At 41.2% G+C, this 282713-nt stretch overlaps 2 long non-coding RNA genes across 3 annotated transcripts; one reads left to right on the forward strand and one right to left on the reverse strand.

Annotated features, from left to right (window-relative positions):
* Positions 1-44407: 44407 nt before the first annotated feature.
* LOC144332232 (uncharacterized) lies at positions 44408-242684 on the reverse strand. Of its 2 annotated transcripts, XR_013400132.1 has the most exons (9): positions 242589-242684; positions 173112-173170; positions 164505-164588; positions 102427-102622; positions 91972-92037; positions 89472-89609; positions 57023-57136; positions 49317-49424; positions 44408-44691 (listed from the first exon to the last, which is right to left on the reverse strand). It is a non-coding gene; the product is annotated as an uncharacterized LOC144332232 (long non-coding RNA). The 2 variants fall into 2 exon arrangements; XR_013400133.1 differs by lacking the exon at positions 49317-49424.
* On the forward strand, positions 45699-70331 carry LOC144332231 (uncharacterized). The gene is made up of 2 exons (XR_013400131.1): positions 45699-45782; positions 68639-70331. It is a non-coding gene; the product is annotated as an uncharacterized LOC144332231 (long non-coding RNA).
* Positions 242685-282713: the final 40029 nt, after the last annotated feature.

The raw sequence follows: 282713 nt of genomic DNA on the forward strand, positions 1-282713 counted from the left end.
AAGGGTTATTTTTTTTTTCCATTTACAATAACAAATTCCTTATTGCCCCTGAGACCTCACCGGTATCTCCCTTGACATCCACACTTTTATAGTATGCATCTCAGAACTCTTCAAGCCCATACATCTTACTGAGTTCCAAAGCCACTTTCACATTTTTTAGGCATTTATTACAGCAGCACCACAGTTCTTAATACCAAAATACATATTAGACTGCTTGGGCGGCTATAACAAAATATTATAGATTGTATAGATTGGGTAGCCTAAATAACAGAAGATTCCAGCTGATTTAATTTCCGTTCAGAGCTCTCTTCCTGGCTCGTATATGGCCATCTTCTTGCTGTGTCCTCACACGGTGGGGAGGACAAGTTCTCTGGTATCTCTCTCTTCCTATAAGGACACTAAATCCTCTTAGCATCAGGGCTCCACCCTTATGACTTCATTTAACTTTAGTTACCTCCTTGTAGGCCTATCTCACACTAGCGACTAGAGCTTCAACATATGAATTTCGGGAACATAATTCAGTCCACAGCATCTGTTAATACAAGTCTTACCATTTTACTCTGTTTTATCAAGATTGTCTTGGTGATTCTTGGTCTTTTCAATTATTATATAAATTTTAGAATCAACTTTTTGATTTTCACAAAAATATTCTAGTAGTATTACTATAATTAACCTGTAGATCAGATTGAAGAGAAGGGATATATCAAAAATATTTAGTCTTACAATTTATAAATGTGGTAGATCCTTCCATTTATGTTTGGTACTTTTTATGGGGATAAATCTAACAAGCCTCATACTTGTTAGATTTATCACTTTATGTTGATATATTGATGTTATTGGTAATGTTAAGATTTTTATTTTCTATTTATTTTATCAATTTGAGTTTTGTATATTGATTGTATATCAATCTTCTAAATTTATTTATTAAATAATAATTCATATCTTTGTTCTTTGGATTATTTATATATACAATTATGTTAGTTGGTTTCTGTTTTTTCTATCAATTACATTTTAAATTTAAGTATGTTAAATTTTTTCACTATGTATGCAGACATGTCTGGTTCTTTTCATTTTGTGAATTTCTGTTCATATATTTTGATGTTACATTGTCTGATACATATTCACAATTGTTGTATCCTATAGGTGTATTAACCTTTTATTATAAAATATTTATCTCGAATAATTTTCTATTATAAATTCAACATTCTCTTATATTAATATAGCTTTGATAGGTTGTTTCCACTCCTCTAAATACTTTAAGGAATATCTCTTAAATGCAGTTGTGGCACTTAATTTTAAAATCCTAGTCTTTAATTGGAATATTTAATCCATTTACATTTAATGTAACTATTAAATATAAGCCCAAATTTGAGGTTATAACTAAAATCTTACTATTTTTTTTCCTCTATTTTCTTTTTCTCTGATCTCTTGACTTTGGATTTAAAAAAAATTCATGTCTCCTCCTACTAGCTTGCCAATTGTATTTTTTTTTTTTTTGCTATTCTTTTAATGGTCACAAAAGACATGAAAATTTTATCATTGACTTATCAGAATCTAATAAAAATTATTTTTTATGCCACTTCCCAGACAATGGAAAGGTAGAAGTATTTTATATCTATTTAACTCACTTGCATTTTTGTATTATTGTCACATATTCTACATAGAGCTTAAGTCCTAAGAAGTATTATTCTTTTATATTTTATTGATTTATATATTTAAATCTTAATTTTTTAATTTACGCACATATTTACTTTTTCTGTTGCTTTTCGTTTCTTCTTTAATTCTGTGCTATTCTGAGAATATTTTATCCTACATGAAGATCTTTGGTATTTCATTTAACATGGGTAAGATGGTAATAAATTCAGTTTTTAATTTAAAATGTCTATTTCACTTTCATTTTTGCTCTGAGTAGAATTTTAAGTTGTCAGTTATTTTAACACTTTGAAATTTGTCTCCTGAACTCTGTCATTTCTATTGAGACACAAGTTTTCTTACTGATGCTCTTTTGAATGTAATGTGTCTCTTTGCTCTGGCTACCTTAAAAGTTTTCTATTTGTATTTGGTTTTCAACTGACTTACTATAACATGCCTACATGTGTTTTCTTTATATTTATCAATCTAGAGATCTGTTAAACATCTATAATCTGTGACTTAAGTTTGTCATTCATCAGTTGAGAGAAATTCTCAGCTAGTATCTCTTCAAATATTGTTTCTGCTTTATTCTTTTTTCACCTCTATTCTGTGATTTCCCTTGTATGTGTTAGTCTTTTTCACTCCAGTGTTGTATATTTTGCATTTTTTTTCTGTATACCCTGTTAATTTTTCTCTTCAGGCTCATGTCTGGATTTTTTTCAAATACATCATCATTACTGTCTTTCTTTGCTCCCATCTAATCTACAGTTAAACCAAGTAATCGAATTCTAAACTTTAGTTAACTGCATTTGTGTATTCCAAAATTTTAATTTGTTATTTGTGTGGTTCCCAAGTCTATGACAAAAATTTCCAATTTATCTAAATCTTTAAGCATGTTAATAGTCTTAAAGTCCATTTTTAATAACTTTAGTATCTTATCTCCTGTGCATATCTTTTCATTATTGGTTTTTCTCTTTGTCTTCTAGTACACTTTGTAATATATTATCAAATGTTATTTTCCACAGTTTTTAATGGGGGCTCTGAAAAATGTTATTTTTTCTAAAGAGAGAATGTTATTTTATTTATAATTGGCAATAAGGATCATCTCTGTTCTTATTTTATAAAGGATTTTGTAAAGGCTAGTCTATTTCCAGTTTTCTTTCTAGTAGAAGGAAGTTCTTCAGTTTTTTTTTTTTAAGTCTCACTCTGTCATCTAGGCTGGAGTGCTGTGGCACAATCTCGGCTCACTGCAACCTCTGCCTCCTGGGTTCAAGCGATTCTCCTGCCTCAGCCTCCTGAGTAGCTGGGATTATAGGCACACACCACCACACCTGGCTAATTTTTTTGTATTTTTAGTAGAGACGGGGTTTCACCATGTTGACCAGGATGGTTTTCATCTCCTGACATCATGATCCACCTGCCTCAGCGTCCCAAAGTGCTGGGATTAGAGGCATGAGCCACTACACCAGGCCAGGATTCTTAATTAAAATTTGTCTGGTTTCCAGTTCTATGATGAAAATTATCCATTCATCTAAGTTTTTGAGCATGTTAATATTTTTAAAGTCCATTTTTAATAACTGTAGTCTCCTTTTTAAATTAAAAATCCTGAAGGGCTGCCTACTACTAGTGTGGTTTCTCCTTGATGAGCCCTGAAGTCTAATTATTTTCCCCCTCCATGCCTGTGAGATGGGTGGAAGCTTTGCCTGTCTATGCAGTCTTTTAACCACCACTTTTTGCTCAGCCTCTCAAGTCCCTCTTTTGGATCAGCAAATGTGTTACAGAGAAAAGTAGCACCCAAAGTCCGGTTGACTTCTCTCTGGAACCTTGACCCCTCAAAGTCTTAGCTGTCTTGATAACTCTCCAGTTCCTGCAGATTGATTTAGTCTTGTCCAGTTTTTCTTGTTCTTGAAGGCAGTGTTCATCTGAACAAGCTAATTCACCTTTGCCAAAATTAGACATTCCAACTGTATCACAGGAAGTCCCCTTTCCCCTTAATAGTGTGTTTCTTAATGGCACATTGGCACCAACCCACCACTCTTTCACCATTTTAATGTCTAATGCTTTTTGTGTCATTCAAAGTACTTCCCTGTTTCAGAGCAGCCTAAGCTACAAGTGGGGTGGTGGGGAGAAATGCTCTATTTTACCTTGCTTCTTCCCCGAGTGTCCTCTGGTGTTAAACTGGCAGGAGAAAACAAGCAGACAGAAGTGTAATTACATGAAGGCACATACCATAGTGAGTTGGCAGGTCTTTTTCTGTCAATAGCCTCTGCTCCTTGACATTGATGGGCTTAAGGATTCTTTGTGTACCAGGCATCAAAATGCTGAAAAACACTTGTTGGCTAATCATGAGCCTTGTGGGTCTCCAAACCCTAAATACATACACCATTTGAAGAATGAAAGACCTAGTTCAAGTTTGTGCTTTTCACCTTCCCAATCCCCAATACCGTTAATATACTACATAAACTTTTTGTTTGTTTGTTTTTGTTTTTTGAGACAGAGTCTTGCTCTGTCACAGAGGTTGGAGTGCAGTGGTGTGACCTCGGCTCACTGCAACCTCCACCTCCCAGGTTTAAGCAATTCTCCTGCCTCAGCCTTCCCAGTAGCTGGGACTATAGGCTAGATTCCCTTCATCTAGACCTCAGTTTTATTGAGTATGAATTTAGCAAAACAACTCAAGCCCTCTGGGGTTTCTTTTCAATCCACAGGAAACTTATATACCTTATCCATGCCAAATAGAATATGCAACTGCCTTGTTTGAGGAGAGAAGAAGGCTTATTTTATTCAGCTCTGCCATCTCTCTTTCTCTTAATTCCAACATTAAACATTCTACAGATCCAGCAGCATTATAAAATTTCTAGGAGAGTTGTACAAGACCCCAGTGCAGAGGACAGAGGTGTCAGTATGGGTATATCGAAACAAGAGTAATTATCTTTAGACACTCTCCTTTGTTCCTCTGGTTTGAGTAGAGAAGTAAAGGAATGAGCAATGGGAAAAAGCCTCTCTTCATAAGCAGTTTTCTCCCCAGAGTAGCTTGTCTCATTTGCAGCCCTCATCTAATATTGAATGTCTGAGGACTCTAGTGGGTGAGAGCTACTGACAGTGCCTAACTGGTGCCTTGTAGTTAGCCCTCTGAGATGGGGGCTGATACCAACTGACAGCAGTTTTGTAAACTCGCAATATGTGATACTTATCTTCTTTATTCAATTTTGAACCTTAGCCAAAATTCTAGAAGAACAGTTAAAACCCTGCTTGATACCCTTAGGATAATAACAATTGTTACTAATAACACATAGGAAAATACAATACATATTATATTAAGCATCCTTCAAATACTTTTGCAAGTTCATCCCCTCTACCTTATTTTAATCTTTATAACCACCCTATGAGGAAGATACTATAGTCATCCTCCCTTATCCACAGTTTCACTTTCCCTGGTTTGTTACCTCTGGTCAACCATACTCCAAAAATATTAAACGAAAAATCCCAGAAATAAACAATTCTTAAGTTTCAAATTGCATGCTGTTTTGGTAGTATAATAAAATCATAAGCCATCCTGCTTGAGCCATGAATTATCCCAGTTTACAGCATATCCGTGTTGTATACACTACTTGAATTAGCCACTTAGTAGCCATCTCAGTTACCAGATTGACTAATGGGGTATCATAGTGTTTGTACTTAGGTAACCCTTATTTTACTAAATAATGGATACAAAATGCAAATGTGTTTAATATATAATTTAAACTTTATCATGGATATATATACACAAGAAAAAACATAGTAAATATAGGGCTCTAGACTATCCACTTTCAGTCATCCACTGGGAGTCATGGAACCTATTCCCTGATGATAAGGCTATCCCCAAGTTACCGGTAAGGAAACAACAGGATAAAGAAATTATCCCCAAGATCACACAATTTGTAAAAAGTAGGCTGTGTTCAAATGCAGTCACCCAAGATCTTCAACTCAATGCAGGAAGTTCCATAGTCTGAAAGGAGTAACAACCTCTCACGCCCAACGAGGTCACCAGCAAGTTGACCAGAACAGGTGGGGAACGCAGGTGCAACAAACAAATACATGCAGCTCCTCCAAGGACAGTTCCCCTTCCCTCTACTCCCTATGTTCACAGAGGTCAGAAATACGTAAGGAAAGTTGTAAAACTACTTTTCAAACACCTTGAACTCAACTGATAATCATGAATTGTCTGAGGTTCTGTCACTCAATTGCAGGAGCACATTCTTCCCTTCTTCTTGAAAACATTTCTTTAAAAAATCCTGCTATCCATGGATGTTTCAACTCCACCTACTGCAGGTTTCATTTGCATTTCAAAAAGGCAAGAAACCAAATATCCTGTCATCTCCTGAGCAGAGAGATAAGAAAATCCTGTTTCCCTCAGGGAAGCAGACTGTGACCTCAACAGCCCCCTCCCCATGAGGGGCAGAGAATGTTGCCTAGAGACAGCCAGAGGCTGGAGCTGGGGACAGAGCCTGTGGGAAGTCTTAATGTAGTCTTGTCCTTGAAATTCATTCATGACTCTGCTGAGACTCTTGGGAAAGAGTCTCTTTACAAATGTGGGGTTTTGTTTTGTTTTTCAAATTTTGGAAAAGTCACCTCTGGTTTTAAAACAATTACTTTCTGCTCCAAACAGATTAGTCACTTCCCAAGAACCATGCTTCTCTCTTTCTTCTCCTGTCAGTCACCTGGACTCAAATCCCAAAGGATGCTTCTCAGGAGAGGCACACAACAGAGAAGTCATATTTTTTCCCTAAGGACAAAAGATGTTACAGTTCTATTTTTGTGAAAGTATCTACAAAATCTTAAATTGCAATGTGCATATTCTTCGACTGTGTTATTCTACTCCTTTAAGAAATATACGAAACAATCTTCATTGCAAATACTGTTTATAATAGCAAAAAGCTATGATCAACCAAATAAATTATTAAATCCTCTATGATATACCTAATATATGTAATAAAATACTGTGTAGTCATTAAGGACAATGATATGCACTAATATAGAAAATGCTCCATGTTATAATTTTGGAGGGAAAACAAGATACATAACAGTATGTAGGTCTTTCAGTTATGGTACAATGTTGAATTGAGATAATGCAACCATTCCACCTACATTTCTACTACACTCCAGTAAAAGCCATTAAAATTTCAGGTAAACTATAACCACCCCCCTCCTTCCCTCATGCCCTCACAGAAATTAATAGCTAAGTTAAAAAGAAAGAGATAAATAATCAGGTACCAAACATGAAGAAATTAAAGACAGTGAGTTAGACTTCATGCTGTATGAAGGCAGCCTGAAAAGGAATCAGATTCAGACATATGTCATGACAGCTGGGTGCTGGAATCTTCATGTGCATGCAGGGATTTAAGCTGGGACTGAGAACCACACATCTTGAAGAGCTAACCCTCAGACAAACAGGAACTTAAAAATGGTGCCAACGAAAATAAGAAAATGAATCTTACTTCTGCTTTGATGCTGGAGTGGAAAAAGAAAATTTCCTATGAGAACATAAAATCCCAAATCTGAGCTACATGTAAATATGAAACCTGAATATATGCCTTTCCAATGGCATAAGGATCTTCAGTTCAAGACACTCATCTGCAAGTGGTCCTATGCTTGTAAATATTTTTGGAGGTCACAGAAGAAACTAATGTAGACCCACACTCAGGAGAAACTTCTATAACACAGGTGTCACTGGACTATCCAAAAAAAAAAAAAATCCCCAAAGATGATGAGCTCACAAAAAAATAACTGCAAACCCCTTCAGGTAATAATCCACCATGGAGGTGATTCAGAAGACACAACCAAGAGCTTTAGCATCTACAAGAACTTGAGTTAAGAGAATAATCTGTATGAGACCCTAAAACAGTTATGTTTAAAATGACTAGAGAGATAAAAGTATAGAAACCATATGAAAAGACAGAGCTCTATGAGAAAAAAATAAAATGTTTAAAAGTATAAAACAAGACTTTCAGAAATGAGGACTCTAGTAATTAAAATTACTCTAGTAATTAAGAATTTTAAGTAGCCTTCAGTTTAAATACAGTTCATCTCTATTCCTAAACTTTACCATAGTAATAGTAATGTCAGAGGCATTTGAACCAGAGCAACTCCATCTTGAATAAGGGCTGGGTAAAATGAGGCTGAGACCTACTGGGCTGCATTCCCAGAAAGGTTAGGCATTCTAAGTCACAGGGTGAGATAGAAGGTCAGCACAAGACACAGGTCATAAAGACCTTGCTGATAAAACAGGCTGTGGTAAAGAAGCCAGCCAAAACTAAGATGGTGACCAAAGTGACCTCTGGTCATCCTCACTGTTCATTATGTGCTCCTTATAATGCATTAGCATGCTAAAAGACACTCCCACAGCACCACGACAGTTTACAAATGCCATGGTAACATCAGGAAGTTACTCTATATGGTCGGTCTAAAAAGGGGAGGAACCCTTAATTCCAGGAATTGCCCACCTCTGTTCCAGAAAACTCATGAATAACCCACCCAGTGTTTAGCAAATAATCAAGCAATAACTAAGTATCCTTAGTCCAGCAGTTCATGCTGCTGCTCTACTTATGGAGTACCCATTCTTTATTCCTTTATTTTCTTTACAAACCTGCTGTCACTTTACTCTGTGGATTCACCTAGAATTCTTTCTTGTGCAAGATCCAAGAACCCTTTCTTGGGGTCTGGATTGGGATCACTTCCCAGTATCAGTAAAATATAAAAATGTATATACCCAGAAGGTAAAAAAAAAAAAAAAAAAAAAAATCAAGAGAAAACATAACTTCAGAGGAAAAATGAGAGCACAATTTTTCAAAATAGAATCAACTTAACTAAAGAAAGCTGAGACCCAAGATCCTGTAGAAAAGAAAGCCAAATAGAAACAAAAAAACAAACCAAAAACACCACTATGCATTTGCATAATCCCAGGAGAGCTTTAAAAATTGAGGTCTCTGATACCTGGGAAGGTGGGTGGGAACAAAACCAGAATTCCTTGAAACTCTACTTAAAGAGCATTTGACCCCCAAATTCCTCATTAACTTTACACAGCCAAGTGACTCCCTCTCCTCCATTTAAGCAGGAGAATGTACTACCAATAAAATTGAACTAGAGAGATTCTACCGTGTTTCACAGGGCACAGCAAAAGACAGAGTAACACAAGTGTTGAAAGAGGGAAGGTTAAAATATAGATGGATGGATGGATGGATGGATGGATGGATGGATGGATGGATGGATGGATGGATAGAGATAGATAATAATCATGATAAGGTACCCCACCTGGCTCCCAAATGGTATTAGGAAATCAGAGAATTCCGGTCTGGAGAAAGAATTGTCAAACCTAAGAGAAGAGACCTACAAATACTGACATTTGAAAGCAGCTCACTGAATTGTATGGTTCCCTATACAAACACTGTTTGGCAAAGTTCATCAGTCAACAAGTATCACCCAGGAGAGATGGCTCAATTCTAATCAATATTAATTACTTCACACTATTCAAGTGGTAACAGACAGCCAAGAATAATCAGAATCAAATGGACACTGAAGACCTGCACAAAACAAAATCTGCAATTCAGAACTAATTGGATGAGTTTAACAGCAGACATAGCATGAGTACACTCAAAGGCAAATGAATAGGAAATACCTAAATCAAACCACAAAGAGATTAAAAAATAATGCAAAACACAAAGCGGAGCATAAAAGAGCTGTGAGATGTGGTGAAAATGCCTAACACCAATGGAGCTGAAGGACCAAAAGGAAAAGAGAGCGTCAGGTAGAAGAAATATTGTATGGAATACTTTCTTAAAGCTTTCCGAATCTGATAAAAGACATCGATACACATAGTAAAGAAAAACAAAAAAACTCAAAAATAATGTCATAGCCCAACTAAACACTAACGTTGAAGAGAAAATCTTTAAAAATCCAACCGCCGCACCCGCCCCCCGCCCCGACACAGAAAATAAATTGCCTTTAGAGAAACAAAAATGGGAAACACAACTCACTTAACAGATACTATGTGTCTTAATCAATTTTCTATTGCTTATATCTGACACTAGGTACTTTTTAGAGAACAGGAATTTATTTCTTATAGTTATGGAGCCTGATAAGTCCAAGGTCAAGGGACTACATCTGGTGAGAGCCTTCTTGCAGAAGGAGACTCTCCAGAGTCCCAGGGCAATGCAGAGTATCACATGGTTGGGGACTGAGCACGCTAACATGCTATATCAGGTCTGCCGCCCGCTTCTTATAAAACCGTCAGCTCACCTCTCATACAACTCATTTATCCACGAAAAGATCAATCTATCCATGAGGGTAAAGTCCACATGTTCAACTCCTTCCTAACTCATTTTATGAAGCCAGTATCATCCTGATACCAACACTGGAAAGAGACACAACAACAGCAACAAAAACCGTCAGGCCAATATTCACTGATGAACATTGATGTGAAAATCCTCAATAAAATACTGGTAAACTGAATCCAGCAGCACATCAAAAAGCTTATCCACCACAATTGAGTTGGCTTCATCCCTGGGGTGCAAGGCTGGTTCAACACACACAAATCAATAAACATAATACATCACATAAACAGAACCAAAGACAAAACACACATGATTATCTCAATCGATGCAGAAAAGGCCTTTGGTAAAATTCAACATCCCTTCCTGTTAAAAACTCACAATAGACTAGGTATTGATGGAGCATATCTCAAAATATTAAGAGCTATTTATGACAAATCCACAGCCAATATCATACTGAATGGGCAAAAGGTGGAAGCATTCCCTTTCAAAACCGGTACAAGGATGCCCTCTCTCACCACTCCTATTCAACATAGCATTGGAAGTTCTGGCCAGGGCAATCAGGCAAGAGAAGGAAATAAAAGGTGTTCAAATAGGAAAAGAGGAAGTCAAGCTGTCTGTTTGCAGACGACATGATTTTATATTTAGAACACCCCATCATCTCAGTCCCAAAACTTCTTGAACTGATAAGCAACTTCAGTAAAGTCTCAGGATACAAAATCAATGTGCAAAAATCACAAGCATTCCTTTACACTAACAATAGGCGAGCAGAGTGAGTGTAAATTGACAAGGTAATTCTAAAATTTATATAAAAGTAGAAAGAACCTAAAGTAGTTAAAAACATCTTGAACAAAATTGAAGCACTTTGACTATCATATTCCTGTAATACCCATAAAGTTACAGTAAACATGAAGGTGTGATATTGGTTCAACAATAGACAAATAGAACAATGGAAAGCAACAGTGATTCAGAAATAGACTTGTATACAATGTTATTTGATTTATTGCCTGAGCAACTCAGTGGGGGAAGAATGGTATTTTTTAAAAGTGTTTTTTAATTTTTTTACATTTTGTTTTTAACAATAATTGTATATATAAAGTACAATGTGATGTTAGGATGTATGTATACATTGTATAATGATTAAATCAGGCTGATTAACCTATACATCACCTCACATTTAACATTTCTTTATGGTGTAAATATTTAGAATTTACTCTTTTAGTGATTTTGAAATACATATTATTGAGTGGTGTTTTCAGTACATGATTCTGAAGCATGTGATGTACTCATATGAAAAAATAATGCTATCTTGGCTTCTGTCTCACATCAAAGATTAACTTGAGATGGAACACATACCTAAAACAAAAAAAATAGAAAGTTTCTGGAAGAGAACATAGGATAATATCTTTATAAACTTGGGGAATAAAAAAAAAATTCTTAAGTAGGACACAAAAAACACTATAAATAAGATAATTTGCATTTCATTAAAATTAAGAACTACTATTTATCAAAAGGAATAATAAGAAAGTGAATAGGGAAGTCTCACACTAGATGAAATTCTCCATGCACGTGTTTGACAGGAATTCACATCCAGAAAACATTTTTTTAAACTCCAACAACCCAATTTTTAAAAAGTAGAGCACTTCACAAAAGAGGATATCCAATATATCTGCAAATGGCCAATCAGCACATGTAAAGATGCTCAGTGTTGGGAAATGCAAATTAAAATCAGAAAAGACTACCACATAATCACCAGAATAGCTAAAACTAATAAGACAATGCCAAATTTTGGCAAGGATGTGGAGCTACTGGGTCATAAGAGTCCAAGCAACTCCACTTCTAAGTGTGTATGTGTGTTAGGCTGTTTTTGCATCTCTAAATAAATACCCGAGACTGGGTAATTTATAAAGAACAGAGGTTTAACTGGCTCACGTTCTGCAGGCTGTACAGAAAGCATAGTGCTGGCATCTGCTTAGCTTTTAGGGAGGCCTCAGGGAGCTCTTGTTCATGGCAAAAGGGAAAGTGGGAACAGGCACTTCACATGGCAAAAGCAGGAGCAAGAGAGAGAGAGGTGCCACATACTTTTAAACAGCCGGATTTCATAAGAACTCATTATTGTGAGGATAGCACCAAGAGGAGGACGGTGCTAAACCATTCATGACAAATACACCCCCATGATCCAGTCACCTCCTACCAAGCCTCACCTCCAATGCTTGGGATTACAATTCAACATCAGATTTGGGCAGGGACAAATATATATATACCAGTATATACAAGAAATGAATGCACACGTCCAGCAAAAGGCGGGATTCTCATGGTAATTTATTCACAACAGCCAAGTCCTAGAAATGACTCCAGTGTCCAACAGAAAAAGAAGAAATGTGTATATGTCATACGGAAGACAGCACAGAAATAAAGAATGAACCACAAAAACATACAACACAAATGAATCTCACGGATATTAGGTTGAATGACAGAAGGCCTTAGTTTTCATCTTCTGTTTGGACCCTGATTGATACAAGTACATACTATATGAGGGAAGTTCAAAAATAGACAAATTAACCTATGGTGATAGAAGTCAGAACAGAAATTACCTCTGGGGTTGTGATATTGACTAGAAAAGGATAGGAGGGAGTCTTTTGAGGTGCTGGTGGTATTCTACACATTGGTCAGCTACACAGTTGTACACATATACAAACATTCATTAACCTCTTCACTGTATCCAAGTTAGACTTCAGTAAAAAAGAGAGAAGTTTGAACTGCCCTTTCAAATCTATTTTCCTATTATATTATCTTTTCCTTGTCAAATCGTATTTTAATGTTATAGTGTATTCGTCTGTTTTCACAATGCTGATAAAGACATACCGGAGACTGGGCAACTTACAAAAGAAAGAGGTTTAATTGGACTTAACAGTTCCACATAGCCGCGGAGGCCTCAGAATCATGGCAGAAGGCAAGGAGGAACAAGTCATATCTTATGTGGATGGCGGCAGACAAAATAGAGTTGTACAAGGCAACTTTCATTTTTAAAACCATCATATCTTGTGAGACCCACTCACTATCACAGGAACAGCAAATACCCACCGCCCATAATTCAATCATCTACCACCAGGTCCCTCCCACAGCACGTGGGAATTATGGGAGCCACAGATGAGATTTGGGTGGGAATACAGAGCCAAACCGTATCATATAGATATTATTTCCTGATCTATCAGAAGTATTACATTTTTCACATTTATTATTTATTAATTTGGTCCATTCATTATGTTTATGATTTTTTGTCACAGACGGTTAAATTTTATACATACAAATGTGCCTATATTTTCTTTTATAGCTTCTAAGAAGTAACTACAAATACATGAAAGATTTAGGTATATAAAAATTAGTGAACAAAAATCTTACCAATGTCCAGGAAACTACACACACAGTCTGGGACCTTGCGACCTTGCTAACCATAGCTAACCAAAAGCTATAACAGAAAAGATAATATAATAGGAAAATGGCTTTGAAAGGGCAGTTTAAACTTCCCTCTATAGAAATAAAAGCATGAGTACATAAGGATGTGAGTACTAGGGTGTTTATTTCAGTATCATTTTAAGTGGCAATGAACTGGAAATAACGTTAATATCCATCAACAAGGAAATGGCTGAGTAAACTGTGAGGCATTTGCACCATGGATTATGCAGCCTATTATAGAAAATAAATTAGAGCTATCCGAGGATTTGGAAGGATTTCCAAAAAGGCATCACTGAGTGAGAAAAGCACGATGGTTGAAAGGTTGTATATTTTGACTCCATTTGTATAAGTCAAACAACAGCAACAAACTTTTTATATGTACATGTACATAAATGTCTATATATGATCATATGGATACTAAGAGAAATTTGGAAAAATTCAACTTAGATTACTAATAAAAGAATACAGTAAGAGCTAGTAGAGAAAAAGACAGTACGTGTTTAGGGAAAAAAAGACAAGTCTAAGAAAAAGGAGGTTTAGGGCTGGGCATGGTGGCTCACACCTATAATCCCAGCACTTTGGGAAGTCAATGAAGGCGGATCACTTTAAGTCAAGGAGTTTGAGACCAGCCTGGCCAACATGGTGAAACCCTGTCTCTTCTAAAAGTACAAAAATTAGCCAGGCATGGTGGCAGGCACCTGTGATCCCAGCTACTCGGGAGGCTGAGGCAGAACTGTTTGAACCCTGGAGGTGGGGGTTGCAGTGAGCTGAGATCGTGCCACTACATGTGTAAAATCATGCATGTATAAGTTTTTTAAAGTGTTTTAACATAAAAGGAGAAATACTTAAAAATTAGTAAACTGAAATTAAGCAAAGAATTTATAGTAAAAACCTTAGAGGCCAGGCACTGTGGCTCATGCCTGTAATCCCAGCACTTTGGGAGGCCGAAGTGGGCAGATCACGAGGTCAGGAGATCGAGACCATCCTGGCTAACAATGTGAAACTCTGTCTCTACCAAAAATATGAAAAATTAGCTGGGCATGGTGGCAGCTGCCTGTAGTCCCAGCTACTCGGGAGGCTGAGGCAGGAGAATGGCGTGAACCCAGGAGGTGGAGCTTGCAGTGAGCCGAGATGGTACTGCTGCACTCCAGCCTGGGCAACAGAGTGAGACTCCGTCTCAAAAAAAAAAAAAAAACAAAAAACAAAAAACAGAACCTTAGAAAGGATGAAACAATAGATAAACATGAGAGATTAAATAGGAAAAAGGGCTGGGTGCAGTGGCTCATGCCTATAATCCTACCACTTTGGGAGGCCAAGGAGGGTGGATCATGAGGTCAGGTGTTCGAGGCCAGCCTGATGAACATGATGAAACCCCATCGCTACTAAAACCACAAAAATTAGCCAGGCATGGTGGCAGGTGCCTGTAATCCCAGCTACTCAGGAGGTTGAGGCAGGAGAATTGCTTGAACCCGGGAGGCAAAGCTTGCAGTGAGCCGAGATTGTTCCACTGCACTCCAGCCTGGGTGACAGAGTAACACTCTGTCTCAAAAAAAAAAAAAAAAGAAATGATAAAGATGAGTAATAAAATCAAAAGCTAATTATCTTAAAAGACTATGCTCTGTCTTTAATAAATTCAACAAACCTCTGGGAAGACTGATCAAGAAGAAAGGAAGAGTGACTGCACACACCAGGACAAAGAAACAAAGGCACATCTGCCAAATGATGTAACAGATTGCCCTAGGAATCTAAGCTTGGAAGAAGAACTAAACATCACTTGCTGCAACAATTTACACAGTCACTGAATTCTTGCTCTTCTTAAGAGTATCTATAATCAGATGTGTACCTACATAACTATTGCAACACCACAGTGGTCTTGCAGTCAGAAGATCTGGATTAAAGTAGACATCTGCCACAGCAGGACAAGGAAAAACAAAATCAACTCTCCTAACATTTATTGAAGGTTCAATCTCTGCCAAGTCTTATACTAAAAGCTTTAGATGCATACTCATTTAATCCTCACAACAACCCTATAAAGAACTATCATCATTACCATTTTACCCATTTTTGCAGATGAGGAAATTTCAACACGAAGAAGTTAAATTGTTTGTTGAGGGTCATGTGGCTAATAAGTGAAAGAGCTGGAATCATCCCAGGTCCTCCGGGCCTTGGTTTCCCATTTATAGATGGCTCTATCTCAGAGAGAAGGTGGCTCTATCTCAGAGAGAAGGACCTCAAAACAAAGACATAAGGAAGCTGAACATAAGTTGAAGACTATAAAGGGTAGATAAATATTACTTATAGCATAGTAGCTAAGAATGTTATTTTCAGAGTCAAGCAGACCTGGGTTCAAGTCAGTCTTTGCAACTAAAGTGTCCTTGAGAAAGGGATTCTCTCAACCTAAGTTTATGGTTTCCAGATTTAGCAAAATACAAATACAAATAAGTTAAAATTGAATTTCGGATAAACAATGAATAATTTTTAACATATGTTCCATATATCTGGAACGTAATTATACTAAAAAAAATTGTTGCTCGGCAATTTAAATTTAACTGGGCAGCTTCTATTTTTATCTAGCAACGCCTGCCTTAGTTTTCTCATCTGAAAAGGTAAAAATAAATTAACTGGTAACAAACACATCAGTGTCACCAAGTCTTCTACTTGTCTTTAAATATCCATCCTTGTCTTCTCCCTTAGTAACAGAACACTAATTTCTAGCTGGGCTTGAAGCTACCCAACTAAATGATTACATTTCCTAGCCTCCCTTGCAGAAAGAAACAGCCATGTGACAAGTTCTGCCCAAAGATGTGATGGAGAACACAGAGTACAGAGAGATTTCTAGGAACTTGCCTTGAAAATAAGAGAATACATCCAGTTTTTGACTTCTTTCCTTTACATGGACGTAATGGCTGAAATTCTAACAAATTCTGTTCTAGACCATAAGGATTTGCCGCATGCCCCTAGGGTTGGCAGACACAAGAGCTGAAAAGAGTAGGCAGTAATGACCACTGGCCATGGGTAACTATTCTAACAAGGTAACTTGCCCGCATGTTAGAATTTTCTGAGCACTGTTGAAAACTCCCCACACCTCAAAAAATTAAATGAAAACTTCTGTGGACATCTGTACTTTTTACCTTTTTAAATTGTTTAATTGATATGTTATAACTGGTACATATTTATGTGGTACAATTTGATGTTTTGAGACATCTATTTTGGATAATGATCTAGTCAAGGTAGTTGGTGTATCCATCGCCCAATGCATTTATTGCTTTGTGGTGAGAACATTCAAAAGCCTCTCTCCTAGCTATTTTGTAATACAGAATATTTTATGGTTAAACATTTAAAGCTTCCTAGGGTCACACTGTATGGCAAAGGAGAAAACAACTGCTTTAAGTTCTCTTCACTGATTTCCAAATAATACCCTATGAATGACAAGAACTGCTATGGCCATTCAATGGACATTACAATAGGGTATGTTTCGATGGAGGTCCAGGAATCAGATTGTTTTTTTTTTTTAAAACCAAGCACTCCAGGTGGTGCTTATCTTCAGTCAGGTTTAGGAACCGCTGTGTCTAAGTCAATGAGCATCAGAATCAGAATCACTTGGAGAGCTCATTTTTAAAAAATCAGTTTCATTAGAGAGTATAGATGTCATAGAATTCACCAATTTCAAGTGTGTACTTAAAATTCAATGACTTTTAGTAAGTATACTGAGTGGCACCATAAATCATTTTTATTTTTTGTAGCAATGGGCTCTCATTATGCTGCTGCTCAGGTTGGTCTCAAACTCCTGGGCTCAAATGCTCCTCCCACCTCAGCCTCTCAAAGGGCTGGGATTACAGGCGCAAGCCTTTGTACTCGCCCTATAAATCAGTTTCAGAATATTTTCATCCCCCCAGTAAGATGCTTCATGCCTATTTACAGTGAATTCTAATTCTCATTCCCACCCCCAGCCCCGGGCAACCATTAATCTATGTTCTGTCTTTATAGATTTGCCTTTTCTGGACATTGCATACAAACGCAATTGTAACATGTGGTCTCGTGCCTGGCTTCTCTCACTTAGTGTAATGTTTCTGAAGTTCATTCATGACATAACATATGCCAGGAGTCTGTTCTTAATTTGCTAAGTGCTATTTGATACTACTACTCAGCAAAAGTTTGCTGAAACCCAGACCCAGTCCTGGACTCCACCCACTTAGAGATTCTTTTTCAGTAGAATTTGCATTTCTAACAAGCTCTCAGCTGGTGCTGATCCATAGACCACACCTTGAGCTGCACTGGTCCAGAAAATGCCAAACCACAACTGACACATTTAACACATCAGTCTACTAATTACAATTTCCCAACGAGTGACGGAACATCATCATGAAGTTCATATGAGTTCATCCTAAAGAGACTTATTGCCAGACGCTGCCTTTTATTTTTACTTTGTCATCTACTGACAAAGGTGTCACACTACACACAGATCCCTGCCAAAAGTTCAAAAGTCATTTAGAAAATTAAAGGAAAATAAGGTCATCAATATTCAGGATCATTACATTTGCCCAACAACTGCAAAGAAAGTGTTTTACTTCATTAATAATTAGTGAAGATAATTTGAAAGGACAAAAATTAAAATTATGCTAATACAGCAAATTGTCAATCATATACTTAAATATCAAATACTCATTGTTGACGAGAATGCAGTAAAATGCTCCCATTTACAGCTGGTAGATTAATTGGTAAAACTATCTTGGAGGATAACATCACAATATTGTCCATATCAAGGTCTAAAATGCTCAATGCCCCTTTCTCAAAGTCACAGAACTTGTGGTGGTAGCAGCGATAGTTGAACCCAGACAGTGTTACTCCAACATCTGAGTTATTAACCACTACACAGCATTTCCTCTTAAAGGAGTTCACAGTCTACTTAGAGAAGAGGACAGTTAAACTTTTTCTTCTTCTTTTTTAAAGCAGGAAGGGTATGATAAAAATATAGTATGAATGGCTGGGCGCAGTGGCTCATCCCTGTAATCCCAGCATGTTGGGAGTCCAAGGCGGGAGGATCACCTGAGGTCAGGAGTTCAAGACTAGCCTGGCCAATATAGTGAAACCCCATTTCTACTAAAAATACAAAAATTAGCCAGTAGTGGTGGTGCACACCTGTAATCCTAGCTACTCGGGAGGCTCATGTAGGTGAATTGCTTGAACCTGGGAGGTGAAGGTTACAGTAAGCCAAGATTGTGCCACTGTACTCCAGTCTAAGTGACAGAGCGAGACTCCGTCTCAAAAATAAAATAAAAAATATAGTATAAATGGAACATGTAACTAATCAGTCTTAAAATTTTCACATTAGAAAATTTTATACTTGAAAATGTACACTTGATTCCAATGGCTTTATGTTACCTTTCTGATAAGGTGGTTAATAGATCACAGATATTTAGGGTTGTATTAGGGAATTTTCACTCCCATTTCTAATGGGTAGATCTTCCGGACTGGCTGGACTCAGTGACTCTCAGCTAGGTTTGCTTGTGTGTTTGTGTTCTGTTATAAGGTTGTTGAGCACTGGTAGGTTGGCTGGACGGTAGCTAGTGTCAGCTGCCCTCATTCACACGTCTGGAGTTTGCTGGCTAGGAGCAATAGGAGTCCCACATGTCTGTCACCATCCAGCAGGCCAGCTCAGGCTTCTTCACATGGCGGGCTAGCCCAGGCTTATTCAAACGGTGGCAGGTTTCAAGAGAAGCAAGAAAAGGCAAAACCTAGTGTGCAAGTCTTTTGAAGAATCTGTGGCCACCTTTGTAATCTACCACAGTCCACCCTCTGCAAAATTTACTTTCTACTTGCATGCAAAATATGCTTGTCTGGTCTCCAGACCCTCCACAATAGCATCCAATTATAGCATCAGGATTAAGCTCTAGGATTCTATTTTTAAAAATTTCTCCTAATGAAATAATTAAAAATGCATATACATATACAACACTGAAGCAGTGCTGTTTTTCATGTAGAAAAGCCAACTGAAACTTAAATGCTCAACACAGTAGAAAAAGGGCTACACATACTTTAATATTTTCAATATGTTACAGAGGCCAAGAGCCCTGACATTTGGTAAAAGTGATGAGTTCAAATCCCAGTTCTGCCAACTGCAGGCTGCACACCTCTTAATCTTTAAGAGATTAAGGAAATCACTTAATCGCTCTCTGCCTCAGTTTCCTTATTTGTAAAATGGAAATAACACAACCTATCTCACAATATGGTGATTCCTAAAAATATTAACGTAGAGTTACCACATGGTTCAACACACTTCTGAAAGCAAGAACTCGAACAGATATTTGTACACCCATCTTCATAGCAGCATTATTCACGATAGCCAAAAGGTCGAAGTAACCCAAGTGTCCAAGGATAAACAAAATACGGTTTATTTATACAATGCAGTATTATTCTGCCTTGAAAAGGGAGGAAATTCCACACATTACAACATGGATGAGCCCTGAGGACATTAGGCTAAGTAAAATAAGCCACTCACAAACATTGTATAATTTCATTTCACGAGGCACCAAGAGAGCCAAATTCATAGAGACAGAGTAGATTGGTGGTTTCCAGGGGCTGGGGGTAAAGGGAATGGGGACTTTTTTTTTAATGGCCATAGAGTTGCAGTTCAAGATGAAGAACTTCTGGAGATGTATGGTGACTGTTGCACAACACTGTAACTGTACTTAATGCCGTTGTATTGTACACTCACAAAAGAGTTAAATGGTAAATTTTGTTATGCATATTTTACAATAAAAAATGGAAAACATAACTGCCTCAGTTTCTGTAAGAAATAAATGAGTTAATATATGCAAGCCATTAAAATAGTAGCTGGGACACAGTAAGCATATGAGTGATACATGACAAATAAGATGCAACATACTTTCAAAGAATATTAACATGTAAAAATACAAGAGAAAGTTAAATAGAAATGCAGAATACATTTTCAAATCATGCAGTGTCCATAAAAATCTAATTTTGCTTCGAAAATATATATTTTTATTTATTTTTAGATGGAGTTTCACTCTTGTCGCCTAGGCTGGAGTACAATGGTACGATCTCAGCTCACTGCAACCTCCGCCTCCTGGGTTCTAGCGATTCTCCTGCCTCAGCCTCCCACGTAGCTGGGATTATAGGCATGAGTCACCACAGCTGAAAAATTTGGTATTTTTAGTAGAGATGGGGTTTCACCACGTTGGCCAGCCTGGCCTCGAACTCCTGACCTCAAGTGATCCACCGACTTTAGCCTCCCAAAGTGCTGGGATTACAGGTGTGAGCCACCGTGCCTGGCCTGCTTCAAGTATTTTTAAGATCTATGTATATCTACACATAGGAAAGAGAGGATGCAATCAAGTGCAACAAAATGTTATCCTGGTTAGTTTTGGGTGATGAGATTATAAGTGATGTTTGTCTTGATATATCTCTGATGTTTTCTCCTTTGAGCAAGAATGCATGTTATTTTTATAAGCACCACCCCAATCATACTTTTAGGAGTTTAAGGGAGCTTTCCTGGCCCAGTATCCTGTTGATACATCCTCAATAACTCGAAATGTCTTTCTTTTTCCACATGCCCTCTCCATGTACTGTTTGTATTCCCTCAGAAACTTCACTCATGTGCCCGAAACAGATCAGGGGTCCCTCTAATAAAGGCAGTCTTCAGAACATTCATTTCACGTCCTGCACTCAGAGGAATTCTGAGAGGCACCAGAGACAAGGAGACTAGAACTTCAAGGAGACTTTCTTGCCTGACTTTCTTGCCATGGATGCTGTGAACTTTTCACAGCTCGTGCTTTTATCTCTGCCTAGAGTTTTTCTCCCTGTTCCACTTTTGTCAAAATACTTTCCATTTTTCAAGGCCCAAGTGGATTTCCTATCTTTGTGCAGCCTTTCCCAATTCTCCAGGCCGAGAGGAGCTCCCCATCCTGAGTTGCCAAGGCAGTTGGCAACTACCCAATCAGTTCTCTTGATGTATCTTCCTACACAACTCAAACTATGAGCTTCGTGAGAGAAGGGATGGCACTCACTCAGGTCTGCAGCAGGGATTAATACATATTAGATACAAAAAGTATTTTGCTTGGTTTTACTTTGTCTATAACATATACCTAATGGTATCCACAAACTCGTAAGTCAGAGACTATTCTTGTCAAGTTTGCATGGCTAAGAGAATGCAAAGATCCAGTAAATCATCTGAGGTGGCAGGAGTCAGACAACAATAAAATGTCTTCTTCCAAAAGTGTCACAATTATCCCAAAGAATCGTGATAATAAGAATGAGCCTGCCTGAATCCATCTTAGCAATGTTAAAGCTTGAACATTGATTGTCCTGGTCAAGCTTTAATTCATACTGCAAGAAACGGAAATTTTTCAACGGTATTCACCTGAATAATTGAACGGTTTGTTGCTTGGAAGAGGAACAACTGAGTAGTGAACTTCATTGTTTGGAAGAGGACTGAGTGTTCTGTAGCTTGAGAGGGGAACAATGGAGCATGAAACAATTTGGAAGAGAAATAATTCGGCATTCCATTGTTTAGGAGAGGAACAATTTCATATCCCATTCCTTAAGACAGGAACATTTAAGGACAGACTTCCACCAATTTAGGACACTACTACCTAAAAGTTAGTTTTCAAGCCATTTATTTATTTGGAACAGAAAATACATTTACCTAAAGGAATCATGTTTGTAATTATTTGTGGGATCCAGAGTAGCACCTTCATCACCTCCAAAATCTATTAAGTTTCCATTGTATTTGAAGTACAGTGCCAGTTTCAATTTCATTTACGTTATACCACCAATTCTAACATTGTACCAATAAACAAGTGTATTCCCAAATCTAGCTCTGGCTAGCAAGAGGTTGCTTTACTGCCTTCCCTGCAAACACAGTCCTCTTCCTCCACTGTCCCTACTGGAAGTGCTTCGCTGGTGGACAGATTAGATACTTCAGTCAAGTCACTGTAACTCTCAAATATTCTGCATAAAGTAAAATTGACTGGTGTGTATTGGCATAACAGAAAGTAACCCTCCAGGCCAATCATTCCTCAGGTTGTCCTGAATGGAGCATTGACTCAAATGTTTTGTATCCAAAAGTCAGTGAGAAATTTAAGGTTAAATCTCAACGTTCTATCACTTTATCTTGTCTCCCAAGAGTACCATCTGCTCAGCCAATGGAACAAGATTTCAAAGCTCTCACTCTCTTCAAGGTTTTTGCCACCATTTAGGAACTGAGATAAATTTCTGAAAGTGACAATGTCTTTTGGATAGACTTCAAATAAACCCTTCTACTCTATTTTTATGTCTGTGGTAGATTGTTTGCAAAACTGGCCACCATAGTTTCCCTCCCCTTAATCACACCCTTGCGTAGTCCCCTACCCCACTGACTCTGAACTTGCCCATACAGCTTAACTGATGGGACAGCAGAAAAGACAATGCAAACAGACTTAAAAATTGCTTATGTATTGGTGCTTGCTCTATTTTTTTGGTTTTTTTTCAACTTTTATTTTAGAATCAGAGGATACATGTGCAAGTTTGTTACAAAGGTATATTGCATGATGCTGAGGTTTGGAGTATGAATGAATTCATCACTCAGGTAGTATAAACATAGTACCCAGTATTTTTTTTTTAACCTTTACTTCTCTTCTTCCCCCTTCTCTTGTATTCTTGTATCTATTTCCATTTTTATGACCATGTGTACTCAATGTTTAGCTCCCACATATGAGAACATCCAGTATTTTGTTTTCGGTTTCTGCATTTGTTTGCTTGGGATAATGGTTTCCAGCTGCATCCATGTTGCTGCTAAGGACATAATTTTTTTCTTTTTTAATGGCTACCTAGTATTCCACAGTATATTTATAGTACATTGTCTTTAAACAATCCACCATTGATGGGCACCTGAGTGATTCCATGGTTTTGCTATTTTGAATAACACTGCAATGAACATATGGGTGCGTATGTCCTTTTTGGTAGAACAAGTTGTTTTCCTTTGGGTATACACCCAGCAGTAGGATTGCTGAGTCAAATGGTAGTTAACTCTCAGCTCTTTGAGAATCTCCAAACTGCTCTCCCAGAGTGGGTGAACGAATTTACATTTCCACCAACAGTGTTTAAGTGTTCTCTTTTCTCCACATCCTAGCCAACATCTGTTATTTATTTTTTTTAAACAAAAGCCAGTCTAACTGGTGTGAGATTGTATCTTTGTGGTTTTGATGTGCATTTCTCTGATGATTAGTGATATAGCTTGGATGTGTGTCTCTTCCAAATCTCATGTTGAAACGTGATCTCCAATGCTGGAGGTGGGGCCTAGCTAGGAGGTGTTTGGGTCATGAGCCCAGATCCCTCATGAATGGCTTGGTGCTATCCTCTTGGTTATGAGTGAGTTCTCACTCTGAGTTCATGTGAAATCTGCTTATTTAAAAAGAGACTGGCACCTCTTCCCTCCTTCTCTTACTCTCTTGTCATGTGATACACCCACCCCTTCTGCCTTCTGTCATGATTGTAAGCTTCCCGAGGCCCTCATCAGAAGCCACGCAGATACTGGTGCTAAGCCTGTACAGCCTGCAGAACTGTGAACCAAAATAAACATCTTTTCTTTATAAATTACCCTGTCTCCTTTACATTCATGCAAAATTGGGTAACACAATTAATGATGGTGAGCATTTTTTCATGTTTGTTGGTCACTTGTGTGTCTTCTTTTGAAAAGTGTCTGATCATGTCCTTTGCCCATTTTTTACTTTTTTTAATTTTTTTTGAGACGGAGTCTCACTCTGTCTCCTAGGCTGGAGTGCAGTGGCCGGATCTCAGCTCACTGCAAGCTCCGCCTCCTGGGTTTATGCCATTCTCCTGCCTCAGCCTCCTGAGTAGCTGGGACTACAGACGCCCGCCACCTCGCCTGGCTAGTTTTTTGTATTTTTTAGTAGAGACGGGATTTCACCGTGTTAGTCAGGATGGTCTCGATCTCCTGACCTCGTGATCCATCCGTCTCGGCCTCCCAAAGTGCTGGGATTACAGGTGTGAGCCACTGCGCCCAGCCCCTTTGCCCATTTTTTAATGGGGTTATTTTTTGCTTGTTAATTTGTTTAAGTTACTTATAGACTCTGGATGTTAGAATCTATCAGATGCATAGCTTGCAAATATCTTCTCCCATTCTGTAGGGTGTGTTTACTGTGTTGATAGATTTTGTTTCTGGTTTTCACTGTACAGAAGCTCTTTTTAGTTCTCACTTGTCAGTTTTAGTTTTTGTTGCAATTGCTTTTGAGGAGTTAGTTATAAATTATTTCCCAAGGCCAATGTCCAGAACGGTTTTTATGGTTTTCTTCTAGGATTCTTATAGTTCCAGGTCTTACATTTAAATCTTTAATCCATCTGGAGTTAATTTTTGTATGTGGTACAAAACAGAAGTCCAGTTTCATTTTTCTGCATATAGTTTGCCAGCTATCCTAACACTGTTTATTGAATAGGGAGTCCTTCCTCATTGCTTATTTTTGCTGACTTTGTCAAAGATAAGATGGTTGTATGCATGTGGCTTTATTTCTGGATTCTCTATTCTGTTCCACTGGTCTATGTGTCTGTTTTTGTACCAGTACCATGCTGTTTTGGTTACTGTACCCTTGTAATATAGTTTGGACTCAGACAATGTGATGCCTACAGTTTTGTTCTTTTTGCTTAGGATTGCTTTGGCTATCCAGGCTCTTGTTTGGTTCCATATGAATTTTCAATAGTTTTTTTTTCTAATTCTGTGAAAAATGGCATTGGTAGTCTGACCAGCATAGCACTGAATCTGTACATTTCTTTGTGCATTATGGCCATTTTAATGATGTTGATTCTTCCAATCCATGAGCACAAGACTTTTTCCATTTATTTATGTCATCTCTGATTTCTTTCGGAAGTGGTTTTGCAATTCTCCTAATAGAGATAGTTCACCTCTTGATTAGCAGTATTCCTAAGGATTTTACTCTTTTTGTGACTATTGTAAATATTCTGTTCTTGATTTGGCTCTCAACTTAAAAATTACTGGTGTATATAAAAGCTACTAATTTTTATATATTACTTTTGTATTCTGTAACATTGCTGAAGTTGTTTATCAGCTCTAGGTGCCTTTTGGTGGCATCTTTGGGGTTTTCTAAGTACAGAATCATATCATCAGTAAAGAGAGATAGCTCAACTTCTTATTTTCCTATTTGGATGCCTTTTATTTCCTTCTCTTGCTTGATTGCCCTGGCTAGGACTTCCCATGTCTATTCTCAAAACTCTGCTATCATGTGAGGAAGCCTGGTCTAGCTTGCTGGATGAGAGAGACAGTTGCCCCAACTGACAGTCTGCCAACTGCCAGGTGTATGAGTGAGGTCACGACTATTTAGTCACTGGTTGGTCTGCCAGATGACAGCCGATTCATGTGCAAGCCCAGCAGAGGTCAGCCAAGCTGACTCAAACCAGAGGAACAAGCTGATCACAGAATCAGGAGCAGAACGAATGTCAGTATATTTTGGAGTATATCATTACGCAGCAAAATCTAACTGGTACAGAAACTGCTACCTAAAATTGGGGTGCTACCATAACCGAAATCTAAAATGTGTGCGTTGTCTTTGGGACCAACTGATGGAGCCTTGAAAAGAGGCAAGGAAAATGTTAGTGAAGACTAGACAAATGGTGAGCAAGCTGTTAGCAGAAATGGGAAAGTAGCGAGAAAACAGCAATGGAAATATGAAAATGTATTGACATGTGATATATAGGATGGAACAATTAGCAATGCTGCCATCTTCAGAAACTGGGGTGATAGCAAAGGTCCTTAAACTTTTAGACACTGGCAAAATCATTTCCATGTATAATAAGGAAAGTTGATTGGCTTATTTAGGTGTCTATGATTAGATACAGGAAAAGAAAGAGTAGGTGAATAAAGAATCATTCAGTTGTAAGCGGAATTTAGAAGAAATAGAGGAGTCAGGATTTGGTGGATGGTAACATAAGTCTGTTGTTCAATCCCAGGTTTTGAGCCAGTAAAAGATTCTCAAAGCAAGCAATGACCACCAGGAAAAGAAATCAAGGTTGTGACTTTAAGACACTTTGTGAAGGCCTCTGAAAGATTTAATGAGCTGTCTATCAGACATTGTCGGCTAGAGAAAAGGGTGTATAAGAACTTTAGGGTAATTTTCCCAGAGTAGAGACAGGCTTACATGGAGTAGAGTAGACTTATAATGGGATACATAAGCCCACAAAGTGTTAAGGGACATGTACCAATAAAATACCCATCAGTTTTAACTGGATGAGAGTGATATGTGCCTTTATAATAGGCACAAATGGTCAAAAAAAGCGAGTCAACTATCAACATGTGTCATTTCCAACACAAAAAGAAAGGACGGGCTGGATGCAGTGGCTCACGCCTGTAATCTCAGCACTTTGGGAGGCCGAGGTGACGTCAGCAGTTTGAGACTAGCCTGGCCAACATAGCAAAACACTGTCTCTACTTAAAAAATACAAAAATTAGCCAACTGTGGTAGTGCGTGCCTGTGGTCCCAACTAATTGGGAGGCTGAGGCATGAGAATCGCTTGAACCTAGGAGGCAGAGGTTGCAGTGACCTGAGATCACACCACTACACTCCAGCCTGGGAAACAGAGTGAGATTCTGTCTCCAAAAAAAAAAAAAAAGTCTCAAGAGGTTGAATCAAAAATCAAGATAATAGATCACTGAAACCAACAGACTTGGAGTCTCTCTCAAAGAATTAAACTGGGTCTTGATCAAGAAAAATTTCTTGTCTTCAGAGTACAAGACAGAGCAATATTTGTCTGGCGAGATTTCAGAATTGCTATGGACCACGACTGCTACGAGTCTCCCATTATTTTCATTTTTATGGTTGTCCTTTCCTGTCTTACTATAGAGTATGTTGGGTGTATGGGGTTCAGATATTTCTTTTAGTTTAAGGTCTCCAAATTACTGATACCCACATTCAAAGAACCATACCTAAGAAGCCTCATCTATATCTGGATGTGATGTAGATCAGGAGGTCCTAGATAATCTTGAAATTAATACATAATAGATGTACATACTTTAGAAATACATGTGATATTTTCATATATTCATATAATGGGTAAATATTAAATAAAGGTAATTGGGATCTCCATCATCTTGAATATTTATCTTTCCTTATGCTAGGAACATTCAAATTATTCTAGCTATTTTGAAATATACAATAGATTATTGTTAACTATAGTCATCCTACTGCTCCTACTGAACACTAGGTCTTAATTAATCTATCTAACTGCATATTTGTACCCATTGATCAACCTCTCTTCATTCCCTCATCCACTTCTACCTTTTCCAGGCTCTGGTAATCCCCAGCCTACTATCTTCAACACATCCGCTTTTTCACCTCGCACGTAAGAATGAGAACACGCAGTATTTATTTCTCGGTCTTTGGCTTATTTCACTTAACATAATGACCTCCAGCATGTTGTTGCAAATGACAGGATTTCATTCTGTTTTGTGGCTAAACAATATTCCACTTTGTATATATACCATATTTTTCTTTCTCCATTCATCCATCGAGGGGCACTTAGGTTGAGTTCATATTTTGGTTATTGTGAATAGTGATTCAATAAACACGGGAGGCTGGGCGGCAGTGGCTCAAGCCTGTAGTCCCAGCACTTTGGGAGGCCAAGATGGGCAGATTAGGAGGTCAGGAGATCAAGACCATCCTGGCTAACACGGTGAAACCCCGTCTCTACTAAAAAATACAAAAAACTAGCCGGGCGAGGTGGCGGGTGCCTGTAGTCCCAGCTACTCGGGAGGCTGAGGCAGGAGAATGGCGGGAACCCGGGAGGCGGAGCTCGCAGTGAGCTGAGATCTAACCACTGCACTCCAGCCTGGGTGACAGAGCGAGACTCCATCTCAGAAAAAACCAACAACAACAACAACAAAAAAAAAAACACGGGAGTACAGCTATCCCTTTAATACATTGATTTCCTTTCTTTTGGATATAAACCCAGTAGTGGAATTGTTGGATCATATGGTGGTTCTATTTTTAGGTTTTTGAGGAACCTAGATAGAGTTTTCTGCAGTGGCTATACTAATTTACATTCTCACCAACAGTGCACAAGAGTTCTCTTTTTCCACATTTTTGCCAGCATCCATTATTCCCTTTTTCATAAAAGCCATTTTCACTGGGGTAAGATGATATCTCATTGTAGCTTTGGTTTACATTTCCCTGATGAGTGATGTTGAACATTTTTTTCATATACCTATTTGCCATTTGTATGTCTTCTTTTGAGAAATGTCTATTCAGACATCTCACCCATGTTTTAACCAGATGCTTTGCTTTTCGTTATTTAGTTGTTTGAGCTTCTTATATATTCTGGTTATTAATCCCTTGTCGGATGGGTAATTTAAAAATATTTTCTCTCATTCTCTGGGTTGTCCCTTCACTTTGTTGATTGCTTCCTTTGCTGTACAGAAGCTTTTTAGCTTGGTGTAGTCTGATTTAACTTTCTGCTGTCATGTGCCAGGGGTACATGTGCAGGTTTGTTACATAAATTGTGTGTTGCTACAGCTTGATGTACAAATAATCTCTTTACCCAGGTAGTGAGCATAGCCTTCCAATCCATATCCCCCTCTGCCCCTGCCCCTCAAGCAGTCCCCAGTGTCTACTGTTACCATCTTAGTGTCCATTATTTTTCCATGTTTAGCCTCCACTTATAAGTGAGAACATGCAGTATTTGATTTTCTGTTCTTATGTTAGTTCACTTAGGAACAGCTAGGGGGAGGGATTGCAATGGGAGTTATACCTGATGTAAATGACAAGTTGATGGGTGCTGATGAGTTGATGGGTGCAGCACACCAACATGGCACAAGTATACATATGTAACAAACCTGCACATTATGCACATGTACCCTAGAACTTAAAGTATAATAATAAAAAAAAAAAGGTTAAAAAACAGATGCTGGCAAAGATTGTAAAGCAAAGAACACTAATACACTGCTGGTGGGGATGTAAATTAATTCAGCCACTGTGCATAGAAGTTTGGCGATTTCTCAAAAGAGTTAAAATAGAACTACCATTTGACCAGCAATCCCACTACTGGATATCTATCCAAAAGAAAATAAATCATTCTACCAAAAAGACACACTCACTTGTGTGTTCATTGCAGCACTCTTCACAACAGCAAAGACAGAATCAACTTAGGTGCCCATCAGTGGTGAACTGGATAAAGTAACTCTGGTACATATACATCATGGAATACTATGCAGCCTTGAAAAATAATGAAATCATGTTCTTTGCAGCAACATGGATACAGAGCTAGAGGCCATTATCCTAAGGGTTCTTTCTACTCTTTGCTTAAACTAATTCCTAAATGTCTTATATTCTTTGTAGCTATTATAAACGGGATTTCTTGACCTCTTTTTCAGATTGCTCACTGTTAGTGTATATAAATGCTGTTGATTTTTGTGTGTTGGGTTTTTTTTTACTGCGCAACTTTACTGAATTTATCAGTTCTAAGTTATTTGTAGAGTCTTAACAGTTTTCTTAATGTAAGATCATGTCATCTGCAAACAGGGATAGTTTGACTTTTTTTTTCTAATTTGGATGACCTTTCTTTCTCTCATGTGATTTATTGCTCTGACCAGGATTTTCAGCATTATGCTCAATAAGAGTAGTAAAAGTGGGCGTCCTTATCTTGTTTTAGATCTTAGAGGAAAGTTTTCCCTGGTCAGTACAATGTTAGCTGTGGATTTGTCAGATATCGCCTTTATTATTTTGAGGTATGCTCCTTTTATACTCAGTTTGATGAGGTTTTTATCATAAAGGCTGTTGAATTTTATCAAATGTTTTGTCACCATCTATTCAAATGATCACATGGTTATTTTTCTTGGTTCTGTTAATATATTTTGTTTATGTTGAATCATCCTTGCATCCCTGGGGTGAATTCCACTTGATCATGGTGAATGATGTTTTTAATGTGCCATTGGTTTGCTAGACTTAATGATTTTTTCTTCATTTATGTTTTACAGTGATATTGGCCTGTAGTTTTGTTGTTGTTGTTGTTGTTGTTGTGTTCTTGTCTGGTTTTGGTATCATAGCGACGCTGGCCTCATAGAATGAATTTGGAAGTATTCCCTCCTCTGCAGTTGTTTTGAAGAGATTGAGTAGAATTGGAATCCACCAGGTCATGCACTTTTCTTTGATGGGAGACATTTTGCTACAGCTTTGACTATTGGCTTCTTGAGGTTTTCTATTTCTTCATAGTTTAGCCTTTTTAGGTTTTATGTGTCCAGGAATTTATCCAATATGTTGGCATATAGTTGTTTGTAATAGTCTCTAATAATTCTTTGTATTTCTGTGGTCTCAGTTATATCTCATTTTCATTTATGATTTTTATATTTGATTCTTTTCTAGCCAAAGGTTTGCCAATCTTTAAAAAAGATTTTGTTTCATTGATCTTCTGTATTTTTTAGTCTCAATTTTATTCCTTCTCTGATCTTTATTCTTTCTTTCCTATTACTAATTTTGTTTTTGCTTTGTTTTTCTAGTTCTTTGAGGTGCAGTATTAGATTGTTTATTTGAAGTCTTTCCCATTTTTTGATGTAGGCATTTATTGCTACAAACCTCCCTCCTAGCACTGCTTGTGCTTCATCCCATAGATTTTGGTATACTGTATTTTCGTGTTTTCAAAATATGTTTTAATTTTATTATTATTTTCTTCACTGACCCACTGGTTATTTGGAAACAGCTTAACTTTCATGTGTTTGTGTAGTTTCCAAGGTTCTTTTTGATATTGATTTCTGGTTTTATTACATTGTGCTCAGAAATTATATTTTATAGAACATAATTATATATATTATATAATATCTTATATAATTTCTATCTTTTTGAGTTTGTTGAGACTTGTTTTGTGGTCTAAAAAATGGTCTATTCTGGAGAACGTTCCATGTGGTGATGAAAATGTATATTCTGCAGCAGTTGGGTGAAATATTCTGCAAATGTCAGGTGTATTGGTCTAGTGTGTAGTTCAACTCCAATGTTTCCTTGTCTATTTTCTGTCTGGACGATCTATCCATTACTGAGACTGGGATGTTGAAGTCTCCTACTATCATTGTATTGCCATCTATCTTTCCCTTTAGATCTATTAGTGTTTGCTTTATATTTTTAACTGCTCTAGTGTTGGGTACATCCTAGACTTTAATCTTGATGCTATAATTGGATAATATTTTGGAGGGTTTACAGATGGGACAAGCATGTGGGTGAAACAAACAATTTTACAAAGGGAAAACTGTGGCAGATCACAAAGGAGGCCACAGATTCTTCTTCAAAAGACTTGTACACTGGGGTTTGCCCTTTCTCGCTTCTCTTGAAACCTGCCACCATTTGAATAAGCCTGGGCTAGCCCGCCATGTGAAGAAGTCTGAGCTGGCCTGCTGGATGATGGCAGACACGTGGCACAATCACCTTTATTGCTCCTAGCCAGTAAACTACCAGATATATGAAGCCAGCTGGCACTAGCCACCCTCCAGCCAATCTACCAATCCCCAACAACCCTACAACTGAATGCAAACACATGAGTAAGCCCAACTGAGATTCACCGAGTCCAGCTAGTTCATATCCACCCAACAGAAATGGGAGCAAAACTCCCCCAATACAACTCTAAATATCTATGATCTACTATTAACCATCTTGTCAGAAAGGTAACAATCCACTGGAATCAATTATACATTTTCTAATATAAAAACTTTAACACTGGTTAGGAACATGCTCCATTAATACTATATTTTTATGACTCCCCCTCATCTATGAGAAAAACATGCTTGCTCCTTTGTTTACCCTGCAGAAAAAGTCTGTCCTCTTCTCTAACTAGGCTGTAAACTCCATTAAGAGGAAATGTGTTTAGTGGTTGATAGCTCAGACTTTGGAATAAGACTATTTGGGTTCAAGTATCAACGCCACAAGTTCTATAACTTGGAGTAATTTACTGACCTCACTGTGCTTAGTTTCCTCAGCACTGTGCTTTGTTTCCTCAGCACTGAAACAGGTTTAACGGTCATCACCTCTAGGCCTGTGGAGGATTACATGAATCAATATATGTCATCTGCTTACATTGGTGTCTGGCATATTTTAAGAGACAGTGATATATGTTTCCATTATTTGATGTCCAAGATGAGTCTTAGCCATTGCTCGGCACTCCTCACTGTGCTATGAATGGTAACATATCTATAAATAAGTAATCAATAAAAGAGTTTGGGAATTCTAGGGCATTAATTAGACCATGAAGCATTGAAGCAGATGTAATATATTCATAAAGTTACCAGTATAAGGTATTTATGTAATACTTTTGAGGATCCAGAAGTATGCTCAGTCATTATCTTAACCAGTCCTGCCATCTGCCCTACAAAGTTTTAAGCCTAAAATGGGTAGATATTTTTTCCAACATCGGTGCTTTGCTTTGATACCAGAATCTAATTCTCTGTGTGGGGGGGTGGGGGGGAAGAGGAAAACAAATGCCCAAGCCTGACAAGAACACCCCCCTAATGTTTACATCCCATTTTCCTGATAGAATCTGCCATGTGGTCTGTGGTTCTGCTTTTCACAAGACTTTTATCAAATCCTCAATCATTGGACAATCACACAGTGCAAAATCTTTAAGGCAGAGCCACAATGGTATTATGATGGAAAACTTGGGAATAAGTTCTCTACAAGCCAGTGCAAGTAAAATTTTCCTAATGAAAGAGGAAGAAATAATGAATTAGCAACTCCATGAAGAAAAGGAAGCTGCCTCAATGGAAAAAGTCATCTTCATCTCCTCAGATGTGAAGTTTGTCAACCTCAAGTTAGGTATGGATCCCAGTAGGGATGGGTAATATTAGAAAGTCAGGCATACCCATATAAATAACCGTATTGATTTCATTGTTTCCTCTTGCAACCAGGTATTTATAAAACGTGATTCTTGACTCTGCATCAGAATCTCCATGGAGTCAGCTAAAAATTCTTACGCTGAGCCTCAATGCAGCCCCACCAAGTCAGTGTCCCTAACGTGGAGAGGGCCTGGGAAGTACCGCTCAACAATCTCTCCAGATGTACCTTGTGCACACTGATATGCAAGGTCAGGTGCTGGCTTACACTAGAATGGCAAGGAGCACCATTAAGATACTTAAGTGAGGAGACAGAGTGCCCCAAGTGTCCATTCTAACAATGACTTGCTGTGTTTCAGATGAGGGAGCTGGAAGAGGGAGAAGAGCGAGACAGAGAAACTTAAGAGTCAGGGAAGGGAGATAGACTGTCTATCTAGAACAGTGTTTTATATCAAGACCTAACACACCACATACTCAAACACATGCACTTACCTGAAATAAAAGTTTTGAAATGACCTGACACAATTTGAGTATCTTCTATCCTTTCTATTATGTATTTTAAGAATCCTAGTAACATTCCAGTAAATTGTTTTTTCTACCCACTAATGGATTTCAGAAAGCACTGGTGCAGAGAAATCAAGGGTGGCGGTGGAAATAAAGACAGACAAGAATGATAAAAGCTTGAGCTTTTTCTACCACAAGAGCCAGTGATAGTTACGAATCAGAAAGAGGATTTAATGATATCTTTGCTCCCCCTGCCTCAGCAGTGACTGCTCTGTCCCTTTCATGAAATGGAAGTCAAGAATCCCCTAAGATAACTAAAAATCTTGGAGAAAACGAATTAAGAACAGGAATAGTAGGTAGACACAAAACACACTAACCTAGGAGAAAATAGTAAAATAAAGATAATTGTAGCTATTTGCAGGGATTCTTTGGTTTATACCAATGTTGTTCCTCATATGGGGAAAAAACTACACTTAGGTCAACATGAATCTGCCAAGAGGAGAAAGGAAGTTGTGTACCCATAGCAAAAATACCTAGCCTTCCCCAACATTCATTCAACAAATGTTTACTTAGTACCTAGTAGAGTTAGAGATACCGCAGTGGACAAAAGATACAAAATTCCCTGCCTTGCTGGAGCTCGTATTCCAGTGGGATGAGACAGTTACCTTTTAATTAGTAAAACATACATGTTAGATGCTGGTCAGTGTTAAGGAAACAAGGAGGAAAGTGAGGTGAGGGTGTTAGGGGAGGGCCCACAATTTTAGATAGGGGTGGCCAGAGGTCTCACTTAAAAATGACTGTAGTGGGTAAACTCCATCCCCCAAAAAGACACTGTTCTAGAGCTAAGCCTAGGTAGCTGTGAATGTGACCTTATTTGGAAATAGTCTTTACAGTTGTAATCAAATTAAGATGCAGTCATTGGCCCCAAATTCAATGGCTGGTGTTTTTTTGTTTGTTTTGTTTTGTTTTGTTTTGTTTTGATGGATTCTCACTCTGTCACCCAGGCTGGCGTGCAGTGGTGCTACCTCAGCCCACTGCAACCTCTGCCTCTCAGGTTCAAGTGATTCTCCTGCCTCAGCCTCCCAAATAGTTCAGATTACAGGAGCCTACCACCATGCCCGGCTAATTTTTGTATTTACCACCATGCCCGGCTAATTTTTGTATTTTTAGTAGAGACAGGGTTTCACCATGCTGGCCAGGCTGGTCTCAAACTCCTGACCTCAGGTGATCCACCCACCTCAGCCTCCCAAAGTGCTGGGATTATAGGCATGAGCCACAAAGTGTAAGTTTATTAAGTCATACTTCGGGCACATGGAGTCAGCAGATATGTTGGCGTGAGCCATCGCACCCAGCTTAGTGCTCTTATGAGAGAAATTTGAATATAAACAGAGAGGAAAATGCCACCTGAAAACACACAGACACCCACAGAAAAGAAAAATGCCCGTGTGGCAACAGAGGCTGAGACTGGAGTGATGCAGCTGCAGGCAGAGGAATGTCAAGGATTGCCAACAAACCAGATGCTGGAAGAGGCAAAAAAGGATCTCCCCTAAAGGCTTCCAAGAGAGACTGGTCCTCACAACTTGACTTAAGGTTTCGAAGCTCTGGAACTGTGAAAGAACACATTTCAGCCGGGCAAGGTGGCGGGCACCTGCAGTCCCAGCTACTTGGGAGGCTGAGGCAGGAGAATGGTGTAAACCCAGGAGGCGGAGCTTGCAGTGAGCTGAGATCTGGCCACTGCACTCCAGCCTGGGCAACAGAGCAAGACTCCGTCTCAAAAAAAAACAAACAAACAAACAAACAAAAACACATTTCTATTGTTTTAGGCCACTCAGTTTGTTGTACTCTGTTACGGAAGCTCTGGGAAACAAATACAGTAACATTTGAGATTATTTCCATAGGAAGTAAAGGTGGCCCATGTGCCTACCTGGAGGGAAGCACATCTCAGGACAGGGGACAGCCAGTGCCAAGGCTCTGAAATGGGAGGGTGCCTGGCATGTCCAATGATGAGAATGAGGTCAGTGGGGCTAAACCAGTGAGCAAGGAATAGCAGAAGATGAGTTCAGAGAATGAATGGGGACGAATCAAGTTAGGCCTTGGGGTTTTATAAAAAGTTTGATCTTTATTTTGAGTGAAAAGGGAAACCATTGCAGAGGTTTGGATAAAAGAGTGATTTGATCAAAAATAAAAATATTGTTTGGGCTTAAATATCATTATGAATACAGATTTAAATATATTTTGTAGTTGTTCTCTTTTTGCCAATAAATGCCTCATGAAGGTGACTTCCATGTCTTCTTGACACATTCCCATAGTTATAATGGCTTCCTGGGTTTCAGGAAGATGATTTCAGGTATTTCTTATTGTCTTTCCCAGATCTAGAATTAGATATTTCTCTAGAGATTCCTAGTTGCTTTTATTGGGAAAGGTATTTAGAGACCACATTACAATCACTAGGGGAGTTCACTGTTGTAGGGTTGGTCACTGCATCTAGGCTATATCAGTGGTTTGGGCTGGAACACAGGTTTGGTTTTGTTGTCATTGTTGATTTAAATGAAGAAATCTATTATGAATTGCTTAATGAGTTCCAAATCAAATTCAAGACTATGGAATTTTCACTTAATCTCTTCAATCTGACACTTTTATATCCTTTACACTAATAATTCTGGTTCTCAGTAAGTACTTATCACATAATGTACACAAAAAAGTATCAGAATAATCAACAAGATATCAACACTACATCAACACTGACTACTGCAGATGCTTAAATTTATTTTATAGATATTTTTATCCACAGAGTACATCCCACTAGAGATGCAGTCAAATTACTGTGTTTTGAAATCACTTGAAATAATTCTCTATTTGGTTAGACCATAATCCCAACACACACAGTTAAGCATATTTCTTTCACTTTGACTTCAATTCTTACAAATAGCTATTTTGTAAATTTGATTTTGCTTTGTGATTATGTAAAACATCTTCCTGTTTCCAGAGCTGAATCTACAAAGCGAGGTATATTCACAGATATTTCACTTCTTCCCCATCCCCCTTGTCTCTTCACTGACCTTACTGATATGTAATACGTTTTCTATTTGTGCTTTTGGTTTATCTTCCCATCATAAATATAAGTATACATATATAATTTATTTCTTCACCCCACTTTAAGTCATGCATCTTTTTCTCCAGTTTAATTTACTTGTTTTAATCCAGAATATAATCCAAAGATCACTCCATAGCTGTTTATAAGCATATTCCTTGTTACAGCTGTGAATATATCAAAGTTTATTTAACTAGTGCCCTATTGATCTACATATACGTTTTTGCACTCTTTCATGCATCTCTTTGCCCAAGAGTATTTTTAGAGTCTCCTTTAAATTTTATGTAAATGTTAGATCTATAGGCGACAGGAATCTCTAAAGACCAGTTTGGAGGCAACAGATGGAGAGAAATACACTTGGTTTATGTCTTATTTCAACTTAACAAGTGTTACTGATCCCAGGCTACATCGAAAGCACTATGCTGGGTATCATGGGGGACACCAAGATAAAGAACACCATCCTGCCCTAAAGGGTCCCAGGTGGGTCAAAAAAACAATAGACAATTGTGTAATAAAGGGCAGAATGAGATCAGAGCTATAAAAGAATTACAAATAAGAAAATACATGTAATGACTTACAGCTGGGAAGAATCAGCTATAACTTAATAACAAAAGACCAATCCTTTTAAAAATTACAAAAATAAATGATTTAACATATGTAGAGAAGAATGAGCATTCCAGGAAGAATCAAGGGCACAAAGGAGAGGTCTGCTCAAGGGATTTCCAAGCTCAGAAGTCAAGGGAGGCATTGAGAGGTGACATAAGGATAGAAACAATGTTAAGAACAGAGGCTTGGGAATTAAACACTGGAGTCCAAGCCCTGAACCTATCACTTACGCTGTGACCTTCAGCAAGTTCACACAACACGTGTTTATATGTGCTACCCTAGATCAGATATTGGAGCTATCCCCCGTGCAGCTGAGTCCTAAAATAGAACTCTGCAGTGTCTGACATTGTTGATAACCTCCTTTTTGAAACTCTCCACCTTGGACTTCTCAATCTCTCCAGTTCCAAAGATACCCTTCCTATTTTCTTCTCCTCTCACTGGCTGCCTTTCTCCTAAGGCCATAGGGAGACACAACCTCTGCAGAGGAAACCCAGCCTTTCTTCTCAGCACAGAATTCTTCTACCCCAGGTTCCCACCTCCTCTGCTAGCGAACGTGTTGACTTCTATAGTAACCACCTCTGCTACGCACACATCTCTTCCCCCAGACACCTCAAGATAACTTTCCCAAGCTTGGGATGCTGTTTTGCACCTGCAGCATCTCAGCCATCCTATAGATTATGTAAGTCAGAGAAGTCCCCCCACCATGCTTGTCTTTTCTCACTCCAACACAACTTACGCTTTGTTGCCATGTCAAATGTCTTCATGTATTATGATGTAAAGCTATGCGTCCTCTTTCCTCAGTAACAATCACAATAGCTGACATTTTAACACATTCAGTACATATTTATTTAATGAGGATCTATTTTGTGCCAGGCAATGTTCTGGGCACTGAGAATAAAGAGTAAACAAAACAGCCCAGGTGAGGCTGTTATAAATCATGCAAAATATGCCAGGAATTCTGCTAAATATTTTACGTGGATCAGATAGTTGAAACCGTTTCAACAACCTTCTTCACAGATAATTATTTTTGTTAAGCTTATGTAGTAACATAGGTAAATAAAATGAATATTAAGTCAATTAACTAACTTGATAACTGAGTTTGTATCCTTCTTGTCCTCTGACTAGTTGTCTAATTTTAGGCAAGTTTGTTATAACTGCTTTCTGACTCACTTTCCATATCTGGAAAACAGGGATTATAGTAACCACCTTATAGTGTTTCGTGAGAAATAAATGAGCTTTTACCTGGAAAGAAAAGTAGAACAGTACCTGGCACATTCAATAAATGTAAGTATGACTGCATATTTCCACTCTTAGCATATGAGATAACATTCATCTGTTTAAGCATTTGGCCCATTGGATAGTGAGATTCTAAGGATCTGGATTTTAGTTTTCTCATCTTAAAATTCTCATGTGGAAAACAGGGTTAATTGTACTTACTTTGCAGCTGAGTTACAGGATTAGAGAGAGTTTATATAAAGCACTTAGTATAGTTCCTTAGAGTAGGTACTCAATACATTTTCTACTTTTATTACTATCATCACTATTAGTATTCTCTAGTGATTAGCACATTTCTAGCAATGAAAAGATTGTCCAAAGAACATTTTTGTGGATCAAATAGAAATAAATGGAATAGAATTGCTTCAGAAGCACCCCCGTTGTCCTCGGGACCTGAAGGATTACTATTGCCTCCCTCTGTTTCCTGAGTGGCAGGTCATCACTTGCTTTGGTTAACACTGAGCGGCGAGGGCTCACCCCTGCTAACTACTTAAAAGCTAATATTAGGTTTGCAAAAACTGCTTTTTAATGATCTTTAACGGCCCTCCAGAAAATCTCATTAGCAGGCACCGAATCACTTGGGGCTGTGCAGAGGAAGGTTGGCACACATGGTCGGAGGTCATCAGCTTCTATTTGGCTCTGATTGAAGGCAGCGCACGTACCATCTATGAGCCACACAGAGGCCCCTCCACTAGCTGTCTGAGAGCCCATCTCTTCCCCCACTTTGTCCATCTTGTCTGGAGCCTCAGGCCTTCAGACAAGAGAACTGCAGTCCCCTGCCAGCTAATCTAACAGATGCCAGTCTCTTCCTGCAGAGCCAGATCCTCCCTGGTTTTAACAGCTAGGCATCACTCCTCTGCTCAAACACCCACCATGGCTCCCTATTGCCTCTTCACAAACTCTGAGCTTTTAACCAGGAGCCCCTTTCCACCTCTCTCACTTGCTCCTCGCGACTCCCCTACACTAACTATCCAAATCAAGGGAGTCAGGTTGCTCTGTCCCAGACCAAAAGTTTGTACTGTTTCTTCCTGCTTCCAATCTTTTTGCACATATAGTTTCCACTATTTGGATCACCACTACTCACTGCACAGCTGTCCCTGTGGCAATGTAGGGGAGAAGAGACAGTTCAGGACATGGATGCTATAGAAATGGATTCTTGTCCTAGCTTTACCCCTAAACAACTCAGAGCAGATAAATCACTCTTGCCCCCTATTTCTCCTCGTTGTTCAAAACACTACAGTGATAGTTCTAAACCTTGGTGATATTGACGTTTACAGCCAGATCATTATTTCTTATTGGGGTGACAGTGTGTATTAGTCTGTTCTTGCATGGCTATAAATAAATACCTGAGACTGGGTAATTCCTAAGAAAACAGGTTTAATTGGCTCACAGTTCTGCAGGCTGTACAGGAAGCATGGCACCAGCATCTGCTTCTGGGGAGGCCTCAGGAAGCTTTTTCTCAGAGCTGAAGGCAAAGCAGGGGCAGGTACTTCACATGGTGAAAGCAGGAGCAAGACAGAGAGCGGGGGAGGAGGTGCCACACACTTTTAAATGACCAGATCTCATGAGAACTCACTATCACAAAGACAGCAGCAAGCTTATGACCTTATGATCCAAACGCTTCCCACCAGGCCCCACCTCCAGCATGGGGATTACAATTTAACATGAGATTTGGGCAGGGATAAATATCCAAACCTTATCAAGGTGCTACCCTGTTCATTGTAGGATGTTGAGGAGATGCACTTTAATTTACCATCACATACCCAAAGTAGTGCTTCTATTGTCTCCATTTTAGAGATAAGGAAAATGAGTCACAGAAAAGTTAGATCACTTGCCCAAAGTCACAATGTCAGAATCCACTTCCAAGAAGCTATGTCCAGATTCCCTCTTCTGAATCTGTAATGCCTCCTAGAATAAGCAGGTACTTTGAAATAAGAAAGACTGATATTTATATTCCAGCTTTAGCACCTATGAGCTCCAGAGTTTTGGACAAGCTGCAGCTCTGATTTCTTTAGTCAGTAAAATGGAGATAATACCTATGTCGTGAGACTGAAGTTTAAAAATAACATATAAAGCTCCTAGGATGGAGTCAATCCATAGAAGACGCTTAATGCAAAGGACTGGTGGTGATGGTGATTGAAATTAAAAAAAAAAAAAAAAAAAAAAAAGTGGTGGTAGCCGGAGGGAAGAAACTATAAAATCCTAAAAAAAAAAAAAAAAAAAAAATAGGCCAGCCCATGACTTTTTTCTTTATATTTATTTCCACGGTTTGGACAGGGCCTTGCAAAGAAGAGATACTTTCCAGGATCCTATATTATGGCTTGGCAAACTACATCTCACAGACCAAGCTGGCCCACCATTTATTTTTGTTAATAAAGCTTTAATGCAACACAGCCATGCCCGTTCATTTATACATTATCTACAGCTGATTTTGCACCTCAGTGGCGGAGCCAAGTAGTTGTGACGCAGACTTATGGCCAACAAAGCCAAAACGATTGGCTACTGAGTCCTTGACAAAAAAGGTGTGTCTCCTTTAAAGTATAATTTGGATGGAAACACACCAAATGTGAAAATCTCCAATATCCCTTCCTGGATGAAAACCATTCTGTGATTTTTCTAAGTTCCCATCTCCAAGCTTACGTCTTCCATATTACCTTCTATAATTGACCTCACCCAGCTCAAGTTTTGCTGATTATTCTCTCTCATTGCCTCCCTCACACCCCAGATGAAGGCACTGCACTATTAACTTGCACCATCTCTCGTGCTGTCAGTTTGAAGGTGTCCCACAATTGCTTTCAGCAGTTGCTTCTGCAGACAAACCCCCAGTGCTTGCTCTAGGCTGGGGCCAAGGGCTGCCCCCTGAAGCTTGCTGACAGCTCAGCTGCTAGCCTCCAGATCACAGAAATGACACCAACCTCACAATCACAGAGAACAAGATAGAAGACACAGGTGGGCCCACACTGGGCTCAACCTTTTGCTTCTTGATTTTTCCCCTGTCCTTCCTCATGGTTCCAGACCTGACTGGTCAGTACTACCATGCCTCTCAAAAGCTGTCCCTCTTATCCAGATCTGATAGGACAAAGTTATTTTTCAAGAAGAATTCAGAAACTGTAGAGGGGAATAAAACAATTTTTAAAAAATAAAGAAAACAGTTGAGTCAAACTTTTGCTTCCTAGGGACTTTTATTTTATTTATATATTTATTTTGGAGACAGGGTCTCACTCTGTCACCTGGGCTGGACTGCAGTGGCATGATCTTGGCTCACTGCAACCTCGGCCTCCCAGGCTCAAGCAATCCTACCTCACCCTCCTGAGTGACTGGGACTATAGGTGCACACCACCACTCCGGCTAATTTTTTGTATTTTTGGTAGAGATGGGTTTCGCCATGTTTCCCAGGCTGGTTTCGAACTCCTGAGCTCAAGCAGCAACCCACCTCCGCCTCCCAAAGTGTTGGGATTACAGGCATGAGCTGCCGTGCCCAGCTTAACTTCTAAATTAGCATTCCACTCCAAAATTCCGGTACTACAAGTATTCACAAAGTAACTGTATTAGTCTGTTTTCACGCTGCTGTTACAGACATACCCGAGACTGGGTAATTTATAAAAGAAAGAGGTTTCATTGGACTTACAGTTCCACGTGGCTGGGGAAGCCTCACAATCACGACAGCAGGCAAGGAGCACCAGGCAAAGAGAGCAGGGCAAAGGAGAAACTCCACCTTATAAAGCCATCAGATCTCGTGAGACTTATTCACTATCATGAGAACAGCATGAGAGAGACCCGCCCCCTGATTCAATTATCTCTCACCAGATCCCTCCCACAACACTGGGAATTATGGGAGTATCCTTCAAGATGAGATTTGGGTGGGGACACAGCCAAACCATATCAGTAACTAATAGTTACAGATATGAGTTAAACAAACCTAGGGCAGGACTACTTGCCCAGCTGTGTGACATTGAGGCATCCTAAGTGCTTCTCTCTTCATTAGAAAAGAAAATTCTTCCCAGAAACATCCTGAAACTTCTTCCCTAGCCCTACTGGCCTGTGCAGATTTATATATTCTTGCCATATCTGCAAGGGGAGTCTGAGAAAGCAGGCAGTTCTGTTCAGTTTCTGTTGTGAAGGGTGGTCTCTCCCAGAAAAGAGTGAGAGGAATGGAAACTGAGCAGGAGCCATCAATGCTTGCAGTAGTGAGTTACCACCATTTGAAAATATGTGGCCGGGCGCAGGGACTTATGCCTGTAATCTCAGCACTTTGGGAGGCCAAGTTGGGTGGATCACCTGAGGTCAGGAGTTCGAGACCAGCCTGGCCAACATGGTGAAACCCCGTCTCTACTAAAAATACAAAAATTAGCTGGGCATGGTGGCGGGTACCTGTAATCTCAGCTACTCAGGAGGCCGAGGCAGGAGAATCGCTTGAACCCAGGAGGCGGAGATTGCAGTGAGCTCAGATCGCGCCATTGCACTCTAGCCTGGGCAACAAGAGCGAAATTCTGTCTAAAAAAAAAAAAAAAGAAAGTAATAAAACATCTTCTTTCTATATACAACAATGTATATTACTGTTTGCAAATGTCAGCTACCCAGAGGGCCCGCCCTTTGAGCCCCCTTTCATTTTTCGCTCTGAAAGGACAAGGGTCTCTTCTTTCTAACGGGTACTCTCTTACCCTTCAAAAGGCTTGAACTTTCTAACAGATTCCTCAGGTCACCTCCCCATTGAGTGATGAGAGCAGTACATGCTGGGAATGGGTTAGGACGGTAAGGAAGGAGGAGCGTACCTGAATACTCACAGTTCCCATGTATCAGGCATTCTGTAATTAACTTTCCTTGTAAGACTTTATTTCATTCTCATCTAGGTAGACTTAATCATCACCAGTCACTCCTCCACTAGAATGAGGCAGGTGTGATGCCCAATGTTACACATTTAAGAAACCACTCTTTCTCGGGGTTTTGCCTATGGCGTCCCTGCACTGATATAACCTAGAGAGTTAGTGCCTCCTTAAATTTTGCTCGCTAGGCTTCTCACTGGCCTGAACCTCATCTGGCTGTGATCATCACCCTCGTATAGTGAGAGGATCAGAGAGGTCGTAGCTTATCCAGAATTATATTTCTGAAAACAGACAGAGCTGTGATCAAAACCCAGTTTGCCTGACTCCAGAGAACTTGCGCTTCAACACTAGGTGATGCTGTGTTGAGTATGAGTGAGACAGGTCCCATGGAAACAGGGAGAGGGTATCACATGGAATGTGTTCAGAGAGCTGGGACCAACTGCTGGGCAACACATCTCAGGAAACAGGACTTCAGCCCATTGAGTACTCGTCCATCATGGGCCACATGTTGACCACAGCTGGTAGAAGGCAGGTGCCTTACCTCCCTGGTTCCCTGTCAGCCCCACCCATGCTCCATCGCCTTTTGTTCCATTCTTTTTGGGCAGCATGTGCTGTTCCCCCTGGTAGAATACACCTGCCAGTCTCCCTTCACACTCCTGAATCCTGCTTTCAGTTAATTAATTGAAAGTCTAAAATAGATCTTTACCCAACACCTCCCCGGTGTCACTCAGGAAGAGCTCCTCTACCAATTGGATACCTTGTTGTTTGACACGTCTTAGTTTAGATTTTTCTGCATGGCAGGTATTGAGGAAACTGATGTAGGGGCCAAGGGAAAACTTCCCCTTCACTCTCTGAAAGTTCACTGAAAATCACTGACAAAAGCAGACTGATAGGAGAAAAAGCATGCATATTTATTTGATCATAGTTTTACATAACATGGGAGCCTGCAGAATGAAGACCTAAAGATACAGGGGAAACTTTCCATTTTGTGCTTAGCTTCAACAAAGTATGGACAGTCATGCAGAAATATGACTGGACAAAAGGCATATGACTGAATGCTAACAGACGGAGTGGAGAAATCCAGCGAGGGTTGTCTAGATTCTTCTTAGATTCTCTGTGCAATTGTTCCTTCTGGGTATGGGGTAGGACCCTCTGGAATTAGGGTCTTATGACCTACAACCAAACAAGGTAAGCCATATAATTTCTTTATGGCCAATTTTTACACAGAAAGGTAGAGGGAAGTTATAATACTATTTTTAGGTTTTATGGCTGGCTTTGAGGAAAAAGTTCTGGTTTCTATGTCCTGCCTTGGGGAAGAGAGATTCTAGTTTCTATGGGTAGTCTCAGGGAAGAAGGAGGGGTCAGAGGCAGGAGGGTGGGAGAAAGTCACAGAAAAATGTTTGCTTCTGAGGCTTTCATTGTGTGGTACTGTTTTTTGAGCCCTACCACTGAGTAGCAGAGTTCTTTATCACATTCAGGCGAATTTCACAGGATAGTTTATCTAGTTGTGCCTGTGTTCTAGTAAATCTTAAGCATACTGAGTATAGATAGAAATTCATCTGTCTCCTAGAAAAGAGGAAAAGGTTCACATTGTGTTTAATAAGAGTACTTGCCAATCAAATATTAAATAGAGATGAGGCACTGTGCTAGTCTCCACCAAGGACACAGGGATATAAGTCCTGAGCTGTTCAGGCTCTGCCCTTCCTCTAATCTAATTTGTGGTCAATTTATTTCTACTGATATGTCCATTCTATCACAAACTTGGAGACCAATTTGTTTTTTTTTTTTTCTTTGAGACTAAGTCTCTCTCTTGTCGCCCAGGCTGGAGTACAATGGCACAATCTCAGCTCACTGCAACATTCTGATCTCAGCTCACTGCAACCTCTGCCTCCAAGGTTCAAGCAATTCTCCTGCCTCAGCCTCCTGGGTAGCTGGGATTACAGGTGCCTGCCACCACACCCGGCTAATTTTTGTATTTTTAGTAGAGACGGGTTTCTCCTTGTTGGCCAGGCTGGTCTGGAACTCCTGACCTCAGGCAATCTGCCTACCTCAGCCTCCCAAAGTGCTGGGATTATAGGCGTGAGCCACCGCGCCAGGCTGAGACCAGTTTTTACTACCCTCCAAATCTATCCAGGCCCTGACTTCAGCTTTTATTCCCCTGGACTTGCAGGTGTATTCCACCGGGGGGGACACCAAATGCCACCCAAGATGAATGGAACAAAAGGGGATGGAGCCATGGATGGGGCTGACAGGAAACCAGGGAGGTAAGGCAGCTGCCTTCTACCAGCTGAGGTTGACATGTGGCCCTTGATAGACGAGCACTCAATGCAGTGAAGTCTTGTTTCTTGAAGTGTGTTGTCCACCAGTTGGTCCCAGCTCTTTGAACAAATTCCATGTGATACTCTCACTCTGTTTTTACAGTACCTGCCTCAATCAGACTCAAAGCAGTTGCACCCAATATTTAAGGGCAAGTTCTCTGGAGTCAGGCAAATTGGGTTTCAATCATAGCTCTGTCGGTTTTCAGAAATATAATTTTGGATAAGCTACGACCTCTCTGGTCCTCTCACTATACCAGGGTGATGATCACGGTCAGATGAGGCTGAGGCCAGTGAGGAGCCTAGCAAGCAAAATTTAATGGGGTACTAACTCTCTAGGTTACATCAGTGCAGGGATGCCATGGGCACAACCCTGAGAAACAGTGCTTCCTTAAATTTAGCCCTAGGCATCACACTTGGCTCATTATATGAAATAGAATTTTGCTTTTATCATTCAACAATCAAGCCTCTACCTTATGTCTCAATTTTAGGAAGGAGATCTCTGTCTTACCCCACCAAATCTCACACATCTCCTGACTTAACCCCTCTCCTATCCCTGGGTAGACCTCATGGTGTAATGGAAAGAACCTCGACCTGGAGGGAGCGAGGTCCGCCTGGGAAAGCCTGAGCTGAAACAGAAAGTCTCTTGGCGTAAATACACGCTGTTGATACTAGTTAATGCTCAGAACACACAGATCATATGCCAGGGACTATTCTAAGTGCTTTATGTGGATTGACTCATTGAATCCTCACAGAAACTCTAAGAGGCAGGCATGGTGATTATGCCTGTCTGATCAATGAAGAGATGTAAGGCACACAGAGGTTAAATTGCTTGTCCAAGATGTTACAACTAGAAAGTTGTGGAGCCAGGACAGCCTGGAAATCCAGCTTGAGAGACTGCCCTCATAATGACGATGCTTCACTGTGACTCAGATAGAAATGTTAAAGGTAATGACAACAAAAATAAAAATGGAGATGTATTTTATTGCAATGAAAGATAATTCCAAGGTGCCACAAAGAGTGAATTTAAAGACAAAGAGGTGGCCGGACACGGTGGCTTATGCCTGTAATCCCAGCACTTTGGGAGGCTGAAGTGGGCAGATCATGAGGTCAAGAGATCAAGACCAACCTGGCTAGCATGGTGAAACCCCATCTCTACCAAAACTACAAAAATTAGCTGGGCATGGCGGCACGTGCCTATAGTCCCAGCTGCTTGGGAGGCCGAGGCAGGAGAATCACTTGAATCCAGGAGGCGGAGGTTGCAGTGAGATGAGATCATGCCAGTGCACTCCAGCCTAGCAACAGAGACTCTGTCTCAAAAAAAAAAAAAAAAAAAAAAAAAAAAAAAAAAAAAAAAAGATGAGGTGATCAGGCATTGAGATAAATATCCAAATTGGTATTAGAACAAAAAATGGACCTTAGGGGCTGGGACCAGTGTTTTGATACCCACCCAGGAGCAGGAACTGAGACCTCAGGCCTGCTTAAGGCAGGACCCTGGAACCGCTCTCACTCCATAAAGTGCATAGCCTGACTTGCTGTTTTGTCCACGAGACAGGGGTTAGAAAAACAGCCCATGACTTTTATTTCCAGATGAAATAGATGACCAAAGAAATCTTTCTGGCACAGAATTCGTTAAAATTCTGAATAAAATATAAAAACTAAGGAAATCTCCAGAGGTTTGAAAGGATGGAAAATATAGTTCAGAAGGAAAATTAGTATTTTTTCTAAGACTATCTACCAATTTCTGGTGACCTACAACTTAGGATTTAACAAACTATGCACCCAAAAGAATAGTAGACAAAACTTAGGACTTTCTTAGAGGGGACGTTGAATTAGGAACCCATAAGTTAAAACAAGATTGTCATAAGTGATTTAGGAAAAATAAAATAAAACCATAAATCTGCTTTTCAGAAAGCAAGGTTGGAATGTTTGCTTTTTTCTGGATAAAGTAGATTAAGGCCTCCCAAAGAATTTCTACCCACAAGCCCATCTGCACATAAGTTTGGGTCCAGAATTCACATGTGACTATAATCCAAAAAAATATTGCAAACCAAAAATGTAGTTGAAAGTAGTCCAGTGTTTTAGTAGTGCAGAGTATAAGTAAAATCCTCTTTTGAGGAATGTACTTTAACTCAGGTCTGTGAGGAATAACATTGCATGAAATATGTACTCACAGTAACAAATTACATAATGTATAGAAGCAAGCCACCATGATTAAGATTATAAAACAAGAATAACAACAAAACCCAGATTGCAGAACTGACTCATAAAGATGATCAGTGTTGGAATTAACATAGGCAAGAAAAAAAATTAGGATAGATAACATATTTAAAGAAATAAGCATTGAAAGTATGAAAAAAGGTATCCTCTTTCTCCCTAAAAGAAACTATCAAAATTGGTCAGAAAAAAAATGGAAAAAAAATCAAATGGAACTTTTGGAAATAATAAATGAATAAATAAGAATTACAAACTATGAACAAATTAGAGGGCATGTTATATAGAGATGATGACAATCTTGGTGAACTGAAAGATAGGTTTAATTAATTACCAAGATAGCAGTCAAGAAAGACAGAAAACAACAAACGTGAAAAAGAAGTCAGGAGTCATAAAGTGTAGAGCAAGATGGTCTAACAATAATTAATTGGTGTCCAAAAGGAGAAAATGGAAAGACTAGAGAAAAGGAGGTCATATTTTAAAAGGTCATTATCTGAAAAATTTTCAAAATCACTGAAAGGTATTACTGAAGGTATCACTGAAAGGTGCAGAATATAATAAATCCCAGAAAACAAAAATTCGTATTACTGTCAAAAGGCCTATAGACTGACAGCTGACTTCTCATCCCCAAAAATGGAGAAAAGAAGACAATGGACTAGTAAGTACTAAAAAAAACACTGTCAATCTAGAATACATGTATTCAAAGAAGCCATCTTTCAAGAACAAGGGTTAAATAAATATATTTTTAAAGGAAAACAAAAAATAATAGTATTTAGTGCCAAGAAACCTTCAAAGTTTGTACTTCAAAAAGAAGAAAAACAAGCTTCAAAAGAGGCATCAGATTAAAGGAAAGATAGCAAGAGAAGAAAAGTAAATATGGATGAATATAAACAATCTTAGAATGTGGAAAGGAATAAAATTATGCCTTATTTGTGATGTTAAACAAGAACTAAAATAAACATCATTTGTATCATTTGAAGGCAAGCAGCATAAAACAGTCTATAGTTCTTTAATTGTGCAAGAAGATAAACTTTAGATTTGTTTAAAGTTAAATATACATGTGAAAACTTCCAGGATAACTACTAGAAGAAGAGAAAGTAATACCTTTAATATTGGTCTCAAGAAAAGTAGAATATGATAAATCTCAACTCACAGATGGCACAAAAGAAGATAAATTATAGAGATGCAGAACTTTCAAACAAAAATAAAACATATTACCTTTACTGTCTTCTACTACTTGGAGAAAGAACAAGGAAACTTGTTGACCACCTGAGCTAGAGGAAGAGAAAGTCATCACTGAATAATTAGTGCTCCAATACTGTGCCATGAAGCATGGAATCCAAATTAACACTGTCCATGTTGTTCAGGAACTCCAAACTAGAAAACATTTGAAGAAGTTGGTCCAGACAGGTAAATCCAATAAGTCCTCCATACAGGCAAATGCTAAACTACTCAATAGGACATCTCCATAAATCAGGACATATACAATAGAATTTACAAAGCAAAATAAGTGCCACTACAGATGGGCTTGTAGTAAAAAATTACAAACTTCAAAATGAATAAATGTCAGTGAATGCTGTCAGACATAGCAAATGTTAGAGTCACACCCTCCGAACCATGAATAATAATAATACAAATTAACAGCACTATTTTGTAGACATGGTAACTCAGTGTCAGGGAAATTTATCTGTCTTTCTAGCCGTCAGTATGTTACATTTTACCTAGTATTCTGACATGTTTGGAGCCGAGGATAGATTGGGATGGGCTTTCAAGTTAAGTATGTTTAAAATATTCAAGGAGATGAAGGAAGAAAGAGGGTCAGTAATTTAATAGCAGAGAGAAAAAAAAAATACTAGCAGATTTGAAGAAGAACCAAATACAAATTGTGGCAATGAAGCATATAGTAATAGAACAAATAGATAGGCCAAATGGTAAATTTCTAACTAAATTTCAGTTATACCACCTATTAACTATTCTCAGGTTAAGTTTATTTCTCTGAGCCTTAGTTTCCACATTTATAAAATGGTCTCGTAATATGTAGCTCATAAGGTTATTGTAGAATTTAAATGAATATACAAAGACTGGTATATAGTTTGTCTTAACTTTGTTCCTTTTTCATACTTCTGCCTAGTGTTTTGTCTTGTTTAATAATTAATACTTGGATTTTCCACTACTAGACTGTAAGTTCTTTACAAACAAAGTCTAGTACAAAGTTTGCATATAGAAAGTTCTGGATAAATACAATTTTATATGATAAAAATATTATAAAACATACAGCATATAAGGAAAGTAAAATATATTTTAAAATAAAAATAAAGAGAAAATCAAGGTGGAAAATGAAATAAATCTAGGAGAAATGTCAGTATCCAAATACACTAACAAATTCTGAACAATTGCCCCAAATTTGGATTTATGATTCCTGGAATTCAGCCATACCTACTGAGGTAGATCCAGAGTCAACAAGCTTTTTCTGTCAAAGACCAGAGAGTAAATATTTTAGGCTTTGCGGGTAATATAGTCTCTGTTGCAACTACTCAGTTCTGCCATTAGAGTGCCAAAGCAGACACAGACAATATGTAAATAAATAAGCATGGCTGTGTTCCAATAAAACTTTATTCATAAAAACAGGCTACAGACTGGATTCAGCCCACAGAACTTAGTTTGTCAAATTCTAAGATAGGCTACCTTTTCTCTAAGCTCTTTTGCATTTAGACCCCACTTTTATTAGTTCTTACCACACTATATGGATATTATAAATATACAACTGCCTCCACAATTAGACCACGAATTTCTCCAGATTAGGAACATGAATGAATAACTTTTACAACCTTAATAGTAGTAAGCAAAGGCTTGGCATAGAATAGGAAATTTATAAATATTTGTTGTGGAAATGGATGCTTGGGGGAAAGTCTAATTGAATCTGTACTGGTCTTAGTGACTTACTTGACAAATAGAATTTGGCAGAAATGACATTGGGGAAGTTCTGAAACTAGGACATATGAAATCTTATAGCTTCTGCTTGGGTTTCTTGAAATACTCTTTGGAAACCCTGAGCAGCTATGTAAGAAGTCAGACTGCTCTGTGGAGAGGCCCTAAGACTACATGGAAAAGGAGAGTGCCTGACTACATCAAGCCTTCCAACCATCTCCATCAAGGCACCAGGCATGTGAACAAGCCATCTTGTACCCTGCAGCCCAGACCAGCTACCAGGCAAATACCATGAGTGACGCAAGTTGATGCAGGATGGAGCAGAAGAATCATCCAGCTGAGCCCTGTCTGAATCCCTGACCAATGAAATCATGAGATACCATAAAATGGTAGTTATTCTAGGCTACCACATCTTGGGGTACTTAGTTATACAGAATCAGATTACTGGAACATTTGGAAACATAAGCACACCATTGAGGTAAGCTCCATTCATGTTTCTGAGTACCACTGTCTAAGGGCATTCTTTCTTCAGGAAGTCCTCAGGGTCCTCCTGCCCTGCCTTATCTCTTTCTCAGAGGACTTCTGGCTGCTCTTCACCTTTGATATTTGGCCTTCAGGACCTACAGTAATCCCTACTGCTTCCCAAAGGCTTTGTGGACTCTCCCCAGGCCATGGTCAGCACTTTATTCTCTGCATACCAATAGCATGTATTTCCTGAAAAAACTTTGAATCCTTTGAAAATTCTGACATGACTCTTGCCTAAAATTGTGTTTAAATCTTGCCTGGGCTTTTACATTTCTATGTTCCTGTATTTGCAGGAGAGTGGGCTGTATGACCTCTGAGCTCTCTTCCAGCTCATCGATTCCAGGATTACATCTAAGATTTGTGAGCACTTACTCTAGTCAGATCTGAACTTCTTCTCTTTAGGTATTTTTCAGGGATAAGGCCTGGGACAATCGTTTTTTTAGGAGTCTCGCTCTGTCATCCAGGCTGGAGTGTAGTGGCATGATCTCAGCTCACTGCAACCTCTGCCTCCCGGGTTCAAGTCATTCTCATGCCCCAGCCTCCCAAGTAGCTGAGACTATAGGCATGCACCATCACGCATAGCTAATTTTTGTATTTTTAGCAGAGACAGTGTTTCGTCATGTTGGCCAGGCTGGTCTCAAATTTCTGGCCTCAACTGATCCACCCATCTTGGCTTCCCAAAGTGCTGAGATTACACTGCGCCTGACCTGTTCTGCCTTTATATGGGGTGAGCATGAAAGTGGCCTTGCAGAAAGAAATATACATCTTGGACTCTGAAACCAAGCAGACAAAGCCTAGGTATTTTGAGGTGCTCTGAGGATCACTAGGGAAGATCACTTGGGGATCTCCAGCACCTGGAGACCTTGGGAAGTGGAGGTCGTGCATAGCCTTTCCTATCAGACAGGGACCCTCGGGCCCAGCTCACAGGTTGCTAGGCAACCTGGAGAGAGCTCAGCAGGGTCACTGGGTCATTCTTGTCTGCACAGGGACAAGAAGGATGCGCCCCCTCTCCCTCTCAAGTCCACCAAACCTTGGTCTCTTCTATTTTGCCTTAGAGTCTAAAACAATCCTAAACCCCTGCCTTTGTGTTGTCAGGCCCCATCCCCCATGAGCTTTGCCCAATGGAGAACAAACATGCTCTGTGCCTCATCCGTGCTGTCAAGAATTTCTTTTTCTCACACTCTGCATCCTTGAGCAGTCCTTCATGAAACCACAGCAGATGTTTCTCAGTCCTTTCATTTTCCTTTTTCAGAGGAATTGTAATCGGCTGCGCTTTAATTAGGATCTCCCCGAGGATACTTCGGCTTTCTTCCACACCCGGGAGTTTGCAGATTCCCTCTTAGTGCACCAGGCTGATTAGATTTCTTAATTCCCTAAAATATGCTGTCTTGAAGCCTAATACCCTTGTAGGGATGAGGTCTGTTTCTCTCCCTCTCCTCTTGTTACAGTGCTAAATCCAGGCAGTGGTCACCCTCACGGCACTTGCTTCTTCCCTGGCTTCGGACCCCTTTTTTGGATGGGTAAGTGGTCTCTTAAAAGCAACCTCTCTTTGCATGAACAGCCTCATGGAAGCTGAAAAGTGCCCTCTGCACAGATTTTAAAAGTCCTCTCCTGGCCAATAGGTTGGCACCAGTCTCCTGAGTTGGATCTAAATTGGGGTAGGTGCCTAGCGTAAGCCTTGTCCAGGTTTAGTTGTAGCTTCTCATTTATTCACAGTCAATTATTGCATGAATTTTTATTGTGTTCCTAACATGTGCCATGGTGATATAATGGCTAACATGGTTCCTAATTTCATGGAAATTATAGAGATCAATAAGTGAAAAGATAGTTGAATCCCATGTGATGCTGTAAGAGGTGCTTTGCACAAAGCCTGACTCCTTGGCAGGCGTTTAAGTCTTTGAGGTATAGAGAAAGATTTCTGGGAAAAGCAACATCTAAATTGAGACTTGAATAGTAAGTGGGAGTTTTCGGAAGACTGAGAATGGGATGAGAAGGTATGGTAGAAGAGAGGAGAGCATTCTAGGCAAAGGGAAGACCCTAAGGTGAGAGACAGTGAGGCTTGTCCTGGGACCTACAAACAACTCTTTGTTGCTGGAGTGTAATGCAATGGGCAGGGAACTAGGGGAAGAGGCTGCGGAATGAGGAGTGTTGAGAAATGAAGATGGAAAGGTAAGCTGGGGCCAGAGCATGCAGGAAATTGTGAGTCTTGTGAAGTCATTTGTGCTGCATCAGGTAGAGGTGAGTACCCTCCCTTATTTCTTTAATAGTATGGAGATTAGCACCTGGCACATCCCAGGAACTGGGAGAGCCGCTGAGTACTCACACCATAGTTAAGGCTGGTCCCGGCAGCAGATGCCACTGAAACCTAAAACACACACCATCTCTGCTCTTTGAAGCCTGCAAACCTTCTGACAAAGCAGCAGCCTTGAAGAGACAAAATGAGTCCAGCAGGGAATTAGACAGAAAATATTTATAGCCTTGGTGAACCAAGAGCTGGGTGTTCTGGGCTGTTGAAGAAAATGGAGTGATGGGATAGAAGCTGCTTTCAACTTCTTGCTGTCAGTATCACCACCACTACTTCCAAGCATGGTCCAATATCCACCCCAAGTGGATGCTATTGTTTGTTTTTTGTTTTTGTTTTTGTTTTTTGTGTTTTGTGTTTTTTGAGACGGAGTCCCGCCCTGTCGCCCAGGCTGGAGTGCAAGGGCACAATCTCGGCTCACTGAAACTTCCGCCTCCTGGGTTCACACGATTCTCCTGCCTCAGCCTTCCGAGTAGCTGGGATTACAGGCACCCGCCACCACACCCAGCTAATTTTTGTATTGTTAGTAGAGACAGGGTTTCACCATGTTGGCCAGGCTGGTCTTGAACTCCTGACCTCGTGATCCGCCCACCTCGGCCTCCCAAAGCGCTGGGATTACAGGCGTGAGCCACTGCACCCGGCAGATGCTATTATTAATATGTGCCACAGATATATGGGTTGCCTTTTTTATTTTATGAAGTTTTAAAAATCTACAGTTTGTCTCAAAATCTTGTTTTTGGGCTATAAAACAGAAGAATGTAAGAAGGAGGCAGAAACGGCAGTCGTGTTTGTTATTTTTTGTGTGTTCATATTCAGGGTAAAGCAGAGAATCAAGCTCTCCATTCCTCTCTAGGAGGACCCAAGGCTAGGAAAAAAGAAAGTTTTTGGATATCAGAAATCAGAACAGGCCTGGAGTTAGGGAAAAAATTAGGAAAGACACAGACTGAAGCAAAGGAAGACATCAGAAGTTGAGGTTGGCCAAAGGACAAAACTACAAAATGCCAATTACAGATTGAATCAAATCATCAGCTACTGAATATTACAACATTCACCATGGAGAGTAACAATAATATGCATTTATCAGACATTCACTATGTGCCAGGCACAACATTTTATGGAAGATGAACGGGTAGATAGACAACATATATGAGCACATAGCTATGTAAGTAGGTAGATAGGTAGCAGGATTCTCTGTCTTCCTATTCCTTCTGGTAAGAAGATAAAAGCTAATGACTTGAAAAGCATAACTGTGCATTCAATATTCATAGAAAGGGTCTATGTGTGGTAGGAAAGAGACACAGGACAGGCATGCTTGTCAATCAAAAGATTACGGTAGTGTGGTAAACTAGCCTTATAAGCCTAGATGAGGATTATTGGTGCAGTATTAACCCTCACAGGAATAGATACCTGGCTGTGTTTTACTGCTCCAGGTGGTTGAAGAAAACTGGGATAAAAAGTCAAGGCAGTGGCCAGGTGCAGTGGCTCAAGCCTGTTATCCCAGCACTTGGGGAGGCCAAGGCGGGCAGATCACCAGGTCAGTCAGGAGTTCAAGACCAGCCTGGCCAACACGGTGAAACCCCATCTCTACTAAAAATACAAAAAAATTAGCCAGACATTGTGGTGGGCACCTGTAGTCTCAGCTATTCAGGAGGCTGAGGCAGGAGAATCACTTGAACCTGGGAGGCAGAGGTTGCAGTGAGCCAAGATTGCACCATTGCACTCCAGCCTGGGCAACAGAGCGAGACTCCATCTCAAAAAAAAAAAAAAAAAAAAAATCAAGAAGGAACCCAAGGCAGATGGGTCTCAAATCTTCTCCCCATGCCACTTCGCCTTTGCAGTTTTCCATCTCCCCCACCCAGCAACAGAAGCAGATGCAGGAATCCTGAGATACAAAAGGAGGCTAAAAACTCGATAATTGCTAGGGAATAATGATAGTCTAAGAAAGAAGGAGAAGAGGAGGGAAGGGGGCTTGGTGAGAAAGATGGGAGTCTGCTCCACATTCTTCCCTAGCTGGGAGACTGTCTGCAAGGGCACCTGGAGGCTGGCAGCTGGTACTATGAGCTGCTATAAAAGCCCTGTTATCCAGAATGATTAGAAACAGCTAGTTGAAAAGATGGTTAGAGAAATCTTTTAAAAATGAAATATACATACCCTAAAGCTTTGGTTTCAACCTAAAACATATGACTGCGTATTTGTTTGCCTTTTGCCATGGGGCCCACACCGCCGTTCTTGGAGCTGGAGCCTGCAAATTGTATATCCCTATCTTCTTTTATGAACCTCCTTTACATTTCAATTCTAGTTTAAAATCTTTTAAAATGGGATGAGGGTGTCAAGAAACACATGAAACAATCTGAGTGAACAATCACTTCCCATTTTACCATTGTTTTCCAACCGCTTAGTATTACCTCACATACATCTGATGGCACAGCATTTCTAAATAACAACTTTTTCAAGCTTCTCTAACTAATTTCACTTAGTTTTTTTGGAGACACTGCTCTATTTCCTCGTACATGCACATTTTATCAACTTATATAATATCTAATTAGGTTAAAATAACAAGAGTAGCAGGATATCAAATAGGACTTTCACTGTTAACCCAGAATTAGCTACTAAAACTCAAAGCAAATGGTAGAGTGGCCTCTAGTTGCCCACATTCTAAAGGAAAATGAGTATTAGGAGGCCACACACACCCCTTCAGGGTATCAAGGGGAGGCTAAAACCCTCAAATCTTCTTTCTACATAAGCAGATGAATGACTGGAGGAAGAGACGGAATTCCAGGATATCAGCAGGACAAGGTCGTGTGTGGGTCTGTTTATTGGGAGCAGAAGGGTCACTCCTCGTTTCACGACATAAAAGGAAGACTCTTAGGTATGCCCAGGAGAGACTGGGGCACGTGCAATGATGATAGTCTAGCATTTTGTTTGGTTGGAAGATGGTCGGACATCGGACTTTCTGATCTGCCCCTGCTCCATGCCTATTTGAGCAGAGGGAGGACAACATTTGGAGACATGCCAGGGCAAAGAGGAGGAACCAGCAGGAAAAGGTGCAATCCCACAGTTGAGGATGAGGAGCCTCTGTGGGTTTGTGGACACTGAAGAATGCGGCCAGGAGCTTGGGACCAGAGCTGGTTACTGGTGAGGGGACGTCCTCAGCAAAAGTCTACAAGCTGGAATACAGGCCATGAGCTGAGGGATGCCTATCTTGGACCCATGCACGTGCCCCTGTAGAGAGTCCACATGGAAGTGCCCACCACACAACAGGCATCTCTGGGAATCAGTGATGGACACTTGGCCTGTAGCCTGATTCATTTCTCCCCTTTTCCAGCTTGTACCCCTAGAGTTAGAAAGAACAGATGTTGTAATCATTGTGAAGAGGAAAGGAAATAATTTTAGAAACTGTCTGTAAAACACATATAAATATATAGATACCTAACAGTAAAAAGAATGATAGCAAATCTTTCTATGACACCTAATAGGCACTATTCTAAACACTTTACCTATGCTAATTCATTTCTAAATATTGATGTTTATATTGATATTTAGGAATATATAAGAACATACCTAGACATATGTATGCCTTTCAGCCTATAGAAATGAAACTTATTTATCCAAAGTGAGCACATGAAGCAGTGTTAGTTGCTGACTCAGCAGCCTCCTCCACCATTCCTTTTTTCTAACAGAACTCAATTTTATTCTGAGTAGCCACATGCCCATCCCCAAGTGATGAATCATGACTGTACTTCTCTTTGCCATATGACCCTGCTTTTTTGAAATAGGTGAAAACTTTTCAGAAAGGTTTTGCTTTCCTGATTAAAGGGACAGATTGCTGGAGCTCTTCCTTCTTCCTTCTTTCTCCTTGGACACAGATGTGGCATCTGGAGCTACAGCAACCATTTTGCATTTATTAGGTAATAAATATGAATAGGCAAAGCAAGCCTGCTAAGGCTAGTGGAACAGAAAGATGAAAAGACGCATCGTCTTTGACTGTATTACACAGCAGCTGAACCAACAACACACTTCTAAATGGGGAGGGCTGAAAGTGGGCATTGTTTAATCCTGGGTTATGTTTCATGTTATTCACAAATGAAAACATTCATAATTAACAGTATTCATCCCCAAATAGACATATACCTAAATTACAATATAAAATAGATTTAATAGATTGTAAAGCCCCTCTATTTGGTTTAGTTTTATATTTAAGTGTATTGTATCAGTGATCCAATGTAAGTGGATAGAACCGTGTCAATTGTATATTAAAAAACAAGGCCTTTTCAGAATAGTTGAAATGAATTCTTAAGAGTAATATATCAGTAGTGCTCTAACTGTAAACACTAACTTCTATATAATTAGTCAGTCTGAAATGAAAAGGGATTGAGTGATTTGAAAATGTGGTTCCGATTGAAAATATATGTGTGTGTGTGTGTGTGTGTGTGTGTATATTCTGATTTCATATGTATATATGAAATTGTAGGGCTTTACCACAGCAAATGAAATTATATCTCATTTCTCTAAGCACCTCTGTTCTAACTATAAGAAGATGAGATTTTAAATGACACAGTTTTAATTATTGCAGCTCTGTGAAACATTTTGAAATTAGGAAGTATAATGCCTCTAGCTTAGTTTTTCTCTTTCAAAATTGTTTCGACTATGTGGGGTCTTTTGTTCCCTATGAACTTTAGAATTGTTTTTTCTATTTATGTAAAATATACCATTGGCATTTTTATAAGTATTGCATTGAATCTGTAGATTGCTTTGGGTAGTATGGACATTTTAATAATATTAAGTCTTCCAATCCATTAACCCAGAATATCTTAATACCTTTCCATTCATTTATGTCTTCTTTAATTTCTTTTTTTTTTTTTTTTTTTGAGAGCTCCGCCTCCTGGGTTCACGCCCTTCTCCTGCCTCAGCCTCCCATGTAGCTGGGACTACAGGCGTCCGCCACTGCGCCCGGCTAATTTTTGTATTTTTAGTGGAGACGGGGTTTCACCGTGTTAGCCAGGATGGTCTTGATCTCCTGACCTTGTGATCCACCCGCCTCGGCCTCCCAAAGTGCTGGGATTACAGGCATGAGCCACCGCGCCCGGCCGTCTTCTTTAATTTCTTTCATCAATGTTCTATTGTTTTCATTGTATAAACCTTTCACTTCCTTAGTTAAGTTTATTCCTAAGTATTTTATTCTTTTTGATGCTATCATAAATGGAATTATTTTCTTAATTTGCTTTTTAGGTAGTTTATTGTTAGTGTATAGAAATAACAGCTGATTTTTTTTATGTTGATTCAGTGTCCTGCAATTTTACTGAATTTTTTTATTAGTTCTGTTTTGTTTATGTGTATGTGTGAAGTCTTTAGGGCTTTCTAATTAAATCATGTCATCTGTAAACAGAAAATTTTACCTTTCCAATTTAGATGCTTTTATTTCTATTTCTTGCCTAATTACTCTGACTAGGACTCCCAGTTCTATGTTGAATGGAAATGACTAGAGCGAACATCCTAGCCTTCTTCCCTATCCTACAGGGAAAGTTTTCAGCTTTTCACCATTGAGTATGATGTTAGCCGTGGGCTTTTCACATACAGCCTTCATTGGTGAGTTAAAATCCTTCTTAGTCCTAGTTTGTTGAGAGACTTTTTATCATGAAACAGTGTTGAATTCAGCCAAATGATTTCTCTGTGTCCATTAAGATGATTATATGATTTCTTTCCTTCATTCTGTTAATGTGCTGTATTGTTGTGTACAATTAATTAATTTTTGTGTGTTAGACAATTCATACATTTCAAGGATAAACCCAACTTGGTTATGGTGTGTGATCGTAAAACTACTCGGGAAGCTGAGGTGGGAGGATCACTTGAGCCTAGGAGGTGGAGGGAGGATCACTTGAGCCTAGGAGGTGGAGGCTGCAGTGAGTCGTAATTGCACCATTGCACTCCAGCCTGAGCAACAGAGCAAGACCTTGTCTAAAAGAGAGGAAAAAAAAAAAAAAAAAACACACACACACACACAACAGAAAAAGAGAGAGAGAGAGAGAGAGGACCAACGGAACAGACTAGAAAGCCCAGGAATAAACCCACGTGTATATGGTTAACTGATCTTTGACAAATACGCTAAGAATACACAATGGGGAAAGAAAAGATAGTCTCTTCAACAAATGCTGTCAAAAAAACCCCTGCTTTTTTCTTACTCCACACACAGGAGTCAACTTAAAATGAATTAAAGACTTAAAGATAAGACCCAAAAGTTCAAAACTCCTGGAAGAAAATATAGGGGAAAAGCTTTATGACATTGGTCTTGGCAGTGTTTTCTTAAATATGATACCAAAAGCACTGGCAACAAAAGCACAAGTTAACAAGTGGTACTTCATCAAACTAAAAAGCTTCTACACAGGAAAGCAAATGATAGAGTGAAGGGCAACCTAAGGAATGGAAGAAAATATTCGCAATGCAAACCATATATCTGCTAAGAAGTTAATTTCCAAAATATGTAAGGAACTGCTATAAATCAATAACAAAAACAAACAAATAACCCAATTAAAAATGAGCAAAGAGGCTGGGCGCAGTGGCTCATGCCTGCAATCTTAGCACTTTGGGAGGCCAAGGTGGGTGGGTCACCTGAGGTCAGGAGTTTGAGACCAGCCTGGCCAACATGGCGAAACCCCATCTCTACTAAAAGTACAAAAAATTAGCCAGACATGGTGGCGGGTGCCTGTAATCCCAGCTACTCAGAAGGCTGAGGCAGGAGAATCACTTGAACCCAGGAGGTGGAGGCTGTAGTGAGCCGAGATTGAGCCACTGCACTCCAGCCTGGGTGACAGTGTGAGACTTTATCTCAAAAACAAACAAACAAACAAAAAAGAGCAAAGAACTTCCATAGACATTTGTCCAATGACATACAGATGGCCAACGGGTATATGAAAAGATGTTCATCATCACTAACCATCAAGGAAATACAAATCAAAACCATATAAGATATCAACTTACACTTGTTACAATGGCCATTTTCAAAAAACAAACAAACAAACAAAAGGTAAAAGGTAGCAAGCATTGGCAAAGACATGGAGAAATTAGACTTTTGTATATTGTTAGTAGAAATGCAAAATGTTTCAGCTGCTATGGAAAAGAGTATGAAAGTTTCTCAAAAAATTAAAAATAGAATACCATATTCCAGCAATTCCATTTCGAGGTATTTATCGAAAAGAATTAAATCAGGTTCTCAAAGAGATATTTACACTCTCATATTCATTGCAGCATTATTTGCAATAGCCAAGATATGGAAACAACCTAAATGCTCATTGATGGATAAAGGATGGATAAAGAAAATGTAGTGTGTGTGTGTGTGTGTGTGTGTGTGTGTGTGTGTGTGTGTGTTTACATATACATATAATGGAATTTTGTTCAGCCTTGAAAAAGAAGAAACCCTGCAATATTCATCAATGTGGATGAACCTGGAAGACATTATGCTGAGTGAAATAAGCCAGTTACAGAAAAACAAATATTACGATTCCACTTATATGAAATATCCAAAATAGTCACATTTATACTACCATAAAGTAGAATTTTGGTTGCCAGAGTCTAGAAGAAAAAGGAAATAGGCAATTGCTATTCAACAGATGCAGTGTCAGTTTTGCAAGATGACTATGTTCTAGAGATCTGCTGTACAACATCATGCTTGCAGGTAACGATATGATCTTATCCACTTAAAAATTTGTTAAAAGGCTAGATTTCATGTTAAATGTCCTTACCACAATAATAAAAAGAGTGAAACAGAAGAGGTGTGCATAGTAGCTGGGTTTCCTTAAAGCAAGAGAGAGAGAGAGAGAGAGAAAGGGAAAGATTTAGAATTGAAAAAGAATACATGATTTAAAAAAATAAAAAGATTCCTTCAATACTAGTTAGGAATAAATAGGAAGAAGAGAAGTCAAACTGCATATTGGTCTTCATTAACTTTTGCTACGTCAGCCTTCACATCAAGCTGTACAGGGTGGCTGATGTTAATTCACATTGTGCTTTATCAAGCACCCTGTGTGTTTGTCTCCATTTTGGTGAAGATTTGCATCCGGCCCCAGGCTAGAAGGTACTCTCAGTAAATGTTAACCACTTGGCCCTAATGCACCTGAATGGACCATTCTTGATACAAATTAATCTGCTCTGAGGAAGGATTCACAGAACCTTCAAATTTTGAAAAGCAGAAGCCAGAAAAGTATCTTGATCAAATCTCTTTTGATTGCAAATAATAGAACCCAACTCAAGCCAGCCTTTAAAAAGGGGTCGAGGAGTGGCTGTTTGTGGTTCATTCAAAGGAAAAGCTTTGTATTTAGTTTTAAGTAAGGCTAGATCCAGTGGGTCAGACAATGTTGACAGGATCAGTTTCTATTCCTCAACTCTGGTCTTTATTGCATTTGCTTAATTATCAGCCATTTCCCCGCCACACTGGTAGAAACAGCAGGGCCAGAGTGCAGAAGTTCCTGCAAGCTCCATGCTTACATGATCCAAGCTTCTAGGCAAATGGAAAGAGAACTTCTCTGTTCCAGAAGGTCATACAGAAGTTCCATCACTGTATCTCACTGATTTTCAGATTGGGTTACAGGCCCATCCTGAACCAACTGTAGTAAAAGAGAGATCATATTATCAATGACTGAGCTGGGATTAGGTATCTCTCCCTGGGGCTAGGGGTTATATCCCTGGGGCTATGACACAATGACTGAGTGGGCTGGGAGTGCTTTCCTGAAATATTGGACACTGTAATAAAGAGAAGGGGAATGGGTCCATTGTAGGAAAACTCAGATGTTTTATACAGATATGGGAAGTTACTGAACCACCATTAACTGAGTGTGTACTATGAGGCTGAAGAAGCTATGAGCATTGAGTCTTTTAATCTACACCATACTTGCAGAGGTAGATGTAATTATCCCTATTTTACAATAGAAGAAACTGAGATGTGGAATATTTAGAAAACGTTTTCCAGCGTCACGAAACTAGTAAGTCAAATTGCAGAGACGCTAACACACACGTTTCATCCTAAAGTGCCTACTCTCCGGTGTTTTGCCTTCCATGGCCCCATATATAAACCGACGAATGAGTCAAGCAAGTTCCTATTCCATCTGAGGTGGGATAAGCCTAGTGCTTATCTTCTGTTCTGCCTGGGGGTCAGTAGGTTATTTCAAAGACAAGCTGAGAATTAAACAGTACCTTGAAGTGGGAACAGAGTTAGTAAATTGAGAAGAAAAGATACAAACAATATTGTGAATATTGAATATTCTAAATCTGTTAAAAATGTACCAAAGGAAAAAAGACTGGAATCACAAATCCAAAAAGGATGAGAATAAGGGTTTCAGGGAGTTAAGATTTGAGGAATTATTTTCTACTTTAGATTTTCCTGATCTTTCCAAATATTCTACCATGAGAATGATTTATTTTTAATCAGAGAAAAATCTATTGAAAACAATCTTGCAAGTATAGGGTGAGAAAAGGTAAAATAACCTCTATGATATTTGAATCGGGTTGATAAGCTGGAAAAAGCTGTAAAAATCTTGTCAGGTTTCTGTGAATAAATTTTTTTAAAAAAGGAAGCATTGGAGTTAATAGCAAATTCTCTGCATGAACAGAAGTTAATATTTTCATGCCCTCCAGCACTCAGGGGCCAGCAGCCCACAGTGCATGTACATATATTAACAACCTGGACACGGGTACAAATAGCAAGGTTGAAAAACTCGCTGACTCAGGTTGGTGGAGATGAAGCAAGGACAAACTCGGAGAATTCCTCCTGGAAGATTTGGAACTTCTAGGATTGTAGGCAGAAGAAAAGGTGAGCAATGGATCTAAGAAAAAGAAAGGAAATAGGTTCTTCCTCTGGGGTACAGGGCCCTGAACAATTCTCAGTGGGGGAGGGATCCTAGTTCTCACCTACATTAGTCTGTGTTCTCTAGAGAAGCAGGATGGATAGATAGATAGATAGATAGATAGATAGATAGATAGATAGATAGTAGATAGATGATAGATAAAAAATAGATAGATAGATAGATAGATAGTAGATACACAGACAGATGATAGATAGATAAAAAATAGATAGATAGATAGATAGATAGATAGATAGATAGATAGATAGATAGATGTTCTGTCTCTCAAAAACATCAAACTCCAATTGAGAGATATTCTATAAACAACTGCCCTGTAAGAGAGGGAGAGGAAGAGAGAGAGAGAGAGAGAGAGAGAGAGAGAGAGAGAGAGAGATTTAGGTATAGTTCTAAGGTCTAAGAGCTGGAGAGCTTGCAGATTTAGATGTAGATTCCAGTCCAAGTCCGAAGGTCTGAAAACCAGGAGAAGCACCAGAGTAGACCAATGTTCTAGCCAAGCAGTCAGGCAGAGAGAAAGACAAAGACTCCTTCCTTCCATCCTCCTTTATGTTCTATTCATCCTTTGTCATCCTTTATTTTCTATTCAGGCCCTCGGTGGCTTAGATAATACCCACCCACATTGGGGAGAGCCATTCCCTTTATTCAGTCTAACTATTTGAATGCTAATTTCTTCTGGAAACATCCTCACAGACACACTCATAAATAGCATGTAACCAGATATCTGAGCATCCCGTGATGCAATCAAGTTGAAACACACAATTAGTTTTCCTACTCCCTGAAACCTCTTTTCCCCATGAAATCGAAGAATATAATCTTCATCACAATCAGAGCCCCTTGGATTTCTATCACATGTCACAGTTTACAAGCCACTTTCTCATTTACTATCTCATTTGATTCCTCCCATCTCTTCATTGGGCTAGCATAGCAAGAGGAGCAAATCTCTTAAAAGTTTGGTTGCGACTGTCTCACATCAGAAGATAAAGAAAACAGAAAGCTTCAAGCTGTGTTTTATGTTCATGTTCTGAACTGAAAGTGTGTTTTAAGGAAGTCAAAATGATCTTGGAATTTCTAGCAATGGCTAAATACCAAACTGTGTGCCTTTCTGCTATTGGTGCTTGTTGTACTAAGAAAAAAAAATGAACTTGAGTCATTAGGGAAAAAGCCTCCCTCCAATAATTAATAAACCAGTGATCGTACGCTGCCCAACAGACAAACTGGGAAGGACACAGCATCATTTTTGTGGTATTCCTGCCGAAAAAAATCATAACCTCATGAATCTAGTCATCAGGCAAACTCAAATTGAAATATACGCTATTATAAGCAACTGGCCTATATTCTTCAATAATAATTCATGAATGATAAAGAGTGAATAACTATTTCAGATTAAAAGACACTAAAAAGATAGCAATTTAATGTGCCACATGATTCTAGGTGGAATTCTAGACCAGAAATTGCTTTGGCTATAAATAATACTTACATTGGCTGTAAATGTAAGTATTATTTACATTTGTATAATAATATACTTACATTATTAGGATAACTGGTGAAATTTGAATAAGGTCTGTAGGTTAGATAAGTATCATTAAATCAATGCTAACGTTCTGATTTTGGTCATTGTACTCTGATGATATAAGATAATGTCTTTGTTTTAAGGAAATACTTAAGTATTTGGGGTAAAGGGACCTCACACCTGTAACCTGATCTCAAATAATTCAGAAATAAATACATAGATACATACATACTTACAGAGTAATGGATATAGAACAGCAAAGCTAATGGTTAAAGAGACAAAGCTAATGAGTATAGATACATAGATATAGATATTGAATGATAAAGAATATTCATAATTGAGGAACTGTGAATACAATAGTAGAATTCTTTATACTATTTTCTTGCAATTTTATGTAAGTTTTAAAGTATTTCTTTTTAAGTTTAAAAAGAAGGGAAAACAAAACAAACAAGCCCTGATTTCTGTGAGGGCAAATTTGGGATGGATGGGTGGTAAAAAGCAAGTCGCCTTCTCATTCTGATTAAAGATGCAGGAAGAAGACAGGTGGTTGAATGTGGTCACAGGTGGCACTGATGAGGTGTACATTCTGCTTGTTTGCTTGACTTGACTCTGTTCTTTTCCCCTCACAAAAACCACTGTCTGAGAGCACTCACTATGGTCACATGAGCCCATGAGATTATCACACCCCAGAACCAAGGATTGGAGATGAAGAGGAACGAGCTACATATGACTCTTTAATAAATGGACATCAGTCTTAAGAGTATGATTGTTAAAAGCACTTATTTCAACTTGTTCATGCGGATGGGTTGCTAAGGATGGTAACAAACTGCTTTTGTAACTGAAACGATGGAACTTGCCAGGGAGCTGGCAGTGATGTCTAACACTTGAGCTATAGCAAAATGGCCTGACAGAGCCTAAATGATCCTGTTTTCAGCCTAAACAAAATGGATAGACCACAGAAACCCTGCCTCCTACAAGAGGCCAGTGTGGTGCCCAGACCAGGACAACATCTGAGGAAACTGGCACACAGAGACTTGTTGAATGACTGGTGCAACTTATTCAGCCGGGCACTGGTGGCTCATGCCTGTAATCCTAGCACTTTGGGAGGCCAAGGTGGGTGGATCACCTGAGGTCAGGAGTTGGGGACCAGCCTGACCAACATGGTGAAACCCCATCTTTACTAAAAACCACAAAAAGTAGCTGGGTGTGGTGGCAGGTGCCTGTAATTCCAGCTACTTGGGAGGCTGAGGCAGGAGAACTGCTTGAATCTGAGAGGCAGAGATTGCAGTGAGCCGAGATGGCGTCATTGCACTCCAGCCTGGGCAACAAGAGCAAAACTCCATCAGAAAGAAAAGAAAAGAAAGGAAAGGAAAGGAAAGGAAAAGGAAAGGAAAAGAAAGGAAGAGAGGAAGAGAGAAAGAAAGAAAGAAAGAAAGAAAGAAAGAAAGAAAGAAAGAAAGAAAGAAAGAAAGAAAGAAAGAAAGAAGGAAGGAAGGAAGGAAGGAAGGAAGGAAGGAAGGAAGGAAGGAAGGAAGGAAGGAAGGAAGGAAGGAAGGAAGGAAGGAAGGAGAAAGAAAGAGAGAGAGAGAGAGAAAGAGAAAAAGAAGGAAGGAAGGAAAGGAAGGAAAGAAAGGAGGGAGGAAGGGAGGAAAGGAAGAAAGGAGGAAATGAAGGAAGGAAGAAAGAAAGAAGGGAAGGAAGGAAGGAAAGAAGGAAGAAAGGGAGTAGAATGACCTGCAATGTGAAGGAAGGAAGGAAGGAAGGAAGGAAGGAAGGAAGGAAGGAAGGAAGGAAGGAAGGAAGGAAGGAAGAAAGGGAATAGAATGAGCTGCAATGCAATACACTACAATGCAATGTGATGTGATGGAATTATACAACAGGACAGACACTGTCAAGTAGATAATAGAACATAGGTGACAATGCTTAACATTCATGGCATGAAACAACCTTGCACCTGGATAGTGTTCTCCATACTCAAAACTGTACGTGATTTAGTTCCAGGCTCTTCTTCCATAATTTCTTCTCAGCTGAGAAGAGAAATTTATAATACAAATATTTGACTTTCCAGTCAGAAAGATCTAGATATTTTCTATCCTGGTTTTACCCTTTGCCAGCTGGACAACTTTGGGAAATTCATTCATGTCTTTAAATTCCAAACCCCTCGATGGGGAAAATATGCTTGGGTCACAGAGCTTTAAAGAGAAAATCTGAGACATATAGTAAACATCAAAGTGCCCAGAAGAGATGTTGGCACACAGAGGTACAAAATACTTTTTATTCTGACTGTCCATCTTTACTTTCTCAGCATTTGTCGACTGCACACACTGTGTCCCAGAGGGACCAGAGAGTTGGGCCCTCTGGAAGGGCCCTCATTTCACCTTTAATCACTGCATAACCAACCACATGTGGCTTGAGTCTGGGATCATGAACGGATGGGGCTCCTTCTGGAACCTTATCCTCTTACACACCAAGTAAACATTTTGGAAATATTTTTATCCAAATGGATGACAAACACAGTAGTGAATATAATGGAAAATATACCGATATGAACCCCTTCCTTTCTTAACTAGGCCACAAAAATGAGGTACCCTTATTCATAATGGGAAGTGATGCTTCATTGCATTTGACAATTTTTGATTTTATATTTATTCTTTTTTATAGTGTCCGTCTCCCCTTTAGACTGTAGTTGCCATGAGGCAGGAATGATATCTCATTCATCAATTCCATAGTGCCTACCACAGTGTTTCCAGTGCATGGTAAATGCTAAATAAATGTGTGAATGAATGAATGAATGAATATAATTTTCTGGTTTGGAGAGGCTTCTCAGAAGTCACTTGGAGCCCTCTGTGTCTATTGTCTGGATTACATCCATAGAAATTACACCTGTCCCTTCAATTCTAAAATATTATCCATGAAAAATTTCTAATCTTGCCCAGCCTCAGTTCCCTAGAACTAATCATGGAAGGATTTGCCTCCAACCTCCTAGGGCGCAGCCAAGTTGGAAGACATTATCTGTGTCCTGATTCTCAAAAGAGGAAGAAGAGGCTCCACTGGATTGGACCAGGAATTATGTGCTGGGGTGAGGCTGTCACCTCCAGACAGCCTTTTACCTGTGCACTAAAGTGACCAACTATGAGAGGACCTTGGAAGCCAGAGGAGACCTGAACAGGAAGAGTGACATATGAAAATCCACCTGGAGAAGAGAGTAACATGACCAAGACAGCTCCGGGAAGGTGAACTTGTGGGTTCTGGAGTCAGATAGACTGGGTCTGAATCCCAGATCCACCTAGTGAGTGCTCTGGGACCTCAGAAACACTCCACAAATCACGTGTGTCTTTATAAGTTTCCTTCTCCTTCAAACGGAATGGGACAATATAGTACACAGGATTAATGTAAATGAAGTAATATGGTAAATAAATTAGAACAGAACCAGATTCATAATAAGCATTTAATCTTTGCTCTTTTTATGGCTATCCAGGGCAAACAACAAGCCTGTGTCAACGAAAGACCAAATAAGAAACCCTCAAGGAGGAGACGTAGGAGTTGCCTTCGTTGGATAGAGTGCTGCAGGACAGGATGCTCTGAGAGGCCAGCACCACACCCTCTTGACCATGCTGTAACCATAAATGTTCCAGAGGCATCTGAGAAAACCACTGCAGAATACACAGAGCACAGCTGACTTGGGCAAATGCATTTTGTCCGCTCTGCCTACAACAGGGTTTGCTCCAACCTGCCATATCACAGGCTCCTGAAAAGACCAACTTGAACTCACAGCACCATTTAAATTATCAGGATGTGATTAAGCCTTGGAGAAGATTAATTACCCACCTTCTTAGGAGTCGGTCTCTCCTCCCCACTCACTCAGGTTCCTTACCCCCCACTAAGCCTCTGAAAGAATCTAACATCATAAACAAGGATCTCATTAGCAACTTGAAAATTCAGGCAGCAGATCTTTTGTGAAGATTTGGTCACAGATGCTGCTTTAACCTCTAAGGATTATTCTTCAGCATCCAGAGCGACTCCAGTTGCTCTCCTGGGGAATGTTCTCTCATTTGAATAACTCATCTGTTCACCCATTGGCATAACTGCTGCCAGTTCCAAGGACCTGCTGAGGAGTGGTCCCAGATTAGGCCTCTGGCAGGGCTACAAAGAACGCGTTTTAGTGTTGGACTTCCCGTTCCATTTGCATCTTCAGGGGAAGCTAATGTCCTACTCAAGTTTCTCTCAGTTAGGGTGACAGGGAGATGCAGTTCTTCCAATGCTGTCCTCAAGTGGAGAGGGAGACCACAGAGCTCCGGCTCACCTGCCAGCCCATGGAGCCATTTTTTTCTTTGGTGGTGGATGCTCTCGGTGTGGCCTCTAGTGTTCCTTTCATGTTCCTTTCCTCTCTCCATTCCCACCGTTCTCCCCTCGGGTGGGTCCAGATCGCCTCTTGCCTGGACTGCGGTCTGTCTCCTCTCTGCTAACCAGGGTGTCTTCACTTCTCTGCAGCTTTCACATGGCAGCCAGATTAATGTTCCTCGGTGCAGCTTTGATCACACCACTGTGCCCAAACAAACCCTTTCATGGCCCCCGACTACCCAGTGATCAAAGTCCAGGGTCCTCACTCTGGCATTCAAGAGCCTCTCTATTGTGGATCCCAAACATCACATGCCCCAACTCCATCACGCCTCTGCTTTACCCCCACCTACCTCAACCTCAGTTCTAGTCCTTCAAGCTGCAGGCGGCAGCTCATTGAGAAGGTCCTGAAATCAATAAAGTATGTGACGAAAGCATTTTAAAATGAAGTTTATAGCAAAAGAACAAATATGTATATGGCTTTCTATATAGTAGGCTGCATTCCAAATACTTTGCATAGACTCACACACTTCTCACACTGTCCCTAGGGAAATAAGCTCTCTTGCCATCCCTGTTTTACAGGTAAGAACATGGACCCAGGGAGGTTAAATAAGTTGCCCAAGGTGATTAATTCTGGCTTGAACCCAGACAGCCTTGTATCAGAAGCCATACTCTGCTATACTGCCCACGATGTACTATATGGAATAAAACTATATTCTAGATTCTGTAAAACTGTATGGAATAGAATAGAAAATTTAAGGCATTCTGTATATACAATGGTAAATGTTTCACGAAGATCTATTGGAGATAAATATAAATGTATACACACACAACTATAGTAGAAAATGTATATTCTACTGAGTACACATGTCAAATGTTTGTCTTACTGTGGCTTGTGTTCAAAAACATGTGAAACCTGCTGTTCTGGCTAAAACCAAGGACCTACCAATGATCTCTCATGCTTCTTTGCCTCTACATCTTCACCCACACTGATCCCAGCACTGGAAATATCTTTCCCCATCATTTCTCACCTGTATCTCTGGTCCAAACATGTCTTGTCCATGCAGTCTTTCTTAATTCTTCTCTTTATTCTGTCTTCTAAATTAAAAGTTTCTTGAGGGCTTAGATACATAAATTTCACAATCAATTCTTGCTTCCTGACAAAGAAGGAAACATCTACCAGGAGGCTTTTACTCCCAGCCTACTTTCAACCCCCCATTGGTGTGATGGTTTTCTGATATTCGTCTTCTTTCTATGATAGTTTGGGACAATGGTTCTCAACATGTGGTCCCCAGACCAGCAACGTCAGCATCGCCTGGGACTTGTTAGAGATGCGTATTCTCAGGCCCCATCCCAGACCTACTGAATCAGATATCTGAGGGTCAACAACAGCAGTATGTGCTACAATAAGCCTTCCAAGTGATTCTGATCACTTGGTTCAAGAACCACCAGCTTAAGAAAAAGCCATTCTTATTTAATATGAGAGAAGAGTTTGTTTCATGACTCTGGGCCAGTTGGCTGTGTTGTATTGCTTATGAGGACAAGGTCAGGGGATCAACTTTATGTATCCAAGTCAATGACATTTCACACCACACATTGAATCCCCTAACCCTAGCTTTTGTGCAACTGCAAGCTATTTAGTCCCAAAAGAACTATGGATGTCTCAGTGCCAAAGCTAACTCACTTAAATTACTACTGCTGTCGCATTAATGGAGCTAGGCTCACAGCCACGAGCCATCAAGCACCCTGCAGGGGGCAGTAAAAGCAGAACCAGGAATGGACACAGACATTGTTAGAAGTCAAGAGAACATGGACTTTCTAAATACCAAAGCATTTTGGAAGGTATGGCTGAAACAGATTGCAAATGATGACGAAAGGCAGTAAAAATCCAAGTGGGTTTAGGATGGGAAATTTCAAATTTCATAGGAAATTCAAGGTCACAGAAGTAACAAACCAGAATGACCTGGGAGCTAGCACTTGATAGATTCAGAAGCATTTCCATGGACAGACATTTTATACTTGAAGAAACTCTAATCTATATTCCAAGAAGAAACAAGATCACACAATGAGGAAATAGCAGAACTAGAATACAAACCAAGTTTTGCTGCCCAGGAGTCTCTTCTAAAAGTCTGCCTGCCCTGCTGTGGGAACTCCCCTCTCTGCGGTTTCTCTTTTACACTCCTGCCACACTGGCCCCAGTGCTGCCACGTCCACTTCCGGGGCTCTGCACTTACTCTTCCTGTCTTTTAAGTATTTTTTCACTAGATGTTCCTGCAGCTGCACCCTTCTCATCCTTTAGGCCTCAAGCCAAATGTTACTTAGAGAGGTCTTCCCTGACCACCCAGCCCACACTTCTGTGCCTATACTAGTTTCCTGGGGCTGCTGAAACAAATGACTGCAAAGTTGGTGACTTAAAACAACATACGTTGGCCGGGCGCGGTGGTTCACACCTGTAATCCCAGCACTTTGGGAGGCCCAGGCGGGCAGATCATGAGGTCAGGAGATCGAGACCATCCTGGCCAACATGGTGAAACCTAATCTGAACTAAAATACAAAAAAAATTAGCCAGGTATGGTGGTGTGTGCCTGTAGTCCCAGTCCCTCAGGAGGCTGAGGCAGGAGAATCGCTTGAACCCAGGAGGTGGAGATTGAAGTGAGCTGAGATCACACCACTGCATTCCAGCCTGGGCAACAGAGCAAGACTCCATCGCAAAAAGAAAACAACAAAACAAAACAAAACAAAACAAACAAAAAACATAAGTTCATTCACTCACAGTTCTGGAGGCCAAAAATCCAAACTCAAGGTGTCGGTAGGGTCATGTCTCTCTGAAGGCACTAGGAGAAAATCGGCCCCATGCCCCTCTCCTAGGGTTCTGCCAGCCATTCATGGCATTTCTTGACTTGTGGCTGCATGACTTCCAGTGGCATTGTCCTCGCTGTGTCTGTCTCAAATTTCCCTCATAAGAACACCATTAATGGGATTAGGGCACACCCTAACACCATATGGCCTCATCTTAACTTCATTACATCTGCAAAGACCTTATTTCCAAGTAAATCCACATTCATATGCACTGGGCATTAGAACTTTGACACATCCTTTTTGGGGGAGGCAGGGAACAACTCAACCCACACACAGCCACAGACATTTCCTACAATACCCTATTCTAACATCTCCATACTGCTTCTCAGTACGTGACATTATCCTATTTATTTATAAGTGTACGTGCTTATTGCCTACCCAACCCTCCCCCAACTAGAAAGAAAGCTTCTTATAGCCGTGCACCTCTCTGTCTTGTTCACAGTTGGATCTCCAGCATGTAGAAGGGAGCCCGGCACAAAGCATTGTTTTACAAAGATTTACTAACTGCCTGAACTGCCTCTGCCACTGCGGTTTTTCATTACATGGACCTACCTCACCAACCACAGGGATGAGTACGTGACCTAAGCTGACTTATCAGAACCATTTTTAAGAACAGACCCTGTGAGAGAGGGAACCATGATGTTTCCTCTGAAATCATTGCTGTGAGGATGATGTCATAGTGTTGCCAGATAAAATACAGAATGTCCAGTACACTTTTAGCATAAATAAAGATCCCATGCGATAGTTAGGATAGTGCAAATACTACTTGGGGCCTCCTTCTTCTGAAAAAGGTATTCGTTGTTTATCTGAAATTCAGCTTAACAGAGCCTTCTTTACTTTTATTTACTAAATCTGGAAACTCTATGATGTCAGTCTCAAAATACCAGAACCTTGTTGTCCACACAAGAAAGGAACAAAACCTCCCTGAGAATGAAGTCTTTGTAGAAGAAAGCAGAGTCAAAGACTAATTCCTGGTCATATTTCCTAAGCCCCTGCATCCAGCCATGCCTAAATGCTTCCTTTACCTCTGAGGCTTCTCAGTAATCTGTGTCAATAAATCCCTCATCCTTCTTATGTTTTCCTTTCCTAGGCTTTTTGAAACTAAGTTTTTGCTATTTGCAAATGAAGTTCTGGTGAATGTAAATCACCTTCCAATCAGTGCCAATTCTTGCCTTCATGATCTCCTAAAATCCATAATCCCTTGGTTTCCCTCCTAGTTTTTCCACTGCTTTCCCCAGTTATGCCCATTCCACTCTTAGTTAAGAGTAGTCTGATGTAGTCCTTTGTGTTCAGGCCAGAAAGGTCCATCTCAGCTGTCTGCCTCCAATCTGTATCATCAAGTCCATGAAGATGCAGAGGAAAGCCCCAGCAAAACACAAATCTTCTCTCTCGCTGATGCTGACCACCCTGTAAAGCATAAATGCAACGTCTTATTATGCTAAGAGGTTCCCTGTTGATCAGGTGTGAAGAATAAAAGCAACCAAAAAAGGGGAGAAAAAGGCAGGAAACCCTGTCCTACTATAGCCAAAATGTTTCTCCTGAGCCTCCAAAGAAACCACGCCCATTGCGAGGTCTGGGTCCTGCGGGTTTCTTGAGCAGCAGAATCCCAGCCTTTCATTCCCTTCTCCAGCTTTACTGCAGAGTCTTAAGGGCAGACCCAGTTGGTCATACAAAAGTGACAGCAAAAGAGAAGGTCCACAGAGCTGAGACAGCACCCCAGATGGCATCGCTTGCAGACGACTTGCGCAGTGTTCCTGCTGTAACACATATCCCTTTGGTCCTACATAATAAATCTCCTCTTGTTGATGGGACAGACAGCTAGGATTGCTACTTTTACTTTTGGCAGATCCTGATTTTATAAAGATCAGCCCTTCCATTCCAAGCAGAAGAGAAGGAACAGGCCAAGTGCTAAGGTGCCAATCCCTTAGCATCTAGGCAGGAGAAAAGAGAGAAAACGCGTATCGTTGCCAAGAGATCTGTCAAATGGTCACAGGCAGGAACATGGACCTCCATCTAAATTAAACACTCAGTCTTCTGAGCCCAGTAGTTGCCAAGCATACACTTTGTAAATCAAGACAGCATTTATTCATCCAGAAAATACTTTTCAAGGTCAGGCAATATGCAAACACTGTGCTAGGCACTTGGGAAAAAAATAATGAGAAAATGTAAACGTGGTTTGCTATGGTTTGAGGGCTTATGGCCCCTCAAAAATTTATGTTGAAAAAAAAATTTTTTTTTGAGGTGGAGTTTCGCTCTTGTTGCCCAGGCTTGAGTGCAATGGCGCAATCTCGACTCACTGCAACCTCTGCCTCCCAGGTTCAAGCGATTCTCCTACCTCAGCCTCTCAAGTAGCTGGGATTACAGGCATGCACCACCACACCCAGCTAGTTTTTGTGTTTTTAGTAGAGACGGGGTTTCACCATGCTGGCCAGAATGATCTCAATCTCTTGACCTGGTGATCCGCCCACCTCTGCTTCCCAAAGTGCTGGGATTACAAGCGTGAGCCACTGCACCCCAGCCTATGTTGAAACTTAATTCACAATATGATAGCATTAATAGGTGAGGCCTTTAATAAGCAAATAGGTCATGAGCACGTCACACTCATGGATTGATTAGTCACCTTATGAAAAGGCTGGAGACAACTAGTTAGACCCTTTTGCCCTCCTGCTCTTCTGCCATGGAAGGACATGGTGTTCATCCTCTTCAGAGGACACAGCCACAGGAGTTATCTTGGGAGCAGAGACCAGGTTCTCTCCAGGCACCAAACCTTATGGCACCTTGACGTTAGACTTCCCAGCCACCAGAACTGAAAGAAATGAGTTTCTATCATTCATAAACTATCCAGTCTCAGTACTTTGTTACTGCAACAGGAATGGAATAGACACTGTCCCTCATCCTTGCAACTTCTCTAGTTGGAAAAATAGGCATCAGTCACATAAATGCTTAAGTAAATGAAGACATTATTGCGGTAACAGAGAGAAACATAAAATATGAGAAAAATTAGAAAGATTCAACAGACTTCATTCAATGTTCAACAAATATTTGTTGCACCTCTGCTGGGTGCCAGACATTGGTGTGGGTGCTGGGGTGACAACCTCACTTTATTCAACAAAAGTTTGGATTGCTTTATTAACTGGAATTATTTATCCACCTGATAGAAAAGATCATTTCACTCTTAGCTTGTGCAATGAATGTTCCTCCATTGAGTTGCTGGCTTTCTGGTTACCTTCAGCCCAGAATGTAGGCCTGCCATACCTATTAGTCTAAGCTCACAGAAATCAAGGGTCTGCAATCAGTCACTAGGCTCTTGGGAAAGCAGGGCACAGGCAAATGAGAACTTAAATCAGAATGGAGCAGGCTGTTATTTTGTTTTTGGACTCCATCTGTGATACTGGTAGAATTTAGAGAATTACAGAGTAGAATTGATGTAGTATCCAACTTGTTAGCATTCAGGAGCTCTACACTTTGCTGATGATTCATGAGGTGGGAAGTTGGGGGTTTTAACTGCTTTATATTAGCATTTGCATCTTAAAAAATATTCCTAGATTCTATGGCTTCTCTCCAAGTTTGACGGTCCTGTGAGACTTTGACTTCAGACTCACCAACTACAGTCAGCTGAGGAAAACCCAGTGGTTATTTCTTTGCCATGAAAGTGCCCTTGCTCTGCCTACAGAGCATTCTGGCTGTTTGCCCAGACACAAAATTCTCAAAAACGTGTAAACTTAGAAAGTATTCTCCAGCTGCTCTGGACTTCAGCATCTCAGGTTTTCGTTAAGAGTCTTTCAACTGCATGTGAAACAATCCACTTTAAATTAGGTTAAAGGAAAAATGTAAAGGGGGAAGGGAAGGGGTTTATTAGGAGTATACAAGTACATCTCACAGAATCCATGGGTGCAGAGCCCGGAAGAGTCCCCTGAGGGTCTGGAACCGGAAATTGGAAAAGCCCACAATAAATAAGATAACCACAACTAGATCTCCTCTGTGTCCCCAACAACTCTCATCTCAGCTGAACTCTGCAGCATCTGGTTCATTCTTTTCTCTCTGAAAAAACACGTCTCTTTGCTCTGTGTGCAAGATGGAAGATAGCTACTCTACAGTTCCTGCATTTCCATCCTTTCACCTTCAAGCCACATCAGACACCAACTAGCTGCCATTTTCCTCTAAAATTCTAAAGTTCTGCCACTTAGTCGTTTAACCACAATGTATGAGGTGCCTACGATGTGCCAGACTCTGTCCTAAGACAGTAGATATAACCACTCATTGAATTAGCCCCTCAAAAACCTCAACACATCAATGTTATTAGGGTCTTACGATTGGGTCCAAGACATAATCTCTTTCCACACCTGTGTACTAAATAAGTTGAGAGACAAGAACAAGAATATCAGGCCAAAATACAATGTTTATTATTAATAAAGACTAGGTTGGAAGACATGAGTTCTATTCATAGACAGGTGAGCCCTCTAATTCCGAAATCCAGAATTTAAGCAATGTACCCTCTCAGACAACTATCCCAGCAGGGGAGAATTTTCAAGCCCTATGCAGACATAAGACTCACTGCCTCAAGCAGCTGCTTAGAACTCATTTACCCTAAGGGCAGTTTATGTTCAAGGAGAAACAGAAAGAGCTGAGTTGAGCATGGTAACTTCACTTTTCCTATTTACCAAATACAGAAATCACTTCACCTTTCCTAGGGCAAAGTGGCAGAGAGAGGCCAGAAGTGGTAAAACTAACTAAGCTGCTTCCACATGGAAGAAAACATTAAGAATGGCAAAAGCATTTTCCATCCCCAAACAACCATATTTAATATTCCTTTGCTTTTATCACTTAATCTTCTTAAATCTGTCATTCAAAAGTCTGATTTCCTTTACTTTGTTTAATTGAGTGGACATGTTTTTCTGCTGATATTTTCGAAGGTTTGATTTTTGGGTTGTTATTATTCTAGTGGTTGTCTTTATAATTATTATGACTTCAATACTTATTCCTCTATTCTCTAGTCCGTGCCTGGCAACTCCCTACCACATGCCCTTCCTGTTCCTTACCACCCTATTTTAGTGGATTATTATATGTTTAAATATCACATCTGTGACATGGTATCTTTTGCCCTCTGGCTGTGAAGGATTAGAATGACAGCATATATTACAATATATTTTACCATTTTTCTTCCCTCTTCTCCTTTCAGCTTTTCTTAATGAAATCATTTCTACACTGGGAGAGCTTATAAGGTTTTGTTCTGCAATCATAATCTTCAAATTTACTTTAGTCTCGGTCCTACTGTTACATGGAATTTCACACTCACCATAAGTCCTATTTCCATACTTCCAACTTTCATTCTGAAGTTCATCCTCTAGTGGATTCTCAGGAAATACATTCTCTAAGTTACTGCATGCTCAAGAATATCAGTCTTCTGCCCTTATACACAAGCAACAGTTCTGCTGTGTTTTTTAAAAAGTATCATTTTTTCTTATAGATTTTATAAGCACTGCTTCACTGCTCTCCAAATTTGAATTGCCATGGAGAAGACTGAGAACTTTAAGTGACTTGATACTTTCCTTGGTTGCCTAAAGTATTGATTCTTACCTTTGAAGTCTAGTAAACCTAACCAATATATGTCTCAAGGTTTATTATTGTAGGCCAATGTCTCCAGGGTATGTCTGTCCCTTCATATATAAATATGCATAATATATATATGCATATATATTATATATAAATATATATTATAATATAATATATGTGTTTACATATAAAATTATTTTTCTGATTTATTTTAAAGATATATTTTATCACCATGTTAAAACAAACTCCAAAAGCAAAATAGAAATGTCCGTTACAAGTATGTTGTATCTTCTTTATTCATCTTCCATTGCCATCATTTTTTTTTTCTAATCCATTTTAACCCTCTGTCCTTGAGCATTTTACTTAAATCACTTTTCTTAATCCTCTCCTCTAGGTCACTTATTACGTTTTCAGCCATGCATAGTCTTTATTTATGTGTCTCTTCCAATAGGAAACCTTCATTTTTGTGAGGGTTTTATTTTTATTCCTTTTCTGAGTCCTGCCAGTACATACTTAAACTTTCGTTTTGTTTTATTTTACTTTATTTTCTAAGAACTATTGTATAACCATTTTACACTTGATTTTATGAAGGCAATTGTTTCATTGGGGTGTTTTTTAAAACCTAGTAATAAAATATCTTTTAAAGTTTACTACTTTTACGATAGAATCATAAAGCCATCAAACTTTGCTTGATCTTGAAAAGATCAACCATTCAACCACTGCCCCCTCAACACACACTCACTTACATACAAAGAAAGCATTTCCAACCTCACCACCACAAACTTCCTTGGAAATCCACATCATCCCTATAGTCCTATTTATGTCAGACACCACCAGAATTCTAAGATTCTGTGCATATAATTACTTATCATTTGGGCTCTCAATTCCATGTGGCAAAATATGTTCCTTAATCTAACCACTCACCTATCTTCTTTTCTGGAAAATGTCCTCTGGAACTCATAGTCCATTATCAACAAAATCTCTTATATTCTCAACATCTCTGAATTATCCCTTCATCTTCCTCCCCTAAGTGAAAACTGGCTGCACCTAAGGACAGTTTATCTCCTACAAAGCTTTCCAAAGATGGCTGATCTTCCCCATATTCCTCTATATCATTGAACCTGAAGGTATGATGTTTGCCCCTTTTGTTTATTGTTGCTTTTTTAAATACAATTTACACCCCTTCCCCCTAAAAAAAAAAAAAAAAAACCTTGGATTTGAAGATTATACTATCAGATTATACCACTCACTACCTTTCCTTTTTGTAGTCATCTATACAAACCTGGGCCAATCCCCTTCATCCCTCAAGGATTTTAGCCTCAAGGGCATTGCAACTCCCTCCAGTAGTATTCTGAGTGATTTCAATATTCTTTTTTTTTTCTTTTCTTTTTAAGACAGAGTCTCGCTTTCTTGCCCAGGCTGGAGTACAGTGGCACGATCTTGGCTTACTGCAACCTCTGCCTCCCAGGTTCAAGTGATTCTCCTGTCTCAGCCTCCGGAGTAGCTGGGATTACAGGCGTGTGCCAACACAACCAGCTAATTTTTGTACTTTTAGTAGAGATGGGGTTTCACCATGTTTTCTAGGCTGGTCTCGAATTCCTTACCTCAGGCAATCCACCCACCTCGGCCTCCCAAAGTGCTTGGATTACAGCACAAGCCACCACGCCCAGCCATGATTTCAATATTCTTATGTGTGATCTTCCCAGTACCATGGTCTCCAAGGTTCTCTGTCTCTTCTATTTCAGTAATTTAATTCCCCCCTTAACTTAGTTCGTCATTCTTATAATCACAGGTAGATCTTATCATCAATATTAATTGCACCCACCCCACCTTCTTGAACCCAGTTTCAGGCATCTTTAGTCTTACTTTCTTTAAGCTTTCCTGCTCATTCATTCTATTATCTCAACATCACTAATTGCTTAATTTAATGAGGACTTTCAATGTACTGATTCAACCACCATTTGACTCCCACTTCACACATACACACACACACACACACACACACACCCACTGACTGGGTTCACCTTAAGCCTATCACCCCTAAATTCACATCAGCCCTTTAGAAGCACTCAGTAATCATAACTTTCCTTAGCTCTTTCATTCTCCCGCCCTCCTAGACAATAATTTTGCCATTTCTTATTTCTACCCTAACCTCCCACAACTCTTTCATTACCTTACTCTCAGTTTATAATGATGTTTTCTATTTCTTTGAAAAAATAAAAGCAACGAGAACTCCAACATACTCCTTCCACCACATACATGAAACTATCAGGTTCATTCTCATATACTGTGTTTCCTTCTGTTGTCAAAGATGAACTGCACATGTTCCCATCAAAAGCCAAATCCTTCTCCTGTGCAATGGATCCCATCTTGTCTCACCTCCACAAGAAAATAGCTCTTGGCTGGGCACCGTGGCTCACTCCTGTAATCCCAGCACTTTGGGAGGCCAAGGCGTGCAGATCACTTGAGGTCAAGAGTTCAAGACCAGCTTGACCAACGTGGTAAAACCCCATCTCTACTAAAAATACAAAACTTAGCTGGGCATGGTGGTGCGTGCCCGTAGTCCCAGCTACCTGGGAGCTGAAACAGGAGAATCACTTAAACCTGGGAGGCAGAGGTTGCAGTGAACCTTAATAGCACCATTGCACTCCAGCTTGGGCAACAAGAGTGAAACTCCATCTTAAAAAAATAAAAATTAAAAAAAAAGAAAAGTTTTCATATTTGACTACTCTTATTCCTACATTATCAAAATCTCTCCTGTAGATAATTACCATCAGCACACTAACCTGCTTATGCGCCTCAGCCACATCTTCCTGCAGCCACTACCCTGTTACTCTGTTCCCTTTTGTAGCAAAACTCACGGTCATCAATCTTGGTTAGGCTCAGCTAACTAGTTCTGCTGCTGCACTTAACTGGGCTAACTCATGTGTCTAAGGTCTGCTGCTGGTCAGTTCAGCAGCTCTGCTTTTTGAGACTGCGAAACTCACAGGGCACTTCTTCACCTCTCATTCTCTTTTGACATCATCCAGCTGGTTTCCATCTCCACCAGTTTTCCATGTCCAAGTAAATGTCATTTCATCCTTCAACTTGCTCAAAAAAAAAAAAAAAAAAAAAAAAAGTTGGGGTGGAGCTTTGTTTTGTCTGCCTTGCCTCACCTGCAGACTGTCTTCTGAATTTATGATTCGTCTATGTGAATTTTTTTATTCAGCCCTGTCTTCTTTTTCAGGCCAAACTGGGCAACCAAAGCTCCTGACGTCGACCACACAACCATTTCCATTGCTCCATGTAAGGGCTTGCTGGGTTTGCCCTCTGGGTGTGCCCGGTATTTAGAGAAATGTGTTTGGCAATATTCTCCTGATATCTGCAACTATGAGCAGCTTTTCTCTTTGCTCCCTCATCTTATTTAATCTTCACTGCATGTGGCAGCTATTCTCTACGTATTGTGGTTTAGGGTTATGGATGTCCCTTGGTTTCATCGGAAGTGGAGAGCTCCTTTCTTTCCAGGTGGTCTTTGTTGCTGTGAGGGTGACCTCCAAGAGGAGAAAGAAGAAATACTCTCTATATTCACTATTTTAAAACTAGAAATTACAAGAAATAGGATGAGTCATTTACTTTTAAGATGACAAATCTGACCACAGTATGTAGCAAGAGGCAGGATATATTAGTTAATCAGGGTTCTCCAGATAAACAGAACCAATAGAACAAATGAAAGAGGGGAGAGGGGGATGTTAAAGTATTGGCTCACACGATTACAGAGGCTGAAAAGCTTCACAATCTGCCCTCTGCAAGCAGGACACCCACCACTGATGCAGTTCAAAGGCCTGAGAGCTGGAGAACCAGTGGCATAGATTTCAATCCAGTGCTGGAGGCTTGAGAACTAGTAGTGCTGAGAGCAGGAGAAGATTGATGTTGCAACTCAAGCAGTGAGGCAGGTGAGAATTCAGTCTTCCTCCACCTTTTAAAAAATCCATTTATCATTTGAGAGCAGCCTGGCCAACATGGTGAAACCCCATCTCTACTAAAAATGAAAATTAGCTGGGCATGATGTCAGATGGCTGTAATCCCAGCTACTCGGGAGGCTGAGGCAGGAGAATCGCTTGAATCTGGGAGGCGGAGGTTGCAGTGAGCCAAGATCATGCCATTGCACTCCAGCCTGGGCAACAGAGTGAGACTCTGTCACACGCACACATACATACAAAAATGTATTCAGGCCCCCAGTGGATTGTTTCATGCCCACGCACATTGTGGAGGGTAATCTTTACTCAGCTCACCAATTCATGTGTTAATCTATCCATAAACTCCCTCACAGAAATAATTTTTTATCAAGCATCTAAGCATTTCTTGGCCCAGTCAAACTGACAAATAAAATTAGCCATCACTAATTTTGGGAAAGCCATCTGGTAATAGCAGAAAATCTAAAGGAAGCTAATTGGAAGTAGAGCCTGAAGAAGTCAGAGGAGAATTGAGCCAAATGGGAGCCTTTGATTCCTTTAGAGATGTGGCTACTCCAATGTGCCAGTAAGGGCTCAAATGTAGGTGACAAAAAAACCAAAGCAGTTTAAATTAAAAAAAAAAAAAAAAAAAGGTTGGGGGGGGTGTCTATGTGAGACAGGAAATCAGGAGCTTATGAAATCATTAGAAGGGCTGAAGAAATAAGTTCTAGGTAAGAAATGATTTGGAATGTCTCTAGAAGAGCATCCCAGAGCTGACCTGCCAAGAGAATCTCTGCAGCAGAGGGGCTGTTAGGGAAACAGAAAGCCAGTGTTCTAACTACTGCTTCCAGGATCTCATCATGTGAGCCATAATCTAGGTATCTCAGGCCCAGTGCCAAACTTATGGGGTCCAGGAACAATTCTCCTTAACGGAAGTTTGGGGTTCAGGATGCTGCCATGAGAACGTTGAGCTCCAGAGCCAGAGTAAGTCCAGATCCTGGCAAAATACACACTTGATTTATTTCCTCTGCCTCCTTCCACTTACATTAGTTGTGAACCCAAGTCTCACATGTATCTGGCTGGGATAACCTTACATCAAAAATTATACCTTCAACTGAGGAAGCAGTATTTAGATGCCCAAACTTTAGATGCCCAGTCTTTAGATGCCAAAGCTTGACAGTTTTGTCAAGTACAGAAAAGCACGTAAGAAAAAATTTGGAGCAGATGATGAACAAAACTACCCAAAATGCTCAGCTTTGGTCAAATTTTCTTCTCCTCCCTACTGAGCTCACTTTATCAATCCTTTAGCTGCTATAAACACCAATTTCCTCAATCCTCTTTCCCTAACCCACAGTCCTCTCCCACAAATATCTTTGTTACTCTGTATTACATATTGTCATGTTTGCTTATTCTGATAGCCATAGGTATTTACCTATATACTTATGGTATATACTTACTATATATAAGTATATACTTACGGTATATATATACCATAGGTATATAACCCCTATTTTGTGAATGAGGATACTGAGGTCCAAAAAAGTGAAATACATTGTCCAAGGTCACCCAGCCAGTCAATGATGAAATTGAGACTTAACCTCGTGATCTGACTCTAAATCTCATTTTCTTTCTTCTACCTGTTAAGTCATTGAACGTCTGTGACTATGTCTCCTTCTAAATTGAGAAGGAAACCCAAAACCAGTCTCTCCTGGGCAAGCAAAACAAATGGGTTTCTTAATCACTCTTTCTTTCTGGGGCCTCTTTAGGCTGAACTCCTCACTGCTCATACCCAGATGGTTAATGTTGCTGCCAACCAGGCTGAGGGCTACACGTAACATTACTCTCTTCTTAAGGGTCTGCCATCTTACATTGTATTTTGCCTGTGTGGACCATCAATCAAGTTTTCTCTGACTAGTAAAAGTTATTGATGATCACTTGCTCCTGAATGTCTAAAAAAGAACCTTCTGGTCTTTCCAAGTCACAGGCCTTATTCAGTCAGTAAGCACTGATTAGAGCCTTTCCTGGTCCCAACCTTTCCTGATAACCGTAACTTTCTTCTATGAACCTTGTCAAGTTAAACTTCTCATTATTCCTGAACATACCCCTGGTTCATGCCTTTGCTGATACTAAGTCTCTCCGCCTGGATTTTTCTTTTCCTTTTCAATGGCTAGGAATCTAGTTCTTAATCCATCTTGCAAGATTTTTAATCCCTTGCTTTTCCACAATATTTCCTTTGAACTCTATAACAGAAGTGAATTCTTCTACTTTTGAATGATTTTGACATTTCTATCTCTCTTACAATACCCCTGACTTCCTACTTGTTATTAAATAAACATGATGTAAGTTGAATCGCCAGCCATAAATGTTTTATCTCCCTGTGGTAATTAATATTGTATAACCACAGTTTTGGCATAGCCAGAAGTACTCTGCTTTGGGCTTGAATAGGTGACTTGCTTTGGCCACTAGGATTGTTAGAGAATGTATGATAAGAAGAGGCTTGAAGTGCACTGGCATAGTTGGGCCTGGCCTTTTGCATTTCTGCTCTTTGCCAGGAGAATGTCCTGAGGACAGATGTTGGTCCAAGGAGGATGAGAGGCACATGAGTATATCTGCATTCCAAACTGTAGCATAGAACCAAGCCTAGCCTCATCTAGATTAGCCAAACCCCACCCAATTCAACATATATGTGAGCAAAATATGCAGCAGTAACGGACTAAAATACCCATCAGAGCAATTTTATCTCTTTTACTAGATTGTGCATTCCAAGAAGGCAAGCTTTCTGTCTTATTCTTTCTACAGCTTTGTAACAACATCTAAACATCATAGGAAGCTTACTATCTGTCATGTGAAAAAACTGAGGCCAGCAAGGTTTAATAAGTTATCTCAGGAAGATGCAAATCAAAACCACAATGGGATCACCTCACACCTGTTAGGATGACCATTATTTTAAAAAAAAAAGAAAAAAAGATAACAACCTTTGGCAAGGGTGTGGAAAAAAGAGAACTCTTGTATACTGTTGGTGGAAATGTAGATTGGTGCAGCCATGACAAAAAAACAATATAGAGATTCCTAAAGACATATCATATGACCCATCAATCCTCCTTCTGGGCGTAAAGCCCACAGAAATGAAATCGCCATCTTGTCAAGATGTCTGCACTCTAATGTTCATTGCAGCATTATTCACAATAGCAAGATATAGAAACCACCTAAGTGTTAACAGATGAATGAATAAAGAAAATGTGGTGTATACACACACACACACATACATACAATGGAATATTATTCAGCCTTTAAAAAGAAGGAAATTCTGCCACTTGCAACAATATGAATGAAACAATTATGCCTAGTAAAACAAGCTAGATAGAAAGAAAAATGTCACGATTTCAACTACTTGTGGAATCTTAACAAAAAAAAAAAAAAGGAAATATACAGAGTAGAGGTCAAGCATGGTGGCTCATGCCTGTAATTCCAACACTTTGGGAATCAGATGTAGGAGGATCACTTAAAGCTAGTAGTTCAAGACCAGCCTGGGTAACACAGTGAGACTTCATCTATACAGAAGAAGAAGAAGAGGAAGAAAGAGAAGGAGGAGGAGGAGGAGCAGGAGGAGAAGGAGAGGGAGAAGGAGAGGGAGAAGGAGAGGGAGAGGGAGAGGGAGAGGGAGAGGAGGGGAGGGGAAGGGGAGGGGAAGGGGAGGGGAAGGGGAGGGGAAGGGGAGGGGAAGGGGAGGGGAAGGGGAGGGGAAGGGGAGGGGAAGGGGAGGGGAAGGGGAGGGGAGGCGGAGGAAGGAGCAGGAGGAGGAGGAAGGGGGAGTGGGAGGGGGAGGAGGAAAAGGAAGGAGGGAAGGAAGGAAGGAAGGAGGGAAGGAAGGAAGGAAGGAGGGAAAGAAGGAAGGAAGGAAGGGAATGGAAGGGAAGGAGGGAAGTAGGAAAGGAAGGAAGGGTAGAAAAGTGGTTGCAGAGGCAGGGGAGATTGGGGATACCTACGTAAAAGAGTGAAAAGTAGCAGTCACATAGGATGAATAAGTCTAGAGATCTAATGAGGACTATAGTTAATTAATATTGTATTCTACACTGGATATTTGTGAAGAGAGTAGATTTTAGGTACTCTTAGAAAAAAGAAAGTAACTATGTGAGATTATTTACATCTTAATTTACTCCACTGCAGTAATCACTTCACTATGTATGTATAGGTGTGTAAGTATGCATGTGTGTGTGTCATTTTTTACAGCTTAAATATATACAATAAAAAATTACAGTGGCTATCAAAACTACAATTGTTGAAAATTTTTATCGTGTCATTAATAAAATAGTAAATTAAAAATAAAGCATGCTGTTTGTAAATAATAAATTCTCATTATTTTTAAAATTTGGTTTTATAATTTGTCTGTTAAATTTAATAACTGAATCACAATTAGAATTAATGTAAAAATTTAATATTTTTCCCAGATGAAAGCTCTAGGTATAAAAAAAATTGCACTGTAATTTCGGCATATCAAGTTAAACTTAATTTTTAAATTTCAAGGCATGCAAACAAAAACATGAGGAATCTGGGGAGAAAATTATTTTAGAACAAAAAATAAATAAATGAAGAAATAAACCATAAAAAATAAGTTATCTAAAGTTACATAATGAAGTAGTAACAGAGATGGGGTTCAAATTCAGGCAGCCTGACTCTAGAGGCTTGATGCAATATGTCTATATAAATAAAGGATGTTCAAGAAAATATTTGGGGATGGGAAGGAGAAAGGGACAGAGAAAGGTAGAGAAATGCAATAATTTTTGTTGTATTTTAAAAGAATATTTTTATATTTGCTACTGAGTTTTTTAAAGCATAACTGTCATTATAATTTAAACCCTTAAAGATGATGCTTATCATTAGACTGTCCAGGATTTTTTTTTTTTTTTCTGTACAACCACCTGACCATCCTTTTCTTTTTTCTTTTGACGGAGTCTCACTCTGTGGCCAGGCTGGGGTGCAATGGCACAATCTTGGCTCACTGCAACCTCTGCCTCCTGGGTTCAAGTGATTCTCCTGCCTCAGCCTCCCAAGTAGCTGGGATTACAGGCACCTGCCACCACACCCAGCTAATGCACCTGACTATCTTTTAGGGAGCACTTTGACCCACATGTCTTGGAGAGGTATACTCCTGGTAAGACCCTCCCACTGCAGAGCTTCTCTATATAGAGAGAGTCTCCTTCCTCCTACAATAGTATAGCCAAGGGCAGGGCTTGTGACACAAGCTGACCAACTGGCTGCTCTCTCCAGGACTCAGGTGAGTGATGGAAAGAGGAGATGCAATCAATCATCACAGAAATAGTGTGCATGCCGGACTCATTCCTTGGAAACCGTGGTTGGGGCTCCTGCTGTGAGGTCCCCAGAGCTCCCCCAGCTCCTCCCAATTTCCCTGCCCAGTCCCCCAGCCTCCCTTAGATCTGTGGATTATCCACATTCTTCCAGTAAACACCCTTTCACTTAAGAAATCCAGCTTTGCTTTCTGTTGCTTGCAACCCACAACCCTGATTGGTTTTATTTCTTTTTCCCAAAACAATCTCTGTAGTTTACAAAACTGGATGCTCCATTGGCCTGAATTCAAGAAAAGGCCATGAGAAAGGCTAAATGACCTAGGTTTTAAAAGAAGCAAGTTCATGAGGCAAGCTTGCTTGTGAGCTGCTCTTTTGCCATTGAGGTCAGCATGACATCAGCTCTGGGCCCAATAGCCCAGGGTCTGAAAACATCCCATGAATACATGAGACAACAATCAACATGATCTATTTAACATCTTCTGTTGCTGATCACAGAATGTTAAAACTAGACAGCATCTTAAAGAACATCTAGTCCACCTCCCTTGTTGAACAAATGAAAATAAATGAGGACCTGTCCAGCACTGAAAACTAAGCGGCAGAACTGAGACTATCTTGTGGGCCTCTTGATTCCCAGCCAGGTCCCTTTTTGTCCCACTACCTGCTGTGCATCTGCCCAAATGTTTTGCTCTTGAATGTTTTGTTCAAATACTGAACAAGTAGTGTTGTGACTAAGAGCACAGTTTGCGGGGACAGACCACTGGGCTCATGTCTCAGCGAAGCCACTTACCTACTCTCTGGGAGAATCACTTGCCTGTCTGCACCTCAGTTTACTAATCTGTCAAATGGGAATATGAAAATATGTGCCCCATAAGATTGTTATGAGTAACAAGTACCATAAATAGCTGAGTACTGCACATATAGCAAGTACTCAATGAATATTTGAGATATTTATGATTACTCCTAAAATAATTGATCTGGAATATTAAGTATTCTTTATTTTAGCAAAGAGAAAATAAGGTGCAAAGATACAGGGACCTGACCAAGGTCAAAATGTTCTCACAAACCCTGACTAAAGATTGTGTCCTCCGCCCGCCACAAAGTCATAGGTTGAAATCTAATCCCGATTGTGATAGTATTTGGAGGTGGGGTCTTTTGGAAGTGAAAACAACTTTGGTATGTGATGAGGTCATGAGGATGGAGCCCTCACAAATGGGGTTAATGCTGTTACAGAAGAGACCCCATAGAGCTCCCTTGTCCCTTCTACCATGTGAGGACACAGTGAAAAGATAGCCATCCGTGAACCAAGAAGTAGACCATCACTAGACACTGAATCTGCTGGTGACTTGCTTTCTCAGCCTCCAGACTTCTCAGACTCTGGAACTGTGAGAAAGAAGTGTTTGTTGTTCAAGCTGTTTAGTCTGTGGTTTTTCTTATAGCAGCCCAAATGGACTAAGATACCACACATGTCCCATCCAAGCCTAGAACGCTTTCAGGAGCAATTGACAGAAAATCTCCGTCTAACAAAAGAATTATTGACTTCTGTAACTGAAAAGGATGCTTGCTGACTTGAGTCATGTTGGGTCCAATTCCTTACACAATTAACTCTTTGTCTCTGTCTCTGTCTTTCTCTCTCCTTCTACCCCTTTCCCATCTCTTGGCCTTATTTCCCACGGAGCTGGCTTCACCCTTAAATCCTTCACTCATGGAGATTTTTGCATCCCCAGGCTTAAATTATCTTTATAGATAATGAACCCTGTGGGGAAAAAAAAGAGCTATGGTTTTTTCATTTATTCCTGATAAGTTCTGGAATTCATGCCAATTGGGCTAACTAAAGTGAGGTGTTCAAGCATGAACCAAACACGCTGACCAGGAGCACTTCAGTGATTGTCCAAGCCTGACTCATGCACTTATTGCTGGATCTGCATAGGATGGGGTCACTCCCACTTACATCACATAGACAGGGTGTAGGAAATGGAGCCAATGCCAGAAGAAGAGAGGATGGGAGATGTGTACTGGCAAATGCAGCCAGCATTGGAAGCCCTACCTTTTGAATCTTCTCCATTTTGGAAAGACCCCAAAGGTACCCTGTTTACCATCAATTCTCTTCCCCTTTTGCTTTCTCCATTCTATTCCTCAGTCTGCTTACATTGCCTCCTTAGGACTTAAAAACTCAACTCCCCTGTAGATTCCTACGGGATCTCTAGTCCCAAATACGAGCTCCAGTCACTGAGTACAACTCCCTGCACCAAATACAAATGTGGTAACCAATAAGCACAGCTATTCTTGAAGCAGGTCTGGAGGCTTAGCAAAGAGGGTAACTTACTTTTCTTTAGCACCTCAGGTCCCTCCTGGGTCAGAGACTGCTGGCTCCAGCACTGGCCTCACACCCCAGCAGCTGGGATCCTCTAAAGATGAAACAGTGGGGGCTCAGATGTTCTAAGAGCCAGCACAGCTTTGAACACTGCAGGGGAAGTCAGAGTCATGCTCTCCTACTGAGAATAGCATTTTTAGAGCAAGCACTGCTACTTGCTTATTCAGAAGGCTTGGGGCCATGGGAAGGGGCACATGCTTTGGAGGTGCACAGTCTAATAACAGGTCCACTGGTCTGTAGTCAGGTGACCTTAGGGAGGGCGCCTAGCCTCTAAGAAGTCCCAGTATTCTAGTCTGTAAAATAGGAGCATGATACCTACCTTCCGGGGATAATGGTGATGTAAGCATTAAATGATAAAAATGTATGTGTTGACCTCTAGAGGTTACTCCACATGCTTTGGTCGCTACCCCTGTTCCTCCCCACCCCACTTTCCCCAACACACATACCATTTCTGCTCTTTAGGGGTGAGTCAGGATCTAGGAAAAATATCTCCACCCCCCTCAAAAGGAGAGGTGCCAAGCTGGTGAATTAGATTCCAAGGCACAATTGGACTATGCATTCTAAGGTATAGATGCACCAGGTCTCTGCTCCTCTTTATCTCTTTATGGTAAGGGCTGGGGCTGCCTCTGAATTCAAGGCTCTCAATCCAATTCTCTCCCTCCTAATATCTACTGGTCCAGGTTAAGAAAGACTAAGGGTGGCAGCTCCAGGCGTTGTAGCTGATGATTTTCTTCTGTTTCTCAACTTTATATTCTCTAGCGCTGGAGAGAAGCCTTGTCTCATTGCAGTGGCATGTTCTGATGCCCTGGTCTGAGTTTAAGAGACACAGTATTTTGCTGCTCCAGTTTTGGTTGCTTAGCTGTCTTTACAGAAAGAAATATAAACTTTTGCTTCAAGGGTTGGCCCTTGGGCCAAATAGGGCCCAACATGGGTTTTTGGAAATAAAGTTTCATTGGAACACGGCCATACACATTCATTTACAAATTGTCTGCTATGGATGCTTCTGTGCTCCAGTGGCAGAGTCAAGTATAATATCTGCAGGAGACCATATAGCCTGCAAGACCACAAATATGTATTATCTTTTCCTTTACTGAAAAATTTTGCAGGCCCTGACTTACATAGCCCAGCCCACCCCACTAGACTTCAACTTCAGGGTTTAGGACCAAGCCCCACCAACTAATAAACATCACTTTTCTATCTTTCTTTAGTCATATCTCCTTAAAAGATTATGTAATTGGTCTTAGAAAGTAATTTGGACATGTCTAGGTCTCCAGGCCATAGGGTCTAAATTTATCATCACTTTCAACAATATTAAAGTGCTTACTACTTCATGCATTTTCACGTAAATTGACTGTTGTTATTATTTTAATCATTCACAGATTCATGGTAACGGGAGTAAAGGGCCTTCTAGCATGAATGTAGCCCGTTGTACTGTCTGCAGAGTCTCATGTAGCTGAGTTCAGTAACAGTTCCTCTGCTTGCTAGCTATATGACGTTGGGCAAAAACTTAGCCTTTCTTGGCCTCAGTGTTCTCTTCCATAAAGTAGAGATGAATAGAAATGGACTTCCAAGTCATTATAAAGATATGTGATATGAGATTACAGATGCCATGCAATTAGCACAGTGCTTGGCATATTATAGATACTAATTATAAGTCATTTACCCTTGACTCTAATTACCCTTCTGGTAATATGATGACACCTTTCTTTTTTATTTTTAGACGGAATCTCGCTGTGTAGCCCAGGCTGGAGTACAGTGGTGTGATCTCAGCTCACTGTAACCTCTGCCACCTGGGTCCCGGTTCAAACAATTCTCCTCCCTCAGCCTCCCGAGTAGCTGGGATTACAGGCATATACCACCATGCCCAGCTAATTTTTGTATTTTTAGTAGAGATGGAGTTTCACCATGTTGGCCAGGCTGGTCTTGAACTCCTGACCTCAAGATCTGCCTACCTCAGCCTCCCAATTATATGATTGAATCTTCAGCCCAGTTCCATGAAATGGCCACTGCTAAATATGTGTCCTGCCCAGACAGTGCCCAGGGCCCAGAGCCTTCCTTTTGTTCCACTCTCACAATGTGTTTGCCAATGTCCTGTCTACTCAGGGCTGTGCTCTCTCATACCAGCCAATAGGATTTTCAGAGAGGTATTTTTTATATCTCCATGATGACATTCATTCCATCCAACTTTGTGGTTAGGGGGAAAGAGTGCTAGACTTGCAGCCATGCAGTCTTGACTCTGCTAAGACTTTGAGCTGTGTGACTTTGAGCATCTCACTGCCTCTCTGCCTATTTTCTTTAGTGAGATGGGGATATGCAATATATCATTGCATCAATCTATCATTCATTTGAAGGCCCACAATTTCTAGCATACAAAAGATATCTAATTCATCAAATGATTAAGTAGATTGATGGGGATTCTCTTATAAAATATATTTTAATTTATTTTACTTACAGGGCGAGGAATTTTTCTAATTCATTTCTGCATGCTTATGTCTAGTAGCTGTCCAGTAAATATTTTCTAGAAAATAAATGAATAATAGAAAAGTCATATCTTTCTTCTCTCTATTCGTTCTCTTCATTCTCTCTTCCTTGTACATGCATTGGTCATCTAAACTCTATGCTCCTGGTCTACGCAACTTATTTCATACACTAAGAAAGTACGTAATATTCACTGCATAATAAAGAGGCAGTACCATGTAGTTGTTATGATTATGGGCCCTGAACTAAGACTACGTGGGTTTAAATTCCAGAACCATTGCTAATTAACCATGTGACCTTGGACTGGTTAATAAACATCTTTGAGATTCAGTCTCTTCACCTATAAAGTAAGAATAATAGGAACTATCTCATAGAGCTTTGGTGAGAAGTATATAAAGCACTTAGAACAGTGTCTGTGTATAACATAATGTTATAAGTTAAATTGTATCTCCCCCCACAATTGTATGAACCTAACCCCTTGTATCTATGAATATGACTTTATTTGGAAATAAGGTCTTAGCAGATATATTCAAATTAAAAGGAAGTCACTAGGGTAGGCCCTAATCTAATATGACTGATGCCCTTATAAGTAAGGGAACTTTGGGCATATATACATATATACGGAAGACGATGTGAAGACACAGGAGAACACCACGTGAGCAGATTGGGAGGGAGAGATTGGAGTGATGCACCTGCAACGAACCAAGGAGTATCATGGATTGTTGTCAAACACCAGAAGCCAAGGAACAAGGAAAGAGCCTTTCTCAGAGTCTCCAGAAAGAGGGCATGGTCCTGCTGACCCTTTAATTCAGATTTCCAGCTTCCAGAATCATGAGACAATAAATTTCTGTTGTGTTAAGCCACACAATTGTGGTACTTTGCTATAGCAACCTTAGGAAACTAACACAATTACCTATCGTTATTATCGTGTGATTTAAATGCTCACTGAATACAAGAATAAATCCATGCACTTCTTATGGAAGGATACCCTCTTTCGGTTTCCAGTATTTTGGGGGAACCAATAATATAAAGAGAATTCAGAGAGTGAACCGGTTTGCAGAATCTCGGAAGATTTTATTGGAACCTTTCTTCTCATGACATCATGGAAACAAGGCCATGGATATCTCCAGCCTGATTCACTAGGTGAATTTTAACTGAGGCTTACGCAAGTCACAAAAAATTCTGCTCTTTCTCTGACACTTTAGAGTCCTCCTACAGTTTCACCCCCAACACCCATCACTGTAATAAGCTGTATCCCATGACAAGCAACAAGCACATCATACAGAGAGATAAGAAGAGCCAGCCAGGCAGTGCAGCCTCTGTCCCATTTCTGAAGTGCTTGTCATCAGAGGTCACATTCTACCTGGTTTACTCTCTGCATTTGGTTCTCTTTCCCAGGAGCTCTGAAAGAGTTCCACTTGGAATCATACTTCAGTCAAAATCTTTTCATCAAGTATGTGACCTAGAAACCTCCTTCTCATCTTAGGGTATTTTTCCATCATACTTCCTCCTTGTGGTCATACCAGCAGGAAGGTGTGTGTCTTCTTGGACTGATGCACACCCATCGTGCACACACTCGGCTGCTTGCCTTTGCATCTCCTCCTCCCTAACTGAACAGTAGTTGTGTTCAGGGACCCGCCCCTCCTCTACAAGACATGGGCAATGGGAAACCCAGCCCTCTGAGTTCAGAAATTGATCCTAATTGGTCTAAGTGTGGTCTCAGTTCCCTGGCCAGGGGTTGGTTCAGAAGTGGGCACTACCCAATTCAGGCATATAAAACAGGAGAGGAATTCTGCAGGTGGGCTAGTGAACAAAAAAAAAAATTCACTTCCAATCAAAGATGGGGAATGGCAGGGCGAGCATAAGAAGAGCATATGAATGAGCAAAGAGGGGGAGTAGTCTCATTTCTCTAGACACCACTGGATCTGGATATGACACCTCCAGCCTAAAGATGAAGACAAGCCTGGAGATGGCAGGGAGATTGAGAAGAAGCCTGGATCCTTGATGAAAATGCTGACCAGTAAATCAACCAATTTTAGAGTCTGATGTGTTTGGTGATATTTTCTACTATATGAGCTAATAAATCTTCTGTATTATTTAAGTCAGTTTGAATCAGGGTCTGTTACTAGCAAAATAAAAGCACATCAATACATAAAATATAATTTTAAAATAAAGCTACAATATAAAAAAATAAAGCTTGTTATCGCACCTTTTCCCTTACCAAGAACATCTTCCTATGTGTCAGTAGATAATTTTATACATTTAATTTTATAGGCACATAAAAATATCTTGAAAGTGTATCATAATTTACTTAACTTTTCACATATTTTGAGTAACTTGATTTTTCCATTTTTCACTATTATAACTAACACTGAGGTCAACAACTATAAACAATTCTATATGGTTCCCGAAGATAGATTAGAGAAATACAATTACTTATTTGAAAAAAATCATTTTTGAAGGTTCTTGATATTGCCAAATTGTTTTCTAGAAAAACTAAATCAATTTATACCCCTATTAGCAGGTTATGAGAGAACCTATCTCACCACAACAGAAGTCATGGGCAATTTAAGATAAAACAATAGTATCCTCATCTTCATTGAAATGTCTCGATTACTAGTGATGCTATGTTTCTTTTTGTTTCACTGGCTACATATATTTTTCTTCAACGAATTGCCCATTCATGGTTCTACTAATTTTTAAATTCAGGTTTTCTTTATATTTCCTGGCAGAGTTGTAGGATTCTAGGACTGAGACTTGACTAATATATGCAATAAACTTTAAATTTATAATTTATTTTAATCATCAAAATAATTTAGTTTGGTAGGTTTGATTAAACTCATCTTACAGAAGAGAAGATGAGGCTCAGAGGTTAAGTAACCTTGTAGTAGCCATCTAAGTGTGTTTCAGGTTCCAGTACAGGAGCAAACACAAATACCAATTTGACATTTCACATTTGGAGTGACTTAGATATCCTCTAACCTCTGCTCTTTTTCCTGCACGTGAACCTTTATATCTGAAGTATCATCTGGTTCTCTATGCAAAAGAGATACTGACAATTCATTTTAGAAAAATATAAGGATGTAATTTTTCCTCTAGATAGGTTTCCTATTTATTTGATGACGTATATAACCTCAACTCCCTAAGGGTGCCCTATTTACCACCATCAGAATGCCCCCTGATGTGGCAACTGTAGCAGTAAATCCAGATGTTCCTAGTGTATGAAATCCAGCCAATAACTGACTGTACCACCTGCTCCTTGCTTGTTAGCAATTGCGGGGATAATTGCATCCCAAGCTTGAATTGTCAGACAATACAAACAGTAGTGGGACACTTTGAGCTCCCATTTTGGTAGAAATTATACAGATAATCCAAAGGAAGAAATCAGTGGGGTTTCTAAAGGTTGGGAACTGTAGAACAGAAGTTTTGAAACTTCATGTAAGAACCACCAGGGAAATTTTTTTTAAACCTCAGTCTCAGACTGAACCCAGTACCAACCAAATTAGACTCTCCAGGGGTGGGATCCAGGCATCAGTATTTTCAAAAACTCCCCAGGTGATTCCAACGTGCAACCAAGTTTGAGCACTAGCGCTATAGAAACACATCTCTAATTTCCTACCTTGAAAAGAAACCCCTTATACTTGAGCTCCTGGAAGGCTCCAGGAGAGAGGCAGAAGAAAGGAAGTGCTCTGGGAGAGCCTTGTAAGTTGTTAAGACCATGCTGGGGCTATATTCTCACGGCATGCCTCAGTTTGAGGACGTCTTTTCACTGAAGATATCTATGCACTGCCGAGTTCATTGCAGAATTATTCACAATAGCCAAGATATGAAAACAAACTGTCTACACAGAAATGAAGAAAGAAATTGTGGTGCATATATATATGTATGTGTGTGTGCGTGTGTGTGTGTCGGTACATATAACAAAATATTATTTGGCCCTTATAGAAGAAGGAAATTCTGCCGTTTGCAACAACATGGTATAGGGTAAATGCCCCTGATAGCAATAACTTAAGCATACCCTTAGCATACCCTGTATGGCAGATGCAGCTGAATGTGTGTTTTGAGCTAGGGAATCCAGAGGGGCCAACCGGGAGATTCATTCCTTGTCCTGAGCAACATGTAAGTCCCCATCCCACCCTGTAGAACATGGGGTGTACAGGGGATTGAGGCCCTAAGTTTTGAGTTAAGTGAAAGTGGCCAAGTAGAGGTTGTTAAGAGAAGGCTGTTGAGTGAAAACACTCTGTAAACTGCATGTTGTTGGCAAGTGGTTGCACGTTTCCCGCACAGCCCGCCACCACTGGGTCCTGCGGCTATCTTCTCCTGCCCACCACCAACGGCCTATGGAAAGTCAGCTGTGTTGTCCAGCCCACACGACCGGACTGTAGGAAAGTTGATATGTGGTCCTGTCTGCTGCCACTGGACTGTACGTAAGGCAGATACGTTGTCCAGCCTGCCACCACTGGACCATAGATAAGGGGATTATGTTATCCAACCTGCTGCCCCTGAACCATAGGAAGGCAGATACGTTGCCCAGCCCACTGCCACTGGACTGTAGGAAGGCTAATGTGTTGTCCAGTCTGTTGCCACTGGACTGTATGTAAGGCAGATATGTCGTCCAGCCTGCCATCACTGGACGATAGGTAAGGTGATTTTTATTGTCAAGCCCACTGCCACTGGACTGTAGGAAGGCAAATACGTTGTCCAGCCTGCCACCGCTGGACTCTCTCCTGCAGGAGGAGTAAGCTCCTGATGAAAACCCATGTCTAGTTTGCTATAATAGCTCTGGGTCTCTTCTTTGACCGCTTGAACCTGGCTCCTTCCCTGTGGAGCCTCACAGGAGTTTTGCACAACGCATGGATGAAACTGCAGATTATGCAAAGTGAAATAAGCCAGACACAGAAAGACAAATACTGCATGATCTCACTTTTATGTGGAATCTTTAAAAAAAAAAAAAAAAAAAGTCCAACTCATAAAGTATTGAGTAGAATGGTGGTTACCAGGGTAGGGGATAATGAAAAGGGGAGAAGGAGAGATATTGGTCAAAGTGTAGAAATCTTCAGTTATGAGAGAAATAAGTTCTACAGATTTAATGTACAGCATGGAATCTATAGATAATACTTTTTTTTATACTTGAAATTGGCTAAAAGAGTAGATCTTAAGTGTTGTTACTGGCACAGAAACAAATAGTAACTACAAGAGTTGATGGATATGCTAATTTGCTTGATTGGGGTAATCATTTCACAATGTACACATATATCAAAACATCACTATGTGCTCCATAAATATGTGCAATTTTTATTTATCAATCTTACCTCAATAAAGCTGGAGGGAACTAAAAGAAAAATAAAGGCATATGCAGTTTTTTTTAACATGAAATATTTATAAATCGAGGTTTTTTTTAATACTTTACGTTCTAGGGTATATGTGCATAACGTGCAGGTTTGTTACATATGTATACATGTGCCATGTTGGTGTTCTGCACCCATTGACTCGTCATTTACATTAGGTGTATCTCTTAATGCTATCCCTCCCCTCTCCCCCAACCCCACAACAGGCCCCGGTGTGTGATGTTCCCCACCCTGTGTCCAAGTGATCTCATTGTTCAATTCCCACCCATGAGTGAGAACATGTGGTGTTTGGTTTTCTGTTCTTGCAATACAGACACATGAAAAAATGCTCATCATCACTAGCCATCAGAGAAATGCAAATCAAAACCACAATGAGATACCATCTCACACCAGTTAGAATGAAAATCATTAAAAAGTCAGGAAACAACAGGTGCTGGAGAGGATGTGGAGAAATAGGAACACTTTTATACTGTTGGTGGGACTGTAAACTAGTTCAACCATATGCAGTTTTTTAAACAAAGTAAGATACATCCTCTTTCTTAGGTGACAAATGTTGAGATTTTCCCATCAAGCCTTTGGGCAAACTCGTGCATTGAAAAAGTCAGCACATCATCTCAAGAGAAGGTTATGGGTCAAATGTCGAAGTAGGTTCTTGGCTTCTGACCAAGTCATAGTTAGGAGATGAGGCTTATTTTCTTTTTTTAGAAATCTGTCTTGGGAGCATGAAATGGAAACAAAGCCTGAAGGTGAAGAGGGCCCAGGGTCCCTCCTCCATGAGCTTGAGGATGCTATGAGCACTCCCCAAACTCAGTGCTTGTGTCTAGGCCTTCTGAGGGATACAGTCTCCCCGGGGTTGAGTAAAACCATGGGAGAGTGTGCCTCCCTCCACCAAACCAACCAAAGAGAAAAGAGCAAACACAGAAGTAACTACCACCTGCCTCCAAACATGGTGAACTCCCATTCATTCTTGCCCCTCTTGGCTCCCATCTTCCTCCACAGTGGGCTTTCTCCTGCTACTAGGTACATGGAAGCCATTTATGCACAAATGTGCCCGACATTACTGTTGTCCCAGAAAAATCTTTCTCCCATGTGATCACAAATCAAACTATTACTTTATCTTCCAGTAAACTCTTTATCTATGGCCATGTGATTCCTACTCTCTTTTTCTTGTCACTGAATGCAGCTAGGCTCCAAAAGCTCTCTGGGGCAGAGCAGGTACCACAGTTCCCAATTTACACGTGGAAGAGTCCAGAGGCATGCATGCAGTCCCAAAGCTACTCAGTGGATGAGCTGAGACATATTGAGATACAGCTGTGGCCAGAAAACTAGACAGTAGCTCAAAGACATGCAGAAAGCAGATAGATGTTCAGAGATTCAAAGAAAGAGAAAGGCATGGAGATTCTGAGGGATGCAGAGACCGACACTGGAGAGAAAGATTAAGCATAAAGACTAGAAGGGCCTTTATTCAGAGTAAAGAACCTGGAGGCAGGTCTGAGCATCAAAACCCACTGATAGCAAGCTGTTGGGTCATCTCCACCTCTCAGTTTCCCCCTGTGCAACTGCTGGGACTAGATCAAGGATGACAGATAAGTTTCATTTTGTGCGCCAACTCCAATCAGTCAGTAGTCACTTAAGCACTGTGTTGACAGGATCTGAGGCTACACCTGGGCTTATAGAGAAAGACTATAGTGATGGATTAGCAATGTCTGCCATTGATGTAGGCGAGGAGAATTACAACACACACGCCAGGTGCTCTCTGTCTCTGGAGTAGATTGCCTCTAAATTCAAATTTCAGCGCTAACATTCAATGATTCCATGCCACCATGACAAACATGCAAGATCTTTTCACTAGACCAAGTTTTTCTCTAAAATTGTGGCTATTACCTGTCATCGCTGGGTATGAGGAAAAAATATATGATACAAGGAATCTTTAAAGAGGGAACATTTGTGGTTTTTCTTCTTTTCTCCCGGAGCTTCTAGAAATATGAACATTTTAGAGAGCTGGAGGCTGTTTTTTGCATCCCTTGGAGAGATGGAAGAAGGAAGACAGCTGGAAAGATTTAGGACAGTTGTAAATTATTTAGGACCCTTTGCTTTACTTGTATTTTCCAAAAGAACACAGGCACCAAGCTTTCAGCTGCATGCACCCTGCTCACTCAATAAGAAATATGGAAGCTTAGGCTGTGAAAATGAAATAACCACAGCGTGCGCTCGGAAACATCTGAAAGCTGGAGTTTCATGATTTGTGTTTTACAGTACAGGTAATGTGTCCTCCAGGAGCTGAAATCTGTGAAGGAAGAGGGGTGGTTGGCGAGGAGTTCAGACTCATGGTGTTCAGAGGATGGTGGTCTTTGGAAACAGAATTCTCTAGCCTGGAGTTTGGTACAAGGTTGCCTCTAGGGCTCTCACTCTCCTACAGTTTATAGCAGAGGCAACTCCATAATGAGATGCTCTGGGCTGAAATATTTTGATTCTAAATATTTCAGAAATCTGCTCATTTCCTTCTGCCTCTTTCTGTTCTGGATGAGGTCCTCATCATTTTTCACCTAGATTCCTCATAAGGTCTCTTATCTCCTTTCTTTCTCTCTTCTCTGACTTTCTGTCCTATCAGCATCACTGCAGTCAGAGTGATCTTTTCAAAATGTAAACCTGAGTGTTGCTCCTGCTTAAAACTTCTCAAGGACTCCTTCTACCTCCAGATAAAATCCAAGGTGCTGAAAACATCCTGAGAGATCTGACCCCTACCCATGACTTTAGACCCCCACTTAATATGCTGCTAACACCAGCCCAGTTGAGCTTCCTACACACTGTGCTCTTTCCTGTCTTCATTCCTTTCCTCCTGTTGCTTCTCCTGAAATGGCTGATCCATGGCTCTCTGCCTAGCTAACTCTTTAGCTCTCCATTTTGCTGCCTTTTGCACACTTCTGCAGTTCCATATATACCTTATTTTGCCATAATCATGGATTTATCTCTCTACTCTTCCAGATAGGAGCTCCTTGGGGATGGCCACGTTCTAGTCATCTCTAATTTCTGCCGTATGATTATGTGCCAGGAATCCTCCAAATCTTTGTTGAATAAAATGACTGGATAAATGAACGAATACAAAGAAAGTGCCTACGTCATACTAGGTTCTTATTCTTTAGCAAATTTACCCAGAGGAAGTTCTAGTGTATCTTTAAAGGATTAAAACAAAGTCAACTTGAAATTGAAAATGGGTTATACTGATAGCCTACCTATTCCTTCTCTAATCTTCCCATTTTGGGTTATTAGAAGATTTAAGATGTTAGCACTCATTAATAATTCTGATTTTAGTGGGAGAGAGACGAAAAAATCTGGAAGCAGTATAGTTTGATTCACCAATAGATGATAATTTTTAAATGCCTGCCTATCACATTTATTTATTATTATTTAAATTGCCTGCATATCTAAATTTATTTTAAGTTATGGGATCTCAGTCTCTGTCCAGATTTTTTCATTTTGTTACTCCTTGAATGTTGCTTAATTACTCTGTGTGTGGGGGGCAGATAAGAGAGAGATTCCCTTGTGTCCCTTTTTGCAAAGGAAATATTGATAATGCATTTTGTAAAAGAAATTATATGATTATACAAAGACAATAAATGGATTTATCCAGTTTCAAATGCTACTGGAAAAAAAAAAAATTGTTTCTGCATGATTCTTGACAGTTTCCTGTTCCAGAAGAAATTCCCACTTAGTCTAATGAGGCTTTCTCTTCTTTACCGGGTCTCTATCACTCAGTTTCCAGCTGGGTGATACATTAGACAGGGTTTTCTAATTACCTGTTTTGCACCCTCCTTATCTGCAAGTGGCCGAGGAATGCTTGCCCAAGCTGGGTTGCTGATCTCCACTGACCAGTGACTTAAACCTCCAATCTGTTTGTTCTTTCTCTTACCATTAGGGAATAAAGCACCCACACCATCCATTGCAAAGAATATCACCAAATATAGGCTGCTTAAAGAATCAACATTTTGGAAGTGAAGAGGTAGGGTTTTGTTTTTGAACTTTCTCTTCTCAAAGCCTTTTTGGCACAAGATTTCTCAATCAGGTCATCCCAGGCCACCAGCAGCTCTTCATGCTCCACCATATAGAACCACTAGCTGACAGCTACTAACTGCTACTCTCTTGAACACATCAGCAGCTCATAGAAATTTTCAACAACTAGAATAAGTGCATAATTTATCATCCAAATTAGGGCACTTTTGGAAGTTGAAGTTGGCACTATTACAATTACAGCAGGAAACCAAGTATAAAGGAGGACTGTCCCAATCGATAACCCTATCAATAACTGACCTAAGCAATTTTATATTCCTCTTGTTAACCCCTGTTCATGTTGCTCAAGTCCAGTTGGTAGGCTTTGTGGTCACATCCCATGAAACATGACCCAGTTCTTGCTATGACTCTCACTATTTGCTTCTACAGCACCCCAGATCCTCTAATCACGGAGGTCTCCTTCATCACACATTCAGTGTTTTGTGCTCTCCCCTAGACTAAATGTTAGATGATGGCAGAAAGTGGGTCTTTCTTATGTCCCTAGAACTTAGCACAGTTCTAGAATACAGTAGGCCTTTAATAAATACTTGTTTTGCTCTTGAACAGAAAGTACCTACCCTGTAACATGGCTTACCCTTGGCTCAATGAAGACCTCTAGATCGTGGTGATAAAGAGGATGACAATGTACCCATTCATTCATTAATTTATTTTTCCAATCATTTAAATAAAGATTTATTGAGCACCTATTATACACCAGTCACTATATCTTCATGTGTGTGTAAACTGAAGGGTATTTGGTGTCTGTAACCTTGTTTTACATTCTCTTCTAAAGTGAATCAGCTGATATCCTGTGTATCTTCTGCCTTTCCATGTCTACCCTTTGCTGTTTTTGCTGCCCAAAACACTATGCCTATTTTCTAGTTATAAAGGTTATGTATATATTTTAACTGGGTCAGCGGATTTTGATCCTGATACACCACAATGGGATAATATGATAGACTAAACCTAGACAGTCACAATTAATACCTAAACAGACTTAATTTAATTTCCCTTCTCCAATAAACCCAATTTACCTCAGTGGAGGTATGACACGTTTGATTAGACACAGCGATGCTGAGAGCAGCCAGCCTTACAGAGAAAGGGTTGTGTGTGCAGAGCGATAAGAGATCAAAGCTGAGTAGATTCCTCGGCTGCGTGCTTCATTGTAATTCTGCAGAACCTCCAGTTCCGTTGTCCCTTGGTTGCTCTTTAATTGGAGAGATAATTACGCTGGGAGGGGGTGGGGAAGAGGAGCCAGGGTCAATCCTTTCTTAGCACTGGAATTACAGAGAGAGAAGAGACTAGTTCAAGGAAATAATCTTCCTAATTCTTGAATGCTAAACTCCAAGTCAGAGTGGTCAGAATTCAGTTCCCATGGAGTCCTGCTGTGGAGAAAAGGACGGTGCTTCAAAGAGCCATTTTTCTCAAGAGCGTTTAGACACCGAGCATTGCTAATGCAATTTCAATTTGTAATTGTACTATGCAAATTATTTTTTTAATTGAACAAGTGTTGATTAGGTACCTATTTAATACATGGGGCACAGAGGGTTTGACCACAGTTTGGACCTGCTCTGGATGTTGAGAGAAGAAAAATTAAAAAGACACACCAGTTGTTTGACTCGTTCTCAAAAATTTAGGAGGATGGGAGGGTCGCAGCTGGATTTCATCTCTCCAGTCATCATTGGTGAATTTCTTCCAAAAACCTTTCGATATTTGAGAACTCATTCTCTGTGAGGGTATTTTAATCCACCTACCTCTCATTCCTTTAGTATTTATCCCATGACATGATCAAGACAGCTGACTCTGCATTTTAATTTCTTGTTCTGCCCTGAGCTATGCAAACTTAGGCAAACTACTGAACCTCTCTGAGCCTCAGTTACCTGCTCCGGAGGAATGAGGATAATGACCCGCCAAAAGCAGATCAAACGACACAAGTAACAAAAAGTACTACTTCCTATGTACTTAATAGAACACAGAGTCTTTCTCTTCCAGGCGTTGCTACAATGGTAACTGCCAGGCCCTCACGTACTGCCCATGGAAATATTTCAGACAATTTCCAAATTAAGCAAGGAAGCGTCACCATCAGGGGTCTGAAAATGATAGCAGGAAAAAGAAAGAAAGAAAGAAAGAAAGAAAGAAAACACCTCTTAATTGTGACTTTGTTAAACAGAACTGAATTTTAATTACGCAACATGACGGGAGACACCATGCATTTCCGAGCAATTATGGAGTACCACAGGGGGTGCTGTAAAATCCCAGCCTGAAGACTGCGTGGCTTTAGAAGTTTACCAATTCCCACTGAAACACAGAGCCTGGGATGTCTTGTTGCCAACAGGGAGTGTTATTTGTCAACGAAAATAAGAGAGAACCCTGGCGGCAAGACCAAGAGGGTCATCAGAGGGAAAAGTTGGATTCTTTTCTCTGAACAGAATGATCCAGAGCTTTTTCCATCTGGTGCTGAGAAAAAGCTCCTGATCCTGATGGATGGGTTTTAATATCTTGTCTGCAGTCAGCTTCACCCATGTCAGCACCAAGACCAGCAGCAAAAACAGAGCAGGACGCATGCAAGCAGGGACGGAACAGCTGGAAAGCTAAGGCTGTCAGTGGCATAGTCAGTTTGCTAGCCTATTCCAAAAGCGACTCCTCCCGCACTCTGTTTCTTGCTACACCTACTTCTAACTGCCTGTTTGCTTGAAAATTCCAAAGCCTGTCCTGGCACAGTGGCTCATGCCTATAATCCCAGCACTTTGGGAGGCTGAGGTGGGCAGATCACCGGAGGTCAGGTGTTCAAGACCAGCCTGGCCAACATGGTGAAACCCTGTCTCTACTAAAAATACAGAAAATTAGCTGGGTGTGGTGGCAGGTGCCTGTAATCCCAGCTACTTGTGAGGTTGAGGCAGGAGAATCACTTGAACCTGGCAGGCAGAGGTTGCAGTGAGCTGAGATCGCGCCGTTGCACTCCAGCCTGGGCAACAAAAGCAAAAGTCCATTTCAAAAATAAATAAATAAATAAAAGAAAGGAAAATTCCAAAGACCAATCTTTTTTTTTTTTTTTTTTTTTTTTTTTGAGACGGAGTCTCGCTCTGTCGCAATCTTAAAATGATCCAGGCACGAAGCAGAGATGGCAGTTAATCCATAACCCAACCCCTGCCAAGGTGATATCAACCAAGCCTCTGAATGGTCCATTACTCAAGGGAGACATCAGGCTGAGCATGATGGCTCACGCCTGTAATCCCAGCATTTTGGGAGGCTGAGGTGGATGAATCACTTTAGGTCAGGAGTTTGATACCAGCCTGGCCAACATGGAGAAACCCTGTCTCTACTAAAAATGCAAAAATAAGCCAGGCATGATGGCACGCGCCTGTAATCCCAGCTACTCAGGAGGCTGAGGCAGGAGAATCACTTGAACCTGGGAAGCAGAGGTTGCAGTGAGCTGAGATTACACCACTGCACTCCAGCCAGGGTGACAGAGCAAGACTCCATTTAAAAAAAAAAAAAAAAAAAAAGCCCTCAGAAAATGACAAGCAGACAAGCAAACCTACGCCCCATGCCACTCCTGCTGAGAGTTTTCATGCCACCTTTCTCCTTAACACCTCTATAGCCAGCCTGAGAATTTGAGACTTGAGTCTGGCCATCTCCCAGCCTGCTAACACTTGAATAGTCCAAACTGCTTTCCTTTCACCAAACCCCGTTTCCTGTGTGTCTGGCTGTTCGAGTAGAGAGCACCCAATCTGAGTTCAGTTACAAGGCTGTCTGGGAGCCTAGGAGAGTGAATCAGTAGAGTATATGGATGGAGCAGATGAATGGGCAAACCCAGAACGAGTCCAGAATCTGGCAATGGAGGCAAAGTTAGGGACCAGGCATAAGTTTGCGAGTGGGAATGCAGGTGGTATTTCACTGTCCATTCATCTCCTCAGAGTGATGCCTGCCTATGTGCCACACACTGTGCCAAGTTCTTTATATAAATACAATGAAGTGAGGTTCATTATACCCATTTAACAGAAATAGAAACTGAGGCTCAGAGAGAGGAAGTATATCAATTTGTGAATTTCTCCAAAGTTATACAGCTAGTAACTGAGGAGTAAGGATTTCCACCCAAGCGTTTGATTCAAAACCCTCAACCATGATAATTGTTATTATGAAATATAATCCATGCCTTCAGCGAAATTCAAAATTCAGAGGAGACTGTTTCAAAAGGAAGGCAAGCTGAGGTCAGAGTGTACACAAAGAGTGAGGATGAAGTTGCCACTTTGACCAGGATCCAAAAAGTATGGCTAAATTTTTAAAGGTTGGTTAAATAGCCTATGTAAGGCTAAAGATGGCATTCTGGACCATTCAGATGGTGCAGAATGCTTGAGTGTTGTCTGAATAGGAGGAGTTAGGATCAGGCAAGGAGATCAACCAGCCAGGAGAAGTTTCACATTGTGTCTACTCTTTGCCTCACCCTGGGAGTGCTGTATTCTCCCTGATGAGAAGGAGCCTATCCTCGGGGTTTTTTGTTTTGTTTTGTTTTGTTTTGAGATGGAGTCTCGCTCCATCACCCAGGCTGGAGTGCAGTGGCACGATCTCGGCTCACTGCAAACTCCGCCTTCTGGGTTCACACCGTTCTCCTGCCTTAACCTCCCTAGTAGCTGCGACTACAGGCGCCCACCACCACGCCTGGCTCATTTTTTGTATTTTCAGTAGAGATGGGGTTTCACTGTGTTAGCCAGGATGGTCTCGATCTCTTGACCTTGTGATCCACCCACCTTGGCCTCCCAAAGTGCTGGGATTACAGGCATGAGCCACCATGCCCGGTCCCAATGTTCTTTAAAGGTTTAATCTGCATGCCCTTTGGAGAAGACAGGTGTTCTCCAGTTGCATGAGGCATTCCCTCTCCCTATCATCCTGTATCTCATCACTTTAAGTATTCATTTTCCATCTTGGTTCCTGGAAACATCTAAGTTAGTAAGTCCAGTTTAAGGTACCCCCACCTCCATGAAGATGCCCATGATCACCCACCCAGAACCTGGCTGGCCTCTGCGCACCCCCAGAACCGTGCTGGCCTCTGCGTGCCCCCAGCACTTAGTACCTCATTCTGTCATAGGGTTCATCCCACGGCCCTCAAGCTTGTATGTTTGTCTCCCATATTAGACTGTGAAGGTGCAGGACAAGCTCCTAACCTAGTATATGTCTCCAGAACTCAGCATAATTTGTGGAACACAGAAGTGGCTCACTAAACGTCTGGTCCATGGATGAGTATCTGGGCCTTGGAGAATTTCCCTGCTCAAGTGCAAAATTGTGAGACCCAGAGACGGGAGATGGCAACTCATTGGCTATTCTCATAGAAATCTATGTAGCCAGTGCTATTTTCAGCCCAAGACTAAGAATTTGGACCTCACACAATTGCCCTCTTGCTGTAAATATGCCACTGATTACAGCAGAGAGCCCATCATTTAGCACAGGCGCTCATGGCTGGAGCCATTGACAATGGCAGACAAGCTGGTGGGAGCCAACCTGGAACTTTCTCTATTCCCAGCTTCTTCTCGCAGACTGTGTATGAGTCCACTAGAGGGGCCAGAATAAAACACCACAGACTGGGTGGCTAAAGCAACAAAAATTTAGTTTCTAACAAATCTGGAAGTCAGACATTTGAGCCCCAGGTATTAGCAAGTTTGATTTCTTTGGAGGCCCCTCTGAAAGGTTTTTGTATTTTCCCTTCCCAAGGCTACCTTCTTTGAGACATCAGTTATGTTGTACTAGGGCTCAATTTAAAGGCCTCACTTTAACATAATTATCTCTTCAAAGAACTTATCTTCAAGCATAGTCACATTCCGAGGTACTGGAAATTAGGACCTGAACATATGAATTTTAAGGGTACAAAACTGAGCCCCTAACAGAATGGGTATTGTTGCTGGCATTCAGCTTGCTTAAGCCCAGGAGGAAGATCCAGTTATATCACTTGTGTGCACACACATGCCATTCCACGGCCATCAGAAGATCATCTAAATTAGATTAATATAGAAGCTGTATATAGATTAAGTCATCTATATTAGATTAATATAGAAACTATATATAGATTAAATCACCTAAATTAGATTAGTATAGAAAGTGTGGGCCAGGCATGATGGCCCACACCTGTAATCCCAGCACTTTGGGAGGCCGAGTCGGGCAGATCACTTGAGGTCAGGAGTTCTAGACCAGCCTGGAAAATATGGTGAAATCCCATCTCCACGAAAAATACAAAAATTAGTTGGGCGTGGCAGCACATGCCTGTAATCCCAGCTATGCGGGAGGCTGAGGCAAGAGAATTGCTTGAGCCCAGGAGGCAGAGGTTATAGTGACCCGAGACTGCGCCACTGCACTTCAGCCTGAGTGACAGAGTGAGACTCTGTGTCAAAAAAAAAAAAAAGGAAGGAGAGAGAGAGAAAGAAAGAGAGAAAGAGAGAGAAAGAGAAAGAAAGAAAGAAAGAAAGAAAGAAAGAAAGAAAGAAAGAAAGAAAGAAAGAAAGAAAGAAAGAAAGAAAGAAAGAAAGAAAGAAAGAAAGAAAGGAGGGAGGGAGGGAGGGAGGGAGGGAGGGAGGGAGGGAGGGAGGAAGGAAGGAAGGAAGGAAGGAAGGAAGGAAGGAAAGAAAGAAAGAAAGAAAGAAAGAAAGAAAGAAAGAAAGAAAGAAAGAAAGAAAGAAAGAAAGAAAGAAAGAGAAAAGAAAAGAAAAAAGGAAAGAAAGAGGAAGTTACACACGGTAGTAAGTGATACAGGTAGGAAGATGTAGTGAAAAGTAATCTTGGGCCAGGAGCAGTGGCTCACACCTATAATCCCAGCACTTTGGGAGGCCGAGGTGGATCGTCTGAGGTCAGGAGTTCAAGACCAGCCTGACCAACATGGAGAAACTCCATCTCTACTAAAAATACAAAAATTAGCTGGGCATGGTGGTGCATTCCTATAATCCTAGCTACTCAGGAGGCTGAAGCAGGAGGATCGCTTGAACCCGGGAGGTGGAGGTTGCGGTGAACCGAGATCGTGCCATTGCACTCTAGCCTGGGCAACAGAGTAAGACTCCATCTCAAAAAAAAAAGAAAAAAGAAAAACTAAAAAAAAAAAAAATGTAACCTTGGATGACTAACCAGAACACTTGAGATTTAGCCTGTATGGGATATGTAGTAGGATGGTGAGGGAGAGCCACCAAAGACATAAAGTCCAATTCAAAATAGCAGAAAAAGGGATCTTGTTGACCCGTGTCACAGAAAAGAAAAACAGGGGTTAATTGAGCTTCAGATATGCCCGGATCCAAGTTCTTGGGTGGCATCATTAGAAATGTTTCTTTTCATCTGTTGGCTCTGCTTTTCTTGGTGTTGACTTCATTCTCAGATGGGTTCTCTTCCATCAATTGCCCCTAGAAACCCCAGGCTTAAATATCCCTGAGTTCAATCCAGCCAAGAAGAGAACACCTTCCTCCTCATAGCCCCAGAAGTCGTGAGATTACCTCTGATGCATATTTTGGGTTACACAGTTACACTTGGAGCTGGAGGTTAAGTCCACTCACCTTGAACTTCATGGATAACCTCTAGGCTTTGTCATTGGTTTTCTTTGTTCTGTCTACAATTCTTCCTTAGATGATTTCATCTAGTCCCACAGCTTTAAATAGCATTGACATCTGGAAGACTCTCAATATATACCCGTAGCTCTGACCTGTCTCCTGAACTCCAGACTTGTGTATGGAACTGTCTCCTATACAAATTGGTGCTTACATGTCTATTATTCATCTCAAGTTTTAATTTTTTAAATGAAAGATTTGGTTTGCAGCCGGTCTCTTCTCTGAGCCTTCGCCACTTCATTACATGGCACCACCATCCACCCAGTTGTTCAACGCAAAATCTGAGAGATCACCTTGATGTTTTCCTACCTCTACATGCCAAGTGCAATCCACCAGCAAGTTCTTTTAGCTCCTCCTTCAAAATGCCTCTTACATCTCACTTTGCAGTATCCTCCCAACTGAACTCCTGGCAAAAAAAAAAAAAAAAAAACAACTCCTCTTTGACTTCCTATACTTTTTTCTCCACATAGTAGCTTGAGTAATCTTTAAAAAATATAAATCTCCCTCCTACCCAAAACCCTCCAATGGCATACATGCCATTCAGAATAAGATCCAAATTCCAGCTGGGCACAGTGGCTTATGCCTATAATCCCAGCAATTTGGGAGGCTGAGGTGGATGGATCACTTGAGGTCAGGAGTTCAATACCAGCCCAGCCAACACAGTGAAACCCAGTCTCTACTAAAAATACTAAAAATTAGCCAGGTGTGGTAGTGCACGCCTGTAATCCTAGCTACTTGGGAGGCTGAGGCATGAGAATTGCTTGAACCTGGGAGGCAGATGTTTCAGTGAGTCGAGATTGAGATCAAACCGCCGCACTCCAGCCTGGGCAGCACAGGTAGACTCTGTCCCAAGAGGTAAATAAATAAATAAATAAGATCTAAATTCCTTTCTGAGACCCACAAGGTCCTACATGATCCAGATCCCACTTTTATCTCTCTGCTCTCATCTTATTCCACTCACTGTTCCTCATTCTTGTTCAGCCACACTGATCATCTTGCAATTTCTTGAAAATGCCAAGCTTGCTGCCACTACAGGGATTCACATTTGCTTTGCTCATCCCTGGAACTATCCCTTACTTTATTCAGTTTTCCAAATCAGTGAATTTCCTCAGTGTAAATTCCCCGACACATATTCCTTTTCTCCAGTCTTCTCCAGTCAAATTCCACATTTTACCCACTTTAATGTTCTTGATAACATTGGTCATTTCCATAAATTATATATTTGTTTATTTCCTGTCTTCCCCACCATCACGTAGGCTCCATGGGGGCAGGGATCTTGTCTGTCTGGCTCATACTGTATCCCTAATACTGATGATAGTACCAAGCATATCATAGGGCCTCAGCAAACGTTTGTTGAAGGAAAGACTGAGGATGGGTAGTTATCTTTTGAAAAAAAAAATTATGGTAATTGTATTGGAAGAAGGAGAAATGAATGTTAGGCAGATACTGGCCACACTATATCCCTACATAAAAATATCTAATAATCAGGTCAATCCATTTCCTGAGAATTCCCCATAACTAAGAGGTACCATATATAATAACACACATAAAAGTTCAGATTTTTCCTCACTGATCCAAAACACTAGGTTTATTCAATAACTTAAGTTCAGGAAAAACGATTGAGGTTGATTGAGGCTAAGGCTTGGGGTTATACAGACTCTTGGCTAAGAATTTCAAAAGTGAACTAGGAGTTTGTGAAGAAGAAAATGGGAGACACCAGGGGTGAAGCTGCCTGCACCACCCTCCATCGTGCGTTTCGTGTTAGCATCAGAACATCTTGATTGAACATTTTGATTTTTTCTTTTCTACACAAGCAGAATGATAGGATGGGTATTTAAGACAGTAAAGAGTCTATCATTCTGAATGGGGCTGATTTGATTTCATATATAAAAGTTGAACTACTTAGAATACATGAACTAGATCATTCTCTTCCTATAAATACAACAGAGCAGCCTAACCTATTTTCAGATTATGTGACACCCTTTTTTTCCTCCTGAAGCTTGCATTGAGTCCGACTTTAAGAACAGGTGATCAACAGTGTGGCCTCATTTGTAATGATGAAAGGCATTTTTTTTTTTTTGCCTGTTTTCCTTACTCCCTTTCAATCAATTGCCTTGAAATTTTAGAGATAGTTTCATTGATTTCCCAGATCTCTCCATCCACCCTTCTATCAATACTGAGTTCAAAGTTACTGGAAGTACTATTTGTCTTATTGATGTAATTCCTCCTACTTTTACTGGAGTAGTTTCAATCAATTTTCTTAATAATACTACTGGAATCTTTCCACACCCTTCCCCTCCCTCGATTCCCAACTACACTTCAACTTTAACTCCCCTTAAAATCATTCACTCTTTCTCAGAACATTCTGAAAACCTGCACTCTCAAGAATGAACTGTCTCTTGATTATCTCTGAGCTGAGAGTATCCAACGTTCAATGAGTATTTTTTTTTTTTAACTGCATGGTGTATTTAAGAAGGTACGAGCTTAAGGAGTCTTTATTTCCAGTGTTTACACGTTCTTTTCATTGCATTGGTCCTAAAGTCCAATCTCACTTTATTTATCTTTCCAGTATGAGCAACTATTATTTTTATATATTTTAAATCCCTTTCTCTATTATAAGCTTTTTGACAGTGGATATGGTGTTTTAGCCACCTTTGAATCTCCCACAGCACTTATCAAAGAGCCTGGTACGTAGAAGGCACGTGATGATTGTTTGGAGAATGCATTAGAACGTGAATTAAGGCTTCCATGGAGGCACATGTGTTATTCTCCTACAGATTTTCTAGGATTATTCAAGTGAACTAACTCCAATGGACTAGGCTTCTAAAGAGACTGGGTTTTCTTCATCTCTGTATCCCCAGGGATGAACCAACATAGCTCATGACCAGAATACCAAGGGTTTGTTAAATGAGAGCACAATAACAATACTTGTTTCGGTGAACAATTTTTAACTTTTTTTTTTTTTTAATTGAGATAGAGTCTGGCTCTGTCGCCCAGGCTGGAGTGCAGTGGCGCGATCTTGGCTCACTGCAAGCTCCACCTCCTGGGTTCATGCCATTCTCCTGCCTCAGCCTCCCGAATTTTTAACTTTTATTTTTAGTTCAGGGATACAAGTGCAGGTTCATTATGTAGGTAAACTTACATCATGGGGGTTTGTTGTACAGATTATTTCATCACCCAACTGTTAAACCTAGTACCCATTAGTTATTTTTCCCAATCCTTTCCCTCTTCCCAGCCTTTGCCCCAGTGTGTGTTGTTCCTTTCTATGTGGGACGTTAGACTCTGCTGGGAAGGTAAGCTTGATGAACAGCACTATAGCAGATTGCATGGCATTCCTCTTCCCAGCAAAATAAGTCCAAGTCCAAATCCACAGAACCTTTCAATGTTACTTTATTTCAAAAAAAGGGTCTTTGCAGATGTAATTACATTAAAGATTTTGCAATGAAATCATCCTGGATTATCCAGCAGGTCCTAAATCCAATGACAGTATCCTTAAAAGAGATAGCAGAAAAGATGGAGAGAAGAGGAGAAGGTGCTCTGAAGGTGGAGGCAGAGATTAGAGTGATGTGGCCACTAGCAAAGGAATGCTGGAAGCCATGGGAAACAGAAGAGAGAAGGATGGGTTCCCTGCCTGGAAACTCCAAAAGAAGCCCAGCACTTCTAGCCTCTGGAACTGTAAGTGAACACATTTCTGTTGCTGTAAGTTTCCAGTATGTGGCAATTTGTTTCACCAGCCTCAGGAAACTGATACAGGCATGTATAATGAGTTTTTTCATTGCACTGAATGTTCTCACCTTTTCATAGTGTCATTTTTACAGATGAGGAAAGGGAACTGTATTAGTCCCATAGCTATTCAGCAACAGACCTAAGTTTCAAAACAAGTTCAGCAGGTCTTCCTTTGCTCCGACCCCAGCTGAGGCTCAGGGCTACGGACTCAAATTAAGAACAAACCTAGGTGCCCATCAACCAATGAGTGGATAAAGAAAATGTGGTATATATACACCATGGAATACTACTCAGCCATAAAAAGGAACAAAATAATGTCTTTTACAGCTACTTGGATGGAGTCAGAGGCCATTATTCTAAGTGAAGTAACTCAGGAATGGAAAACCAAATACTGTATGTTCTCATTTATAAGTGGGAGCTGAGCTACAAGGATGAAAGGCATAAGAATGATATCGTGGATTTTGGGACTCAAGGGGGAAGAATTAGAGTGGGGTGAGGGATAAAAGACTACATGTTGGGTACAGTGTGCACTGCTCGGGTGATGGGTGCATGAAAATCTCAGAAACTAACACTAAATAATTTATTCATGTAACCAAAAAACACCTGCACCCCAAAAACTATTGAAACAAAAACAAAGCATTTTTTTAAAGACACAAGATCTATCTTTGATGAGCTTTCAAAGAATGCACTGTCTTAGGCCAAAATGTCAATGATTTCATCCTCACCTCACTTTCCAACCTAGATATCCTGCATATTAGCAACCATCTAGCTTGTCTGTTAAGGATCCTAGATCCACAGAAGGAAAGAAAGAAGGAGAAAGCCACACTGCAAGACAGGGGTAATAAGGAAGTGGTTCCGAGACCCTGGACACTGGCTTACCTGCTTTGCAGATGGATGAGGCATCAACACACACCATCTCCAACAACTGGTCAAAGCCCTCCACAAGAAGATAAGATAAAGACAAACAGCCCAGTTATGCAGAAAGGAAACATTTTATTATTTATTTATTTATTTATTTATTTATTTATTTATTTATTGAGACAGGGTCTCATTCTGTTGCCCAGACTGGAGAACAGTGGCATGATCTTGGCTCACTGCAACCTCTACCTCCCAGCTTCAAGCTATTCTCCTGACTCAGCCTCCTGAGTAGCTGGGATGACAGGCATATACCACCATGCTCGGCTAATTTTTGTATTTTTAGCAGAGAAGGGGTTTCACCGTGTTGGCCAGGCTGATCCTGAATTCCTGGCCTCAAGTGATCCACTCGTCTCAGCCTCCCAAAGTGCTGGGACTACAGGTGAGCCACCATGCCTGGCCAGAAAGGAGCCATCTTCTTGTTGAACAGCCCTGGATTGTAAAGAAGGCAGACTCCATTGAGATCTGCCTCCCTCTGACTTTCCCCAGTGAACCCATTTTGCCCTCTGGAGTGATAGATAATTTTTTTTTAAGTTTCTGACTTCCCTAGGGAGTGCTTCAGACCTTTTAAAACCACGATTATATCCTACCTATGTATACTCTTTTTCAAGTTAAATCTATCATGTGTGCACTGCTTTATAGATTATAAAACACTTTCAACATATATTAATATGCTTAACCCTTCCCACGGTCAAATGAGACGAGAATATTTTCTCACTTTGTAGGAGAGGAAAGAGTTGCATGAAGGTTAGGTGGTTTTCTAGGACAGAGTTTAAATTCAAAGCTAAGAATTTGGAATGCATTTCTACCCCATCTGAAGGAAGCACATGAAAAATTAGGGGCAGAGACGCTTTGTATCAGGAACTGGTAGTTCCCAAGAATCCATTCTCCTCTTCTTCTATAACACTAAACCCTCCAAATTTTAGCTAGGCACATGGCCACCCAAAATAAAAACATTTTCTGGCCTCCTTGGCAACCTAGTATAGTGTGTGACTAAGTTCTAGCAAAGAGACATAAGACAGTAGTGTCTGATTTCTAGAATAAATCCATGCATTAAAAAAACGTGCCCTTCTCTCTGTCCTTCCTTTTCCTGGTTGGAATGCTGACGGGTTGGCAGGACCTGAGCAGCCATCATGGAGGCCGTTATTCTAAGTGAAGTAACTGAGGAATGGAAAAACCAAATATTGTATGTTCTCACTTGTAAGTGGGAGCTAAGCTATGAGGATGCAAAGGCATAAGAATGATATCACGGATTTGGGGGACTGGATGGGGAAGGATGGGAGTGGGATGAGCAATAAAAGACTACCTATTGGGTATATAGGGTACAGTGTACACTGCTTGGGTAATAGGTCAACACTGTTTTGAAATGGTGGATTAACTAGCTAGACAGGAACGGGTCCCCAGTGATCATACAACTGCCTTGTCCTCCTTGGATTAAATACGTTTACATGAGGAAGAAATAAACTTTTATCTATTATCTTTAATTTAATATTATGTCTCAAGGTATCTGTCATTTTCAGCCAAATTTGATTTTAACTGATATTGTTTCTAAACGTACAAGGAGACCAAACAGTTCAAAATCTTTAGTTTGAAAGGTGCAGGTGGTTTGCCAGAGTCTTGTAAATTGCCAAAAACTGCTTTCACTGCTTGAAAACTGTAAAAATGAGGGGATGTTAAAATCAGAGCTCTACTATGCTACAGAATAGTTATGAAAAGTTGAGACTGTGTTATTACAGAATTGCTTACACGAATGCTGCAACATTCTATTTAAGCTTTTCAAAGGTCGAATCATTGCTTATTATAGAGGTTGGTGAGATAATTGGGCTTTGTGTAGTCAGTTTATTTGGTAACAGCTTTATTGAGATATAAATCACATACCATTCAATTCATCCATTTAAAGTGCACAATTCAATGGTTTTCAGTATTGCCACTGAGTTGTGCAACTATCACCATAATCAATTTTATAACATTGTTTTAACCCTAAAAAGAAACCTCATGTCACTCCCCACTTTTTCCATCCCCCTCAGCCCAAAGCAATCACTAATTTACTTTCTATCTCCATGGATTTGCATATTCTGGACATTTAATATAAATGGAATCATACCATGTGAACTTTTGTGGCTGACTGCTTTCACTTAACATAATAATTTCAAGGTTTATGTACGCTATAGCTTGTATCACTCCTTCCTTTTATGGCCTAATAATATTTCATTGTATGAAGACATCACATTTTATTTGTACAACCATCAGTTGATGGACATGTGGGTTGGTTCCAATTTAAGGGCATAATAAGTAACTTTCTCTTATGAAGATTCATATATTATTTCATCTTTGAAGATGTGTATTAATATTACAAAGTTCTTATTTATAGTAAACCACAGTTTAGCACTAAGTTACAACTATTGGTTTAATGTCATTTCTTGATAATTATTTTAGGGGACAAAATATGTTCTTCTTAGTAAACTGGAGTTGCAGTCAGAGTGCCCTGGGAAAAAAAGCAACATGTATGTAGGGTCAAAGAATAAAAACAGCAATGAAGATACTAATAAAAATAATAATAGCAGCAACCCATTACTGAGATTCTTCTATGTGTTTATCACTTTCTATTCATTCAGTTGATGGAACTTAATTTATTTAACGATTCTCCCATTGCCAGTAGATTTTGTTTGTTTCCATTTTTATTACGTGAAGATAAATATTTCAACAATCATATTCATACAAGGTTTTTCTTTCTTTCTTCCAGAAATACTGTCTCGGGATAAATTCCCTTTTTTAAAAAAAAAAAAAAAAAAAAAAGCTGGGTGGGGGGGACGAAGAAAAGAGTAAACACTCTTACGAGCCTTGATGTAAACTGCCATATCGATTTCTTTTTTTTGAGATGGAGTCTCACTCTGTTGCCCAGGCTGGAGTGCAGTGGTGCAATCTCGGCTCACTGCAACCTCCGCCTCCTGGGTTCAAGCAATTCTCCTGACTCAGCCTCCAGAGTAGCTGGGACTACAAGTGAGCACCACCATGCCCAGCTAATTTTTGTATTTTTAATAGAGACAGGGTTTCACCATATTGGTCAGGATGGTTTTGAACTCCTGACCTCAGGCAATCTGCCTGCCTCAGCCTCCCAAAGTGCTGGGATTACAGGCATAAGACACCAAGCCAGGCCTGCCATATTGATTTCTAAAAGCATTTAGAAATGTTAATTTCAACACACTTCACCAGCAGTGGGTGCTAACTTTTAAAAGGTTTACAAATACTGTCAGTGAAAAACACAAACCCTTCAATAATGTCCTAATTTGCTTATCTTTGTTTACTAGTGAGATTAAACCTTTTTTATTGTTTTGTTGAAAACTAAAGCTGGATTACCTAATAGAGTCTTTTTAGAAAAATGAATTTAAATGAATACAAACTTAAACTCAATAGCCTCATAAACAACTGACCAAAGGGTGATAACATGTTTGATTTCAAGATGATTACCTGGAACAAGAGCAAGCCTCAGTGGAATTTCCCAGAAATGGCTGCAAAGCTCAATTCCATTGAATGTTTCATCTTCATTAATGATTTGGGAGGAAAGAGTAAACAGTGCTGAAATTAACTTCACAGATGGCTCTCAACTGAGAGGATTGTAAAAAGCAATGAATAATGAGAATTACACAGGGACCAGAAAGGTGAGAACCAGCAATATATAAAAACCAATCTACCCTGGAAAACAAGGTTGCTGGGGCAGGGAAACAGAGGCTTACATTCAGAGAGGCACCACACTTCCACACCCAACAGACACTCATTTAGCATCTGCTAGGACCTTTCATTCCCCACTCACAACATACCATCTCATGGACCTGACCACTCACAAATGCTGTTACCTTTGCCTTCATAGCTTGCTGCCTTTTTCGTATTCAAATGACTCCTTCTGAAGCCCAGTTCAGACGGAATTTACCTCCTGTAGGTACCTTCCTTGATCTCCAAGTCAAACCCTCCCTGCACCCCCTTCTCCACTGACTTTCTCTGCGCTTCAGCAGCAGCCTGTGCCTAAGCCATTTTAGCACTTCTAAAACCACATTTTGCAGTCCTGGAAAGACAGCTACTGACATATGGTAGTTTTTGAATCCCTTCCCATAAAAAAAAAAAAAAAACAAACAAAAAATGGAGCAACTAAGATAGCAAAGCCAAAATTCCACAGACAATATCTACAGCAAAACCAGGTGACAAGATGTCCACACAAACACCAAAATAAGACCCAGAGATGACAAACCACTGCTATTCCTATTGCATGGCGTCGGTACCCGTGTGTAAGGTAGAAGGAAGCAACAGAGTCGCTGACAGACTGAGACCAGGACTACTCCCAATTCATTACATATTCATTAATTAATGCAGTATATCAACTTGACAATAGCAATTGCTATGTGTTTCAGTCCGTTTTTATGCTGCTGATAAAGACATACTTGAGACTGGGAAGAAAAGGAGGTTTAATTTGACTTACAGTTCCATGTGGCTGGGGAGGTCTCATAATCACGGCAGAGGACGAAAGGCACGCCTTACATTGTGGCAGCAAGAGAGAATGAAGAAGGAGCAAAAGCAGAAATCCCTGATAAACTCATCAGATCTCATGAGACTTATCTACTATCATGAGAATATCATGAGAAAGACTGGACCCCATCATTCAATCACCTCCCCTTGGGTCCCTCCCACAACATGTGGGAATTCTGGGAGATACAATTCAAGTTGAGATTTGGGGAGGTCACAGCCAAACCGTATCACTATAGAAGAGTTGTTCCTCTATAATATGCAAGTGAATACAAGAGGGCTCACACAAGATCCAAAGGGGATGAAGTAGTGTGCTTTATGAATGCCCAAAACTAACTGGTCAACATGTGATAAATACCCTTTCAACATCAAGTCTCACATTGAGGAGACATACTAGGAATAGAGTTGAAGCTGAGCAGGACAGAAACAACAGAGGCAAAAGGCAATGAAGTGCAGACCAAAGTAGAAGGAAAAGGAGCCAGGAGATCTGAGAATTAGTTAAGTCCCTGACTTTCTAACATTTTACAAAAACAGCATAAAAGAGAACTCTAAAGCTCTAATGCTATAAAATCTATCCTGACCTACCTCTTCCTCCAAAAATTGCAGAAAAATAACTTTCATATACAAATGAGCATCAGAAAATGTTATGCTTAATTCTCATGCATAATTATAAAAACAGTGAACTAAGAGCAAAATAATGTCCTTACATATCATGAAAGCAAGACAAAAATTTTTGGAAGGAACAGATGAAACTGTTTATAACCTAATATTTCAAAAGAAATGAAAATTAATTAGAAGCAATAATGGAAGATATTTAAAAAATAACATCACATATCAGAATAAAACACACTAAAATGTAGAATGATAAAACTCAGGAAAAAATTAGAAACAACAAAAAAAGCTCAGAAATTGCTGGGCACGGTGGCTCATGCCTGTAATCCCAGCACTTTGTGAGGCCGAGGCAGGCGGATCACAAGGTCAGGAGTTCAAGACCAGCCTGGCCAACATGGTGAAACCCCATCTCTACTAAAAATACAAAAATTAGCTGGGCATGGTGGCGGGCCCCTGTAATCCCATCTACTCGGGAGGTTGAGGCAGGAGAGTCATTTAAACCTGGGAGGCAGATGTTGCGGTGAGTCAAGAGTGCACCACTGTACTCCAGCCTGGGCAACAGGGTGAGACTACATCTCAGAAAAAAAAAAAAAGCTCAGAAATGAAGACTAAAATAGAAGAAACTGAACAGAACAGTAAACAATAGGTAGTACTTTTTTTTTTTTTTTTTTTTTTTTTTTTTTGAGACAGAGTCTTGCTTTGTCACCCAGGCTGGAGTGCAGTGGCATGATCCCAGCTCACTACAACCTTCACCTCCTGGATTCAAGCAATTCTCATGCCTCAGCTTCCTGAAAAGCTGGGACTACAGGTGAGCACCACCATGCCCAACTAGGCTAACTTCTGTATTTTGGGTAGAAACAGGATTACCATGTTGGCCAGGCTGGTCTCCAACTCCTGGCCTCAAGTGAGCTGCCCAACTCAGCCTCCCAAAGTGCTGGGATTACAGGCATGAGTCACTGCACCTGACCCAGATAGTACCATAAAAGAGACAGAAGATGAACAGAAGAAATTTTTTATTAAAAGAAATAAATAAGAATTCACAAGAGAAAGTGACAAATACAGAAGATAATCAAAGATAACCCAACATTTGCATAGAGTGCTAGAAGAAAAACGCCAATGAAAATAAACAAAATAAATCCTAAAACTATAACTCAAAAAATTACTTTAAAATGCTGTTTTAAGCTGATTCTAGCAGCACATGAAAAACTTTTCCACCATGATCAAATAGGCTTTATCTCTGAAATGCAAGGTTGGTTCAACATATACAAATCAATTAACATAATGCGTCAAACCAACAGAACTAAAGTCTAAAACCACATGATTATCTCAATAGATGTAGAAAAGGCTTTCAATAAAATTCAGCACCTCTTCATGTTAAAAACTCTCAATAAACTATACCAGTTTATTGAGATATATTGAAGGAATATACCTCAAAATAATAAGAACCATCTATGACAAAGCCACAGTCAACATTGTATTGAATGGGTGAAAGCTGGACACATTCCCCTTGAAAGCCAGCACAAGGCAAGAATGCCCTCTGTCAACAATCCATGTAGTATTGGATGTCCTGGCCTGGGCAATCAGGCAAGAGAAAAAAAATAAAGGGCATCCAAACAGGATGAAAGGAAGTCAAACTATCCCTGTTTGCAGACAACATGATCTTGTACCTAGAAAACCCCATAGTCTCAGCCCAAAAGCTGCTTAAGCTGATAAACAACTTCAATAAAATCTCAGGATACAAAATCAATGCGCAAAAATCACTAGCATTCCATTCCAACAACAGTCAAGCTGAGAGCCAAATCAGGAAAGCAATTCACAACTGCCCATTCACAACTTCCACCAAAAGAATAAAATACCTAGAAATACAACTAACCATGGAGGTGAAATATCTCTACAAGGAGAAGTACAAAACACTGCTCAAACAAATCAGAGATGACACAAACAAATGGAAAAACATTCCATGCTCATAGATAAGAAGAATCAATATAAAAAAAAAAAATGGCCATACTGCCCAAAGCAATTTACAGATTCAGTGCTAATTAAACTATCACTGAAATTATTCACAGAACTAGAGAAAATTATTTTAAAATTCAAATGGAAACAAAAAAGAGCCCAAATAGCCAAGGTAATCCTAAGCAAAAAGAACAAAGTTGGAGGCATCACGCTACCCAACTTTAAACCATTCTGCAGGGCCACAGTAACCAAAACAGCATGGTAGTGGTACAAAAACAGACCCATAGACCAATGGAACAGAATAGAAAACTGAGAAATAAGGCCACACACCAACAACTATCTGATCTTCAACAAACCTGACAAAAACAAGCAATAGGGAAAGGATTCCCTATTCAATAAATGGTACTGGACTAACTGGCTAGCCATACGCAGAAGATTGAAACTGGACCCCTTCCTTATATCACATACAAAAATCAACTCAAGATAGATTAAAGACTTAAATGTAAAACCTAAAACTACAAAAACCCTGGAAGACAACCTAGGCAATACCATTCAGGACATAGGAATGGGCAAAGATTTCATGATGAAGACACCAACGCAATTGCAACAAAAACAAAAATTGATAAATGGGATCTAATTAAACTAAAGGGCTACACAGCAAAGGAAGCTATCAATAGAGTGAACAGACAACCTACAGAATGGGAGAAAATATTTGTAAACTATGCATCCAACAAAGATCTAATATCCAGCATCTATAAGAAACTTTAATTTACAAAGAAAAAGCAAATGACCCCATTAAAAGATGGGCAAAGGACATGAACAGACACTTTTCAAAAGAGGACATGCACGCAGCCAACAATCGTATAAAGAAAAGCTCAGCATGACTGATTAGAGAAATGCAAATCAAAACCACAATGAAATATTACCTCACACCAATCAGAATGGCTATTATTAAGTCAAAAAATAACAGAAAAAGTATTAGAGCATCCAAGTGCAAAGAGTAAGTCTCATATAAGAGAAAGAATATCAGATGACCATCAAATTTTTTGATAGCAGTACATTATGTCAGAAGACCATAGATAACATATTTAATGTACCAAAAGAAAGAAAATGTGAGCCAAGAATTTTACATACAGCCAAAGGTATAAAATCTGTCAAATGGGCCAGGCACAGGGGCTCACATTAGGAATCTCAGCACTTTGGGACACCAAGGCGAGAGGACTGCTTGAGGCCAGGAGTTTGAAACCAGCCTGAGCAACAAAATGAGACTCCGTCTTTACAAAATACAATTTAAAAATATTAACTGGGCACAGTGGCATATTTCTGTAGCTCTAGCTACTCAGGAGGCTGAGGTAGGAGGGTCACTTAAGCCGATGAGTTTAAGGGCAGTGAACTTTGATCTTGCCACTGCACTCCAGTCTAGGTGACAGAGCTAGACCCTGCCAAAAACAAAAAGTCAGCTAAACGAATGGGTTGTCATCAAAAAAGGACTAACAGATTATTGTTCTCATGAGCCCTTCTTGGGTATCCACCACGTGAGTGTGAGCTTCAGTTAGCCAAAATCACTGTAGCTAAAGCAACACAAGGACTACATGTGAACATTAAACACACATACACATAGAGTAGAATATATCAGGACTCCATGGAGAAACAACTGACTCTATGTCTGGAGCAGGAAATGGACAGAGAGTCTAACATTTTGCCATACCAGATTCCTAGGAAACTATCAAAGACTACCAAGATTAATGCTGAAAAAAATCAGAAGCCAATTTGAAGAGATTCCCACAGGCCAAAAATGGAACTCGTTGAACAGGAACGAAAAATAATTTCAATTGATTAAAATACATCAAATGTATTTTCTGTTCTTGCGATAGCTTGCTGAGAACATGGCACATGTATACATATGTAACAAACCTGCACGTTGTGCACATGTACCCTAGAACTTAAAGTATAATAATAAAAATAAAAAAATAAAAAAAGTATTTTCACTCATGAATACATAATGATGCTTAAAATTTTTAAATTAAGTGGTCATTTTTGGAAGATATTAGAGAACTCAATTTACTATTTAAATACCTGCCTTCTTGGTAACCAAATGGTAGAGGCCATAAGTTGATTTTTCTGGAATCAGTAATTTTATATTGAATCAGAAAGAAGCAATAGAATCAGAATGTTGCCATTTCGTAACCTCTGATTAATCAACATTAACAAGGAACACCAATGTCACCAGAAAGAGAGACAGCCAGACTTTACATGCCTCCTTTGGAAGAGTCTTGCCAAAAAATATTGAAGCTGAATTTGACCACACCTTGAGATTCAACTGCCAATGTCCAGGAAATAAAGAGGACAGGGAAACATTTTTAAATATAACATGTGGATATAATCACTCATGGGAAACTATAAAGGACAAAAGAGATAGTTGCAAGGGGAAAAGAGAGAGGGAGAGGAAGGAGAAAAGTATACATTAGATTTTAAGAGCCTTAAAATACATGTCAACCAATCACAAGGTGTGGGCCTTATTCAAATTGTTAAAAAGTGACATTTATGGAAAACGGAAATTTGAATACTACCTTAATATTTGATGACATTGAAGAATTAGGGTTAACTTTTTAAGGTATGGTAATGATAATATTTTTTAAGGAGTCCTTATTTTGTAAACATATATACTATACTAATTCAGGGGGCAATTATATAATGTCTCAGATTTGCTTCAAAATAACATGGACAAAATACATCCACACACAAATAAATATAAGTAAAATTGAGAATATATGAATAAAATTGATAGATTGTATCAATGTCAATATTCTAGTTGTTACATTGTACTGTATATAGTTTTGCCAGAAGCTAGTCTTGGGGAAAACTGCATGAAGGATACACAGATCTCTGTGTTATTTCCTACAACTTCATGTGAATTTACAATGATCTCAATAAAAAAATTCCAATTAGAAAACAATAATATGGGGGATACTGGTGGGGATAGAGACAAAGATGATGGCAATGAATTGATAATTGCTGAAGTTGGATGTCGGTCCAAGGGAGGTCATGATACTAGGTTATTCATACTTGAATATGTTCATAATTTTCTATAATCAAGCTTTTAGTGCACTTATTTATATATCTCTCCATCTGTGAACCTTTTGGGGACAAGTTTTGTGTCTTATGTATCCCTGTAGCCCCAATTACTTACACAAGAATTGGTTGAAAATATGTCGGTTAGATAAACTCATGGATAGATGGTTAGAAAAACGGAGCTGTGAATGAGTGCCTAGATCCTAATGGAAAAGTACATACAAATAAATGCCAAAGGATTTCATCCCAGATGTGATGCAAAACCCCAATGGATATCAATTGTTGCCAAGCTAAGGACTTTATATAATAGGAGTATGGCAGACTATCCAACTGCTTACCGACATCTGATTAAGATTATAATTCCAGGCCGGGCGCTGTGGCTCACACCTGTAATCCCAGCACTTTGGGAGGCCAAGGTGGGCGGATCACGAGGTCAGGAGATCAAGACCATCTGGCTAACACGGTGAAACCCTATCTCTAAAAAATACAAAAAAACGAAAAAAATTAGCCGAGCATGGTGGCAGGCACCTGTAGTCCCAGCTACTCGGGAGGCTGAGACAGGAGAATGGCGTGACCCTGGGAGGTGGAGCTTGCAGTGAGCCGAGATGGCGCCACTGCACTCCAGCCTGGGCAACACAGTGAGACTTTGCCAAAAAAAAAAAAAAAAAAAAATTATAATTCCAAATTCCATTGAAATCAGGTTTGTCATAAGACTTGTTTTGGTCAACTAAATATGACAAAAAGTCATTTGTGTTACTTCCAGGAAAATGTTTTAGAAACAATTCACCATGTTCTTTTTTTTTTTCATAGCCTGTGACATAGAAGGAATGTTCCCTCTCTTTCTTTTTTGTTTTGTTTTGTTTGTTTTTGAGACAGAATCTTGCTTTGTTGCTCAAGCTGGAGTGTAGTAGCTTGATCATGGCTCACTGCAGCCTTCATCTCCCAGGTTCAAGCGATCCTCTTGCCTCAGCACCCCTGACCCCCACCCCTGAGTAGATGGAACTACAGGCATGTACCACCACATCCAGCTATTTTTTTTTTTTTTTCATATTTAGTAGAGATGAGGTCTCACTATACATCTAGGCTGGTCTCAGACTCCTGAGCTCAAGCGATCCTCCCTCTCAGCCTCCCAAAGTGCTAGGATTACAGGTGTGAGTCACTATGCCCGGCCCCTTCTCTTTGTCTCAGACAGGAAGGCCATGTTATTCCCTGAGGTAGCTGCTCCATTCCAGAGTATGGCCTGGAGTAATGTGGAACAGAGAAATACGGCCAATTAGTGAGAAGTGTGCAGTGTGTGCGTGAGAAATAAGCCTTTGTTGCTGAAGGCCCTGGGGATTTTGGAGTTCATTGTTTTGTTACATTTATAAGATAGCATAACTTGGCTGATGAGGGCATCACTTAGGTTTTGCTTTGTTTTATTATAGCAGGAGTGAGACCAGCAAAAACTGGGCCAGAAAAGAGCTGATGGGAGCATGAAGGAAGCCAGAGGCAGTGGAGTGGGATGGAGCTGAGAGACGCTGTAGAGGTAGACTCTACGGGACGGAAAAAGTGACTAGATCAGGGAGAAAACTGTTCAGGGAGGCTGAAGGGGATGCCTGTGTAAATGGTGCTGGTCTTCCTGAGAAAGGGAACCCTGGAAGAGGAGAGGCCTGTGTTAAGAGGAAGATGCCAACTTTGGTTCTAACTTAAAAGGGATCATGTAAGACTAAAAATACACCTTGTTGATACCATCCAGCTAGACAGTAAGCAAGCCAGAATCTCAAAACAGACTGTGAGGATCAGAATAGTGAAGATATGAGCAAAGGCCCAAGGTTATGTACATGGCCCTGCTTTTCAAGCTGGGCTGGGCCTCCAACATTTCTAACAGATGGGCGAATTTCTGTCTCTCAACCTCGGCCAGGAAACCTCTCCAGGAACCTAACAGTGTCCAGCAAGGCCAGTGGTCAGCAGGTTTTTCAGGCAACCTTCACCCCTGGGGTGGATCAACTGCAGAGGCTTAATCAATAATCACTCCTACCAAGGCTTTCAAGAATTGCTTCAGAGGTAGGGGTTCCTGGTTTCCTGAAGTCTTTCTGAAGCCTTGAACAGGCCTCTTTCTAGAAGTCTCTTTTCTTGTCAAAAGTAAAACAAGCCATGAAAGATCTAAGGAATACATCTTTATTTTGTAACTTCCTACATTAGCCATCTCTTACCAGGAGTAGTGATAATAAAATGACAATAATAAAAATTATAATTTATTTAATACTTTGTTATATGCCAGCTATTGTGTAAAAGGCTTCATAGACATTGCCTTATTCATTCAGGTAGCCTTCACATCAACAGTAGGAAGTTGTAAAAAATAATATAATAGAAAACATAGGCATTACTTACTGAGAAAGACAAAATCTGGTGAATACAGGGTTTTCTGTTTGCTGAGCAGGGTGATGGTTGTGGAAGGTAAGCTTGGAGGAATCAGAGCTAAATTATTCTAGATTATCAGGAGACAGGGAATGAGAGTGAGTAATGGAAAGGGGAGAGGAAGAAAGTCTGGGAGTTGGAAGGCACCACCTAGATGTTGGAGCCCTGAGTAGGGTAAAAGAGAAAGAAGAGACCGGGCACGGTGGCTCATGCCTGTAATCCCAGCACTTTGGGAGGTTGAGGCAGGCAGATCAGGAGGTCAGGAGATCGAGACCATCCTGGCCAACATGGTGAAACCCTGTCTCTACTAAAATACAAAAAATTAGCTGGGCGTGGTGGCGGGTGCCTGTAGACCCAACTACTCGGGAGGCTGAGGCAGGGATATCGCTTGAACCTGGGAGGCAGGGGTTGCAGTGAGCCGAGACGGCGCCACTGCACTCCAGTCCGGGCGACAGAGTGAGACTGTCTAAAAAAAAAAAAGAGAAAGAAGAAGACACACACACACACACACACAGTTGATGGGGTATCTGGAAATAGCAAACAGTTCGGTGTTTGCTGCAGAGTGTACCATGTAAAGCCCTTCTGAATTCCCTCTACAAAATCTTAAGCAAAATTTTTCATTGTTCACTAATGCTTTGAAAAGAGGATTCTTTTCAGAGGCGGATTATAAAGAGGTACTGAGTCCCACTTCAAGGTTAGGGCAAGGCAAAAACAGGACGTTCATGAGGTCTTTACAATAATAATGACAGCAATGTTTTTATTGGACAGGAAAAAATATGCAAAGTTTTAAATGGATCAACAAATTGTGGCACATCCATACAATAGAATACTACTCAGCTCTAAAAAAAAGTTAACAAGCTGTTGATTCAACAGCAACATAGATACATCTTAAATGTATTTTGGCAACTGAAAGAAGTCCAGAACCAAAATACTTCATAGCATTCATATCATATGATTCTATTTATATGATATGATAGGAAAGGCGAAGCTTTAGGAACAGAAAACAGATCAATGGTTGCCAAGGGTTGGGAGAAGGGGAGGGGGTGACTACATGGAGTCCACAGAAGGGATTTTTCAGGGTTGTGGAATGATTCTCTGTGGCCCTGAAGTGGTGGTTACATGACTGTATGTATTAGTCAAAATTCTTACGGAGTCAATTGTACTGTACACAGTTTTTTTTTTTTTTAAAGCAGCTAGGATGTCCAGGGAAACCAGGATGGAATCTAGGCTATGAAAAATAAATCTAGGCCAGGCGCAGTGACTCATGCCTGTAATCTCAGCACTTTGGGAGGCTGAGGCGGGCGAATCACCTGAGGTCCAGAGTTCAAAACCAGCCTGGCCAACATGGCAAGGGCAAGACCCCGTCTCTACTAAAAATACAAAAATTAGCCAGGCATGATAGCAGGTGCCTGTAATTCCAGCTACTACTAGGGAGGCTGAGGCATGAGAATCACTTGAACCCAGGAGGCAGAGGTTGCAATGAGCTGAGATCACGCCACTGCACTCCAGCCTGGGGGATAGAGTGAGACTCTGTCAAAAAAAAAAAAAAAAAAAAAAAAGAAAGAAAGAAGAATAAATCTAACTGTATTACAAATATACAGATGTATCATATAACCTCACTGATGGGAGTAGAAAAAAAAAGGGAGTTGACCTAATTAACCTTGAAAAATGGTGTGTTGATTGTATACTGGGATTAACAAATAAGTAAATAAATTGTAAATAATGGAAACTACTTTTTTACTGTCAGAGAAAAGAAGTTAAAAATAAGCAAAGAGGGGAGGCTAGAATAAACCCTTGAGTCTGGACTTACTGACTCATCTCCTAGGATTAAATTATGGAGATGGGAAACAACTTGTGATGGTTTGACTTAAGATATTTTGACTCTAGGATGGTACAAAAGCAATACGAATTCAGTAGAAACTGTACTTCAAGTACCCATACAGTTTTTCTGTTTTTCACTTTCACTATTCAATAAATTACATGATTTCGTGAGATATTTAATTCTTTGTTACAAAGCTGGCTTTGTGTTAGATGCTTTTCTCCAACTGTGGGCTAACATAAGTGTTTTGTGCATGTTTGAAGTAGGTTAGGCTAAGCTATGATCTTTGGTAGGTTTGGTGTATTAAACACATTTTCAATTTATAGTATTTTTAATTTACAATGGGTTTATTAGGACGTAACCCTCGCAAGTCAAGGAGTATCCGTACTACCCTTAAAGTAGATAAAACTGGCAGATACCACCTTAACCAAGGGATTAAGGTTAACACCAGCAGTGCTAAGCCATGTGGAGTTCATGTACCCCTACATGAAGCAATAAGAAACACACTTTACATCAGTAGTTTTCTTCCTTATAAGATTGTATCCTATAATCCCAATTTAACAATGAGCAAAACATCAGAAAAACTAAAACTGAGGAACATTTTATAAAATATCTGATCAGTTCTCCTTAAAACCGTCAAAGTCATGAAAGAAGAAAATAATGAGAAACTGTTACAGATTGGAGAAGATTAAGGAAACATGATAACTGAATGCAATATGATATCCCGGATTGGATTCTGGAATATACAAAAAGTACATCACTGGAAAAACAAGCGCAATCTGAAGTCTGTTGTTTAAGAGCAAAGTACCAATGTTAATGTCTTAGGTTTAACCAATGTGCCCTGATTATGCAAGACGCTAACATCCGGGGAAGCTGGGTGAAGGACACATGGGAAGTTTCTGTAGTATCCTTATAACTTTTCTGTTAGTCAGAAATGATCCAAAATATTGGCATGGCCTGGGAGTAGATCATGTAACCTCTGCCCACATGCTGTTGGCAAGAACCCAGTCATGTGCCTCTAACCTACCTGCAGGATAGTGGGGAACTGTACTCTGCCTGCATGCACAAGAAGATGAATATTAAACAAGATTTTGTGAATACTTAGCATTGTCTCTACCACCATAGAAGTACAAGCCAGAGAGAGTGGGCAAGAAAAAGTTCACCACCAGAAATTCAAGCAGCATTTTTTCCCCAAATGAAATGCATTTGACCCTAGCCTTTAGCCACCCACAGAACATCAAGAAACATTTTGGGAATAGAATCAGGACTTAGCCACAGCTGTGGTGTTGGGGAGAGAGTCTGTACAGCAGTGGTGGGAACTAATGCTTTGAGAACCTAAACAGCTTTGTGCTTTAAATATATTGTCCCGTTTTATTCTCACAACTACCTGCCAGTTTGAGAAATGTGGAACCTGACGATTAGAGAGATTTGGGGGTTTTTGCCATATGGACTTACTAAAAATTAAGTTACAGATGTTTGATTAAAAAAAAAAAAAACTCTATTGGGTCTCTGCTATGACCTAAATTGTATGTTGAAGCCCTAACTCCCAATACCTCAGCATGTGACTATATTTGGAGATAGGGTCTTTAAAGAGAGATAATTAAGTAAAGCGAGGTCATGAGGGTGGGCCCTCATCTAATACTACTGCTGTCTTTGTAAGATGAAGACGTTTGAACACAGACATGCATGGAGAAAAGACAAGGTGAAGACTCAGACAGAAGACAGCCATCTGCAAGCTAGGAAGAGACAGGTCTTGAAAGAAATCAACCCTACTGACACCTTGATCTCACACTTTCAGCCTCCAGAACTATGAGAAAATAAATTTTTGTTGTTTAAGCCCCTAGTCTATGGTACTTTATTATAGAAGTGCTTGCAAACTAATATAGTCTCTCTGAAGTTATTCCCTGGGCCATTGAGCTCCATGGGAAAGAGTGGAGAGTGAGTTTCTATTCTTAGCTGGCCTTCTCCAAATGGAGAATGCAACTTCAGTGAAGAAGGGGCTACTCTCACCCACTTCACCCCTAAAAGAGCAGAAGCTTCATCCTGCCCATCCCCACTGCTGACCCCAATCGCCTTACCAGAGAGGCAGTGTGATCTATTAGGACAAGCCCAGGCTGTTCCACTTAGAAGCTGGGCCACCATGATGAAAAAATTCAGCACTACCTACCCAAGAAGGTGCTTGTTAGGCTAAGGTGGCCTAATGTTTGTGAAAGCACTAAATACCATTCCGGGACACACTCAGTCAAAACATGCTCATAGCATTCCCATCGCCACAACTGGGGGACTCAGGGTTATTCTCTTGTGAGTTTGTAGTCAAAAGTCAAAGTGTGCAAATCAGTTACACTTGGGTGGAGATTTTTAGGCCATCATTAGGTGACCTTGGCTAAATCAGCTCTCTGAACTCTGCTCATCTGTTAAAAGGGAACAATGGCAGTGGTTCCCTTCCAAGGACTCTTCCCAGGTCCCAAAGATCTCAGCACAGAGGTTGGCCTAGCATAAGTGTTCATCAACAAGGTTGTTAGAATTTTTGGTTTGGTTTTCAAATGTCTCTTCTTCCATTTTCCCATAATGCATTGGCACAAGCACCAGCTCACCTGGACTCATCCATAGAGATGACGTCTTAATCACCAGACGGGTAGGTCTGAGGAGGCAGGCCTTGCAACCTCATCACATTATGACAATTCACATAGAATATGATGTGACCCTGGACTGTGGCTTTAAAATGGTGTTTTCATGTCTTCTGGGGAATGGCTACCTCCTTACAATCTCTTTTTTTTTTTTTTTTTTTTTTTTTAGATGGAGTTTCACTCTCGTTGCCCAGGCTGGAGTGCAATGGCACGATCTCGGCTCACTGCAACCTCCGCTTCCTGGGTTCAAGCGATTCTCCTGCCTCAGCCTCCCAGGTAGCTGGGATTACAGGCGCCTGCCCAGTTAATTTTTTGTATTTTTAATAGAGATGGGTTTTCACTATGTTGGCCAGGCTAGTCTCGAACACCTGACCTCAGGTGATCCTTCTGCCTTGGTCTCCCAAAGTGCTGAGATTACAGGCATAAGCCACCACACCTGGCCCACAAATGTTTATTTTAGAGATGACTCTACTTAAAAGGGCAAAAAATGTTTGGGGAAGGAAGATTGTATCACTGTTCTCAGACATCGCTCTGGAAAAGGAACGGAAAGTGCTCTCAGCAGCTCAGCATCAATACAATGCTATATTTAATACTGTGGTTTGCTTTTGTGAATTCCTTTTCAGCTGGTCATTAAGAGCATAATTGCTGATTGGAATCGGTACACAGGGAGGGATTTACTTGCCGCCTGCTTTTGAATCTTAATTGTAAGGCAGATGAAATGAGATTGTGTACTGACCCGGGAATGGGCCGGAAGATATCTTCTCAACGGAGTCAAAAACAAACCAACCCAGCCCATACGCAGTCAGGCTCAGAACCTGAACAACGTGGAAGGCTACAGGGCAGAAAAACTGGACCGACTCCCCGGGGCTGAACTCTGGCTCCAGCAGCAAAGGCAGTTGGAAGTCTGCACTGGTCACAAGGATAAAGACTGAACAGTCTCCTCAAATAGATTCGACAAGCTTGTACTGAGCCCCTCGTAAGCATCCCAGCCTGGATGTGCCACCACCCATCAACCACGCAAGCCTGGAAAAGTTCCTTACTCTCCCTGAGGCTCAGTTTCCTTAGCTGTAGAATGGGAATAATAATAGCTGCCTACCTAAGAGAATTTCTGTGAGATTTGATGAACTGAACTGGCACGTGGTAATTGTTCTGTGTGAAAAATAATACTCACAGGTAATATTTAAGTGTTTACTGTGTGCCAAGAGTTTTATATGGGATAAATCATTTAATACTCACAATCTTATAAATAAGTACTATTATTCTTATTTTTAAAAAGAAAGCTGGGAAAGTGGTTCGTGCCTGTAATCCCAGCACTTTGGGAGACTGATCCAGGAGGATCACTTGAGGCTGGGAATTCAAGACCAGCCTGGGCAACATAGTGAGACCCTGTCTCAAAAAAAAAAAAAAAAAAAAAAGTTAGTGGAGTATGATGGCATACACCTGTAGTCCCAGCTACTTGAGAGTATGAGGCAGGAGGATAGCTTGAGTTTAAGAGTTCAAGGCTGCAGTGAGCTAGGATCCCATCATCAGACTTCAGTGTGGGTGACAGAGCAAGACCCTAGCTCTAAAAAAAAAAAAAAGAAAAAAAAAAGGAAGGAAGGAAAGAAGGAAAAGAAAAGAGAAAATGAAATGAGGTAAAATTGAGGCTTAAAGAAGTTAAGTAACATTTTTTGGTCTCAGAACCAGTAAGTGTAGGCTAGAACCAGGTTTTCAACTCAGGTAATTTGATTCCAAAGTTTCAACTCTTAATTATTATGAAATTGTGGTTCATAGCAGAAGCAGGATCATCCAGCTTCATTAATAACAAAACCACAATCCTGGCCTTCAAACAGCTTGCAGACTAATGGGGGCATAAGACATGTAAACACACAAGTGACTAAACAATATGCTAAGTACTAGAATGGAGTCATTAACAAAATGCTGTGAATATACAGAGTGGAGAAGAGCTTACCTGCCTGGTGGAGTTAGGCATCACAGTAGAGGTAACATTTAAGCTGAGGAACTCACCAGGCAGAGAAGAAAGGATGAGAATGTTACAGCAAGAACAAAGTCACAAAAATCACAGAGGTCAGGTTTTTGTCCCGGCCATGATGAGAAGTCCAGGGTGCCCTCAACTCCGGAGAGCATTAGAGGGTTCATGAAGGATCTTACGTGTGGTGTGATGGTTAATATAGGGTGTAAACTTGATTGGATTGAAGGAAGCAAAGTATTGTTCCTGGGTGTTTCTGCGAGGGTGCTGCCAAAGGAGATTAACATATGAGTCAGTGGACTGGGAGAGGAAGACCCACCCTCAATCTGGGTGGGCACCATCTAATCAGCAGCCAGTGGGGCTAGAAGAAAGCAGGAAGAAGAAAGTGGAAAGAGCAGATTTGCTGAGTCTTCCAGCCTTCATCTTTCTCCTGTGCTGGATGCTTCCTGCCCTCGAACATCGGACTCCAAGGTCTTCGGCTTTTGGACTTTTGGACATACGCCAGTGGTTTGCCAGGGGTTCTTGAGCCTTTGGCCACAGACTGAAGGCTGCAGTGTCCGTTTTCCTACTTCTGAGGTTTTGGGACTCAGGCTGATCCACCACTGGTTTCCTTGCTCCTCAGCTTGCAGATGGTCTATTGTGGGACTTTACCTCGTGATCCTGTGAGTCAATTCTCCTTAATAAACTCCCTTTCATATATACATATATCCTATTAGTTCTATCTCTCTAGAGAATCCTAATACATTTGGCAAGTGATGGGTGTATCTTGCAGAAACTAATGGGTTATGGCAGATGAAGCAGGACGATACACTTATCGAATGTGTGTTTTTCAGGAAAACTCCTCTAGCAGCAGTTTGGTATAGTGGAGACAGCCATTGAAAAAGTGAAAAAGACTAAAAATTAGATTCTAAGCTGGTGAGTGACAGACACTTTGGGACTATGGTGTCAGCAAACTGAAGCTTATACGCCAGGCAGGATGGGCTCTGTGGCCCAAGAATGAAGCACACGTCCCCAGCATGGTGAATTCTGTCTGCCTAGAGGTCAGATACAATGACGGAGGAGGCCTTAAGATGAGAAATGAAAGAAGGAAAGAATGCCCAGATCCAACCTTTTACCTGATGAAAGCAAACAAACATGCATTCAGACATTCTGCAGATTCTTTTCTTTTTTTTTTTGTTTTTTGTTTTTTGTTTTTTGTTTTTTGAGATGAAGCTCTTGTTGCCCAGGCTGGAGCTCAATGGAACCATCTCAGCTCACCGCAACGGCACCATCTCAGCTCACCGCAACCTCCACCTCCCAGGTTCAAGCGATTCTCCTGCCTCAGCCTCCCGAGTAGCTGGGATTACAGGCATGCACCACCAAGCCCAGCTAAGTTTTTTATGTTTTAGTAGAGATGGGTTTTCTCCATGTTGGTCAGGCTGGTCTCAAACTCCCGACCTCAGGTGATCCACCCGCCTTGGCCTCACAAAGTGCTGGGATTACAGGCATAAGCCACCACGCCCCGCCCATTCTGTAGATTCTTGTTAAGTGAAACTATAGGCACTAGGTGGAGGTATAGAACAAATTGTCATAGCTTCTGCCCTCAAGGAGCACACCATTAGTGTGTATGAAGAACATTGAGAGCCTGAGGTTCTGAGGGGTCACTTGGGAAAGCAGGGGTGCCCAGTGGGATAACACACTCCAAGAGCATCACACAACGACTTGGTGAAACAGGATTCAATAAATGACAGCCGGACATCAGACAGTATTCCTTTCCCTTCAAAATAAAAAGGATGCAGACTCTACAGACCGAACGCTGCTGAGTGAGTCACAATGGAGAATAGTTTTGTTTTTTTTTTTTGAGATGGAGTCTCGCTCTGTCGCCCAGGCTGGAGTGCAGTGGCACGATCTCGGCTCACTGCTCCGCCTCCTGGGTTCACGCCATTCTCCTGCCTCAGCCTCCCGAGTAGCTGAGATTACAGGTGCCCGCCACCACGCTCGGCTAATTTTTTGTATTTTTAGTAGAGATAGGGTTTCACCCTGTTAGCCAGAATGGTTTCGATCTCCTGACTTCGTGATCCGCCTGCCTCAGCTTCCCAAAGTGCTGTATTAAAGGTGTGAGCCACCATGCCCGGCTGAGAATAGCACTTCTTATAACAATATTATAAGAAGATAAAACAGCTTTGCACCATATGAGGAACACGGGATCTGGAGTTTTGCCAACCTAGGTTACACCTCAGACTCTTTCACTGACTCTCAGAGTGACCGTGGTTTGGTTACTTCATCTTTCACCTGCCTCCACGATCTCTTGGCTTGGGAGATGTGGACAGTAACGCCTCCCACCTGGGTTTGTGGTGAGGGATACATGAGGAGACGTTGTAAAATCTCCATTAGAGGGACTGGAATGCGGCAGGTGAATGTTGGCATCTTTGAGGCCACCCAATAAATCTACTTCTCCTGCCTGCCCAGATTTCTAAACAAGGAGAGAAATAAAACACAAGAATAGAAATAGAGGTCAAATATTAACTTTATTGCCGACTATCTGGTTATCTATCGCTATATGACAAGCCACTATAAACTTGAGTGGCTTTTAAAATATATATCTTTTTTGCCCATAAAGCTGCCATTTGGACAGGCCTGCATGGTGGCTGGGGACAGCTCAGTGCTGCTCTACTCTGCATCATTTAGAGCAACTCAAAGTTTGAGAGCTAGAATCACCTGCTCACATACCTGGCAGTTGATGCTGTTGTCAGCTGGGACACATGGCCAGGACACTGATACCTGTTGTCTCCATATGCTGGCTGGGGTCAAGAGCAAGCACCCCCAGAGGACTAAAGGCATATTGTCTTTTACGACTTAGCCTTGGAAGTTACATGGCATCATTTCTGCTATTTTCATAGTCTTGCCTAGATTTAATGGAAAGGAGCATAGACTTCCCACCTCTTGCTGGAGGAGTCTCAACATCACATTGTAGGGGCACATGTGGGATGAGATATAGATTGGTGTAGCCATATTGGGAAAATGCAATCTGTCCCACTGATGGAAGCTAACCCGTCCGGCTAAGTTACAGAGGAGAGTTTAATGAAGTGACTATTTCCAAGGGTGTGGGAAAGGTTTGGGAAAAAGCAACCAGACCCAGGTACATTAGAAGCTGGTACTATGCCTGGGAGGGAAGAGACCGGGGAGGGGGAGGTTACCTGATAGAGCCACAGACTCCAGTTAAGAGACTCAGCCGACCCATGGTGACAGGCAAAGAGAGCGAGCGAGCTGAGGGAATAAATATCCCGATCTTACTCTCCTCCCGCCTTTTAATTTCCTTCCAGACTTCCTCAGTCTGAAACCAGAGGGCAAAGTAGTCTGTTGATACAGGATGTAGTTTGGGATGCAGCAAGAATAGAAAAGGGTAGGAAATGAACTTGAAGGTGCCAACAAAAGTCATCTGGCACAAAACCCATTTTGGGAGATCTGGGTTTAGGCGGGATTGTTACATGGATCCATTATCTTCTAACCTCCTAATCCAGAACTAGGACCAGCACATCAGCAGGATGCTTGTGTCTGAGGAGCAGAGGCATTTACCCAGACATTCGTCTTCTATTGATCATGTGGAGGAGGAAGGAGCGAGATCAAATTAGTCCCCTTGGCTACATCCATCTAAGCAGAAATGTGGTCCCCCAACCGGTCATTCATTCCATCGCTCTGGAGGTAGGAGGTGTAAAAGGTCTGGAGGTGCCGTTGAAAGTCCCTATCAAGAAAACAGCGGTAGAAAAAGGACTCCCCTAAGCAGGGTTCAGTCACCTCTTGCTTTTGTCTACCTGCCCCCTGCCTTTCATGGAAAAGGAAACAGTGATGCCCAGGCTCTGTGAGAGGAGTACAGAGACAGATTTTTGTCTGTATTACGCCAGCAGCATAATCTATCCATTTCAGATGCATCAAACAGACCAATTTAAAACAAAAGGCTTTTCACTGGATTTCTGCATTTCCCATGTACACAAATAGCACAAAAGGGGCCAAGCAATGCCTGGGCATCTCAGTCTTGCTCATTCCACAACCTGACATTCTTTGGGGCAACTTTTCAGATAAATAGCCAGAGATGAACAGGAGGCAAATGCTTTGTGCAAACACCAATAATTCTCATTTTAACCTCTTACCTGTTGACATGTTCAGGCTGTAATCTCTCTCTCTCTCTCTCTCTCTGTGTGTCTCTCTCTACCTGTCCTTCTTTGGGGAAAGGTGGAGAGGCTAAGAGAGCAATTTCAATAACAGAGAGCAGATGAGGAAGAAGGGTGGCATTGGAGATACCAGCATGATGGTGGCCTCCTCTGGAACCCACCCCAGACCTCCCAGGCATGGTTGACTTCCTCCTGCTGTGCTCTCCCCACACAATGACCTCCACAACTTATACACAGCATTTCTCTGCACATGTGTTCACTCTTACACCCTTCTTAAGGGTAGAGGCAGCTCCTCACTGGCAGAGGTGATGTCCTCCTCACTTCTACGTAACTCAGTACACAGCTCATTCAACATGAGGCATTTAACAATATGGAGTGGGGTCAAGTGGCATGAACATACCAGCTATGGAAAAAGCTATTTTTTGTACATATCTTCCATAGGAGATATTGTAACACTCTTCCCCTTCTCCACTTGTAATGTTCAGTTAAATGATACACATAAAATTGCCGTACAAACCGTAGTAGTTCCTATAATGTACCACACTGGTCTAGGTGCTGAGAGGAATAGCAGTCAACCCCCAGCAAGATGGCACAACATTAAGAGAAACACTGCCTCACTTCAATGCTAGCTCCACCTATTACTAGCTATGTGATTTTGATCAAGTCACTCACCGTCTCTGTGCCTTGGTTTTATCTTTGTAAAATTGGGAGTACTGTATACTGCAATCTATCTCATAGAGTAGCTTGAGAATTAAATTAGAATCAAATCTATATTTTGGAACAGTGCCTGGCATTACCAAGCACTATATTCACATTAGCTACTACAGATAAGCATTCTTATTTTCATTATTAATGTTAATAACCTGTACCTGGCCCCCGTCACAATCTCCTACAGTCTTGGAAGTGAAATCTTAGATGTCCTGAATTCCAACCTGCTGCCACTGTACCCTTGATGAGTAAGTGGCCAGACATAGAAGGAATTAACCTTTCTCAAATACCTATATATGCCAAGATGCATGCTAGGTGCTTTCTCTACATCCTTACACTTTTGGCTCAATGAGGTGGATATTACTATTCTTCTATTTTATGGATGTAGGAAGCAAAGTGTAAAGGGAAACTTGCCCCCAGCCACAAAGCTAAGAAATGGTGGAGTTTGGATTCCAACTGAGATCTCCATAGCCTCAAATCTTAATGAGCATTTTGTTAGCTGCCATCTTGCTTGGTGCTCCACTGGATGCACGCAAGCTAGCCTTCTCTCTCCACCCAGACTTGCATATCTGCCACTCATTCCTGCTCATCCCTGTCTACCGACTCTCATTTAATAAGTCTAAGAATACTTCAACTGTTTCATTTCTCCATACTTTTCTGAACACCACTACATGCCAGTCACTACCATGTGTGCAGTGAGTACAAAAATGAGTAATACCTAATCCCTGCCCACCAAGTCTAAGGAACTCTGTGTTTCTCATGCCAGGTAACTATTAGAATGTTTCATTGATTGAGATTGGGAACCACAGCAAATGCCTTAGATTGAGTTCCCCTTGGAAAGCAAACCCCGAGTCAAGGACTTGTGTGCAGGCAGTTTGTTTTGGAAAGTGATCCTGGGAGCAGAATGGGAAGCTGTAGATAATGAAACACAGAACAAGGGCATGATGCGTGATATCAAGTTGGTTACCACCACGGACAACTGGGGCATAATACCCCTGGGACCTTCAGAGGAGGACTGGAGAATGCATCTCAGAATTGTCCAGCACCATTTCTTCACCAGCTCGTATCCCCTGTGGTTCAAGAGTCCGCCATGCCATGGGGTACTAATTGCCTTGCACTTCCAGGTAGCACATATTTGAGTGCCAGGCACCTTCCCCACAAGCATCCTAGAATCCCATGCCACAAATCCAGAGATAACCCAGGGCGGAAAACATGGCACGGTGCATTCACTGGGCAGTCAGTGCAGGAACGAGGACCAGCAACATCAGTGTCAACTGAGAACTTGTGAGAAATGCAAATTCTCATGCCTCACCCAAGACCTACTGAGTCAGACACTCTGGGGCTCAGCAGTCTGTTTTTTTGTTTTGTTTTGAGTCTCACTGTGTGGCCCAGGCTGGAGTGCAGTGGCGTGATCTCGTCTCACTGCAACCTCCGCCTCCCAGGTCCAGGTGATTCTCCTGCCTCAGCCTCCCAAGTAGGTGGGACTACAGGTGCCCACCGCCACACCCGGCTAACATTTTTGTATTTTTAGTAGGGACGGGGTTTTACCGTGTTAGCCAGGATGGTCTCCATCTCCTGACCTCGTGATCTGTCTGCCTCAGCCTCCCAAAATGATGGGATTACAGGCGTGAGCCACAGCGTCGGGCCAGCAGTCTATTTTAACAAGCCCTCCAGGTGATTCTCATACATACTCAAATTTGAGAACCCTAGCCTATGTATTGTGGAACAGGATACATAGGTGGCTAATATAGTTAACTATTCTTTATCCAGAATTCCAGCAACAGAAAGCTCAAATAACTGTAGGTTAAAAGGTAATCTGAGGGTTACCTTCAACTCTTCCCTTTTTCTCAATTCCCATGTTCAACACAGCCCATCCCATTCCTAAATCTGTTGTCTGTTTCTACTTTCACACAACAGAGACTTCATGGCCCACACACCTAAAATATTTACTATGTAGTCATTTAAGAAGAACTTTGCCAACCCCTAAAATAAAGTCCAGAAATTGATGTGCACAAATTTGGTCATCTGTTTCTTTGACAAAATGTGAGTAAATTTATGTGGATTTCTTCAATTCCAGTTTCAAGGGCAATTCAAATAATAGTCTTTTCAACAAATGGAACTGGAACAATTAAGTATCCATATGAAAGAAAATAAACATTGACCTATATCCTTTACCTTATAAAAAGTTAACTCAGAATAGATTATATACATAAATATATGTGTATATGAAAAACATAATCATATAAGGCCCCAAAGAAAACATTGTAACAAACCATCTTGGCCTTTGGTTAGACAAAACATTTTTAGACACAATAGCAAAAGCATGATCCATAAAATGATAAATTGAAAAATTATACTACATTAAAACTAAAAATTTTTGATCCATTGAAGGCAGTGTTAAGAAATGAAATAATAAGCTGGAGACCAGGAGAAAATATTTGCAAACCACATATCATACCAAAAAATGTATTTAGAATAAATTTAAAAACTCACCAAGAAGAAAACACCCAACTGATGAAAATGAGCAAAAGATCTGAACAAACACTTTGTTAAAGAAGTTACTTAGATGGCAAATAAGCCCAAGAAAAAATGCTCAACATCATTAGTCATTAGCAAAATGCAAATTAAAATCATGAGACACACCTACACATTTTGTAGTTTACTTTTGTAAGACCATGAGATTATCCCTATTTATTAACCTGTTGCCCAGGTTTTGAAGATTTTTCAGATTCATTTGTTTATACTAGTTTAAGAGAGAAAGTCAGTGCCCATGAGAATGGCTAACATAAAATACTTTTTAAAAATTTGACACTGCTAAGTGCTGATGGGCATGTGAGACAATTGGATATTTTGTGCATTGCTTGTAGGAATGAAAAATAATATAACCACTCAGGAAAACATTTTGGCAATTTCTTATAAAGTTGTAAACATATACCACCTCACCAAGAAATCACACTCTTAATATTTACCCTAGAGAAATGAAAATATGTTCAGCCAAAAACCTGTATGTGCATATTTATCGCAGCTTCCTTCAAAATTGCCCAAAACTGGAGACAATGAAAATGTCCTTCACAGAAGAATGAAGGAACAAACTGTGGTCCATCCACACAACAGAACACCCAACCAGAACTTAAAAATAAACAGTTACAGTCACAACCTTAGATGAATCTCATAGGTGTTATACTAAGTGAAATAAGCCAATCTGAAAAGGTTACACATTATAAGATTCCATTTCTACAACTTTCTGGAAAAAGACAAATTATAGTGGTAACCAAAAACCAGGGGTCAGGGAAGGGTGGGACTATGAAGGAACACCGTGAGAGATAATTTTGAGATGATGAGGTAGTTCTGTGTCACAATGGTGATGGTGGCTATACAAAACTGTATATGTGTTAAAACTCATCAACTGTACAGCAAAATAAAGTGAGTTTTACTGTATACATATTAATATTTAAAACCAGGAAAAAAAGAGTAGGGAGCCTAGGAGAAATATTTAATGTAGATGATGGGTTGATGCGTACAGCAAACCACCATAGCATGTGTATACTTATGTAACAAACCTTCACATTCTGCACATGTATCCCAGAACTTAAAATAAATTTTAAAAAAAATGAAGGCCCAACGATACAGAGGAAATTGTCCATTTTTATGCTTAGCTTCAGTAATGAATGAATAGCCCTGTAGAAATATGACTGGACAAAAAGGCTATGATCTAATGCAGTAGACTGAGTTGGGGAACCCAGAAAGGCCTGTCTGTCTAGATTCTCCTTGGCTTTGCTGAGCATGCATTGCATCTTTCTGGCTATAGCGCAGGGCCTTCCCTGGAATGGGGGTCTCTTGCCCTACAGTCGAACAAGGTAGGTCAGATAATTTATGAATAGATTTTGCACAGAAAGGAGGAGGAAAAATTAGAGTAATAATTTTATATTCTATGGCTGGCTTTGGAGAAAAGGGATTCTGCTTTCTATGACTAGCCTCAGGGGAAAACGAGACTGAGAGATGGAGAATAGGAGAAGGTCAGAGAAGAATTTTGCTTCTTATGCCTTCATTGTGGGGGCGCCTTCATTTCGGAGCCCCAACATCCCCGTCTTACAGATGAGGAGACTGAGGCATAGAAAGGTCATAAAATTTACCCAAGGTCACCAGAGGTAGTAGATGGCAGGGTTGGGCATTGAACCCAAAGGGTTTGACGCCAGAGTCTGTTCTTAATCATGTACTAGATAGCAATGCCAAGTATATATTGTAAAATTGCAATTCTGAAGTTTATTCTTTAAAAAACCTGAACTTTTTTCTCATTTCATAATAGTAATATCCAAAGGCAGCACACATCACTATTTCTAACCTTCAGATTTTTTTTTAAAAAATGTCTTCATCAGTGGGGGGAGGGGGGAGGGATAGCATTAGGAGATATACTTAATGTAAATGACGAGTTAACAGGTGTGACACACCAACATGGCACATGTATACATATGTAACAAACCTGCACATTGTGCACATGTATCCTAGAACTTAAAGTATAATAATAAAAAAAAAGTCTTTATCATGTTTTTTTCTTAGTGATCTGGTTGTTCTGTGAGATGAGCAAGTAGATCCCCACTTCCATTGGCTGTGTGCAATATCTTAATAAGTGAAGTTAAATTGAAAAAAAAAAAAAAAGAGAGAGAGTAGAATGTAGGCTCCGGGATCTCTTTGCCTATATTTTGTCTGCTTGCATCACTAACTGGCCGTGTGATCTTGAGCAAGTCACTCAAACCCCTCTTTGCCTCCCTTTCCCAATTTGTAAAATAGGGATAATATTTTCAACTTCCTAGAGTTGTTGTGAGGATTCATTGAGAAAATCCACAAAAAGCATGCAGACAGAGCTTGGCATTTAAAATAAATGTAATAATAATGAATGTTTACTGTCATTATTTAGTCCAGCTGCTACATTGAATGGATTTTATTTAGTTGTCCAAAAACTTATCCCTTCAGTGAGTTTCTAAGATAATTTTCACTTAATTCTGAACATCCTATTTCTGATAGCAACTTTTTCATCTGAACCAGATTCAGAAGGATTTTATATATTTTGTAGTTTACCCTTGTAAGACCATGAGATTATGCCTACATATTAACCTGTCACCCAGATTTCAAAGATTTTTCAGATTCATCTGTTTAAAATAGTTTGAGACAAAGTCAATGCCCAAAATTGGAGTCCAGAAATGGAGTGTTTTCATCTGTTCCAACACTGTACAGTTTGAATTCTTTCCATCTAGTCTTGAATGCCATCGCTTTGATGGAGTGAATTGTAATTCTTGACACACAGCAACCAATCCTGCCATGCTATGCCTTAACCATGGAATTTACTCAGTTATTCTTTTCTTTCTTGTCCTGTGGTTCTTGAAATCATTCCTCTTTTATATTGCTTCTATCCCTCTGTCCACGGTCTTCCACCAAACCTAGCACTCTCAAGTAACAAGATGATGGCCTTTGATATGCCATCAAAGTCTTCAAAAGACTCAGCATCTTCATTCCCCTTCACAAATCATCATTAGCTTTCTTAGGCACATTTTTTTCACAGGAGATCGTTGTTGTGATATGTCCTCGATTTCTTTCTAATGAAAATAGAGCGTAACCCAAAGCTTTTCAAAATCTGAACAAAAGAATTGCATCCCAGTCACACACAACACAGTCATAGCCAGCTGTCAGTTCAACGGCTTAACAAATGCAGATTGAACATCACTTGTGTCATGCGTGATAGGTACAGACATGACTAAGACACAGCCCCAGTGGAGCCACAGGGATTCTCATCTGCTGGTAAGAGTGTAAATTGGAACAAAACTTGAGAAAACAGTTTGCCACTATTATTGATGCTGAAGATATATGATATGACCCAGTAACTCCACTGGGTCAGATTTATCCCAGGGAAACCCAGCTCATGCACTTCGAGAGAAATGTATAAAAATGTCACAGAAGCATTGTTCATAACAGCCCCAAACTAGAAACAACCCAAACGCCCATCGACATGTGAATCCATAAATCTATTGTTATATATTTTTTTGATGGAATACAAAGGTGATCATTAATTAATGGCAGCTACAGACAACATTGATGAATCTCATGAACAATGATGAAAGGAGGCCAGACACAAAAGATTACATAAACTATGATTTCATTTATATAAAGTTCAAAAAGATATAACTAAATCATACTAAGGTATGGTATAGGCGGTAAATAACAGTTAAGTCAGGAAATAGCTACCGTAAAATCAGGAGATAATGGTTACTTCTAGCAGAAAAGGAGTGAGTTGTCATGGAGGCTTTGGGACTATCATTTATATTTTCTTTCTGAATCTGGGTGGTTGCTTCGCAGTTATCAATTTATACTCACACAACAATATATTTACACTGTATGTACTTTTCTTATCTGTATTATATATAATAAAACATTTTTAAAGAGGTAAAGTTGAAAGAAAAAAAAAGATGAAAACAACACACTCCCCCTTTCTCCTTCAACTGAACGCAGAATTCATGGAGCAGCTAAAGATTCTGAAAAGTAAGTCTCAGCAGGTGGATTGGAGAAGACGGGAATTTACAGCACCAAACCAAGGTGAGTCTACCATTGCTTTTCCTCCAGTATCCCTCCACCTGAATGCAATGCAGGTTGAAACTGGGAAGCGAGCATGTGTGTGAACAGACTGAGCTCCAAATAGAGACCTTCTAGTTCTGGCTCCAGGCACAGGAAAGAGAACTGCTCACACTCAGAGGGAATGTGGAGATCTCCACTTCTTCCTTCTCTCTGTTTGCTCATACCCAGTCTACAAACCATCCTGTGATGTTGGTAACAGAGGCCTCTACAGGAGGTCACAGGAGCCAGCATTCTGAGGGAGGGGACCTGTGACTCAAGAGATGAGGCAAACCCTGATTGCTTAAAAAAAAAAAAAAAAAAAAATAGAATACTTTTAGATTTACAGAAAAGTTATAGTTTCTAAATACTCCACACCCAGTGTCCCTACTATTAAGAAAGAATCTTACATTAGTCTCCTTTCTTTTGTCCTCCTGCAGCTCAACCCTGGATACAGGCACAGCTAAGTGTATGACAGAACAAGGTAATGAAAGCCCCAGCTTTCCAGCTAAAGGAAGAAAAAGAGAGTCTGAGGCAAATGTAAAGTGCCAGAGACATAAGACAGAGGAGCTCAAGAAAGTGACTGCATAAAGTGGTTCACGAATTTCTGTGCTCCTATCCAAGTTGTACCTGCATGGATTTGATCCTAATTGGCATAATTAATGATCTCAGAACTGAACTAACATACCACACCCCAGGTTCTTAGACTGACCACTGGGTGGTACAGACATCTGGTGTATTTAAATAACACTACCAAGGTTTGAAAACTGAATTGATATTGGAACCACAGTCCACAGAAGGGGTTTGAAACTTGCTACTTGAAGCTAACCAGATTGATTTCCTGCTGGAAAAAAAAAAAATTATGTAGGAGTTAAATAAGGCCCAAAGTTGCATAACATCCTATTCAAAATGTTCAGATCCAGTCCAAAATTATTCAGCATGCCAAGAACCAGAAAATGCTTAATTCTCATGGGGTAAACAATCAATTGACATCTGGTAAGATGTCAATGCCCAGATGTCACAGATGTTGGAATTACCTGACAAAGACTTTAATGTAGTCATTACACAAATGTTCTGACTAGCAATCATAAAAAAATTCGAAATTAATTTAAAAAGCCTCATTAAGAAATAGAAAATATATAAAAGAATCACATAGAAATTGAAAAATATAATAATCTAATTTTTTAAGAAAAACTCACTGGATGGACTCCATTGCAGATTGAAGACGACAGAGGGAATATTCAGTGAACTTGAAGGCACATCAATAGAAATTATCCAATCTGAAAAACAGAGAGAGAAAAAGATTGGAAAAAAAAAAAAAAAGCAGACCCTCAGAGACCTGTGGCACCATAGCAAAACAGAACGTATAATATTCATGTCATCAGAGTCCAAAGAGAAGAGAAAGTGTGATGGTGAAAAAATACTTGAAAAACTAAAGGCTAAAAATCTCCCCAAGTATGGCAAAAGTTAAAACCTATAGATTGAAGATGCTCACTAAATCCTAAATAGGATTCATGCAAAGAAATCCACATACAGATATATCACACTCAAACTGCTGAAACTGGGCCGGGCACAGTGGCTCATGCCTATAATCCCAGCACTTTGGGAGGCCGAGGTAGGCGACTCACGAGGTCAGGAGTTTGAGAACAGCCTGACCAACATGGTGAAACCCCGTCTCTACTACAAAAATTAGCTGGGTGTGGTAGTATGCACCTGTAATCCTAGCTACTCAGGAGGCTGAGGCAGGAGAATCACTTGAACCCAGGAGGCGGAAGTTGCAGTGAACTGAGATCACACCACTGCACTCCAGCCTGGGCGACAGAGCAACCTGGGCGACCATCTCAAACAACAAAAACAAAAACAAAACAAAACAAAACAAAAAACTGCTGAAACTGGAGGCAAAGATAAAGATATTGAAAGAAGCCAGAGAAAAACAACATATTACCTAAAGGGAAACAATAATTCAAATGACAAGATTTCTCATCAGAAATCATGGAGACCAGAACTATAATAGCACTACTAATGTTGGTACTATAATATTTAGTATTATAATATTAGTACTATCATATTACTACTTACGTAATACTACTAATAGTAGTATGTGGTACTACTAATACAGTAATAATATATATTTTTGTAGTATTAGTTCTCTAATATTTTTGAAATGCTGAAAGAGAAGAATTGGCAATCTAGAATTCTACAGCTAGTGATCTATATCAAAAATGAAGTGAAAATAAAGGCATTCCCAGATGAAGACAAACCAAATTCCTCTATAACACTTTTTGAAAGCAACCTGCTTTAAAGGAATTGTTAATTGGGGTTTTTTTTAACTTTTATTTTAGGTTCAGGGGTACAAGTGAAGGTTTGTTATTTAGGTAAACTTGTGTTATGGAGGTTTGTAGTACAGATTATTTGTTAAAGGAAATTTGTCAGACAGAAGTGACATGAACCCAGAGAATCTTGGAATATTAAGAATGAAGATGGTCACTTGGTGAGGTGATGGATATGTTAATTAGCTTGATTTAAGTTTTCTACAATGTATAAATATATCAAAACCTCTCACCATAGCCTATAAATACATACAATTATTCTTTGTCAATTAAAAATAAGTAAAAAGGATGGAGGAAGGCTAAATAAATAGCAAATATCAGGGTAATATAATATACAATTCTCTCCTTTTGCATTTTTAAAAATGTATTTCACACTTGAAAGTAAAACTAAATCATTTTTCTGATGAAAATTTTAATAAACTTAGATGTAATATATGAGATAAAATAAAGGTAGGAGGGTAAAGGGACTTATATGATGGTAAGGTTCCTACAGTCTACTTGGAGTGATGAAATCTTGATTATAAGTACACCAAGATAGGTTAAGTATGTATATCGTTATCCCTTTTTTGAACATTAACATTGCTATAAAAAGTGATACAGTCAAAATCTACACATATAAATTAAAATAGAATATTTTAAAATGTTCAAATAACCCAAAAGAGGGCAGGAAGGGGGAAATAGGGGAATAAAAATGAAGGAAACAAAAAATAAAAAAATAAAATGACACATCTAAACCAAAACATATCAATTATTACATTCAATGTAAATGGTCTAAATACAATAAATAAAAGACAAGGATCTTCAGTATATATAAAAACACATGACCCAAGTATATGCTGTATATAAGAAACTCACTGTTTATATAATGATATAGATAGGTTAAAAGTAAAAAAAAAAAAAAAAAAACTGGCCGGGCACAGTGGCTTAGTAATCCCAGCACTTTGGGAGGCTGAGATCGGTGGATCACAAGGTCAGGAGATCAAGACCATCCTGGCTAACATGGTGAAACCCTGTCTCTACTAAAAAATACAAAAAAACTAGCCGGGCATGGTGGCGGGCGCTTGTAGTCCCAGCTACTCGGGAGGCTGAGGCAGGAGAATGATGTGAACCCAGGAGGCGGAGCTTGCAGTGAGCCGAGATCCAGCCACTGCACTCCAGCCTGGGCGACAGATCAAGACTTCATCTCAAAAAAAAAAATAAAAATGAAAATAAAAATGATATATCATGCAAACATTAATAAAAAGAAAACTGATGTGGCTATACTAAACGGACTTCAGAGCAAAGAAAATTATCAGGAAATAAACAGGGGCAAAGCCTGTTTCAACACAAAAAATAATAATCTGAAATGTATATGCAAGCCAAAAAGTTTCAAAATACATGAAGTACAACTGACAGAATTGGAGATAGAAATAGACAAATATACAACTGTTTTTTGACATTTTAAAACTTCTCTTTGATATTTTAAAACTTCTAGTGATAGCGCTAATAGACAAAAGCTCAGCAAGAATGTCAAACAACTGAACAATAACATTAATAACTGGATGTAATTGATATTTATAGAGCATTCCACCCAACAGTAGAATACACATTCTATCCAGACGCACATGGAATATTTTCACCAAGATAGACTACTTTCTAAGCCATAAGACAAACCTTAACAAATTAAAAAGAATTGAAATCATACAGGTTATATTCTTTGACTATAATGGAATTAAACAATAACAGGAAGTCTGGAAAATTTCAACACACCTGCATATTATCAGTACACTTCTAAATAATCAATAGATCAAAGAGAAAGTGTCAAGAAAAATTGTAAAATACTTTGAACTGAATAAAAATATACTATACCAAATCCATGAGCTGCAGTTAAAGCATTGCTTAGAGGGAAAATTATAATATCAAATGTTTATATTAGAAAAGAAGAAAAGACTCAGATTAATAATGTTCACCTTAAAACCCTAAAAAGAGAAAAGCAAAATGAACCCAAGGCAAGCAAAAAAGAAAAAACAAAGAGCAGAAGTCAATAAAATTGAAAAAATAAAACCGATGAAACCAAAAACTGTTTTTGAAAGATTAAAAAACAGATAAGCCTCTAGTGAGACTGATTTTAAGAAAACAAGCCACCAATTATCAATATCAGAAATAAAAAACAGAATATCATTGCAGACCCTACAGACATTGAAAGGATTAAAAGGGGGTTATTATGAACAACTCTACTAAACAACTCACATAAATTTGACTAATCGTCAAAAATGGACCAATTCCCTGGAAAACCACAAACTACTACAACTCACTCAAGAGGAAATAACCTGAACAGAATTATAACTATTAAAGACATTGAATTCAGAGTTTTAAGAAGCCTTCCAAAAAAGAAATCTCTTTGCCCAGATGGTTTCACTTGCAAATTCTCCCAAGCATTTAAGGAGGAAATAACACCAATTCTACACAATTTCTTACAGAAAATATAAGCAAAGGGAACACTTTTCTAACTCATTTTATGAGACCAGGATTACCCTGCTACCAGGAAGAGTTCAGGGCTGGCAATACAGAATTGACAGTCAGCAGTGCAGTTAATAGCAAGGTAATGTAAAATGCATGCAATTTGCTGGGATTGCCCAAGGAGCCCACGTCTAGTTAAAGTAATTGGAGGCTATGAGAGAACACTGCGAAACTACCAGAGGCTGTGGCTGGCAGCAGGAAGGAGGTAAATGAAAGAGACCCAGAAGTGGTCACAGCTGAGGCCAAAATAAGCAACAGCTTCAAGAAGAAACAAGAGATCAGTACCATCAAATGAAGCAGCATGATTCAAGACAAGAAGAAACATATCTGCAATTATTACCCAGTTAGGCCTGTAGGCTCCCAAGCCTGTGTCATTGGGCTCAGATCCTCGCTTCACAGTCTAACTCAGTTAACCTTGTTGTGCCTCAATTCCTTCCTCTATAAAATGGGACTGATAAGATTCCCTAGTTCAAAGGTTGCTATGAAAGAGAGATGAGCTCATGGGAGCAAAGGCACTTGGCATAGTTGTCAGGAACAGCAAAAGTGCTCGATGAATGTTAGCTGCAAATGTTACCGTGTCCTTCCCAACAACTTTTCTGACAAACATCAGACCTAACAAGCGAAGGCAAAATGAAGTCAGCCACCAACCCCTCACCTCATGTGTTTTCAATGAGACCAGCAGGGGCCGGTCTCATTGAAAACACATCCCTCTTGCCCTTGCAGTGAACTCTTCCAAATATAATAAAAAGGCAGTATGGTATTTAACATTTGTACAGTAATGGTAACCTACTTCTCCAGAGATAATGGTCCTAGCCCTTGATTCTGCCACCAATGAGCTGTATGAACCTGGGCGACTCCATTGATGTTCTGAGCCTAGAGTCCTTCACGGATACTTAATGTTTATCCTTCCCATCTCACATAGTAGCTGTGAGGGATGCATCAGTAATGAATGCAGCCTCTTCCCCTCACTGGATATTCCTGAGAATCACAACGATGTGGTTGTGTCTGCAGTTGCCAGCCTGAGCCTGACCTGGGAGATTCTGAAGACCAGCAGGCCAGTTATGGATGACTGATGCAGTGACTGTGTTACTCCATGGAATTTCAAATCCCCCTGTGACATGCCTTCCAAGAGGTCAAGAGGCCATTTAGTTTCTCTGCTTCCATGCTATTCAGCAAGACTAAAACCCAAAAACCTGCTCCACATTGAAACAACTTGCATCATCCGAAAGTCCTCCTTCAAGAAGTGGCAGAAGAAGAATCACCAACACCAGAGTCAGAAGACCCAGGTGCCAGGCCAAGTCTTAAAAACTAATGAACTGTGGGATCTTGGACAAGATATTATCTCCCCATGGAACTCAGTTTTCTCGACTGTAAAATAAGTGTGTTGTCCTGCCGTATTACAAGTTCAGTTCTGGCTATTGGATCCTTCATCCTAAAATAAAGGAAGAGAGAAATCTTCCTGAACTTTAATAAGAGATTGTTGTTGGATGAACCATCTAAAAATGAAACCGCTACAATGTTAACCGTCAGTTTTTCCAGAGCCTCTGGGAGCCACCTAGGGAGCTAAATAAAAGCAAGGAAGTTTCCACTTAAAATACTTTGTTGATTTTTAACAAGGAATTTTCCTCTCCCTTTCTCTCTCTCTCTTCCTCTCTCTCCTTCTCTCTGGTTAGCTTTTAATGTTCATGGAAGCATAGGTTTTAAATGTACCATGGCACAAATGCAAGATGACAGTGATGCAAAATGGGACAAGAGGAACTTATTTTCGTAACTGCCTCTGGTTCAGGGGCACAGAAGGAATCGGCACAGCATCATTGCCCAATTATTTCTCCTCCTGAAACTCATTAAGGCTTTCTCAATTCATAATCAATACATTAAAGTCTCTGTTTTATAAAACAGTTCATCAATATTTTATGGCTTTAATAATTTATGTTTTATTACAGAAGCAGATGGAACCCTACAGCACACTTAATCTCTAGAGACAACAGGGAAGAAAGAAAACTTGAGTTGCAGATTCCAGACTTCAATAACCAGCTTTGCCGAGACCCTGCCTCCAATTTGAAGCTTTGTGGGAAGGGCTGGTAGCTGGGGGATAGCCCACCTGACCATAAACTTCCTGAAGGAAGGGACAAGTTCCGATTATTTTTTGACCCTCTACCTAGTGTCAAGTACAGGCTAAGTACTCAACAGGCATTTAATCTCTCCAAGAGCCGTACCAAAACAATATTATTGTCCCCACAGCACAGATGAAGAAACTGAGACTCAGAGTTAGCAAGTATCTTAGCCAAGTCTGTGCAGCCAGGAAATGGTAGAAGTGGGATTCAGGTTAGGTCATCTCCAGCATCCATGCAGTTAACATCTCTGCTATAACTACGATCAACATCCCCTCTTTTGGAACTAGGTATTTATTGAGCACCAACTTTTGTAAGTACTGGGGATGCATAGATGAACTACATGGGCAGGGAGCTCTGACCTCATGGAGCTAACATATGAGTGGGGTTAGACCATAAACCAGTAATGGTTTTTAAAAATTAAGAGAACTCAGAACTTCTACCAGATCTCATCCAAATTCCCTCCTTGCAACAAGGCTCCTGCAGCCCATTTCACTACTCAAGCCATTGCATTACTTGGCCATCTCTGAGCTCATGTGGCCAAGAGCAAAGACCTGGACTGGAAAGAGGAGAGAAGACTTCCTACCAGACTAGGTTTCAAATAAGTATCCCATCAGGTACATGTTTTGATGAATACTTTCTCCTGGGATTATGTTTTCCCAATGCACCCATGAGGGTTCTCCTGAGTGTTTCTGTTTTCCCAGTGGCTGTTAGTCTCAGGGGAGCTGTGGTTTGCTGTAGACCCAGGACAGCAGCTTCTTTCATAAACACACAAAGAAATTTCAGTCTAGTGGGAGCATTTTGCTTCAATTTCCAATGTGAAGGTGCATGTACAAAGACTCATTTCCCTATAGTTTCATAGTCTGCTTATGAATCTGTCTCTCATGTTAATTTCTTAAAACTGAGGCTTATGTTTCAGCCAGTGTTAGAACTCATTCCCTAACACAGTGCTTGACACACAGGAGGTGCTCCGTAAATGTTGCATCAATGAATGGTTGTTTGAGTTCAAAGCCAGGACTGCCCTTTACTTCGTGTGCAAACTTGAGCAAGTTACCCAACCTCTGCGCATCAGTTTCTTCATATGTAAATTGGAGCATAGACAGTACCTACCTCATAGAGCTCTCATGAGGAATAAATAAATTAATAGGTGGGAAACTCTGAGAAGAATGCATGACACATGGTATATACAAAATAAAGCATAGTTTCCTGATTTTTACAGGTACATAAACAAAGGCTGTTTTCATGATGAACATAATTTTTCTATGCATATTTTCCCAGTGGGGTATTTGTTCCATTCAGGATATGTTTCTGTGCATCCTTTTTTTTTTTTTTTTTTTTTTGGAGACAGAGTCTCGCTCTGTCACCCAGGCTGGAGTATAGTGGCGCAATCTCGGCTCACTGCAACCTCCACCTCCCGGGTTTAAGCGATTCTCCTGTCTCAGCCTCCCAAGTAGCTGGGACTACAGGCACATGCCACCACGCCCAGCTAATTCTTCTGTATTTTTAGTAGAAACGAGGATTCACCATGTTAGCCAGGATGGTCTTGATCTGACCTCATGATCTGCCCACCTCGTGCATCTTTTTTGAGTCATCATTTCTCCTAGTAAAATTTTTCCTGGTAGGCATTTTTCCTAGAAAGAATATTTCTCCAGCATGTCATCACCCTCCCTTGCTTTTATGGCAATGATTTTTCCAATGGGTACTTTTCCTGTTAAATACTTTCACAGTGAGCATTTTCATAATGAAAATTCTCCCCAGAGAATTTATTTTATTGGGAGGGGGCATTTTTAATTTAAAAACATTTCCGATGTGTATGTTTTCCAGTGTGTTTTTGCTGGAAAGTATGTGTTTCCATAGGATACTTTTTCCAGAATGAAATTTTTCTCCAGTAGCTGTTTTTTTTTTTTTTTTCCTGAATAGACATTTGTCTTACAAGTTATATGTGTTTTCCCTAAGAAATACCATCCATGTTATTAGACTGAATTGTGTATCCTCCTCAAAATTTATGTTTTCACATTGGACTTCTAACTCCAATGTGACTGTATTTGGAAATAAGGTCTTTAGGAGGTAGTTAGGGTTAAATTAGGTCGTAAGAGCGAGTCTCTGATTCAACAGGACTGGTGTCCTTATAAGAAGAGAGAGAGAGACACCAGGAGTGCCTGCACAGAGAGGAAAGGCCATGTGAGGACACAGTGAGAAGGTGCCCATCTGCAAGGCATGGGGAGAGGCCTCAGAAGAAACCCACGCTGCCACGCCTTGAACTTGGACTTCTAGCCTCCAGGACTTTGACAAAATTAATTTCTGTTGTTTAAGCCTCCCAGTCTAGTACTGTGTTATGGCAGCCTGAGCCATCTAATATAGTTCCTGAGTATCATATTTTGGGGTCTGGAGCGAATCACTAATAACCTCTCTCCTTTAGGCCACTTTCTGCTGGTCACTCAAAGGCGTGCCCTGCTCACCCCACATGGAACACTAAGGGCTAACTCCGCAGAAGCAGAAAGTCTATATTGACCTATGGCTCCTTTTTGTGCTGATGAAAGACTATGCTGTCCTTAATCCAATGTATTTTCCAGCTTGCAGCTCTCCATTACTCTAGCCCTGCAAAACCAGCTCAATAATGAGTGTCCTGTTTCCATTAATGCAACCCTGAGGTTGTGCCAAAAAGGATGGCAGAACTGTGGAGCTCTCCGGAGTACAGAGAGGTGGCTTGGGTCCCTTTGCCTGGGTAATCATATTAGGGGAAGGGGTCACACCCGAGGGTTCTCCCCTCCAGATCCCTTTCAACCTGAGTATGGATCCTGAGACACGGGTGTGTGTTTTGAGTTGTTTAGATCCTGTCCACTAGAGGGCTTCCAATGGTGACGGTCATAGCAGTGGAGAAGAGGCACCTTACACATTCAAACGGCAGACTCTGGATAAACATATTGATTCAAGGTGCACTTAGTGAGAAATGCCAGTCAAAACAGTCCAGAAAAGCCGAAGCCCAAGACTGGTTGGTAGAGACCATATTTGAAAGAGCTACGTGATCTTTAGCCTCCAGCATCACGTTCTCCAGCTCCTACCTCCACCCAAACCCACCCCCAACACATTGTCTGATGGATTCCATTCCTTCTACACAACTAAACACTAAAGTTCCTTTTAGTCTCTTCTTATCTCCGTTAAATTTGTTCTCAACAACAAAAATAATCAAAAATTAATTCATACTGAAATTCAAACAACTGATACCAACAAATAATGTTACTGTCTTTCTCCCTCCACCATTTCCTTTTTTTTCCACACATTCTTTTCAAAGAATCAAAGGCTTACATTAAAGAAATAAATATCTGCAGTGTGGGATTTCCAGGATTAGCTAACTGGGGGGAGGGATGATTAGCAGGTGGTGAGACATCAGCTGTATGCCTCTCTGTCCCCATCCTGCACCTAGGAAATTAGAGAAGTAAACTTGTATTGCGTGGCATTGAAGTGGTACCCAGTACAGATTCTTCAGTACTTAACAAGGCATGAAATACTCTTCCCAGTACCCAAGTCAGTACAAGGCATTTAATAGAGTAAGAACTCTGTGAAAATCAGATTCGCCACATGTAGTAGAAGGAATAACACCGCCCTCCCACACCTGACCAGAAGTCCACATTCTGATCCCCAGAACCTGTAAATATGCTACATCACATAGATGACCCCAGGTGATCCAGGTAGGCCCAACACAATCACAAGGGTCCTTGTAAGAGGAAGGCAGGAGGGTCAGAGTCAGACAGTATTGCAAGGCCATGCTGCTGGTTTTCAGTCTGGATTGGCAGCCAAGAAATTCAGGTTGCTTCCAGAAGCTGGAAAGGGCAAGGGACTGAATTCTCCTCCAGGGTGTCCAGAAGGAACACAGTCCTGCTAATACCTTGATTTTAGCTCAGCAAAACCCATTTCAGACTTCTGACTCTTGGAATTGAAAGAGTATCCATCTGCATTACTTAAGCCACGAAATTCATGGCAACTTGGTACAGCGGCAATAGGAAATTAACATGCCATGGTCCAAGCCACTGTCATGTGGATGTGGAAATTTTCAATCAGCCCAGAGCTGACCCTCAGATATCCCAGTACAGCGAAGTGTTGATCTTTCAAGACCCAGCTCAGATGCCACCTGCATCCTCAGCCTTCTCTGCTTCAACGGGAGGAAGTTATCTCCCCCTCCTCCTGGCCAAAGAAAATACCAACATGCATGGAGCAGAACAACACACTGTAGCAGCCTCTTCAGAAATGCTCATTCCATCCCACCACCGCCTGAAGGATATTGCTGTCTGTATTGCACAGGTGTGGAAATAAGCTCAGAGAGGTTACGCAGGTCCAGAAGGCACAGTTAGGGAATGATGCCGTTGGAAGCCCATCCACTGTCTCCTGTTCCTCACCTCCGGCTCTCTCCAGAGCACCCTGGCCACCCTGTGGCATCTGTTACTTCCACCTCAGCTCTAAGGACAGTCATGCCTCCCTTAACAATGGGGATATACTCTGAGAAAAGCGTCATTAGGAGATTTCGTCATTGTGCTAGCCTCATAGAGCACACTTCCACAAACCCTAAATGGTCTGGCCTACTACACATCTAGGCTGTATGGTGTAGCCTATGGATCCTAGGCTACAAACCTGTAGAGCATGTGACGGCTCTGAATGCTGTAGGCAGTTGTAAGACGATGTAAGTATCTGTGTATCTAGACATATCTAAACATAGAAAGGGGACAGTAAAAACACACTATTATGATCTTATGGGATCAAGACACACAGCCTGTCATTGATGAAATATTATTATGCTATGCATAACTGTATTTGTGTCTACTTCTTGCCTTGAAATGGTAAGTCCTTGAGGGTTCATGCTTGCTTCAGCTTGACTCTCGCCAACCCTGGCATCTAGCAGATGCTCACCAGATATCTGTGAAAAGAAAGGGAGTGATAAGCAGAAGGAGTGGGGAAGAAGGAAAGGATAGATGGAGACAGACAGGAAGGAAGCAGAGAGGGAGGGAGGAGGGGAGAGAGAAAGGGAAAAGGGAAGAAAGGACAGAATCAAAAGAAGCTTTGGGCATATCCCCTCTTGTCCGTCGTGGCATTTCTCTGGCCTGGCACCATCACTTAGTGCTTAGTACCCACCGATTCTGGTGGGTATGGCCAGTGCTCACCAATATCCACCTGCTCTTCTTCAGGGACGCAGAGCTAGACTATATTTTCCTGTTGTGGTCACGACACTGAGTTCGGCCAGTGAGCATAAATGATACGTGCCACTTCTCTCTTCTTCTTCTTCCTTTTTTTTTTTTTGACACAGAGTTTTGCTCTTGCCTCCCAGGCTAGGGTGCAATGGTGTGATCTCGGCTCACTGCAACCTCTGCCTCCCAGGTTCAAGCGATTCTCCTGCCTCAGCCTCCTGAGTAGCTGGGATTACAGGCACCTGCCACCACGCCTGGCTAATTTTTTTTTTTTTTGTATTTTTAGTAGAAACGGGGTTCCACCATGTTGGCCAGGCTGGTCCTGAACTCCTGACCTCAGGTGATCCACCTACCTCGGCCTCCCAAAGTGCTGGGATTACAGGCATGAGCCACCATGCCTGGCCGATACATGCCGCTTCTAAGTCTGACTCATACAAACCTCTCATGATCCTTACACTCTTTCTCCAGCTAAACTGAGATGTCTTTGATGACTTGCAGATGGGAGGAACCAGGAGGTATAGTAGAAGAAGCCTGGGTTCCTGAGGGACTCTGTGGAACAGAGCCCCTGCCTAGCCACACTGGTCTGTGATGAGAGAAAGAAATAACACTTTATTGCAGGAAGCCACCAAAATCTGGGAGGCGTTCACCACAGCAATTTACTGGCCCTCTCTGAGCCTCAATTTTAGGATTAGTAAATGAAGGTGATCACGTGATGCCTAGGATGCCTCGTCAGTAAAAATTCTGCAGGTCTCTGACTTTCTCCAGAATTTAATCCCAGGTCTTAGGCAATAAAGAAAAACCAAGTGCATTCATCCACCAAGCGGGCTCTTGGTGTTATGTATGTTACTCTCTGAACAGATCCATTTCTTTTAATAATAGAACAGCAGATCCATCCATAACTGGCTCATTTTCGAAACAGGGTTTCGATTGACTGGGCCTCAGAGCATTTGAGTTCCATAACATAAAATCAGTCAGCAATTGACTGAATTTAACTAATTTCCACTTGTGAGATGGCTCCTGATTTAAGAGCCCTTTCTTACCATTTTCCCCATCACCCAGTCTCTCGCCAGCTGTATACCTACATGAATATTCTACATCTTCCAACGGAGCGGGTTCTCCAGGGGATCATCCACCTGGAAGGAACGAACACACACATCTTGATTTCCTCTGTATGGGAAGTTTGGGACATACCCAGAGGGAACGGCAATTCTTTCCCCAAGCTAAACTTATTCATCCACACTAATGAAATCTTTCTGAGTTCCCAGGATATTGACTACAAGGGAGACCCACCAGAGCAGGAAAGAGAATAAAGGTGGGTTTTGTTTGTTTGATGATGATTGATCTTCCTAATGATCTCCCCGTTTCCCTGCTTGCTCTCTACAGTTTACTCACAACACATCAGCCAGGATGCTGCTGTTAAAACACAAGTCAGAACATGTTGCACCTCTGCTCATAGAAGTCCAAAGAATTCCTCTTACTCCAAGTAAAACTAAAGTCCTGGCCGGGCGCGGTGGCTCACGCCTGTAATCCCAGCACTTTGGAAGGCCGAGGCGGGTGGATCATGAGGCCAGGAGTTCAAGACCGCGACCAATATGGTGAAACCCCGTCTCTAGTAAAAATACAAAAATTAGCCAGGCGTGGTGGCGCGTGCCTGTAGTCCCAGCTACTCTGGAGGCTGAGGGAGGAGAATTGCTTGAACCTGGGAGGTGAAGGTTGCAGTGAGCCAAGATCGCACCATTGCACTCCAGCCTGGGCGACAGAATGAGACTCTGTCTCAAAAACAAAAACAAACAAACAAACAAAACACAACAACAAAACACGAATGAAAAAAAAAAACCCTAAAGTCCTTGCAAAGGCACCAAAAGCCATACATTTTCTCAACCGACCACATTTCCTTCTCATTTCTCACTGCTCCCTCCATCCCTGCCATGGGTACCTCCTAGCTTTGGCGAATCTGACTCCCGCCTCAGGGCCTTTGCCTTTGTTCTTTCTTCTTCCTGGAATGCTTTTCTCCAGATTATCTTCACATCCTCCCACACTTCCTTTAACCCTTTGTTCTAGTAGCAAGGTCTTCCCTAGAAACCTTATTTATCGTTGCACACTCTCCATCAATGACATTGCCGGTTCCCCTTTCCTGATTTTATTTTTCTCTGTTGTCTTGGTCACCTTATTATTCATGCTCCAGTAGACCTATAACCAGTTCTATGGCATTGTCTGCCCACTCCCTCCTGAATGTAAGCCTCCTGAGTAAGTGCTACTGTTCTTTGCTGCCATTCTCCTGGCACCTAGCAGATGAGCTGACACACGTTGATTGCTCGATAAATATTTGTTGAATTGAATTGAAATTTTGTCCTGCCCTTGTATTTAGCAAATGATATTCTAGGCCCCTTATAATGAACATACTGTATTATGTGCCTTGGACAGGTGTTAATTTTTGTTATTTTTATTCGGTTGGTGCAAAAGTAATTGTGGTTTTGCCATTGATTTTAATGGCAAAAACTATTACTTTTGCACCAACCTAATACGGTAATTCTTCTGTAGTTCTGTTTGTGTCACTGTCACTCAAGGGTAGAAAATGGAATGGCCCTTTGAAAAGCCAGCTTGGGGAGGAAGAAGAGTGTGGTGGGAGTTCCTGAATCACTAGGACCCCTTTCGCTCAGCAATGGAGATACTTGGATCATAGCAGAGGTTTCTAACCTAAGATGCACGGACCCCCAAGCTTCAGAGGACCTGGAAGCACCCAGCCAGGACTTTAGTTTTACTTGGAGTAAGAAAATTCTTTGGACCACCTGAAATCATAGGAAAAAAGATGTGTGTGTGTGTGTGTGTGTGTGTGTGTGTGTGTGTTAAACATAGATGTATGCTCACTTATTCTTCCCACAATACCCACTAGTGCCAACTCCTTCCTGGGCTCTTGAGCTACAAAAGAAATCCTGTGCAGCTTACATTCTAATGAGAAAAGAAACACTGAAAGAATATATATTTCTATAAATAATAAAGCTAAGAGGCTAAAGAATGTCCAGGCTGGCAGGCAGCTTTTTCAGGTAACACGAAATGGAAACTGTCTTTGAGAAGATGGAATAGGAACAGAGATTCGAATTAAATAAGGGAATAAACAATGCAACTAGGAGGCAGAGGGAAGAGCAAATGCAACGACTCCGAGATGAGAAAATCTGGGCAGGTGCAGGAAATGGGAAGAAGTCCAGTGGGGCTGGAGTACAGACAGCCACGGAGAGAACGGCAGGAGAGGAGGGCAGAGAGATTAAGGGGAAGGCAGGTAGCTCCTTGCAGAGAAATGCGTGGACTTTGCATTTGGATTTAATTGCCAGGACAGAATTCCTGTGGAGAGGTTGTGCATAAAGGTGTAACTTGATCTCACTTGTGTTTTAAAGGGCTCTCTCAAACTGCTGTGTGCAGAACAGACTGCAGGGGGCAACATGGAGCAGGCAGATAACTGGGAGCAAGGTAGTGGTCCATGGGAGACAGGCTAGCCTGGACCAAGCAGTTAGCAATGGATAAGGTGAGATAATAGGGCTGCTTGCTAATTGAGTGTGGACGTATGGGTATGTAGCTGGAGAAAGTCTTTATCGGACACCCGTTTCTCCTGACAGTCTGGCATGCATTCCTGCTTCTTCTGGTGAAAGTATCTCTGCTTCACGTTTGGAACTACACTGCTGCAATGGACGCAGTATGCGTGGAACTGTCCTTCAAAATTCTCAAACTTCCCCTGGCTAAGGAGTCAGCCCTGGACCTCAGCTTGGTCAGTGAGGCTCTCTTCCCTGGAAAACTCTTTCTTCAGTAGAGCGACATAGGTCTTAAAATGGAAAGGTTCACCCTGACCGTTGTCCCCTGAAGGGGCTGCCCATGAGTTCTGCTAGCCAGACCCTGAGGCTGCTTTGATCCTTTCCTTTCCACAAAGAATCAGTCCATAGCCCCAGGTCAACCCTGTGGCTGTTGATGTATCAGAAGCCCCGTTGTAAAGTCCATGTGATGTAGGAAAATGCTGTCAGACTGGGATTCAGCAAAACCGGGTCCTAGACTTGGTTCTGACACTGACTAGCCACAAGATTTTGACAAACATCTTCTCTTCTAATCCTCTACTTTTTGTTTTAAGACGAGTCTCACTCTGTCACCCAGGCTGGAGTACAATGGTGCAATCTCGGCTCACTGCAACCTCGGCTACCCAGGTTCAAGCGATTCTTCCACCTCAGCCTCCCGAGTAGCTGGAATTACAGGAGCTTGCCTGGCTAATTTTTTTTTTTTTTTTTTTTTTTTTTAGAGACAGGGTTTCACCATGTTAGCCAGGCTAGTCTTGAACTCCTGACCTCAGGCGATCTGCCCACATCAGCCTCCCAAAGTACTGAGATTACAGGTGTGAGCCACCATGCCTGGCCAATCCTCTACTTTTAATTTCCTCATCTCTTGCAAAAAAACAGAGGAGTCAGAGATGTGACCCATTATATGCTCCTATGCCATATCCATGCACATGGCATAGAACATTATAACCTGTAAAATGTCCATCTCTCCCACCAGCCTGGAGGAGGGGGCAACTTTATTCATTCACAGAGAAATAGTTGCTGAGTCTCTTTCATGTGAGAGGCACAATGCAGTGTTCCAGGATGATTACCTGTATCTGCTCCAGTTCAGTACTAATGTTCAATAAATGTTTTCAAACAAATGATTTGATTTCAGAGTTCCTTTAGAAACTAATTAACACATTGAATGCATACTATAAGGTGATTCCAAATTATTTTTATGAGAATTATCTCTTTAGAGATTCCTCTCCAGTTCCTACAGTCTATGAATCTATGAGTCGCTTATATGAAAGGTTAGCAATAATGGATTGTATCTTCTGAAAATCACAGCTGCTTACTGGATGGTTCTCTTGAAGAGACATCAGCAGCAGGTTATTCTGGCCCGCTCTTTGAGACTTCCTTAAAAGACAAGGGATTAGTAGATAATTCACCTGTCTATAAAAACAGGTGCTAACTTCTACTTTATGGCTAGGCTGGGGGGTGGGGGGTGGAAATAAAAGCAACCGTTTCCGTAGCAAGAAAAATGCACAATTTAAAGAACATAGTGTCTTGCTTAAATCTATTTATAAAGAATGTGTAGGAAATACAATTAAGGAAACTAACAGCAGACGAAGTACTTGGGCTCTGGCTTAATTGTCTGTCTTCCATCATTTAGTACTTAAGAAAAATGGGTTGTTAAAAGATGAAGGGGTCAGCCACACAGAAGGTGGCACAAAGAGGAGGGTGTGACCTTCCTGCATCCCTCAGAGAGCCAAGCCCCTTCACAGTCCCTGCATTCCCAACCCCAAAGCAGCAGCTCCCATTGCCCCAGCCTAGCCCTGTTCAGACGGTTTTCAAGGCCAGCATGAGGTGTGGGTTAGTAGGTCACCACCTTAGAGACCTGATTTAATTGAACCCTGTGGCTCACTAGACTGCAAAAACCTTTACTGTTGACCTGAAATTTTCACCAGGAGATTCCTAAAGCTGCATTTATCAGCCCTGCTTCATTTCCAAAATACATCATATTACCCGGGTGCTTTGCCAGGACTCTACACTGAAGTCCAAAGTCAGCTCCTTCTCCTGAACAGCTGACTTCTGTCCCTTTACCCTTTCTGGCATTCAGGACTGATACCTCTCACATTCTTCAATCTTGCCCACTTTTTCTTCTCAATTGTCTCTGCAGCCTTTCAACTGTCATGATCCAGGACTACACAAAATGCAGTAAAGATGGTCTCATTGCAGGTCTTCCAAAGGACATTTTTTGGCTCCCTTTCTGGGCTTCATCACTCTCCCACCAGACACTCTGGTCCTGGGCTCCAGACTCTGGGATTGCCCAGGGATCTAAAGTCCATCTGCTAAGCAAAACCTTCACCCTGTGTTTCCTTAACTTCAGAGTCTACCCCTCAAGGTAAGATGCTGAAGTAGCCACACGCTGGTGTTGTACCTTGGACAGCTCCAAATGATGCTCTTAGCGTTTACCCATTCTGCAGGAGCTGTGGTTCTGCAGCTCCCTGACCAGGGACAGCTTCGTCCTGCACAGGAACATGCATGCAGGGTGTGCTCAGTCCTCAGTGGTGACTGATGACCTCCTTCCATCATTCTCACACTCTCCACAGCAACCACAAACACTTGTTTAACCTGGAAAGAGGAAAAGGCCACCCTGGAATAGTCACTAATGAGGTGAACCAGATAGGGCCACGTGCAATCAGATGGACTCCTAAACAGAACAAAATGTCACTCTCCTTGTCTCATGGGTTGACATGCCCAACACCAAAAAATAAAGAAAAAATTATAAATACAGCAGTCTCCCCTTATCCATCCATGGTTTTGGTTTTTCAGGTTTTTAGTTACCCTCAGTCAACTTCAATCTGAAAATATTAAATGGGAAATTCCAGAAATATACAATTTTTGTTTTCTGTTTTTCATTTTTGTTTTTTTCCGAGACGGAGTCTTGCTCTGTCACTCAGGCTGGAGTACAGGGGTGCGATCTCAGCTCACTGCAACCTCCGGCTCCTGGGTTCAAGAAATTCTCCTGCCTCAGCCTCCCAAGTAGCTGAGATTACAAGCACCTGCCACCACACCTGGCTACTTTTTTGTATTTTTTTGTAGAGATCGGTTTCACCATGGTGGCTTGGCCAGGCTGGTCTCTAACTCCTGACCTCGTGATCCTCTCACCTCATCCTCCCAAAGTGCTGGGATTACAGGTGTGAATGACCATGCCTGGCCAAAATATACAATTTGTACGTTTTAAATTGTGCATTGCTCTGAGTAGCATGAAGAAATTGTCACTTGGTCCTGGCCAGATATGGATCCTCCTTTTGTCCAGAGTATCCATGCTGCAGGTGCTACCACCCCCAGAGTCATCTAATAGTCATCTCAGTGATCAATTCAACTCTTGAGGTTTTATAGTGCTTGTGTTCAAGTAATCCTTATTTTACTTGATTTTTGCTTCACTACTAATAATTATTGGTTATTGTTGTTAATGTCTTACTGTGCCTAGTTTATATTAAAAACTTTGTCAAAAGTATGTATGTACAGGAAAAACATAGGACAGTATGTACAGGGCTCAGTATTATCAGCAGTTTCAGGCATCCACTGAGGGTCTTAGAATGCATTCACCACAGATAAGAGGGAACTACTCTAAAAACACAAGAAAGAAACAGTGCCTTGTCCTTTTCTCCAGCATCCTTGTTCCAGAAAGAATCTAATCTTTTTTCTGCAATGGCTAAGGCTCTGCGATCACAGGTGCTCCTTCTCCTGCCCCAGGCACAGCTGTCTTCCTTTCCTTCCTCAAACAAGCCAGGTACATTCTTTTGGGACACACTGCTCCCTCTACCTGAATCTCCCTGACCTAAATCATTACTCGTTTGGTTCTTTTTTTTTTTTTTTTTTTTTTTTAAGAGGGAATTTCTCTCTGTCACCCAGGCTGCAGTGCATTGGCATGATCTTGGCTCATTGCAACCTGTGCCTCCTGGGTTCAGACAATTTTCCTGCTTCACCTCCCGAATAGCTGGGATTACAATCACCCACCATCACACTCGGCTAATTTTTGTATTTTTCATGGAGACAGGTTTCACCATGTTGGCCAGGCTGGTCTTGAACTCCCGACCTCAGGTGATCCACCTGCCTCGGCTTCCCAAAGTGCTGGGACTATAGGCGTGAGCCACTGTGCCTGGCTGCTTGTTTGGTTCTTACCATTCAGTCCCCAGCTCAGAGAAGCCTTCCTGGACCCTGTTGAAAGTAGCCTCTCCCACCAGCCAAGTCTTCGATTTGTTCTATTTCCTCCATGACATCTATCACTGCCTGCAATTATATTGTTCACTTAGGGCTCTACTTACTTTTTTCTACTTACTTGTTTCCACCACCAACATATAAATTTGTTGAAATAGACACCTTATCTGTATTGTTGCCCTCTGTATCTGAAGGCTCTAAACAACACCTGGCATAGAGTAGAAATTCAATAAATATGCATTGCATGAATGAATGCTTGCGGGGATAAATGAATGGTGTTGGTAATACAGCCTCATGGTTAGAACTACAGGCTTCAAAACCTGATATCTTTGAGTATGAATTCTGGATTGAACATTTAGTAGTCACCTGACCAGTCAGTGGACTGCTCAAAGTCTCATTTTCTTCTTCTGTAAAACAGGGTCAAATATAGCATTTATCTCATAAGGTCTTTATGAGAATTCAATGAGAACAACATTGGCCAAGCACTAAGCACAGTGGCTGGCACATAACCTCAGCAAATGGTCATTACGATTATCCTCCTATTTTTCCCTATTCTGTAATACTCTTCCTACCATTGCCAATTAATGGAAACTACAATTCTTTTTTCTGTCTTACCTATAGAAAGTCTTCCTGAGGAGACTCTGGTCTAATTGATTGTTTCTCTATTGCCATATTGAAGTTCCATCTGCTTGCAAATTACTGTAGAGTAAGAATAGAATGACAATTTAATGAGCAGCTACTATGCTCAGGCATTTGATATATACTGGATTATCTCTTTCACCCACATGGAACTCTGCCAGGGGGAGGAGCAGACAGTGGCAATTATGCCGTGATATCTGTTTGAAATGCCTGTTCTTCGGTGCCATAAAGAAATAGCACTTGAACATAAATTTAATTTTCTCAGCAAGGCTATTTTTATACTTTCTGCAGAAAGGGTACACTCGCCAGCAGTTTTGCCACAAGAGTACACTGAACAAAGGAGACAGGGTCATTTATAACCTGAAGCATCAGCCTTACTGCTGTGTCCGGTTTCCATTGGCTAGAACGGGACCTCACATTCTGTATTTGTCTTGATTGGCTAGCAACTTCAAACTTTTTAAAAGAGGCAAAGGCAGAGGAGAACAAAGGAAGGAGGAAGTAACTTGTAGAATGCTGAGAAAGGTAAAAACACCTTCAAATAAGGAAGAGGAACAGGCTATGACTTAATGCTTGCTTGGACTAGTATAAGCATGCCAGGGCAAATATTTAGGCTACATTGTGGAAACTAAGAACATAAAGCACATGAATTTATTGATTATGGCTAGCAGATATTTAAGAATGTTAGCACAGGTCTTTGAATACATTTTGCTTTTAAGAGACATTACTATTTATTCCTAATTAGACGGGGAGGAAAGTCTTTGAAGAGGAACCTCTACTTTATTTTTCACAGGTCCATTCTACCTTCTTTTTCAGTGACAGAGTCATAATTGTGTGGGGAAGGAGGAGCAAAGAGAACATTTCTTGGCCTCCCTGACAGTCAGTTGTGGCCATGAGACTAAGCTGTGGCCAATTAGATAAAAGCAGAAGGAAACTGGTTCAGCAGGAAAACAGGCCTATATTTGTCTTTTCCCCCGCCCCAACCCCACAGTTCCTGCAACCTAGAATGTGGGGGTAGGGGTAGGGATGGTCCTTAAAGGTAGCTTGAATCCTGAGGTGAACATGAGGATGGATGAACATGAGGATGATGGGGCAGAAAAATAAACTTGCACACTAGCCCTAGAATCCCTACTTGCACACTACATTTCTGGGAGTAATAAAAACCACATTTCTATTTCATTCAAGTCAGTGGTATCTGAGCTTTTCTGTGATAAGTAGCAAAACCTAATCCTAACCTTTACTATAGGCATCGTAAGCCCACGGTATTAACGAAGAACTTGGAACTCAGGAAGAGTGAATAATTTGCCCAAGATTACACAGCTAAAAAGCCACCAACCTGGTATTTGAATGTTGATGAACTTCATTCTAATATACAAGTCTTTTCCATTAATCCTGCAAGTTAGGTCTCAATTCAGGGCAGCAAGGATCTCAGAGGGGCTTACCTCAAACCCTCAGGCAATAGGGAATCCTTTCTCTGGCATCCCTGAAGACCACCCAGCTTCAGGCTTAATGGCCTCTGGGGACATCAAACTCATGACTCACTGTTCAATCCTTTATTTATTTATTTATTTATTTATTTATTTATTTATTTATTTATTTTTGAGATGTAGTGTCTCTCTGTTGCCCAGGCTGGAGTGCAGTGGCACAATCTTGGCTCACTGCAACCTCCGCCTCCCAGGTTCAAGCAATTCTCCTGCCTCAGCCTCCTGAGTAGCTGGGACTACAGGCACACGCCACCACACCCAGCTAATTTTTGTATTTTTAGTAGAGACGGGGTTTCACCATATTGGTCAGGCTGGTCTCCTGACCTCAGGCCATCCACCCGCCTCAGCCTCCCAAAGTGCTGGGATTACAGGCGTGAGCCACCGCTCCTGGCCCTCAATCCTTCATTTTTCAGAAAGCTCTTCTTTGATGTAACAGCTGAAATTTACTTTTTTTTGTAATGTCCACGCCACAGTTGTGAACTTTCAAACCAGTAAGACCCTTGTGGTATCCACTTGGCTCTTCAAACCTTTCAGGATACAGCCTTCAGGTCTCTCTTAGTCTTCTGTATTCCAACTATAATGAACACTCATTCATTCATAACACAGAGGAGGGATGCTCATGTGCCAAGTACTGTGCTATGCACTGGGGCAGATGTGCCGGCTGACCTCATGGAGTTTGTAGTCTAACGGGGCTTCCTAAAAGGATGTGGTCTCTTTTGGTCCCATTGAACTGTGTCAATTTCTTTTGGAAGAATGGTTCTTATTAGTAGCGCTTCCAATTATGGGGAAATAGACTCATAAACTTGGATTCTTTGTGTCCACCTATCTTAGCCCCTTTATATTTTCTTTTTCTTTTATTCTCATCATACTCTCCCTGGAGAACTCAATCGTGCCTGGAATTTCAGTGGTAACCTGAATGCCAAGCAATCCCAGGCATTTATCTCTAAACTAAGCTCCAGACTCAAATGTAAAGGTCTAATTGTCAACTCCACCTTGATATACCACAAACCCCTCAAATGCAGTAAGTCCAAAGCTGAATCCATCATCTCTCTCCCTGCCTCACTTCTGCCTCCAGTGCAGCCTCTCCTCCTGCGCTCTCTGCTCTGGTTAATGTTACTGTAATCTATGCCATTTCCCAACCTCCCATGATCCCTTCCTCTACCTTACACTCCACTTTCTTCCCTGCCAATATCTTATAAATTTCTCACATCCCTCCCCACCTCTCCACCTCCACGGCCACTGTTGAGTCCTGTGTCATCATTTATCCAAACAATTCCAATAACCCCCCTGGCTAACCTTCCTGTTCCTGATGAAAACCCTGTACGTTTCAATCTAACCTACACACTGTCAGCATTGACCTCTTTAAATCAAACACTGGCTATAGCACCTATTACTTAAAAGCCTTCCATGCAACATGTCTGCTTATCAACTGCGAATGCTGTGGCCATAAAATGACCTCACCAATCAGGCTCCAGTTGGCATTTCCAGCTTCATCTCTTCCCACTTCCCTGATCCAATTTTTGTTTGTTTGTTTTTGTTTTTGAGACGGAGTCTCGTGATCTTGGCTCACCACAACCTCTGCCTCCTGGGTTCAAGTGATCCTCCTGCCTCAGCCTCCCGAGTAGCTGGGATTACAGGCACCTCCCACGCCTGGCTAATTTTTGTGTTTTTAGTAGAGATGGGGGTTTTGCCATGTTGGCCAGGCTGGTCTTGAACTCTTGACCTCAGGTGACCTACCTACCTTGGCCTCCCAAAGGGCTGGGATTATAGGCATAAGTCACTGCTCCCAGCCCCCGATCCAAATTCTGTACACTGAACCCCAGCTACAGGAAACAGCTCCCTGCTTCCCAACATGCCACACGCCTTTCTGACTCTGTGTCCTCCCTTTTCCTCTTCCTGCTGTTCCCTCTTTGGTGAAATGAAGTCTTCCCCAGTCACCAGGCTGAGCTTTGTCACTGCCTGTGTACTCCCCTAGCTGACTGTATAACCTCTTCTAAACTCTTGCCACATGATTATAGAATGCTTGTTATGTGACAGTCTTTGTGACTATGAGGTCATGGAGTGGGTGCAGTGATTACTTCTTACGTACCTCTACATGCTCATGATTTACACACATCCTGCACACGGTTATGGAGAAATCACAGGTGATTAACCATTAATGAGCCCTAACTTGGTGCCGGGCCCTACCTTGGTCACGTCACACACCGTTCACCTGAAGACCATAACAAGTTCTTGAGGTCAGAAAGTGCAGCATAATAATAGACTTACTACATAACATTTATTGAACACTTACTGTATACCTGGTGTCAGAATTAAAAAGTGCACTGAGTAAAGTTCAGCAACAAGGCAGTAACTCAGGAATGGAAAACCAAACATCGTATGTTCTCGCTGATACGTGGGAGCTAAGCTAGGAGGACACAACGGCATAAAAATGATACAGTGGACTTTGGGGACTTGGGGGGAAGAGTGGGAGGGGAGTGACGGATAAAAGACAATCAATATGGTGCAGTGTATATTGCTCGGATGATGGGTGTACCAGGTTCTCACAAATCTCCACTGAAGAACTTACCCATGTAACAAATACCACCTGTACCCCAATAACTTGTGGAAAAAATAATTTAAAATAATAATAATAGCAAAATAAATAAAATGTGGATGGGGAAACACCTGGCTTTTCAGAAGCATCTGCACTGTTATTGACGTGCAACATGGCTTCTATGGTCGATATTAACTGTGTGATATTTTCCAAGTAATTCATTTGCCGTGCCTGTTCTAGAAACCTGGAACAAAACAGAAAAGAAGAAATTCAACTAGGTATATCAATATTTTGGGAAAAACAAACAAACAAAAAAAAACCAGCAAGGCACGCTTTAGTCAAGCCTATTGCAATTGGGAAGAGAGGCCAGAACTCAATCTGAAGTCAACTGCACTGAAACAAAGGGTAGGAGATGTTTTTGTTTTGTTTTAGGTTCTGGGGTACATGTGTAGGATGTACCAGTTTGTTACATATGTAAATATGTGCCATGGTGGTTTGCTGCACCCATCACCTAGGTATTAAGCCCTGCATGCATTAGCTATTTTTGCTAATGCTCTCTCTCCCCCTACCCCACCCCCAGCAGGCCCCAGTGAACAACTTGGCAAAATCTCATCTCTATTAAAAATACAAAAATTAGGCTGGGCGCAGTGGCTCACACCTGTAATCTCAGCACTTTGGGAGACCGAGGTGGGCGGATCACGAGGTTGGAAGATCAAGACCATCCTGGCTAACATGGTGAAACCCCGTCTCTACTAAAAATACAAAAAAGTTAGCTAGGCATGGTGGCAGGCGCCTGTAGTCCCTGCTACTCAGGAGGCTGAGGCGGAGGTTGCGGTGAGTTGAGATGGCGCCATTGCGCTCCAGCCTGGGAGACAGAGTGAGACTCTGTCTCAAGAAAAAAAAAAAGAAAGAAAGAAAGAAAGAAATACAAAAATTGGCCAGGCATGGTGGCATGTACTTATAATCTCAGCTACTTGGGAGGCTGAGGTATAAGAATTGTTTGAATCTGGGAGGCAGAGATTGCAGTGAGCCAAGACTGTGCCACCACACTCCAGCCTGGGCAACAGAGTGAGACTCTGCCTGAGAAAAAAAAAAAAAGAAAAGAAACACACACACATGTTCATACATACACATATTGACACAGATGGAGAAAGAGGCACAGGAGGAGTAGGATGAGGTCTGATCAGGCAAGGGTTAGAAACAGCTATCCAAGGAGAAATCAAGCATCACTTCTTCTATCGCCCTAGGAGACTAGAAGAACAGTAAAGACCCTAGGAAGTTGGAGTGCAGTGATCAGGGTATGTGGCTTACAATGTAGAATGGAAGAAACAGAAACGGGTGGGTAGCTCCAAATGAAGGAGGTGAACACTCACCAGGTGTCTAGGCTCACATACTAACCACACTTAGCGAAAGTGCCATCCACAAGGAAAACTGCTTCCAGGCTTAAAAACCACGGTTCAGTATCCTGCCTGAACCACCACCCTATATTTGGTCTAGGGTAATGGGGATTCCTAGACAAACCTTAATGTTCTTGAGGAAGGGAGAAACACGAAATTTTGCCAAAGAAAGAAGTGTAAGGAGAAAATGTTTAGTCACTCAACCACTCAACAAATATTTCCTGAGCAGCTACTATATGCCAGAATAAAGCTGTGAACAGAGCACAAGCATTTGATCTTGTGCTTTTCTTCTCTTCATCTCGATGTACGTGAATTTCCTCCCTGTCCACCAGAAGCATGCATATTGCCCAGAGATCTAAGATTGTTAGAAAAAGTGAAAAAAAAAAAACAAGAAGTTGCAAACTGTAGGAGACTGATGAATAAAAGGATTCTCCCATCCTGCCCAATGAATAGTCACTCTTAGAGAGTCTGTCCCAAGAATCTGCTTTCCTGAACTCAGAAATATACTTTGACTTAAACTGATGACTTTTTTTGGGTGATCGAACAAGGACTCAATTGAACACATTGGCTGAAAATTCGAGGTCCCACTGAACAGATGTTGGAGCTATTTTCCTTCCTCTAGCCTAGTTAGGAGGTTGGTTAACTAGGAAGCCCAAATGAAAGTTGCTTTCGTGGTATCTGGAATATAAATTGACATTCATGATCTGTTCTCCTAACGGCATTAACTTTATAATAGCTCCTAAGTGATTCTAACATATAAGTAGGGTTGAGAACCACTGCTATACAGCCCATGGAGAACTTATAGAAACACACACACATACTTACACATACACATATTGACACAGATGGAACAAGAGGCATAAGGGGAGGTGCATGAGGTCTGACCAGGCAAGGGTTAGAATCAGCCATCCAAGGAGGAATCAAGCATCACGAATTCTATTTCCCTAGGAAACAAGGAAAACAGTAAAAGCCCTACAAAGAGTAGTGATTGGAGATATTACCAGCAGTGGACAGTAGTTCATCCATTATGCATTTCTTCTCAAAGTAATTGCTCCTACTTTCATTAAGTCGTTATTTGAACACTTCCTACCTCCTACGTACACTGCATAGTACAAAAAATGAAAGACAAGCCTCCACCCTCAAGTGGCTCACAATCTAGTGAGGAAAAGAGGCAAATAAATGGTCTGCAGTGGCACAGCTCAGTTGAGCTGTGATAGAGGAATTTGCAGAGAGGGAATGCAACCGATGTCGAAGGAATTAGGTAAGGCCTTCCAGAACAATTGGCACCTGAACTGAATCTCTTGTCACCTTAATCTTGAAATTTCTCTTCTGTAGAAAAGTGAAAAATAAGTGTCTGTAGTTGAGGCCACCCTGTCTATGGCATTTTGTTGAAGCAACCCGGGCAGATGACTACAGTCTAGCAGCAGAGAGAGGGAATGAGCATTTCAAGTAGTAGGAGCAGCACACACGGATGAGAGGGTGCAGGCACAGTAGCAGAGTCCCAGAGAGATGAGAGAGTTTGGTATGTTCCAGAGCTATAAGCACTTTTGATGCCTATAGCAATGACAACGACAATTAGAGAGAACTTCAAGACAACCGATAGCCAAGAACTAAACTGCCCAGTACCAACTCTAATCAATACGTGCATTCAAGAAAGGACAAGGTCAGTGAACACCAAGGGCCAGGGCAAGGGGTATTTCTTGGAGTGGGTATGGCAGCAGAGAGGCCCACTGTCCAAGGCTCAGAATGGAATCCAGCACGTTTCCATTTGCCTTCCACCGTAAAGTAAGCATGACCTTCCTCTCGCTTCCCCTTGGGAAGTTTGCTTTCCAGAGGAAGCTGTTTAAGGACATGTATTTGCTTGAGGCAGATTGAAAAGGTGATGGCTGTGGTGAATGTGCATGGAGCTCATTCAAATGGGATGGATCCAAGTAGATTTTGGCAAAAGGATGTTCAAATGCCTTTGCCAGGCCGGTTATATAGAGGCAGCTTGACTGATCATCTGACACTCTTTCACGTGTTGGGATATACATCTATAGCAACCTTTTAGGGCACTTACCCAGCAAAAAAGTAAAATTATACATTGAAGTGGAGGCGTGATATGCAAGAGAGAGACAACAGCATCTCTATTAAACCACTTAGCACCACCATCCTCAACCACTTGGGGCCGGAAAGATGGTCTGTTGAAGGGTGGTGTTTAAAAAAACTCATTCCAGGCACGTACAGAAATAGTTTTTTTCTAACAATTAAGAAACATTTTCAGATATTTTGCAGTGGTGGGGTATTTCAGAAACATTTATGTCTTTAAATACCAGATTCCTCAGACTGGTTAATGCAGAAGTATTAAAAAGAAACCTATTTTTTAAAAAAATTTGTTTCAGAATGCACTCAGCAGGAGGGGTTCAGCATGGGGAATTTTTCGTTCTTATTCAACTTCTTAATACATCCAGGAGCATCTTGGGACCCTCAAGGACCTTGGTGATTAATTCTCTACTTACTTCTATATTCTCTTCTCTAGAAACTCTTCAGGTGACCTGTTACATTCAAATACTGTCAAAATGTCAATAATCAACCAAATATTTCATGGTGGTGTGTGCATTTGTTCTGTGCTGTTCCCTCTACCTAGGATGAATTTTTGTTACTGTTTACCTGGTGAACCCCTTTCCAAACCCTTTGAAATAAACAGAAACATGGCTTCCTCCAGACCCCCAAGATAAAAGGTATTCATTTCTTCTCTTCTGCAGCAACATCTTTGAGTTCAGCCCCCACTCTTGGCCATTCAGGCAGAATGCACGAGCTTCTGCTCCTTTCCTTCCTACCTCATAAAGATGGAGTCAGAAACAGCTTCACAACATGACCCTTCATTCCCACCTTCTCCAGACACATACCCTCCTTAGCTCTGCCCCATGCTTATTCCAAAGCTCCATGACCCTTCATTCCCACCTTCTCCAGACACACACCCTCCTTAGCTCTGCCCCATGCTTATTCCAAAGCTCCATGACCCTTCATTCCCATCTTCTCCAGACACACACCCTCCTTAGCTCTGCCCTATGCTTATTCTAAAACTCCATGACCCTTCATTCCCACCTTCTCCAGACACACACCCTCCTTAGCTCTGCCCCATGTTCATTCCAAAGCCCCCGCAATCTCAGGTGGGTGTGTTCCTCACCTGGCAAGCGTCACTTCTGTGTATGTACTCTTGATGGACACATTAGCACACAGGTACCCCTATAAAGATATCTGATAGTTATTGAACGCTTCATACAAAGAGCTTTTCCAAGTTGTCCCTATGTCTTAAAAATTCCATAAAGTGGAATTTTTCTGATTTCCAATATTTATAGGTCTGGGACCACAAGGGTAGGGCAAACCAAAGGGTCAGCCTCCTATGGGCCAACTGGCCAAGAGTAAGGACTGAGCTCTAGGCATTCTGATGAGCACTTACTAGAGCTTGCCACAAAGTACTGTGAAAGCACAGAGGACAGTATTGCTGATCTTGCCTGGAGGACAAACAGGGCTTCACAGAGGAAGTGCCCTGTGCCATCATTAGATTTATGACAATGTATCCCACCTGGCAAAATGAGGCTTAGTTGTGATGTTTGGTAGTACATAGATAAACATTTAAGTTTTAAAATGTGTCCATTTAAAGATAACAGATAGTACAGGTGGAATGCGGATCTGACAAAAGTAGAACAATTCAGGTTTATTACATACCATTCTATTTGCTTCATTGACAAATGCCATTTTGCCTTCACTATGAGAAGGTCATTAATCTAAGTGTTTTCAAATACTAATTGATTTGATCCTCATAACAACTCTATGAGGTAGGTATTATACTGTTTTGGGGTCCATAAGACACCAGAGAAAACTAAGGCACAGAAATGTTAAATAATTTACCCAAGGTCCTAGAGCTAGCAAGTAGGAGGACTTGAACCCAGGCAGTTTGGGGCTAGTACCTACACACGTGGACACTATAATATGCTGCCTCTTGTGCAGATATGTGTGGAAAAACTATAAGCTCAAGAGAACAAGGGCACATATCTTTTTCTCTTCATTGTGTATCCAGCCTTTACATTACAGCATGGCTCATAGTTGGAGCTAAATATTAAACGCTTTTGAATAAATGGATGATAGACAATAGAAGCAGCTTTCTTTGGTTATATTGATCACACTGTTGTATATGTGTGTTTACATATCTGTCTTCCCTTCAGACCTTCATTCCTGTCACATAGTATTTGCTCACTAAATTCATTCATTCAAAAGACATTTATTTGTTGCCTTTGAGCTTCAAAAGTACATATCATGTAATAGAAGATCATAAATGGTACTATAATGCTGCTCTAATAAATCAGGGGAGAATTTTTTAAATCAAAGATGGTTTAGAACTGTAGTTGTGTACAGTTACACATCATAACAACAGGGGTAACTCCCTTTAAGAAAACCAGATTTTGGCTGGGCGTGGTGGCTCATGCCTGTAATCCTAGCACTTTGGGAGGCCGAGGCGGGCAGATCACCTGAGGTCAGGAGCTCAAGACTAGCCTGACCAACATGGTGAAACTCTGTCTCTACTAAAAATACAAAAATTAGCCGGGCATAGTGGCGCATGCCTGTAATCCCAGCTACCTGGGAGGCTGAGGCAGGAGAATCGCTGGAACCCAGGAGGCAAAGGCTGCAGTGAGCTGAGATCATGCCACTGGACTCCAGCCTGGGTGACAGAGCGAGACTCTGTCTTGGGAAAAAAAAGAAAAGAAAATCAGATTTTTCACAAAAAAGAGATTGACACAGCAGTTATATTCCATGTTGACAGAGTTTGGATGTTCTGTCCCTTCCAAACCTCATGTTGAAATGTGACTTCCAATGTTGGAGGTGCGGCCTGGTGGGAGATGTTTGGGTCATGGGAGCAGATCCCTCATGATAGTTTTGGTGTTTTCCTCATGGTCATGGGTGAGTTCTTGTTCTGTGAGCTCATATGCGATCTGGTTGTTTAAAAGAGCCTGGAACATCCTCCTCTCTCTTGCTCCCTCTTTCACAGCATGAGAAAAGCTCACACTGAGGCCTGGAAGCTTTGTGAGGCCCTCACCAGAAGCATGCTTCCTGTACCATGCTTCCTGTACAGCCTGAGAACTGTGAGCCAAAATAAACCTCTTTTCTTTATATTATCCAATCAGATATTCCCTTGTAGCAACACAAAACAAACTAATACACGTGTGTTACAAAGGAATACAATACAGTTCCCCCTTTAAATTGATTTACAATACATCAGGGTTCCAACTTTAAATTGAGTGCACAAAAATGCGCTTCTAAGTCATTCTGTGTTCAAAACTTTAACTTACACCAGCTTTATCAAGGTCAGCTCGGTGACGTAAAGTGAGTGTACCCATAAATTAATCCACTTACATGATGACACGTATTTCCCAGTGATGCCCGTAAGAAAGGACACAGAACATTCTCAACAGATTATTCATAATTCTTCTGACAGAATTATGTGATGGCTATGTTTTCAATTATAATTAGTGACATTATCTAATATAGCATGTTACGGAAGAGTTGAAAAAAAATGAACTCTAAAGTTAGCTCCACATGGATCTGAATTCCAGTCTGCTGCTTCTGGTTGTGTGCCCTTGAACACATGACTCTGTCTTTCTTTCCTCATCTAAAAAAAAAAAAAAAGAAGGAAACTAATAATGCCCATTTGCACAGGGCATTGTGAGATCATGAATGTCAAGTGCCAGACACACAATAGCTCTGAAATAAAAGTTCATTTCCTTTGCTTCTTTCCCAAAGGATTATAAATCGTTCTACTATAAAGACACATGCACACATATGTTTATTGCGGTATAGTTCACAATAGGAAAGACTTGAAACCAACCCAAATGCTCATCAATGATAGACTGGATAAAAAAATGTGGCACATATACACCATGGAATACTATACATCCATAAAAAAGGATGAGTTTCTGTCCTTTGCATGGACATGGATGAAGCTGGAAACCGTCATTCTCAGCAAACTAGCACAAAAACAGAAAACCAAACACCGCATGTTCTCACTCATAAGTGGGAGTTGAACAATGAGAACACATGGACAGAGGGAGGGGAACATCACACACTGGAGCCTGTCAGGGGGTGGGGGGCTAGGGGAGGGATAGCATCAGGACAAATACCCAATGTAGATGACAGGTTGATGGGTGCAGCAAACCACCATGACATGTGTATACCTATGTAACAAACCTGCACATTGGGCACATGTATCCCAGAACTTAAAGTATAATGAAAAAACTTCCAAAAACATTGTCATGTTTGTCAATGGATAATAGACAATAGAAGAACATTTCTTTTGTTATATAGATCACACTATTGTATATGTGTGTTTACTTATCTGTCTTCCCTTCAGACCTTCATTCTTGTCACATAGTATTTGCTCACTAAATTCATTCATTCAAAAGAGATTTACTTGTTGCCTTTGTGCTTGAAAAGTACATATCATGTAATAGAAGATCATAATGGTACTATAGCAAATTACTAATAAGGAACACTAAATGTAGAAAGGCATGCCTTGCCAATGTCTTGACCCCTTGAGTCAACCAGACAAGGAGTCTGGTTGCCCAGGAGGAAGCTAAGAGGGAATAGCAATTGAAATAGAAAACTAAAGGGAACTACTCCCAAATACTAGGGCTTACTTGGGTCATTTCAGTGAGTTCCTTAAAAACTCAGCAGGGGATTTCCATTGCACTATTTCCCAGAGTGGTTGATGCAATCTCCAGTAAACTATAAATGAAATAGGCATGCATGCACATACTGAGTAGTGTGGTGTCATTTACAAGAATGTGCATCTTGGAGCCACACTGCTTGATTTAAAGCAAGACTTCAACATGTATTAGTTGTGTGTCCTTAGGAAATGTATTAAACTTCTTTATGACTCAACTTTGCCATTTGTGAAAGGAAGATAAGAATAATATATACCTTGTAAGGATGTTTGGAGAATTGAATAAAATAATGTACGTACAGCACTTAAAATAGACCTTAACATATTGTAAGTGTCCAATAAATCCAATACGATATTAATATATACATTCATAAGTATTAATAGGCTTCTATGAGTGGTGAAAAGATGATTGATTCTCATTGCTTTACATTATTCTGCATTTTCCGAATCTATTACAACATTAGTGTATTAATTTATAGTCTCATGCATACAAAACCTTGATAGTGCCTCACATTTTGAAGTGGGATGTTTAAAACATCAGTTCAAAGAGTGGGACGGTGGGAGATTCCTATAGAGCCAATGGGTGGAATTCACAAAGAACCAGCAATTGAAGATTTGGCGATATAGTCTAGAGCAATCTGGGGGTAAGTAGCCACCAAAGCTTTTGCATGAATGGCCTTAAACCACAGGCCAAAGGAGTGAAAATCCTTTAAAGTAGGGGTTCAGACTCAATTACCTGCAGGGATTTTTTAGGTAACATGAATGAGTAAAGCTGATCTGGTGTTACCAACAGAGAGTGGTGGAACCTGGGACAACTGGACCACACTCATCCTATTTAAAGAGGGCAACCACCACCAGTTCCTGTTTGCTGTGGCCATGCTGTGTTTCCAGATTTTGTAATTTTTAAAGTGAATTCAAAATTCTGGAGTTTTATGTAAAACATCCTGTATTTTTTAAAAAGGTTGCATTTGTATATATTTATGAGGTACAAGTGCAAATGTGTTACATGGATAGACTACATAATGGTGAAGCCAAAGCTTTTAGTATATCCATCACCTGAAAAACCTACATTGTACCCATGAAGGACTGTCTCATCACCCACCCTCCTCCTGCACCCCCACCCTTCCAAGTCTCCACTGTCGTTCTATACTCGATATCCATGTGTTACGTGTTTAGCTCCTACTTATCACTGAGGATATTCACTATTTGTTTTTCTGGTGTCTGAATTCTTTTACTTAAGATAATGACCTCCAGTTCCATCCATGTTGCTGCAAAAGACATGATTTTATTCTTTTTCATGGCTGAGTAATATTCTATTATGTATATGTGCCACATCTGCTTTATCCAAGCATCCATTAATGGACACTTAGGCTGATTTTATATCCTTGCTATTGTGAATAGTGCTGCAATAAACATAAAAGTGCAGGTATACTTTTGATACAAGCATTTCTTTTCCTTTGGTAGATACTAAGTATAGGGATTAATGGGCCGAAGGGTAGTTTTATTTGCAGTTTTTTGAGAAATCTCCATGCTGTTTTCCATGGAGGTTGTACTAATTTACACTCCCACCAACACTGTATAAACGTTCCATTTTCTCTGCATCTTTGCCAACATCTGTTATTTTTTGTCTTTCTAATAATAGCCATTCTGGCTGGTGCAAAATCATATCTCATTGTGGTTTTAATTTGCATCTCTCTGATGATTAGTGATGTTGAGCAGTTTTTCATATGCTTTTTAGCCATTTGTATGTCTTCTTTTGAAAAATGTCTATTCATATCCTTTGCTCACTTTTTAATGAGATTGATTTTGTTGTTGTTGTTGTTGTTGTTGTTGAGTTGTCTGAATTTCTTATAAATTCTCAGTATTAGATCCCTGCTGGTTACATAGTTTGCAAATATTTGTTTCCCATTCTGCAGGTTTTCTGTTCACTCTGTTGACTTTTTCATTTGCTGTGTGGAAGCTTTTTAGTTTAATGTTGGAAGTTAACTGAATTTTTTTAAAAATATTGAAAGCTAAACACACATGTCATGAAGCCATCAGTTTACAACCAGTGCACTAAAGGCTTATCTTCATCCTAAAAAAAATCTGTATGGAAAAAGAGAAGGTTCACATAACTCAACAGGATTCATGGGAAGTATCCAGTGGATAGCAAAATAGGAAGTGGCAGAAGGACCTGGGTTCCTGATGACATTGTTGAGACAATGCACTAAACTTGGGACTACCTATCTCCTGTCTTGTTAAGAAAACAACAAATGCTTAATGGTGTCATCCACGATCATCCAGGTTTTCTTTTATTTGCAGCCATATGCACGTTTACATATTCATACTTACATGAAGCTAAAGAAGATCGGGAACAATCTGGAGAAAGAAGATGGTAGTAAGAACAGGCAATTGCCTTTGGAAAAAAATTGTTCACTCATTCATTTTACAAATGCTTATTGTGCAACCACATCTACTGAGCTAGACTCAGAGGGTTTCAAAGATAAATCAGACTCAACCTCATGAAGCCCACAATCCAGGTGGCATTTGCAGCTTGTCTAAGTCTACTCCAGCTGCTAGAGCAGAATACCACACATTAGATAACATAAATGATACATTTATTTCTCGTAGTTCTGGAGGCTAAGAAGTGCAAGATCACAGTGCCAGCAGATTCAGTGTCTGGTGAGGGTCCTCTCTGTGGCTTACATATGGCCACCTTCTTGCTGTATCCTCATTAGGTGGGGAGACAGTGGGCTGTGGTCTCTTCCTCTTTATATAAGGACACTAATCCCATCATTGGGACTCCACCATCATGACCTAATCTAAAACTAATTACCTCCCAAAGGCCCCATCTCCAAATACCATTACACTGGAGATTAGGGTTTTGATATATGAATTCAGGGTTTATTGGGGGGTGTGGGGTGAACACAAACATTCAGTTCGTCACACAGCTCATCCTTTTAGACAAAAAGGAAAAGAACTGGGTCAAAAACCAGGCAATGTGAATGGGCTGCTCACAGGTGCAATCCAGAGGACAATTTCATGCCAGGCAAGGTAAGGAAATAAATCTGTAGACTGGCCTTTGGCTGACTGCCAAGAACATGGAGCCTGCGTATGGATGTCAACGACAGAGTGTGCGGATAGTGGACCCCCATGCCTTATTTATAACCTGTTTTCATCTGGCTGCTATCTAGAAAGGCCCTGCCTCTCATCTCCTTGCCACCTTCTTGTACCATCCAATTTGACAGCATCATTTACAGTTCTCCTTTCTCAGATACTCCCTGGGCCTGAGGAAATACAGATAAGAGGAGTGGATGACCAGGGAGAGAACTTAGGAAGGCTGGGGCGTCTGGGAGGAAGAAGCTGGCTGGAAATCACTCTGCCTTGTAGAGATGAGCAGGAAGCTGTTGTTTCTGCCCTCCTGTCAGTATCTCCTCCCTCTAATCTCTCCAACCATGCTGTCTGCATAGACACAAATGCCAGCTGTAGGGGAAGACTGAAGCATGTTCAGCAGTCTCAGAAAGCCCAAGAGAATTAACAGAAGAGGGCCAAGTGTGTCCAACAGGAAGGAACCTCCCCTCTCCCTGTCTCAGAGTCCTGATCCTCAGAAGTGGGGGTGGGCAGGTGGCACAAAGGGCAGAAAAGATCATTTCTTCCATTAAAAGCCCTCTTTCCTTCTCCAAACACACTCTCCAGGTAACTCAAAGGAAGAGATGTTCTTTGTCTTTCTCCCTCAGACCAGCATTTGCCTGAGATGGCTAAGGCGGGACAGTGGTTAATTCATGAAAGCACAGAGAATACTGTTGTTAAGGACCCGTCTAAAGTTCAAACATTCATGAAGTCTCTGAACTGGAAGCAAGTTTAAACACTCTCCAGCCTAACCCTGCACCCCATCCACTGCGTCAATTCGTTCTGCCAAGTCATTCGTTCATCCAAGCATTTCTTGAGCACCTATTTTGTGCTGTGCCAGGTGCTGAAATATACGCAACACAGAGCCATGAACAAAACAGATATAAGAAACTTATCCAAGTGCCAAGTGGCTGTCCTACCTCAGTCTGACCAAGTAAATGATATCTCATGACCTTCAGAGCCAGCAGACCCCTTCCTGGGACAGGTCTGACTCCTCCAAGAGTCTTCCCCATTGGGCCCAAATATCCCTCTACTTTCATTCATTCTTCACATGCACTGAGCACTTACACAGGTCCAGGGTGCTTCATGTGAAGCTTTTACCTGCTCCTTGTTTCATGTTTCTCACAATTACTCTGTAAGAAAAATATTATTTCCATCTTCCAGGTGGGACCTGAGCCACAGAGAGACAATGTGACTTGGCCAACACCACCACACTGGCCATGAAAGAGTCAAAACTGGAATTCAAGTCCTCCAACCCGAGGTCAGATACCTGGTCTGAGGCAGCTCGCGACATCCTTGCTGAGTCCTGTCTGTGCAGAGGTGAGAACAACCTCCCTCACTGCAATGGATTCTGGGGGTGAAGGAGGGGCTGACCCCCACCAAGTGCAATAAATTTAAGAAGGGCCAAAGAATCTTTCTCCACTAAATATCCCGGCTTCACTGCTGCCCGGAAGCAATCTCAGCTGTTCACTGGAATCACAGAGCCGTGCTCCCACTCTGCCTGAAGCTGAAGCTCGTCCTGAGGACCCCTTGGAGCCCAGGGCCATGCGCTTTGCCAGAGAATCCTATAGGAATGAATTTCCAACAAGGGTGCCAGCGGGTGGAGAGGAGAGCCAGAAGACAGCGCTCTCCGGGAAACAAGCAGTGACTCACGAAGTGAGGTGAGGAGCTCCCTCCCAGATGCTCAGGCTCTCAGGGAGGACCCAGAGGCCTTCTCATTGCTGCTCAGTTCATTCCAACAGCCTCTCCCACAACACAGGGATTCAGAAGCTCAGGAGTGCTTGGGTACAACTCCCTCATTTGACAGATACAGAAACGGAGGGTCAGAAGGCAAACTGCAGGCCTAAAGTAACAGTCAGTGGGCCGAAGGGTCAGAAGAAGAGGTCAGGAGTTGTGAAGAAAGTCTCAGACTTTTTTTGGGCAGATGTCACATTGGGTGAGTCTTTAGTTGATGCCCAGACCTGACCCAGGGGAGCAGCAGGGTCTCTGTGGCCATCAGGAGACAAGGCACTGTCCAGAGTGTTCTGAAGTTAACCACTGCTGGAGTGACCTACTAGCTGTATCACCTTGTGAACTTTACTTAATGCCTTTGTTCAGCATCTTCAGCTATAAAAGGTAGATAATAATAATAATACTACCTCTGTCATTGAGTTGTACAGATTCACTTGTACAATGGTCTGAATGCTTGTATCCACCCAGTATTCACATGTTGCAACAAAATCACCAATGTGATTATAATAGGAGGTGGGCCTTTGGGAAGTGATTAGGCAATAAAGATGGAACCCGCATGAAGAGGATTAATTCACCTATTAAAAGAGGCCCAGAGAGCTCCCTTCCCCCTTCTGCATACAGTGAGAAGACAGCCATCTAGGAACCAGGAAACAGGCCCTTACCAGACACCAAGTCTGCCAGCACCTTGATCTTAAACTTCTAAGCCTCCAGAACTATGAGAAATAAATTTCTGTGGTTTATAAGCCACCCAGTTGACAGTAGTTTGTCAACAGCCTGAACAGACCAAGACAACTGGAAAACTCCAAGTAAAGCACTTAGCACACAGCCTGGCCCATAGTAAGGGCTCTACTAACAGGGGCCATGACGGTAACGACAGCTGCGTGCACTGAGCACCTGTGATATGCTAAACATCACCAGTGATTTTACATGCATTATTTCAGTTCATCCCCTTGCTTCAGTGAAACCAGATGATCTGCTTTATTTTACTACCTGAGAGAAAACAGACCCACAGCTTCTCCAGAGGAAACTCTGATTCCAACATCAGATATCCAGTTAGTGTCAGAGGCCAGATTAGAACCTGGGTGTGATCAGATTCCAGAACTGGTGCATGTAACCACCATACCCTCTCTGCCAGTGCTGCAAGAACTCAATTTCCCAGATAAAAACACTGGCCAGATGGATCACATCCACGCTGGGCTTTTTGTCCACGAATCTGTCCTTTTCTGGACTATGAACTGCCCAAGAGCGCATTATTGCTCGTCTTGCTCACTACTGTATCCCCAGCACCTGGGTGCACCTGACACCGGGCTGCTCAGTGTTTGTGGGATAACTAATTGAAGGAATATAGCATCACCATCACTTGGTAGAAAAGACTGATGGTAAAGAATGGCTGTTCACATCCACTTCTCCTCTCTCCCTGGAACTCCCTCTCTCTCCCTCTTCTTCTTTTTCATTGCTGGAAATAACACAGAATCAAAGCTTTGTGGAAATCTATCTCCTTCTTAATCTTCCTATGTTATTTCTACTTCTGCTATATTTAGTTTTGACTAGTCGTTAGATCCCTTCCATCCCTTTTCACAGCAATCTCCTAATCATCCTACAAAACCCAACTCAAATGCTGCCTCCTCTAGGAAAGTCTTCTCCACTCTATTGAAGGATAGAAGTTCTAGCCTTGGGTGCTTCTGTAAGATTTTTGTTGTTGTTGTTGTTGTTGTTGTCGTCCATGGCTCTGTGAACCTGCACTTAACCAGGCTGAAACCTCTGCCTGCCACCAGTGGTACATCAGTCCTCCACCCCATAGAAAAAGTTACTTAAGGGCAGCACTGTGTCTTCTTATTTCCGCCTGCAGCATTTATCTAGCACAGTGGCTGGCAGCAAGCAGGCACTCAGGAAATGTACTGAATGAATGATCAGGATGTGTCCAGTTCTTTAATAAGAGACTTACTACTTTTAGGTAAGTAGCATTCAGACCTGCAATAGCTATTTCTTAAGTGCCTATTCTGCATTGGGCACACAAGCATTGTGCCCAGTGTTGGGCTGAAGGATTAAGCAAAGCAAGAGAGATAAGAAGCAAGTGCAGAAATAAAGAAACAGGAGTTCGAGACCAACCTGGTCAATGTAGTGAGACCCTGTCTCCACCAAAAACACAAAAATTAGCCGGCCATGGTTGTGCATGCCTGTAATCCCAGCTACTTGGGAGCTTGAGGCAGGAGAATCACTTGAACCTGGGAGGCAGAGTTGCAGTGAACCGAAAGCACGCCACTGCAGTCCAGCCTGGGTGACAGAGTGAGACTCCATCTCGAAAAAAGAAAAGAAAAAAAAGAAACAGGATATTTTAGAGAGGGATCAGTGTGATGAAGACAATAATGCAGAGATATGAGAGAAAATTACTGAAGGGCTCTTGTAGACAAGAGGTCAGAGCAGCCTCCCTGAGGCGGTGACGTTTGAGCTGAGATCCGAATGACCAGAAGCAGCTGGCCAGGAAAAGTCAGCAATGCTGGGCCAGGAAAAATGAACAGCCTGGGGAAGCGCTTTTAAGAGGAGCAAGCTTAGGGTGTTGGGGGTACGGCAAGGGGACCAAGGGGTCCCAAGGGTGGGAGTGAAGAAAGAGATAAGCTCAGAGACTATGCAACAGTAGGACTGTTTGGGCCTCCTGGGCCATGGTGAGCACATCAGAGGGTTTTAAGCAGAACAGATGGCCTTATGTTTTGGTGAGATCACTCTGGCTGAGCTGACAAGAATGGGTTTTTGAAGCTATAGCAGGAGTAGATGCAGGAAAACCAGTTAGGAGGCCACTGCATTAGTCCAAGTGTGAGCTGACAGTGGCTGACCAAGATATACTAATGGGGGTAATGGGGCAGAAAGTATTTCAGAGGTGGCACCTACAGAACTTACTGGTGTACTGGGTGCGGACGGCGAGGGAAAGACAGGAGTCAAGAGTGGTTATTGTATGCTCAGCGTTTCTAAAATAACACATCCCCATTACTCAGAGGCCTCTAGAGAGGACATGCTTCCATCTCTCCTCCACATCCAGCAGATGGTGCCTGAGTGTGAAATCTACCCAGCACGCCCGGGCTGCCTCTTCCTACTCCCCAGCCCACCTTCACTTGAGGGAGCATCTTTCGCTCCTCAAAAGTACTTCCTGAGCCTGAAAGTCATTGCTATTGATTTATCCAGCAAAATGTAATTTGGGAAAAGCTGGTGTCCTTTTTTTTTCTGTAAAGAATCATTTGTACCCAGGAAAGCACTATGTAAAGGATGATGGCTTCCATCAATTGCAGTCCCATTGTGGGGGTGGTAAAGACATTTATGTGAGTCAACAAAGCCAGGGGAGTGTTAGGAACCAAAACATTTTAATAATGTGCTGATTTTTAAGGAGGTTTGATGTCTTGGAGGGAAGAGGCCTGAGCCAGCTGCATGCATTTTTGCCACGTGGTTGCTGGAGCCTTTTGAGAAGGTTGGGAGCCTCATTACCTCAATAGCCTATTGTAGATAGCGCACCATTAAATCCTAAGCTGGGCTGTGAAATTGATTTTTTGCATTTTATTTTCAGGCTTTGCTGTGGTTTGAATGCATCCCCCCAAAAAGCATATGTTAAAAACTTAATCTCCAACGCAACAGTGTTGACAAGTGGGACTTAATGAGAGACGATTAGGCCATGAGGCAGAAGTGAGTAAATTAATGCATTACCATGGAAGTGAGTTCCTTGTAAAAGCATGAGTTTGGGTCTCGGTCTCTCTCTCTCTCTCTCTCTCTCTCTCTCTCTCTCTCTCTCTCTCCCCCTCTCTCCCACACACACTTCGTTCTCTCTGTCTCTCTTCTCTCTCTCTCTGCCTCTCTCCTTCTCCCTCACTTTTCTCTTCCATTCTTGCATCATGTGAGGAACAGTTTCCCGCAGTGTTCAAGGCACCATCTCGGGAAGAGAGACCAAGCCCTCACCAGACTCCAAACCTGCTGGCACTTTGATCTTGGACTCCCCTGCCTCCGGAACTATAAGAAATAAATCTTTCTTCTTTATAAACTACCCAGTCTCAGGTGTTCTGCTATAGCAGTGCAAAATAAAACAAACTAAGGCACATTTTAAATGACAGATATGGGAAGGTGGGTGCCTACTTACTTTGAGAAACCAAAATCCAAAGATGGAAAATGCACCCCACCTCCTGATCCCATTCTTTCCTCCCCCAACTGGTACCTATTTGGCAGGTTGAGCCCCTCAGCAGGTTGTCAGACCAACTTTGCTCACAACGTATACCCAGCAGGTATCAATTTAGTCCTGCAAACAAACTATGTTATTGAATGTCTTCAGATGCCCTGGGATTATAGCCATGAGCAAACAGAGGCAAGGTCCCTACTCTCATAAAATTCACATTCCAGTAGAGAAGAAGAGAATGAACTAACACATAAGATAATTTCATAGAGTAATGTAATAAAGATCATATAGCTGATTGCTCTATAGTAAATCCAGGGCAGAGTCTGGCACACATGTCTCGTGAAGAGCCTAAGAGTAAACATTGTTGGCTTTGAGGCCACACACTCTGTTGCAACTACTCAACTCTCCTGTTGTATTATGAAAGCAGCCTCAGACAATAGGAAAAGAATAGTAGACAATAGTAAAGGAATAAGGAATAAAACTCGACTTACAGAATGGGTGGGAAGTCAATCACCTTCTCTAGGGGAAAGTGGAAGAGATATTTAGTAGGATGGAGTGAAAAGATGATGATATTTAAGGCGAAGTCAGAATGAGGCGAAGAAACCAGCTGCATATAGAAGGGAGGCATTGAAGACAAGGGAATAGCATGTGCAAAGCCCTGAGTCAGGACTATTTCAGGAACAGAAATGTCTACTGGTGAGGTGGGGCAAAGGGAAAAGGAAGGAGACACAGCAGTGTGAATTCAGGTCAAGAGGTGGGCAGGAATCAGGTTCCAATGGGCCTACTAGTCCATGGTGAGGCCTGGCACCTAATAGACCATCCTGCTATTGCATAATCTCTGAGCTCATTTCCTCCACAGTTTTTCAAACCCTGCTAAAAGAGACAAAAAGAAACTACAGAAGTTTCGAGAAAGAAAGTACAAGACCACGATTCTTTATCCACACTCTTGAAATTTTAAAAACTGACAACTGAAGGTTTTTTTCCTAAGTTTGGCATGAAATCACTTGGCAGCAAACACTGTCTGAGTGTACAGGAGGCTATTTATGGTCTTTATTTATCCCTCTTCGTGTGAATATTCATGTATTTCACTCTTACATGTTTGGGTGTGGGGTACTGCCCGTAGTACAATGCCAGACCTACATAATACACTACATCTGGCTTTTCCTCCATCCAAAAGATTCTGAATTTCTGGAAGTTTCAAAGTTTTAGATAAAAGATTATGGACTTCTACCATGATCAGATTCATAGTCTTTAGGAGGAAAACTCTATTTGCAGTTTTAAAGATAAACTGGAGGAAGCAGAGAAGGAAGCTAGTTAAGAAACTACCGGAAAACCGGTGGTGAGAAATATGGAGATTGTACCAAGCTGGAGATGCTGGGGATGGAGGAGTTTGGGAGATATGTCCCAGGAGGATCAACATAACTCAGTGCCTGATTGGAGGTGGGAGGTAAGAGAGGAAGGAATCCAGAATGAGTCTCATGCTCTTCGCTTGTAAGAGTGGACAGATGGTGAGCCATCCCCCACAAGAGAAAGCTGAGGATGATTAGAATTAAGAAGAAAAAATGCTAAATGCCAGGTTGGACATGTGTATGTGAGGTTCTTCTGCATCTTGTGGTTGGAGACATGTGGTAGGGAGTTGGAAATGTGAGTCTGGAGCCCGGGAGAGAGGCTGGTGTCAGAGGTACAGATTTACGAAGTGTCGCAAGTTAATAGCGTTCCCCAAAATGACATGGCCAAGTCCTAACCCCAGTGTCTGTGAATGTGACCTTATGTAAAATTAAAGTCTTTGCAGATGTAATTAAGTTAAAGATTCTTAAAATGAGATCACTCCGGGCTTACAGTGGGCTCTAAATCCAATTATTGTTATCCTTCTAAGAGAAGGGAGAGAGGTTTGAGACAACACAGAGAGAACGATACGTAAAGACAGAGGTAGAGATTAGAGTGACGCAGTGCAAGCCGAGAAATGTCAAGAATTGCCTGAGCTACCAAGAGCTAGGAGGGAGGCGTGGAACGGATTCTCCCTCAGAGCCTCCAGAAGGAACCAATCCTGCTGACACTTTGCTGTTGAACCTCTGGCCTCCGGAATTGTGGGAGCATACATTTCTGTTGTTTTCAGTCACTCAGTGTGTGGTCATCTGTTATAGCAGCCTCAGGAAACTAACACAAAAAGTTTCAGTCATGCAAGGCATTTTCAGTCTCAGAATATGGTGAGAAATGGCCAGGTGCTGTGGCTCTCGCCTGTAATACCAGCACTTTAGGAGGCCAAGGCGGGGGGTCACCTGAGGTCAGGAGTTCAAGACCAGCCAGGCCAATATGGCGACACCCCGTCTCTACTAAAAAATACAAAAATTAGCCAGCCATGGTGGTGTGCACCTGTAATCCCAGCTACTTGGGAGACTGAGACAGGGAGAATTGCTTGAACCCAGGAGGCGGAGGTTGCAGTGAGCAGAGATCGTGCCACTGCACTCCAGCCTGGAAAACAGAGCAAGACTCCATCCCAAATATATATATATATTATATATATATATATAAAATATATATATATATATATATATGGAGAGAGGGAGAGAGAGAGAGAGAGAGAGAAAGGAGAGAGGAACCTAAGGACAGAAGTCAGGCAACCCCAACATTGAATAAACAACAGAATGGGGACTGAGAAAGGGCAGTGGGAGAGGTAACATGAGAACTGTGGGAGAGTCGAGACTCAGAAGGTCATACACTCCAGGCAGGACGATGTGCTATACAGTGTCAAATTTTTGCAGGGGAGACAGACAGAATTAAGGCTGCGGATGCAGGTCGTTAGTGACATTGAGTTGGAGTAATTTCAGTAAGCCAAGGAATAAATAATATGTGGGAAAAGTGAAATCAGTAAAGGATTCTTTCAAGACGTTCATCAATAATGAAGGGAAGACAGTAGCTTGAAAGGGCTTTGGGTCTGGAGAAATGGTTTTAGGGTGGGAAACATGAGTGTGTCTACAGGCTGTTTGTAGGAACTAGAGCTTGGGCAAGATTGTCAAGGTAGAACAGAGGAAAGGAAATGAAAGAGCTAGGACTATCTAATAGAGATAGTCAAATATCTGTCAACATTTGGGGTGCATAGTACAGAGTGTTTCTTAATATAAAGCTATTCTTGGGAAGCAGTTGCCCAGTGAGAGGCAACTTTCCCCAGCCCCCCTTGTAGCTAGGTAGGTACATGTGATCAGTTCTCACCAATGGAGTGGAGTGGAAGTGGTGAAGGTCTCCTCTGAGCCAAGGTGAGTGAGAAGTGTATGTACCTTCTCCACTCTTTCTTCTCCCATTTGCCAACTGGAGGCAGAGAAATTCATGGTCCTTAGGGATGGCAGCACCACAGAACAGAAGCAGCCTAGGTTCCTAAATCACCACCTGGAGAAAAGTCTCCCATGAATAGGAAAATCAGTGTTATGTGGGTGAGAAGTAAACATTGTCTTAAGTCACTGAAATATGGGAGTTTATTTGTTTTAACAGCTGGTGTTACTCTAATACAGTCTGTATATTATGTATACTCTGATCTTATACTGCTGGGCTCCTGCCACCTGCTAGAGCTCAACTCCTGCCAGACTAGCTCACTAATGACCATCTGCCTGGCATCTGTCCCTTTGCAACTAAAGGTCTTTCATTCATTGAACACAAATGTATTAATCGCCTACAATGTGTAATGCACTTGGAAGGAGGTAGGAATGCAGCCATGTACGTGACGAATCTCTACCTTCAGGTGACTTATATTCTAATGAGACAGACAGACAGTGAACACATAAACATAGAATATAATACCAGCTAGGAACATGATATGCTATAAGTAAATAAACAAAGCAGAATGAAAGGATAGAAAGCGGTGGGAAGGGTGTGGTGCAATTCAAAATAAGCTGATCACGAAGACTACTTTGAGGATGTAATGTGAATGAAGAGACTTATGTTAAGTCACCAGACCAAGAAAGAGGTAGAGGAAATGTAACTCAGAGGGAGCAGCTCACACAAAAGCCCAGAGAAGAGAATATGCTTGGCATCTTTGGAGAGCACTGTGGCCAGCACAAGGTGAGTAACTGATAGGAGGTAAGGCAGAAAAATGATTAAGAGCCAGATTATAGGGGCCACGGAAGCACTCTCAAGCCTGTCCTAAGAAACAGGGAGCCCCTGACTAGGTTTAGCCTTAGAGGCAAGGAAGGCGTCACTAGACATTTTCCAAGAGGCAGTTCCTTTCTTATAGACATGTCCAGTTTCTAGGTCTGAGCTCCTGTCCATCTTGTTCCCTGCCCTGTTCCTTGTTCTGAACCCCCACCTCTCCCCAACCTCCAGCACTGACCAGCCAGACTGCTGGGTGCATTTACCAAGGATAAGCAAGGCAAAGGCGTTTTTCATGGAGAGGTGACTCTTCTGCAAAGAAAATAAAGCTCATACATAGGCTTACTAGCAGAGAAGCAGCACCCACGAGGCAGTGAGCACTAAGTCTATATTTGATCTGAAAAACATGCAGACAGGCGAGCGGGAGCCCAAACACAACTGCTTGTGCCTTATGCGATTGCAAGTGAGTAATTTTGCCTCCTGGAGTTCCAGGAAGTTCCTCCAGCTCTGAAACAGAGCCATCCCTCATACTAGAAGGCTGTAAAAATACATGGAAGGGCTTTGGGGCCTCCACAGGTGGAAACACTTTTAACAGTCACAATAACTCGCTTTTGCAAACTGCACTTCACTCATTCCATCTATGTCAACCTCCTGACATCAATCTAAGCGGGTAACTAGCCAATTTTATTTTTTAAATGAGGAAAAGCTGACCTAGAGAGGGAGAATAATATGCCAAAGATCACAAAGCCAGGAACTGGGTTATTCTTGTGAACCCCAGTTTTTAAAATGTAATTATTCTTCCTTGCTTGAAATTGTCCATGGGTACTTAAAACACAATTTGGACCCTTTCCCGTGTCCTTCAAAGTCTTATACCAGAAATTAGCAAGCTACAGCCCACAACCGGATCTTTTTTTTTTTTTTTTTTCCTGAAACAGAATCCCCGTCTCCCAGGCTGGAGTGCCATGCCACAATCTTGGTTCACTGCAACCTCCTCCTCCTGGGTTCAAGCGATCCTCCTGCCTCAGCATCCCAAGAAGCTGAGACTACAGGTGAGTGCCACCACGCCCAGCGAATTCTTGTATTTTTAGTAGAGACAGGGATTTGCCACGTTGGCCAGGCTAGTCTCGAACTCCTGAGCTCAGGCGATCCACTCGCCTCGGCCTCCCAAAGTGCTGGGATGACAAGCGTGAGCCACTGCGCCCAGCCAATGTGATCTTATACATAAAGTTGAATCGGAACACTGCCATGCCCACGTATTTACATGTTGTCTGTGGCTGCTTTTGTACCGTGGCCGGCGTGCTGAGTAGTTGTGACGGAGGCAGCATGGCCCATAAAGCTGAAAACATTTACAATCTGTCCCTTTACAGAACAAGTTTGGAAACCTCTGATCCCCATGGTCTATGCAGGTCAATCTTTCCTTTCTTATCTCTATTCATTCTCCCTTCTACTCAAGAATTTCTAGTCACGTTGGTTTTCTTTCTCTTCCCCAAACAAACCCAGATTTCTCTGCCTCGGGCCCTTTACACTTGCCATTCTCCCTGCCTGAAATGCCTTCCCTCGCCCTGGGCTGGCTGCCTTTCCCTTTCCAGCTTTCACATTGCTGACTCTCAGGGAGGCTTCCCACGACCTCCCCATCTAACATGGCCCGGTCCGACATCGAACTAGCTCTGCTGCATTCATTCATTCATTCATTGCATATATCACCTTTTAAGTCATCTTATTTGTTTATCTACTTATTGCCAGAGTTTTGCACTAAAATAATATCTCCATGGGAACAGGCATTCTGACTGTCTCAGTCACAACGAAATTCATGATATTAGAATAATGCCTGACACACAGAGGGTATTTCATAGCCAAGTGCTAAATGAATGAACAAATCAAAGAATTAATGAATGCATTATAACTAATCCTTAGTCTACACAGCAGGCTTTCTCAATCTTGGCACTGTTGACATCGGGACTGGATAAGTCTTTGTGGTGAAGTTGTCTTGTGCATTCGAGAATGTTGAGGGGCATCCCTGGCACCTGCCTATTCGATGCCAGTAGCTTCCTTGTAACCCCTCCCCACCCCGGAATTGTGACAATGAAAAATGTCTCCTGATATTGCCAAATGTTCCCTGGGGGACTAGGGAGCCAGGAACTGAGCCCTAATTGAGAAACACTGGGTTATACAGTTTAAAATCTCCCTTGGAGCTTAAAATATAATAGCAAGTTTTTACCCAGCTCCACAATCATTTCAGATTTCCAATTAATTGTAGCCTCGCCTATGGGTGACCTCTGCTTTAGGGCCAGCTCCTTGACAAGCTGATGAAATTGCTTCTTTAAGGAAGTATCAGCATTGTTTTTGTAAACAAAAGTCCAAGTCAGAAACCTTTAATGTTTTCAGTAGGGAATGATTAATAACGAGGGAACCAGAATGCATAGAGCTACAAGTTATTACCCCATTCTGGACTGACATAAACGTAAAGAGATGTTGTTGTGTTGCCGTGAGGATGGTAGAGGGGAGGAGGCAATGTGGACAGAGAGGCCGAGGTGCTCTCTTGAGGATTTGGCCATTTACAGGGGATCAGAATTATTAATGTGAGTGTTTTGTTAAGTCTTTTTCTACGACAAGAAGAAAAATGGATGAGCACAGAGATAAAGCAAATGCATGGACTGGCAAGGGCTGCCTGCAGTCTCTGGGGTACACGGGCAAAGGGAGGATGTGGAAAGTCATTTGGTGATCTTGTTTTCTGCGAGGAAAATGCTGAGTGCAGGGAGGCTGCTGGTGCTGCAACCTGGCTCCTGCCGCTGCTTTGATGCAGGGCCGGTCAATGTATTTTGCTCACTTCCTGGGGATGGATTCTATTTTAATAGCTCTGGCCCCGCTGGGGAGTAGCTTAATGTGCCACCCAATGGATACGGCCATGTCTCCAAAAAGGATGGTTGCCCTTCAGCAGGTGACCTGTGAGGAGGAACTCAGGCCAGGCAAGGCTGCCTTGATCCATAAGCAGCATTTTCTGAGAGTGAGAGTTGGAAGGAAGACATTGGGTAGCTCAGTTGGTGTCTAAGAATGAAGCCGTTGAAGTAAGTAAATTTCTCCCAGGCTGACTCCCCCTGGATCTTTTTTTCCTTCCGACAGCCTCCGGGGACTAATCCTGCTTCCTGGTCCTCAGCACAGCTGCCAAAACTTCCTGTATTTTTCACACTTTGTCTCTCACCAAAGACTAGTTTCAGATCAGGATACAGTCCTGACTCCCAATTTTCATCGAAGAAAACAAGCACACTGTCTTTTTATTCTTGAGGTTTCAGGACTGAGAAGTAGATAGGGGTGAATGATAATAGTACAAAAAAGAACTAAGTCTTTGTTGAATCTGTTGTTTTTAATTTTCTAGCACCCATTCCCCCTTCTAATTGTAACACTCACATTTGGGGGGAATCCACTGCTCCTTAACTCTGAGTCTTTAGGATCTGGGTCTAGCTAGCCTCAGCCACACTAGATTCAGGGGTCAGCATGAGACCCAGGCCTGCACCAATCATGCTATTCCATCCTTCTGTTCATCATCATAGGCTCACAGGTGGACAAATGGCCCAGGTCAATCCAATTATCATTAATTTGAGGACTTATCCTAAAGGTAGGGGAAGAGCAATGGTCCTTCTACCTAAGTTGGGGGGAGAACAGGATGAAGGCCAGGAGCTGATGGAAACCATTTTGCCACCACCACTGGGGAGCCTGCCAATGGATTCAACAGTGAAAAGCAGAAGATGAGGTGGGACAGCATGACTGCATCACAGTGACCATGTGGGCCTCTGGGTACAGCCATGCCTGAAGCTATCCCTGCTCCTGAACTTGTCAATTGCATAAGACATCAGTTATGCAAAAGGTTTAAATTTTTTTTTTCCTCAAGCAGATTAGGGTTAGATTTTGTATCTCTTATAAAAAAGAACCTTGTACTTTCACTGACAAGTTCCCAGATTCTCATAAATTTCTCAGAGACATGGTCTTTAGTTAATGTTTGTTTACTTTATTCTCTGTGACTCCTGAGCCCCTTTCTTGAATAGTAGGTAGATAATCCTTCCGGAGAGGACTCCTTTAATCTCAGTCCTGGAAGCTTCTAAATGTGTGTTTTTTGATCACATCATATGTTCAAGACACTATGCCTGGTTCTTTACCTAAGTTTTTTTTTCCCCCATTTAACTCAGTTTATAAGAAAATGTGGTAGATCTTCTCACCCCTTTTAAAGATGAACAAACTGAGATCCCAAATGCAAAGCATGTGGTGAATGTCATATAGCTAATAAGTGGCAAGGTGAGCATTTAAACCCAGATCCCCTCTCCTTAGTCATATAAGCTTCTCTCACACTGAAGCCTGGAGTTACAATTAGACAGGGCAACAGTGATGTACGGCTTGACGATTCAGTAACGATAACACAATTCACCATTTGAGGACTCACCATAAGTGTAAGCCTTGGGCCAAGTACATTACCTCTAATATCTCTAGTACTCACACAACATTGTAAGATAGAAATCATTTTCTTGCCTTCATCCTCATGTTATGGACTGGAGATACTGAGCCTCAAAAAATGTAAAACAACTTCCCTGAAGTTGTAGAGTTATTTCAAGAAGAGATGGAATGCCAAACCATGGAGACACCAAAGCCAGGGTTCTTCCCAGGAGGCCACATTTCCTCCCAAGCCTCAAGAGAGAAATTAACCTCTTAAGAGCTTTGCTTTCTCCCTTCCGCATACATCTCTGCTCCATAAAAGAAAGCTCTTCTTAGGAAATCCCATCATATGCCATCCACTTAAATGCTTGATGCTGAAAAGCTCAACTTCCCAGTTAAAATGAAATGCCTGAAATCTGGGTCCATGACTTACACATCCTCCAAACACCCAGAGGCATAGCAGGTGCATCACAAATACTTACTGAACAAATGAGGAAATCCTACACGTTTCCTTAAAACCCTGTGTCTAGATCTTTGGCCCAAGTGAAGTCCATGCAGATTTCCCTGGAAATCATGCTGAAAATGCAGATACCCAGATATGAGCCTGGGCCTGCCGGATCAGAACATAAGGAGACAGTGCCCAGGACAATCTGTGTATTAGTAAGCACCCAAGTGAGAGTTCTGTGCATCAAAGTGTCTCCTAAACAGCAGCCAACCTGAGGGATGAGCCTGTGCTTTATTCTTTCATGTAACACATTTCTTGAGTGTCTCCTTTCCAAATTGTACCTTGCTGACTATTGAGAATAAATAGTAACCAAGGTCCCTGCCCTCAAGGAACCTGGAAGAGGAAAAAGAGAGTATAGAAATAATGACAAAAGCTATTATTAACTTTCAATTATGTCAAGTTTCATTGGAACATACAATGGGAGGATTTGACCTTGTCTCCGTTTATATGCTTGTATAGAGGGAGCACTGTAGGCCTTGTCTGCCAAATTACTTTCAAGCTAGGCTCTGAAGATTGGGTATTAACTAACCAGATAAAGAGGGAGAAAAGTATTGCAGGCATAAGGAATAGCATATGCAAAGGCCTTCAGATGGAAAGGTTAAAAAAAAAAAAAAAGGTTATAGAAACTAAAGGAAAGGGAGAGGGTTTAGCTTGGAAAGACAAGGTAAAAGTGCTGCCTTGTAATGTTAGTGAAGAGCATCCTGGAGGGGTTTGTGGACCACAATCAGATTTCCATTTTAAAAATATCCACTGAGCTGCTTTGTAGAGAAGAGCTAGGAATAGACAGGAATGGAAGCAGGAAAACCAATGGGGAGGCTATTGTAACCCAAGCAAGAAATAAAAGTGATGTGGATAAGGGTGGTTGTGGACAGGGGACAGACACAATATATATTTTGGAAATAAAAATGGCAAATCTTGGTTATGGATCAGATACCAACAGTAAAGGAGAAGAAAGAATTGCAAATGACTCAAGGCAAACACACCAGAAGGGAACCAGGGTTCAGTCAGGGAATATGGATGAGCTTGATTTTGGAAATGCTGAATTTAAGTGTATCATAGAGAAGGCTCAATTGCAGGCAACAAGCACTCTAGCTATTTTAAGCAGTAATGGACGTAATTCCCAGAATTATGTGTTCTCTCAGTTATCTTTTACCACATAACAAGCCACTCCAAAACTTTGTGGCCTATAGTAAGAGCCATTTGCTTAGCTCACAGTTCTACAGGCTGTTGATCTGAACTGGGCTTAAATGGTTAGTTCTTCTGCTCTTGGCTGGCCTCACTCTTGTCTGTGGTCACTTGTAAATGAGCTAAAGCATCTCTGCTTCTGGGCATTGACTGGCTACTGGTTGAGGGTGATGAGGATCACTAGGCCGCATCTTTCTCATCACTTAGCAGGCAATGCACATGACTCCTGGAAGAGCTGCTAAAGAGAAAATGCACACGAGGCCTCTTAAGGTGTAGGCACAATGTCACTTTGTCTCATTCTGTTGGCTAAAGCAAGTTACAAATCCAGCCCAAATTCTTCTCTTTTTTTTTTTTTTTTTTTTTTTTTTTGAGAAAGAGTCTTGCTCTGTCGCCCAGGCTGGAGTGCAATGGCACAATCTTGGCTCACTGCAACCTCTGTCTTCTGGGTTCAAGCGATTCCCCTCTCTCAGCCTCCTGAGTAGCTGGGACTACAGGCACCCACCACCATGCCTGGCTAATTTTTGTATTTTTAGTAGAGATGGGGCTTTGCCATGTTGGCCAGGCTGGTCTTGAACTCCTGACTGCACGTGATCTGTCCACCTCGGCCTCCCAAAGTGCTGGGATTACAAACATGAACCGGTGAGCCTGGCCATCCAGCCCAAATTCTAAGAGTGGGAAAAACAGACTACCTCTTGATGGAATGAGCTGCAAAGCCTCATTGTAAATAGGCATAGATATGAAGAGGAAGAAGGGATTGTGGCCCTTTTTGCAAACAATGTACCCCAGGCACTTAGAAAATCACTGGAAGAACTGAGGAAACATGTCCCATGCTCAGCCTCTAGGAATGAGTGAGAATTTGCCTGCTGGGGGAACTTCTACCTCTGCCACAATCAGGAACCTGGAAAATCCAGAGGCCACAACCAGGACCACTGACTTTCACAATACACCATTGTCATTGTGACCCAAGGATTGAGAAGTCACTCTTACTGCCCCTTCAGCAGCAACAGCTTTTCCACATCCTGGAAGGCAGTGATAGGAGCCTGGAACCCCTAGGAAGAAAAATCCAACCTTCCAGCTACTGAAGCAGGAAGATGGCCTTTACCTTCCAAATTTCATGAAAGTGTCTCTAATTGGTGGAACCTGATTTCATTGCAATGCCAGCTGCAAGGGAGTCTGGGAAGTAAAATTAATATAATATATTGCTAGTTTTCCAGTCTCAGTAGTATAGGAAGGTACTCTAGGAGTTTGGAATGAATGCTGGGTGCCAGACCACCACAAGTAGCTCAAGGTGATTGTGAAAAAGTCATGCAGAAATTATACAGAAGCAACTGGATAGATGTAACTGAGACCCAGGTAGGAAGTCCAGGCTGATTTGCATTTGAACAAAGATCTGAGTATGATCCAGGAATTTATCATTGCCTGCCTAGGACCCATACCAAGACCAAATATCCTAACCATTCTGGAATATAGTTAGCATCTTATCCCATCCTCCTTTCACAATGCTTCTTGCTTTCCTTAAATTACGCTAAGGAGGCAGGAGTCTAAGCTTGCTATTCAATAGCTCTGTGAATTTGACAGTTCTCCTCCCTCCTCCCTCCCACAGCCTTGGTTTTTTCCAAGTACAGCAAGATGAGGAGCATTTATCTGGATACATGAATCTTAAAAGTCCCTTTCAACAATAGATTCTATGAGCATTCCTGGCCTACATTGCACAGGTACCATTTATCCTCCCGCTCCTGAGTCTCTTTGTCAAATGTTCTCTTCCCAGCAGGTGGAAGGGCTTATTCACTTGACACTTGGCAATTACAGCAAGGGAGGTGCCCTGGCTGCCTGCCAGGCTGTCCTACTCCTCACCCCTGCTGAGCAGCAGCCATGCCCCCAGGCCTGGGCTCCCTCCTTTCTCTTGCCCCATTTCAGCCCTCCCACCTATACATACCAGTACCCATTCAGGACCAGACCTGGCCTCAACCTGGGGGGCAATTATATGACATAATTCAATTGTCATACAGAGGCAGTTTAATGGCTGGAATATCAGTAAACCCCTTATTACTCAGAGGTTACTCAGAGAACAGCCTGGTGACTGGTAAAAATGTTTGGGAACCAAAGAGCTTCCTTCTGTTGGAAGTAAAGCTTGGAGTCACAAAGAAAACAAGTACTCAAACAAAAGATTTCTCGGCAAGGCAAATTTACTTCTGTAGAAGGGTGCTTCTTGCAGGGCCGATTGCCATGAGAGTACACTGAACAAAGGAGGGAAAGGGTTTTTTTATTCCTAATGCAGCTTGTCCCTACCACTGTGTCCTGTCTCCCCTGGCTGGAGTTGGACCGCACAATCTAAACTGAACCCAACTGGCTAACACGACAGACAGCTTTGGCGGGAAGAGCCGTTACAGCGGGGGTAGGTAAATTATAGAGTAGCAGATGTGGGCTCTGTAGATAAGGACCACTCGGAGAGTTGTTTACTGTAACCAGGAGCAGGGGGGCGCAAAGGATAAGGCAGTTGGATCTTGAAAGTAGAGAACAAAGAAACTAAACAAAACCTTTGAAGAGGAACTTCTCTTGGATCTGACACTGCTATTGGATTATGCAATAGAACTAAAGGATCAACTGAGAGAGGTAACCGAAGATAGAAAAATCTAAAAATTTAAAAGCTCTCTTTGTCTAATCATAGAATATGAGAAATAATTTGGCCAGGGTAGTGCCCCAGACATAAAAATGAGTCACACATATCTCCACACTTGGTGCACTTAGCAGAATGGTAGGCATCCAGCATTTTATTGTCCTTATTACAGGTCCCAAATTGCTTCTTACTCCAGGAACTGACATAAGGAGTCCTCTCTCCCGCCTCCTGTCCCAAATTTTAGACCTGAACAGATAACTCCCCTATTTTCAGTCATCACCCCCTCTAAGCCATCATCCAAGAATTATGAATGATCTTCCTGAAATGCAAACATGAGTATGTTTTTCTCTATTGATAAATCTTTGATGACTACCTTTGTTCTCCTTATGCTCTCTCCTCTTCTGGCCTCTTTCTTCAGTCTTGTCTCTTTTTACAACTCTCTCCACCAGGATAAACTCCAGACCTGATGGATGTCCTACAATTTCCTAGAAACAGTAGATACTCACTGTCCCAATCCTTCACATGTGCTTCTTCCTCTACCTAGAATAGCTCCCTGCCCACTGCCCCAACCGAGTCTGACTCTCTCCAGCTCCTGCCTTGGAATTTTATCCGACTTTCTTCACCACTGTTTCCAAAAAGCCATCTTCAGAGTGGGTTCTAAACCCAACAACTGGGATTTCCCTGTCCTCTTCCTACAGCAGTTTATGAGGGTACATAGTGCCTTAACAGTTCCCAATGTCTGCCACAGTAAAGGCACAGAGTAAAGGTTGAATTTTAAAAAGAAAATGATAGACCAGGTGTGGTGGCTCACTCCTGTAACACCAGCACTTTGGGAGGCCAAGGCGGAGTTTGAGATCAGCCTGGCAAACAGGGTGAAACCCTATCTCTATTAAAAATACAAAAATAATTAGCCAGGTGTGGTGATGGACACCTGTAATCCCAGCTACTTGGGAGGCTGAAGCAAGAGAATTGGTTGAACCTGGGAGGCAGAGGTTACAGTGAGCCAAGATTGCACCATGCACTCCAGCCTGGGTGACAGAGCAAGACTCTTATCTTAAAAATAAAATTAAATAAATAAAAGAAAAAATAAAAATAAATAAAAAGAAAATGATATATATAAAAGGAAAATAAGTAAATCAACGAATTAGAGAAAAAATAGTCTCTGAATATATAAAGTCTTATAATGGGTATAAACGTGTACCAAATTTCAAGACAAGCCTTTGGATAAAATTCACAAATGGTCCCAACAACACTGTTGTGTGTCTTGGTCAGAGATAAGAATCCCTAACATCCACACTAACTCTGATGGTTCAGTCATCAAGGGTACTCAGAGAACAAAAGATATGTATCGTAGCCCAGTCATTTTCCAAATTGGTCAACAAGTATTTATTGAGCAACTGTCATATGTCAGGCATCATTCTAAGTGCTGGAGATTCAAGGGTAACTATATTTCACAAAAGCTTTGCTATTGTTGAGCATGTGTTCAAGGGAAGAGACAGTCAGTAGACAAGTGAGCATGAAAATGAACAACAAAACTCAAACTAGTGTTAAGTTCTATGGAAAAGCCAAACCCAACAATGGAATGTTGAGTGACTGAGAAGGCTGCTCAGAGGTCAAGACATCACTGAGGAAGTGGCAACAAGCTGAGTTCTGCATGGTGAGAAACATGAGCAAAGAAAAATGATGAGCGTGTCATGGTTTTAGGAAGATAGGATAGCAAGTGCAAAGGCCTTGAGCAGGTGACACGTTTGGGACATTCAAAGACAGAAGGATAGCCAGTGTGGCTGGAATTCAGTTAGTGAGGGCAAAGTGGTAAGTGCTGAAGTCCAAAAGGTCTGCAGGAACTGGCGATGTGGAGTTTCATGGACCATCCAAGAGTGGGAATTTTACTCTAAGGGCATTGGGAAGTGATTGGAGGTTTGAAGCATGGGGATGGCATAATCTAATTGAAAGGTCACTCTGGATGCTATATAAAGAGTAAGTAATAGGGGCAAGAGGAGAAGAATCAGTCAGGAGTCTATTGCAGCAATCCAGGTAAGAGGTGATATTAGGGATGGTGGAGCCTCAGCAGAGGGAGTGGCAGTGGAGATGGTAAACAGTGGTCAGGTTCTGGAGGGAGGGTTAGCCATCAGAATTTGCTGTTGTTGGGGGTTAAGCTCCCTTAAACTGAGAATAAAGGAATTTGGAATGCCTTCTCATTGTTTCGGCTTGAGCTACTGTATGGATAATGTTGACATATGTTGAAATTGAGATATCTAGAAGAACAACAAGCTGGAGAGTAAAGTTGGTAACTGTGCTGATGTTACACTTCAGATATTCATAGGCTGCTGAACTGGACATGTGAAACAGACAGATGGGTATGGGAATCTGGAACATGGGAAGGTCAGGATCGGAGATAATTTCTGCATTATCACCAAATACATAGTTTACAAAGGCTTGGATTGGATCACTCAAGGAAAGGATACAAACAAGACAGGAAGCCTAAACTAAGCCCAGGGACAGTCTATTATTTTGAAACCAGTTAGAGGATAATAAGTCAGCAGAGGACAATGAGAAAGCTAGTGAGGTAGGAGTCTAGGCAGGAGAGGATGGTATCCTGAAGCCAAGAGCTTCAGCAGCTGAATAGGACAGAGAAGTCCAAATCACCCCATCTGGAAGGACATTCGATCAGTGATGTCATCTCCACAGAGCAAGGGGAGCACTTCCAGAGGAAATGATGTTGAGTAAATAACTATATGATAATCAATAACCATATCAGGCAGAAGAACAATTTGGTTCAAACAACAATCATAAGCTAAAATTACAGATCACAGTTTGCATTAATTTCGAGAGCTTAAGCTGGAAAGCCTCAGTCCCTAAAATAGGTAGAAAACAAATGGACAGAAAAACTCACTGTGTACTCAACTTCATTCTCTGGCTAATGTCTCCAAAGTTTCCACTAATTTTTCTAAAAGTCTAAATGTGTAACTTATAATTGCTTTGTGATGCTTTCAACTGTAGCTAATCAGTTGTAATTTAAAGTGAAATGAGATGCTTCCATTACAAGAGGCAGAAGAATACCAGAGAAAGGAGAGGGCTGATTCAGATTGTTCCAGATCCAGCGGTTCCTAACCTAAAAACTTTGGGGAGCTGTGGGTAGAACTCAGGGGTCTATGAATTTAGATAGCAAAACATTTGTTCATCATTATTCACTAACCTCTGATATTTGACATTTCCTTCAGTATCTTTGACTCTGTCACCAAAATCAATCACAAATATCTTTATATCATATTATAGTTGTTGCAGATACCTGGAAATACCATTTACACTCATCTACTTCAAAGAACACCTACATGTAGGTTTTTATTATTTAATGCATTAATAAAAAAACACATGCATTATTATATCATAATTTTGGTTTGTTTTCTTTTATAGCTATCTTAGTAACTGAATTTGACTATAATTATTTGGTACTCCTTTGTGTTTTATCTTTTTTTTTTTTTTTTTTTTGAGACGGAGTCTCACTCTGTCACCCAGGCTGGAGTGCAGTGGTGCCATCTTGGCTCACCGTAACCTCCACCTACTGGGTTCAAGCGATTCTCCTGCCTAAGCCTCTTGAGTAGCTGGAATTACAGGCATGCACCACCACCCCTGGCTAATTTTTGTATTTTTAGTAGAGATGGGGTTTCACCATGTTGGCCAGGCTGGTATCAAACTCCTGACCTCAGGTGATCTGCCCACCTCGGCCTCCCAAAGTGCTGGGATTACAGGCGTGAGCCACCGCACTCGACCGTGTTTTATCTTATGCATCTAAAATAATTATTCTGAGAAGGAGTCCATAAGCTTCACTAGACTGCCAAAGGAATCTATAATATAAAACAGATAAAGAGACAGTGTCTAGAAGAAAGTATTGCCCCAGCAGAAAAGAATTGCTTCAGGAAGACTAGAGATGATAGTGACAGCAGGAGCAAACCTGATCTCAAGGAGAAGAGATGCAAGAGGTGAGATACCACATGTGAGAAAAGAGAAACTGTGCCTCAGAAAATCCAGAAAACATCAAGTAGGAGAACTCAAAACATTGTACTTCTTTGTACACATGGGTAACAAAAAAAAAAGTAGTGGGAGGAGTTCCTTTTTTTGGGAATAGACTGAGGCAGAAAAGCCCAAATCAGCAATTTCATAGTAAAGGTTAAAAAAGACAATAGTGCAAGTGAGGGATTATTATATGAATGGTTCCCAATATAGGGATGCTAGAGGTAGCAAATAAAAATATAAGATGACTAGTTGAATTCTGATTCCAGATAAACAAAGGATAATTTTTAGTGTAAGTATGTCCCAAATCTTGCCTGGGACATATTTACACTACAAAAATTAACCAACAATTTTTAGCATGTGGATTTAAAATGTTGCATGGGGCATACTTACACTAAAAATATATATTCTTCACTTACCTGAAATTCAAATTCAGTTGGTTATCTTGTATTTTCTCTGACAACTCTACCAATGAATCATGGCTCCCACTAGTCATACTTTTTCATAGTCCCCTCCCATATTAGCTCTGATCATGTGACATGCTTTGGCCAATGAGATATCAGCAAATACGACATATGGAGAGACTTCATAAATGCTTGTGGAAAGAAGGTAGTCCTCTTGGAATGCTGCTGCCACCATGTGAGGAAACTGGGTGTAGCCTCTTTGAGGATGAAAGACCCCATGGAGACAGAAGTTCAGCTGGCCCAGCTGATCCAGCCCCAGCTGACCTTCCAGCTGAATGTAGCCACAGGAGCCCAGCCCAGTCACAGAATCATCCAGACAGGAAACCCACAGAACCATGAGGAACCATATAATAAAGCATTGTTGTTTTAGGCCACCTCTGCTGCCACTACCTCAGCTGAGGCTCCATCAGCTCTCGTATCACCTCTCACCTGGATTGCTGCAATACCCTTCTGACTGAGTCCTCTCTTTCTCCTCTTGTCTCCATTACCTACACTTTATATAGCAGCTAGGGTGAACTTTCCATGAGATTATGTCATTCCCATGCTTAAAACCCTCCAACTGAGTTTTACAGGTAATTTATTATGTAGCAATAGATAAATGATATAGTACACCTTATTATAATTCACTTAATGAAGATTTCCAGAGCACCCCATATATGCTAATTATAATTCACTTAATGAAGATTTCCAGAGCACCCCATATATGCTAAAATATGTAGATGAGCTATAATTCCCCGAGTGCTGTGATTCACCTACATTAGAATCACCCACATTTTATTTGTTAAAAATCCATATTCATGGACCAGTCCTATTGAATCAGCGCTTTAGAGGTAGGACTGAGTAATTTGCATTTTTAACAAACCTCCCTGGGGATTTTTAGTCTTCTTTGGAGTTTGAGGATTACTGTGTTAAAGAGACACAAAAATCTATAGACACTGCTGTGCACTCAAGCTATGCAATCTAGGGAAGGAGACAGAAGGGTACACAGGTACTTATAACACAAGGCAGAAGAAAATGACTGCCAAAAAAAAAGAGGTAAAAGGAAAACCCCATAAGCCAAAAAGAAAGGTAAGATTAACTCTGAAGGGGAAATACTAGGAGACTTTACAGAAAAAAGACCTCAGAGCTAAGCCTTATAGTCTGAGTATGCATCAGCTCAGGGTAATGGAAAAGTGCTGAACTAAGAGCTTGGCTTTCTGCGTTTGGGTCTCAGCTAACGATAGCCATCATTTAGGGTGAAACTACTCTTTGTAAGGTAATGCACTAGGCTCTCTAGAACCACTCTTTAGAATAACTCTTTACAACAACTCTGCAAGATAAGTAATGTTGTCTTGTGTTTCAATAAGAAAAGAGATTCAGAGAGGCCGGGCTCGGTGGCTCACGCCTGTAATCCCAGCACTTTGAGAGGCCAAGGTGGGTGGATCGTGAGGCCAGGAGATCCAGACCATCCTGGCCAACATGGTGAAACCTCGTCTCTACTAAAATACAAAAAATTAGCCAGGCGTGGTGGTGCGCACCTGTAGTCCCAGCTATTCAGGAGGCTGAGGCAGAGGAATCGCTTGAACCCAGGAGGCAGAGGTTGCAGTGAGCAGAGATTGTGCCACCATACTCCAGCCTGGCGACAGAGCAAGACTCCGTTAAAAAAAAAAGAAAGAAAAGAGGTTCAGAGAGAGGGTGTCACTTGCCAAAGGACACATAGCTAGGAGTTGCTCGAGCAAGGGTGTAGTGCCTATCTGTCTGACTCTATAGCTCAGGTACTTTCACTATGTCACACTGCTGACCTCAAGGAGCCAGCTCAGCTTTCTGGGCCTCCATTTTCTCATTTCTGGGATGGGACACAGTGCACAAGATGATTTCTGAGGCCCCATTATTGGAGCCAAATCAACTCTACTCTAGATAATACTCTAGATAATAATTGTACTTGCTGGTGAAAGGTAAATGGGTTCAGTAACTAGAAGAATGAAGAATGAACCTTAACCTTAAGGATTTGTTGGTATGTATCCAGTCCTGAAAATACCAGTTGAGAGCCACCTGCCTCTCACTTTCAAAAACTGTAGCTCTAAAGACCCTGCCTACCTCTTGCGAGAGAATGAGAATGAGGGGGAAAGGTAGGATGGAGGGAGAGAGGCAGGCTACTGAATATTTGAGTAACAGAAGGAATTATTGAAAGGATAAAGAAGGTAATGAATGAATGACAGGGAAACAGAGGGTTGGGGAGCTCTGAGAAAATAGCCTCCAATTCCTCAGTCAAATTAAGAGGAAGGTCTTCTGCTTGAGAGTTTGGGAAACACACACTCCAGAGACAAGAAGAGTTTTACGAGTGTCCGTGAAGGCAGGCAGTATGACAAGGTGTGCATGTCTACCTGTGCAGCAATACCTACCTGTGCAGCTTTGGCTTTTGATGGTCCAGAAGGAAGGGTGGAGAAAATTAGAGGGGCAGAAGAATTCCAGGAGAAGGTGAAGGGGTGACCTGAGCCCTAGGACAGTGATGGCAACCCCAGACCAGCTGCCTCATAATAAAGGCTGAGTGTAGGGCATGGGACACTCCATGCCCTATGTTCTGTCCAAAGTGGGTGAGAAGCCACTAACTGATGATGAGATAAAGAGAGAGAGTTCAATGCAAAAGGTCAGTGAGGACATTAAGATGCCTGGGTAGTGACGTGTTGGGATCATTAGATTCTGAGTCTACGCAGGTTAATGTGATGGTCAAGGATATCAGCCCATGCTGAGAGCCCTCAATTCTGTACCAAATTAAGTCAATTCAGATCACTTAATTATGTTCTGAAGTTTCCTTTCGCTTTGAAGAGAATAAAAATACTTCCATTTTATTCTGATTTCTGAGAAAATTAGACTGTACATGTAAGCACTGCAAAAATTAAAAAGTGTTTTTAAATTGCGGGAGGTTGCTGTTGTTAACCAAGGATATCTTCCAGAGGAGTAAAGAACCAAGATTTACCTGCCAAGCACCAGGCACTTTATAAACGATGTCGTGTCCTGTAATTGGCACAACCCTAAAAGATGTGTTCTTGTCTCCACTTTGCAGGTAAGGAAACTGAGCCCAAAGATCTCTAGCCAATAAGAAGCAGAGCCCTGTACAACGTCTGGCTGGGTGCTTCCCAGGCTGTGATTTGTGTGTCATTGTTTGATTTCCCTTTCCAGGGTGCAATCCAGAGAGTTCATCTCTTCAAATATTTGCCGTACTAGAGCATCTTTTCCATTGCGAAAAGCCATCCTATGGATTGAACCCAATTAATAGAATCCAATTAACAGGAATCCAGTCTAGCATTTGACTTTTCAATAATGTTTAATACTACTACTTCCTTCTAGTTAAAAGGGTATGAGTTGGAAAGGAGTATTAAGTCCGAATAGGCCCCTAATTGAGGCGCTCTTCCAGTGGTAATAATGATCAATATTATTTACATAGAATGTTATCTTAAAAATTCAAGACATCACACATTGACTTGCATGTTTGAAACCAAACCTTTTATTTTCTCCCTACAGCTCTCCCATCCTTGGTTCCCCTTAGCAGTCTTCCTCGTCTCAGCTAACATCACTAGTATTTGTTCTACTGCCAGGTCCGATGTTTAGGGGGCATCATTTTCTTCTCCCTCACTCTTCCCTTGTTTCACATCCAACCCTGGGTCCCATACCCATTCATTTCCCCCATCCTCACTGCCAGCGCCACCCCCTACTTCTTTCACTTATTTCTCTGCGCAGGCCTTCTAACTGGTCCCCCATTGCCAGTCTCAGCCTACTCTGATCATTCTCACACAGTAGTCTAAGCTATCTCCTTAAAACATAAACCAAAGTAAGTCAACTCCCTGCTTAGAATCCTCCAGTGATCTGGAGTTAGGAGTATTGTACCAGTGTTAATTTGTAGGTTCTGATCAATGTATCACGGTTAAGTAAGATATGAACATTAGTGGAAACTGGGGAAAGAGTATTGGAGAGATCTCTAGTATCTTTGCAACTCATCTGTAAATAGAAAACTCTTTGAAAAAAAATTTTTTTTTTTGAGACGGAATCTTGCCCTGTCACTCAGACTGGAGTGCAATGGCTCAATCTCGGCTCACTGCAACCTCTGCCAACCAAGTTCAAGTGATTCTCCTGCCTCAGCCTCCAGTGTAGCTGGAATTACAGGCATGTGCCACCCCATGCCCAGCTGATTTTTTGTTTCTTTACTAGAGATGGGGTTTCACCATGTTAGCCAGGCTGGTCTCAAACTCCTGACCTTGTGATCCGCCCACCAAAATTTTTAAAAATGTTTTTAGTCCTCTAATGCTCCAAAGATATACCTTTTTTTTTAAAGGAATATCTTGGACTAGGACTGACTCCCTCCCACAACCTACCTATCTATTAATATGAGTTCTTACTACCTTCTCCTTGCTCCCCAAACTCCATCCACTGTGGCTTCCTCTCAGTTCCTAGAAAACGCCAACCTTCAAAGTCCTTCCTCACCTCGAGGTTTATTCACATGCTATCTTTTTGTCTTGGTCACTTCTTTCTCTGTTTTTTGTGTTGCTTCTTTTTGGTTCTCAGGTCTCAGTTTAAAGAGCCCCTGCTCAGAGAGATCTCTCTGTCCCTCCCACCCCCATCTAAAGTGGTGGTTTCCTCTTGATCCCCGCAGCCACAGTGTGTAACTAGTTAGCGTGCTTTACCTCTTTCTTGTGTCTTGCACCTCACTGTGGGTTCCATGAAGGCAGAGACCTTACCTGCCTGTCTCATCACCCTCATATCCCTAATCTCTAGCACAATGTCCAGAACGTGGAACATGCCTGAAAAGATTCTCCTGTCTCCTCCCCCATTGACCTGCAATACAGTTTCTAGATGGGCATTTGGTGTCTTTAATATTCTCTATGTCTGACACTAGGATTTTCTTTATAGGAGCCCAGCACTTAGGGATCTGGAGAAACATGTCTTCATCAGGGTTATCATGGATATAGATACACTGTAGAATTTACCACCTATATTTTAGAAAATTGACCTCTTGAGCAAGGTTGATTTCTTTTAATGAGAAAAAAAAAAACCCTTCCTGCACACTGTCTGCTTCTTGTCCTATTTTATGCCCTTCCCCAACACAGCCTGTTAAAAGGAGCTGGAAAACCCAATATTAAGAGATGAAAGAGATCAGCCTGCCACTGAGACCTTTGTCCCTAATTTAGGAAGCCGTGTCTCAGGGGACAGCCTTCCATCATCCCCTGAAAGCTTTTGATATCTTGTGACCCTTGGCTCAGCATTTTGGTGCTTGGATTTCTTCCCTTCCCCCGCATTCTAGTTCTATGGATCAGGCAATTATTGAAATTACAAGGATCCTGCATATCATGCATGGGAAGAGGACAGCCTTCAAAACACATCGTGGTTCAGTTTAGTGAATAAGAAAATGTGATACAAATAGCTGCCATCTATTGCACACTTTATTGCACGCTGGCACTGAGCGAAGTGTTTGCCTTATATTAACTCATTTGATTCTTGACAATGATGTTATCCCAGCGTCTAGGACAGACACATCCTAGGTGCTTGATAAATATTTACCTAATAACAAATGAACAATCCTCCAACACAGATATTGTGAATATTCTCATTTTATAAATGAGGATCCTGAGCCTTAGAAGTACCAAGTAATTTGTGAAACATGACACAAGCAGAAAGTAGGAAATCCAGATTGAATCTATCTCGAGTCTTTCCGGTTTTAACAGCTCATCATCACAGCCCTGCAATTTGAATTCCAAAACTCACTTTGGATACAGGCTCATAATATTGCCTGCTCCTAAAGGACTTGATACTCCCTCAAATCTAAGGACTGTCATCCTCATACCCAGGACTTCTGTACTGATGTTCCAGGTGATTGCATCCACATTCTTTTATAAATGAAAGAACAACCTCATCAAGAGACCTTTCTTCAAAGTAGCATTTGCCCTTTAAATTTGAAAGCCGTCTGACACTGTACTTCTTTTATTTGTTCAGGGTTGCTAGATTTCCAGTCACTTTTACAGCCAGTAGATGTACAGGGAATATTCAGAGGTTAGGAAGTCCAGATCAGTTTGGCTGAGTAACCCAATGGTAAAAACACTGGTTTGACTGGTGTTCTCACCAGGCTGCCGGTCTGAACCCAGGAGAGCAGAGTCAGCTAGCCCTCCTAGCTCCCAAGGCATCCAGCCTTCACATGGGGAACAAGAAGCCACAGTGGGGGAAAACCTAGGCAAGGAGGTACATAAGAGAAGCATCTCTTAGCAAATAAAAAACAATGATTGAAGTACTATTTATTGAACAGGACAAACATGTAGGAATCCAATGGGAATGGTGCCCCTGGAGTTGTACAATGCAGCAGACCACTGCGCTAAACACGTTATGCAGCTTCTCTCAATTAATTATCACAAAACACGTCTGTATAAACAATATCATTAGGTGCAATTTCAACGAGGAAAGTGAGGCTCACAGAGATCAAGCCTCTCGCCCAAGGTTACACAGCTACTCTATGAGAGAAGAACTTTACCAACTATTACAAAAACCAGCAAGAATATGGAAAAGGCCCGTGTAGTGGTGAAATGGACTGGTAATATGGTTTGGATCTGCGTCCCCATCCAATCTCATGGTGAATTGTAATCCCCAGTGTTAGAGGTGGGACCTGGTGGAGGTGACTGAATCATGGAGGTGGATTTCTCATGGATGGTTTAGGACCATCCTCATGGTACTGCCTTAAAATAATGAGTGAGTTCTTGCAAGATCTAATGATTTTAAAGTGTGTGGCACCTCCCACATCTCTCTCTCCCCCCTGCTCCTGCCATGTGAGATGTGTGCTCCCCCTTCACCTTCCATCATGACTAGAAGCTTCCTGAGGACTCCCCAGAAGGAGATGCCTGTGTTACGCTTCCTGTACAGCCGCAGAACCATGAACCAATTAAACCTCTTTTCTTTTAAAATTATCTGGTCTCAGGTATTTCTTTATAGCAATGCAAGAATGGCCTAACACGACTGGGCTTTGGGAAACCTCGGTTTTAGTCCGAGTTTGCGTCTCACTTGGAATGTGTTCATGGGCTGGTCTCTTTCCTGCTCTGAGCCTCAGTCGCCTCATCTGTAAAAGTAGGAAACTGAATCATACTGGGCAATTTTATGGGGGTTTACAACCCTAGTTGGTGTTTGGAAAACAGAAGAGGGGAACCTAGAACAAACAGAAAAAGAGGGAAGACATACAAGGATCACAGGAGGTAATATTTGACCTAGGGTTTAAAAGACAAGTAAAAAGCCAGGCACCAGTTGGGCACAGTGACTCATGCCTGTAATCCCAACACTTTGGGAGGCTGAGGTGGGCAGATCATGAGGTCAAGAGATGGAGACCATCCTGGCCAGCATGGTGAAACCCTGTCTCTATGAAAATTCAAAAATTAGCTGGGTGTGGTGGCGCACGCCTGTAGTCCCAGCTACTTGGGAGGCTGAAGCAGGAGAATCGCTTGAACCCAAGATGTGGAGGTTGCAGTGAGCCAAGATCACACCACTGCACCCCAGCCTGTTGACAGAGTGAGACTCTGTCTTAAAAAAAAAAAAAAAAGGCCGGGCGCGGTGGCTCAAGCCTGTAATCCCAGCACTTTGGGAGGCTGAGACGGGCGGATCACGAGGTCAGGAGATCAAGACCATCTCCGGTGAAACCCCGTCTCTACTAAAAAACACAAAAAACTAGCCGGGCGTAGTGGCGGGCGTCTGTAGTCCCAGCTACTCGGGAGGCTGAGGCAGGAGAATGGCGTGAACCCAGGGAGGCGGAGCTTGCAGTGAGCTGAGATCCGGCCACTGCACCCTAGCCTGGGCAATAGAGCGAGACTCCCTCTCAAAACAAACAAACAAACAAACAAAAATCTGGGCACCATGGCTCATGCCTATAATCCCAACACATTGGGAAGCTAAGGCAGGAAAATCTCTTGAGCCCAGGCATTCAAGATCAGTCTGGGTAACATTGGGTGACCCTGTCTCTACAAAAAATTTAAAAATAACATAAAATAATAAAAGACAAAATAAGAGTTTATTGAACTGGATAAAAAGGGGGATTGGGATTTCAAGCACTGGGGAAGGAATATTCTAAGGGATAGAAGTAGTAAAGTGGTAAGCATAATGATGATGAATACTGGTGGCTCTAAGGTCAGAAAGGCTGAGACACAAATCCAGCTTCACACTTCCCAACTGGAGTGTTATCTAGTTACCTAGTTATCTCAGTTCTGTAAAAACAGGGAAACAGTAGAACCAACTTTATGGGTATTGAGAAGATCAAATGAGATTATCTACATAGTTCCTGGTCTAACATAAGCACCCAATATTAGTAGCTGCCTTTACTATTACTTCCATTATTGTCTTTAAAGCCTTGAGCAAATGGCACATTCAGGGAAGGGCAAGTGGGTTGTTGTAGCTGTCCATTCACCAGTTCAGCAAACATTTATTGATAGCACATGTGTATCAGATATGTTCTGAGTTAACAGGTGGTGGTAGGGATGGGAGGTAGGGACAGTGAGAGGAAATAAAGTTGGTGGAAGAGGTCATAGAGAGCCTACTATGCTAAAAAGAGGAAATTACCATTATCTTGCAACTATGGTGAAGCCTAGAAGGATTTTAATCTAGGAAATGACATTGCAGAAGAGCAGGTTGACTCTTCTTCTTGCAGTGTATGGCCAGGGGAACTGAGATGCTGCCCTGACTTGGGGTAAATTTGGGGACTGTAGGTGGGGGCAGTGGTGATGGAGATGAGATGGTAGATGCAAAATATATTAAAGAGGTAGGAACTACAATGTTGAACATGGTAATTGACTGGATGTTGGACAGGGAAAGAAAAGAATTTAGGATGTGAATGTACAGATGAATGAATGGATGGATGAATGAATGGATGGATGAATGAATGTATAGATGAATGAATGGATGGATGAATGATAGGTTTGGATGTGAAGCAGCTCAGTTGCTTCAGACAAAGTATTTTTCATATCCCATGAAGAGGCATTTTTCAACTCCTCAATATTCTCCCAAGTAAGTGACCCCAATTTTACAACCAAGGATATTTGTAGTATACATAACCTAAAATACTTTGAGCTTCAGAATTATGCTTCCATTATTTCATATGTTAGCCTCTGAAAAACCCTGTGGGTTGCATTTTGAGAAAAGTATGGTCCACTGCATTGGAAGATGAAAAACTCCACCTCTGCAGCTTATTAACTGGGAGGGCCTTGGGTGGATCGCTTCTCTTCTCTCCCTCTCTGATGGTTTTTGTTTGTTTTGTTTGTTTATTTGTTTTTAATCTATGAAATGAAGTAATTGAGTTAGATGTTCTGAGAATTTCTACCCAGCCCTAACATTTCCTATGTAGAATTAGATGTCTTTATCGTATCTGGAACACCATAAAGTGTGTTTTATTAAATTTATTTACATTAATAAATATGTCAAACATTTACCTAGGTGTGTATTCTAATTAGGATAACTTTCCCTTTAAATGCAATACCTTATTTCAGTTACTAGATTGCCCAGATTTGAACTTGCCCTGGAAATCACTAGCTGTGGAACCTTAAGCCAGTAACGTAGCCTTACTCCATGAATCTATTATTTTTCAGAAGATATTTGCAAGAATAAACAAATGTGTCTCTATTAAAGGTTATAAAACAGGAAAGCTACTGGATTAGGCTTCAGTTTAATTCTCTCTCTTCAACCTGTTCTTCTGCTCCTATAGCTAGAAAGACTTTGTCTTCAGTTGTATTACTAAAATGAGATAGAAAGAATGCCTACCTTTTCCCAGCATTACATTCCACCTGGAAACCTGAGGTTGGTTTGGTAGGTACTCCAGACCTAGCAGGCACTATCCCTCAGTATTTCACTCTACCCACAGCTGGACTCCAGAAACCTTGCAACTTTAGCCTACCGTAACCTGAAATACTGATCACTGCATACTTTACGAACATATTTGCAAGGCAAATTTGATTCATTAGAAAATCTTTCAATCACCATAGATGGCAAATTTGATTCATTAGAAAATCTTTCAATCACCATAGATGGCAGAGTGGCAGAGCCCAATCTTCATCCTATTTTGTTTTTTACAAATCATTCTTCCTACCTGTCATACCACCTGAAAGTCCACCATAAACATGTTTTAAACAAGTCCTACAACAAAGCTAAACCTTAAGTTTTTACCAGCTAATGCCCGATTACTTTCCAAATCCACAAGAATGATAAACAAACACAAAACTGAATCTTGCTGTGAATTGATCAATTACAGGGAAAGGAACCAATCAAAGGTTAATTCCTATTATGGCACAATTTTCCCAGGGGTTCAGACCAGGCTGAGGAGTGCAGAGAATTGTGTGCACAAACTTCAACTTCACTCTAGGGGTTTTGCTCATCAGAACTTAAATGACTGCAGAAACACAATGCCAAATGAACTCAATAATTAATGTACAAAAATGTCCAAAGACTAAGAATCTGGAATCAGCCATGTGAATCAAAGTCTTTTTTTGTTTCCTTCCAGTTGCCAAACAATTTCCATGATAATAATGGCAGCCAAAATATAGCACCAACATGGTGTCAGGTATTGAATGTCTCTTCAGGCGCTGAACATTTGCATTGAATGCACTGAGATAAAGCAGCAAATCTTCCTCATCACCTTCTCCAAACTTTAACAGACTGAAAAAGAAAGAAGTTTTCTATAAAAACTCACTCAGGCTATGGCTTATTAGCCCTTTGTGTCCTGGAAGCCAGAGAAGCACACAACAGTCTTTCAAAGCACAGGGAGGATGGGTTGGCTGGAAACACTACCTTGATTGGGGTTCATCTTCAACATAAGAAATAATATTTATCTCCAAGTATGGGGCAAAATACATTTAAGATGGGTTTGGGAGGCCGCCTTTCTTCAAAAATCCCCAGTACATACTTCCTACAAAAAGGAATTCTCTGCCTCGTATCTTGAGGAGTTTCATCTGAATGTTCATCACTTTGGAATTTGGGAAGGTGAGAAAGGTTTGAAAGACACAGGATCTAATTCTACTGGCGAGGAATTTTGACTACATTTCTGTGACTGCAACCTATGAGTCATTTGAATGAATGCTTTCTTCTGACTCGGATATCTCCTCAACCTTCACACCTTCTTCACAAACCTGGTTCCATATGATGTGAAACCCAATAGCAAATCTACTAGGACCTACTGCTGAAGAGGTTAATGAAAATGACTATTCCAACAGGCATGAACTGAAACTTCAGAGAGAAAATCATGTCTCCATTAATAGTTTCTGCTTTGGGTTCGCAGTTAGTAGTTCTATGAATTTGGGCAAATTACTTGGCCTTGCAGAGGCTTATTTTTCTCATCTGAAGAATGGAAATCAGAATATTCTCCCCGAAGGGGAAACATAAGTCTCAAATGCCCTGATGTCTAGAAAGCACTCAGCATGCTGCCTTGCATCTTATTAACTGCACAATGTGCGTAAGGTACTATTGTGAGTGAACAGTGAAGAACAGAAACAGAATAAAGTAGAATTCAGAAAATGGGCATGGCACCAGCTCTGCAGTCCTCTAGACTAGATACAGCCTGAGGCTGTGAACACCCCACCCAAAGTGAAAGGGAGACAAGGAGAGTGGCTTTCTTTCTTGCTTTCTCTCTCTCTCTCTCTTTTTTTTTTTTTTTTTTTTTTTTTTGAGACGGAGTCTCGCTCTGTCACCCCAGGCTGGAGTGCAGTGGTGCAATCTCTGCTCACTACAACCTCTGCCTCCCGGGATTCAAGCGATTCTCCTGCCTCAGTCTCCTGAGTAGCTGGGACTACAGGTGCGGGCCACCACATCCAGCTAATTTTTGTATTTTCAGTAGAGACGGGGTTTCATCATGTTGGCCAGGATGGTCTCGATCTCTTGACCCTCATGATCCATCACCTCAGCCTCCCAAAGTGCTGGGATTACAGGCGTGAACCACCGCACCTGGCCAGGAGAGTGGTTTTCTATTGGAACTTCATGAGCTTGAGAACAAGACCCCCACCTTTCTATCTCTGTATCGTCAATACCTCATGCAGGGCTTAGCACATGGCAAATGCTGAATGAATGAATGAATGAATGAATGAATGAATGAATGAATGAATGAATTGAATGAATAAATGCATGAGCCAGTCAAAAAATCAATGGCATTAAAACCGTGGTGATGTTGATATTATTTAGTAAACACTATACATTTATTTAGTAAACACATATATAGTGTTGACTATATATGTGTCTAAAACATATATAGTCTTTACTAAATGCCAGGTACCCATAGCAAGCACTTTAAATAGATCAGCTCATTTAATCATCACATCAGCTCTGTGAAGAATATCTTACTATTGTTCTTATCTTAGAGAAGATGAAACTGAGACAGAGGTGGATATTAATCTTTCCAAGATCACACAGCTAATAAGTAGCAGAGCTAGGATTTAAATCCAGGCAGCCTGGCTCTTGATTCCATGCACTTAAATCTAAATGTTACCTACCTCGAAAAAGAAATGTACTAATTTTTTAAAAAATCACTTAATTCTGATTTTGGAAAAATGGTAATGTTCAGAATGTTAATCTTTTGGTTTACTTCCTTCTAGGCTTTTTTCTGTCCTAATTTAAGCAGGCGCGATGATGGCTTACAAATTCATATCCTGCTTTTAAATGGATTGGTTACATAACTAACTCTTGTAAATCTCTTTGTAAAGAATTCTTACAGAGTAAAGTTGAAAAGTACATTTATTACTGCCAGCAGTAGTGCTCAGCCCAAAAGTTGGAGATCTTCTCAGACCTTTTGTCACAGGGTCCGTGATGGCACTTTTCTCTCAGAATTTGAATCTGGACTATGGAAGCTGATGATGTTTACCTACACCCTGATTTTATATGCTCAAGACCATTCCTCTGCTCCCATCTCTGCATGACCGTCCTCCACAATCTGCTCAGTGCCTCCTTCTCCCACTCCCCTCCCCATCTCCCAGGCAGGGGTTTATTTGGACAACCGCTACTGAGCATAGCAGGGGATAGTAAATATCTTTGTTTTTTTTCTTTGAGTTCTTGTTAGTTTATTCCCCTGGAGCCTGTGAGTTACAATTTACAGAAAGTGAGTCTGTACTTCTCAATAGCTGTTCATAAAGTATTACAGCTGAACCCGTGCATCCTTTACTCATTGCTTCCATCCAAACGCAACATTTATTAAACCTACAAAACATAGTGAAAATAATATACCAAGGTACAGGAGTTGGAAGCTTTTATTTTCTTCCTGATATTGACCTGCAATACACAAGAAAGTCCCCTCATTCTCAACATTACTTCCCCTAGGAATATACGGGCCAAGACAGTGATTCCAAACTTAGCTGACTGGTAGTGTCACCTTGGTACTTTAATTGAAACACAAACTCCTGAACTTTCCCCTTCCCTACTGGATTATTGAATTGGACTTTCCAAAGGTGGGGCCCAAGATGTTATGTTTTGTTTTTGGTTTTGGTTTGAGAAAGTCTCACTCCATCACACAGCCTGGAATGCAGTGGTGCAATCTTGGCTCACTGCAACCTCTGCCTGCTAGGTTCAAGCGATCCTTGTACCTCAGCTGAGTAGCTGGAATTACAGGTATGTGCCACCACATATGGCTAATGTTTGTATCTTCAGTAGAGACGGGGTATCACCATGTTGGCCAGGCTGGTCTCGAACTCCTGATCTCAAGTGATCCACCTGCCTCGACCACCCAAAGTGCTGGGATTACAGGCATGAGCCACTGCACCCAGCCCAAATGTCATGTTTTCAAAAAGGTTTTATATCTGATGGTCAGTCATGATGGGAACCACTGACCTAAAGCAATGTTTAGTAAAAAATATTGGGGAACTGAATTTCAACTGAAATGTTAGCGTTAGACACAGCAACTAGCAATCAAGACATAATTCAACAATAAAAAGAGAAATAGCCCAATTAAAAATGGGCAAAGGACCTGAATAGACATGTCTCCGAAGAAAATATACAAATGGTGACAATAAACCCATGAAAAGATCTCAACATCATTAGCAACCAAGGAATTGCAAATTAAAACATAACAAGATACCCATTAGGATGGCTATAATCAAGAATACAAATAATAACAAGTATTGGTGAGGATGTGAAAAAATTAGAACCTTCATATACTGCTGGTTGGAATGAACTATGGTGCAGCCACTCTGGAATATAATCTGATATGATCTGATATAATAAATCTTCAAAAGATTAAACATAGAGTTACAATATGACTAAACAATTCCACTCCTAGGTACATATACAAGAGAAATGAAAATGTATGTTCACTCAAAAACTTGTACACAAATGATCACAGCAGCATTAATCATAATAGCCAAAAAAGTGAAAGCAACACAAATGTTAATCAAGTGAATAATGAAAAAATAAAACATGCTATATCCCAATTATGAAATAGTATTCAGTACTAAAAATAAGTGAAGTACTGATAGATGCCACAACATGGATGAACATAGCTAAGTATAAGAAGCCAATCACAAAAGGTGATATATTGCATGATTCCACATATATGCTATTTCCATGTAGGCAAATCTATAGAGACAGAAAGTAGATTAGTGTTTGCCTAGGGCTGGGGGAGAAGGTTATGAGAAGTGGGGAGTGATTGCTAATGGGTATGGGGTTTTGCGGAAGAGGGCTATAAAATGTCCTAAAATTAATCGTGGTGATGGTTGCACAACTGTGAATATGCTAGAAACTATTGAATCATACACTTAAAATAGATGAATTGTATGGCATGTGAATTATATTTCAATAAAGCTGTTATAAAAAACAGTCAAGACAACAGCTGGCTCAATCAGACAGTTGTTATGATTTCATCATTAAGATGGTCAGACACACCAATCAGACAATTTTGATTCAGCCTTTTCTATTGTCTAGATATGCAAATCATCCTAAAATATAATGTCCTGAAATGCCCAGCATTTATTTAGCTCATAAATTTGTAGGTTTACAGAGTGATGTTCCTGGGCTGGGCTGGGCTGGACTGAACTGGGCTGATCTTGGCTGGGCTGGCTCATGTATCAGCAGTCAGCAGGCCAGTGGCTGAGAGTCGGCTGGTCTAGGATGGTATGATTTGAAGTGATTCACCTCCACCTCACATGATTTTTCATTTAATGCATTACTCTGATTTTGCTCACATGGAGATGATGGGGTTCTAAGACAACAAATGGAAGCCTGCCAGACACTGCTTCAGCCCTAAGCTGAAACTGGAAATTGGCACACAATCACTTCCACCCATTCCACAGGCCAAAGCAGGTCATAAAACCAGCCAAGGTGCAAGGGCAGGGGTGAGAAGGCTGCTGAATAAAATCACATTGCAAAGGGCAAGGATACAGGAAGGTATGAAGAATTAAGGTGGTTTTTATAATCAGCCTATCACATAGTCTTGAGGGCAGTAAGTCTAGCTTTTAATTTCACATTAACCACTCATCTTGCAGGTAGCTTTGGGCACATTTATTGCTTCTTCTTGCAAAAGAGATAAGGCACACTTGACCTTCAATCAGATATCTTAGTTGAAATTCGATTTAAAACTTCTTTAGGCTACTTATTTCAAAAAAATGTGAGGTTAAATACAAAGAGAGCATTCCATACTTATTAGCAGCAAGTGTTTTACGATCCATGGGTATAAATAAGCTGGAGTTCAAACTATCACACACGAAAGAGACCAGACATTTCTCAGAATTAAAAACCTATTTAGGTAATACCTGACTTGGAATGAAGGCAGAATACAGGAATTTTTTACATATCCAGTGTGATTCACCCATTCAATTCATTACAATCCTGTGTAAGACACTAGGGGTACAGGATAAATGAGACCCTATTTATTACTTCTAGGAGCAAATTGAGATAAGAATAGAGAAAAAGAGCTATAGCCTAGAATCCAGAATATGAGAATTGCAAGAAGGATGGAGAGTCAGCAGCAGCAAACGCATCTCAGAAGACCGTCAAAGTGACAATGCAAAGGATGCATTGAATTTTGCAGAGCTCCTTCATTCTATGAATGTTAGCTAAGTTACGGACATGGTTTGGCTTTGTGTCCCCACCCAAATCTCATCTTGAATTGTAATTCCCATAAGCCCCATGTGTTATGGGAGGGACCCAGTGGGAGATAATTAATCATGGGGGCAGTTACCCTCATGCTGTTGTTGTGATAGTGAGTGCTCACGAGATCTGATGGTTTTATAAGGGGCTTTTCCCTCTTCTGCTTGGCACTTCTTGCTGCTGCCATGTGAAGAAGGACGTGTTTGCTTCCCCTTCCGCCATGATTGTAAGTTTCCTGAGGCTTCTGCAGCCATGCTAAACTGTGAGTCAGCTAAATTATAAATTTCCTTTATAAATTATAAATTATCTGGTCTTGGGTATGTCTTTATTAGCAGCATGAGAACAGATTCATATGGTTACAATATGCTACAACCTGTGTGGAATTCTGATACACAGAATTAATAAGGCTCCCTGGCCTCACAGAGCAGAAAGTCTAGTGGGAGAGAACAGACATCAAAAACAATACCATGTGAAAAATGTTTACATGGACATGATTGGTCTCCCTACAAAGTACACGTTCAGTGAAAAGGTAAAACAAAAGCAAGATCACTGCAGGTTGGGTAATGAGTGAGATAAAGACAAATCACAGCAATCAAAGAGAAGAAAAAAATTACCTTCCTCAAGGAGAAGCTTGAGGAAAATGCTGAGTTCCAGAAAAGTTTTTGCTTTCTTTCTTGTTGTCTTTGTAAGGAGTTTTTGCTTTCTTTTTATTTTTGTAAGGAGACCACCAAAGTATTTTTGGAGGCCAATGAAAGAAGCCAGTAGAAATGAAGAGCTCGAAAATAGAAGAAAACAAGAAATATCATTGTCTCCTGAAAGGAAATCAGAACCAGGACACAGAGGATGGTTTATTTTGGAAAGGAGTGGGGACCACCTCTTCCTCTGAAGTGGTAAGGAAAGCAGTAGACTTGGGCAAGTGCCTGTATTTTTCCACTGAATATCTGAACACAAAGCAGTTTGTGTCATTTGGGGTCCAAGACAGGCAATCTAGGAACATTTGCATTCAGTTCAAAAATATTAGCATTTCCAAGGATTTCTAAGGTTTACTGGGAAAATAGGAAAGAATAATTAAAAATGAGTTTCCAGGAAAGCTATGACACATGCTTACTTAGAAATCTTCTTTGGAGATGGATGTGAGAGAAATTGAACAAAATTATGCTGGCAGGTCTTCATTTTCTTGGTGGGGTTGGAGTGAGGTCATCTACTGAGAGTGAGCAGGGTGGGCTGAAGCACAGGACATTATGGAGAGAGGCAATACGTCTGAGCAATTGACACAAAGATGGAAAAGGGCACTAACCAGGAGTCAGCTCCCAAATTACTGGAAGCTACTGCCAAGGGATTTATGTATTTTGGGAGAGATGCTGAAGAGGTCATGCTGGTTTATGGGAAACAACCTAATTAGGAAAGTTAATCAAATGCAAAATTATCCCAATGAATTCTATGCATTGCAAAGCCAAAGAGTGATGATTCGAGGGTTGCCTGCTGTTTTAGATTTGTATGCTGCCAACCCTCCTCTGTTACCGCAGATAATTGTGCTGGCTCCATAGAGTGTCTTTCTATAAACATGTGCAGGGCGTGTCACACGTTTTGTGGGTGCCGCTTTTCTCTAGGCAAGCTCACTGCTTTTAAAACAGTAGTAGTATTTGTGGTGGTGCTTGGAAAAAGGACAGAACAGCCAGACACGAAGCCATCACAGCCTTCATAACGGTGCGTGAGTGATAAAGGGTGATGTCCTAATTCCTGAAAGTATGTACCATCCATCCCCCAAATATCAGCTTTGAAGCCTCTTATTAAAATTTGCCTTCTTGTTTGCTAGAAGCACAAATGGGTGAGGGAGAGAGCTGACACTTTCATATTTTTCTTTCATACCAGTGCAATTGAAAATAACTGTGCTGAGAAAGAATTACAACTACATTTAGTCATAATCTTGATGTAGTGAAAAAATCATTCCAGCACAGGTTTTGGAGTCAGACAGCTCTGGACTACAAAACCAGCTCAGTTATCTGGGGTCTGTTGAGTTCTGTAAGCTTCAGTTTTGTTCTCTGTATTATTGGGCTAACTATATGTACATAAATATGTGTAAATAGAAAATAGAAAGATAGGTTGATAGAGATAGGTAGACAGACAGGTAAATAACAGAGACTAATGATAATGATTGTGACGATGATGATGGTGAAGATGAATGGATGCAGAGAGGGAGAGGCAGTGAGAAGGAGGCAGGAGGAAAAAAGGGAGGGAGGAAGGTAAGAAGGAAAATGCACATGTTATTCATGACATGCGGGTTAAGAGCACAGGTTCTGGAGTTTGACTGCCTAAATTAAATTCAGGCAAGACGTTTCAGTTACTAGCTGTAGGACCTTGGGCAAGGTATTCCTTATAGGATTGATTGTGGGGATTACATTTAATAATCCTATAAAATCTCTGGCACATAACCATATTAATAACCAATGGCTATTACACAACTACTCTATGTCGGTTACCCAACTAAGCAATCTATGTGCATTAACCTATCTAACTCTCCCATCGTTGCCATGAGGAAGATGTCATCCCTATTTTCAGATGAGATGACGAGGCTTCCAGCAGCCGTATACAGCCAGGAGATTCATGCATTGTACAAATCCAAGACTGCCATTCACAAGGACTATATAGGGCTGGGACTTTATGGAAATTAAATAACTTGCCCAAGGTTACATGGAAATCAAAAAGTAGATCAATTACTTAAATTTAGGTGATGTGTATATATGACGCCTAAATACGGGCTTTTAACCTCAGATACATTCTACCATAAGTATTTACTATGTTACCCAAATTGGCTTGTTGAAAAATCAATTAAGTGTTCAGATAATTAGAGAAGAAAAAGAAAAACTCTTGAAAAGATTAACTTGACATGTCTCCATTTCTTCTCTGTCCCCTCAGTCTCAGGCACTGCACAAATTCCATTAGCAAGCCTATGAAGCCAGCTTACATGGGATTTCAAATTCTTTTGCACAGACACTCTGGTTATTCCCTAATCTCGATTAACTGGGTGTGACATGTTCTTTCCTAATCCATCTGCAAATGCCCCTTGTTTTCCAACCAGTGTGCTATCAGCCACTCTTGATTCTTTGTCCATTAGTGTTTGCACAGGAAACAAAAGCCAATTTAAATCCTAACGCTAGGAAATCTTAATTAGGAAGTCAATATGCTGTGCTCTTCCTCCCTGCTCTGACAAATTTCATTGCCGAAGGCCTGGCCTCAGCACAAAGTCAAGAGAATGAAGACACCCATCAACATTTAGATAAACAGGCCTGGAATTGACGGCACCACGTGCAGGTTCTGCCTCACCAGGAGTTATCAGCATCCCACCTTTGCCTGCTCTTCTTTCATGATTTTAGCCCACCGTTCTCCCCATCTCCAGACTGGGCTCAAACCCAGCAAGTAAGAACACCACGAGCAAAACAGTTGAGGAACCCCTCTGTCCATGGTTCTGAAAAATTAATGCCTTGGAAGTGTCTTCCTTCCTTTCTTTTAATGCAGTGACTTTTGTCCAGTCACTGGGAGGAATGAAGAACCAAGTGAGAGAAGAAGTGAATAGAGGGTGAGGGCACGAGAGACAGAGACAGACAGAGAGATAGAGACAGAGACAGAAGCTGCTAGGTAGTAGGGAGGAAGCAGGCTATAACCACTAAAAGAACACAAATTGTCAGGGAGAAAAACCGACTTCTTACGTCATTTAAAAATAGGAAATATTCTTTATTCTCAGAAGTTAGGGGACAATATAGAGCATATAATTTATAACCAAATACACACACAAATATATGAACCACCCTTCTCACTACTCTGAGTGAGGCCATAAATCCTTCGAGGGTACCTAGTATCAGCATATACCCTCCTGATACCTACAGCTGAAATCTCAAAGCATCTTCACAAGGTCCAAAGCACCAAGGTTAGATCTATTCATTTACTTGCAGAGCTTCTCTGTTTACTAAGCCTCTTTTAATACAGTGACTCCTGTCCAGTTGCTGGGAGGAATGCAGAACAGAATGAGAGAAGAAGTAAATCGATGAGGGGGGTATTCAAGAGACATAAGCCTCTTGAAGTGAGTGCTCTCTTTGTCTTTCTTCTCTCAAGACTTAACAGATTACCAATTACATATTAGAAATTCAATAATGTGTGTCAAATGAATGAATGCAAATTAGATCAAGCAAATAAGCAACTACAAAACAAAAAGACAACTGTCTTAATTGTGTATATAGGACAGAGTATAGTGAGAACATAAGAGAAAGATCCTGCCTGGGACAGCAGGGTAAGCATCATCAATTAGGTAATGGTTAGGCTGGTACTTGAGGGATGAGGTGGACAGGCTGACTCACGTGTGTGGCTGTTCCAGGAAAGCATGTGCAAAAAGACAGTGATGCAGGAAAGCATGATTCCCTAAGGAAACTCTAAGTGGTTGGATATTGGTGGAGGATTATACATGACGGAAGGAGAGGAGGGTGATACTGGTCAGAACGGCAGTGGCGTGTGGAGTCACAGAGTGGAAAGTCATCTTAAATTTGGCTACATGGATCCAGAGCTCAGAAGAGAGGTCTGGTCTGAAGATACAGACTTGAGATTGATCAGCAAATATAGGGTATGGATGAGTTTATCAAAGGAAATTATGTACCGAGAAGAGATGTCTACCATGGACAGAGCCTGTGAAGCATGCCAGCTTTTAGGAACAAGGCATATGACCAGAATGCCAGAATGAGGATGAAAGACATAGCCAGATTTGGGAAGAATCCCAGGACAGAGCCCTTTCAGGTAAATATGTGGCCTTCAAAGGTGGGTGCACATGCCCCTGGGGATGAAGTCTTTTCAAGAAACGTTTGGACAGGCATAGTTTTCAAGAAATCAATGTCCTGATAGTCAGCTTCCAAATGTATTCTTTCCTAAAACTGATACGCCTAAACAGGCTCCTGCAGAGGCTCTCTGCTTCCATGTTCTCTTTCAATCATCTTCTTTCACTTTAAAAGAAAGACATGCCCTTTATTCATCTTGAATTTTACCATGGTGTCTTGCCTAGAGATATGAAAACTTACCAGGCACTAATGGGTCTGGTTGAAATACTGGAGTGCGGGAAGCCACACTAAATCATGGGGCTCCACAGGACTGCCTTGATTTGCCTGTCCTGTAAACATTTCTGATAAGGGCAAAGCTTAGTGTTAGAAATCAATACTTTGACCCATGCCTAACGATATTCACCTAAGAATGCAAAATATCCTGTTATCCAAAAATAAATTACTCTTGTATATTTTTACTATATGATGGTAAGTTTCTAATTGCTTATGGATACATTTAAGCACAATGCCACAGTTTTATTTTAAAACGTTACTATTTATAATTCACTGAAAATTACTTCCTTGGCAACTATTTAAACTTAAGATACAAATTGTAGGTGTCAATTCAAAACCTTTTGAGGGGACATATTATTGTCCACAATTATTTTTAGATTTAATAAGCAAAAATATTCAGAGACTACTACTAAGCCAAAAAAAAAAAAAAACAGATATAATAAAGGAAAAACCTAAGGTGCAAAACTTCAGTTTTTTTTCAGGTCTGACTTAGTTTTAAGTACTTGCCCCTCTCCAGCTATGACAGCAAGCTTATTCCTGGTCTGACGATAAGCCACAGGAAAGCAGCCGAGGTAGACAATGCTCTATAGAAGCCCACCATGGAGGATAGGCACAAAGCATAGAATCCTCCATGTGGAAGTAACTTCTTAAAGCACAGAATTTACACTCTTCACCTTCACCTCCTCCCTCTGGCTCTCTTCCAGGTTCTAGGCTGTTGGATGCTGCTCTATGAGGCAGGAACATTTCAAGAAGGAGGGGGTCATTAAAAGAGTTTCCTTCACTTACACACTAGCTAACACGTAATTAGCAAGAGCCTCTACCCCAGGCATGTTTTGAGTGGGAAGGAAGGCTTCTGTGTAAAAGATCCATTTGAACTGAGATCTAAATGAAACCAAGGAACTAGTGATCAGAAGATCCAGGAAAGACCATTTCAGACAGGGTAGACAGCAGGGACAATGGTCCCAAAGGTTGAATTAATTTTAACATCTTTGATGAAGAGAAAGAGGACCAGCATGACCAAAATACAGTGAGTATTAAATAAGGTATGAAAATAAGTTAGAAAAGTAGAAAGGCACCAGAACATGCAGTGTCATGACAAGGAATGTGCATTAATTCTAAGTGTTAAAAGAAGCCAGTTGAGATTTTCATCTAGGGGACATAATCTTTTGGGTCACATTTTTAAAAGATCATTCTGATGCCAATGTGAAGATTATAAAAACTGGGTAATCACAATGGGTTACACCCATGAACAGAAAGACAGAGATGCACACACACACAATTATTTTCTCTCCCTTGTGTAACTCTATTAAAATATAATTAACATATTTCCTGATTTTTAATGATCTCCATTCTAACTGGTATGAGATGGTATCTCATTGTGGTTTTGATTTGCATTTCTCTAACGTCCAGCGATGATGAGTTTTTTTCATGTTTGTTGGCCGCACAAATGTCTTCTTTTGAGAAATGTCTGTTCATATCCTTTGCCCACTTTTTGATGGGGTGGTTCGTTTTTTTCTTGTAAGTCAGTTTAAGCTCTTTGTAGACTCTGGATATTAACCCTTTGTCGATTCTGGATATTAGCCCTTTGTCAGATGGATAGATTGAAAAAATGTTTTCCCATTCTGTAGGTTGCCTGTTCACTCTGATGATAGTTTCTTTTGCTGTGCAGAAGTTCTTTAAGTTTTAAGGCATACACCCAAAATAATGAAAACAAAGGCACAACAAAATTCTCAAATTTGGAAGTCACATGAACAAGTGGTAAATGACTTAGCAGATTCTTCTGTTGGAAGTATGGAAAACTGCAAACAACTCGACTTAGATAACAGAATACTCAGAAAGCTCAGAAACTGGTGCCATTAGATAATTTACAAGCAGGAGAAAAGAATATAAAAGTAAGAAAGATTGTTAAAAATTGTCTTAAGTTTACAGATATGCAGATCACCTTTCTCTTGACACAAAGTTGAGTAACTGGTCTCCACTTTGAAAAAGACAAAAGGTTTGTTTCTCTGGAGAGGGTAAAATAAAGGAAGATCTTTAATAACCAACGAGTCAATGAAGAAATTTAAAGGAAAATTTAAGAATATCTTGAGACAAATTAAAATGGAAACACAACATAAGAAAACCTCTGAGAAGCAGCAAAAGAAGTTCTAAGAGAAAAGTTTCGGGTAATAGATGGTAACATTATGGAAAAAAAAAAAAAGAAAAATCTCGACAATCTGAAATTATATCTCAAGGAACTAGAAAAAGAACAAAATAAACCCAAAGTTAGCAGAATAAATGAAATGAAAAAGATCAAAGCAGAAATAAATCAACTAGAGAATAGAAAAAGTATAGCAAAAAAATCAACAAAATTAAGAGGTGTTTTTTAAACAAATTAAACAAAATCAACAAGCTCTGAGATGGATTAACTAAGAAAAAAAGAGAAATGATTCAAAAAATAAAATCGGAAATGAAAGTGGAGATATTACAACAGACACATCAAAAACAAAAAGGATAATAAGAGACTATTATGAACAACTATATGCCAAATATTGGATAACCTAGAGGAAATAAATTCCTAGAAACATACAACTTACCAAGACTGAATAAGAAGAAATAAAAAGCCTGAACAGATTAATAACAAATGAAAAATTGAAGTAGCAATTTAAAACCTTCCAACAATAAAAAGGTCAGACCAGAGCATTTCACAGCTGAGTTCTACCAAACATTTAAAGAAGAATTGATATGAATTCTTCTTAAACTATTCCAAAAATAGAACTAGAGAGAATACTTCCAAACTGATACCAAAGCCAGACAAAGATACTACAATAAAAGAAAACTGTAGGCCAATATCTGTAATGAACATACATGCAAAAATCCTCCATAAAATACTAGCAACCAAAATTAACAACACATCAAAAAGACTATACACCATGACCAAGTGGGTTTTATCCCTGGAATGCAAGTTTAATTCAACATACACAAATCAATTAATGTGATACACCACATTAACCAAATAAAAAATTTAAAAACACATGATCATTTAAATAGATGCATAGAAACACTTGACAGAGTTCCACATCCTTTCCATGATAACAACTCTTAATAAATTAGGTATAGAAGGAAATTTTCTCAACATAATAAAAGTTATTATGAGAAGCCTACAGCTAACATCAAAATCAATGGGGGAAATTAAAACTCTTCCTCTAAGATCTGGTGCAAAGACAAGGATGCCCAGTCTCTCTGCTTTTATTCTACACAGTCCTGGAATTACTAACAAGGGCAGTTCAACAAAAAAAAAGAAAGACATCAAAATCAGAAAGGAAGAGGTAAAACTACCCATATTTGCAGATGACATGATCTTATATGTAGAAAAACCCTAAAGACTACACACATACACACACAACACACATACAACTGTTAGAACTAATAAACAAATTCGCTAAAGTTGCAGGATAAAAAATCAACATACAAAAATCAGTTGCACTTCTGTACATCAATGTCCTATCTGGAAAAAAAAAATTTTAATCTCATTTATGGTAGCATCAAAAAATGAAATAGTAATAAATTCAGTGAAGGAGCTGAAAGATCTGTACACTACTTAACTAAGATATTGATGAAAGAAATTGAAGAAGACACAAATAAATGAAAAGATAACCCCTGTTCATGGATTGGAAGAATCAATATTGTTAAAAATGTTTAAAATTCCAAACTGATTACAGATTCAACCCAGTCCCTATCAAAATTCCAGTGGCATTTTTCATAGAAATAGAAAAAAATTCTAAGATGTTAAGGAATCACAAAAGATCCTGAATAGCCAAAGGAGTTCTGAGAAAGAAAATCAAAATTGGAGGCATCACACTACCTGATTTCAAATTATATTACAAAATTATCATAATCAAAACAGTATGATACTGGCATAAAAACTGACACATAGACTAATGGAAAAGAATAATGAGTCCAAAAATAAATCCATAAATTTATGGTGAATTGATTTTAGACAAAGATGCCAAGAACACACAATGAGGAAAATAAAGTCTCTTTAATAAGTAGTTTTAGGGAAACTGGATATCCACAAATAAAAGAATAAATTTGGACCCTTATCTTAAATCATATACAACAATCAACTCACAATGGATTAAAGACCTCAACATAGGACCTAATATTATAAAATTCCTAGAAAACAGCACAGGGAGGAATCTCCTTGACATTGGTCTTAGCAATGATTAATTGGATAGGACACAAAAAGTACAGGCAACAAAAGCAAAAGATAAACAGATGAGACTACAACAAACTAAAAAGCTTCTGTACAATGAAAGAAGCAATCAACAAAATGAAAAGGCAGCTTATGAATTGGGAGAAAGTATCTGTAAACCATGTTTCTGATAAAGGGTTAATTTCTCAAATATATGAGGAACTCACACAATTCAATAGCAAACAAAATAAAACTAAACAACGAGAAAACAAATAACATTAAAAATGGGCAAAGAACCTGAATAGACATTTCTCCGGAAAATATATAAAAGTAGCCAAAATATAAGAAAATGCTCAACATCCCTAATAATCAGAGAAATGCAAATGAAAACCAAACTGAGATATTACCTCACCCCTATTCAAACTTATTATATAAAAGACAAGAGATAAGTGAGTAAGAGTGTAGTTGACATGATCCTATATGTAGAAAATAAAAAAGGGAATTTTTGTACACTATCGGTTAAGAATGTAAACTGGTACCACCATTATGGAAAATAATGTGGATCATCTCTTAAATATTAAAACTAGAACTACCGGCCAGGCACACTGACTAACGCCTGTAATCCCAGCACTTTTGGAGGCCAAGGAGGGCAGATCACCTGAGGTCAGGAGTTCAAGACCAGCCTGGCCAACATGGTGAAACCCTGTCTCTACAAAAATACAAAAGTAGTCAGGTGCGGTGGTGTACACCTGCAGACCCAGCTACTCTGGAGGCTGAGGCAGGAGAATCACTTGAACTCGGTGGGCACAGGTTGCAGTGAGCTGAGATTGTGCCACTGCACTTCAGCCTGGGTGACAGAGCAAGACTCCATCAGAAAGGAAAGGAAAGGAAAGGAGAGGAGAGGAGAGGAGAGGAGAGGAGAGGAGAGGAGAGGGGAGGGGAGGGGAGGGGAGGGGAGGGGAGGGGAGGGGAGGGGAGGGGAGGGGAGACGGGAAGGGAGGGGAGGGGAGACGGGAAGGGAGGGGAGGGGAGATCGAAGGGAAGGAAAGAAAAGAAAAGAAAAGAAAAGAAAAGAAAAGAAAAGAAAAGAAAAGAAAAGAAAAGAAAAGAAAAGAAAAGAAAAGAAAAGGAAGGAAGGAAGGGAGGGAGGGAGGGAGGAAGGGAGGGAGGAAGGGGAAAAAAAGAAAAGAAAAGAGAGAAAAGAAAAGAACTACCATACGAGCCAGCAATGCCTCTTAAGAGTATATATCCAAGATAATGAAATCAACATACCAAAGAGATATCTGCACTCCCATCTTCACTGCAGTATTATTCACAATAGCCAAGATATGGAAACAACTGAAATGTTCTTATGGATGAAAACACTGAGGTGTATATGTTTACAATGGAATATAATTCAGCTTTAAAAGAAGGATATTCTACCATTTGGGACAACATGGATGAAACTGGAAGAGATTATGTTAAGTGAAATAAGCCAGACACAGAAAGAAAAATACTGTATAATATCTCTTATATGTGATTTTTTTTTTAAAGGAAGAAACTCTCAAATACACAGAAAAAAAAGGGTAGATGGTGATTATCAAAGGCAGCTAGGGGTGGAGGAGATAGGGAGTTGCAGGTCTAAAAGTAAAAAGTTGCAGTTATGTAGAATGAGTAAAACAAAGCTCTACAGTATTGCATGAGGACTGCACTAAAAGAGTAGAATTTAGGTGGCATAACCACCAAAAAATAAGGTAACTATGTGAGATAATGGATATGTTAAATTGCTCACCTATAGCAATTATTTCACTATACATATGTATATCAAAACATCATGTTGTACACCTTAAATTTATAAAACAAAAAAAATTTTAATTGCCAAGGTCATCGAAGTCATGTGACAAAGTCAAAATTATACTCCCATATGTACATATTACATGGTGATGACATGTAATCTATTAAAAGTCCTGGAAAAGGAGAACAAAAAAAAATTAAAGAGAGGCATCTAAAATAAATCAAGAATATATAGAAATAGCATAATTTTTCAGATTTGAAAATTTATTGAATGCCCAGCACAAATGGATCCAAATAAACCCAAATTAAATGACATAATCATGAAATTTTAGAACACCAGAGACAGAGATCCTTTAAGTTCTCAAAACAGAATGGGCAAAAATAACACATATGAAAGACAAATGATCAAAAAGTCTTCAGGCCAGGTGCAGTGGCTCACCTCTGTAATCCCAGCACTTTGGGAGGCTGAGGTGGGTTGATCATGAGGTCAGGAGTTCAAGACCAGCCTGGCCAAGATGGTGAAACCCTGTCTCTAATAAAAACACAAAAACAATTAGCCGGCATGGTGGTGGGCACCTGTAATACTAGCTACTCAGGAGGCTGAAGCAGAGAATTGCTTGAACCTGGGAGGCAGAGATTGCAGGGAGCCAAGATCACACCACTGCACTCCAGCCTAGGCGACAAGAGCAAGACTCCATCTCAAAAAAAAAAAAAAAAAAAAAAAGTCTTCAGGCTTCTTAATAGCAACACCAGATACTAGAAGGAAGTGGTACTTTGAGGGGGGCAGAATGTCTTTAAAACTCATTAGAAAATGTATTTTCAAGCTAGAATTCTATACCTAGCTAACATACCAATCAAGATATGTTATTTATTATTGTTCAGACATGCAAATCCTTTTTTGAAGTTCTATGACTCCTTTCTCAAGAAACTACTAGCAAACATGAACCACAAAGTAGAAAGAGTAACCCACAGGGAAGATACCGGATATTAGAAATAAGAGATAGTCTCCAGGAAAGAGGTGAAAAGAATCCCCAGAATGACTGATAAGGAATATTACAAGATGAGATCTGTGCTCCAAGAATAAAAGGGCTAGTAATCCACGGTGGAACAGACCTAGAGGCTCAGTGTATATTACTCACAAATATTAAATAGGTAGAAAACAACCAAAACATCTTTACATCTTGAGAAAAGAAGAGATTTAGACAAACGGAAAAGACTAGATTCAATTACTAATAAGAACATAGAAATTTAAAAGACAAGACAATCAATAGCTCCAGGGAAAACCAAGTTTACAGGAAAGGAAAAGTAATCGTAATGTACTACATTGCTCAACTGTGAATAGCATTTACACAGTCATGATAATATAAACAAACAATATTGATCTAATCAAAATCATGGTGTTGATTAGGAGGATGACAGTATGGCAAGGATATGCACATCTTGGCCAGGCTCAATGGTTCACGCCTATAATCCCAGCACTATGGGAGGCTGAGGTGAGAGGATCACTTGAACCTGAGAGTTCAAAACCAGCCTAGGTAACAGAACAAGACTCTGTCTCTACAATCAATAAATAAATATGCCAGGCCTGCTGGCATGTGCCTGTAGCCCCAGGCACTCAGAAGACTGAGGCAGGAAGATTGCTGGACCCCAGAAGTTTGAGGCTGCAGTGAACCATGATTACAGCATTGCACTAAAGCATGAGCGACAGAGTGGAACTCTGTCTCAAAAATAAATAAATAAATAAATAAATGCATGTCTGGTGGAACCAATTCTTAGATAATGTCTAAAACTGACAAATCAACAAGTAGCAAGACAAGCTAATCCTTTAGATACAGAAAAGTAAATATCAAAATTGTCCATTAAAAACTTACAAGTATGGTTTCTGGGGAAAGGAAGGCTAGACAAAAGGGGCAGAGAACTGGCATTTTATGCAAGAAAGCTTGTACAACGATTTAACCTTTAAACAATACGCATGAAGAATAATATTTTACTAGAGCTAAAGATATGAAAGATAAGGTACACTTATGTTGAGCCATGTGCTGTATTAAGCAGTCTGCACACATTATCCTCATTTAGTTTCGCAGCAATTCTACAAGTTTTTCCCTGTTATTATTTCTACTTGACAGATGAGACAACTGAGGCTCAGAGGGGTTAAGTAATTACTGTATGATTACAGGGCTTGTAAGCAGCAGAGCTGGAGTATAATCCAGCAGACTGGATCTAGTGTGACCACTCTCAAACACTCTACCAAGGGTTCTTAACATTTTCTAAGCCTTTACCCCTTGGCATTCTGGTGAAGCCCAGGATCTCCTTTGTGTCAGATGTTGAAAATATTAAAAGCCCATAGAATTCCAGTAGAGTCTAATTGTATCTCGATAGAGTTATCAAAATATTTTAAAATGCAACATGACAATATATGCGCTACCTTGTTACCACATTAACAGCACGTTTCAGTGATGGGTCTAATATCTACCACAATTCCAAAGTAGCCATGAGCAATAACACTAATGGAGTATAAAAATATCAGTTTCTATTCTTGACAAAGTCTCTCAGGTACTGCTAACACAACCATGTATTATTCAGCTGCCTGTATTCAAGAGTAAATTGTGGGAAGACATTAGTGAAAAGAAAAATGCAGTATTTTCCCATCCTAGTTTATAGATCCTGCAAATGCTATTCGTGAACCCAAGAATATACACCATGCTATACTCTCTCTCTCAACTTTGATAAAGGTATAACTTCAACTTTAAAAATTAAAACTTTAGGGAAAAAGGAAAATAGCACCTGCTTTAATAAGACAAGAAGGGAAGCAAGGAGACTCATTCAGGTGTGAGTGCCACAGCCATGGGGCATGAAACTCCCAGGTGTTTGCCTGACTCTGCAAATGTCTCTTTCCCACACCAACTATAGTCATTGGCTGTATCAGTTATCTGTTGTCACAATAATGCCATGTAACACACAACCACAAAACCTCAGTTGCAGACAATAATAGCATTTACCATTTGCACATCTGTCGTGTTCAGGAGGGCAGCTCTTCTGACTCCGTCTGGAGTCAGCTGTGTGGACTTGCCCACATATGTGAGAGTTGCCTACTTGTCAGCTACTCTAGGATAGTTCTGGCTGGAGTAACTGGGCAACCATATTTCTCTCATCTTCCCACAGGCGAGCCCGAGAATGTTCTTATGGTGATAGCCAAGGTGCAAACGCAGTTCCAATCACCTAAACATTTTTTAAATTTCAGCCTGAGTCACATTAGCTAACATCCCAGTGGTCAAAGCATGTAACTTGGCTAAACCCAGCATCAGATTCAGAGTGGGAAGGTGCTACAAAGTTCCATGGTTGCCGTGTGGATATAGGGAGGAGAAAGGAATTCGAACCATTAATGCAATTAATCTATCACATTGGGTCTCCTGCCAAGTCTTATTTCATTGCGTTCTCCCTCTTGACTTCCATAGAGCTGCCCGCATCACTAATCTAATAACATCGAAGGGCTGGTGTGGTCTTCAGAGCCCATGATGACCCTGAGTTCATTTTATAACAACCTGAAGTGCAGCTATGAGTTGAGCATGGTTGAGGAAGTCAATTCCCAAGCTCTCGCAGCTGCTGCCAACCAACCAACAGTAAATTGGAGAAACTTTTCTATCTGGACCTCCCACATGGTAGCTTACAGTGTAAACCAGGAGAGTACAAACAAACTTCTCTTAACTTTCCTTCACCAACATTGGGGATTTACATTTGTTCATCACCAAATAAAAGATAAGTGTGGTACTCTTTTCCACAGGACACCTACAAAGAAGGGAAGGAAAGAAAGAAAGAGAAAGGAGAGAGAGAAAGAGAGGAAGAAGAAGAAGAAGAAGAAGAAGAAGAAGAAGAAGAAGAAGAAGAAGAAGAAGAAGAAGAAGAAGAAGAAGAAGAAGAGGAGGAGGAGGAGGAAGAGAAAGAAGAGGAAGAAGAGGAAGAGGAAGAGGAGGAGGAGGAGGAGAAAGAAGAGGAAGAGGAGGAAGAGGAAGAGGAGGAGGAGGAGGAGGAAAACCTTGTCTATTTTGAATTACAGGAATTTCTCAGGCATTTTATTTCTCTACTACCGTCTCTACTTCTTTTTAAGTGAAAGTGATTTGAAATAAATTATTAGCAAGCCGAGGTGCTGTGCTGAGAAAAATCACATAGGGACATAGCTAAAACTCATCTCAACAGGTGAAAACCTTGCCAATTGGCAAAACTAGACACTTTCGGCCTAAATGTCAGGAATGCATTATTGATTGCACTAATCTGCTCGAATTCTTTAATGGCTCTTTACTGCCTACCAAAATATTTAGGCTGACGTTCAAGACCCTTCACAATCTAGCTTGAACCAACTTTTCTAAGTTAATGTAACAAACTTCTCTTTGTATGGTCGGTGCTTTAGCCAAACCAACCTACACACAGTATGTGTTTCTCATCTCTGAATTTGCTCAAGAGATCCTCTCTGCCTAAAAAAATTATTCAAGCCTCTCGTCTACTATCCAAGCTTACTTGTCCAGATCTTACCCTTCGATCAAGGTCAAAGTCAAATACCACTTCCATGTGTTCAATAAGAAATTATTAAAGGACTCTTAATTTCCAGACACTTCCTAGAGGGTCAACTAATAGTTCTCACTTAATTTTCAGGAGAGTGTTCTGAAGACTAAGTAGAAGTGGGTTAAACAAATGGGGATAGACAAGGAGTGGGCAGATGAGAGTGTTCCAGGCAGAAGCACCAGCATTTTCAAACACAGTGATATGAGAGAAGTGGCAGAGTGTGTTCAGAGGACCATGAGTGTTCAATACTGATAGGGAGATACATCATCTCTTCTCTTGCAGTCTTTCAGATGGCCTTTCTTCATCCTTTACTCACTCCATCCCAGGGGAGATGGACTGACTTATCTGATTGGTAAATTTGGAAAGAATAAGATAGATCCCCCTTATTTTCTTGGGAGCAAATTACATGCAAAGAGTGGGAGTTCTATGCATATTCACGTCATGCATTTAATATTTACTGGTTGAAGATTCCCTGAGCCTGCACTGCCTTTGGCTGGATGGGTAACTTGCCCAGTTCAAGGAATTCAGCTAGTGGGTCCATGCTACTCACACAAGCTGTGTCATCTAACTTAGCTCTTATCACTACGAGAAGTGATATCTTGGTATTCTGATTCCTTTGGGTTATTTCTCTCAATGTGTTCAAAACCCAGAAGAGAAAGGATAAACCTGTGCCTGGGCTCCTCAGAGATTCCAAAAGCCACAGCTAGATCGTAGGCAACAAGTGGGAGGCACAGGCAGGTACATAACAGGTGGGAGACAGGGGAGAGATTACCATGGAGAGTGCTGTATCCCATGCTATAGGTCTAGCTTTGTTCTGAGGGCAATGGAAAGTCCACAATGGATTTGAAGTAGGAGAGCAACAGAACAAGATTTGCATTTCAGAAAAAAAGTTGTTCTGACAGAAGAATGGATTGGAGAGTGGGAGATGAGGAAGCGGGTAGGCAAGACTAGAAGGAGGAGATCAGAGGGAAGATTGAGAAACTGGATGGAGAGATCATGATATGGATGAAATATCTGTGCCTCCATCCCATATTAGGTTTCATACACTGAAACCTAAGCCCCAACGTGGTGGTATTAGGAGGTGGGGATTTTGGTAGGTGATTAGAGTATGAGGGTGGAGCCCTCATGAGTGGGATTAGTGCCCCTATAAAAAAAAGACTCCAGAGAACTCGCTTGCCCCTTTCACCATGTGGGGATACAGCAAGAGGAAGGCCATCTATGATCCAGTAAGAGGGCCCTCACTAGTCACAAAATATGCTCTAGATTTCCAGGCCTCTCGAGCTGTGAGAAATAAATTTCTGTTGTTTACAAGCCACCAAGTCTATAGCATTTAGCTACAGCAGCCTGAGTGAACTAAGACAGTTAGGTATCTGTCTCAGTCTGTTCACGCTGCTATAACAAAATACCTGAGCCTGGGCCATTTATCTTGCTGTGTCCTCACATGGCAGAAGACGGAAGGGGGAAAATGAATGGGCCAGCCCCTTCAAGCCCTTTTATAAGACAATAACTGCATCCATGAGGGCCTGCCTTCATGACTTTATCATGTCCTAAAGGCCCCACCTTTTAATACTATCACATTGGCAATCAAATTCCAGCAAATGAATTTTGGAAAACACATTCAGACCACAGCAGTAACAATTCTAGAGATACTGGAGGAATTTCTTTATGTGGCTCCCACCAACCTTCCCACCAACCCTCCCTATGGCAACTTAGCAAGATCCCATCTCAAATAAGTAAATAAATAAAAAGTAAATCTGAAAAGAGGGTGGTAGCAGTTAGGTATTGCTACATAAAAAACCACTCTCAAAACTTCTCAGTTTAAGACAGCCATCATTTTTTTTTTTTTTTTTTTTTTTGAGACAGAGTCTGGCTCTGTCGCCCAGGCTGGAGTGCAGTGGAGCGATCTCCACTCACTGCAAGCTACGCCTCCCAGGTTCAAGCCATTCTCCTGCCTCAGCCTCCCGTGTAGCTAGGACTACAGGCGCCCACCACCGCGCCCGGCTAAATTTTGTGTTTTTTTAGTAGAGACTGGGTTTCACTGTGTTAGCCAGGATGGTCTCGATCTCCTGACCTCGTGATCCGCCCGTCTTGGCCTCCCAAAGTGCTGGGATTACGGGCGTGAGCCACCGCGCCAGGCCAAGACAGCCATCATTTTTTATTGCTCATGGATTTATAGGTAAGACGGGTGGTCCTGCTAGTCTGGGCCGGGCACAGCCTGTATCAACCTCCTCACTCCTGTGTCTGCAGTCATCTTGCAGGTGGCTGAGGATTGAGCAGTCTAGGATGACTGTCAGCTGGGGTGCTGAGGACTCCTGGACCATGCCTCTCTCATCATCAGGAGACTAGCCTGGATTTGTTCTCATGATGGCAGGACAACTTTCCAGAACAAATCAAAGCATGCAAGGCCACCTAAGGTCTAGACTCAGAACTGGAACGTTACTTCTTTTGTATTCTCATGGCCAAAGCAAGTCGCAAAATCCATCTTGAAGAGATAAGTAAGCAGAATCCACCCCGCAGGAGGAACTGAAAAGTGACACTGTTAAGGGTATTGATATAGGGAGGTGTGGCAAATTGGAGACATTTCTGTGATATCTACCATCGGGAGTTTTCAGACTCAATTTTGGCTGGGGCAGAACAATCCCTTTACCAACAGTGATCAAGATAGAAATTTGCTTGATGTTTATGGATGATGATGAGGAGGAGGAGGAGGAGGAGGATGATGATAATTCAGGTAACACATACTGCAACCCTACTGTGTGTTCTTTACAATATGGGGTAGATGCTGTTGTAATCCCCACTTTAAAGCTATGGAAATTCAGTGTTCACATGGGGACGAACCTTACTCCAGGTTATGTAGCTACCAGGTAAACCTAGAAACACACATACAGAGTCATCACCTGGAACGCTGGACATCTGGCTTGGCCCCAAGCTGAAGAGAAAATCTCTCAGAGGTTTCTGTCCCTGGCGGGGAGCCACAGAAGGCTTTTCTTTTCATTCGGGTCTCCTTTTCCTATTGTGTCTTTCTCTTTTTGTCCCTCTTAATTATCCTTATTCCTGTTAAGTCTATTTTTCAGATTTAGTCCACAATGTTTTATAATAAAAGACTTTTCCACTGCTTTATAGAGACACAGAGAAGATTAACAGTTAATTTAATGTTTGTAAAATGCCTTGAGCACCTTGGAATTAAATATGTCATATGCAAGTAAATAAATAAAGGCTTTAGAGTGTAGAGACATCAGTCTTCCCTGAATCACATGCTCAGAGCATCTAAATGCATGCATACACACAGCCAGCTGGAAATCTACTGGTTCCACTAGGCGGGCACCAAGTGACCCTAGAATTTACACTTTCACATGTGGTATTACAAGGAAGAGAGGAAAAACTAAATTCCATCACCCACTATATTTGCTACCTCTCTATGGACAAGATGAAAATCAATACAAATGCCTTCCTTAATGTTTAATAATTCAAGTCTTCCCCATCCTACTCCCCCTTTCATTTGCCCCTTTCCCATCCTTTCCATTCCCTTTTTTCCCTGTCCCCACTGTCTTCTCAAAACTACTCCACTTCTCCAGGATCCAACCAGCCAATGGATGACTTGGCAAGGAAGGGAGAAGAGAAGAATTTGCTTTTAAAAAGAGACAGCAAGGCTGGGCATGGTGGCTCAAGCCTGTAATCCCAGCACTTTGGGAGGCCAAGGGAGGCAGATCACAAGGTCAGCAGTTTGAGACCAGCCTGGTCAACATGGTGAAATCCTGTCTCTACTAAAAATTTAAAAAAATTAGCTGGGCGTGGTGGTCCATGCCTGCAGTCCCAGCTACTCTGGAGGCTGAGGCAGGAGAATGCTTGAACCTGGGAGGCAGAGGTTGCAATGAGTGGAGATGGCACCACTGCACTCCAGCCTGGGCAACAGAGCAAGACTCCATCTCAAAAAAAAAAAAAAAGAGAGAGAGAGAGCAAGAGGGAAAGATAGCAAAACATTTGAAGCTTATATGGAGACTATCTCTAATATATTAACATTACTCATTATCATTTTATATTGATAATGAGTTGATCAGCACTACCATCTCTGGCTGTTGCAGAGAGAGCTTCCACTCATGCTACCCAGGGCCAGGTTCTTGAATCTCAGCCTAGTGTCCTGTGAGAACTCAACATTCATGGAAGCCTGGGGTTCAGGGAACCTCTAGAACTTATAAATTAGGTGAAATTGCATGTCAACTTCATGTGTCATTGTGGTTTGCCCTCAACCCAATGAAAACATCTTCTCTGTGAAGAAACTATTTCAAGTCTTGAACAACTGAAATGTGAGTGGATTTTTAGGATAACATTTATGGTTGCCAAGGTAAGGTGGACTTAGAGCCAGATGAAGCGAATCAGATGAGAAAGAGTCTGCAGTCATCAGGCCAACTCCTCCAACCTCATGGTACATTTTTGTGAATTATTTCCCTCCTGAGGCTGCTCTTGATTTTTATTTTGACCAGATTAGAGGACCAGGCAGAGAACACATCACATGAGTGGCTCTAACCTCCCACAGCTATAAAGGAAACATGGAATGGAACATGGACACAGAAACCAATGTATGTTGGGTGTCTCTAGGCACTAGTTTTGTTGTTTTACATTATCTCATTCAATCCCCCATGCCCTTCAACAGTATTATTAGAAGAACTCAGAAAGCAGCATTTGCACATCAGAAATGTTATTATATGCCAAAGCAGGTGGATCGCCTGAGGCCAGGAGTTTGAGACCAGCCTGGCCAACGAGGCGAAACCCCATCTCTACAAAACAACACAAACATTAGTCGGGCGTGGTGGCATGTGTCTGTAATCCCAGCTACTCGGGAAGCTGAGGCAGGAGAATCACTTGAACCCGGGAGGCAGAGGTTGCAGTGAGCCGAGATTGCGCCACTGAACTCCAGCCTGGGTGACAGAGTGAGACCCCATCTCAAAAAAAAAAAAAAAAAGTTATTATATGCATTTTACACATGGAGTTGGTGAGGTTGACTGTCTTGCCCTACACCTCTCACACAGCTCTTAAATGGACCATGAGCTCCCTAAAGAGAGGGCAAGATCTTACTCCCCTATGCTTCCCAGTACCTAGCATGGGACCTGGCAGAAAATAGGCATTCGGTACATATTTGCTGAAGGATAATTAAGAACGTGGCAGAAGTGGAATTCAGATCCATTCCTATCAGTCTTCAAAATCTTTGCATCTTTCCACAGAGCCAACTTATCTCTGTGTGTAAGATCACAGAGTTTTGTTTGTTTGTTTGTTTAATTTTAAGTTCCGGGATACATGCGCAGGATGTGCAGGTTTGTTATATAGGTAAACGTGTGCCATGGTGGTGTGCTGCACCTATCAACCCATCATCTAGGTATTAAGCCCCATGTGAATTAGCTAGATCACAGAGTTTTTGTCTTGGCATAGGAAATGCCCACAACTGAAAATATATTAAGCTATTTGTCTATTCATTCATTCCTTCCTGAAAATGAAGTATCATTGGAGGCATCGTCTTTGATAGAACAGGTATCGTTTATTCCTCTCATACACTTGTACTTTCCCTTTTCCTCCTTCCAGAGATGGGTCTTGACCTAGAGCCTTTCTCAATACTGGATTCATTCATTTTCTAATGGAAAGCTATTTGAATAAGACCCTTGGATTCTTGGCAAACTACCTATTTAGGTATAAAAACTGTATGCAGATGGGAAATTCTTATTACTAATTAGAGGTGGGCCCAATCCCACAAACCTCCGCATGACCTTTATCTTGCTCATCCCTTTACCTAGAACAGTGCCTGAAACTTAACAGAAACTCAGTATTTTCTGAATGAATGAGTGAATGGAATCCCCACATCGCAGATGGCAAACACATGTGCCTTCACTCAAACCTCAAATCACTTTGAACCTCACTAATGATCCTAGTAATCATCCTGTGAGGCCAAGAGAGGGCCTCTTCCTTCCACACAGCACCCCAAGCAGCAACTACCAACCTACTGAAGGCAGCATTTGCAAAGAAATTTATTTACACTTTTTTGTGGTTGTCTACCCTGGAAAGCTGAGCTGAGTCACACATCATTAAGGAAGACCTATGCCTGTCCCTCTGGCTTAAGGCCAAGGCTAGAAGACCTCACCCAAGTGGCCTATTCCTCTGTGGCTTTATTTCTAATGGGTCCACAACCTAGTCATCTGATATGACCCAGAGATGTACTGGAGCTGGCTTGGATTGGCTCAGGAGAACAGATTGTCCATGTCTCTTTCCACATCTGCATTCAGTAACTTCATGGTTGGCAGCTTGAAAGCAGCCACAGGTTGGCGTATTTACACCATGGGAATCAGCAAGGGCTACAAATCCAGGCTTGTTTGTGTGTATGTATGTTTTTCTGAGACCCAGGTGTTAAGCCAGCACATCACTTCCTTGACTCTCTCAATTCCAGGAACCAAAGGAAATGAAGAAGAACAAGTCCAAAGGGGCTGTTTTTTCCTCACCGAGAATAGAAGTGGCTAAACCACTCACGGAAGGCTTCCTTCCAAGTGGTCCCAGCCTGGTTCCTTTGTTTGTTTGTTTGTTGAGATGGAGCCTTGCTCTGCCTCCAGGCTGGAGTGCAGTGGCGTGATCTCGGCTCACTGCAACCTCTGCCTCCTGGGTTCAAGCGATTCTTTTGCCTCAGCCTCCCAAGTAGCTGGGATTATAGGCATGTGCCACCATACTCAGCTAATTTTTGTATTTTTAGTAGAGATGGGGTTTCACCATGTTGGCCAGGATGGTCTCGATCTCTTGACTTTGTGATCTACCCGCCTCGGCCTCCCAAAGTGCTGAGATCATAGGCATAAGCCACCACGCCCAGCCGCCAGCCTGGTTTCTATTTGGCCTTACAAGGAAAGTAGAGGAAAGGAAGCAGCCCGGGTTACCAAAGAGATAGAACAGCTTGCTACATGGAAGAAAGAAGTTTTAGCCTCTTTGTTCTTCCTGTGAAAAACTCCATCCGTACTCCTAAGCAGCTGTGAACACCACGAGAGCCTCTTTTTCCAAGTGGTAAAGTGAGGTTGAGTGGGAAAAGGACCTGGAGAGACTCTTTTTTTTTCATCCTTTATGCTTTTTGTACTACCTGCATCAGAATCACCTAAGAGGCCTATTGAAATTTTCATTACCCAGGCAGCACCCCGCATGAGCTGACCAAACCCAGAAAATAGGATTTAGAAAAACGTATTCCAATGGACACAACCAAATGACTCTTAGGAGACAAGTGATTCTTAGGTGGCTAAATTGAAACAGACTTACTCAGGGAGGTTATTTAGAATGCACGTATCTGTGCCCCACACCAAGAGATTCTCGCCAGTAGGTCTAGAGTGGGCCCCTAAAACCTATGGTTTGATAAAGCTTTCTAGGTGATTTTGATGACAGTTGAAGTTAGATTTTGTAATCAACACATATTTTTCTCTCTCTTTCTCTTTTTTAACAGGATGAACTTTTTTTTTTCCCCGAAATTCCTGACTTGGCAAAAACAGGCTTCATTTAACGTAGAAAATCTGGATACCTTCTTTAGATAAACACCATCAAACTCTTGCAAAACACAGGCATTATGCTCTTTGTTTGGACTGGTTTCATTTAATCCACAAGATAAGCCTACAAGATATAGCGATAGGTGGTATTACTATTCCCACTTTACAATCAAGGAGACCAGTGCTTAGAGGCATAGTTATTTGTATAAAACCAAAAAACTAAAAAGAGGCAAAGCTGGAATTCTTACTCAAACAATTTGATACTAGAACTCACACTTTTAATTACACGTACTGCCGCCCAAATGTTTTCATAAATACAAAGATAATAACTTAAAAATCTCACTGAGTGAGCAAAAGGATTTTAAAAAAAAGAAAAACGAATACTGAAAATTTCTCCAAAATATAAAATTCTACTTTTCTGCATATTCTTCATATAGAAGTCTGAACTGGTTACAGTAGATTTATATGGGTGGAAAGCAATCAGAATAATTGGTTTGCGTAGAGCAAAGTAACCAATAAATTAGCTTGAACATGACCTTTCGGAGGCAGCCTTGTATTTTGTTCCAATTCTCTGGCCCTGTTTCCTAGCTCGTTAATTGGTAGTTTGTTCTCTAGTCAGGCTGCCTGTTTCTGACACTGGGTAATGCATTATGAGATAATCTACTTTCTGTGACTTCACACAGTTCCCATGGCAACCGTCAATGCCATTTCCCTGCAGGATGGCTGCTTCGTTTGTTTCAAATGTGTTGCAGAAATGTAAACATCTTTGATTTTAAAAATGTCCAGTAAAAGGACCGTCCACACAAAGAATGACATTTATATAATTACAAGAAGGAAACAATCTATAATTATTCCAACTCCTTTCCCCTGGATTAAAAAAAAAAAAAAAAAAAGGTGTAGGGTTTTTGGTTTTGTTTTTGTTTTTTTCTTTTTTTACCTTTTTTGTTTGGGGAAAGAAAAAAGGAAAAGGTTTGCTTAACAAGACATAATTGAAGAGACACAACACTTCTGTGGAAAGACCTTGTTCATTAAAGCTATAGTTCATTAGAGTTAAGATGGTAACATTTCTGGAAGGAAATAACCACATCCATCAACCCAACCACCACAAATACAAAAAACATACTTACCTAGAACATCACCAGAGGTGACCCCGCCATGCTGACATTCAGAATTAATAATCCAAGATTCTCTTGGTCAACGGAAAGAGTTCTTTTTATTTAATTCTTGCTGGTTAGCTCTCTGTTCTTCAAAGTGAGCTCTAGAGGAAATTGCTCATCTCAAGATGTGACCCCAAAGCAAAGGAAGTCAGCATACAGATCTTTTTTTTTTAAGTTGTATTGAGGTGTCATTGATATAGTTTAAAAACTGCACATATTTCATGGACACACTTGGATCTCTTTGGGCATAGCATCTGGATCTTGCTAGCATCTATGCTGTGTTCTTTCTTACTTATTTGCCCATGCTGTTCCTTCTGCTTTGCATGCTTTTCCCATCTTTTAGGTCAGCTCATTCCATTCATCCTTCAGAATTAAATTCAAGTATCACCTCCTCCAGCAAGCTGTGGTAGGCAGAATTCAAAGACAGTCTCTCAACATCGCAGCCTCCCAGTGCACACACCTTGTAGAACCACCTCTTCTCGAGTGTGAGTGGTACCTATGACTACAGTGAACCATCTCTCCTGAGATTAGGTTTATCCAAAGGTAGCTTATCCAGAGAGAGCCTGACCTAATCAGGTAAACTCCTTCAAAGGTGTTTAACACTGGGCTACCAGTTTCAGCTTAAACACATAAAGAGCTTAGAAATTGTCCCACCCTTACACTCTGAAACAAACTGGACAACCTAAAAATGAATAAAGTTATTGGACCCATAAGAGAACTGAAGAGGTGGGAAAAACTGCTGTTCTAAAATCTGGAGAGACAGTCTTGTCCAGAGAAACACAGATGAGATCTGCTTACCTAGGGGAGAAACCTCTGGAATCATAAACTGGTAGGAAGACTCAATTGGCAGTTTTGGCAAATTGCTGGAGCTTGAGTGTAGACAACCACGAGTGAGAAACTCCTAGGAGCCACATTCTTAGAGGGTCTGCCACATTTGTGAACTTTACCTCCAGGAACCTTCCCAAGTTGACGAGATGCAAGAAAGATCCTCTTTCTGGCTCTGGTAGGAGGAGAGGCAGAGTAATCCTGTAGAAATACACCTAGACTAATCTTTTCCATAACAAAGGCTTCACTTCAGGAGAAGTTCCAAAGCCATCCAGCTGGAGGGAAAAGAATTCTTCCCACTCCAGTCCTCTTCAGCATCTCACCTAAGAGGAAAAGAAACAAAGTCAGCAGGCTCTGGGGTGGGGTGGCTCACACCTGTAATCTTAGCACTTTGGGAGGCCGAGGCAGGTAGATTAACTGAGGTCAGGAGTTCAAGACCAGCCTGGCCAACATGGTGAAACCCCATCTCTACTAAAAATACACAAATTAGCCAGGCATGGTGGTGAATGCCTGTAGTCCCAGCCACTCGGGAGGCTGAGGCAGGAGAACTGACTGGAACCCGGGAGGTGGAGGTTGCAGTGAGCTGAGATTGTGCCACCTTCACTCCAGTGCGGGTGAAAGAGTGAAACTCTGTCAAGAAAGGAAGGAAGGAAGGAAGGAAGGAAGGAAGGAAGGAAGGAAGGAAGGAAGGAAGGAAGGAAGGAAGGAAGGGAGGGAGGGAGGGAGGGAGGGAGGGAGGGAGGGAGGGAGGGAGGGAGGGAGGGAGGGAGGGAAGAAAGAAAAAGAAAGAGAAAGAGAGAGAGAGAAAGAAAGAAAGAAAGAGAAAGAAAGAAAGAAAGAAAGAAAGAAAGAAAGAAAGAAAGAAAGAAAGAAAGAAAGAAAGAAAGAAAGAAAGAAAAGAAAGAAAGAAAGAAGGAAGGAAAGAAAAAGTTAGCAAAGTCAGGGCTTCAAAGAAATATCCAGGAACACTGGAGATGTGGCAAAAATAAAAAGCTATACGACTGGAGAAATACTTGTGAAGATCACAGCTTTAAGATACAAGCTCACTGGAAGACAGATTTAATTGGAAGGCTGTAGAATGTTCCTCTTCGCTCATTCCTTACCACTATACTAACAGGGCTCCAGTAAAATGACAGCGGTGTACAGGTGAAAGACCTGCAACACAGATTCTCTCTGAAGAGAAAAATTCAGTCACAATTAAAGAAGGGAGACAGCAGAGATGTTTGAAGCCTCTGGCAGTATAGTGACAGCAAACATTAAACAGAGCTCAACTTCTAGCAAAATTATTTACCCCCAGTCCTGTTACCTCACTCAATATGTCTGGCCTTCAACAAAAAAAAATGACAAGCTATGCCAAAAAAGCAAGAAAAAACAGTGAAGAGATAAAACAATCATCAGAATCAGATTCAGATATGATGTTAGAATGATCTGACAGAATTTAAAATAACCATGATAAATATATTATGGAGTATAAATATAATATAAAAAGGAGACAATGTTTGAGAACAGACGGGTAATATAAGCAGAGACTCTAAAATAAAATCAACCAAATTAATGCTAAAACCAAAAAATACAGTACCAGAAATAAGGAATGACTTCAGTGGGTTCATCAGTAGACTCAACATAGCCAACAAAAGAATCAGGTGACTGGAAGATAAGTCAATAGTAACTTCCCAGAATAAAATACAAAGAGGAAAAACAAAAACAAAATATAGAAACAGAACACAGCATTCAAGAACTGTGGGACAACATCAAAAGGTGTAACATATGCATAATTGGAGTACTATTTCTAAAAAAAGAATAGAGAAGAAAAAATATTTGAAGTAATAATGGCTAAGAACTTTCCATAATTAATGACAACATAAAACCATAGATCCAGAGAATACCAGTAACAGTAAAAACAAAAATATCTAGATGTATCATATTCAAACTGCAGAAAACCAAAGGAAAATAGAATAATCTTGATAGAAGACACAAGGAAAATACACTTTACTTATGGAAAAACAACAAAAAGAATTACAGGAGACTTTGCATCAGAAATTATGCAAGCAAAAAGAGAGTGAAGCAAAATATGTACAGTTGAAAGAAAACAAACTCACTAACATAGAAATCTATATCTATGAAAATAAAGAACTGAAGACTTTCTCAGACAAACAAATAGGAAAGGTTTTCATCACTAACAGATGTCCCTACAAAAAAATGGGAAGATTTTTATCACTAACAGATGTCCCTACAATAAGTGTTAAAATAAATTCTTCAGGCAGGAAGAAAATCATACAGGTCACAAACATGGATGTGCATAAAGCAAGAAAGAACAAAGAACCGGAATGATATATATGACGATTACGTCATATGAATAAGTGTAATAAATAACTGCTATATCATAAGAGATGGAAGGGAGGAATTGGGAATACTCTGTTAAGATACATGTATAACCTGTGAAGTGGAGTAGTGCTATGTGAAAGAGGACTTCAATTATAATTGTCTCTCAGTATCCACAGGGCATTGGTTCCAGTACCCTGCATACCAAAATTCAGAGATGCTTGAGTTTCTTACATAAAATGGCATAGTACAGTTTGCCCTCTGTACCCATGGGTCTCACATCCATAGATTTAACCAACTGCAAACAGAAAATATTTTTTAAAATATTGTGTCTGTACTTAACCTGCACAAACTTTTTTCTTGTCATTAGTCCATAAATAATACAGTACAACTATTTACATAGCATTTAGATAGTATTAGGTATTATAAATAATCTAGAGATGACTTAAAGTATATGGGAGAATGTGCATAAGGTTACATGTAAATACTATGCCATTTTATCTCAGGGATTTGAGTATCCCAGAATTTTGGTATCCCCGGGTGGTCCTGGAACCAAAATCCCTGCAAGGATACTGAAGGATGACTGTATTTACCTATAACCTATGCACATCCTTCACATACATTAAATCATGTCTAAATTACTTATGATACCTAATATAATATAAATGATATGTAAATAGTTGCTATACCATATTTTTTTTCGAATTTTTATTAATTTTATTTCCATATATTTTTGATCCAAGGTTGGTTGAATCTCAGGATGGGGAACCCATGGATACAGAGGGCCGACTGTATTTGTAAATATATATTACAAACTATAAATACAATGTGGCATCTGGATGTAAAAGTTTGCTGCATGAGCCAGGTGCGGTGGCTCATGCCTATAATCCCAACAGTTTGGGAGACTGAGGTGGGCGGATCACCTGAGGTCAGGAGTTCGAGACCAGCCTTGCCAACATGATGAAACCCCATCTCTACTAAAAATACAAAAATTAGCCAGGTGTGGCTGTGCACACCTGTAATTCCAGCTATTTGGGAGGCTGAGGCAAGAGAATTGCTTGAACCCGGGAGATGGAGGTTGCAGTGAGCTGAGATCATGCCACTACACTCCAACCGGGGTGACAGAGTGAGACTCTGTATTTAAAAAAAAAAAAAAAAAAAAAAAAAAAAAAAAAAAAAAAAAGGTTTGCTGCATGAGCAAATGGAGTAATAATGTAAGAAAGATGTAACAGTGTAAAAACCAGGAACAGGAAAGGATATTAGGAAAAACCTAAGGAAATCTGAATAAAGTATGCATTTTAGTTAATAATAATGCATCAATATTGGTTCATTAATGTTGGGGAATGTACCATACTAGTGTGAGACATTAATAATAGAGAAAAGTGGGTGTGAGATATATGGGAACTCTCTGTGTTATCTTTTAACATTCTCATAAATCTCAAACATTCTAAGTTAAAAGTTTATTTTGGGAAAAAAAGCAAAGCTCAGAGAGATTATCCTGCTAGTATCAAAGAAGGAAGCAAACAGCTACATTGTAAGCTGCCTCTAAAGAAAGGCAGTATCAGGCAGCTGAGACCTGTCTTACAACCACAGTAACTGATTACAATAATAACCACAGTGAACTCGGAAGAGGACTCTAAGCCCCAGATGAGAACCACAGTGTGGCCAACACCTTGATTGCAGCCTTTTGAGACCTGAGCAGTGAACTCATCTAAGCTGTGCCAGATTCCTGACCCACAAAAACTGTGAGAAAAAGTGTGTTGTTTAAAGCTGCTACATTTGTGGTAACTGCTATGCATGAATAGGAAACTTATAAACGGACCTTCCCTACTATTCTAACCCAGATATACGTGTTTCCCTACCACTCTCCTTCCTTTTATCCATTCATCCAACTTGCACATATTGAGACCTACTATGTGCCATGCACTGTGATAGACATTGAGTATAGAGTGATGAATGAACCATACTCTTTGCCTTCTTGGAACTTAGAGTGTAGTAAAAGACACAAACAAACACGTAGATGCTTCATTTACCATCTACGATAAGTCCTATAGGAGGAAAAATTACAATGTGTTAGGAGAAGAAATTTTTAAATACTGGAGGCTCAGAGAAGACTTCTCGGAGGAAAGTGTACTTAAACTAAGACCTGAAAGTGAAGTGTAAATTGGCCAGACAGCAAGTGGAAGCAGAGTGGATAGCAGGTGCTAAGATATTGAGAAAGGAATGAGCTGGAAGCTTTTGAGGGCTTAAAAACTGCCAGCATGATGACAAATCAAAGACAAAGAGAAAACCTAGAAGTAAGCATACTGCCTGGGTGACAGGATTATTGGAACCCCAAGCCTCAGCATCATGCAATTTACCCGTGTAACAAACCTACACATATACCCTTTAATCTGTAATAAAAGTTGAAATTATTTTATTTTAAAAAAGCACTTTGATGATACAATTCCATTGCCTTTTGGCTTCCATTGTTTCTGTTTACATGCCAATCATAATTTTAGGTCCTCTGACAAATTTCTATATTCTTTGTATACATCCTTCTTGGGATTTTTAAGAATCTTTCAATCTGTGTTTTAATTTCTTTTATTAGTTTTAGATATTATCTCTGTATATTGCTTCTTCATATTATTTTATTTTCTGAGACTTAAATTGTACACATAACAGATAAATGTGTGATGTCCCATTGAAAAGAGGAGAGAGAGAGAAAACCCAAAAGAAGCCAGAGAAAATGGCCAGCATAGCTGCTGTGAGGAGTAAGGGGAGAGAGGCAGGAGGTGCTAGTGGAGGGTGGGTACAGGTTCTCCACGAGGGTCCCAAAGGCTGTAGTACAGACATTAGGAGGGTATATTGAGAATTATAGGATGCCTTTGAAAGGTTTAAGCAGGGCCAGGTGCAATGGCTCACGCCTGTAATCCCAGCACTTTGGGACGCCAAGGTGGGTGGATCACCTGAGGGCAGGAGTTTGAGACCAGCCTGACCAACATGGAGAACCCTTGTATCTACTAAAAATACAAAATTAGCTGGGCGTGGTGGCGCACGCCCGTAATCCCAGCTACTCGGGAGGCTGAGGCAGGAGAATCACTTGAACCCGGGAGGCAGAGGTTGCAATGAGCTGAGACCATGCCACTGCACTTCAGCCTGGGCAACAAGAGGGAAACTCTGTCTCAAAAAAAGAAAGAAAGAAAGAAAGGTTTAAGCAGGAGAGTGCACAGATTACTGTTAGAAAGTTCACTCTGACTGATGGAGAATAGATCAGATCAGGGCAAAGGTAGATGTGAGCAGAGCAGTTAGGAGTCTATCCCAGAAGCCTAAGCAGGAGTGTAGCTGGGCAAGCATGGTTCCCATAGACAAGGAAAGAAGGGGAAGTCCTAAGAGTCCCTTGGAAGATAGTGTGACTGCATGTAAGATGGGAGTAGGAGGGAAGCAGCAATGCCCAGGAGGACTCCTTGGTGTCCAGCATCCTGGAAACAAAAAGCACCATTGGCCAAGGTGAGAAAGACTCAGGGATGAACACGCTGTTCTCTTTGAGGAGTACACCTTTGTACCGCTATTTCTTCAGCTTCCCATGCCCTTCCCCACCCTCTTGGCCTTGCCAACTCCTACTCTACCTTCAGAACCCAGCTCAGGTATCCCTTTCGGGAAACACTGCTAGACCACTCAGCTTTAGTCCTCTTCCCCTGTTGTCCCCAAGCACCTGAAGCATATTGTCACGTGCACAGAGTACTCAGTGGCACAACTATCCACGTATTCCCTTGCCCCACAAAACCAGGAGCTCCTTGGGGGGAAAAAACTGTACTTCAAAACTACTTCCAACTACAACTACAGTTGGCCTTAGGTATATGTGGAGGCTTGGTCTCAGGACCCCTGTGTATACCAAAGTCCCCGCTACTCGAATCCCGAAGTAGGCCCTGAAGAACCGTAGCTACAAAAAGTCAGCCCTCCCTATCAGTGCTTTCCCATCCCAAGAATACTGGATTTTCAATAGGCATTTAGTTGAAAAAAAAAAAATGTGCACATATTGGCCAGGCATAGTGGCTCACGCCTGTAATCCCAGCACTTTGGGAGGCCGAGGCGGGCGGATCACGAGGTCAGGAGATCAAAACCATCCTGGCTAATACGATGAAACCCCATTTCTACTAAAAAAAAAAAAAAAATACAAAAAAATTAACCAGGCATGGCGGCGGGTGCCTATAGTCCCAACTACTCAGGAGGCTGAGGCAGGAGAATGGCGTGAACCCTGGAGGCAGAAGTTGCAGTGAGCCAAGATCGCGCCATTATACTCCAGCCTGGGCGACATTGTGAGACTCCGTCTCAAAGAAAAAAAAAGTGAATATAAGTGGACCCTTGCAGTTCAAGGGTCAACTGTAGAACATATTTGGCACACAATAAAGGTTTGCTGCATGAGCAAGTAGAGTAGCAATGTAAGAAAGATTAAATATGGAGAACCAGTCCTCCTCAGCACACGGCCCACATCTGAGGAACTAACAGAGGCCTCTGAACCACGGAGGCAAATGTCCCTAAGAGCAGGTGATGAAGTTCATGCCATCTTCTCCAGCAGGACACCCTGGGCTGAATGAGAGACAGTTCCCCTCAGACATAATTATAAAAATTTTGACTTAACTGATTTCTCAGTTCCCCAAAACAGATGAGATGGGACTTACAGAAGGTGCCACCCTACAATAAGGCACAGAGCGAGCACTTGACTGTTGAAATCGGGGTGTCTTGCTGCAAAAAAAGCAATGAGTGGGCGTTGAGTCTTCAGTCTGTAGCAACATAATGATTACAGATTTAAAAACTGGCTTGGCCATCTGCTTTGCACTGTCCATACACGAGGTTCATTCAATCTTCTTAACAAATGTATGAGAGATTAAGAAGCTTACTTGTGGCCAGGCGCAGTGGCTCACACCTGTGATCTCAGCACTTTGGGAGGCTGAGGCGGGCGGATCATGAGGTCAGGTGTTCAAGACCAGCTTGGCCAAGATGGTGAAACCCCATCTCTACTAAAAATACAAAAATTAGCCAGACATGGTGGCAGGCACCTGTAATCCCAGCGACTCAGGAAGCTGAGGCAGAGAATTGCTTGAACCCAGGGAGCAGAAGGGGCAGTGAGCCAAGATTGCGCCACTGCACTCCAGCCTGGCAACAGAGCGAGACTCCATCTCAAAAAAAAACCTTACTTGCAAGGAATGATAAATTTAAACTTCAGTGGGGAGGAGGAAGATGGCATAGAGCAGACAGTGGGGAGGGTTAAGAGGAAGAAAGGATTCACAGGAGTCTTCAGAGGTATTGGTGATGATGATCTGGGTGGCTGTACTCAGTTTATTGTCCTTTATACATTATTACTATATTCTAAATATTTTCATGTATGAGTTTATATCAATTTTTAAGATTCAGCTTGTTTGCCTAGGGTTACAAAATTAGTCTGTGGCAGAGCTGGCTGGCATTTCAATTCAGACACCATGATTCTGAATCTGATGTCTCTTCCACTATTCTTCATTGCCGCTGCTGCACAGCAAATGCCACTGTGAGTTACATCATGGGGCATCCAAACCAGCATCTGTATCTGGCAGGTTGTCCAGGGAGGAGACATGAATATCTACCCTGGATAATACCTCAATATTTAATAATGATAATGTTCCACCGGGTGTGGTGGCTCACGCCTGTAATCCCAGCACTTTGGGAGGCCAAGGCAGGCGGATCACGAGGTCAGGAGATCGAGACCATCCCGGCTAACACAGTGAGACCCCGTCTCTACTGAAAACAGAAAAATTAGCTGGGCATGATAGCGGGCACCTGTAGTCCCAGCTACTCAGAAGGCTGAGGCAGGAGAAAGGCGCGAACCTGGGAGGCGGAGCTTGCAGTGAGCCGAGATCCCGCCACTGCACTCCAGCCTGGGCTACAGAGCCAGACTCTGTCTCAAAATAAATAAATAAAAATAAAATAAAATAATAATGTTCCTGTTATTTCTCTTATAGTCTCTGCAATGCACAGAGGTGCATTGCATAATGCTATGTTTGATTTTACATACATATAATTACTCAATTACATCACAACTGTCCTGCAAGACAAGTTCTATTATTTTCATTATACAGAGAAGGAGACTGAGATTAAGTAATTTACAGGCTGCATGAGTGATATGATTTGGCTCTGTGTCCCCACCCAAATCTTATCTTGTAGCTCCCATAATTCCCACGAGTTGTGAGAAGGACCCGGTGGGAGATGATTGAATCATGGGGCTGGGTCTTTCCCATGCTGTTCTCGTGATGGTGGATGGGTCTCATGAGATTTGATGGTTTTAAAAAACGGGAGCTTTCCTGTACAAGCTCTCTTTGCCTGCTGCCGTTCCATGTACGATGTGACTTGTTCCTCCTTGCCGTCCACCATGATTATGAGGCCTCCCCAGCCATGTGGAACTGTAAGTCAAATTAAACTTTTTTCTTTTGTAAATTGCCCAGTCTCAGGTATGTCTTTAACAGCAGTGTGAAAATGGACTACTAGAGTAAATTGGTATAAGTAGACTGGGGCACTGCTGAAAAGATATCCAAACATGTAGAAGCGACTATGGAACTGGGTAACAGGTTGGAACAGTTTGGAGGGCTCAGGAGAAGATAGGAAAATATGGGCATGTTTGGAACTCCCTAGAGACTTTTGTTGAATGGCTTTGACCAAAATGCTGATAATTATATGGACAATAAAATCCAGGCTGAGGTGGTCTCAGATGGAGATGAGGAACTTGTTGGGAACTAGAACAAAGGTGACTCTTGCTATGTTTTAGAAAAGAGACTGGTGGCATTTTGTCTCTGCCCTAGAGATTTGTGGAATTTTGAACTTTAGAGGGGTGATTTAGGGTATCTGGTGGAAGAAATGTCTAAGCAGCAAAGCATTCAAGATATGACTTGGGTGCTGTTAAAAGAATTCAGTTTTATAAGGGAAGGAGAGTATAAAAGATTGGAAAATTTGCAGCCTGACAAAGGAATAGAAAAGAAAAACCCATTTTCTGAGGAGAAATTCAAGCTGGCTGCCAAAATTTGCATAAGTAATGAGGAGTCGAATGTTCATCTCCAAGACAATGGGGAAAATGTCTCCAGGGCATGTCAGAGACCTTCCTGGCAGACACTTCCATTACAGGCCTGGAGGCCTAGAAGGAAAAAGTGATTTCATGGGCCCAGCCCAGGGTCCTGGTGCTGTATGCAGCCTAGGGACTTGGTGCCCTGCATCCCAGCAGCTCCAGCTGTGGCTGAAAGGGGCCAATGTAGAGCTGGAACTGTGACTTCAGAGGGTGCAAGGCTCAAGCCTTGGCAGCTTTCATGTGGTATTGAGCCTGCAAGTGCACAGAAGTCAAGAACCTATGTTTGGGAACCTCTGCCTAGATTTCAGAAGACGTATGGGAACACCTGGATGCCCAGGCAGAAGTTTGCTGTAGGGGCAGGGTCCTCATGGAGAACCTCTGCTAGGGCAGTGCAGAAGGGAAATGTGAGGCTGGAGCCCCCACACAGAGTCCCTACTGGGGTACCACCTAGTGGAGCTGTGAGAAGAGGGCCACCATCCTCCAGACCCCAGAATGGTAGATCCACTGACAGCTTGCACTATGAACCTGGAAAAGCCACAGACACTCAACACTAGCCCATGAGAGCAGCCAGGAGAGGGGTTATATCCTGCAAAGCCACAGGGGAAGAGCTGCCCAAGACTATGGGAATCTACCTCTTGCATCAGCATGATCTGGATGTGAGACATGGAGTCAAAGGAGATCGTTTTGGAGCTTTAAGATTTGACTGCCCTACTGGATTTCAGACATGCATAGGGCCCGTGGCCTCTTTGTTTTGGCCAATTTCTCCCATTTGGAATGGCTGCATTTACCCAACGCCTGTACCCCCACTGTATACAAGAAGTAATTAGCTTGCTTCTGATTTTACAGGCTCATAGGCAGAACAGACTTGCCTTGTCTCTGAGGAGACTTTAGACTGTGGGCTTTTGAGTTAATGCTGAAATGAGTTGAGACTTTGGGGAACTGTTGGGAAGGCATGACTGGTTTTGAAATTAGAAGATAGGAGATTTGGGAGGGGCCAGAGCAGAATGGTACGGTTTGGCTCTGTGTCCCCACCCACATCTCATCTTGTAGTTCCCATAATTCCCACATGCTGTGGGAGGGACCCAGTGGGAGATGATTGAATCATGAGGGCAGGTCTTTCCTGTGCTGTTCTGGTGATAGTGAATGGAGCTCACAAGATCCGATGGTTTTAAACAAATGGAAGTTTCCCTGCACAAGCTCTCTCTCTTTGCCTGCTGCCACTCCACGTAAAATGTGACTTGCATCCTCCTTGCCTTCCACCAGGATTGTGAGGCCTCCCTAGCCATGTGGAATTATAAATCCAATTAAACCTTTTTCTTCTGCAAATTCCCCAGTCTCAGGTATGTCTTTATCAGCAGCATGAAAATGGACTCATATACTGGGATTGAACCCGTTTCTGCCTGACTCCAAAATGTCGTTCTATCCATGAATCTCTTCTTGTAGGATAGGTCTCCACTCTCAGTCTCTTAACCATGCTTCTTAACAGTACAGGATTGCTCAGACCCTGGCCCAGAAACCAGCCCTGTGTTTACACAGGAAGAACAGTTACAGAATAGTTGCCAAGGTTGTGCTTCACCCAGATCTTCCCTTGAGCCTCATACATCACTGCTGTGGAGTGTGTGGCTCAGATAGAGGCCAGAGTATCCTACTGCCTTCTGACTCCGGGGATGAGCATGCTCAGGCAGGCCTGCAGCAAGGAACAGACAGACAGAGCCAGAGACACAGAGCCGACCAACTCCTCAAGGGAGCCCCTAAGTCCATCTCTCCATAGTCTCTTGGATAAGGGCGTGTAGATGTTGGGGTTCATGTCTCTGTGGTCACAGTGACCTTGATTTTATAGAAAAGCACAGCTCATGGGAGAAATACCTAATGTAGATGATGGGTTGACGGGTGCAGCAAGTCACCGTGGCACGTGTATACCTATGTAGCAAACCTGCACATTCTGCACATGTACCACAGAACTTAAAGTATAACACAAATAAACAAATAAATCATAAATGAAAAAAAGGAAAAAAGAAAAGCACAGCCCAGTGGGTGCCCTGGACCTCAAAAGATGCAAGGAGTAGTAACTTCATACCGTTTTTCCAGGCTTTGGCCACGCGGGCAGAGCCTGAGACTCGTTCCCAGCAGAAGAAGGGTGTTTACTCAAGAGTAGAATGGCATTTCCTGTCTTGCTTCCAACACCAGCCTGAATGAGTGCAGACATTGTACTGGCTTCCCTGCCCTCAGTAGCACATGGAGCTGGTGCCTCCATGCAATAGCTCTCAGGGGATTCAGAGTTTTGGGGTCACAAATGAAAGCAAAGAACCCTTCCTCGGGTATGTCACGCAGGCTGGCTCCCTCCTGGCTCCTCACCTCACATGAGGTATGGTGACACGTGAGTGTCACACTCAGGCCCTCTTACCAGGACCCTCACTGCCTCCCTGCGGGAACCCTTCATCTTGCCACATTATTAACTGGAAAAGCTTGGGGTCATTTGCATCCTTAGAGATGCTGTGGAGAGCAATGACAAAAGTACTTGAAAGTTCAAAATCCCTCGCAAACCCTGGGCTTTGTGTCTCCCTCTAGAGAAGGGTAACTGTCGTCAGTTTCTGAACATTAGGCTGGTCTCCAGTCTATAAAACATCCCCCTTATCCATGCCATGCTATGAGTAATTTTTAAAATCCACACTTTCATGTGAAACAAATCCCAGCACTCACCAACTGCCATCCCTTTTTTTTTTTTTTTTTGCAGCTCTGATATTCTTTTAACATATTCTATTATTTAGTCATTTATTGTATTGATAGTCCCTTTCTTCCCACCAGCACTACAATGTAAGTCCCTCGAGGAGGCCAGAGCTTTTTGTCTGGGATGTTAATGCTTTATGTCCTGTGTTATGAACAGAGAGGCACACAGCTGGCGTTCAGTAAATATTTGTTGACTAATTGAAGAAATGAATATTAGAAGAGGAATTTTTTAGGTGTCTAAATGTACCTGGATATTTAGAAGGTGTTTTTCCCCAAAAAAACTATGCCTCAGAAATAAAGTCATCTCATATTCAAGTCCTTAAAAAATCTCTGGGTCAGGCACGGTGACTAACCCCTGTAATCCCAGCACTTTGGGAGGTCGAGGCGGGCAGATTACAAGGTCAAGACCAGCCTGGTCAACATGGTGAAACCCCGTCTCTACCAATAATACAAAAATCAGCCTGGCCTGGCGGCGTGCACCTGTCGTCCCAGCTACTCAGGAGACGTCCCAGCTACTCAGGGGTTCAAGACCAGCCTGCTCAACATGGTGAAACCCCGTCTCTACCAATAATACAAGAATCAGCTTGGCCTGGCAGCATGCACCTGTTGTCCCAGCTACCCAGGAGGCAGAGGTTGCAGTGAGCCAAGATCGTGCCACTGCAGTCCAGCCTGGGTGACAGAGTAAGATTCTGTCTCAAAAAATAAAAATAAAAAATATAAAAAATAAAAAATCTCTGAATGAGGCCACTCACTCCATTTTCCCCGGGATTATTACTTATTACTTCACATTTGCAAATGTTAGATGTGATTCTAAACAAGGCATGCCTGAAACTAGACCTACCCTGGAACTTCCATGTTGGCCTAAGCCAGTCGGAGTTCAATTTCTGTCACTTGCAACCAAGATTGCAGAACAATACAGAAGAGAGGAGGGAAACACTGACCCTGTTCAACAAAGATTCCTAGTGAAAAGCTGAAAAATAATGTTCACTAATGTTTATACCATACTACTATAAGCCAACAATGCTCTTCTTTGTGATATATATGTATGTGTGTGTGTGTGTGTGTGTGTATGTGTATGTGTGTGTGTGTGTGAATACTCACTTAATTCTCACAATCTCAGGAGCACAGTTGGAGATAAAAATCAGGAAACAACAGGAAAAGCATAATTGTCAGAAAAGGAAAAGCATAATTGTGTCTGTTCCCTACCTGAAAGTAGAATAAATGTGCTGCGATGGATAAGCATTCTGGAGTCAACTTCATGAGGTAAGAACTATTATTATTATTATTGTTATTATTATTATTATTTCTAAAGACAGGGTCTCACTCTGTCACCCAGGCTGGAGTACAGTGGTGTCATCATGGTTCACTGCAGTCTCAACCTCCCAAGGGTCAGGTGATCCTCCCACCTCAGCCTCCCAAGTAACTGGGACTACAGGTGTGCACCACTATGCCCAGATAATTTTTTGTATTTTTTTGAGAGACAGGGTTTCACCATGTTGCCCAGGCTGGTCTCGAACTCCTGGGCTCAAGTGAATTACCTGCCTCAGCCTCCCACAGTGCTGGGTGTGAGTCACCATGCCTGGCTTGTAAGTACTAGTCTTATGCCCATTTTGTAAATAAGAAAACTGAAGTGCTGCGAGATGAACTACCTGCCCAAGTCACATAGCCAGTAAGTCGTAGAATCGGAGTTCAAACACTAACAGGCCTGGCCCAGAGGCCACATTATGCTTTATTGCTCGCACCAAATTAAATCTATGTGTGGGGATCAGAGCATTGCTAGAAAAACCATCCAAAGAGCATGGACTTGCCCCTTTTCCATGTCCCATGAGACATCTGGAGGCACAGGATGTCTATGAGGGTAATCTCCGACAGGGCACAGCCTGCCCCCCTGAGGGTGTCCAGCTCTGCAGGTGAGTGACCCAGAGGCACACACTGACTTGCAGCTGTGGACATGCAGGAAGCTCAGCGTGCACAAGGCCAGCAGGCTGGATGTTCTCACAGTGTCCCTGCCCGATAATACCCACGGGCTGCACTGGCCGGCTTTGACTTCAAACACAAAATCTTTTTTTGATTGAGATTATGGCCTTTTTTGGCAGCTCCCAAAAAGGAAAAGGATTACTGCCTGATAAAAGAAAAACTCTTACTGAAATGGAGTGAGGCAACTTTGACTTGTAGCAAGCACAGCGTTGGTAATGCAGGGAGAGTAGATTCCTGAGAGGAAAGACCCTCAGGGGCACAGCTGGGGATGAAAACCAAGAAAGGTGGATAATCGTCAGAAAAGGAAAAGCGTAATTGTGTCTGTTCCCTGCCTGAAAGGGGAATAAATGTGCTGCAATGGATAAGAGTTCTGGAGTCTGAATTGAACAGAACCCCAATAGAAACAGCAATAATTCAGCCCCTCCTAAGCATGGGTTTTTTGATTTGTACAGTACGAAGTTCAAATTCAAGAGCCGACACTCATTGCATAATATTAGGCAGGTTACTGAACTACATCAGAGTTGCTGTGAAATCAACCTGCACTGCACTTGGCACAGAGTAGGTGCTCCACAGATGCCCTCTTCCATGTCCCCTTGCTGCTGATGCCCTCGAGGGCACAGCAGCAACCACCTCTTCCACACTGCCAGTCTGTGTCCCCTGACCTGAGATTTCTCAGCATCTGCTTTACACTCACACATTCTGCATCCTCCCAACACGCTTATTAATAACTATAAAGAATAATGACTCAGGGTTAGAGTTCAGCAGAGAGTGAGGTGACAAAACACTGAGTGGACATATTGTTCTGAAAACACTGAGCACAGTCCCAAAATACAAGATTAAAAGGCACAGTAAAAGAGAAAGAGAATCCATCCAGAAGAGTCTCATAAGTCTTACTCTAACCAATATGTAGCCTTATGTATATCACTCAACATGCTTGCATCTCAATTTTTTTCTTACCTGCAAAATGGGAGCATAAGAAGGAACTGCTTTTATAATATAAGCATTTTAAACTGTCAGTTCCCCTCTGAGCATTGCTTTAGCGTATCATACAAATTTTGATATGTTATGTGCTTTTTCATTTAATGCAAAGCATTCTATAATTTTTCTTGTGATTTAGGTTTTGACTCATTGAATATTTAGAAATATATTGTGTACTTTCCAAACACTTGGGTATATCCCACACTGCTTTGTGTTATTGATTTTTCATTTAATTATCTGTGTTCAGAGAACATATCAGCTTAATTCATGCCTATCTTCGTGAATATTCCATGTGCACTTGGAAAAATGTCTATTTTGCTATTGATGGGTAAAATATTTGATAATGTTGTTCAGGTCTCTAAATCCTTACTGATTTTCTGTCTGCTTGTTCTTTTGATTACTGAGAGAGGAGTGCTAAAATCTCCAATTGTAATTGTGGATTTGTGGATTTTTCTTCTCACTTTCACCAAGTTTTGCTTCATATATTTTAAACTGTTATTAGGTATGGAAATAATAAGGACTGTTATGTCTTCTTGATAAATTGACCTTTCTGCCATTATGAAATGTGATTCTATATTCTTAATGGTATCCTTCCTTCTGAAGTCCACTCAGTCTGATATTAATATAGCTACTCCAGCTTTCTTATGCTTAGTGTTTCTATGGCATGTCATTTTTCATCCTTTCACTTTTAACCTATCTCTGAGTTTATATTTAAAGTGAATTTCTTGTAGACAGCATAGATTTGGGTCTTGCTCTTTATATCCATTCTGACAATTTCTGCCTTTTTATTGGAGAACGTAGACCCTGTATATTTAGTGTAATTATCAATATGACTATCTTTTAAATCTATGATTTTGCTATTTGTTTTCTATTTGTCTCATCTGCCCTTTGTTTCCATTTTTCTCCTTTCTGTCTTCTTTTGTATTAGGTACTTAGTAATATTCCATTTTATCTCCACTGTTGGCTTATTATTATACATGATTTGTTTTATTTTTTCAGTCATTTCTGTAGATTTTACAATATGAATCTTTAAACGATTACAATTTAACTTCAAATAGTATTACTTCACATATAAGGACCTTGCAACTATATAGTTTCATTTGTCCCTCTCATATTTTCTAACAGTTACTGAACATCTTATTTCTACATACGTTATAAACCACAGCATATATTGCTATTACTTTTCCTTGGAATGGTCAGCTATCTTTTAAAGACAATTTTTAAGAGAAGAGAAAAAGTATTTTATATTTACCTACACGGCTATCATTGTTAGAGCTACTTATTACTTTGTGTAGCTCTCATCAGTCCTATTTCCTTTCAACCTGAATGACTTCCTTTAATAAATCTTGTATGTATGGTTTATTAATGATAAATTCGCTCAGCTTTTGTTCTTCAGGAAACGTCTTTATTCTGTTTTCATATTTGAATAATATTTTCAGTGGGTATGAAATTCTGTATTGGGAGAGTTTGACATTTGGTATATATTCTAGTCTGGTTGGGCTGCCATAACAAAATATCATAGACTGTACAGCTTAAACAACAGAAATTTATTTTCTCAGTTCTTGAGGCTACAAGCCCCAGATCAAGGCCTAGCATGGTCAGTTTCTGGTAAAGGCTCTCTTACTGGCTTGCAGACAGCCATTGTCTCAGTGTGTTCTTACGTGGTAGAGAGAAAAAGAGCGAGCTTTCTGGTATCTCTTCGTATGAAGACACTAATACCATCAGAACAGAGCCCTACTCTTATGACTTTGTTTAATCTTAACTGTTTCCTTACTCCAAATACAGCCACACTGGCATTTAAGGCTTCAACATATGATTTGGGGGTGGAGGGGGTGGAGACACACATTCATGTATAACAGTAGATTTTAATATTTTTAGTACATTAAAAATGCAATTCTATTGTCTTCTGGTTTGCTTTCTTTCTGTCAGGATCCTACAGTAATTCTTAGCCTTACTTCCCTACACATAATGTCTCTTTTTTTTTTTTTCCTGACTGTTTTTAAGATTGCTTTTTCCCTTATCACTGGTTTTTGGCAATTCGATTTGGATATACCTTGGTTGTGTTTTTTGTGCTTATATTGCTAAAGGTTTGCTGAACCTCTTAGACCTGTGGGTTTATAGTTTTAAACAAGTTTAGAAATTTTCAATTATTACATCTTTAAATATTTTTTCTGATCCTGCTCCTGTCTACTGGGACTCCATTTCACTCATGCTATACCATTTGATAGTGTCTCACAATATCAAGAGTCACATGTCATTGAGACTCTATTCATTTTTTTTTGTCATTTTTTTTCTTTATTTTGATTTAGGTTAGAAAATTTCAATTGCTATGCCTTCAAGTTTATGTTTTTCCAGTGCCTAATCTATTGTTAATCCCATCCAGTAAGTTTTTCATTTAAGATATTGCGTTTGTTTATTTCCAGGAGTTTCATCTGATTCTTTTTTTTTTTTTTTTTGAGATGGAGTCTCGCTCTGTCGCCCAGGCTGGAGTGCAGTGGCCAGATCTCAACTCACTGCAAGCTCCGCCTCCCAGGTTTATGCCATTCTCCTGCCTCAGCCTCCCGAGTAGCTGGGACTATAGGCACCAGCCACCTTGCCCGGCTAGTTTTTTGGGGTTTTTTTGTGTGTGTGTTTTTTAGTAGAGACGGGGTTTCACCGTGTTAGCCAGGATGGTCTCGATCTCCTGACCTCGTGATCTGCCCGTCTCGGCCTCCCAAAGTGCTGGGATTACAGGCTTGAGTCACTGCGCCTGGCCCTGATTCATTTTTATATCTTACTCTCCTTATTGTGTTCATATTTTCCTTTAAAGCCATGAGCATGTTTATTATAGTTTTTTCATGTCCATGTCTGATAATTTCATCATCTCTGTCATTTCTAGGTCTATTTCTATTGCCTAATTTTTTTTCCTGGTCACATTTTTCTGTTTCTTTGTATGTGAGATTGTCTTTTATTACTGGATTAAATTCTATTGTTTTCCTTTAAAGAATGTGAGATCTTTTCTGGCAGGTAGATATATTACTTCAAGTTTAGCTTCCTTTTCTTTTCTTTTTTTAAAAATTTTTTTCCCTATTTTTCACAGGTGTTGAATTTTTAAAAATTCAACTGTGTCAGGCCAGATACAGAATACTCTCTATGACTACCCCAGCCTACTATTAAGGCATGATCCCTTTGAATCTCTAAGGAACACCCTGAGTGTCCAATGAGCTCTTCCACTCTGGCTGGTCACAATTCATATATCTCTGGCCCTGCGTGACCTCTGAGAACTCATCAGCTTATAGCTCACCAGCCATTCTTTGGCCAGCCTCATGCAGTTTCACCCTACACACATAGCTTAGTATTCTGTAACTGACTTGAATGGATCTCTATGTAGGAGCTCTCTGCATTTCTCCTTCCTCACTGGTTCTATGTATCATAAATACCAGCCACTGCAGCCTCCCTGAACTCCAATCCTAATCTCTATTTCAGCAAGACTACCATAGAAGGTAGTCAGGATAGTGCCTCCAAGCAGAAAGCCAAGATGCCAAGACTCACATGTTTGTTTCACGTTTCTTAGAGATCATAGCCCTGTACTGCCTGCTGCCCAATGTCTAAAAACAGTTTCATATATTTCGTCTTGTTTTCTAGTAGTTTACAGTGGGAGGACAAGTCCACTTCCAGTTATTCTATCATGACGGAAAACAGGATTCTGGTCCATTTTGAAACAATTTTTAGCAACAAAACTCTCTTTTTAATGAAATCTGTCATATAAATACAATATAGCAGAGGGACAAATGTGAGAAATTCAGGGCTTCACTGAATTTTAATTCATATCGTTGGACATAATTCTTTTATTATTTATGGAACACCTTATGGCATCAAGTTTAAGAATCATTTTCTGGATCAGTTTTCATATCTCTTGATGAAAGAAAGGACAAAACAACCCTGAGTGATGCTAGAAGACATACTAGACCTCTTTATTTTCAACTCGTTTTAATATTTCTATTTCTGGTAACTGTTTTATGATAGAAAATGTATTAGAATGGTGGTACCTTTAAATACTTTGGAAGTAAACAAATATACACACGTAGGTTAAAGGATGTGTGTTTAATAGTTTTTGCATGTGCATATCAAAATAGCTTGAAGACCTCTGGACTGGATCAGAGGTCAGCAAACTTTTCCTGTAAAGAGTCACAGAGTAAATATTTTCGGTTTGAAGGTCACACGTTCTCTGTCAAAACTACTCAATGTTGCCGTTGTAGTATGAAAGCAACTCTAGATTATATATAAATGAATGAGCCTGGCTGTGTCCCAAGAAAAATTTATTAACAAAAATAAGAAGCAGGCTGGATTTGACCCTCAAGCCATAGTTTTTCAATCCCTGGTCTAGGTGATTTCTGAAGACCCTTTCAGCAAGAGAATCATCTGGCTCAACTTCAGCCTGCAAACTATAGAGGAGTAGAATGGAGTATCCAATAGGTCTAGCTCCCTGTCTATTCTTAAAGGGGTTATATAATTTTTTTTTTTTTTTTTTTTTTTTTTTTTTGAGATGGAATCTCCCTGTCACCCAGGCTATAGCGCAATGACGTGATCTTGGCTCACTGCAGCCTCTGCCTCTCGAGTTCAAGCGATTCTCCTGCCTCAGCCTCCCAACTAGCCGGGACTATAGGCATGCACCACCACACCCAGCTAATTTTTGTATTTTTAGTAGAGTCAGGGTTTTGCCATGTTGCCCAGGCTGGTCTCAAACTCCTGACCTCAGGTGATCCACCCGCGTCGGCCTCCCAAAGTGCTGGGATTACAGTCATGAGCCACTGTGCCCGTCCCACACACTCCTTCTTTAATCTCTTTAAAAATCAGACAATGGTTAAAACTCAGATATTGGAATGAAACTGAAGTTAACATCCTAACTCCACTGGGTAGAGCTAGGCTCAGTTTTATTACTTCTCTGTCCATCCATTGTCCTTCATGTCCATCATGTGTCAAACAGGAATTCTAATAGCTACCTAGCACAGAACTTGACACAAAGTACATGCTCACTAATTGTGGGATACCTCCCCTAGTCTCCACTCTGGGCCTTTTTTGCTCTTAAAAAAAAAAAAAAGGACAGAGAAAGAGAGCAGGGAGGAGATTTTTTTATGTCTTTGATCCTTCTCCCCACAAGTTTTGCTTCTTGTGCTATGAAAAGTGTAAGGAGAGGTTCCCTACAGCTCTTTTTGCCTTGTCATGCACCAAAACACCTTCCTTACAACATAGGGTGGGGCCAGGAAGGTAGGTGACAGCCGGTACAAGCTATACCACATCCTTTAGGTTAGTGATCTCCAAAAGGAAGCGTCTACACCAGGGATTTTACAAAATGATCCACTGGGGCACAGGCAAAAAATGTTGGAACTTCTAATCATATTTACTTTCCATTGCATCCTTTACAAGTTCCCAGTTTTGATATGTTTTTTTCATGTATTTGATATATAATACTATAGTACATGCATATAAGTTATCAATAATTATACAGATATTAAAAATATGCTACATATTTTCCTGATTATGGTATATAATAAGGGAGATAAAAAGCTTAGGAGACCGCTGCTCTACCGCTCTAGGGCTGTAATTCTCAACAGGGATATTCAAACACATTGATGTATCAGGGAATTTTAAAAGATGCAGGATAAATTTGGTACCTGTTCTTGGAGTATCTATTTTGTTCAGAATTTTTTTTTTCAGAGGGGGAAAACAGTTAATATCATTAAAATGAACATGTATTTTGGAGTTGAATGCTAACTCCACATGATTTTTCCATGACAAGCATTTATTCTAGATCATGTGATATAATTTTCACAACAATATTATTAGATAGGTGGTATTATCATCCTTTTTCTACAGGGAACTGTGGTGGGTAGAATTCTCAAATCACTGTCAGTGACTCACAATCTTATGTATTAGCCCATTCTCACACTGCTAATAACAACAAATTCAAGACTGGGAAATGTATAAGAAAAAGAGGTTTCATGGACTCATGGTTCCAGATGGCTGGGGAGGCCTCCCAATCATGGTGGAAGGTGAAGGAGGAGCAAAGGCACATCTTACTTGGCAGCACGCAAGAGGGTGCCCTTTATAAAACCATCAGATCTCATGAAACTGATTCACTATCACATGAACAGCATGGGGAAAACCCGCCCCCATGATTCAATTACCTCCCACAATATGTGATGATGATGGGAGCTACAATTCAAGATGAAATATGGGTAGGGACACAGCCAAACCACATCATCTTATGTAATCTCCTCCCCTTGGAGTGTGGGCAAGATCTACAGAGACAATGAGTTATCACTCCTATGGTTGTGTTATATGGCAAAATAAGTTTCTGCAGATGTAATTAAGGTTTCTAATCAGCTGAGCTACTCAAAAAGGAGATCATCCTGGGTGAGGCTGACTCAGGTGTGTTTTTAATAGGGAAGTCCATCAGTCACAAACTAAAGAAGACAGAGAGACAGGTTCCTGCTGGCCTAGAAGAAAATAAAGAGTTGGCTGGGTGCAGTGGCTCACGTCTGTAATCCCAGCACTTTGGGAGGCTGAGGTGGGCAGATCACGAGGTAAGGAGATCAAGACCACCCTGGCCAACATGGTGAAACCCCGTCTCTACTAAAAATACAAAAATTAGCTGGGTGTGGCAGTGCGTGCCTGTAATCCCAGCTACTCGGGCAGGAGAATGGCGCGAACCCGGGAGGCGAAGCTTGCAGTGAGCCGAGATCGCGCCACTGCACTCCAGCCTGGGCGACAGAGTGAAGACTTCGCCTCAAAAAAAAAAAAAAAAAAAAAAAAAAAAAAGACCCCTCAATGTATAAGGAGGCAGTGTAGTATAGCACAAAAAGCAAGACGTCTGGTGACTCTAGGACAGACTCTCCATGAGAGCAGGGGCTCTTTTGTTCACTGCTATATTCCCAGAAACAGGAACAGTGTTAAATGAATGACCATGTAAATGAATGCACTAAGACTGCTTAGGTTTAAATTCTGGCAACACTTCTTTGCTGGAAGCTCAGATGAGGTGCTAAACTTCCTATATTAGTTTTCTATGCTGCATAACAAATTACACAAAACTTAATGGCTTAGAACAATGCAAATGTATTATCTCACAGTTACTATGGATAAGGAATCTGGGTGTGAGTTGGGAGGTCCTCTGCTCAGGGTCTCAAACCTGCTGAAATCAAGGCATTCATTGGAGCTGCAATTCTCATCTAAGGTTTGAGGTCCTCTTCCAAGCATACAGGTTGTTGGCATAATTCATTTTCTTGTGATTGTAGAACAGATTCCATTTTTCTGGTGGCCTCGGCCATAGGCTATTCTCAGCCACTAGTTCTTAGCATGTAATTGTCGCAGGCAGCAGCTCACAACATAAGTCTTTTTTTTTTTTTTTTTTGAGATGGAGTCTCAATCTCTCACCAGGCTGGAGTGCAGTGCCATGATCTTGGCTTACTGCAACCTCCGACTCCCTGGTTCAAGCTATTCTCCTGCCTCAGCCTCCCGAGTAGCTGGGACTACAGGCGCCCGCCACCGCGCCCGGCTAATTTTTTTTTTTGTATTTTAGTAGAGACGGGGTTTCACCGTGTTAGCCAGGATGGTCTCAATCTCCTGACCTCGTGATCCACCCGCCTCGGCCTCCCAAAGTGCAGGGATTACAGGCTTGAGCCACCGCGCCCGGCCACATTGAGGGGTCTTTAAGACAAAGTCTAGCACAGACAAATAGAGGAGGAGATTTCAGATCCTTGCCTGCATCTTTTCAGGATAGGGTAATTTTTCCCAAATAAGAGAATGAGAAAGGCAAACCAAGGTGAGACCAACAACCCTGTAGAATTCCCATCTATTCCACTTGGCTTCAGGTTTCTTCCGGGACTCAGTGGATCTGCTGAGGGGGTCTTTCTCAATTAAGCCAAAGAAAGTCAGCACGGGGCGTGGGCTTTGGCTGTAATGTCATCAGTTCTACATTTAATTTGATTTAATCTGGTTTGTTCCTTTGGGGTATTTTTGTCCCCCAAAATCAGGTTGTGGGTTTGTTTTTTAAAATACTCAAGATAGGCCGGGCGTGGTCACTCACACCTGTAATCCCAGCACTTTGGGAGGCCGAGGCGGGTCACGAACTCAAGAGATCAAGACCATCCTGGTCAACATGGTGAAACCCCATCTCTACTAAAAATACAAAAATTAGCTAGGCGTGGTGGCGCGTGCCTGTAATGCCAGCTACTCGGGAAGCTGAGGCAGGAGAATCGCTTGAACCAGGGAGTCGGAGATTGCAGTAAGCCGAGATCATGCCACTGTGCTCCAGCCTGGCGACAGAGCGAGACTCCATCTCAAAAAAAAAACAAAAAGATACTCAAGATAATTCATAGATCTCCCGAAAGAGTTTTCTTAAGGACTCATTACTTTGATACCAGTGCTTAGAAAGGACCAGAAAGCCATCACTACTCTTGGTAGGGCAAAGTTAAGCCATCTCTGAGTGTTTAGGGTGCACCCCCCGGATGCCAGCACCCAGCAAGATGGTGAAAGCCCAGGAAGTTTATTGCATGGTCATGTCCTCAGAGAAACGGCACAGAAAAGCACATAAATATAAAACCCTAACATTACACGGCTTCACAAATGCAGACATCAATGGGCACACCCAGGAAAAGTCCATGGCCTTTGGAACCTCCCAGACCTGGGTTCCAATTCCTGCTCTGCCCCTCTCTACCTTAGGAGAGTTCCAGAGTAATAATAATAATAATAGCAATAGCCACAATTTTACTTAGTGTTCACAATGCTGAGCCCAATATATACATAATTGCAGTTGCTGATTCTCATGAATCTAAAAAGTACAATATAATCTTTATTTTATAGATGAAGACATAAAGCTCAGAAGAGTTAAGGAACTTACCCAACATCACCCAGCTAAATAGTTGGGAAAGTGATATTTCTCTCCAGGTTTGCTTAATTCCTCAACCTAAACTCTGAGCTGCAGTTTCCTCATTTATAAAATGAGTTTGATAATCCTCACTCCATGAAGTTGCATGGAGGAATAAATGAGATAATGTCTATAATGAAACCGGCCCACGGTAGGGGCACCAGACATGTTAGTTTCCCTGTGGAAGTAATCAGTGGTCTGCACAAATCCCAGCAGGCTTCCTGGAGGAGGTGTGACCTGGAAAGAATGGATCAGACTCAGAGGCCATTTTGTTTCAAAGCCTTTAGAGGTGTCTCCAGTTCCTCTGGATGGTCAGGCTGCTGGGCACTACGCAAAAAAGAGAAATGCTGCCTGCTTAATAACAGTAATGCATTATTTCTCTTCTCCAGTAACTCAGTTGGGTAAAGGAGTGTGTGATTCTGCTCTCGGTGCAAACGCTCGGTGTTGGGCACGCACCGGGATGCCCCGACTCGTCTGCTTTGCAGAACAGCCTCATAAAGAGGCAATAGTGTCTTCCCTGAGAAGTGATAAGCGCTTTTCCGTTTGAATTGAAAGAGAAATATTTATCCAGGTTGCAAAAGTCCTCCAGCAGGAGGGCATTACGTGGGGGGGGGGGGAAAAAAAAAAAAAAGAAAGAAAGAAAAAGGAAAGAAATAGAAATTTCTTGCAGTATTGAAGAATCAGCGCTTCCCTTTTGACATTTCATAAGGCATAAATTTGATAGCAACAGAAGCCCTAGAGACACACTGTTAGCTAAACTGCAGGTGAAGGCATATTGCTAAGGAACCCAGGGAGTGCTGTGTCCTTGCCTTTGTCATCCTGAGCACAACTCCTGTCTACGGTATCTCTGGTATACACCTCTTCCTCCCAAGGTTAACTCATCAGGGACTCCAGTTTACCCTCTTAAAAATGCAAGTTTTAATTCCTGTCCCCGGCTCCCTTGCAGAACCCTTTCTGGTCAGGCAATGACTCCAGGGTCTGAATATAAGAAAGTCGGTAGGGCTCTCTGGGGTCTTCCAAGAGCTGGTCCTTACGTTTCTAGATGGCTTTTAAAAGTCACCCCTTTGCTCTTTGGTGAGAGGGAGAATGAGAGCACCTGCTATTGGGGTGGTGATGATAGGAGGAAGAGGAGGTTTAGACAGGATGACACCATTTATTCAGTGCTACCGACAGCTAATGGTGGGTTTTAAAGGCATTTGCTGCAGCAGCTTAGAAACATATTTTTAAAATAATGATTGAGTGGAGTTTGGAAACTGATCATCTCTGAGATAAAATTTAAGGATCTCCTTAGTTACTTAGAGAGGATGTTGGCAGGCTGTGGATCTCAAACTTTAGCATACATACAATTTACCTGCCTGTTTTATTTTTTATTACTTTTTTTTTTTTTTTTTTTTTTTTTTTGAGACGGAATCTTGCTCTGTCGCCCAGGTTGGAGTGCAGTGGCACAATCTCAGCTCACTGCAACCTCCACCTCCCAGGTTCAAGCTATTCTCCTGCCTCAGCCTCCTGAGTAGCTGGGATTACAGGCACGTACCACCAAGCCCAACTGATTTTTGTATTTCTAGTAGAGTTGGGGTTTCATCATGTTGGTCAGGTTGGTCTTGATCACTTGACCTCTTGATCAGCCCTCCTTGGCCTCCCAAAGTGCTGGGATTACAGGCATGAGCCACCACACCCAGTGTGTTTTATTAAAAATGTAGATTCCTGGCCCCTATCCCACAAAGTTCTGATCAACAGGGGAACCCATGACTCTGCATTTAACAAGCCTTAGGTGTGATCTGATGCTATGGCTAGGGAGTCAACCTTTGTTAACCAATTAGGTGAAAAGAGATTGGAGTCAGGCAGCAGCATCTGGCTCTGATTCAAATCCCCAATGAATCGTTTACTTGCTGTGTGCCTTAGAGCATGTGACTTGACCTCTCTGGGCCTTGGTTTCCTCATCTGTCCAGAGCTGTCACCATTTGGAATCCTAATTTACAGACTCTTTGAATAGGAGAGGAACGAGGACAATAACCCCTTCTGTGGGTTGATTGAGCACCTTCTCTGGGCCAGGCATGTGATTGTATCCTCTCCAGCACTCTCTGGGCTAAGGATTTCTCCTTCTGGAGTCAAGGAGTACATACTAAGCTGGTTGGGCTTCTGAAAAATGTCTTCAAGGTGGTGGTTTCTGACCCTTATTTTAATATAAGGTAGGTGCAGTGAGTTCATTTTGATCAACACACATTGATTGTTTTATAAAACGAGAGTCTGTTTGGACAGGTTATTTAATGCAACTTGATTCATTCGTTCAGCAAGCATTTATTGAGTTTCTACTGTATTCTGGGCCCTGTGTGAAATGCTAAGGACCAGGATGCCACAGTGAACAGGCAGTCTGCCCTTTCCAAGCTAGGCACACTGGCATTTCCTGCTGGATGACAGGGTAATTTAGTCAGAAGCAGCTGGAGCAGACACAGCCCCTCTCAGCCCAGGTAGTCAAGGGAGAGAGAAAGCTGGGAGCCCACAACACGCCGACCCAGGAGCTGAATCAGAGCTTGGCTGCTCTAAAATGAGAAAGCCTCGGGCCAGGTGAATTCAAAATACCTGCCTTAGATAAGTAGCAAAACAGTGATGATGTGATATTTAAATACCAGAGCCCAGAATTCTTATCGGCTGTGCAGACTTATAGGGCGAAGACCAAAACAATGGAAAGGCCGCACATACCGCTTAGACATCAATACTGAAACACGAACAACCAGCTTTTCTCTAAACACAGTCCTCAGGACACTGACCACACAACCACCTGTGGAGCTTATTTAAAATTCAGGTTGCGGGGACGGGCACGGTGGCTCACATCTGTAATCCCAGCACTTTGGGAGGCCGAGGCGGGTGGATCACGAGATCAGGAGTTCGAGACCAGCCTGACCAACATGGTGAAACTCTGTATCTACTAAAGATACAAAAATTAGCTGGGCGTGGTGGCGCGCGCCTGTAATTCCAGCTACTCAGGAAGCTGAGGCAGGAGAATCGCTTGAATTTGGGAGGCGGAGGTTGCAGTGAGCAGAGATCATGCCACTGCACTATAGCCTGGGCAACAGGGCGAGACTCCATCTCAAAATAAATAAATAAATAAATAAATAATAAAAATAAATAAAATAATAAGTAAATAAATAAATAAAATCCAGGTTGCTAGACCAGGTACAGTGGCTCTCACCTGTAATCCCAGCACTTTGGGACGCTGGGGTGGGAGGATCACTTGAGCCACCCAGAAGTTCGAGACCAGTCTGGGCATCGTAGTGAGTCCCTCCATCTCAACAACAACAAAAAAATTAGGTGGGCATGGTGGCACGTGACTGTAGTCCCAGCTACTCAGGAGGCTGAGGCAGGAGGATCGCTTGAACCCTGGAGATTGAGGCTGCAGTGAGCCATGATTGTGCCATTGCACTCCAGCCTGGGTGATAGAGTGAGGCCCCAATTAAAAAAAAAAAATTCAGATTGCTAACCTCTAACCCAAATTTACTGAGTCGAACCTCAAGGGGGAGGGTGTGTGAAGCACATATACAATGAGAACGTCTCCTACTTCCCTCACTTGGTGAGCCTATTCCGTCTAGTCTGAGAAGTGCTGCAACCTGCTATATCTAGTCTATATACCGTTTATAGTACACACAGGCCAGGAGCAAGATGACTTCTCCTTTTGGCAGGAAAGATAATAAAAATAATAATTGATAATATTTACTGAGCACCTTCTATCTTCCAGGGAGTGGTCCAGGCACTTTACATATGACTCATTTTATCCTGGCAATAACCCTATTGTAGTGTTCTTGTTACCCCCACTTTACAGATGGAGAAACTGAGACACAAAGAGTTCAGCCACTTACCCAAGGTCGTATTCATTAGGAATGCAGCCAAGATGCAAACTCATACCTATAGACGACATAGTAAAGGATCCAATTTTTTGTAAAAAAGAACAAAATAAAAGCAAGGTATTGGCCAGGCGCGGTGGCTCATGCCTGTAATCCCAGCACTTTGGGCGGCTGAGGCGGGCGAATCACCTGAGGTCAGCCTGGCCAACATGGAGAAACCTCGTCTCTATTAAAAATACAAAAATTAGCCGGGCATGGTGGCACATGCGTGGTGCAATCTCGGCTCACTGTAACCTCCATCTCCCAGGTTCAAGCAATTCTGCTGCCTTAGCCTCCCGAGTAGCTGGGATTACAGGCATGCACCACTACACCTGGCTAATTCTGTATTTTTAGTAGAGACAAGGTTTCCCCACGTTGGTCAGGCTGATCTTGAACTCCTGACCTCAAGTGATCCACCTGCCTCGGCCTTCCAAAGGGCTGGGATTACAGGTGTGAGCCAGCGTGCCAGGTGAGAATATGCATTTTTAAGATCCACAGGTGATTCTCATGGAAGCGTGGGCTAGAGAATTGGTCTCCAAAAGGAGGAGTGTTAGCGAGGGAATAAAACCACTGATCTACTGGGGGTGGGGGAAGAAAATATTAGAATTTCGATTTATAGCTACTTTTAATCTCTTTTTTAAATGTCTGACATTTTTGTGTGTGTTACCATGTACATAGTTGATTAGTACCGAGCACACATACACACACACATACAGTTTGTAAGTAAACATTGTCCTGAATGAATGGGGGTCTCAGAGTCACACACACTCAGATAGCATCATCCCTTCCTGCCCTGCAATGCTCCCAGCACCAACTTCCAGGAGCTCTATTGGGTGGGAATAGAGCTCCTTTCCCATGTCTGCTGCTTTCTTACTTTGAGTAAAAGACTCTCGGCCACACACAGTGGCTCACACCTGTAATCTCAACACTTCGGGAGGCCGAGAGGGGCGGATCACCTGAGGTCAGGAGTTCGTAGACCAGCCTGACCAACATGGAGAAACCCTATCTCTACAAAAAATACAAAATTAGCCAGGTGTGGTGGCACATGCCTGTAATCCCAGCTACTTGGGAGGCTGAGGCAGGAAAATCGCTTGAACCGGGAGGCGGAGGTTGCAGTGAGCTGAGATCACACCATTGCTCTCCAGCCTCGGCAATAAGAGTAAAACTCCATTCTCAAAAAAAAAAAAAAAAAAAAAGAGAGGCTCTCCATTTTTGTAATATTTCCAACCTCTATCCCCACTGGGAGGGGAAGAGAGATTGAAATCCTTGGAAAATTGGTCCAGCCACCTTCTCTTGCATCCCCTCAGAGAGAATGCATGCACTTCACGGCGCTTCCCTGGAGAGTTTTGAAGGGGCAACTCTGCCTCTACATGGGGTGCCTGGCATCACCAGTCCCCTCCTTGCATATTCTATCGACTCCCTCTTCTGCCCTTTCCCCATTGTACTAGTCTGGCAAAACCTAAATCCTGGTCAACTTCAACACTCAGCCTGCTCAGTGTCTGCCCCGGGAAGTTGAATGCGGCTGAGAAAACACACACGAGTTAGCTGACAGTCCTCTCCTTAAATTCAGATTGAAATTCAGATGGGCCCTCATCCTGCCTGGCCGACCTGCCATATTTTCCCACTCCTGTCTTCCTCTTACTCTGCCAGATGACTTTCCCGCATTCCTCCTTCCCTACCCTCAGCTAAGGACCTCTGTCTCAACTGTCACATTGTGAGAAGACACCTGTCCTTTGTCAAGGCTTGTCTCACCTGGGTTTTGTATTTAGATATTTCAGTCCCCTGGAATCAAATCAGATCACCGCTAATTTTGTGCTCTTTCCAGCACACATAGCACCACTGGTTCCCCATCAATGTTGAATACAAACACCACGTTTTTAGAAACTGCCCTTTTTCCAAGCACCTTATTAATCCTCAAAGCATTTGTAAGCTTTAAAAAAATTTTTGCTAGCAGCATGTGACATGAGGGACAGGCCACAGCTCACGTTCCCCATTTTCCAGACCAAGAAAACTGGGACGCTTGGCTGAGTTCCTGGTCCAGCATCACACGGTGAGTTAAGTCAGAGTTGGAGGGTTTTGTCCCCTCTCTAAAACCCACCGCCTCTTTGGGACTGTATTCTAACAAAAGGGAATCAAAAAATGCAAAATACAAAGCCTTCTCCCCTTCCCCCCAAATGAGGCTGAATAATGCAGCTGAAAGTTATCTACAAATGTGGCTGGTTTCAAGGCCCAGGATGCAGGATGGGGACTAAGGGAACTGGGGAGAGGTCAGAGTTTTTATCCAAGGAGACTTTTTGAAATAATGAAAATGACCCAGATCTGGGCTGGCTGCAAAGGGCTTTCAGTTCCTCTAGTGGCTCTCAAATACCAGCCAGGCTGAGCATAAGCGGTGAAGAATTACCTGAGCCTATTAAAAATACGTCTAGGCCCTCACTGAGACGTACTGCATCAGATTCTCCAGGGTTGGATCAGAAAAATCTTTATTTTTTAACACACTCCTTAGCTGTTCCTGATGCTAGGTTTAGGAACCCCTGAGTCCTTGTCATTATGAATCTATTTACAGTATATCCTAAAATGGCTCTCAGGAGCTTAAAGATAATTTCGTTTCTCACCCCTCATTCTTCAGATAAGAAAACTGAGTCTCAGAGAGCAGATGTGACCTGTCCAAGTTCCTGGACCCAGAGTAAGTTAACCGTAGTCCATTTAACTTTGAGTTACAGTCCCAGATCTAATTTTGGGATCAAATTGACATCACTGAAATTCACTTGTATCTTAACTTCTAAATGGCTAAAAAGCAGAGTCGGGTTTCTCATTTAGATTCCTCTCTCCAGTAAAGCAAATCATCTGAGTCAAGAATAGGCTTCCTCACACCCCAGAGGATTCATAAAGTGACTTCCATCCTGAACAGGAAATGGTCTTTGGGTATTTGGCAGAGTTGGTCCTGAGATCAGATCTCACGTCTCAGGACTGTTTTGCTCACCATCTCTCACTGTCCCACTCTGTTGAATCCCTGTAACTGGCTTGAGTCTTCCAAACCCTGAGTGCTCAAGTGACCTCCTTAATCAGACCCTGAAAGGCACTCACCTGCACCAAACGAAATGCAAATACATTCTGCACACACTTTCTCTCTGTGGCAGGTTCGCAAACAGAGGTTGTATGCACTGGTGACACCCTTAAAAAGAAAAACAGGCTGGGTGCACTGGCTTATGCCTGTAATCCCAGCACTTTGGGAGGTCCAGGCGGGCAGATCACCTGAGGTCGGAAGTTCAAGACCAGCCTGACCAACATGGAGAAACCCTGTCTCTACTGAGAATACAAAATTAGCCAGGCATGGTGGTGCATGCCTGTAACCCCAGCTACTTGGGACACTGAGGCAGGAGAATTGCTTGAACCCGGGAGGTGGCGGTTGCAGTGAGCTGAGATTGCACCATTGCACTCCAGCCTGGGCAACGAGAGAAACTCAATCTCAATGAAAAGAAAAGAGAAGAGAAGAGAAGAGAAGAGAAGAGTAAAAAAAAAAAAAAAGCACATGTCCCTGGCCCAGGAACAAGAGTCACTGACAGAAGAATAAACATTCCACCATCTGAGTGGGTGACAGATTGGGAGGACAATTACAGCTGGTACTACTGGGAGTCCCTGGCAAGGTCTCTCCCTCTAAGGATTTGTCCCTAGGGTCTTTGCTTGAGCTGCTGAACCCTGGCTTGTTTATCTGGCCAGTCGAGTGCTTCCCCAGATATCCACCTCCTTAGACTGACCCGTCTCCTAGGAGCACTGAGCCCAGCATGGTGCCTGGCACTTGGGCATTCACAAAAATATCTGTTGAACCTTTGAACTGAACTTACCCTCTCTAATAACCATATGTTTCTTGGGCAGCTTCCAACCTAACAGCTGATGCCGAAGTGAGTTCAATTGAATTTTTATCCAACAAGCATGGAATGCCTGCTGTTTGCTGTAGCTGTATTAAGATCAATGAAATAGAGGTCCTCCTCACCAAAGGCTGCAATCTAGAGGAAAACGCAGACACACGTTCACGTCATCCCTACATAAAGCAGCCTCTGATAAACGTAACTCAAAGAAGTACAAAGAGGCAGGCGGCACAAAGAGAAGACTCCTGCTTGACTTTCTCCTTTATAGTTTATCCAAACACCTCCTAAACTACTGCAGATTACTTATTGCCTTCTTCCCCCACCCAAAATGGTAAGCCAAAGGGTGGAAATCTTTGTTTCCGTTCACTGCTCTTGCCAAGCACCAGAAGAATTCCTGGAACTTCATAGGTAATTCACAAATATTTCTGATTCATTTTTGAATCAGATAGGATCTAGATTCCAATCCTTTTTGCTGTCTATTAGCTATGTAACCTAGGATCACTTTTTTTTTTTTTTTTTTTTTTTTCTGGCTTCAATTTCCTCCTCAAAGAATCAGGAATACTAGCAGTTGTTGTGAGAATTAAAGTTTATAAAAATGTAGTTCTCAACTGATGGTATTAATGTTGTTGTGATCATCATACTGATCTTAATATTTTTAAAAGGCACAGTATCTTGGGAGAAAACGTGGTTAATTACGGCTGGGCATGGAGGCTCATGCCTGTAATCCCAGGAGGATCACTTAAGCCCAGGAATTCAAGACCAACCTCGGCAACACAGTGAGATCCTCTCTCTACAATTAATTAATTAATTAATTAAGAAAAAAGAAAAGGCTATTAATTGTAACTGGCACACTGATTCTATTTTTCAAGTATCCATTAGGTTTCTGTCAGCCACAGTAGTAACAGGAAAACCAATTCACAGTGGCTTCAACAAACAGGGATCTATGTTTTCCTATATAACAAAAAATCTGGAAGTGCCTTTACAATGTCCGGGCTGGTGTCTCTCCAGTTCTTTTGATCAGAGGATGGCAAACTATGGCCCACAAGCATATCCAATGCACTGCAAAGAAAGGTTATTTTGGAACACAGCCACTCTCTCTTGTTTACACATTGTCTGTGGTTTTTGAACTCCAATAGAAAAACTGAGTCGTTTCAACTGAGACTCTATAATGCACATAGCCTAAAATATTGGCTAAAATCGTTATTATTTGCCCTTTATGGAAAAAGTTTTCCAACCCCTGCTCTTTATGATTGCTTAATCAATGGTCATACCTCCAAGAGCACATCTGCTTTCAAGACAAGAAGAGTCCTAGCTACTCGGAAGGCAGAGGCAGGAGGATCACATGTGCCTGGAATTTTGAGGGTGCAGAAGTTTGAGCTATGATGGCATCACTATTCTCCCGCCTGAGTGCAAAGTGAAACCCTATCTCTAAAAAATAACGCCCCCCCTCCCCCGCAAAAAAAAGACAGAAAGAAAGACAAGAGGGAAGAGGTGTCATAGCCATATTTGTCTTTCTAATCAAGAAAGCAAAAGCTTTTCCAGAAGGCCCAGCTGACCTCCCTTTTCATCTCATTGGTCAGAACTGGGTCACATGTCCACCTCTTGCTGAAGAGGAGTCTGGGAAAGTAGGAAATGGATTGTTACAATTGGCTAGACCTGACCTGGTCAATAAGGGAGCTACTAGCCACAGGTGCCTCTTCAGCTCTTGAAATGTGGTTGGTCCAAATAGAGATGTGCTGTAAGCACAAAATACACATCAGATTTCAAAGACAACACAGAAAACAGAATGTAAACTATTTCATTAATTAGTGAATGAATCTATTTCAAATTAATTACATGTTAGAATGTTAATATTCTGGATATAATGGGTTAAATAAAATATATTATCAAAATCAACTTCAGCTGGCACAGTGGCTCACCCCTGTAACCCAGCACTTTGGGAGGCCAAGGTGGGTGGATGACTTGAGGTCAAGAGTTTGAGACCAGCCTGAGCAACAAGGTGAAACCTCATCTCCACTAAAAAGAAAATACAAAAGTGGCCGGGCGCAGTGGCTCACGCCTGAATCCCAGCACTTTGGGAGGCTGAGGAGGGTGGCTCACGAGGTCAGGAGATCGAGACCATCCTGGCTAACATGGTGAAACCCCGTCTCTATTAAAAATACAAAACAAATTAGCTGGATGTGGTGGCGGGCGCCTGTAGTCCCAGCTACTCGGGAGGCTGAGGCAGGAGAATGGCGTGAACCTGGAAGGCGGAGCTTGCAGTGAGCTGAGATCGCGCCACTGCACTCCAGCCTGGGCAACAGAGCGAGACTCCGTCTCAAAAAAAAAAAAAAAAAAAAAAAGGTAGCTGGGCGTTGTGGCAGGCGCCTGTAGTCCCAGCTACTCAGGAGGCTAAGGCAGGAGAATTGCTTGAATCCAAGACCCAGGAGGCAGAGGTTGCAATGAGCCAAGATTGCGCCACTGCTCTCCAGCTTGGGTGACAGAGTGAGACTCTGTCTGGAAAAAAAAAAAAAAAAATCAGTTTCACCTGTTCCTACCTACTTTTTCAATGTGGCTACTAGAAAATTTTAAATTTCATACATGCCTCACACTTGTGGCTCTCATTATATTTCTATTGGACAGCACTGTACTAGACTAATCATGATCTGTTGCCTGAGGCTGGGAAAATTGCTATCCTCCACTACAGGAACATTCTGTTGGCAAGGAGAAAATGGGAACAGACATTGGATAGTAACTACAGGGTTTGCTGCAATTCATTTATCAAAAAAAGAAAAAGAAATGAGTACCTAGTCCATGCCAAGCACTATGCTAGGTGCTTAGAATACAACAGTGAGTAAAACGAATGTGGTCCTTGCCCTCGTGAGACTTAAAAAATCTTCCTGGAAAAAGTAATATTGGACCTAGACTTTAGAATGGGATGAGACTTGACAGGCTGTGACAGGCAATGTTAGGTAAGCTGGGCTGGAGGGCATTGCAGACTGAGGGAGGGGAAAGGGGAGATGTCTGGGGAGTGGAAGGAGGCAGGGTGACAGGGACGGCTTCCATCCAGGTCCACCGCTCTCCTCTTCCTGTTCCATCCTAACCCAAGCATATTCATCTTCTCTCCACTTCCCAAACATACCATGTCCTTTCTCAACTTTGAGACTTTGCATGTCCCACTCCGCTAACTGGAATGCCCTTCCTCCTCTCTGTCTCGCGCTTAGAGAAAGACTATTGTACCTTGAGGCTCAGTGAAAGCGTCCTCTCTTCTAGGAAAATGTCCTTGGTCCCTGATCCAGAGGTTAAGCTCTACTTTCTTTGTGCTCTAATAAAAATAATAATAGTAGTATAGCAGCAGTAAACATCTATTGAGCACTTACTATATAGGTGACACCATGCTAAATACTGTAGTTTAATTAAGCTGAGTTTCATGATCACCTTATTAAGTAAAAATTTTAGCCCATTTTCCAGATGAAGAGAGTTTAGAAATATTGACAGTTGCATTTCACATGGCCTAAGCTAAAACGTTGAACAGGAAAAAAAAAAGAAGTAGGAGGCTGTGAGGTAGATTAAGAGTGGGAAAAAGGCATTTTAGAGAGGACGTGATGTTTCTCCAATGGGAGAGGCAGATGGGGCAGGGGTGAGACAGGAGAAGAGGGGAGGATGAAAGAGCAAGCAAAGAGTAAATGGGGAGGAGCCCACATGCTCCACAAAGACGTGTGAATTTCACTCTGCAGATAATTGTGTGTTCAAGAAAGAATCTACACAGATGAAGGCCATTACTAAATTTGCATTTTGGAGATGGGAGGACATTTAGAAGGTGACCCTTTCCATCCAGACAAAAGATGATGAGTAGAGGAAGAAGGGCAATGGCAGCAGGAACAGAGATTTGTGAGGGTTTTAGGAGTGCTCTTGGCAGTCTGGTGAATAATCGGCACATTAAGTTGGGAAGACAAGATTTACTCCCCAGCTTCCAACAGAGCTGTATCACTCATCTCAGTTAACCCCACATCGCCCTTCAATTAGCTGTTTGCATTCTTGTTTTACAGATGGGAACACCGAGCCCCAGACAGGATACGTGCCCTGCTTAAGGTCACGCCAAGAATCTCACAGCAACAGAAAGTCTATCTGGCCTTTCCAAAGCCCACAATCTTTCCACAATTCTATCCTGCCTCTAATCCAAAACCGGGACCTGATTCTCTATCCTCAGCAGTTCTTGTTTGTTGGACATTAAATATGGGATGACTTGCTGATCTATCAAGTATTTAAATGCTTCACTCATCTGCAAAGCATTTTGCACTCCTGGGTCTTCACGTGACTTTCATTTTATTTCCATTTGGGCAAATACCATGCTGCAGGTGGATAACAGGACCTCCATGTACTGTACTCATGCCTCTAATGGTAAGAAAAAGTTACTTATCTTCACTGACCTTGAGCGCCACCCCTACTCCACCTATCCTCCTCCTATTCATCTCCCTCCTATGGTACCTCAGTCCACATAGAAGGAATCCCTCCAGAAGGCCACATAATCTTCCACATAGCAGGATGTATTGGGAACGTTATACCTTGGTTCTACTTTAGGGAAGGGTAAAATTTTATTTAAAAAAATTTTTTTTTTTTAGGCCAGGCGCAGTGGCTCACACTTATAATCCCAGCACTTTGGGAGGCTAAGGCAGGCAGATCGCGAGGTCAGGAGATCGAGACCATCCTGGCTAACACGGTGAAACCCCATCTCTATGAAAAATACAAAAAATTAGCCGGGCTTGGTGGCGGGCGCCTGTAGTCCCAGCTACTAGGGAGGCTGAGGCAGGAGAATGGTGTGAACCTGGGAGGCGGAGCTTGCAGTGAGCCGAGATCGCACCACTGCACTCCAGCCTGAATGACAAAAAAATAAAAACGACTAAATTAAATAAGCATACCCCCAAAAGCCTTGGATTTAAACTCAGTTATGGCATTTGTCACCTTCTAATTGGCTTCTGAGTCAGCTGCAGAATGTGGTCCCTCTCACTCACAAAGTGCTTTGTAGTCAGAGCCAGAGTCTTCCCTATCTTGGTATCCACAAAGTTGTCCTCACCCAGTGCCTGGGCAAGTAATTAATTCTTCGATGTCCACTTTCCTCATCTCAGAATGGGAAGAACAATGCCCAGCCGAGCAGGTTGATGTCATTAAATGACATAAGCATATGCCCAGCAGATAGAAGCTACTCGATGAATTTTTAACTTTCTTACTTCTTTTGTTTGCTGGTGGTGGGAGACAAGGTCTCTCTCTGTTGCCCAGGCTGTAGTTCAGTGTCATGACCATAGCTCACTGTAACCTCAAACTCCTAGGCTCAAGCAATCCTCCTGCCTCAGCCTCCCAAGTACCTAGGCTTACAGGCACATGTCAGAGGGTCTTACTCTGTTGCCCAGGCTGGTATCAAACTCCTGGCCTCAAGTGACACTACCTCCTTAGACTCCCAAACTGAATTTTCTTAGTTCTTAAAGGAATGAGGGAAAAATTAAATACAAGAAGGATAGCTTTATATTTAAATAAGTTTTACCGCGTGTTGTGCAAGACTAGCCTGTTTTTTCTTCTGTAAAAGCATTTCACACTTCTTCTAGGTATAATTTGTTTATGAAAATATACTTAGTACCTATGGTATTCTTACCACGATGCCAGTGATTATTGCAAGGATGGGCAGGAGAAGGCAATAAATATGATAGAAGGAAAAGAGGGACTAACACTTACTAAATAACTACTAATTGTCGGGCATTGTTAAGAGCTGAATTTTGCCCCCATCTCAATTCATATATTGAAGCTCCAACCCCCAGCACCACAGAATGAATGTACTTAGAGACAAAGTCTTTAAAGAGGTGATTACAGTAAAACGAGGTCAAATGGATGAATCATAATCCGATATGATGGTGTCCTTCTAAGAAGAGGAGATGAGGACACAGACGTGCACAGAGGGAAGACTGTGGGCATGCACGGAGAAGACAGTCACCTGCCTGCAAGCTATGGAGAGAGGCCTCAGAAAAAACGACCCTGCTGAGCTGTGTGCTGTGGCTCACGCCTGTAATCCCAGCACTTTGGGAGGCAGAGGCGGGAGGATCACCTGAGGTCAGGAGATCGAGATCAGCCTGGCCAACATAGCGAAACCCCGTCTCTACTAAAAATACAAAAATTAGCTGGGTGTGGTGGTGCGTGCCTGTAATCCCAGCTACTCAGGAGGCTGAGGCAGGAGAATCGCTTAAACTCGGGAGGCGGAGGTTGCGGTGAGCTGAGATTGTGCCACTGCGCTCCAGCCTGGGTGACAGAGCGAGATTTCATCTCAGGGAGAAGAAAAAAAAAAAAAGGAGAAACAGCCCTGCTGACAACTTGATCTTGACTTCCAGCCTCCAAAAGGGTGAGACAGCAAATTTCTGTTGTTTAAGCCATTCAGTTGGTGGCACTTTGTTATGGCAGCCCTAGCCAAGTAACACAGTCTGTATCCTTGACACTGTATATACTCATGCATTTGTTTATCAGACATTCACATAGTAGCTACAGTGGACTGGGCCTAGCATAAAACAAGCCAAATGTGGTTCCTGCCTTCTGGGAACTTCCAATCTGGTGTTTGTTATTTCAATCATCCCCATTGTACAGATGGAGAAACAGATGCCCTAAAAGGGCAGCTAGACAGCATGATCCATAAGGTCGAAACGTCCACAGGACACTTAGGGAAGATTAAAACAGACTAAGGATCTGAGAAGACCCAATCCAATGGGATGGCATTTGGAATTCAAATCCATGACATAGGCAGCATGATCCATAATGTCGAAAGGTCCACAGGACACTTAGGGAAGATTAAAACAGACTAAGGATCTGAGAAGACCCAATCCAATGGCATGGCATTTGGAATTCAAATCCAGTGACATGGTGGCTCATTCAAGGCCCTCTGTTAGTAACCAGGAAGCAAAGGACAGGGCTAGATCCACCCTCACCCCTTAGGAAAGGAAC

This window comes from Macaca mulatta, chromosome 10 (genome assembly GCF_049350105.2).
Source record: "Macaca mulatta isolate MMU2019108-1 chromosome 10, T2T-MMU8v2.0, whole genome shotgun sequence".
In the NCBI taxonomy this organism is placed as follows: Eukaryota; Metazoa; Chordata; class Mammalia; order Primates; family Cercopithecidae; genus Macaca; species Macaca mulatta.